Source organism: Urocitellus parryii (assembly GCF_045843805.1).
Source record: "Urocitellus parryii isolate mUroPar1 chromosome 13 unlocalized genomic scaffold, mUroPar1.hap1 SUPER_13_unloc_2, whole genome shotgun sequence".
In the NCBI taxonomy this organism is placed as follows: Eukaryota; Metazoa; Chordata; class Mammalia; order Rodentia; family Sciuridae; genus Urocitellus; species Urocitellus parryii.
In genome coordinates, this window is record NW_027551770.1 from 704,217 (window position 1) to 973,286 (window position 269,070).

Sequence of the window (269,070 nt, forward strand, 5' to 3'; positions counted from 1 at the left end):
TGCCCTTCTCCCCTGAAGCAAGTCATAGAATTCTCTGGCTTCCCTCTGAAGCAGGTCCTAAAATCCTCACTCCAGAGATTCTCCCCCTATACCTGGGCAGAAGGAATGTCTTTATCTCTGAAGACACAGAGAAGAATCTAACAAAGAGGCCTTTTGAAGTCCCCCTAGTAAATTTCCATTGGGTTATACGCATTGACCAATCATGCTTCTCTGCCACTGTCCATTCCATTAATTTCAGCACAAAAACACCATCTTTCCCTAATGCTTTGGGTCTTCTTTTACGAAGGCTTCTGGGTCACATAAAACTCATACCAAATAAATGGGATGCTTTTCTCTTGCTAATCTGGGTTTTCTTGTAGAGGTCTCAGGCATACGCCTTACTCTGGGTGAGGAAGATACTGTTTTTCTTCTACTACAATAAGAGAAACCTTAAAGTCAAAATGATTCAAGGTGCTGCACACCTTGGCATGAGGGATCTACTTCAAGAGAAGGGGTTTGTTGTTCAAGTGGGCTTTTTTCCTCCTAGTGACCTCTCATCCTTACCCAAACTGGTATACAATGCCTGTACTACATGAACCTTGCTATGCTGTGAATCAATTTCAAATTCAATTAGAATATATACTCTGAAGGAGAACTAGGATGGAATTCATCATCTGGGATGGGCTCCTGTCCCCTGAAATGTGTCCTGAGGCTCAAGGATTTTCTGCCTCAATAGTTCTCAGGAAGAGTTTGCATCCTAGGCCCCCTCATTAGAAAAGCACATTTTGGGGCCACCCAGCCCTGCTGGGTCAGAATGATCACAGGGAAGGCAGTGAGCATTCTGCCACAAGATCTGCAGAGCATCACCTGCAGACTAAGGAATGGTGGTCTACCCTGAGCAGACTCACAGCTCTGTTTCCCCTCTACCACTCCAATAGACAAGAAATAGCTCTATCAAAATGTCAAGGAAAAGGGCCCAGCAGGGTTGCTTGCTGGCTGCCAGAAAAACCTCCAGGTTGTGCCCTTGTTTCCAAAACCCCTGTTTGACAGGGACCCTTGGAGCCACTGGCCTCCAGAAATGTCTTCTGGTCCAGCTCACTGCACCCAGCTGCACTACAGATGGAACAGGAGGCGGAGAGCCCTAGGCTTACCCCCTCCCCCACTCACCTTTCTATATCTCAGCCCTGTGTTGGGGCCCCAGAAAATGACAGATTCCAGGTCTAAAGATGTCAGGGGCCATCATCAATCCATTATCTGTAACAGATTCACACTTGAGCTCTCAAAAGAGAAAATCAGTGGGAAAAAATCAACTTGAATGTAAACTAGAGTTACTAGAGGCTGGGTAGAGGGGTGGGTGAGCATGGCAAAGAGTTCGATTAGCACGTGCTGTAGGCATGTGTTCAAATATCACATTGAACCTCACCAATGTGCACAATTAACACATGATAATTAAAATTAAATAAAAATAAAGGAATTGATTTCCATCACTTCTCTATACTACAACTACATTGGTTTAAGCATGGAGTTGATGGTCCTATGTGAATCTTTCAAATCCACAGAAAGGGACTAGAGAATCACCACACATCTCCTTCATTCAGCAGGCACCTTCCACAGCCTCTCCTTACAGCCTGCAAGAGTGCCAGACAAAGGTTCTGTTTCACTTTATTGGATACACCAGGTGTGAGATTTACAAACAGAACAACAACGTGCACCAGATAGAGACAGTGTGCCTGCTGGCTTTTGTGTCAGGAGGGCTCTGAAATGAATGGACCCTGCTTCCACACAGTACAACAAGCATCCCAAAGTGGATAATGTAAACAATTAAATTACTAAGTTATTATTCAAGCTTAAAATACTTCCATGAAAATGGTATGTGTGTATATATATATATATATATATATATATATATATATATATATATCATGGAAGGTCTGTACATGATTCTTAAAAAACAATAAAAATAACAATACTGTGTTCTGTACAATATTGCTTCCTTTTAAACATTCTAAACCCAAGAAATATTTTTCTTGAATTCCAGCAAAGTGGGCAAAATACACATGCAATATAATTAAAACCATTTCACAAAAATACAAGATTGTGTCAGTTTCTATAAAGGCACATTTTGCTTGAATATAAGGAGGTCCCATTTCAGAAGCCCCTTTTTCTTGGGACCCTGGTAGGTGGCAGTGTGCTGTCCTGCTAATCTTTGGCTGAGAGAATACAACTGGCAGGGAGGCAATACAACTGGCAGAGAGAAATGGAGCTCCCTCCATCCTTAAACCGACAGGTTGGTTGATGAGAATCTCAGAGCCTGAGGTACCACCTGCTACCTACCCCTTCACAGACCTGTTCTCCCCACATTTCTAATACTTGATACATATACCATATGGAGTGAAGATGTTGCCTATGTTTCTGCAGAGCATATGCATCTCACTACTGATTGAGCACCAGGATAAAGGCAGGTGGAACAGGGGTCACTATGTGTCCTGTTTCTGAAGAGGAAATGCTGCTTGGCCCTCTACTCAGCTTAGGCACCAGTGTGGCTTCCAAACAAATTGGGGGTGGGACCCAGAGGCAGCTCTGAGTATAGAAAATGGACAAGACAGGTGCAGGATTTTAGGTCACTGAGTCTGCAAACCAGCCCTCCAATGTCTTCATTCTTGTGATTACTGTGGCTTGTGATCTCTCAAAGGGGGTTAAAGTCCCTGTGGGGTCACAGTGGGGTCTCATCTCCTGGTGCCTGGCCCCTGTATACCCCTCAGGTTCCAGCTGGACTTGTGGTTCATTCATCTGTGTGTGACAATGAGTGTCATTGTCCCTCAGGAGCTTGGTCTCTGGGACAGAGCCATCTTCTTCCTTCTCTGCTTCCTGTGTGGTGCTATAGACCACATCTTCTGCGATGTTCTAGAAGAACAGTGTCCTCCAAGAGCAGAGTTGCCCTCTCTGCCACAGAAGTGTTGGAGGGTGCCATAGTGATGTAGACCATGCTGGTGGAGACGCTGCTGCTGTGACATGAGCTGAGTTTGGGAATCATCTGAGGGGGACCTGCTGTGGAGTCATTTGCACAGGGATCCGGACCAATAGAAGTTGGGCAGGTATGCCCCATAGGCAGGCACTGGCTGGTAGCCACCAATGGGGATGTAGAGAGCTGGGGTGGGGGCACCATGGGTCTTATCTGGCCCTTCAGGGGGATGATCTGGGGCTGTGGGAAGGGCTGGTCCTTTTGTTTGTGCACTATGTAGCCAGCATTGCTCACATTGCTCATGGGGCTGGTGCTCAGGGAGCTGGTTTGCGTGGTATTGCTGGCTCCCGAGGACTTCGCTGAGCTGTTGGAGTGGACAAGTTGCCCTAGGCTCGCAGCTGACTGTGGATGTCCCTTCCCTTTCAACTCAAGTTTTCTCCTAGCTGCCCAGCCAAAATATGTAAGTGCAAGTGGACAATCCAATAAATTACACAATGGAGCAAAACTGTACACCAAACCTTAAAAAAAAAGTAATGCTCATCCTACTATGGAAATAACCACAAACCACTACCCACCAGGGAAACAAGCTGAAATACACAGGGTGGAATGCAAACAAACTCAACAAGCCTTAATGCCAATAATGACCACATTCACTTTTCTTTCTTGATGCTTTGGACACAGGGAAGGGGTGTTGAGTGGTATTACATTTTTACCAAGGTCTCCTCCCCTCCAGATTTTGGTGAGATTTAGGAAATACATCTGATGTCCTTGATCTTAGTGGGTCAAACTTGGCTCTGGGATTAGAAATGACCTTTTCTTTATTCAGTATTTTGATTTTTTAAACATCTTTGTATCATGTTAATGTTGTCTTTTAGAATACTACTTAAAATTAATTTAAATTAAAAGAGCAAGGGTAATCCATGGGTTTGCCCAATACAATATGCCAAAAGAGTAAAAGAATTCTTGAAAAATAGGATGTACCAATAGTACCAAGCTTTCAAATTCCTTTTGCTTTAGATTCCCAGTGAAAAGCAGCACTTTGTCTCCCTCTACAGGGTTTATGGGAAGTGGCAGCGGGGCACACAGAAGCCAGGCTGCAAGATCATGGTAAGCAGGGATGGGTCCTGAGGGCTGGGCAAGGCAGAGGGCTGGCTGTCCTGGGGCTGCTGGCTCAACCCTCCAGCCCAGCACCTCCCCTAGCCCTACAAAGCTACTGTATTTAAGAGCCAGTGGCCTGACTGAAGCAGACTAATCCCTTCCCTATATGTGATGAAAGGTGGGCTCTCTAGAGGTACTTCCCTGTAACCCCAGGGAACTACGTGGTCTTATGTTTACCCCTTGGCCTTATAAATAAGTACCCCACACTTGAACAGCTCTGTGACCAGGGGCAATGAGCTCCCCATTGGAAGAAAACAAAAAATTTCTGGTCAACATAACATTGACAAAAAAATTTCTGGTCAACAAAACATTGCACTCCAAATAAGATAAAATCAAATAAAGCAAAAGACAAAAAACTTTCATCTGTCCCCACCCAGCAACTTTCTCTTTCCCCTAAAGGGTCCAGGAGGCAGATGTTCCAGAAGACTCAGGGGCCATGGACATTAGATTCTAGTTTATTTTCATTATTAGGGTGAGAGGTGGAGCCATGTCCCTCATGCCAAAATCAGGAGAAAAAGCTTTGTCTGGGCAATTGCATGATCATCTGCCTTAATATGATTTAATTAAAAATTACCAATACAACACATACTCTTTGGGAAAAAATGTACTGTTGAAATGTGGGCATTATAAAGTAAATATTCCTAATAGCCCTTTCATGTTGTTATTAAAAGCTATCATATTGTTAATAAGTTAATACTCAATATATTATACATAGTTTAATTTAAACCACATGAAACAACTGACATTTAACTATTATGATATCTATGAACAGTAGTTTCATATGGTGTTTTACAAAAGATCAGACTTCAATTTAAATTAAATTGTGTCACCTATATTTTCCTGCTTCTGGTTTTGGAACAGAATCAAATATTTTGGACAGGTCTTGTGTACTATTCCCCAGTATGGATGCACTTCCAATATCCCATGCAACCTCCTACTGATAAATTAGTTTGCTTTGCATTTATCTCTCAGGAATGTTTCTGCAAGAAATATTCTTTCATTTTTGCCCTGTAAGTGCAGCTACCTCTGCAACATAAGATTCTAGTAATCGCCAGATAAAACAATGTGCATATTTTCCTTTTTGGGCCCAGCTGATGTCTTTCTTTGCAGGAAAGAACTGTACCAGGGTAGACTCCTCATATTTTCATTCTAAGAGTTTATTCCTAAAATGAACACACATTCAGCACAGCACAGGTCAGCACAGGTCAGTGGGAACCTGTCAGTGAACCTCCTTTCAGAGTAAGCTGGAGTTACAAAGTTCTGCCTCTGCCTTGGGTCCTCCTTTCTCCAACTTTCTACTCATCCCATTACCAGGGTAGTTCTTTACTACCCCCTTTGTCCAGACTCCCTCAAGTAAAGCAGGCATTAGAGATCACTGCAGCTTCTAACATGCAACCAAGGTCAAGAACACCATAAAAAGAATCCAACCAGACTCAGGTGCTAGTATCCAACCAGACAAGGTTTTCCTGATACATTATGTGGTCTGAGAAGGAGTGTGTGTATGATGTGGAGGGATCAGAAGGAAGAAGAGGAGGCTGTGGAGGACTTTGGTCATGTTCTTCCTTCCCAAGGGCTTTCCATTAAGGGAGATCCCATCCATGTTCACAAGTTATTGTGTTAGGGTTGACAGCCAACCCAAGGAGCTGATTCCTAAATGACCTGCCCACTTCTCAGACCCTGAACCAGGAATTTTGCTTTGTTCTCTGGAAATTAAATCCTGACATAGCCTATGTTCACTGAAGTGTCCACTCCCCAGGTAATGGGCAGCCCTCTCTCCAAAAAGGGCTGAAATCAAGCCTGTGTTCCTTTGGACTAAACTTGGTTCAGAAAGGGTGCAAGAGTTAGGAAATGTGGAACAAAGGAGAAGCAGATTGAGTGAGCTGCCTGGTCTAGCACAGGAGGCCCTACAGATGTCATAAGAACCATGAGTGAGGTACCATGTACTCATAAGGTTTGTCTAAATTAGGAGTGCAGAACTATGCCTTGCACTTGCTAACTATTACTGGATGTGGTCTATCCTCCAAGGGTTTGTGTGTCAGAAGCTTGGTTTCCAGTGTGGAGATGTTAAGAGGTAGTGGAACCTCTAAGAGGTGGGGCTTAGTAAGCAACACTGTCCCTCAGAAGGGATTAAGGTAGTTCTCTTGGGACCCTGCTTAGTTCTCTCAAGAATGATGTCATAGAAGAACAAGCCTGGGCCCTCCTGGGATGCTCGGGCTTCCTGTTATGCTGAAAGATCTCTCCTCCTTGCATATCCTCCCATCATGATGCCTGCCATTCATCGTGTGATGAAGCCAAGGGAACACTCACCACAGCTGGTATCATGTGGTTTAGACTTTCAGCCTCTGAAACCATGAGCTAAAAAGACCTCTTTTTTTTTTTTTTTTTTTTTTTTTTTACAGTACCCAGCAAACGAGACAAAACAGAGATTCACTCTCTATGCTATGAACAGTAAAATGTACAAGTGACAACTGCCTACAGAAAGAAAAAACATACAAGTGACAACTGCCTACAGAAAGTGCCTTCAAGTGTGCTTGATGTCTCATCAGAAAAATCTGTGACTCTTACCTGTGATTTGGTTTTCAATCTCCCTCTGCATCTGGACGGAGTCCACATAAATGGTCCAGTTCCCAATAAAATGTTCACAGGCAATTTCCCAGTAAGGCTCTCAGAATCCGTCCTCCTGGTAGTCATCCTTGGTGAAAGCACACAAGGTCTGGAAGTGCAGCAGGAGATGTCAAACATTCCCAATGATTTGATTTTTAAATCCAGCATCTTATAATCCAAGAATTTTGCTATTTATCCAGATGAGTTCAAAACTTAGAAGTCCACACAAAAACTCGCATGAATATTTGCAGCAACTTTTTTCAAAACTGTTGGAGAAAACTAAGATTCACTTCAGGAGGTAAATGGACAAGCAGAAATGGATGCACCCAGACAGTGGAATAGTATTCAGTGCTAACACAAATTGAGCTATTGAGCCACATGAAGGGAGGAAATTAAAATGCATATTACTGGTGAAAGGAACCAATCTGGAAAGGCTACATATTGTGTGGTCTCAACTATATGACTCTCTGGAAATGTAGAAGTATGGAGACAGTAAAAAGACCAGTAGTTGCTAGAGGTAAAGGGAGAAGATGGGCAAAGTGATGAAGAAGATTTTTAAAGCAGAAAAACTATTGCCAATGATACTATCGTTGTCATCATGGAGGTCATTACACATTGGTCAAAATCCATAGAAGGTAAAACACAAAGAGTTACCCTGAATGTAGACCACAGAGTCCAGCTCATGATAATGTATCAACATTGGTTTGTCAACTGTAATTAATAGAACAGACTGTAAGGAGACTGAGAGGAGAGTACAGGGAATTCTTTCTGTTCAGAATTTCTATCAACCTGAAACTGCTCCCCAAATAATCTATTAATTAAAACCAAACCCCAAACACCCTGCATCTTTAATGGAGTGTGGGATGCATAAGGACTCCTTAAGGATGACACATGGCTGAGCAGGTGGTTCTGTATAAACACATAAATGCACCCATGTCAGACATGAAATATGTTGCTTCCTGACCTTGGTGCACACCAGAGCTGTCTGGCATCCCCTCACCACACACACACTTCTCTTGTTTGCAAACATGTATTTTATAAAAGAAATGATATTGCAAAAACTGCATTCTATCATTAAATCATAGGAGAGAAATCTTTGAAGAAGAGGAAAGCTGAACAGAAGCACCTTCTAGTATATCCAAAGGCAATGGAAGCAGAGAAAAGGAAGCCTGACCCTCAAAGAATTTGCAAGGGGAGATACACACTGCACCATGGGCAGCAGGACCCTGCACAAATGTTCAGCAAGCCAGAGAGGGGACACGTGACAGCAGCCTGCTCTCCTTCCAAACTGCAGTCCTGCCTTCCTAGCTCCTTGGAGGGTGGGGGGTCTGCACTGATGTGAAGGGCCTAGAGGCCCTGGTGGGAAGTGTGCTAAATTCTTTTCTGCAAAACCAATTAATCCAGCTTTAGGCAATGAAACCTGCCATTGTAAATACCCAGGTGCACCACACAGTGAGTCTGAGATCTTCCAGCAGAGACCAGGGACTGCAACAGGCCCTTCAGGCTGCTGCCTACTGGGGACAGAGGAGCTGGTCTTCCAGAACATGTCTCTGCTGATCCCCTCAAACCTGTAACACAGTAGCTTGTTTTCTAGCAAATTGGAGACTGATCTAATGAGCGAGAACACTTACCTCTCAACACTGCATGGAGTAGACTGTCCTCAAATGAAACCTGAGTGTGTTCAGATTAACCAAATGGACTTAAAAGTTGAGGCAGAATGCTTGCAACAGATGAGGGGCCCCAGCACAACCTTCTCTCTCTTCTAGGCTCTCCCCCACTGCAGTGTCTTCTTGAGCACTTAAGAAAAAGTTCTTTTTCAAAGAAAAGAACCTGAAGCCATAAATAATCCAAATGAGGAGGTTTGGGTCTCAGCAAGTGTAAGATGCCTTTCTCTTGAGCTTGCTATCTGTTATATCTTTGGTTTCCTTAAAAAGAGTTTAAATAGGCAAGCATATTGACTGTGTGAGCCCAGCCCGTATTCCTTCACCTTTCTTGAGCTGAAATTTATTGCTGGTTAAAAACACCACATAATGAGAGTTGCCTCTGCCTTGGTGCTTGTGGTTGGGTTGAGGGTGCTTGTGGTTGGGTCAAGAATGCTTGCATTAATGTCATCTAAGCCTGAGAGAGAGATTCTGCTCAGACTCTAAACAAATCTGCAAGAGTGGGCAGTTTCTTTTCTGCCCTGCCAGATTTAAGGAAGAGAACACTGGTCACTTGCTGCAGGCTTCTCCATTGCCATAGGCCAGGTGCTTACAGGGTGGAATGAGAAACTGAGGTACAGGGTGGACAGTAAGGGGCTCACACTGTGCCATCCCCTCCTCAGCATTCTGTGGGCTTCCAGTCTGAATCTTAGAAAACATCCCAAAAGCCAAAAAGAAGTGGTTGGAAAATGATATTCTTAATTTTTTTTGAGAATTCTAGTGGGGGTTACTTCCTACTTTCAAACAAAATTATGTTTCATGCTTACCTGGCATAGTTTGGGGGTGCTGAAGAGTAGCAGAGCTGGAGAAAAATCTATAAAATCAGTCATTTGCAGGGAAGGGCTGAAACAGAATCTGGTATCTATGAAATTCCTTAGACAATGCAAGTGAAATGGACATGCTTACCCAATGGTAGAACATCTGTGCTATTGACATTCAATCTGAAAACCTTCTGCCTTCCTAATGTGGGCACTGATCCAAGGCCTGATGATACATGGATGCAGAAGAAACTTCTATATGAAGAAGTCACTGGGATCCAACATGGCGGCCGGCGAGGAAGCAGCGACTCCAACGTCTCCACTTTAACGGGATATGAAAGACTCATCGAAACAGCTGCAGCCTAGCTACGGAGGAACTTCTAGCATAACTTCCTTAAGAGGAGAGCTGCCGTGAACTGGTAGGTTTACTCGAAGTGTCAGGTTGCCCCAGAGAAGTGGATCTTGGAAGGCCACTCGGGCACAGAGGTCTAGTCCCCCAACCATCAGCCGCTCCGGCAGGCGGCTCCCCCTGGAGGCCTAGCTCTCGCCCTGGGAGAAGCGGCCCCACCCGCCCGCTTCCTAACCAGGCGGCCACAGCTACTCAGCGATAAAGGTGCCCACGTGGCGGGTGCAGAAGTTAAGTCCTGCAGACGCCAGCCACCTTTGCAACCCCCGGGAACACTGAGTGGCTTGGCCCGCCCCGCCCGAACCGGCAGTCCTCCGCCATACGGGCTCCCCCGGGAGGCCTAGCTCTCGCCCTGGGAGAAGCGGCCCCACCCGCCCGGTTCCTAACCAGGCAGCCACAGCTACTCGGCAATAAAGGTGCCCACGTGGCGGGTGCAGAAGTTAAGTCCTGCTGATACCAGCCGCCTTTGCAACCCGCGGGAACCCTGAGCGGCTTAGCCCGCCCCGCCCGAACCGGCGGGTGCAGAAGTTAAGTCCCACAGACGCCAACCACCTTTGCAACCCGCGGGATCCTTGGGCGGCTTGGCCCGCCACGCCTGAACCGGCAGTCCTCCACCATACGGGCTCCCCCGGGAGGCCTAGCTCTCGCCCTGGGAAAAGCGGCCCCACCCACCCGGTTCCTAACCAGGTAGCCACAGCTACTCGGCAATAAAGGTGCCCACGTGGCGGGTGCAGAAGTTAAGTCCTGCAGACGCCAGCCACCTTTGCAACCCGCGGGAACCCTGAGCGGCTTGGCCCGCCCCGCCGGAACCGGCAGTCCTCCTACATACAGGCTCCCCCGGGAGGCCTAGCTCTCGCCCTGGGAAAAGCGGCCCCACCCGCCCGGTTCCTAACCAGGCAGCCACAGCTACTCGGCAATAAAGGTGCCCATGTGGCGGGTGCAGAAGTTAAGTCCTGCAGACGCCAGCCGCCTTTGCAACCCGCGGGAACCCTGAGCGGCTTGGCCCTCCCCGCCTGAACCGGCGGCGGGTGCAGAAGTTAAGTCCTGCAGACGCCAACCGCCTTTGCAACCCGCGGGATCCCTGAGCGGCTTGGCCCGCCCTGCCCGAACCGGCAGTCCTCCACCATACGGGCTCCCCCGGGAGGCCTAGCTCTCGCCCTGGGAAAAGCGGCCCCACCCGCCCGGTTCCTAACCAGGCAGCCACAGCTACTCGGCAATAAAGGTGCCCACGTGGCGGGTGCAGAAGTTAAATCCTACAGACGCCAGCCGCCTTTGCAACCCGCGGGAACCCTGAGCGGCTTGGCCCGCCCCGCCCGAACCGGCGGCGGGTGCAGAAGTTAAGTCCTGCAGACGCCAACCGCCTTTGCAACCCGTGGGATCCCTGAGCGGCTTGGCCAGCCCCGCCCGAACCGGCAGCGGGTGCAGAAGTTAAGTCCTGCAGACGCCAGCCACCTTTGCAACCCGCGGGATCCCGGAGCGGCTTGGCCCGCCCCGCCTGAACCGGCAGTCCTCCGCCATCCGGGCTCCCCCGGGAGGCCCAGCTCTCGCCCTGGGAGAAGCGGCCCCACCCGCCCGGGTCCCAACCACGCGACCGCAGCTACTCGGCGATAAAGGTGCCCCCACAGCGGGTGCAGGAGTTAAGTCCTGCTGATACCAGCCGCGTTTGCAAGCCGCCGGCACCCAGTGCGGCTTGGCCCACCCCGCCTGAACCGGCAGTCGGCCTCCACCATCCGGGCTCCCCCGGGAGGCCTAGCTCTCGCTCCGGGAGCAGCCCCCTGCAAGCTAGGCGAACCTTTGACCCATCGGGAGGTTAGGCCCAGCAACCTGCGGAGTGATAGAGGTGCCCCTCGTGCCTGCTGGGTAGGCGGACCTTTGACCGACCAGCAGAGCAGACCTAGGGCCTCCCAGCGTGGTAGACGGATCACACCAATTGGAGGAGGATCACAGCCACTACATGCCCTGCAAGGGTGATTATTCAACTATACAAGAGTAATATAAATAAATAGAGGGAAAATTTCAAAACACAACAGTTTCACCAAGCAGAAAGAAACGCCAGCAGTATGAAAAGACAAGGAAAGAAAGGACCACAGGCAATGCAGGTCAACTCAACTTTAGAAGAGGTAATAGGTGCAACAGATGGAATGTCAGATAGAGAGATCAGGATATACATGCTTCAGATGATCTGGAGTCTCAAGGAAGACATGAGACAGCAAAATCAGATAATGAAAGATCACATTGACAAACAAATCCAGGAAGTAAAAGATCAATTTCACAGGGAGATAGAGGAAATAAAAAACAAACAAATAGAAATACTAGAATTGCAGGAAAAAATAAACCAACTTAAAAACTCAATTGAGAATACTACCAGCAGAGTAGATCACTTAGAAGAGAGAACATCAGACAATGAAGACAAAGTATTTCAACTGGAAAAGAACATAGACAGCTCAGCAAGTCTGCTAAGAAACCATGAACAGAACATCCAAGAAATATGGGACAATATCAAAAGACCAAATTTAAGAGTCATTGGGATACAGGAAGGCACAGAGCTCCAAACCAGAGGAATACACAGCCTATTCAATGAAATAATACGAGAAAACTTCCCAGACTTGAAGAATGAGACAGAATCCCAAATCCTAGAAGCCTACAGGATGCCGAATGTACAAAACCATAAGAGATCCACACCTAGACACATTATAGTGAAGATGTCCAACATACAGAATAAGGAAAGAATTTTAAAAGCTACAAGGGAAAGGAAGCAGATTACATTTAGGGGTAAACCAATCAGGATAACAGCTGATCTCTCAACACAGACTCTGAAAGCTAGAAGATCCTGGAATAACATATTTCAAACACTGAAAGAAAATGGGTTCCAACCAAGAATCGTGTATCCGGCAAAATTAAGCTTCAGGTTAGAAGATGAAATTAAAACCTTCCATGATAAACAAAAGTTAAAAGAATTCGCAGCTAGAAAACCATCTCTTCAAAAAATCCTTGGCAAAACATTGCAGGAAGAGGAAATGGAAAATAACATTGAAAACCAACAATGGGAGGTAGGACAGTAAAGGGGGGAAAGTAGTCAAAGAGGATAACAAATCAGGTTTAGTAACATCAACAAACAAATATGGATAGAAGTACAAACCATATCTCAATAATAACCCTAAATGTCAATGGCTTAAACTCACCAATTAAGAGACACAGCCTAGTAGAATGGATCACAAAACAAGACCCAACAATATGCTGTCTACAGGAGACGCATCTGATAGAAAAAGATATCCATAGACTGAAGGTGAAAGGTTGGGAAAAATCATACCACTCATATGGACAGCGGAAACAAGCAGGCGTGTCCATACTCATATCTAATAAAATAGATTTCAAGCCAAAGCTAATCAAAAGGGATAAAGAAGGACACTTCATACTGCTCAAGGGAACCATAAACCAACAAGACATAACAATCATAAATATATATGCCCCAAATAATGGTGCAGCGGTGTTCATCAAGCAAACTCTTCTCAAGTTCAAGAGTCTGATAGACCACCATACAATCATCATGGGAGACTTCAACACACCTCTCTCACCACTGGACAGATCTTCCAAACAAAAGTTAAACAAGGAAACTATAGAACTCAACAACACAATTAATAACCTAGACTTAATTGACATATATAGACGTTACCACCCAACATCAAGTAGTTACACTTTTTTTTCAGCAGCACATGGAACCTTCTCAAAAATAGACCATATATTATGTCACAGGGCAACTCTTAGACAATATAAAGGGGTAGAGATAATACCATGCATCTTATCTGATCATAATGGAATGAAACTGAAAATCAATAATAAAAGAAGAAAGGAAAAATCAAGCATCACTTGGAGAATGAACAACAGGTTGCTGAGTGACATATGGGTTATTGAAGACATCAAGGAGGAAATTAAAAAATTCCTAGAGTTAAATGAAAACACGGACACAACATATCGGAATCTATGGGACACATTGAAAGCAGTCCTAAGAGGAAAATTCATTGCTTGGAGTTCATTCCTCAAAAAAAGAAAAAACCAACAAATAAATGATCTCATACTTCATCTCAAAATCCTAGAAAAAGAGGAGCAAAACAACAGCAAAAGAAGTAGATGGCAAGAAATAATCAAAATCAGAGCTGAAATTAATGAAATTGAAACAAAAGAAACAATTGAAAAAATTGACAAAACTAAAAGCTGGTTCTTTGAAAAAATAAATAAAATTGACAGACCCTTAGCCATGCTAACGAAGAGAAGAAGAGAGAGAACCCAGATTACTAGCATACGGGATGAAAAAGGCAATATCACAACAGACACTTCAGAAATACAGAAGATAATCAGAGACTATTTTGAAGCCTTATACTCCAATAAAATAGAAGATAGTGAAGGCATAGATAAATTCCTTAAGTCTTACGATCTGCCCACATTGAACCAGGAGGATATAGACAACCTAAACAGACCAATAACAATAGAAGAAATAGAAGAAACCATCAAAAGACTACCAACTAAGAAAAGCCCAGGACCGGATGGGTATACAGCAGAGTTTTACAAAACCTTTAATGAGGAACTAACACCAATACTTTTCAAGCTATTTCAGGAAATAGAAAAAGAGGGAGAATTTCCAAATTCATTCTACGAGGCCAACATCACCCTGATTCCGAAACCAGACAAAGACACTTCAAAGAAAGAAAACTACAGACCAATATCTCTAATGAACCTTGACGCAAAAATTCTCAATAAAATTCTGGCGAACCGGATTCAAATACATATCAAAAAAATTATACACCATGATCAAGTAGGATTCATCCATGGGATGCAAGGCTGGTTCAATATACGGAAATCAATAAATGTTATCCACCACATCAATAGACTAAAAAATAAGAACCATATGATAGTCTCGATAGACGCAGAAAAAGCATTCGACAAAGTACAGCATCCCTTTATGTTCAAAACTCTAGAAAAATTAGGGATAACAGGATCATACCTCAACATTGTAAAAGCAATATATGATAAGCCACAGGCCAGCATCATTCTGAATGGAGAAAAATTGAAGGCATTCCCTCTAAGATCTGGTACAAGACAGGGATGCCCTCTCTCACCACTTCTGTTCAACATAGTCCTCGAAACACTGGCAAGAGCAATTAGACAGACGAAAGAAATTAAAGGGATAAAAATTGGAAAAGAAGAACTTAAATTATCACTATTTGCAGATGATATGATTCTATACCTAGCAGACCCAAAAGGGTCTACAGAGAAGCTATTAGAGCTAATAAATGAATCCAGCAAAGTGGCAGGATATAAAATCAACACGCATAAATCAAAGGCATTCCTGTATATCAGCGACAAATCCTCTGAAACGGAAATGAGGACAACTACTCCATTCACAATATCCCCCCCAAAAATAAAATACTTGGGAATCAACCTAACAAAAGAGGTGAAAGATTTATACAATGAAAATTACAAAACCCTAAAGAAAGACATAGAAGAAGACCTTAGAAGATGGAAAAATATACCCTGCTCATGGATAGGCAGATCCAACATCATCAAAATGGCGATATTACCAAAAGTTCTCTATAAGTTCAATGCAATGCCAATCAAAATCCCAGCTGCATTTCTTGTAGAAATAGATAAAAGAATCATGAAATTCATATGGAATAATAAAAGACCCAGAATAGCAAAAACAATACTAAGCAGGAAGTGTGAATCAGGCGGTATAGCGATACCAGACTTCAAACTATACTACAGAGCAATAGTAACGAAAACAGCATGGTACTGGTACCAAAACAGGCGGGTGGACCAATGGTATAGAATAGAGGACACAGTAACCAATCCACAAAACTACAACTATCTTATATTTGATAAAGGGGCTAAAAGCATGCAATGGAGGAAGGATAGCATCTTCAACAAATGGTGCTGGGAAAACTGGAAATCCATTTGCATCAAAATGAATCTGAATCCCTATCTCTCGCCTTGCACAAAAGTTAACTCAAAATGGATCAAGGAGCTTGATATTAAATCAGAGACACGGCATCTGATAGAAGAAAAAGTTGGTTATGATCTACATACTGTGGGAGCAGGCTCCAAGTTCCTCAATAGGACACCCATAGCGCAAGAGTTAACAACTAGAATCAACAAATGGGACTTACTCAAACTAAAAAGTTTTTTCTCAGCAAAAGAAACAATAAGAGAGATAAACAGGGAGCCTACATCCTGGGAACAAATCTTTACTCCACACACTTCAGATAGAGCCCTAATAACCAGAATATATAAAGAACTCAAAAAATTAGACAATAAGACAACAAGTAACCCAATCAATAAATGGGCAAAGGACCTGAACAGACACTTCTCAGAAGAGGACATACAATCAATCAATAAGTACATGAAAAAATGCTCACCATCGCTAGCAGTCAGAGAAATGCAAATCAAAACTACCCTAAGATACCATCTCACTCCAGTAAGATTGGCAGCCATTAGGAAGTCAAACAACAATAAGTGCTGGAGAGGATGTGGGGAAAAGGGCACTCTTGTTCATTGCTGGTGGGACTGCAAATTGGTGCAGCCAATTTGGAAAGCAGTATGGAGATTTCTTGGAAAGCTGGGAATGGAACCACCATTTGACCCAGCTATTCCCCTTCTCGGTCTATTCCCTAAAGACCTAATAAGAGCATGCTACAGGGACACTGCTACATCGATGTTCATAGCAGCACAATTCACGATAGCAAGATTGTGGAATCAGCCTAGATGCCCTTCAATAGATGAATGGATAAAAAAAATGTGGCATTTATACACAATGGAGTATTACTCTGCATTTAAAAATGACAAAATCATAGAATTTGGAGGGAAATGGATGGCATTAGAGCAGATTATGCTAAGTGAAGCTAGTCAATCTTTAAAAAACAAATACCAAATGACTCCTCTGATATAAGGGGAGGAAACAAGGACAGGGTAGGGACGAAGAGCTTGAGACGAAGATTTTCATTAACAGGGTTGAGAGGTGGGAGGGAAAGGAAACAAGAAGGGGAATCGCATGGAAATGGAAGGCGATCCTCAGGGTTATACAAAATGACATATAAGAGGAAAGGAGGGGTAAGACAAGATAATTCAAATGGAAGAAGTGATTTACAGTAGAAGGGGTAGAGAGAGAAAAGGGGAGGGGAGGGGAGGGGAGGGGGGATAGTAGAGAATAATATAGACAGCAGAATACATCAGACACTAGAAAGGCAATATGTCAATCAATGGAAGGGTAACTGATGTGATGCAGCAATCTGTATACGGGATAAAATTGGGAGTTCATAACTCATTTGAATCAAACTGTGAAATATGATGTATGAGGAACTATGTAATGTTTTGAACGACCAACAATAAAAAAAAGGAATAAAGAATGATTATTTACAAATTTATTATTATTATTATTTATAAATTATTTTTAAATTTATTTATAAATGATTATTTATAAATCATTTATAAATTTATTGATGGATCATCAGAAATAAATTTTCTAAAATGGGAATTAAATAAATTTAAATTAATTAACACATCTCAATGTCTGAAAGTCAAATCTTTGTTCTGCATAGAGTATATTAAAGAAGAAAAATTATTGAAAATTACTGTAATTAGCCAACTGTGATTCATAGTGTTTTTACAATTTTTGAAGTTATTCCTCTAGTTACTTGAGGTTAATTAAATTGCAAGAAATTTTCTATTAAAGATAGAATGAAATAGACTTTTTGAAAGAAGGGTCACCATTGTATTTTGTCAAAACTGAAGTTTTCCAACTAACACAGAAAAGAAAATATTTTTTTTAAATGAAAGCATTTTAAATATTAAAACACTGAAAGGAAAATAATAGATGTCCCTCTAATGTTTCAATTTTTGTGCATGATTCATTTTATAAAATAATTGTTTTACTTTTTCTGCTAATAATTGATACTCACAGGCTAAACTGATAATCTGTCCACTACTAAATATTGTACTCATTGTATTAAGCAAATATTGAGAATGCTGTTAAATTTTTTGTAGAGTCTACACAGGAAACCCACTGGTAACTTTTCTTATTAAAACACTTTCATCTTTTACTTACATACCCAGACATCCCTCTACAAAATGTGCTAAAAATATTTCAATAACCTTTGCAAAAAATATTCTTTGATCATGGTTATCTTTACTTACCTACATTATTAATTATTACAATATAATTACATCAAAACCATTTACACTTTCAATTTCAAATTGTATTGCTTCATAATTAACCCATATGGAGGATAAGGTAATTAATTTTTCAGGAAACAATTTCAGTGCATAAAGTTAAGTATCAATTAATATGCATATTAAATTGCCAGTAGATTTTTTAAAAATTAATTTGTTCTCAATCTTTCAGAGCAGTAGAAATTTCATCAGTGTTGTCTCAATGTCAAGTAATTCACAAGTAAAACACAAAGTGAATTTAATTACAATAATCACTAAGAGTATAATTATGATTCTATTTAACATTTCTTATTTGAGTCTTCCTTCTTAATTTTTAAGCTATAATCACTAACATCCTTAAATATACTGATTTTTCTAAATATAAAATAGTGCTTTAAAATCTATTATTTAGGGGATATGTAGGATGAACATCTCATTTTTCAGAAAAAATACAGTCTGTGGTGTCTGAATAGTATAGTCAATTTATAGTATAGCCAGTGATATTAATAAAAACACAGAATAGTATGTCTCCTAAAGGACAGACTGCTAACCAATTTACCCAAATTCCCCCTAAATGTAATATAATATAAAATATGCTTTCTAATGTCAATAGCAATGTAGACAAAACTAACAACTGCAATATCCCCCCTCTTTATAGTTCCTATGAAAACTTATATTAGCATTAGCTATCTTGATAAACATACTTTCCATATATTGTAAAGTCCATTATTTACTTAAATATGGATTAAGAGTAGTGTTTTCTTTCCTTTTAGTCTAAGGTAAAATTGATTACATTTCAAACCATCTTTAGTTTCTATGTAGCTGATAAAGTTATTTTTATATGCTTTAATGTAGCATGACAAATGCAAAACAAAAAAGTGGTTATTCTAATAGTCATTAGAATTGTTGAGAAATATTTATTATGATTTTTAATATGTTTTAATAGAAATCGTTCACTGTGAAAATAACATTTTCTAGATTGGGGAATAGAAATATAACTTTCATTTTTCAAAGATATATAGAGGATAAAAATCATTGTTTGAATACTAACAGAGAAAAATTCAATCCACATTTATTGCTGGATATTTGAAGTTTCCATGTGGTCTATACTAAAAGAATTAATCAAATTTTGGTGTACAGTGGTTTATAACACCTAGAAAAATCTAGTTTTTTCAATTTTCAAAAAATTGCTCAATATAGAGTTTCCAAAACAATTTTTCTATTTCAGATTATTTTCTTTTTCATCTCCTCTATTAACTTTAATCACATTTTCAACATGCAGCCAAGAATGAAGCTTTGACAGAAAGCCATAAGTTTACACAGTCAAGCACTGTCAGTTTTCTGCAGTCACAACACTGAGATAAGATGAGAGAGTTAGATATTTTCTTTCTTGTACCCTTCTTGACTTAAAAGCAATGAAAACTATTACAAAGATTTGGCCATACCTCAAATTCATTTTCCATAAATCTCTTGAAATTATTGCATTTACTTTTGCTTGGTGTATGGCAAACAAAATCAACTTAGTTCTTCAATTCAATTTCTAAATGCAGAATTTTAAGAATCACAGTGATGACAAAATTGGTACATTTCATCATAATACACCTGCTTATGAGATCAGACGTGAACATTAAAAAGAATTCACATTTAACATGGATCATTTGCCACATGGACAAACACTTCTGGTTCATTCAGAACCAGAATGCTTATATGGTTCCAGAGGAACTCCTTGGCAGAATTTGCTGATTACTCATTAAACAGTTGAACATGTATAGACATTATTTATCTTATAAAGCTTATCCACAGAAAAACAGACACAAAAATGAGGTAAATACTATGGGCAAGATTGTGATTCTTGGAAAAAGGCTAAAAGCCAAAATATATGTTTGGTAAGCTTTTCCTCCTAAGCATGTTTCAAAAGCTGAAAATACTAAGAGCTATAAGGCCACAAAGCTTAACACACATGCGTCTTGTCCTCCAGGGAAATGCAGGACACTCTGGCTGCACTGCAAAATCTGATCTTTCCCAATAGGCAGTGCCAGCAGCACTGCAGCTATCTTTGTCATAGTGGAGACAATGCTTTGATCATTCCTTCTTTTAAATGTGATCTTTGTTCCAAGGCCAGCTGTTTGTTTACATTACGCATGGAATGACACTTTATGCATCCTTAAGTCTCTTACTACCTGCCTTTAAGCTACAGTAATTAACATCAACCCTCTATGAGAATGAGTTGAATTATCTTTCTAAGAAGTCTGTAGTTATAGTTCTCTCAGCTAATCAGAATTTGATCAGAAAACAAATCAAATTCTGACAAAGGGTAAATTCATCCCATTTTCCCCCTCTTCTTCCCCATTCAAATGATCATATTTTGGCACTTAAAACAGGAATGGTATAGCACTCTTCTATTGGCCATTCAGTCAGGCTCCAGCTGCAGTTTCTCTGTGTGCCTCTGTAAAATGCCACTGAAAGTATTCTAAGCTTGAAGCAGAGGCTAAATTTTGGTGGGAGTATTTTGTGGAGGAGTCAATATCTTCTCCTTCATTTGTCAATGTTGTGGTTCAAGTTCTTAAAAAGGTGAGAATTTTGCTAGTCCCTTCTCCATCTCAGCATATTGCTCTTTAAGCCTCTCCATGGTTCTTCTGTGTTTTTCATCCACCTCAGCATGACAGTGGGGTTGTTCTTTCATGAAATCCTCCCACTGGAGTTGGTGCTGTTTCTCAGTAGCTATTAAGTGGTCATGATACATCTTTCTTCATTCCTGTTCCCTCTGCTAGAGTCTACAGATGGAGTCATTAGATGCTTGCAATCTCTGGAGAACTTCTTTCAAGTTGTCCTGCATCATTTGTCTGCATTTGGGAAAAGTATGTTCATTTGTTTCATGGATCATAGTCTTCCAATTTTCAAGAACACACATTCTTCAGCAAAGACCAAGTTAATAATTTGAAGAAAAATGTGATCTTAGCAAAGACCACGTTTTTCTTCAAATTATTTTACAAAATAATAACGAGTTTCACCTTCTATAACTGGTCTGTGATCCAAAAGCCTTGAATGAATTTCTCCAAGATCCTTGATAATGATAGTGCTGAGCCCGCAGTCCCCAGCAAGTCCCTTTTCTTGCTGCTGCCGCCACCAGGAGCAACCTCACAACCCACAGGGGTCTCTGTCCCTCCTCCACTCATCCTGACTGGCCACTATTTCAGATTCTTAAGAACAAAATGCTCTTTCATGGTCAGACTGTGGAGTGACATCAATTACTTGGAGCACAGAATTTGTTTTCTGAATATTAGTTAGGAGACCAAAACTTTCCAGAGCAAAGAATATCAGAAAAGTTTAGGGGATTCACAGAGAAAAAGGGTTTGTGGCCTGGTCAAGAATCCTAAGGAAACCTCAAACTGACTAAGAAAAAACACCAAATAATTATGTATCAATCCCCAAATAATTAAATTATTTCTTGACTATCAAGGCAAAATTTTTTTGTAAAGAGTAGCAATAGGTGTTCCTTAGCAGAAACAGACAAAGAGAATAAAAGAAATAGTTTTATTTTTCCTAATCTGCTTTTCATTAGCCAAACATCCAGGCCCATTGCAAAATTAATCAATAATGTGGGATTCTGGATAGATGATTATGCAGAAGAGGTGAGGAGGCTGAGTAGCACAGCATGTGATGTACCATGGTTCAGCAACAGTGCCTTCTCTATACAGGAAGGGCTACTTCAAAGAGATGACTAAAGTGCTATTATAAGACAGCTACCTATATTTTAATTTTAAACTTTCTTTCTCATTTGCTGATGACCAATGTCCTCTATTCTTAGTTCCATCCTCATATTTTAGTCTCACAGCCTTGCCTTTTTATAATTTAAAAAATGGAAAAGAATCAAAGCAGTGGCAGTTAGCACAACACATTGCAAAAATAAAACACCATACTTAGAGTGAAATCTCAGAATAGCAATTCTAGGGGAGTTTAGGGCAAGAGATATCCTAAAGTTAACCCAACTTAAAAACTGTTCACCAAGATACAGGGATAGATATGGGCATGGCACTAATTTGAGTAAAAAATCTAAAGTGAGTTATGGAGATCGTTTTTGGACATATCAACTTTGGGCTTCATCCAAGTAGAAAACAATCTATATTGTCATAAAACAATGAGAACCATTCAAGGGAGCATGGGTAGCCCAGGGAGGAAATTCAGTGAAGAGAAAAGTGCAATGTCTTCAGCTGATGCTGACCTAGACAATCCCTTAGCTTTTTTCAAATCACTTTCTTCACATGGAAAATGAAATAATTATACTATCAACAAACTAATCTTATTATATATCTAACAATTTATTTTAAATATTAAATGATAAGATAGATACAATTAATTTATGGGTGTCAATTTTGTATCTTGCTATTTTGCTGAATTGATTTGTGAGTTTGTCAGAGAGTGACAAACTGGCTTAACCGATTACCAATTAACTAGTAATAACAGAAAATAGACACAGATGGAGTGGTCTGTAAACAAGGAGCCCAGAAAAGAATCCCAGACACACAAGGTGAACTGGATCATTCAGTGGAAAGGCCACATTTCAGCAGTTCAGGTGTCTATGGGGAGGCTGGCCACACTGCAGATGGCCAGGTGAGTGTTGGATTCTGTCACAGGGGTCTCAGCTCACTTGCCAGAGTCTGCCAAGGTTTTGTAAAACTGCATGCACCTCCCTGCCCCATGAACACCTGGCCCAGCTTGGGCAAGAAGACAGAGTGCTTGTCACATGGGGTGAAGGAATTGAATGGCAAGAAAGAATGTACTCCTTTAGTCCCGGTTGTGGGACGGTCCCACACTATGAATGCCCCAGGCCTGTCTTCCAAGTCCACACCATTGTACACAATTAGTAAAACAAGCTTTGTGTGTGATGTTTAGATGAGGAGAGAGATGGGACAGCAGCAATTCCTGAAATAGCCCCCAAAGTATTCATATAAATAGAAACACCCCTTCTTTTGATGTTGTTTTTGTTGTTGTTGTTGTTTTAATGATTTCTAACATTATGTGGTGTCCTCATGAGCCAAGCAGAGCCCAAGGCATGAGGACAACTGACCACAAAACAACCCATGGGTGCCTACCTTGTTTACCATCAGCATGACTTGAAAGCAGTATGTATTTAGATATCTTTTCATGTCAGTGTATTTTAAATTTCCCTGGTAATCTCTTTCCTTCTTTCTGAACTTGTGCATACAGCATGTGACCATTCCTGCAGTTGTACTCTGGATCATGAAGTATTAATAACCTAGCTTTTTGCTTTATCCATTTAGGTGCAAATCATAGCCCAAATCATAATTTCCAGTAAGTATCTGTTTTCCTCAAACCATTTTCTGATGCTCTGAGAGTTTAGATTATGTAAGAATCTAGGTTTTAAATTCAACAGACTCCTGTCTTTCCTGAAATTGCTAGAATTTGGCTGGTCATTACACAAGAATGGCAATGTGCTTGTTTAGGTTTGGGAAACTTTTACAGGAAAAAACTGTCATAATAATAAAAATTGTTAATTGTTTTCAGGGATCTTGACCTTTCAGGACAACTAGATCAGATATAAACATATACCCCAGATTGCCGGGACCTCCAGGAGGAGCCTGGTATACAAAGGTGTCTGCAAGCAGGGAGGCAGTTCTCACTGTGAAATCCCCACCCCAACTGTCTGCAATTTATAATTCTATTTTTTTAAAAAAATTTTTCAGTGGTGATGATACATCCCAGGGCATTGCACATAGCAGCATCTCTACTACTGAGCTACATGCCCAGCCCCTGCAGATGGGGTTTATAAAGAGTAGGCCACTCTCTACTGCCAGGGTCTCAAGCCCACCTTATAAATGAAGAGGCTAAGGCACACAGCCAGGGTCCTATCCCCTTAGCCAGCTGCTGACTTAATCTGGTTTTGGACTTGGGCCTCTTTCTTCTACCACAATGGCTGACCGACTGCCACTGGATTAGGAGTTCTCCTCTGAACTGCAAATGCTGTCATTGTGTACAGGGATAATTACTTATTTCATTGTCAATTTTTTGAGGAAAAGGAAAGACTCAGTCTCCTTCATTTCCCATGCAGCCACATTGAATAGCTGTGGCTTCACATTCAGCCATTCTGGGCAGTGGCATGAACACTGTGTTGTTGATAATCTGCTCAGTCTGTGCTGGTTTCTGTTTCCCTGGGACCTCCACAGGGTGGTGTACTGTGGGGCAATGTTGAGAGTGCAGGCAGCCTACTTGAGAAGGTCTCTGCTGAAATATAGTGCTGGAACAAATCCTTAATGATCATTCCTACAAAGGATGATTAGGCAGAGAAGTTGCATCAAGCACATACTGATGGGCTTTGGGGAAAGCATAGATCCTTCAGAAGTTATTGCTTTTTCTGTAATTTATGTCTTATATATTTTATAATGAATATATTTTATTTATTATTATATTATAAATATATAGTAGGGACTAGGGATGTAGCTCAGTATACAGTATTTGCCTAGCACATGTGAGGCTGTGGGTTCAATCCCTAGCATTGCAAAAATAAATAAAAATAACAAATACTATTATAAATATATACTCTTACAATTTATATATAATTTATTATATAAGTGTGAAATATTTTCACAGACATGATACATTACACATTTATATAATTAAATATTTATATAAAATACTTCACACCATTTTATGTTATTTCCTTCTCATTTTAAATTCTGAGTTAAATCAGCACATTCATGTAAATAATTTGGGCATTTGTGTTATGGCAAAAGCTTCTTCACTTGTCAGAGTGAACCAGACCAAGGTGGGTTTTTTTGTGTGTGTTGGGGGGAATATCGTATATAAATGTACCTGGAGAAATAGATCTTCTTATTTCTTTTTGCTATAGTAAATAAATGATATACTTAGTTAGCAGTATGTATTTAGATATATTTTCATGACAGTATATTTTAAATTTCCCTGGTAATCTCTTTCCCTCTTTCTGAACTTGTGCATACAGCATGTGACCATTCCTGTTGTGATTGGCATTTCCAATGTGCCCACCGACAGTGCTATACTGATTTCCCTAGCCATGTGCCTTGGGACCTAAGAATGAATTCCTCTAGGACAGATTCTGAAGAGTAAAACATACTAAGGCACACTGTTTACCTTTTTTATATTTATTCTTTAGTTGTAGTTGGACACAATATCTTTAATTTATTTATTTATTATTATGTGGTGCTGAGGATTGAACCCAGGGCCTTGCCTGTGCTAGGCAAGCACTCTACTGCTGAGCCCCAGCCCCAGCCCACACAGTTCACCTTTGTACATGGTAGTCCTTATCCACAGCTTTGCTTTCTAAGGTTTCATTACCCTCAGTCAGCTACAGTCTGAAAATATGAAATGGAAAATCCCAGAAATAATTCATAAGTTTTAAGCTATGTGCCATTCTGAGAAGCATGATGAAATCTCATGCCGTCCTGCGTCATCACCTGGAGGATGAATCATTTCTCTGTCCAGCATATCCATACTATATATGCTACCCACCCATTAGTCACTTTAGTTAGCCGTCTTGATTATTGCATTGAATGTCATGGTGTCACAGTGCTTATGTTCAAGTAACCTGATTTTACTCAGTAAGAGCCCCATGGCATAAGAGAAGTGTTATTGGTGATTCAGATTTGCCAAAGAGAAGTGTGTCTTTTTTAAGTGAGTTTTTAAATATAGACAAAGCAAGAAACCACATTCACATAAATTTTATTATAGTATGTTGTTATGTTCTTTTTTATTATTAGTTATTATTGTTAATCTTTTACTGTGCCCATTTATAAATAAATTTTATCACAGTATGTGTATAAAGGAAAAAACAGAATATATAGTTTGTGGTGCTATCAGTGGTGTATCAAATGAGGATGTGTACACAGTATATGTATGTGCATAATTTTAAAATAAATTCCTAGACCTTTTCCTAAAGCCCTTGCACCATTGTGTACTATACCACCTATAACATCATGGGTCTGGTCACTGCACATATTTGCCAATATTTGTGGTGGTTAGTCTTTATAAGTTTAGCTATTCTCTGGATATATTTCTCACAGATAAAGGGAAACTACTGTAATTAATACAGACAACAACCCACCACAACATAAGAAAACATGGTTCTCTTTATCTTCCATAAGTTGATTTCCAAATTCATTAATTTTGCCACTTTGAAGGATGAAATAATGTTATCTAACCTGCTTTATTCTCCATTTCCCCATTATTGGTGAGGCTGAGCCTGAGAATGAGAAGTTCTTGTCACTGATTGCTGGCATTTATCACTTACCTCATTGTATTCTCTGTCAATTTTCCCTTTATGTTGTTTCTTAATGATTTTATTTTTTTAAACAAAATTCACATTTTATTTAGATTGAAATAAACTATACAAAATTGATTTTCTTCACCAAAAATAACAGCAATATTTTCTGAATTATTTCTAGATAAACCGCGAAATATTTATTTTGTAGGTTTTCCAGGTTTTGCTTATAAATCAAGACGAGGCAGTAGATATAGTCATGGAAAAAGAAAACAGACAAGTTGCCCATATCCACAGCCTCTGATTCTGTCTTGACCGTGAAGCAGAAGTGTTCACCATTTACCTGCTAAAATGAAGGTGTAGGCTTATGAAGACATAGGCTCAACAAAGGAATGTAAACAGCAACAACCAGATGTGGAACAACTATGGCAAGCTCTTCCACTCAAATTTTAACTGTAACTTGTTCTTTAAGTTCTTTTGATAAAGACAAAATCTATACTGAAATCTGTTTGGTGAGCTCACAACTCTGGTTAATTCCCTTAATTGTCCATTACAGATTTTAACACACTTAAAACTCCTAATAGTCAAAGGTCAACAGTAGGCTTCATTGTAACATTTCATAAGATGCATTCTTTTCTTATACCTCCTCAAAATTTATTTCTTCAAAATTGTTAATAATACCTGACAACTGGATCCATGGTAATAATACATTTTATAACCTAAAAGAGTTAACTAAAACAATTTCAGAGTGTTACTAGCAGAGGTCACACAGAGGTGAAATGTGGTACTTCCAATGCAATCTTCTGGATAAACAGACAATTTTTCAAAGCACGAGAGCTCAAACAGGTGCCATGTACATAGGCAGATTACCAATGGCTAATGTATTCATGAGGCCTGTAGGCAAAGATATTCAGTGATAAGTGACCTACATATACCTTACGGCTTTTCTTCCAAATATCAAATATAAGAGAAAGCCCATTTAAAAAGTCTTTTAGGTATTTTCAACAGTTTCTGAATTATCTGTAGGAAGCTCTGACTTAGTTGTATATTGTTTGATATATGTGTCTACCATTAAATCCAGATCATGTTTTATATCAAAATTTATGTTAAGCAAAGCCAAGTTACTTGACCTTTGGTCTGTCAAAGTGTTCCTCAAGTATGCTTTAAGACACTTTCGTCCATTTTCATAGCATTCATTCTCAACCTTCATTACAGGAAGAATACACAGGACCTTCAGCAAAGCATATACATTAGGAAAAAACTTGATATCAGGCAAATGAAGGGCTTCATAAATGGTGGATAGAAACTCTATATCTTTCCCTCGATGTTTCCATTTGATTCTCCAACAGTGTAGCTCAGCTGAAAGCGTATTGGGATTAGGCAAGTCACTTCTGTACATGTCAGCATGGTGCTCCTCTGATGTATTAAATTTGAGCTGTCCTATGACTGACGGTACAAGAGATAAGCATTTAAGAGCTTTGAGGTGCTGTTCTGAAAATATATCTTTAAGTTCCTGAATGATGGGTTCCACTGTTGGAACACTTAGGGTTTCTTTATAGTAACTTTCAGAGGTTAGCTGAGATTCCAGGTTACCCTGCTGAGCCCTACGAAATTTCCCAGGAAGTTTCATCTGAATATCAAGTTTGGTTGCCAAATTTGTTGCTTCCTCAAACCAAAACTCATGATAAACTTCAATATTTTCCATTACTTCATTGAGTGAATGTAGTACTGCAGTTAAGCTACTGGCAGCAAAGAAGACATCAGAAGTTTGTCCCTGGAGATTTTTCCCAAAGGCTCTTGTAAAAGATAAGACATTTTTAAGAACAACAATGGTAACAATGAAATCAAAATCTGTTACTGCACTACAGAGTACAAATTCTCGACCAGTTATACAATTATTCCATCTAATATTTGTGTCACTATTTATACTATCTAAACATAAAACAAGTGCTTGCAGGAGATCCACCAAAATTTCAAAAGCATCATGCCTGCTTGTCCACTGAGAATGGCAAATTTCCTTCAGTTCTTTACCTCTTTCTTCACTGTTCTGAAAAAGAACAGAAATTACATTGTCAAGTTCTAATAGCAGTTGTGGTGATCGATGGAAAAAAGAACAAACTTCTTCAATTGTTCCTAATGCAACAGACACCCCCATCACAGGCACTGATTTTGCCAACCACATCTATAAGGCACAGGAAGAGCAGAGTGTGTAGACAGCTTGAGGGTATTTCTCTAAAAGTCTAGAAGCAACAACTTTCATTTTGGAAGAGAATCCGCTAGACACAATGTAAGCCTGGCCATGACAATACTCCATATTTAGTCCCCACTTCTCAGTTATGGTAGTGTGAAATTTCACAGCCAAAATTTCATAAGGCAGGAAGCCCACAAATTCCTCTCTCAAGTTATGAGACTCATCTACAAACCTCACCAAAACGGGAAGGTGCTCTTCCCCTGCTATGTCCACCACATCATCAGTGATAATGGAAAAGAAGTGCGAGTCTCTCACTTCCCTGAGGGTTTCTTCCTGGATGCAACTCTCACAGATCTCCAGCATCTGTTTCTGTTGTGTTTTTGAACAGAACAATGTGTTAACTGCTGTGGTCTCAAAGCGTTTTCTCAGGACCTCTTCACCAGAATTTATCCGGCACTCCAACAGGGCCTGAAAATTATTAGAAGTGAAGAGACCTTCTGGGATTTCATCAGCCTCATGCCCGTCCAGAGGTATATTTTGTTTTCCCATAAGAATCAAAATTTCAAATAAAGATTTTAAGTACTCTTTGTTTTCCTTCTCTTCAAGGGTTAAAGGCAAAATATCTTCATCCTGTTCATCACCCCCTTCTTCTGCACTGGGGTTCTGAGCATTGCTATTGTTTGTTTCTTTATGTTTTTGTTCCTGTTCAGAAGTTTCATCAATTTTTTTCTGTTTCAGTGTCCTGATTTCATCTTCACTCAATTCTTTTATTCGTTTTCTGTGTCTACTATGTGGATTGTTCAAATGACTGGTAAGATCAAATATTGTTGATATTGCATTATCTCGAAGTACTGTCCTATAAGGACTAGTTCTACAGATCATAGAGGTCTCGAAGTGTTTGGCACATAATCGATAATGTTTATTCAGTTGATCAGGTGTTTTATCTTCCAAGTCAGCTCTCCTACAATTCTCCACCCACTTCTGGCATCTGGCCGGATCCCACAGGAACCTGAAGAAGGCCAGGTCGGACTGTGTGCTCTTCCGCTTGCAGCTGGGGGCAGCACAGAAGTTGGGCATCCTCGCCCGCCTGCCGGCCGGCCCAGCCCTCCCCTCCCCTCCTCCTCAGGGCAGCCACCTGCCCATCGGGGCTGGAGAGGGGAGCCAGGCCGGCGGGCCAGCTCGGGAGGGCCAGCACGCGGGGAGGGGCGGGCGTGCAAGGAGCCTTAATGATTTTAAATAATTATTCCTATCTTATTTCTTAGTCATATAGAAATTAAACTCTTTTATTATTTATAAATAATTTATGGGTTTTCTTATTATACCTCATTAAAAGAACACCCCAATTTCCTTGAAATATCCTGATGGTGTTTTGGTTAGAATTTTAATGAATATTACTTAAATTTGGTGAAAATACGAAATTTAAATTGAATTTTCCTATCAAGAACCACTTCATGTTTTAAGGCATTGTGATTTTCCTATAATGTATTATGAGATATTTCAAATATATGAAACAGAAGGAATTTTATAGAGAACATCCATTTACCTGCCAGACACGTCCTAACATTTACATTTTACTCCACTAGCTTTCTTGCTTCTCTTTTTCACCTACTCCTCCATCCATACCATCAGTCCATCTTATTTCTCATTCATTTCACAACATGTTGCAATTATTTTACACTTACCCTAAAATAGTTCAGGATAGATATCATTAAGGAGTTTTATATTTGTTTCCTATTCCCATTTCTACTTGTTTAGTTCAAGTTTACATACAATGTAATATACAGTTTTCAATATCACCAATAAGAGCTTACAGGCCTCTACAGTAAACCCCTATCCCAGTACAGAACATTGGCATGCTAGAAAGTTCAGCCATAGAACTTCCCAGGCACTCCCCTTTCCATGCACCCACCATATTGTTTATTTTTTTTTTCTTCATGGATGAGTTTTACCTATTCTCGAACTTACAGAAATGAATGCTTGCAGCCCATAACTGTGTAAGCCTGCTTCCTTCACTTAGCATGATGTTTTTGAGATTCATCTACACCGTAGATGTGGCAGTGGGTTATTGCTGTTCATTGCCAAGTAGTTTCCATCTTGTAAACTTACCAGTGGGTTTATCCAACCTCCCATGGATGAACACCTAAGCACATTACAGTCTTGGCTATTGAATACAGCTGCTATGGATATTTTCTTACAAGATTTTTGTGGACATGTGTTTTCATTTCTTCTAATGTTACCTAGGCATAGAATTATTGGGTTATGTGCATGATTTTTAAAGAAATTCTTAGATCTCTACCTAAAGTCCTCATACCACACTAGGTGCTTCTAACAACAGCATTGAAAGCTCTGGTCCCTGCACATATTTGCTAACATTTCGGGTGATCAGTCTCTTTAAGTTTAGCTACTCTCTTGGATGGTGGTCCAAGTGATCTTTTATATTGTTCTATCATCTTGTAAAAGTAATATTTATTAGTAATTTTTTTATGTTCAAATTCAGGTCAAACATATCTAATGTGAAAATTCAAAATCTGAAATAAGATCCAAAACTCTTAGAGCCTCATGTCAGTACTCAAAAAAGTTTAAGAATTTGGAGCATTTTTTAATTTTCAAATTAGATAGGCTCAACCTACAAAGTCTAGGCAAACATTCCAAAACCCAAAAAATCTTTCAAAGTCTGAAACACTTCAGTGGTAAGCACTTTGAATAAGGGATCTCAACATGTAAATGTATTTAAGACTATAAAGTTTCTTCTGAACACCATTCTGGCTGCATTTCCCTGCCCCCAAACAGTTATTTGGGCTTTTTAAAGGTTTTATATTGCTTCCTTATTTTTGTTGTATTATTTTTTCATTTAAAATTTGTTCTAATTAGTTATATATGATAGTAGAATACATTTTGACACATTATATACAAATGGTGCACAACTTCTCATTCCTCTGGCTGTACATGGTACAATTCTTTTTAATACTTTTTTGTCTTGAATTCAGTTTTGAATAAATAACTATACCTACTTTCTTTTCATTTTCATTTGCCAGGAATTTATTTTACTATCTTGTCCTACTTAAAAAAAAAAAACTCAAACAAAATCACGTTTTACATCCTGTATATGTAGTTCTCTGATTATAGCATGTAACTAGATTTTTGGCAGGTGTTGGAGAGGAGTATTTTCCAATGTAAAGTTCCACATAGGACGTGGTCATTTTATCTAATACTTAGTGTTCAAATCTGTATACCAGTGCTGCTTTTAATTACAAATTTACTGCCTACAGACACAGGTTACCTCTTGTCACTAATACAGACCATCTCACAGTGGGCCTCTGTCCCACACCCTCCTGTCCCTGACAGTAAGCATCTTCCCAGGACATAGTTCCAGGGTAAATTGCAGGTGGCCACCTCCCTTCTCACTAGGAATAGCCAGATTGCTCTCCACAGAGGCTGAGGGACTCAAGAGTCCTGCAGCAATGAGTGAATTATCATTTCCCGTGCCTCTTTCTAGAACATAATATTATCAGAACTGAAAATTTTTGCCAGTGTCTTGGGCCAAATGATAATTTTATATTAGAGTAACCTGGCTAATTATGAGGTTGAACATCATCTTTTTTGTTTAATAGCCACTGAATTGTCTGTTCATACAATGCCTGTCCTTATGATTTACAGATTCCCTGTTTGCAAAGTCACTTACTCACTATGGTTTATTTGGAAACTGAAAATCAACATTTGGGGTGTTTTCCTAGTCATTCATGGATATGTGCAGAGTGGTGAAAATTTGAGTCAGAACATTTATTTTCCCAGCTGAGGTTACACAGCAACACTTCTTGTGTTAGTTCTCAGATTATAAACAAGTATCATTTTTGTGGTCTATTTAGTGTCACATTTTTTTTATATTTTTATGTTTTTTGTTGGTGATTTCCCTGGCTAAAGTGGCTCACAGTCACAATGGCAAAGTGTTATCTAGCCTTCCAAAGCCTGAGAAGGCTGGGATGTGCCTTAGAAGAAATATGTGTGTTTGACAAGCTTTGTTCAGACATGAATTATAATGCTGTTGGCTGTGACTTCAATGCTAACAAATCAATAATATATATATATATATATATATATATATATATATATATATATATAGTACCTTTAAACAGAAACACATTAAACAGGCAGTGTATTATTGATAGGTAGAAGAAAAAAAAATGTTCTGACTAGAGACTTGTAGAAAACTAACTCTGTATACCCAATATGAATGGTGGTTCCATTTCTGCTAATTCAGTGTTTGTAGTGACTTCATAGAAAATTACTACCAGAAATAACCAAAATAGACTGTTTTGTCCATTTTTTCCATTAGATTAGTTGTCTTCTTATTATTTTTTTGAAAGAGTTTTAAAATGTTATCCAGATATAATCCTTTACATAGGTTTGCTCCATCTATAATTGAGTGTTTTATGCTGATAAAAGCTAGTATCCTTTTGTAATATTTCTCTATATACATAATCTAATACCTTGGCACCATCTAATGATGATCTCATCTGTATCATTAAATTTAACATCACTTTTGTTATAGGTAAAATTTCTACAGTGGGGGTCTGCCTATAGGTTTCTCTTCTGTTTTGTTTTGATCAGCAACCCGCCACCACAGCTGGAGGCAATTTAACCATAGCTTTTGATCCTGGACTGAAGTTTCAACATTCTGATATTTAGTATATGTTGCAACAGATAGGAGAAGATACCTCCACCTACTGCTAAGAGCTACATTGTTCCCCCTGCCTAGTTCATTATGTTGAAGTCCTATCTCAATGTGTCTTCCCTATTAGAAACAGCATTAGAACCCTGATGGTATAGAATCTCCTTATAAAAGAGAAAGGGACATCAAATCTCCCCGGCCCACACCTATCATGTGAGGACTTAGCAAGAAGGCAGCCATTGGTAAGGCAGGAAGAGAGCCCCTACCAGAACTAAATTGGACACAACCTTGGACTTTCACCATCCAGAAGTATGAGAAATAAATTTGCATTGTTTCAGTCCTCCCATCTGTGGTATTTGTTATGGCACTGAGATGATAAAAAATACACCTGCCTTATTACTTTACCATTTTTCTAAATTTTCTGGACTGTTACTTGTCTTTCACTTTTCCATGTGAGTTTTATGTTTATATTTTTATAGGAATTGCATAGAAGTATATTGTCCTACTGAGAGAACTGATGTTCTTTGTAGTTTATGGTTTCATGATTTTTTTTCTGTCTCTTTCAAAAAAAATTGTATGATTTTCTCAAACATCTCCATGTAGCATATCTTTTCTTATATATGTTGTAGGTGGATTATTGTTTCTGCTATTGATAACCTTATCTTTCCTTCCCTCATTTTATTTTCAAGTTTTATGTTGACAGTGGTTTAAAAACACATTGAATTTTAGATACTGACCTTGTATTCTGCAACTTTGTTGAATTTGTTCATCTCATTAATTTTATGTAATATCTTTTAGATTCTTTTCCTGTGGGGAGAATAAAGTCTTCTACAAGTAATAGATATATGATTTGCTTTTTCTAAGCCTTAGCATTTATTTCTTCTTATTGCTTGGAGTAAGATCTTGAGCATCTTCTCAAAGTATATATTTTTCTATTCTTCTGTACATAGTTCACATGTTTATTGTCACTAATAATGAGAACCCTTCATTTTTATACTCAGTTTTCCAGATACAAAGGTGAAAGTGTGAATTTTTCTGCTTTTGTGATGTCAACATTCTGTTATATAATATAATTCCAATTTTTTAATAACTAGATTAAAACCTACTCAGTCAGACCAAATTATTCTTTTGATGCCCTGCTGGATTCATTTACTGACTTTGTGCTGGTACATGACTTTCTTAGAGTACCTCATTTATTTTTTAATTGACAGATAAAAACTAGACACATGCAAATACACACATATATGTCTATACATAACATATATGTAAAAGCTGGAGTTGTTAGTAGTAGAGCAAGCACTTAAGTGTTCACAAGGCCCTTAGTTAATCACCAACACCAAAAAACAAAACACTCCCCACAAAACGCATATGCATTATCTCATATACTTTTCATGGTTTTGTGTTTGTGGTGAGAACACTAAAAATCTACTCTTTCAGCCATTTTCAAATATATAATATATATTTATTAACTATAGCTATCATGTTATACAACAGATCTTTTGAACTTACTCCTTATTAATTTCCTAACTGAAATTCTGTGTCCACTGACCCACGTCTCCCCAGTCCACCACTCCTATCCCCTGGGACCACCAATTCTGCTCTCTGGCAAATGACTTTATCACACAAGGACCATCTTTGATCAGAAACCCTGTAGTCTGAGACATCAGATCATTGGATGTCATCTTTCTGCAACCATGATTTTCTTTTATGATCACATTTCAGATTTACCTCTCCCTTATAATGGTGTGCTCATGACATGTCTGGAAGTTAACCAAAGTGAAGACAGAAGGAAAATAAGGAAATTAAAACACTGAATAATTCACAAGTTCTCTCTGTTTCATCCAGTCTGTCCTATGCAGTGACTCCTCTCCCTTACCAAATGCACAGCAGTTCTCCCTCCTTTACACTTGATCAAGTGGTGTGTCATCTGGGTAACTGGAGAGTTGAGTCAGAGCCGAGTTTACCCCTGTGCACAGAATGGCAGCATAGGATGCACTGCTGTTGGTTCTCAGAGAGGAAAGTGAATGGATGACACACTGCCCTGTCCCTGCCTGCTGCCACCCTCATAGGTCCACACGCATGAGTACTGGCAGTGAGTCTACCTTAAGCTAGAGTGTGTGGGGAAAGGTGAGGCTGGGTGTCCTGGGAGGTAATGGATATAGTACCATCAAAGTAGCCATTTTCCTTCCACCTGTGTTCAGCTTCAGGTAAGGAGGATGTATATATAAAAAACAAAAGCTTTAAGAAAGGGTGGTTTCTCCACTGATATAGGCTCAATGAAGAGGGTTATTATAACTTATTCAGGTGGTAGTTTGGGCATGTACAGGGAATTAACACTAGGCTACATATCTGGCATTTCATATGTTTGTTCTGGGTTTTTTTTCCTGTTCTTTTAGATTAAAAGTGGCTCATATTCACTATGATGGGCCCATCTACATGTATTGCATGCTGAGGTGGCAGAGGATTGTAGCAGAGTGGGGGTGCTCTCTGAAACCTCAGCATCAGAACCATCACCTTCTCTGTGTTGTCAAGGACCAACCTTGTGACCCAAAAGTATGTGCTTGCATACCATGCTGCTTCTAGAATGCCTGCTCTTTTGAACAATTAAAAGTTATCCTAATTCTTGGCCTCTGGAAAATCACCTTCTTTGAGGCCATATCCTGATCCCTCTTATTTTTGGACTTAATAAATATCAAGCAATTCCAAGACTTCTACTCTTCTCTACCCACATACTCATGACCCTGGAATCTCCATTTCCAACTCCAACTTATCTCCCCATCTCCAGGGTTGTGTATTGAACCACATAATGAGCATCTCCATGGGCATGATTCAAGGGCCTTGTGTACTCAGAGCATCTAAATGGAACTTGGATATCTTCTAGTTTCAGCTCCTTCCATTGCTATTTTGGGGAAAGTTGTCATAATAATAATTCAAACTTCATCCTAATTACAGAAAGTAGCACTATTAAAAAAGAATTAAAACGTCCTGATATTCCAGTAATTAAAAATGACTTCAGGAGAAACCAGACTGCCTTATAGCTGATAAATGAACTTGGACAAAAGATTGACATTTCATATTTGACGTTAAAGTCATTAGACCATCAGCCTTATCAAGTTCAATTCAATTTGAACAGAGAGGTTCAAGCAACAGAGAAGCCAGCCTCATTTTCTTTCTCAGTGCCACCTTGTCATGATGTCTGTTTCTTTGGAAAATGTAGCTCCCCTTGAATCCCATAGTGAATAAAAATTGCCCCTTAATACTTGAGTGTGTGTTGCCTAAGATCAAGGGTGTTGCCTTATATACCAACAGCTCAAGTTCAGTATATATTATATTCATATTCTACTTTCTCCAGTTCTCCCCCTAATGTTCTTCAGATTTCCTCCCTAGAATAGGACACTAACCATGCTGGTTTATCTCCTGAAACCCAGAATCATTCCTTGGCCTTTTGTGGCTTTTTCCTTCCAGGATATAACATCAGGGGGTGCATGGTCTCAGTGTGCCCTTTAATAGTGAAGTTAATTTTATTCATTTGGGTACAACCTCTTTTCTCATTACACAGTTTTATTTCCCTGTGAAATTAAATATAATTTATGAAAAAACCTTGCTAGCATTTTGTTGGAGTGGTATGGCACTTTGGGGAGAATTGTCACCTTAAAACTATCAAGTGTTACAGTCTCTGAATATGGTACATATTTCCATGTATTCAGTTTTTCTTTTCTTTATGTGATGTTTTGAAGTTTCAAGTGTGGAAGTCTTGTTTATCTTTTGTTAAATCCATTCCTAAGTATTTGAACCATTTTCCAATGTAGAGTTCAGTACCATTAAATATGATCGGGTTCATATTGCTGTCACATCCATCCAACTCCAGTACTTTTAGGTGGTTTTTAATGTTATTGCAAGTTATTTGTGTGTATTTTATATATATATATATATATATATATATATATATATATATATATAAAATGTATATGTATATATACACACAAAATTTGCAATAACATTGCAACCACAAATTGATGTTTTAATGTTGCAATAACAACATTAAAATATCAGTTTTCAAAGTTATTGCAACATTAAAACATCAATTTGCAAATGAAATTTATATATATATATATTTATATATATATATAAATATATATGTACAAAGGTATATAAATTTTATTTGCAAATTCTTGCTGCATATAAATATGCAATTGATTCTTGTAAATTGAACTTATCTTGTGGTCTTGCAAAATCCACATTACAAGTATTCATTTTTAAATATATTCCTTGGAACAGTCTATGTAAATTATAACATTGTCTATGACTAAAGACAGATTTATGTCTTCCTTTCTAAACTATATGCCATTTATCTATCACCTAAGTCTATCTAAATACCTATCATCAACCTACCTACTTATTTACCTGTCACATTTTTCCTATTGTGATGCTCAGTACCAACCTAGAAATGTTGGTAGATAGGGCTGAGGTGGTGGTTCAGTGGTAGAGTGCTTGCCTAGCATGTGTGAGGCACTGGGTTTGATAATCAACACTGCATATAAATAAATAGAGTAAAGGTCCATTGACAAAAAATCTTTCTTAAAAAATGTTGCATAGAAATAGAACAGTCATCATTGTCTTGTTTCCTTTATTAAAGGGAAAATATTTTTTTCATTTTACCTTAAGTAGTATATTAATTGCATGCTTCTTATAAATACCCTTTATATTAGATTATGTTAGAAAAAGTTCTTTAATTCATTTCCTTGGAGTTTTCACAATGAATTGATGTTGAACTGATCTTTTTTATATCAGCTAAGATAATTATATGGTTTCTGTGTGTTTGTTTTCATTGACTTTGTTTTTCTTTTGATATAGGTGATTTAACCCAGGGCACTTAACCATGGAGCCACATCCTCTGCTCTTTTTTATTTTATTACTTTTTTAAATTATGAGACATGGTCTTGCTAAGTTGCTTAGGTCCTTGCTAAGTTGCTGAGGCCAGGTTTGAACTCATCATCCTCTTTTCCTGAGTCTCTTGAGCCTCTGGAATTATAGGGGTGAGCCACAATGCCCAGCTCATTGATTAACTTTTGAATGTTGAAGTCATTATATTCCTGGAGTTAGCCCCAGTTGGTCCATTATGCATTTTTAAAAAATATTTTTTAAAATATTGTCTGTGTTTTGCTAGACTTAGTTAACATTATGAGAAGGGTGTTGCCCTTTTGATCATGATGTATATTGATCTGCATGTTCTTTTGATGTCCCTGTTAAATGTTTGTAGAACAGTTGTGCTAGCCTCAAAAAATGAATTAGAAAGTGTCCTTTACTCCAGTATTTTCTCTTAAGAGTTTGTGTAAACTGCTGATATTTCATCTTTAAATGTTTGGAAACAATACCAGTTTCTCTGTTTTAATTGTAGGAAGGGCTTTTTTTTTAACAACTTCAAGAAATTAACTACAACTTCAAGTTCTTCAAGAGATTGAGAGTTATTTTGAGTTTTTCTTTTTCTTTGTACTAATTTTTGGTGTTTTTTTGTTTTTTGAGGGCTTTGTCTTGTTTTCTAACTAAATCTGTTTACTTCTTTGTTCATAATGTTTCTTATTGTTAAACATCTGCAGAGTCTTCAGTGATGTTCTCCTGTGCCTTCCTGATATTGGTCAAGTGTGTTTTTCTCCTTCTTAATCAGTTTTTCTAGATGTTAGCAAGTATAACAACTATGTTACTTGGTGGGTTTTTGTTTATTTAGGAGGGTTGTTTTTTTTTTTTTTTGTAAGTACTGAATACAAGAATCTTTTACAACTGAGCTAAATCCCCCTCCTTTTTTACTTTTTATTTTGAGATAAGAATTCACTAAATTGCTGAGGCTGGCCTCAGACTTATGATCCTCCTGCCTTGGCATTCCCAGTCACTGGGATTACAAGTGTGCAACACCACATGCAGCTACATTAATTTTTTGAAGCATTGGCTAACGTTAGGCTTTACTGATTTTTATATTGTTTATTTTCTCGTTCATAGATTTCTGCTCTTGACTGTAGTGGTTTAATTATTTTATTTATTTTATTTTTTTTACAAGTATAAAAGTATTTTATTTATTTATTTTTATTTGTTTTACTTAGTTACACATGACAGTACAATGATCTTGACATATCATACATTTGAATCAGATGGGATATAATTTCTCATTTTTCTGAGTATACAGGTTGCATTGGTCATTCGGTCACATATATACACACAGTAATAATAATGTCTGTTTCTTTCTACTATCCTTCCTATCTCCCCACCTCCTTCCGTCCCCTCCCATCACTTCTCTCTATCTAATCTAGGGTAATGCTGTTCTTTTTTTTTCCTCACATCTTCATACATGTATTTTGTATAAAAGTATTTTAATCACTTCATTTTGCCTTAAAGAAATGCAGACAGTAAAACAAATAAAATTAATGATCTTTTATGCCATAATTTGTGTCAGGAAGAGTTTAGTCCAGTAGCTTTTTACAATGTTGGATTATGCATCTCCAGGTATTTAAGCAGCTGAAAGACAATTGTAGTGAACATTGATGGTTTACAGAATGCTGGAGACATATCTGCCTTATTCTGAAGGACAGCACTAAAGGAAAGGAAGGTCACTGAAGTATAGAAACCCATCTGTATTTTGAACCATCTTCAGATAGTGATCATGTTTGTACTATATAAAGGCAGCAAGAATCACTGGTGTATCATCTTTTCTCACTCTCAGGCCTTCAGCAGGTGCAGCAATTTGCAGGGCCTGTGGATCTAGGGAGATAACACTCTTTAAAAGAAAATGACTTTGCTTCAGGTTTCCATGTCATAATATCTTTGTAGTAACCATGCTTGTGTCATGATAGTTAAAGCTATGTGTCTTAAAATAAAACAGACAACCTCTGTTGTCTGTCTACATCAACAGAGGGTGTGTTGCTAGAGAAGAGCAAACTGTAACTCATTTTCACCTGTCTTGTTCTTAGAAGAACCAAGAAACTAACTTAAAACTTTAAAAGTTGCCCTCACATATGATTAATTAATAAAGTTTTTAAAAAGTCTTTTAAGGCCTCTCATTGGATTGTTTAGTCTATAATGTGGTTTGCATTGTGTTTGATTTGTTTGAAGAAAGATGCACAACAGGACCAGGTCACATTAGTGAAAGTTGTTTTTGTTGTTTTTTTTTTTGTGTGTGGTGCTGGGGTTTGAACCCAGGGTCTTGTGCATGCTAGGCAAGCACTCTACCAACTGAGCTATATCCCCAGCCCTAGTGAAAGTTTTGATCACATTAAAGATAACAGTTTAAAAGGTCAATGTGTTTAAAGACAAAAAATAATCATAAAGTAATTGTTCATTTCAAGGTTAAACTTTGTCATTGGCTTGTTACTAACATTTGAAATTATTATTAAGAATCTTTATTGCCCTTTTATTTATTAATAAGGAGGGGAAAACTTTTGCACTGTCCCTTTGCAATTGTTTTGTAGATAATATATTACCACTGAAAGCAAGATACTTAACTAAAGAGGGGAGGGGAGGGGGGATAGTAGAGGATAGGAAAGGCAGCAGAATACAAGACACTAGTATGGCAATATGTAAATCAATGGAAGTGTAACTGATGTGATTCTGCAATCTGTATACGGGGTAAAAATGGGAGTTCATAACCCACTTGAATCAAAGTGTGAAATATGATATGTCAAGAACTATGTAATGTTTTGAACAACCAACAATAAAAAAAAGACTTACATTGTGCCAGGAATGGACAATACTGATTCATTTATGTGCATTAACTTTTTAATAATGAAACAGCATAATGAGGCAGAAGTTATTGCTGTCTCCATTTTACAAATGAGGCAATCATGGCTCAGAGAGGTTAATAATAAATGTGGCCCAGATTGCAGAGCCTAGAATTTAGAGACAATGTTGCCTCTTAGAGGGTTGTATGCTGTATGTTCTCATGTCAGGTGTGCTGGTGGAGAGGGACCAGACTGGGTAGCTCATCCAAACAGCTTCTAATGCTGATGCTTAGTTATAATGCTGATTTCTTCCTGTTAGATGTGTCAGTTCATATTAAGATTTCAGAATTCCTGGTTCCCAGCATTTACATAGACAGCAGCTTCCTGTGATCCCTTTTAAGAAGCTATAACCAAAGAGTCCCCTGAGTTGGTTTAATTATTTTAGATATAACTCGCCCTTATTTCTTAAAATTCTTAGGGTATAAACTTTATCTAATTTAAACACTTAAAGTTCTAAATTCCTAATTATACCTTCTAGCTGAGCCATAAACTTTTGATATCCAATACTTTCATTTTTCATATTGTGTAGTTCTGCATTTTCTTCTTTGGCCTATCAGTTCTTCAGAAGTTTGCTATTTAATTTGCAAAAATTAGGAGAGTTTCTAAATATCTTCTTGTTATGGATTTCTAATTTAGTTCCCTGTTGTTAGAGAATTATGGTTTTGATTCTTTTAAATGAATTGAGGTTTGTTTTATGGCTGCACATGTGATCTGTTGGGGTGCTCATTCCTTGTGGACTGAACAGATATAGGGACTGCTCTGGTTGAGCATATTGTTCTATAGATGTTCATCAGGTCAGGATGGTGCTTAGAGTTTGTGCACTAATATTTGACTAGTTCCATTGATTGGTTCCATTAATTCCATTGATTGCATTTAATGGGTATTAAAATTCCAGCTATCATTGTGACTTTCTCTATTTCACTGTGGCTTGCACTCTTGATTTTTTTTAACTTTCTGTGAAGAGTGCTGAGTTTTGTAATTGCTTACAGAGCTTTTTCTCTCTTTGTTAACGTGGCTGGTTTGCTCTTTGTCCTCTTGTCTGTGCCTCCCACTAAATTGGAAATTCAGTTTTAGCACCCTCAGCTGCAATCCAGTAGGCAGCCCATTTGTTATGTAGTCTCTCATAATAGGAACAATTATGAAAATTGTTTAACTACTTTTTAAAAAAAATATTTTATGGGGAAAAATGTTTCACTTCCTATAAAATATGTGACTACACTTGAATTTTGATGCTTTTGATCTGAAAAGAGCCTTTCTTCCCCTTAAATCTCATTCATTATTTCTGTCCTTGAATTGATTATCTTCTTTTTTTGTGAGGGCGGCACATGTACCAGGGATTGAAATCAGTGGTATTCTACCACTGAGCCACATCCCCAGCCCTATCTTATATTTTATTTAGAGTCAGCATCTCACTGAGTTGTTAGAAAAGTTGTTAGAAACTTTTGTGTAGGCTTACTTTGAACTTGTAATCTTCCTGCCTCAGCCTTTTGAGCCACTGGGATTGCTGGCATGCACCACCATGCCAGGCCCCTGAACTGACCTTCTTCACACTGTTTTATTTATAGCATGTGCCATCTAGGGAAGGTGGTGGATCTGCCCTGCCCTCCTCTCAGCTCCTCTAGAAGAGCACTTTTTATCCCAGCATGTTGGTTCCTTCCTCTGTGTTTCCCTTCCACCCGCTGTTCCTTCTCTCTTGCATCTTCTTACCAACTATTGCAGTTATTTCTCTCTTCCCTCCTTCACAGTGACTTCTTTTTTTTTTTTTATTGTTGGTCGTTCAAAACATTACATAGTTCCTCATACATCATATTTCACAGTTTGATTCAAATGAGTTATGAACTCCCAATTTTATCCCGTATACAGATTGCTGCATCACATCAGTTACCCTTCCATTGATTGACATATTGCCTTTCTAGTGTCTGATGTATTCTGCTGTCTATATTATTCTCTACTATCCCCCCTCCCCTCCCCTCCCCTCCCCTTTTCTCTCTCTACCCCTTCTACTGTAAATCACTTCTTCCATTTGAATTATCTTGTCTTACCCCTCCTTTCCTCTTATATGTCATTTTGTATAACCCTGAGGATCGCCTTCCATTTCCATGCGATTCCCCTTCTCGTTTCCTTTCCCTCCCACCTCTCAACCCTGTTAATGAAAATCTTCGTCTCAAGCTCTTCGTCCCTACCCTGTCCTTGTTTCCTCCCCTTATATCAGAGGAGTCATTTGGTATTTGTTTTTTAAAGATTGACTAGCTTCACTTAGCATAATCTGCTCTAATGCCATCCATTTCCCTCCAAATTCTATGATTTTGTCATTTTTAAATGCAGAGTAATACTCCATTGTGTATAAATGCCACATTTTTTTTATCCATTCATCTATTGAAGGGCATCTAGGCTGATTCCACAATCTTGCTATCGTGAATTGTGCTGCTATGAACATCGATGTAGCAGTGTCCCTGTAGCATGCTCTTATTAGGTCTTTAGGGAATAGACCGAGAAGGGGAATAGCTGGGTCAAATGGTGGTTCCATTCCCAGCTTTCCAAGAAATCTCCATACTGCTTTCCAAATTGGCTGCACCAATTTGCAGTCCCACCAGCAATGAACAAGAGTGCCCTTTTCCCCACATCCTCTCCAGCACTTATTGTTGTTTGACTTCCTAATGGCTGCCAATCTTACTGGAGTGAGATGGTATCTTAGGGTAGTTTTGATTTGCATTTCTCTGACTGCTAGCGATGGTGAGCATTTTTTCATGTACTTATTGATTGATTGTATGTCCTCTTCTGAGAAGTGTCTGTTCAGGTCCTTTGCCCATTTATTGATTGGGTTACTTGTTGTCTTATTGTCTAATTTTTTGAGTTCTTTATATATTCTGGTTATTAGGGCTCTATCTGAAGTGTGTGGAGTAAAGATTTGTTCCCAGGATGTAGGCTCCCTGTTTATCTCTCTTATTGTTTCTTTTGCTGAGAAAAAACTTTTTAGTTTGAGTAAGTCCCATTTGTTGATTCTAGTTGTTAACTCTTGCGCTATGGGTGTCCTATTGAGGAACTTGGAGCCTGCTCCCACAGTATGTAGATCATAACCAACTTTTTCTTCTATCAGATGCCGTGTCTCTGATTTAATATCAAGCTCCTTGATCCATTTTGAGTTAACTTTTGTGCAAGGCGAGAGATAGGGATTCAGATTCATTTTGATGCAAATGGATTTCCAGTTTTCCCAGCACCATTTGTTGAAGATGCTATCCTTCCTCCATTGCATGCTTTTAGCCCCTTTATCAAATATAAGATAGTTGTAGTTTTGTGGATTGGTTACTGTGTCCTCTATTCTATACCATTGGTCCACCCGCCTGTTTTGGTACCAGTACCATGCTGTTTTCGTTACTATTGCTCTGTAGTATAGTTTGAAGTCTGGTATCGCTATACCGCCTGATTCACACTTCCTGCTTAGTATTGTTTTTGCTATTCTGGGTCTTTTATTATTCCATATGAATTTCATGATTCTTTTATCTATTTCTACAAGAAATGCAGCTGGGATTTTGATTGGCATTGCATTGAACTTATAGAGAACTTTTGGTAATATCGCCATTTTGATGATGTTGGATCTGCCTATCCATGAGCAGGGTATATTTTTCCATCTTCTAAGGTCTTCTTCTATGTCTTTCTTTAGGGTTTTGTAATTTTCATTGTATAAATCTTTCACCTCTTTTGTTAGGTTGATTCCCAAGTATTTTATTTTTGGGGGGGATATTGTGAATGGAGTAGTTGTCCTCATTTCCGTTTCAGAGGATTTGTCGCTGATATACAGGAATGCCTTTGATTTATGCGTGTTGATTTTATATCCTGCCACTTTGCTGGATTCATTTATTAGCTCTAATAGCTTCTCTGTAGACCCTTTTGGGTCTGCTAGGTATAGAATCATATCATCTGCAAATAGTGATAATTTAAGTTCTTCTTTTCCAATTTTTATCCCTTTAATTTCTTTCGTCTGTCTAATTGCTCTTGCCAGTGTTTCGAGGACTATGTTGAACAGAAGTGGTGAGAGAGGGCATCCCTGTCTTGTACCAGATCTTAGAGGGAATGCCTTCAATTTTTCTCCATTCAGAATGATGCTGGCCTGTGGCTTATCATATATTGCTTTTACAATGTTGAGGTATGATCCTGTTATCCCTAATTTTTCTAGAGTTTTGAACATAAAGGGATGCTGTACTTTGTCGAATGCTTTTTCTGCGTCTATCGAGACTATCATATGGTTCTTATTTTTTAGTCTATTGATGTGGTGGATAACATTTATTGATTTCCGTATATTGAACCAGCCTTGCATCCCATGGATGAATCCTACTTGATCATGGTGTATAATTTTTTTGATATGTATTTGAATCCGGTTCGCCAGAATTTTATTGAGAATTTTTGCGTCAAGGTTCATTAGAGATATTGGTCTGTAGTTTTCTTTCTTTGAAGTGTCTTTGTCTGGTTTCGGAATCAGGGTGATGTTGGCCTCGTAGAATGAATTTGGAAATTCTCCCTCTTTTTCTATTTCCTGAAATAGCTTGAAAAGTATTGGTGTTAGTTCCTCATTAAAGGTTTTGTAAAACTCTGCTGTATACCCATCCGGTCCTGGGCTTTTCTTAGTTGGTAGTCTTTTGATGGTTTCTTCTATTTCTTCTATTGTTATTGGTCTGTTTAGGTTGTCTATATCCTCCTGGTTCAATGTGGGCAGATCGTAAGACTTAAGGAATTTATCTATGCCTTCACTATCTTCTATTTTATTGGAGTATAAGGCTTCAAAATAGTCTCTGATTATCTTCTGTATTTCTGAAGTGTCTGTTGTGATATTGCCTTTTTCATCCCGTATGCTAGTAATCTGGGTTCTCTCTCTTCTTCTCTTCGTTAGCATGGCTAAGGGTCTGTCAATTTTATTTATTTTTTCAAAGAACCAGCTTTTAGTTTTGTCAATTTTTTCAATTGTTTCTTTTGTTTCAATTTCATTAATTTCAGCTCTGATTTTGATTATTTCTTGCCATCTACTTCTTTTGCTGTTGTTTTGCTCCTCTTTTTCTAGGATTTTGAGATGAAGTATGAGATCATTTATTTGTTGGTTTTTTCTTTTTTTGAGGAATGAACTCCAAGCAATGAATTTTCCTCTTAGGACTGCTTTCAATGTGTCCCATAGATTCCGATATGTTGTGTCCGTGTTTTCATTTAACTCTAGGAATTTTTTAATTTCCTCCTTGATGTCTTCAATAACCCATATGTCACTCAGCAACCTGTTGTTCATTCTCCAAGTGATGCTTGATTTTTCCTTTCTTCTTTTATTATTGATTTTCAGTTTCATTCCATTATGATCAGATAAGATGCATGGTATTATCTCTACCCCTTTATATTGTCTAAGAGTTGCCCTGTGACATAATATATGGTCTATTTTTGAGAAGGTTCCATGTGCTGCTGAAAAAAAAGTGTAACTACTTGATGTTGGGTGGTAACGTCTATATATGTCAATTAAGTCTAGGTTATTAATTGTGTTGTTGAGTTCTATAGTTTCCTTGTTTAACTTTTGTTTGGAAGATCTGTCCAGTGGTGAGAGAGGTGTGTTGAAGTCTCCCATGATGATTGTATGGTGGTCTATCAGACTCTTGAACTTGAGAAGAGTTTGCTTGATGAACACCGCTGCACCATTATTTGGGGCATATATATTTATGATTGTTATGTCTTGTTGGTTTATGGTTCCCTTGAGCAGTATGAAGTGTCCTTCTTTATCCCTTTTGATTAGCTTTGGCTTGAAATCTATTTTATTAGATATGAGTATGGACACGCCTGCTTGTTTCCGCTGTCCATATGAGTGGTATGATTTTTCCCAACCTTTCACCTTCAGTCTATGGATATCTTTTTCTATCAGATGCGTCTCCTGTAGACAGCATATTGTTGGGTCTTGTTTTGTGATCCATTCTACTAGGCTGTGTCTCTTAATTGGTGAGTTTAAGCCATTGACATTTAGGGTTATTATTGAGATATGGTTTGTACTTCTATCCATATTTGTTTGTTGATGTTACTAAACCTGATTTGTTATCCTCTTTGACTACTTTCCCCCCTTTACTGTCCTACCTCCCATTGTTGGTTTTCAATGTTATTTTCCATTTCCTCTTCCTGCAATGTTTTGCCAAGGATTTTTTGAAGAGATGGTTTTCTAGCTGCGAATTCTTTTAACTTTTGTTTATCATGGAAGGTTTTAATTTCATCTTCTAACCTGAAGCTTAATTTTGCCGGATACACGATTCTTGGTTGGAACCCATTTTCTTTCAGTGTTTGAAATATGTTATTCCAGGATCTTCTAGCTTTCAGAGTCTGTGTTGAGAGATCAGCTGTTATCCTGATTGGTTTACCCCTAAATGTAATCTGCTTCCTTTCCCTTGTAGCTTTTAAAATTCTTTCCTTATTCTGTATGTTGGACATCTTCACTATAATGTGTCTAGGTGTGGATCTCTTATGGTTTTGTACATTCGGCATCCTGTAGGCTTCTAGGATTTGGGATTCTGTCTCATTCTTCAAGTCTGGGAAGTTTTCTCGTATTATTTCATTGAATAGGCTGTGTATTCCTCTGGTTTGGAGCTCTGTGCCTTCCTGTATCCCAATGACTCTTAAATTTGGTCTTTTGATATTGTCCCATATTTCTTGGATGTTCTGTTCATGGTTTCTTAGCAGACTTGCTGAGCTGTCTATGTTCTTTTCCAGTTGAAATACTTTGTCTTCATTGTCTGATGTTCTCTCTTCTAAGTGATCTACTCTGCTGGTAGTATTCTCAATTGAGTTTTTAAGTTGGTTTATTTTTTCCTGCAATTCTAGTATTTCTATTTGTTTGTTTTTTATTTCCTCTATCTCCCTGTGAAATTGATCTTTTACTTCCTGGATTTGTTTGTCAATGTGATCTTTCATTATCTGATTTTGCTGTCTCATGTCTTCCTTGAGACTCCAGATCATCTGAAGCATGTATATCCTGATCTCTCTATCTGACATTCCATCTGTTGCACCTATTACCTCTTCTAAAGTTGAGTTGACCTGCATTGCCTGTGGTCCTTTCTTTCCTTGTCTTTTCATACTGCTGGCGTTTCTTTCTGCTTGGTGAAACTGTTGTGTTTTGAAATTTTCCCTCTATTTATTTATATTACTCTTGTATAGTTGAATAATCACCCTTGCAGGGCATGTAGTGGCTGTGATCCTCCTCCAATTGGTGTGATCCGTCTACCACGCTGGGAGGCCCTAGGTCTGCTCTGCTGGTCGGTCAAAGGTCCGCCTACCCAGCAGGCACGAGGGGCACCTCTATCACTCCGCAGGTTGCTGGGCCTAACCTCCCGATGGGTCAAAGGTTCGCCTAGCTTGCAGGGGGCTGCTCCCGGAGCGAGAGCTAGGCCTCCCGGGGGAGCCCGGATGGTGGAGGCCGACTGCCGGTTCAGGCGGGGTGGGCCAAGCCGCACTGGGTGCCGGCGGCTTGCAAACGCGGCTGGTATCAGCAGGACTTAACTCCTGCACCCGCTGTGGGGGCACCTTTATCGCCGAGTAGCTGCGGTCGCGTGGTTGGGACCCGGGCGGGTGGGGCCGCTTCTCCCAGGGCGAGAGCTGGGCCTCCCGGGGGAGCCCGGATGGCGGAGGACTGCCGGTTCAGGCGGGGCGGGCCAAGCCGCTCCGGGATCCCGCGGGTTGCAAAGGTGGCTGGCGTCTGCAGGACTTAACTTCTGCACCCGCTGCCGGTTCGGGCGGGGCTGGCCAAGCCGCTCAGGGATCCCACGGGTTGCAAAGGCGGTTGGCGTCTGCAGGACTTAACTTCTGCACCCGCCGCCGGTTCGGGCGGGGCGGGCCAAGCCGCTCAGGGTTCCCGCGGGTTGCAAAGGCGGCTGGCGTCTGTAGGATTTAACTTCTGCACCCGCCACGTGGGCACCTTTATTGCCGAGTAGCTGTGGCTGCCTGGTTAGGAACCGGGCGGGTGGGGCCGCTTTTCCCAGGGCGAGAGCTAGGCCTCCCGGGGGAGCCCGTATGGTGGAGGACTGCCGGTTCGGGCAGGGCGGGCCAAGCCGCTCAGGGATCCCGCGGGTTGCAAAGGCGGTTGGCGTCTGCAGGACTTAACTTCTGCACCCGCCGCCGGTTCAGGCGGGGAGGGCCAAGCCGCTCAGGGTTCCCGCGGGTTGCAAAGGCGGCTGGCGTCTGCAGGACTTAACTTCTGCACCCGCCACATGGGCACCTTTATTGCCGAGTAGCTGTGGCTGCCTGGTTAGGAACCGGGCGGGTGGGGCCGCTTTTCCCAGGGCGAGAGCTAGGCCTCCCGGGGGAGCCTGTATGTAGGAGGACTGCCGGTTCCGGCGGGGCGGGCCAAGCCGCTCAGGGTTCCCGCGGGTTGCAAAGGTGGCTGGCGTCTGCAGGACTTAACTTCTGCACCCGCCACGTGGGCACCTTTATTGCCGAGTAGCTGTGGCTACCTGGTTAGGAACCGGGTGGGTGGGGCCGCTTTTCCCAGGGCGAGAGCTAGGCCTCCCGGGGGAGCCCGTATGGTGGAGGACTGCCGGTTCAGGCGTGGCGGGCCAAGCCGCCCAAGGATCCCGCGGGTTGCAAAGGTGGTTGGCGTCTGTGGGACTTAACTTCTGCACCCGCCGGTTCGGGCGGGGCGGGCTAAGCCGCTCAGGGTTCCCGCGGGTTGCAAAGGCGGCTGGTATCAGCAGGACTTAACTTCTGCACCCGCCACGTGGGCACCTTTATTGCCGAGTAGCTGTGGCTGCCTGGTTAGGAACCGGGCGGGTGGGGCCGCTTCTCCCAGGGCGAGAGCTAGGCCTCCCGGGGGAGCCCGTATGGCGGAGGACTGCCGGTTCGGGCGGGGCGGGCCAAGCCACTCAGTGTTCCCGGGGGTTGCAAAGGTGGCTGGCGTCTGCAGGACTTAACTTCTGCACCCGCCACGTGGGCACCTTTATCGCTGAGTAGCTGTGGCCGCCTGGTTAGGAAGCGGGCGGGTGGGGCCGCTTCTCCCAGGGCGAGAGCTAGGCCTCCAGGGGGAGCCGCCTGCCGGAGCGGCTGATGGTTGGGGGACTAGACCTCTGTGCCCGAGTGGCCTTCCAAGATCCACTTCTCTGGGGCAACCTGACACTTCGAGTAAACCTACCAGTTCACGGCAGCTCTCCTCTTAAGGAAGTTATGCTAGAAGTTCCTCCGTAGCTAGGCTGCAGCTGTTTCGATGAGTCTTTCATATCCCGTTAAAGTGGAGACGTTGGAGTCGCTGCTTCCTCGCCGGCCGCCATGTTGGATCCCAGTGACTTCTTCATATAGAAGTTTCTTCTGCATCCATGTATCATCAGGCCTTGGATCAGTGCCCACATTAGGAAGGCAGAAGGTTTTCAGATTGAATGTCAATAGCACAGATGTTCTACCATTGGGTAAGCATGTCCATTTCACTTGCATTGTCTAAGGAATTTCATAGATACCAGATTCTGTTTCAGCCCTTCCCTGCAAATGACTGATTTTATAGATTTTTCTCCAGCTCTGCTACTCTTCAGCACCCCCAAACTATGCCAGGTAAGCATGAAACATAATTTTGTTTGAAAGTAGGAAGTAACCCCCACTAGAATTCTCAAAAAAAATTAAGAATATCATTTTCCAACCACTTCTTTTTGGCTTTTGGGATGTTTTCTAAGATTCAGACTGGAAGCCCACAGAATGCTGAGGAGGGGATGGCACAGTGTGAGCCCCTTACTGTCCACCCTGTACCTCAGTTTCTCATTCCACCCTGTAAGCACCTGGCCTATGGCAATGGAGAAGCCTGCAGCAAGTGACCAGTGTTCTCTTCCTTAAATCTGGCAGGGCAGAAAAGAAACTGCCCACTCTTGCAGATTTGTTTAGAGTCTGAGCAGAATCTCTCTCTCAGGCTTAGATGACATTAATGCAAGCATTCTTGACCCAACCACAAGCACCCTCAACCCAACCACAAGCACCAAGGCAGAGGCAACTCTCATTATGTGGTGTTTTTAACCAGCAATAAATTTCAGCTCAAGAAAGGTGAAGGAATACGGGCTGGGCTCACACAGTCAATATGCTTGCCTATTTAAACTCTTTTTAAGGAAACCAAAGATATAACAGATAGCAAGCTCAAGAGAAAGGCATCTTACACTTGCTGAGACCCAAACCTCCTCATTTGGATTATTTATGGCTTCAGGTTCTTTTCTTTGAAAAAGAACTTTTTCTTAAGTGCTCAAGAAGACACTGCAGTGGGGGAGAGCCTAGAAGAGAGAGAAGGTTGTGCTGGGGCCCCTCATCTGTTGCAAGCATTCTGCCTCAACTTTTAAGTCCATTTGGTTAATCTGAACACAACTCAGGTTTCATTTGAGGACAGTCTACTCCATGCAGTGTTGAGAGGTAAGTGTTCTCGCTCATTAGATCAGTCTCCAATTTGCTAGAAAACAAGCTACTGTGTTACAGGTTTGAGGGGATCAGCAGAGACATGTTCTGGAAGACCAGCTCCTCTGTCCCCAGTAGGCAGCAGCCTGAAGGGCCTGTTGCAGTCCCTGGTCTCTGCTGGAAGATCTCAGACTCACTGTGTGGTGCACCTGGGTATTTACAATGGCAGGTTTCATTGCCTAAAGCTGGATTAATTGGTTTTGCAGAAAAGAATTTAGCACACTTCCCACCAGGGCCTCTAGGCCCTTCACATCAGTGCAGACCCCCCACCCTCCAAGGAGCTAGGAAGGCAGGACTGCAGTTTGGAAGGAGAGCAGGCTGCTGTCACGTGTCCCCTCTCTGGCTTGCTGAACATTTGTGCAGGGTCCTGCTGCCCATGGTGCAGTGTGTATCTCCCCTTGCAAATTCTTTGAGGGTCAGGCTTCCTTTTCTCTGCTTCCATTGCCTTTGGATATACTAGAAGGTGCTTCTGTTCAGCTTTCCTCTTCTTCAAAGATTTCTCTCCTATGATTTAATGATAGAATGCAGTTTTTGCAATATCATTTCTTTTATAAAATACATGTTTGCAAACAAGAGAAGTGTGTGTGTGGTGAGGGGATGCCAGACAGCTCTGGTGTGCACCAAGGTCAGGAAGCAACATATTTCATGTCTGACATGGGTGCATTTATGTGTTTATACAGAACCACCTGCTCAGCCATGTGTCATCCTTAAGGAGTCCTTATGCATCCCACACTCCATTAAAGATGCAGGGTGTTTGGGGTTTGGTTTTAATTAATAGATTATTTGGGGAGCAGTTTCAGGTTGATAGAAATTCTGAACAGAAAGAATTCCCTGTACTCTCCTCTCAGTCTCCTTACAGTCTGTTCTATTAATTACAGTTGACAAACCAATGTTGATACATTATCATGAGCTGGACTCTGTGGTCTACATTCAGGGTAACTCTTTGTGTTTTACCTTCTATGGATTTTGACCAATGTGTAATGACCTCCATGATGACAATGATAGTATCATTGGCAATAGTTTTTCTGCTTTAAAAATCTTCTTCATCACTTTGCCCATCTTCTCCCTTTACCTCTAGCAACTACTGGTCTTTTTACTGTCTCCATACTTCTACATTTCCAGAGAGTCATATAGTTGAGACCACACAATATGTAGCCTTTCCAGATTGGTTCCTTTCACCAGTAATATGCATTTTAATTTCCTCCCTTCATGTGGCTCAATAGCTCAATTTGTGTTAGCACTGAATACTATTCCACTGTCTGGGTGCATCCATTTCTGCTTGTCCATTTACCTCCTGAAGTGAATCTTAGTTTTCTCCAACAGTTTTGAAAAAAGTTGCTGCAAATATTCATGCGAGTTTTTGTGTGGACTTCTAAGTTTTGAACTCATCTGGATAAATAGCAAAATTCTTGGATTATAAGATGCTGGATTTAAAAATCAAATCATTGGGAATGTTTGACATCTCCTGCTGCACTTCCAGACCTTGTGTGCTTTCACCAAGGATGACTACCAGGAGGACGGATTCTGAGAGCCTTACTGGGAAATTGCCTGTGAACATTTTATTGGGAACTGGACCATTTATGTGGACTCCGTCCAGATGCAGAGGGAGATTGAAAACCAAATCACAGGTAAGAGTCACAGATTTTTCTGATGAGACATCAAGCACACTTGAAGGCACTTTCTGTAGGCAGTTGTCACTTGTATGTTTTTTCTTTCTGTAGGCAGTTGTCACTTGTACATTTTACTGTTCATAGCATAGAGAGTGAATCTCTGTTTTGTCTCGTTTGCTGGGTACTGTAAAAAAAAAAAAAAAAAAAAAAAAAAAAAAAAAAAAAAAGAGGTCTTTTTAGCTCATGGTTTCAGAGGCTGAAAGTCTAAACCACATGATACCAGCTGTGGTGAGTGTTCCCTTGGCTTCATCACACGATGAATGGCAGGCATCATGATGGGAGGATATGCAAGGAGGAGAGATCTTTCAGCATAACAGGAAGCCCGAGCATCCCAGGAGGGCCCAGGCTTGTTCTTCTATGACATCATTCTTGAGAGAACTAAGCAGGGTCCCAAGAGAACTACCTTAATCCCTTCTGAGGGACAGTGTTGCTTACTAAGCCCCACCTCTTAGAGGTTCCACTACCTCTTAACATCTCCACACTGGAAACCAAGCTTCTGACACACAAACCCTTGGAGGATAGACCACATCCAGTAATAGTTAGCAAGTGCAAGGCATAGTTCTGCACTCCTAATTTAGACAAACCTTATGAGTACATGGTACCTCACTCATGGTTCTTATGACATCTGTAGGGCCTCCTGTGCTAGACCAGGCAGCTCACTCAATCTGCTTCTCCTTTGTTCCACATTTCCTAACTCTTGCACCCTTTCTGAACCAAGTTTAGTCCAAAGGAACACAGGCTTGATTTCAGCCCTTTTTGGAGAGAGGGCTGCCCATTACCTGGGGAGTGGACACTTCAGTGAACATAGGCTATGTCAGGATTTAATTTCCAGAGAACAAAGCAAAATTCCTGGTTCAGGGTCTGAGAAGTGGGCAGGTCATTTAGGAATCAGCTCCTTGGGTTGGCTGTCAACCCTAACACAATAACTTGTGAACATGGATGGGATCTCCCTTAATGGAAAGCCCTTGGGAAGGAAGAACATGACCAAAGTCCTCCACAGCCTCCTCTTCTTCCTTCTGATCCCTCCACATCATACACACACTCCTTCTCAGACCACATAATGTATCAGGAAAACCTTGTCTGGTTGGATACTAGCACCTGAGTCTGGTTGGATTCTTTTTATGGTGTTCTTGACCTTGGTTGCATGTTAGAAGCTGCAGTGATCTCTAATGCCTGCTTTACTTGAGGGAGTCTGGACAAAGGGGGTAGTAAAGAACTACCCTGGTAATGGGATGAGTAGAAAGTTGGAGAAAGGAGGACCCAAGGCAGAGGCAGAACTTTGTAACTCCAGCTTACTCTGAAAGGAGGTTCACTGACAGGTTCCCACTGACCTGTGCTGACCTGTGCTGTGCTGAATGTGTGTTCATTTTAGGAATAAACTCTTAGAATGAAAATATGAGGAGTCTACCCTGGTACAGTTCTTTCCTGCAAAGAAAGACATCAGCTGGGCCCAAAAAGGAAAATATGCACATTGTTTTATCTGGCGATTACTAGAATCTTATGTTGCAGAGGTAGCTGCACTTACAGGGCAAAAATGAAAGAATATTTCTTGCAGAAACATTCCTGAGAGATAAATGCAAAGCAAACTAATTTATCAGTAGGAGGTTGCATGGGATATTGGAAGTGCATCCATACTGGGGAATAGTACACAAGACCTGTCCAAAATATTTGATTCTGTTCCAAAACCAGAAGCAGGAAAATATAGGTGACACAATTTAATTTAAATTGAAGTCTGATCTTTTGTAAAACACCATATGAAACTACTGTTCATAGATATCATAATAGTTAAATGTCAGTTGTTTCATGTGGTTTAAATTAAACTATGTATAATATATTGAGTATTAACTTATTAACAATATGATAGCTTTTAATAACAACATGAAAGGGCTATTAGGAATATTTACTTTATAATGCCCACATTTCAACAGTACATTTTTTCCCAAAGAGTATGTGTTGTATTGGTAATTTTTAATTAAATCATATTAAGGCAGATGATCATGCAATTGCCCAGACAAAGCTTTTTCTCCTGATTTTGGCATGAGGGACATGGCTCCACCTCTCACCCTAATAATGAAAATAAACTAGAATCTAATGTCCATGGCCCCTGAGTCTTCTGGAACATCTGCCTCCTGGACCCTTTAGGGGAAAGAGAAAGTTGCTGGGTGGGGACAGATGAAAGTTTTTTGTCTTTTGCTTTATTTGATTTTATCTTATTTGGAGTGCAATGTTTTGTTGACCAGAAATTTTTTTGTCAATGTTATGTTGACCAGAAATTTTTTGTTTTCTTCCAATGGGGAGCTCATTGCCCCTGGTCACAGAGCTGTTCAAGTGTGGGGTACTTATTTATAAGGCCAAGGGGTAAACATAAGACCACGTAGTTCCCTGGGGTTACAGGGAAGTACCTCTAGAGAGCCCACCTTTCATCACATATAGGGAAGGGATTAGTCTGCTTCAGTCAGGCCACTGGCTCTTAAATACAGTAGCTTTGTAGGGCTAGGGGAGGTGCTGGGCTGGAGGGTTGAGCCAGCAGCCCCAGGACAGCCAGCCCTCTGCCTTGCCCAGCCCTCAGGACCCATCCCTGCTTACCATGATCTTGCAGCCTGGCTTCTGTGTGCCCCGCTGCCACTTCCCATAAACCCTGTAGAGGGAGACAAAGTGCTGCTTTTCACTGGGAATCTAAAGCAAAAGGAATTTGAAAGCTTGGTACTATTGGTACATCCTATTTTTCAAGAATTCTTTTACTCTTTTGGCATATTGTATTGGGCAAACCCATGGATTACCCTTGCTCTTTTAATTTAAATTAATTTTAAGTAGTATTCTAAAAGACAACATTAACATGATACAAAGATGTTTAAAAAATCAAAATACTGAATAAAGAAAAGGTCATTTCTAATCCCAGAGCCAAGTTTGACCCACTAAGATCAAGGACATCAGATGTATTTCCTAAATCTCACCAAAATCTGGAGGGGAGGAGACCTTGGTAAAAATGTAATACCACTCAACACCCCTTCCCTGTGTCCAAAGCATCAAGAAAGAAAAGTGAATGTGGTCATTATTGGCATTAAGGCTTGTTGAGTTTGTTTGCATTCCACCCTGTGTATTTCAGCTTGTTTCCCTGGTGGGTAGTGGTTTGTGGTTATTTCCATAGTAGGATGAGCATTACTTTTTTTTTAAGGTTTGGTGTACAGTTTTGCTCCATTGTGTAATTTATTGGATTGTCCACTTGCACTTACATATTTTGGCTGGGCAGCTAGGAGAAAACTTGAGTTGAAAGGGAAGGGACATCCACAGTCAGCTGCGAGCCTAGGGCAACTTGTCCACTCCAACAGCTCAGCGAAGTCCTCGGGAGCCAGCAATACCACGCAAACCAGCTCCCTGAGCACCAGCCCCATGAGCAATGTGAGCAATGCTGGCTACATAGTGCACAAACAAAAGGACCAGCCCTTCCCACAGCCCCAGATCATCCCCCTGAAGGGCCAGATAAGACCCATGGTGCCCCCACCCCAGCTCTCTACATCCCCATTGGTGGCTACCAGCCAGTGCCTGCCTATGGGGCATACCTGCCCAACTTCTATTGGTCCGGATCCCTGTGCAAATGACTCCACAGCAGGTCCCCCTCAGATGATTCCCAAACTCAGCTCATGTCACAGCAGCAGCGTCTCCACCAGCATGGTCTACATCACTATGGCACCCTCCAACACTTCTGTGGCAGAGAGGGCAACTCTGCTCTTGGAGGACACTGTTCTTCTAGAACATCGCAGAAGATGTGGTCTATAGCACCACACAGGAAGCAGAGAAGGAAGAAGATGGCTCTGTCCCAGAGACCAAGCTCCTGAGGGACAATGACACTCATTGTCACACACAGATGAATGAACCACAAGTCCAGCTGGAACCTGAGGGGTATACAGGGGCCAGGCACCAGGAGATGAGACCCCACTGTGACCCCACAGGGACTTTAACCCCCTTTGAGAGATCACAAGCCACAGTAATCACAAGAATGAAGACATTGGAGGGCTGGTTTGCAGACTCAGTGACCTAAAATCCTGCACCTGTCTTGTCCATTTTCTATACTCAGAGCTGCCTCTGGGTCCCACCCCCAATTTGTTTGGAAGCCACACTGGTGCCTAAGCTGAGTAGAGGGCCAAGCAGCATTTCCTCTTCAGAAACAGGACACATAGTGACCCCTGTTCCACCTGCCTTTATCCTGGTGCTCAATCAGTAGTGAGATGCATATGCTCTGCAGAAACATAGGCAACATCTTCACTCCATATGGTATATGTATCAAGTATTAGAAATGTGGGGAGAACAGGTCTGTGAAGGGGTAGGTAGCAGGTGGTACCTCAGGCTCTGAGATTCTCATCAACCAACCTGTCGGTTTAAGGATGGAGGGAGCTCCATTTCTCTCTGCCAGTTGTATTGCCTCCCTGCCAGTTGTATTCTCTCAGCCAAAGATTAGCAGGACAGCACACTGCCACCTACCAGGGTCCCAAGAAAAAGGGGCTTCTGAAATGGGACCTCCTTATATTCAAGCAAAATGTGCCTTTATAGAAACTGACACAATCTTGTATTTTTGTGAAATGGTTTTAATTATATTGCATGTGTATTTTGCCCACTTTGCTGGAATTCAAGAAAAATATTTCTTGGGTTTAGAATGTTTAAAAGGAAGCAATATTGTACAGAACACAGTATTGTTATTTTTATTGTTTTTTAAGAATCATGTACAGACCTTCCATGATATATATATATATATATATATATATATATATATATATATATACACACACATACCATTTTCATGGAAGTATTTTAAGCTTGAATAATAACTTAGTAATTTAATTGTTTACATTATCCACTTTGGGATGCTTGTTGTACTGTGTGGAAGCAGGGTCCATTCATTTCAGAGCCCTCCTGACACAAAAGCCAGCAGGCACACTGTCTCTATCTGGTGCACGTTGTTGTTCTGTTTGTAAATCTCACACCTGGTGTATCCAATAAAGTGAAACAGAACCTTTGTCTGGCACTCTTGCAGGCTGTAAGGAGAGGCTGTGGAAGGTGCCTGCTGAATGAAGGAGATGTGTGGTGATTCTCTAGTCCCTTTCTGTGGATTTGAAAGATTCACATAGGACCATCAACTCCATGCTTAAACCAATGTAGTTGTAGTATAGAGAAGTGATGGAAATCAATTCCTTTATTTTTATTTAATTTTAATTATCATGTGTTAATTGTGCACATTGGTGAGGTTCAATGTGATATTTGAACACATGCCTACAGCACGTGCTAATCGAACTCTTTGCCATGCTCACCCACCCCTCTACCCAGCCTCTAGTAACTCTAGTTTACATTCAAGTTGATTTTTTCCCACTGATTTTCTCTTTTGAGAGCTCAAGTGTGAATCTGTTACAGATAATGGATTGATGATGGCCCCTGACATCTTTAGACCTGGAATCTGTCATTTTCTGGGGCCCCAACACAGGGCTGAGATATAGAAAGGTGAGTGGGGGAGGGGGTAAGCCTAGGGCTCTCCGCCTCCTGTTCCATCTGTAGTGCAGCTGGGTGCAGTGAGCTGGACCAGAAGACATTTCTGGAGGCCAGTGGCTCCAAGGGTCCCTGTCAAACAGGGGTTTTGGAAACAAGGGCACAACCTGGAGGTTTTTCTGGCAGCCAGCAAGCAACCCTGCTGGGCCCTTTTCCTTGACATTTTGATAGAGCTATTTCTTGTCTATTGGAGTGGTAGAGGGGAAACAGAGCTGTGAGTCTGCTCAGGGTAGACCACCATTCCTTAGTCTGCAGGTGATGCTCTGCAGATCTTGTGGCAGAATGCTCACTGCCTTCCCTGTGATCATTCTGACCCAGCAGGGCTGGGTGGCCCCAAAATGTGCTTTTCTAATGAGGGGGCCTAGGATGCAAACTCTTCCTGAGAACTATTGAGGCAGAAAATCCTTGAGCCTCAGGACACATTTCAGGGGACAGGAGCCCATCCCAGATGATGAATTCCATCCTAGTTCTCCTTCAGAGTATATATTCTAATTGAATTTGAAATTGATTCACAGCATAGCAAGGTTCATGTAGTACAGGCATTGTATACCAGTTTGGGTAAGGATGAGAGGTCACTAGGAGGAAAAAAGCCCACTTGAACAACAAACCCCTTCTCTTGAAGTAGATCCCTCATGCCAAGGTGTGCAGCACCTTGAATCATTTTGACTTTAAGGTTTCTCTTATTGTAGTAGAAGAAAAACAGTATCTTCCTCACCCAGAGTAAGGCGTATGCCTGAGACCTCTACAAGAAAACCCAGATTAGCAAGAGAAAAGCATCCCATTTATTTGGTATGAGTTTTATGTGACCCAGAAGCCTTCGTAAAAGAAGACCCAAAGCATTAGGGAAAGATGGTGTTTTTGTGCTGAAATTAATGGAATGGACAGTGGCAGAGAAGCATGATTGGTCAATGCGTATAACCCAATGGAAATTTACTAGGGGGACTTCAAAAGGCCTCTTTGTTAGATTCTTCTCTGTGTCTTCAGAGATAAAGACATTCCTTCTGCCCAGGTATAGGGGGAGAATCTCTGGAGTGAGGATTTTAGGACCTGCTTCAGAGGGAAGCCAGAGAATTCTATGACTTGCTTCAGGGGAGAAGGGCAGGATGAGGTCAGAAGGCCTTCTGCTTCTGCAGTTTCCTCGAATGTCACAGAGCTGTGTTTGGGGGTAGAATGTCCTGACCTGTTTTCTTGCTCTACTGGCCCAGCACAATACAGCTCACAGATTCACCCACACACAAATAAATAAATTCTGTGTCTTCATCTTCATTCTAAGATCAGGATAGAAAGGAATAGATCTGACTGGTTTAAGAATCGTAAGCATCCTCAGAGGCCCTCTCTTGGCCAACATTGTCCAGAATGCATAGGGAAGAAATATTATGTTAAATGAAGTGACTTCTCTGATCTTAAAGAGGAACTATATTCTGTCTCTGACTTGATTCACCTGGAGCGTTGACTATTCAGTGGAGACCTGAGGTTGAAAAATTGGAACTAGCCCTTGCATTGCTTTTCCATAAGCAGAGCCAGAAAACAAGGCTCCGTGCCACTTCGGTCAGCCTTGACTGTTCCTAAGCATTAACAGTGTGGTCCAAGCTACCAACAGCATGGTAGGGCTATAGCAGCAGAAACTGGGAAGGTTTGTTTCCCAGGGAGTGGGGGAATGCCAATAAAACATCTCTGCCTGCTCACTCCAAATGTAACATTGTGGTACATCTTTAGAAAATGTGATTGAACAATGATGGCTTAATGGGGACACTCCAGATCCATTGATTATAGAGCTGAGATACATGATTCGAGTATATGTAACAGGTCTGTCCTTATTTGTCCCCACAAAAGAGGAATGTTTTCACAGCTGTTGAGTTGCTTGCATATAAATTAGTTTTTTGATTTGTTTTATTTGTTTATTTGTTTGTTTGTTTGGAGGGGATACTGGGGCTTGAACTCAAGGGCACTCATCCACTGAGCCATATCCCCAGCCCTAATTTATATTTTATTTAGAGACAGGGTCTCACTGAGTTGCTTAGTGCCTCACCATTGCTGAGGCTGGCTTTGAACTCTCAATCCTCCTGCCTCAGCCTTCTGAGATTATAGGCATGCAACACTGTGCTTGGCTTGTAATTGAGTTTTAAATCGAGGCATTGGACACCACATATACCTTGTACACCCATTAGATTTTTTGATAACAACAATTGTTAAGACAGCCTGTCATCACACTGCACAGACTTTTCTGTACTGACTTAGGTTGTGTGACTACCCCTGTGTACAAGAGCTTCCCATCAACTCAGGAAAATCCCTTGGTGAGATCTCATGGCATGGAAACACTTTAAATCCATTCACTTCTTTTTAAATTTTTACTCTTTTATACATAAAAACAATGATAATATGTACTAATGGAGTACCATGAGATGTTTCATACATATATATGTTGGGTAATGTTTAAATTAGGTTAAACATTTTTACTCTCTTTCCCTCCCACCTCTCATCCCTGTTTACTGTAAATATTCTTCTCAAGCTCTTCGTCCCTACCCTGTCCTTGTTTACACCCCTTATATCAAAGGAGTCATTTGGTATTTGTTTTTTAAAGATTGACTAGCTTCACTTAGCATAATCTGCTCTAATGCCATCCATTTCCCTCCAAATTCTATAATTTTGTCATTTTTTAATGCAGAGTAATACTCCATAGTGTATAAATGCCACATTTTTTTTATCCATTCATCTATTGAAGGGCATCTAGGCTGGTTCCACAGTCTTGCTATCGTGAATTGAGCTGCTATGAACATCGATGTAGCAGTGTCCCTGTAGCATGCTCTTGTTAGGGCTTTAGGGAATAGACCAAGAAGGGGAATAGCTGGGTCAAATGGTGGTTCCATTCCCAGCTTTCCGAGAAATCTCCATACTGCTTTCCAAATTGGCTGCACCAATTTGCAGTCCCACCAGCAATGAACAAGAGTGCCCTTTTCCCCGCATCCTCTCCAGCACTTATTGTTGTTTGACTTCCTAATGGCTGCCAGTCTTACTGGAGTGAGATGGTATCTTAGGGTAGTTTTGATTTGCATTTCTCTGACTGCTAGCGATGGTGAGCATTTTTTCATGTACTTGTTGATTGATTGTATGTCCTCCTCTGAGAAGTGTCTGTTCAGGTCCTTGGCCCATTTATTGATTGGGTTATTTGTTATCTTATTGTCTAATTTTTTGAGTTCTTTGTATATTCTGGTGGTTAAACATTTTTAATTTCTCAAACATTTATCATTTCTCTTTTTGGTAATAACTTCCAAAATCCTTCTAGCTTTTTAAAATATGCAATACATTATTCTTGTCTACGGTTGCCATATTATGAAAAATTTTCTTTCTTTTTTTGGGGGGCTGGTGTACTAGGAATGGAACCCAGAGCCTCATACCTGCTAGGCAAATGCTTACCCATGAGCAACACCCCCAGCAAGTGAATCTACTCACATGTTCATGTTGGTAGCCATCTTGGAACAGTTCGTGGTTTTGTGATTATGTTTGAAACAAATCCCAGGCATTAGTTCCATGTGCATGTTTGTTCCAGAGACACTTAAAATCTTTTGAAGTGAACTTTTAAAAGAGAGTTGTGTCAAGGATATCATTTCCAAATGACATCTCTCAACTTCTAGCTACAGTTAGAGCGGACCGACTTTCTGCGATCAACTTCGTTCCCTATTGCTCCTGCCTTTCTCCTTATCATTCCCCAAAGTAGTAGAGACCTTAAATATTCAAAATTATTGAATGTTCAGTAGTCAGCCTTAGAAATAAAAGAGTAATGCTTTATGCAGGTGGAAAGCCTTGGATTTTTGGCTGACCTGGTGACAGCCAGGACACAAGCCTCATTGCTATATATTTAAAATTAGGACAGTAGTGTTTTTACAGTGTTATATTTCTTTTTCAGTTTTATTTCATTCACTTAATTAGTAAATAGCAGATACATTTATGTCATTCAGGAATTTCTATCGCTCATTCCCTCAGCCTTCCCTTCACCTTCCACCTTGAAGTAATTGCTGTTGCTGATTTCTTAGGGATCTTCCCAGAGTTTCTCTAGGCATAAATAAGCCAGTACATTCATATATTATTGTACATACCCCTTTTACTTTTTTACACAAATGGCCACCCTCTACACAGTTTGTTTCTGTCAGTGGAAGGCACTCTGGCCCCGAGTGTTCCATGGCAGGTATGGGCCTTACTTGCTTTAACTCATCCCTGGCAGCCAGGCATTTGTGTGACTTCCCCCTGTTGCTGTCTTAAACAGTCCTAGCGCCAAGCCTGCACATGTTTCTGTTTCAGACATTCCTGGAGGTGGTCTTGCTGGTGAGCAAAGGTGTGAGCTGTCATGGACATCCCTCCAGGGGGTTGGCCAGCACACACTGCTACCCTGATAGAGTGTGCCAGGTCCCTCAGCATTGGAGCAAGCTTCACCTGCAGGCCAGGGTGTCCCCACACCTGACCACCTGCTGGCAAAACGGGCCTAGGGCCACAAGGCTCACCTTGAATGTATACTTTTATGAAGTCAGGCCACATTAGAATTTTTAACTCATTGTTTTATTCACTGTCTTCTGTCGTCTGAGGTTTTAGTGAAAACTGTTACCCTGAGGCAGAGAGACAGATGCAAAACCATCCCTTGGGCATTGGAAGGCCCTAGATGAATCTTTGAGAACCCAGGGGAGAGACCAAACAGAAATGAACATTTATTTGAAACTCTAGAAGGCAACTTTAACCCTCACCAAAGATTGGAATAGCAGTCACCCACAGAGCGGCAACAGCAACACCCCACTCCAGGATGGCCTGTAGCCTGTCCATCTGCCGCTGTGATCCAAAGTCTACCTCCAGATGAATGACAGTTCATGGGTCTCAGTGAAAACTAGTCATCTGTAAAGGAAAGGATTCCCACTCTGGTGAAAGGAAGAAGTCAACCTGCCTCTCTGGCTCCTGCTGTCCAGACGTGCTAGCCCTGTGCTAGAAGTACAAACCAGTGACAGCCCATACTCTCCATCCTGTGGCCTCATCTATATGGCCATTTCCTTGTATTCTGCTATCTATAATGTGGCTTTGCTTTCCAAGAGTTTTAAAAATCAATTTTTTGGGTTTTTTTTTTTTCTTTCAACTGCATTTGGTTGTCGCTTCATCATCCTGGATTTTTTTTTCCTATTATTTCTTTTTTCTTTTATTTGTTCTTATTAGTTATACATAATAATAGAATGTAGTTTGATATATTATACATATGTGGAGTATAACTTCTCACTCTTGTGGTTGTACATAATGTAGAATGACATGGGTCATGTAATTATATATGCACATTGGATAGTAATGTTCGATTCATTCTACTTTCTTTCCTGTTCCCATTCCCCCTCCCTTCCCTTCATTTTCCTTTGTCTAATCCAAAGTTCTTCTATTCTTCCCTAGCCCACCCCCACCACCCATTGTGAATTATCATCTACATATCAGAGAAAACATTTGGCCTTTGGTTCTTTGGAATTGGCTTATTTCACTTAGCATGATAGTCTCCAGTTCCATCCATTCACTGTCGAAGGCCGTGATTTCATTCTTCTTTATTGGCTGAGTAATATTCCATTGTGTATATACACCATGTTTTCTTTATCCATTCATCTGTTGAAGGGCATCTAGGTTGGTTCCATAGTTTAGTTATTGTGAGTTGAGCTGCTATAAACATTGATGTGGCTGTGTCACTGTAGTATGCTGATTTTATGTCTTTGGGGTATGTTTTAGTTAGCTTTTTCACTGCTGTGACTAAATGACCCAACCAGGACAACTGTAGAGGAGGAATGGTTTATTTGAGGGCTCATGATTTCAGAGGTCTCAATCCATAGACAACAGGCTCCATTCCTTGGGTTTCCAGGTGAGGCAGGACATCATGGAAGAAGAATGTGGTGAGGGAACCAGCTCACATGATGATCTAGAAGCAGACAGAAAGACTCCACTTTCCAGATACAAAATATATACTCCATAGCCCCACCTCCAATAAATCACTTCCTGCAGTCACACTCCACCTGCCTCCAGTCAACACTGTCTGGGTTAAGGCTATCATAACCCAATCATTTCTCCTCTAAACCTTCTTACATTGTCTTACACATGAGCTTTTGTGGGACACCTCACATCCAAAACATAACAGGGTTTAAACCAAGGAGTGGGATAACTGGGTCAAATGGTGATTCCATTCCAAGTTTTCTGAGAAATCTCCATACTGCTTTCCAGGGTGGTTGCACCAATTTGCAGACCCACCAGCAATGTATGAGTGTGCCTTTCCCCCACATCCTAACCACCATGTGTGATCTTTACTGGAAAACCACAGTAAAGCTACCTCTTTGAGGGAAAGCCTATCTAAACTAATAGGAATATGGAATCACAGAACACTGTTAAGAAAAGCCACCATGACTTTTAGATATGCAAAATAATTCAAATTAGGCTATAGGTTCGAACACACTAACATGCAAATTGTCTGAATATTTATTAGATTTTCCATCCTTTGCTCCCTAATTTCCATTCTCAATTTGCTAGACAATTTCTCCCGTAAAAAATACAATGGTTGACTTCAGCCAACTGGCACCTGAGTGACTTAAGGTGGAAATAGCCAGGTGTTTAACCCTGCAAAGAGAAGGCCATGGATCCCTACAGGTATGTATGATTTCAGTTAGGCTTCTCTTTTGTGCAACACCTCACACTTCCTTTGCCTGGACACCCACAGGGTGTTTAAACAGGATTAAGTCCTGGGCCTTGTGGAGGTCCTTCCTGTTCCTTCAGGGGAAACCATGGCCTCATGAATTTCAACTGGTTGTGTTAAAAACTGAGTCATCACTAATTTTTTAACAGCTTTACTCTGCCACAATTTACTTTTGTAAAATTCACCCATTCTAAATGCACAATTCATTGACTTTAAGTAAATCTGCCTATTGTGCAGCCTCCTTCCCGATCTAATTTTATAAAATTCTCACCTTTTCCTATCTCTCTCTCTCTCTCTCTCTCTCTCTCTCTCTCTCTCTCTTCTCTCGTAAATGTTCTTCACATTGTAATTATTATTCAATAAGGGGAAACTTCTAGTGACTTAAAATCATTTTCCATATAAATGCTGTTTCTTTCCTATGCAATACCATCAACCATATTTATTTTGTGAGGGAAAGTAATCTGGTAAGTGCTCAGTTTATTATGTAGTTCTTATAAATATGCATATTCATTACCCATGAGGTAGTCTCTTAATAAATTTCATTAACTTGATTATCCCTTGGGGAAAGTTTTTCTTGTTAAATAACCTCACATATACAAAAACCCAATCTCTTCCTGATATGTACAAGAAAACCAGAGTGCATATTAGAAAAGCTGTTTTTAATCTGCTGCAGCTAATTCAGTTATTGAGAACAGTATTTTGGGGTTTAATTGCATCAAATGCTCAATTCCTAATGCAAACAGCCCAACAGAACCCTTTTCAAGATGCTCCACTGTGACATTAGATTATTTTGGGTGACAATACTTGCTGAACTTTAATTGATAAAAGTTGAATATTTTTCAAAGAAAGAAAAAAAGACATAAAGTTATCAACACAATTTCTTCATTGCCCTAGTGCTGCTGAGAAAGACTTACTCTCATTATATTTAGTTACATATCATGTGTCAAATGAGAAAATGGCTCACACAGTTGCTGAAAAAAATATTCTTCCAGCATTTTGTATAATATTTGATATGGTATGTATAATATTTGATGATAAGTCAGCTAATAAATTAAAAACTATATTTAGTGACAACAACATATCTCTTCAGATTTGTACTATTGCAAACATTTAGAATTAATACCTCTTACTCAGTTACAATCTAGTGTAGATTTTGCAGGCCAGCTGGATGGAAGCACTGATATTAGAAGCTACACAGTGCTTTTAGTTGTTAATGTCACGTTTGCATGGAAGGATGATTTCATGGAGGATTTTTTGTGCTTTTTAAAATTTAACCTCTCATTTAAGTGAATTAGATATTTTTACAGAATTGGAAAAGTGCATTTTTGGTCAATATAAATTAAACTGAAAGAAATGTACAAGAATTACAAGTGATAGGACAGCAAGCTAACTGGAAAACACAGCATAGTAATTAAAAATTGCTGGAAGTTACTAATAATGGTGCTATGTGGAATCATTCATTTTTCATGATGTATATATCATGAAGCTTTAGCATCCAGAGAAATTCCACAGAATCTCATGGAAGTATTGGAAAATGCAGTAAATGTTGTTAATATTATTAAAGAAAGCTCACTGCATAGCTGACTTCTTGATTATGTTCAGAAATTGAAACTAATCACACCAACTTACTGTATCATACAAAAATTCATTGGTTGTCTCAGGGAAAAATATAACCAGGGTGTAGGAGCTAAGGAATGAGATTCACAGTTTTCTCATTGAAAAAAAAATCTCATTTAGCCAATATTTTTGAAGATGATATTTGAGTAACAAAATTAGCATATTTAACTGATATTTTTGGCATTTTTAATGAACTGAGTTTAAAACTACATGGGAAAAACCATAGTATTTTCCAACATGTTGAATGTACCCAAGCATTCTCAAAGAGATTGTTGTCAAGGCAAGCAAGGCTTAAAAATAATCATCCTAGCTACTACAGGTTCCCAAAGTTTTTATGACATATTGAAGAGAGCATTTATTAATAAAACAATTTGAAGGACATGAAATTAGAAGTATTGTTGTATCTCACTTCTCTATCTCAAACATTTAACCATTTCTCCCTAGAAGAGAAACTTGAGACATTTCCATTTGCTTTTCAAAACCCTGAATCAATGATCAAGTTAAACTTAGTACCTAAAGAAGAAAATGAATTATTGCAGCTTAGTTCTTCATATATGTTGAAGAATGATTATGAGACACTAAGTTTATAAGCATTTGGATTAAGATAGAGGAAGCCTTTCTTTGCTAAATAGAAAGAGGATCCTGCTATCACTACCATTCACAACAGCTTGTTTGTGTGAGGTGGGCTTTTCTATCTGAACCCAGTTAAAATCAAAGGGAGGAGACAGACTGCATGGCACAGCAGGTATGTAGGTAGCATCATCTTCCTGTGCTCCAAACTGGAAAGAGCTGTTGAACAGAAAGCACACTTGTCACGTTAAACCAAATCTTCCCTAGCTTTTGCTTTTGTATTATTTTTAATGTTATTTTGTAATATTTTCCATTGTATTTAAATGTTAGTGGAACACAGTATGTGATAACCTCATTATGTTTCCTTTTATGCTTTAATATTAATAAAATCAATGATTTTATGTTTATTGAACAAGAAAAATACAAACAATAAGAAATTCTAGAGAGGATGTGGAAAAAATGGAATACTTTTTCACAATTGTAGAGATTGTAAATTAGTACAACCATTATGAAAATCAGTATGGGGGATCCTCAAAAGACTAGGCATGGAACCACCATATAGACTCTGCTATACCACTCCTCGGTATTTATCCTAAAGAATTGTAAGTCATCATACTACAGTGATACATGCATAGCATGTTTAGAGTATAGCCAAATTATGCAACCAGCCTACCTGTACTTCAACAGATGAATGGATAAAAAATGTGGTATATATACTCAATGTAGTTTTATTCACCCATAAAGAAAAATGAAATTATGTCATTTGAAGGAAAATGAATGGAACCGTTATGTTAAATGAAATAAACCAAGCTCAGAAGGTCAAAGGTCATTCATGTTTTCTCTCATATGTGGAAGCTGGAGAGAAAAATGGAAAAAGAAGTTTGAAGGCTGGTATTTTATGAAAATTAAAAGGGAATCAGTAACAGAAAGGGACCCAGCAGGTGGGAGAAAGTGGGGAAGGGGGGAAAAGGTTGGGGAGTAGGGATATTGACCAAATTATATTATTATATTTTGTACATGTATGGATATAAGACAACAAATCCCATCATTTTGTACAATTATAATGCACCAATAAAAACGTGGAAAATGAAAAAAATAAATTAATTTAAAAAATTAAAAAGAAAACTCTGTGACCTACTGTAGAGTTACAATTTCTTCAGGTAAAAGAGACTGAGGGATAATCATTAACTAATCAAGCAGCATGTCAATCCAATCCATTCCTATACACATCTCTCTTTGCTCATATAGCTGCTCTGTCTTGTGTTAATCTTTCCCCTCTCCTGATCTTGGGGCTGAGGATGCTGAGGCTTAGGTTTCTACAGAGAACTGTGATAGTACAATTAATTATACACTCATATTGACATTACTTGTGACTCTTGGTAAGCTTTCTACCTATGGGAAAGGTTTTGCTATAACATTTCCTCATTCTGATTTTACTTTATGAAATACCATTTGCTCTATGGGCAGCTAGTGCTTGTGTAATAAGAAAGATCATTATTAAAAAGTCTGAGGGTAGGGCAGAAAAGGGAAGTCAAAGAAAATGACAATTACTATTTTTAAAAAATAAAGGAATTAACTTTGGATACTTGCTGAATATAATCATCTTAAATACTATCAAATTAATATTAAATATTTTTCTCTTGAGCTGTTTCAAAGCATATTATAATTGAGGTTTTATTACAAAATGTACACAAAATAAAAGCCAACAGTGAGTTCTGTCACATAGAGAGAATAAAAGGGGGGCAAATAAAGAAAATGAATTTTATTACTGTGTTGTGCCCTAGGAAGGCTTTGGCAGAGGTGGGAGTGAGTATAGGACACGTCTTCATTCCCAGCAGTTCAGGATTCAAATGTGACATTCAGTTTTGAAACACTGTGCTGACTCCCTGCTGTACTGACTAAAGCAACTTGTGTTCCAGCAAAAGCACTGTGATCATTCAAATTGGGGTTCTGGCTCTTCTTCAGTACATGGTACTTGCTTCTTCTTGATGTTCATTAGTAAAACAAAAGCACTGGACTGAGGCAGAGGAAACCCAAAGCAACCCCCACCCCAGTCACCAACTAGCAGACCTCCTAATTGGTTTTTAAGCTGCTCACACCTGTCACCCAAGAACCGCAGCAGCAGCAGCAGCAGCAGCAGCAGCAGGAAAGAACTAGTATCCCAGAATCTTCCCAATAGGACAAGAGTTCCTGGCTGCAGCCCAGACAGGCTGACAAGGGGAAGTCACAAAGTTCAGGTTGTTGAGGGGGCATGTGTGATTCTTGATCTTAAATGGGCCAACAGTTCCCAGCTGGTATATAGGGAGAGGCTGGCACAGGTCCCACAGGAAGCCAGAGCTGGGAGGGACTGTCCTGTCAGTGACAGAAGAGTTCTGTTCTGGACCGGAAATCATCAGGAGTGAGGGTGGTCAGGGTACTGCCTCTGCCAAGGCCCTTGACATCCAGGCCTCTCACTCTTAAGGATCTGCACCAAGCCATGAGACCTGGAGGGCCTGATGCTAAGTAGCTGGACCAGAGCTGATTGAGAACAAGCCTTGAATCTGCCTTACATCTTGGGTTTTAGAGTCTGGGAGACTGCGGTGGTTGTGAAGGCTCTAGCGAGATAAACATTGGCAGGGCAGCTTGGGGTTAGTATGGGTTGATGCTTGGTTCTTGGTCCCAGTTTGGCTGTGGGACTGGGCTGCCCCAAGTGGTCAGCCAGTGCCACCTGGGGGAGACAGCTTATTCCTCACTTTGGAGGATCATTGCAGCAGAGCAAAGGAGGGGTTGAGAGGACCTTAGTGGAGCCCTGAGGATGGTGGCAGCTGTATCCTACAGGCACTGCCTCCCTTAGTTACACTTCTGCTGGAGGTGATTGAGCCCCATGGCAAGCTGGGGCCAGAATTATACTCTAAAGCTATAACTAGGGCAGGGGCTGGCTTAGGGGTAGGGTGCTCACCTGGCATGGGCGAGGCCCTGGGTTCTATCCCTAGTTCCTCTCCCTGCAAAAAGCTGGAATCATCCTGGGCAGGAAGACTGTGTCTTGCATTATCTTTCCTAAGGCAAGAGGTCAGATGCAGGCCCAGGTCACTCCTTGCATCTCCCTGGCCTTGCTCTTGTCTTCCATCTCCCCCTCCTGCAAGCCTCCTTTTCTCCACACCAGATCTGCAGGGCTACCTCGTCTCCTCCCACTTGGAGGAGTCATCTGCAGCTTTGGGTGGTGAGTGACCATTCTTTCCTTCTCTGCTCCTTCTGGAAGGGCCCAGACCAAGGACCTCTTTTCCGCAGCTGGGTACTTTGCCGACATTGGACCCTTTCTCATTCTCCCTGTCACAGTCTACCTGGCCTCCTGACTACCCCCAAGTCAGTTGTGATTGCATCTGCAGCATAGTGGGGGTGGGGGCTCATGCCTGCTCCTTAGAGTGGCATCTGAGCTCCCTGCACTGTGCTTAGTACTAGAACATTCCCAGCATATGCAGGTGCTCCGAGCATGGTGGTGCCTAAATTAATTCCCCAAAGTGGAGGCAGGAGGACTGAGGCTTTGCCCTGACAAGTTGGCCTTGGGGCCAAGCCCAGACCCCACAGGCTGTCCTTAGTAGTGGCCAAGCAGAGGGAAGCAGTGCCCAGACAGTGCCAGATGGGGGTGGAAGACAAAGCAGGGGACCCCCAAGGGCACTCAGGCTTTCTGACATATCCTTGATAAAGGAAGCAGGTGGTTTGAGTGCATCTCTCCATGAACCTCAGTGGTCTCACCTCCTCCCCCAGCCCAGATACCCCAGGAAAATCAGCTGCAGCCTGCAGTCAGAGGTCTCCCCTTTCTCTCCAGAGCTTCTAGGGATTAACAGATCTCTCTGTTGACTTGCTAGACAGCCATTAATACCCAGTTGGGAGTGTGCACCCCAGCAGGGAGGCTGGTGACTAGTGAGCCCCTCATATTTCCCTGTGTCCCTGAAGTGTGTGGGGGCAGGCAGCCCACAGTTGAAGTGCATGGCTGTGTCTCCCTGGGGCCTTGCAGATGCAGGGTGTCAGAGCTTGTTCCCCACCCTCCCGGGGGAGTCTGTGTGGCCTTCTAGGCTGAACCCTGGCCCCTCCACACAGGTGTGCTGGTGCTGCTGTCACTGGACTACCTGACCTCGCTCTTCTACTGTATCCCCAAGGCTGTGCTGGCCACCATTATCATCATGGCTGTGAACCCGCTGTATGACACCAAGATCTTTGGGACACTTTGGTATGTTAAGAGTATGTATATGGATCGGGCAACAGTGCCCACACCTGTCACCTGGGAGGCTCAGACAGGAGGATGGCTAGTAGGAGAGCAGCTGGGCAACTTTAGCAGGATCCTCTGTTAAAATACAAAGGGCTGGGGTGTGGCTTAGTGTGAGAGCCCTTGCCTAGCCTATATGAGGCCATGCAGTGCAGTCTCCAGTGCTAAAAATATGTATATTTTTTACAAAAGGAGAGAACACTGTAGCACTGTGTCTGCAAACACTGAGGGCATGCTTAACCACATTCATCCCCACAAATTTGTTCTATTTTGCTTACTGAAGTGTAAGAACTTATGCAGTTTGTGTGGCTTCCTTCCCATGACCCCAGTGAGTCACCAAATGAAATGAGTGGTTATTTTATCCATGGGCTTCCATGCACATTTCATATTTAGAGTAGCTTTGGAATACATTGTCATGCCTGTATGCAATATAAGGTTCTCTTGAGGGAAACTGAGGCTTGTGGGGGTGAAACATTTCTGAGTCACATATGTTGGGGGGACTTTATGGCTGCACTTTGACCTCAGAATACCTCCTCAGCAAAGGAAACCTATGAGTCTGGGGGTTTGTGGTACCCACACACCTCTATCCTGAGCCTTTTGATAGCTCCAATGCTCTCCTCCCTCTGAGGTCCCTTGAGGGAAGGCCCAGGCATGTCCTGCCTGAACCTCAGGCACAAGAAGGTCTTCCTCTCTCCAAGGCAAATGTACCAGGTGTGGCCTGTGGCTGCTACCCGTGAGGCTCCAGAAACGGGAGCCCTTGGGGCTGCTTTGGATCCATGACCACCACTGCTTCATGTGTGAGGACCAGAAGGCTGTCCTGCTGACTGCAGGGTGCATTAGGCTCAGGTGGTAGTGGGAAGCCAGAGAGAAGAGGCGCCTCTCAGCAGACTTTTCTCCCAGGGCTGGACCTGCTACCTCTCTGCATTAGGTTCCTGCTGTGTTTCTGGTAGGACCAGTACAGCAGGCTGGATGGGATTCTGGTGTCCGTGCTCATCCTCCTGCACTCCATAGCCAGGCCCAAGACCCAGGTGTAGATCAGGGGTGAGCATTCAATGGTGGGACTCCTTGGCCTTGCTGTCCTGGTGTTTGAGTTCATGGGTGATTTCAGTCTCTGCTGAATATGATGTCCTTTGGTCATGCACTATAGCAGTCTCCACAGTGCCTGGCCTCCTGCCAGTGCCCCCTTCTGTTCCTCCAGCACCCTGGGCTCAACATGGGCTTCCTGCTTGGGACAAGCAAGGCCTGACAGAGGCTGTGTCCAACCTGCCTCCAGGACTCAATCTTTTCCCTCTGCCTTCCAAGGTGTCAGAGGAGCCGGTCCTTTTCTTGCAGCCAATCAGTGGCCTGCACTTCTCTGTCATTGAGGCCCTGTGGGAGATGATACTGAACCAGGTCTTGGAAGGTATGTGGCTGGGCTGAGGTCACTGTGAGTTCCCACTGCCCTCTGTTCTCCTGCCCTGGCTATCAGGACCGAAGGACCAGCCCCAGCCATCAGGGAGACACCTGCTTGCACAATTGTGAGGTTGACACACAGATCTGAAGTGGGCACTGGATCCCAGAACACCCTGCTGTCTGCTTCAGCAAGGACCACAGTGCCCCAAGTGTGGCTCCCCCTGCCATGTGGGTCCCGCCACCCTGACATTCTCACTAGGTGTGACAGAGTGGACTGTCCCCCAGGATCCCCATAGCTCTGAGCGGTCCTGGAGTGCACACATCTACAGCATCGACTACACCATGGTGCTAGGGCTTGGTGAACTCCTGGAGGACTTCCACAGGAAGGGTGCTGCTGTGGTCTTTGTGGGTCTACAGGTAGGCATGGCCTGACCCCTTTCCTCTGACCTGGTTCCTGACAGCCTAAACTTCACCTCTGCCTGCCCTCCAGGGGCCACTCCCCTGCTATCAGTACCAATCCATGTCTGCAGCCAGACTATATTTAGCACTGAGGACATCTGGCTCCAGAGCCATGTTCATGGCTCATGGTTGTCACATTCTTGGTGGTTTATGCACAGCACTCCTCCTAGTGGTCTTTAGAGACCATTCATATAGAGATCTCTCCCCTGGAAGCAGATCCCCAAGCAGGCTGCCCTCCTTCCACTTATCTATGTCCTAGCTGTCTACCCTGCGTGTTGGGCAGGTGGGCTTGTGCCCTGGACTGGAGCACATCTGTTCACGGGTGCTCTACTGGCTGCTGACCTAAAGGGGTTTCAGTACTTCTATATCCTCGAGGAGGCAGGTGGGTGCAGAGGACATTCTCCAGTGAGCTGGACAGTCCAGCATGTCCACACTCTTAGGGATCAAGACAGGACAGGACATGATTGGAACAGCCAGAAACTCTGGGAAAGGGGAGGGCCCTAGGGGCATGGGTGGAACCTTGTATCTTCTTTCTCTGCAGATGTTTTAAATATTTGTGTGTGTTTGTGGTAATCTTTAAATACAAAGAAATATCTTAAATGTGTCTCCTTGATTGTGCATCTACCAATCAAGATAACATATCACTCATTCTAGAAAGTCTTCTCAGGCCTTCACCCTTAGAAAGAACCACTGTTATAGCCAGCATGGTGGCACACAGCTATTATCCCAGCAACTCAGAAGGCTAACACAGGAAGAGTGCAAGGTCAAGGCCAGGCTCAGCAACATATAGATCCTGTCTCAAAGTAAAATGTGAAAAAGGGCTGGGAACATGGCTCAGGGGTAGAGCACTTGACTAGTGTGCTTAACACCCTAGATTCCAGCACTGCAAAAAGGAAAAATAAAGATTGTTTTTGTGTCTGAGTTTCTGGGCCCAGTGCATTCTCTGTGAGATTCCTCTGGTTTGTAACTAGAAGCCATTCAAATGCAGAGGACCAAAGGGTAAGAGAACCTGGCACAACTGCAGGAAGCCAGCAGTACCCAGCAGAGAGATGGACTACACAGGAGGATGACCCGCTCAGAGACTCAGGCAGAGCCCATCAGAGCTAGTGATGCTAACCCAGATGGCTGACCCCTTCCTGGCACTAGACCCTAAAGGCCAGCCTTTAATTTCATTGAACAACCTGAGGCACCCTTACTTCTTTTTTCATATTTATTTTTTTCTTTTTACTTATACATGACAGTAGAGTTTATTTGACATATTTATACAAATGACATATGTCTTACACTAATTAAGATCTGAGTCTTGAATTTGTACTTTATATGGAGATTTATTGTGGTGTTTTTATATATGTGTATAGAAAAATAATGTCAGATTCATTTCACTCTCTTTCCTATTCCTGTCCCCATTATGTTCCCTTCATTCTCTGTGGTTGCTGTTTATTTTTTAATGGCTGAATATGTTTATTTTGAGTAAACTGTATGATGCTACATATTTGTACCCCTGAGAGGAAAATGTATATTGTAACAGCTAGCAAAATGAAGAAATCTTGATTTTTATAATATTAAGCAACATACTTAATATCTGTAGATTATTGGATAGCACAATCATATTACCATATGTATCATCAAATTTTATACTTAATAGTATATTTCAAGTGCTCAGAATACCTGAAGGACCTGCCTACTTCTAATTTGAACAGTCCATATTCTTGCATGGTATTTTGGGTTATACCCAGCTGTCCCTGAATGTGATATAAAGTAGAATTTTTGATTCAATTGCAAATAACAAATGTATCAAAAAAAAAGAGATTCTAAAGTTGTACATTCTTATGATAATCCATTCTCAATGAATACTATCATGGGTCTCTTGCATCTTTAGAATAATTTTTGCCTAGCATTCAAAAAATATGGTAAAGACAAGACTAGAACAATGTCAAAATTTTCACAAATTTCTCCATTTTACCCACTCTATTCAAGCCTTTCCTTGCCCTGGATATTAAATCCCGAACCCCTCACATGGTAATCAATTATTCTATCACTGAGAAACCTTCCTAGTACTTGGAAGAAGTACTTCTACTTGTGGCCACAGCTCCTGTTGGGCAGGTATTCCTCCATTGCTACAGATCTTGCTCATTTCTGGGTCACCTTCCTTCTTGTCTCTGTAGGGGAAAGCAGACATGGCTTCACATTTGTGGTCTGTTCATTAGTATTTTGCCATTCTCCATTGTTGCCCTTAACCTTTGGCAAACTCTTTAATTATACTTTTGTGAGGATTTTCACTTCTGTGAAACCATAAATTTTTTTCAGCCCATTGTGGTGTTCCCTCTCTCTTTTTCCTAGAATAAGCTGAAAACTAGGGACATTAATTCTCCTTTAAAGGTCTGGTAAACTCAATTGAGAATACAATAGGATCTGGTCTTTACTTTGTTGGAAAGCTTGTTATTACAGCTTCAATATCATTAGTTTTTAATGGTCGGTATAGGTTTGCCATATGCTCTTGGTTCAACTGTAGTAGGTTTTATATGTCTAAAAATTTGACCATTTTTTCTATATTTTTTTAATTTATTAGAATATAAGTTTTCAAAAAAAGTCCATAATGATCCTTTAGATTTCAGAGATGTTTGTTATGTCCTTTTTCATCTCCAATTTTATTAATCTGAGTCATCTCTTTCTTTTGGTTAGTTAGAATGAGGGTTTATCAGTCATGTTTAACATTTTGAAGAGCCAACTCTTTGTTTCCTTAATCCTTTGTATTTTTTATTTTCTATTTCATCGTTAATTATTTACTTCCTTCTACTGATTTAGAAATAATTTTGTTCCTTTTTTATAGGGCCTTGAAGTGCATTATTAGGTTGTTATTAGAATCTTTCTGAATTTATTTTCTTATTTGTTCTAACTAGGTATACATGACAGCAGAATGCATTTCAATTCATTGTACACAAATGGAGCGCAACTTTTCATTTCTCTGGTTGTATACGATGTAGAGTTACACCATATGTGCAGTCATGTATGTACCTAGGATAATGACATTCATCTCATTCCACCATCTTTTCTGTTCCCATGCCCTCCCTCTTCCCTCCCTTCCCTTTACTCAAAGTTCCTCCATTCTCTTTACACCACCCCCGTTATGGACCAGCATCCACTTATCAGGAACAACATTCAGCCTTTGATTTTTTGGGATTGGCTTACTTTGCTTAGCATGATATTCTCCAACTCCATCCATTTACTGGCAAATGCCATGGTCTTATTCTCTTTTAATGCTGAGTAATATTCCATTTTATGTATATTTTACAGTTTCTTTATCCATTCATCTGTTGAAGGGCATCTAGGTTGGTTCCACAGTTTAGCTATAGTGAATTGAGCTGCTGTGAACATTGACCGCGCCTGTGTCACTATAACATGCTGATTTAAAATCTTTTGGGTGTAGACTGTTGAGAGCCACAGAAGGAGTGGTTGAGAGGTGATTCCAGGGAGCCATTAAGATGATGATAATTAAGTTAAGCTGTGTATAATTGCTGTGACTGGATGATGCTGGATTGGGGCAGGCTGTGTATTCAGTTGTATATAGACCCCTGCTGTCAGGCAATAGGGCAGCTCCTGCTGCCTCTGGCGCCCACTATTTTTGAGTTCTCAGGGAGTTTCCCATTGAGTTCCTGTTGAGTTCTCCCGGGGTTCCCATGGAGTTTGAGGAGCCCGGTGGAGAGCTGAGAGAGTTCCCCGGGAGTGCGCGGGGAGTGCTGGTGGAGTTCAGGCAATAAAGGAGTTCCTGTTTGAGCCTACAAGTGCCTCATGGCGGCTCAGTTATTTTGTGCCCAGCCAGACTGTGACAGTAGACCAAGAACTGGGATAACTGGGTCAAATGGTGGTTCGATTCCAAGTTTCTGAGGAATCTCCATAGTGGTTGCACCAATTTGCAGTCCTACCAGCAATGTATGAGTATAACTTTTTCACCACATTCTCACCTACACTTATTATTGCTTGTATTCTTGATAATTGCCATTTGGATTGGAGTGAGATGAGATCTTGGAGTAGTTTTGGTTTGCATTTCTCAAACTGCTAGAGATGTTGAACACTTGTTCATATATTTGTTAGCCGATTGATGGGGCAGAGAAAAGGCTGTGAGATGACCCCAGAAGAAGAGGGAGCCCATGGGGAGCCCCAGGTATAACTCTGATGTTCTTTAGGACAACTGGAAAAACCTTCTGCCTGTCCCTTGGGCATAGAGCTTTTTAGGAGAGTGGCTTGGCAAGAGCCCACCAAAATGACAGATCAGGTGACAGAGGAAAGAAGAGGGTTTTGCAGCTTGGTGGGAAAGGCATGCTCTACCCAGAACCTGCCTGGACCTACAATGAGCTCTAGCCAGATAGGAGACTCTGAGACATCAGATCTTGATGCAGCATCCATGCTGTGGCTGGGGAGGACACCAAGGTGAACCAAATGACTTCAACTCTGTTTAAAAGTGATTCTGGTTTTTTTTTTTTTTTTTTTTAATTGAAGCAATAGCTTTGGTGTTTTTGTAAAAATCATAAATGCCTATTGTAAAAAATGCAGAAAACCACTTCCCTAGCCTCTTTCCACTCTGATGATCACCCAGAACTTCCTATCCCTGGGATTCATGCATCTGTCAGCATGTGGGCACACTGCTGGCTCCATGTACTCCATTCATGGTGCTCTGTGACCTACATTCTCATACATCATTTGCTATGAATTACTGTGATAATGAATAGTGTCAGGATAAATGGTTTTTAATGTCTGCATTTATATCATAATATTCATAGTGAGCTCTCTGTTCAACTGGAATATGGATTGTTTTACCCTAAAATTCAGTTGTTTTGTTTTATTTTAGGGGGATTTTTTTTTTTTTGGTGGTACCAGGGTTTGAACCCAGAGGCACTGAGCCACACCCCAGCCCTTTATATTGATTTTTTTGAAATTTTCAGGCAGGGTCAGCCTAAGTTACTGAGACTTGGATCCTATTGTGAATTGAGCTGCTGTGATCATTGATGTGGCTGTGTCACCATAGTATGCTGATTTTAAGTCTTTTGTGTCTGTGTAGCCAAGGAGTGGGATAACTGAGGTCAAATGTTCGATTCCAAGTTTCTGATGAATCTCCATACTGCTTTCTCCCAAGCTGCTGGGATGCCAGACTCAGTGTGAATTTTACAGGGTCAGAGCATCTCAGTTTGGACCAGTTGCTCCTGAGGGAAGTTGGTGGCTGCATATATATAATAATATCCATAGTGAGCTCTCTGTTCAACTGGAACATGGATTATGGACAGATTGTTTTACCCTAAAATTCACTTGTTTTGTTTTATTTTAGGAGGGACAGCACAGTGGTGGAGTATTCAAATCCAGGTGCTGTTCCAAGCAGGTGCGTGTGCATGCCTGCACTCTTGCCTTGGGCTGCAAGAGAGTGAGCCTCTGGACAAAGGGGGTATGGGGCCCACCAGGGCTATGCCCGAGACCAGGGTCCCTAGCTTTTCCCCGGACTGGGTTAATTTATCTCTCCAATCCTTACCTGCCACACCTAGGTGATCTTTCCAAGGGCTACTGCCCAGGTTGGAGCAGGTGTGCATTGTGGCAGAGCTGGTAACCTGACCTCCTTCCCCCCATCTTGCCTGGTTTTCCTCTATCTCTGCACCTCAAGAATCACATGTCCATACCTGTACCCTCCATATCCTGGGGCTACACATCCATGGATTCAACGTGACTCCATTCTTCTTTAAAAGAAAGTCCGAGCTGGCTCAGTGGTCCACACCTGTAATCCCAGTGACTCTCAGGGCTGAGGCAGGAGGATCACAAAAGTCTCCCAATTCCAGGACAGCCTGGGCAGCTTAGCAAGACCTTTTCTCAATATAAAAATAAATAAGTAAAAAGAACAGGAGATGTAGTTCAGTGGTAAAGCACCCTGGGATGTGATCCCCAGTGCCAAATGGAAAAGAAAATTAAATAACAACAACAAAAATAAAATAAAGGCCACCAGGAGTGGAACCACAGAGCAGATTGGAATGAGGAATGTACCTTTTTGAATCATGATTTTTGTAGAAAAATCATCGTTATAAAATGTGTCTTATGTGGCTCTGCCCTTTGTAAACTCAGCCAATTCTGCTTCCCTGTTTTAAAAGAATATTAACCCTCTGCATGGATGAAGTTTATCCCATCATGTGAATTTGTGCAGTGCCAGGCAGATGGGTTTTCCAGAAGACTCCTGGCAAAGGCTCATGGAGCTACTGCTTGCCATGATGAATCTGGCCCCATCTGCAGGTGAGTAGGGTTCCTAACTCCATGTGGCTATGAATATGGCCTTACTTGGAAATGGAGTCTTTGCAGATGCAATTAGTTTTTTTAAAAAATTTTGTTTTAATTGTAGTTGGAGATAATACCTTTATTTTATTTTTATGTGAAGCTGAGGATAGAACCCAATGCCCTTCCCATAATAAGCGAGTGCTCTACTGCTGATCCACAACCCCAACCCCAGATGTAATTAATTTAATTCTGATTATATTGTAGTGGTCCAGGATAGGCCCTAAGTTTAATATGAGCAGTGTCCTTGTAAGAAGAGACAGAAGCTCAGACATACAAGAAGATACCCACTGTTGATGCAGACAGATCAGGGTGTAAAATATAAGCCCAGCACACTCAGGATACAGCTCAGACATCCAGGGCTCTGCCCTGCTTTAAGGTCATTGACCATTGGGGGGATGGCAGGAGGTGTGGAGTAGAGTCTGGCTGCTGTAGCCAAGAAGGAGACAGGAGCCAGGAGGGTCATGGGTCATATCAGGGGCACACACCTTATGTGCATGCAGGCATGTATAATTATTTTTAAAATAATAATAATTATTATTCTTTTTTGGTACCAGGAATTGAACCCAGGGATGCTCTACTACTGAGCCATATCCCCAACCCCCAGTCCTTTTTACTTTTTATTTTCAGAAGGGATCTTACTAAGTTGCTTAGGACCTTGCTAAATTGCTGAGGCTCGCTTTGAACTTGTGATCCTCCTGCCTCAGCCTCCCCAGCTGCTGGGATTACCACTGTGCCTGGCTTCTTTTTCAATAGATGGTCTCTATATTGCCCCAGCTGGCCTTGAACTCCTAGCCTCAAACTGTACCCCGGCCTCAGCTTCCTGTGCCTGACTCAATAGCTGTAGAATTTTGATGGAGGTGAAATCACATTTTATAAAATTGCCTCCCCCCTTTTCTGTGGCGCAGGGGATGGAACCAGGGCCTCCTATGTGCCAGGCAAGTGCTCTACCATTAGCTCATCTAGCCCCCTTAGTAGCTGGGATTATCAGCATGCACCATTGTGTATGGCTTAAAATTAATCCTTTTAAGTGACAGTCCAGGTACCTTCAGCTCACAATGTTGCCCAGCCACCCACTCTGTCTAGTTCTGAGCCATTTTCATTACACCAAAATAGAGCTCTATCACCATTATACAGCTACCTCAGATTCCGGCCTCTCCCAGGCACCCACAGTTCTAGCAAATGCACAGCCCAGATATATCAGCTCAGCTGCACCCCAGCCTTCTACCCTGTTTTCTACATTCAGGCAGCAGTGAGGGTAAATTAGTGCATTTCAAAGTTTTCAACAAATGACCCTGAAGGGGAAATGCTTTTTTAATACTAGATGAATCAAATCAGGTTATGCTGTCGACAGCCCAGCTGGGTCAGGGCAGTGGGACAGGTGGCCAAGACCCCAGGGCAGACACCCAAAGTTGGGCATTGAGACAGGTTTCCTAAGAAGTGCTACAGAAGGTCCCATGGAGAACAGGGGAGGGGTGGGATTTTGTGTTTCTCCAGGGAATAGTGTTCTGTCCCCACAGTGCCTTTCCCTCTCCAGTGTGCTCTGATCTGCACTAGTTTCCCCAGGGAGGGGCTGTGGGGGTTACCAGCAGATCAGCTTAGCTAGCTTTGTCCCACCCAAAGTACCCAGAGAACTTGGTGAGCACACACAAAAGAACTTGGTGAGCACACACAAAAGTAGCTTTCTACAGGTAACACTAACTTGCCCTGATTCCCAGCAAGTGTGAGAGAATGCCAGTGTCCATGGGACAATGTGTACTGTGGACATTCTGGCCCAGCTATGCTCTCTAATTAATGCCTTGACATGGCTAGATTCTTGTGAACAGAGAGGGAGACTTAAGGGACACAGTGTTTCATTGTCCTCTTTTTCCAGGGATGACAGGTCAAAGAAATCCAGCCTTGCTAAGGAGGGATGCCTTCCAGGAACTCCACAGAGGGAGTACACCTCCCTGTTGTTTCAAGGATGTCACAGAATTGGAGGGGGTAGCAGGGATGAGCCAATTCAAAATGCTACAGAAGTCACTATCCTTACAAAGCCCCACCATTTTTCTTAAATAAATGCTCCCAGATTGCTGTCTCCACTGGTTAATTTCCAGAATTCTTATGAAACTTTCAGTATTATTCTTTGTGGCCCTGAAGGACTGTAGAGATAAGAGCAAGCTAAGATTTTAAGAGGGAGCGTTGAAGGGAAACATTTAGCATAGAGAGGGAATCTGGAGGAAGGAGCATGGGAAGGAGTGGGAAGATACTAGAGATGAAGTTGGCCAAATTATGTTTCCCTGTAGGTACAGATACACCCCTATGATACTCATCATCCTGTATAATTAACACACACCAATAAAATGTAGTGGTTTTTTTCCTAATTTCCAGAATTCTTAAAAAGCTGATTGGGCCTTTTTTTTTTTTGCAAGTTTTCTCATTGGTTTTGTTGAGGTGAGAATTCTCAGCAGCCCCCACTTGAATTTCTCTGATGTCTCTGAAGTTCACATTTAAGAAATAAATGAATTAGCATCATAAATTCCCTGTGAAGGAGGACAGTGACCCACTAGCTGGCCATGCAATTCTGTTAGGGGATGGCAACCAACACTAAAAGAATATGACTCATCCTGGGCACAGGGGCCACACCTATAATCCCTGCCACTCTGGAGGCTGAGATGGGAGGATCCCAAGGCTCTCCTGGCCCTCGGTGGGTGTGAGGAGGATTCAGGGACCCCAAGCCCTTGGAAATCAGGATCAGAGCTTCCTCCATTACCTGTCAGGCGCAAAGCGGCAGGGGACGCCTCCCAGGGGGAAGGAGCGGTGATCTGGGAGGGTGACAGGTCCTCTGGGGGTATCACGTGGTGGGGAATTCCCGGCCACATCCCTACGTACCCAGCAGTGGCTAGGAGGCTGGCTGAGAGGAGGCGCCTCGCGGCACGTGACCTATGGATGAAAAGAGCGCGGGACCGCGGCTAGGCGCTTTGCGCTGTAGGTGCCAGCGGGTAGGTGACGGGATCTCGCTTGGCAGGATTCAGACATGGGGGGCTGCGGGTCTTGTGGGTGCCAAGGGTCCCTCTGGCAAGGATACACTCCTTGGATACCGGATTCCATTGCGTAGGGTGCGGGGATGCGGAATATAGGTCTCCTGGGCGCCAGAGACCTCTAGAGAAGGTGATGCGGGATGCAGGTGCGGGTTATGAGTCTCGCTGGGCTGGGTGCTGTCCAGTGGGTAGTTAAGGTCCCACGGGTCGGGGTGCAAGGCCGGGTGGTGAGGAGGCCCTGGGGCAGTGTTGCGTCCTTAAGCGCAGGCCGCCTCTTCCTGCTGGTTCAAAGTTTCGGTTTCGAAGGGATGCGGTTCAGCGCTGTCTCCACCCCAGCTCTCCGGCTGCAGGCCTTTCCTGGGTATGGTGCGACATCCCTGGAGGACAGTCCACCTACCTGTGTCCCGCTCCAGCCCGGGGGTCGCGCAGGAGCCCCCAGACAGCACAGCTGGGGTGAAAAGGCTGCAGCTAGAGCGCTTAGCGCAGCGGGACGGGGGATCTGAGACCTGAGGCTCCGCCTCTGTAACCGCTGTAGTAACTTTTAGGAGAAAGGCTCGCTTTCCAAGCAGCTTTGCAGGCTGCCTAGGGGTCTTCTGTGTTAGGCCAAGGTTCTTCCATAGCTGAAGGTCCACCTGAGTTCCCTGCCCACCTCCCCCAAGTTCTCAGTGATTGTCTGGAAAGCTGGCCTGGCCTCAGTCTGAGCTGCAGTCTTAGCCTCCCTGGGTGGTGGCCCAGACAGAAGGGGGCTTCTGGATGGAAGGGGATCCAGGGCAGAGTGGGACTTGGGATTGGGCAATGACCATGAGCAGCCACAGGAGTCAGACTGCTGCTGGATTTCCATTGGCCAGGGGAACTTTCTGGCTACAGCAATCTCACTTTCTCACAAAATGAAACTTAAATGGGACTGTGGTCACATGACAGGAGGCACAGTTTATAGCTGCTGCCTTGGGAACTCTTGCTTCTCTTTCAGACCTCCAGGGCTACAGGATCCCCCAGCCAGAGACAGCACATCTCCTGCCAGGAGGCCTCCAAGTTCTGTAGCCAGTGTGAAGAGAGGCTGCCTCCTACAGCCCCAGGACCAGGCAAATCCCAAGAGGCACTGGGGTAAGTGGAGAGTGTGGGCATCTGTGCCTTCCAGGCAGATGGGAGCAGGGCCAGCTTGCAGCCTCAGGGAGGCCTGGCCCCTCCCCCCACAGAACTCTTCCCAGGGGGCACTTTCCTCAAGTAGTTTTGTGAGTTCTTTACTGGAGTCATCATCTGTCCTGCTTAAAGTTTCCCATCTCTTTTCTTTGAGGGAACTGGAGTTTAGTCCCCTTTGGGGATGAAAAGCCTCTGGCTGAGCTGAAGGGCCCTGGATATTCCAGAAGATATCTTGGGAGGTTTCTGAGGCTGCTGGAGGGGGAGGGCTCTGTGGGTTTGCAATACCCTGGGAGGGTCCCCACAGCCTGCCCAGGCTGTCGGTGGAGGGACAGGAGGGCACCAGCTGTCAGATGGGTCTTCCTTGCTGAAGACAGGGATAGAGAAACTACCTCCCCTGCTCTTGTCCCACTGCCCCAGAGCCTAAGTGGCACAGCACTCCCAGAGGGCAGCACAGCACTCCCAGAGGGCAGCACTGCACTCCCAGAGGACAGCACTGCTCTCCCCCAGCCCCAAGGACACCCAGAGCACCCTTTGAATCTGCAACCTGTGCATAGCAGGGAGGGCCTGGGAGAGGACCACACATGTGCTCTGGAGATGTGCCACACACACCTGTGCTTGAGTGGGAACAAAGTCCTTATTTCAACTTGCTGCTTGCCCACAGCTGACCCTTAGTCCGTTGAGCAGGTGTCATGGGTGTGAGTGGGTATGAGTGGGTTCTCCCCCTGCTCTGCCTGGGCACGCTCTCATTTTCAGGTGCTTTCTTTGGGCCACAGGAGGTGTGAGGTGGTAGCTGCTTTCTTTGGTTGATTTTTGCTTCCTTGGTGTTTTGTCTCTGGCTCTTTGGGGAGGGGCTTTGAATTACTGTGAGATTTGGAGTCCATCTTTTCTTCTGGAACCTAGCTGGGCCTTGCACCTTGGGCCTAGGGCAGATGCACCTGGTGATCCTGAGTGGCTGTAGATTCCTTGCCTTGTGAAGATAGAGCTGTGGAATGGTGAAGCCTGCCAGGGTTCCCCACCCCTGGGTATCAGGAAGAACATCCGCCAGCTGGGGCCTTGGGTGGGGGAGGGTTTGCAGTCCCAGAGATTTTTAAAAAGCCAAGCTGCTAACTGTGATGTTCCCAGCATGGTGCTAAACATGACATTATTATAAATCCCTGTCCTACAGATGCTGAGAGTGAAGCACAGAGAGTTTAAGTAACTTGTCACAGCCACACAGCTAGTAACAGGAAGAGATAGGACTTGAACCCTCTGGAGCCCACATGCAGGTTGAACTGTGTTTGAGGTCTTGCTGGTCCTGGATTGAGGGAGAAAAGGGGTGCTGGTCTGAGTGATAAACAGTGCCAGCCTGTCTTCATAGGCTTGCTGTGGGGTTGGCATTAAAATCAATGATGCGACAAGACAGGGGGTTCCCTGACCATGGCCAGAAAAGGGCCAAAGGGGCAGGCACAGCACCCTGAGGGGCTTCATTTAGTCCCCATCCCTTTGGGAAGAGGCAATCCACCTTCATCCTGCTGCAGAGCCTCCCTGAAAGGCCACTGCCCTCTGCCCCTTTTTATTTTTGGCAAGGGCCTGGGATGGGCCCAGAACCACTTGCCAGCAGAACCAGAACAAAGAGGGATCTTCCTGAGAACAGGGACATGGGGCCTTTTTATCAAATGCCCCTGATTCTTCTCATACTGGAATCCTACTGTGGCAGGAATCAGAGAAGAAGCAGCAAAGGGCAAATCTCTAGCCATGTCCCTGAGCCTTCAAAGGGGAGAAGTTATATTCCTAGGGGTAGTTATTTACATTCCAAAAGGCAAAAGATAGGGGTCTATTCTATTAATCAGGTTTCCTGGAGATAACTGACTAGAAAGGGCAGGAACCCTCCCTTTTCTAGGCACTACTTCTCATGGCAGTGTTTTTATAGTTTATTTTATATCCAGGCCTGGGTTTGTCATCCATTACACTACCAGGGGCTGCCTTCCAGGGGGTGCCCATCCCTGCAGGTAGGGAGAGAGGGCGGAGTGGCCTGGCACCTCCCCTAAGCCAGAGCCTGGCAGGGGTGCCAGCCCTGGCTTCATCACACCTGGGATTAACTGTTTACAGGAATTGAAGCTGAAACAGGAACTGGGGACTTGGCTCTGCAGCAGAGGGAGGCCACTCCTCTCAGTCACTCGGAGGTTCTCCAGGTGATTTCACCTGCTGGTAGGAATCCCAGGCCCCGGTGTGTTCTGCCAGGTACCCAGGCCTAGAGGTCCCTTGGATGAAGGCATGGGGGGAAACCTGGGGTCTCTGCACAGGCAGGGGGTGGGGGTGGGGTGAGGGCTTTGAGAGGTGTGGGCCACCCTTTCCTGCCCAGGTACCCAGGGACCCAGTTGGAACTCCTTCCCCAATGCTGGGAGGTTCCTGGAGGAGGCGTGACGGTCCAGGCAGCGTGTTTCTTTTTTATTCTGTGTTTTCCTGGAGGATGTATGTTTCTATGATGGAGGAAGTAAGTTCAGAGTCACCAGAACATCAAGGCTCCTGGGAGGTGGGGAGTGTGCTGCTTAGAGCCAGGATGGTGAACACCACTTGGGAGGGAAGCAGCCTTAACTCTGAGGCCCAGGGTGGGTGCGGTTCAGTCCAGTCCCTGGCATGAGTGGGTAAGACCCCATCTAACAAGAATGAAGTCCAAATAGCAAGGTCCCTTCTGCTTGAGGCCTCCCAGGGGACTCCACTGGAGGCCCAGCCTGGGAGGGAGTGGATGTTCACCAGGTGAGGAAGAGGCCTGGGCTGTGGCATCTGGTGTCTCAGTTTTGCGCCCCTCTGCCCCCAGCACCTGCCACACAATGGGCTGGCAAAGCCTGCTGTGCTATGCTCTGGTGTGTTTGCTTTTGAGTTGTCACAGAATTATCATAACATACATTTGGCATTTGATCTCTTGAAGTGGAGCATTTCAGGGGCCTTTGGAGCTTGCCTAGTGTCAGTGAGCTGGTGTGAGCTTTTACACACTTTCTAGTCTTGGGGATTGAACCAGGGGTGTTTAACCATTGAGCCACATCCCCAGCCCTTTTTATTTTTTTATTTTGAGATGGGTCCTCATTGCTGAGGCTGGCTTTGAACCTGTGATCCTCCTGCTTCAGCCTCCTATGTTACTAGGATTACAAGTTTTTGCCACTGTGTCCAGCTCTTCCTCATATTTCTAAGGAAATTGGTGTGCTGAACAGATGGAATGCTCTGACCTGGCAGGGTCTGAAGCTGTGGGCAGCCTGGCCTGGCTATGCCCAGCCACCTGCAGCTGCTGGGCTGCTTCCCTAGACAGATTCCTGCTCCTGGCCAGTCTGTCTAGAGAACATGTTCCTGCACCCCAGTATTGAATGCTTACCAGGGCAACCTCTGCTAGCCCCCAGCCTCTCTAGCTGCCTTGGCTGCAGTGTGCCTGAGGTTTCATCTCCTCTTCCACCCTCCCCTCCCCAGTGCTGGGGGTGCTTCATTTTGTTCATAGTCCAGTGGGGTGGGCAGAAGTGGCACCTGTGGATCCAATTATAATCTCCATTAACAGGGAAGCCAGATGTGTTTTGGAAATCAGATGGACACTTTTATTTGTTCTTGTTGGACTGCCTGTTGAGATTTACAGTCCCTGGGGATGTTTGTGTTGCAGAACACAGGAAGCCAGGACCTGGCTTGAAAGTTTGGGTATGCCTAGGGTCTTGCTCCTTTCTCTGGTCCTGGAAACCCAACCCTTTTGCACATTACAGCTATTTCCTCAGGCTGCAGGTGAAACTCATGTTGGTCAAGGTCCAACATCCAGCTCATCATCGTGGCCCCTCCAGGAGAGGGTGGGTGTATCCAACTCCAGTAGGAGCCCTGGAGCTCCTGACTCTGTCCCTGGGGCCAGAGAAAATGCCAGGTTCTGACTGGATGACGTTGCCCATCCAGCTGGTATAATGGGAGAGAGGCCCGTCAGAATCCTGGGTTTATTGTTAAGTGTTAGCTGTGAAAGGAAAGTGGTCTGGGAGTAGGGTATGTGGCAGAAAATTTTCCAACTTTTTGGTGATGTGTTGTGTGGGGAAGTTAGAAGTCTTGGTATAGGGTCTGAGTCCTGCATGTGGGTGGTGTTGAGTTTGAGTTCTCCACAGGGACTCGGCATAGGGTCTGAGTCCTGCAGGAGGACTTGGTATAGGGTCTGAGACCTGCACTTGGGCCTCCTTTAGTGTGTGTAACTGAGGGTCTTCTTCCTCCAGCACTCTGGGCCTAAGGTCTTCATAGAATGTGTAGGGAGGAGATGCAGTGGTAAAAGAGCTGGGAGAGGAAAGAGAGCAGGGGTTAGGGGAGGGAACACCTGGAGCCCAGCAGACCTGGGCCTTGGGCAGTCAGCTCAGAGAAGGTTCCAGGCACAGGCTTGAAATGGCACCATGTCATCAAGACCCAGGTTTGACAAGAGAGAGTCTTCGAAGGATTAAATTTGGGCTCAGGTATACAATCTTGAGTGGCTGTGTGTGCACTCGGTGGGTGACATAACTGGTCAGGTGAGGTTCTCCATAGACAAGAGGGTAGATGGATGGGGTAGTGCTAGGCTAAGGGAGGCAGGCCTCCACTGGGAGGTACCTGATCTGAGGCTTCCTGCCCCTGAGGAAGGGGGAGTTTTCTTGTAGGAAGGAAAGGGCAGATTCTGTTTTAGAGCTGCAGAGCTGGAGTATTGTGGACATTGGCCCTGCCCTGACTCTTTCTTTTCTTTTCCTCTCCATTTCTCCTGCACCACCCCTTTCTCTTTCTTCCTTGATAATAGTGATTGAACCCAGAGGTGTTCTATTACTGAGCCACATCCCTAGCCCTTTTTATTTTTATGTTGCGACAGGGCTTTACTAAGTTGCTGAGGTTGGCCTCATACTTGGAATCCTCCTGCCTCAGCCTCCCCAGTTGCTGGGTTACATGCACCTGCCACCCCAGGCTCTTTCTGTCTGATTCGCTCTTTGCAGCTGGGGCTGAATCCTTGGCCACATCCTGCCTGGCTGGTAGCAGAAACCACACCAGGGCCTTGGGGGAGGATAGGGCTGATCTTGCAGGGGTTGTCCCAGTGTGGCCTTCTGGTGCTCCCTGCCTTTTCCATGATTTGACCTGTCCTTCACCTGCCTGTGTAGATTCTGAGAACAATAACTCCTTGGTGGCCTAATCCCTGAAGGAAGAGATGGAATGCAGGGAAGTGCTGAAGGAAGATGGGGACCTGTGCTTGTCCCCAGGCTCCAGTGATTGGCAGGAAAATGCAGCTGAGCCCAGTTCCGATGAAGGGTCCTGGACCATCCAAAGAGTGAGTGAGCCATGCTGCCTCCACCCATCCCTGCCCCTGCTCTGTTTCCCTGGTGGCTAAGCTGGGCTGTCTGAGCCACCCTCACTGCCTCCATGTGTCCCCTGCTGCCCGACTTTTTCCCTGCAAACTTACTGCACTGCAGTCCAGCTGGCCCTAGAAGTGCTACCACATGGGCAGTGGCCTGGCTGCCCCAGTGTCTGGTCCATCCCCACAGGAGTCTACGGGCTTCAGGCCCTGGGTCTCCACCTCCCTTTCCCAGCCCTGGACCAAATATGTGGGTATCTCAGGAGCTGTGGCTGGGCTATGTGTGGGTCCCACTACCCTCTGGGTCTACGTGTTGAGGTATGGGCTGGGTACACCTCTACTGTGTTGCAGGGCCTGTGTTTGGGTGCTCCCTGGTTGGCAGGTGCTCTTCCTCAGAGTGGGGTCCCATTGGCCTCTGGGAGTTGTCAGGCACTGGGGAATTATTGTTTGGTAAAGGAACCCACTGGAGCCCCAGGAAGCTTCTGAGAGGGATCTCCCTGCAGGTGTTCAGGAGCACTAGGTGTGCTCCATGACTCAGCTCCAGCTCACAGACACCCAGAGTGGGGCACCTGCTCCCAGGCTTCCTCCTGGGCATGGGGGGGATTGGGGCTTTCTGTTCCTGGGCTGGGTCTGGTTTGTGAGGTTCCTTGCAGAGGGTGCTCTGTGGTTCGGAGTGTGGCAGTGACACACTGGGATGCAATATATGTGATGCCTGCAGGGGAAGGTATATGTGTGTAGTGTCTGGTGTATGTAGTGTGTGTGAGGTGAGTGTTGATTTGTGCATGTGTGTCAGGGTGCAAGGTCTGTGTGTGAGGAAAGAGGTGTGTGTGTGTGGTGTATGGTTGTGTCCTTTCCCTGGAGTCACCTCTTCCTCAGCAGGGAAGGCCACCCAAACCTGGATCTTGAGGGATACTGAAGGCTTGGCTGAAACCTCCAGTGGGAGTCACCGCAGAGACACTTAGGGCATGGCAATTAAAAATGTTGCATTGCGCAGCTGGACAAGGTTCTTTTTAAACATTCATAGAGTAAGTGAAGAATCTTTGTGGAAGAAAAAAATGAGTAATAGCCAGAAACCATAGCTGTGCTCAGTGGTACATGCCTGTAATCTCAGTGACCAGGAGGCCCAGGCAGGAGGATCCAAAGTTCAAGGCCAGCCTCAGCTGCTTAGTAAGACCCTGTCACAAAAAAAAAAAAAAAAAGAAGATGAAAAAAAGATAACGATTGAGGACAAGAGCCCTGTGTCCAATCTCAACTTCATACCTTAAGAAACTAGGAAAAGGTGAGGAAACTAAACCCAAAGACAAAGAAGGAAGGAAATACTAAATATTAGAGCAGAGATTTTTTGAAAAGGAGAGAATAGAAGAGCAACAGAGAAAAAACAATGAATCAAAAGGTTGAGTCTTTCAAAAGACCAACAAGATCCATAAACTTTTAGATTAATTAAAAAAAAGGAGATAATATGTAAAGAACTCAGAAGGTCAAGGGTCCTGTATTTTATCTCTTATATGGAAGCTATAGAACAAAAAGGGAAAGGAAAGTGGGGGCAGACCTCATGACAATCAAAGGGAGACCAGTGGAAGAAAAGAAGGTGCAGGTGGGAGGTGGGGAGGGAGGGGAACTGCTGGGGAGGAATCCAGGCAAAATGGTATTGTTACATTGTGTATTGCATGCACCAATATGCAACAACAAACACCATCAATGTGTGCAATTGCAAAACACCAATGAGCAAAGATTCCAGACTGGGGTAGAGCCCTTGCCTAGCACATGGGTTCCATCCTCAACACCACATGAAAATAAATAAACAAACAAACAAATAAAGCATATATTTTTAAAAGGTGTGAAAGAAACTAAAGTAGAAATGAAGGTGAAGACATTACTGATGACTTTATAGAAATAAAACTCAATTTGAGGGAATATCATAGAGTTGGCATTTGGTCACCAAATGTTTAACAAAACTTACTTAATTGTGGCATCGAAAGCACTAGAAACAAAAGGAAAAAGTAGAAAAATTGGATTTCATCAAAATTTAAACTTTTTTCATTTAGAGGAGGAGAAGAAAAACTGAAAAGGCAGCCAATGGAATGGAGAGGTATTTGTAAATCATGTATCAGATAAGGGTTTAGTATCCATGATATATAAAGAACTCATGACTCAACAACAAAAAGACAGTCCAACTTAATTCTGGACAAAAGATTTGCCTGAAGCAGCCTGCCTTCCCCTCCCTTCTTTCTTTATACTGGGAATTGAATCCAGGGCCTCCTGCATGCTAGACCAACACTACCTCTGAACAGCATCCCAGTCCTTATTTTATTTGTAGATGGTCTCACTAAATCACCCAGGATGGCCTTGAACTTGAGATCCTCTTGCCTCAGCCTCTGGAGCAGCTGCAATAACAATTATGCACTGCCACAGCTGGGTTGCAAAAGCTTTTCTCCAAAGAAAATATACAAGAGGCCAAGAAGCCTGTGAAAGGCATCAGCACCCATTGGTGGTTAAGTGCAATGCAAAACCTCTTGACACACCACCTAAAACACACTAGGATAGCTGTGATAAAAAGTATCAAATCACAGGTGTTGGTGAGGAGGTGGAGAAGTTGGAGCTGTGGTGTCATGCTGTGGGGAATGTGAAGTCCTACAGCTACTCTGTAAAGCAGTGTGACAGCTTATCAGAAAGTTAAATTCAGAATGCCATATGACCCAGCAGTTGCACTAAGTATTCATCCAAGAGAAAAGAGAACGGGTGTTTGAACAAATGCCTGTCTGCACGTTCAGAGCAGCAGAGCCATGGCAGTCCAGTGGCACAGCAACCCAGGTTGTCCTCAGCGGGTGAACAGCAGGTAAACTACTTAGGCTGTATACACTCAGTGGAATATCAGTCAGCCATAATAAAGAAGGAAGTGTATGTATCCAAACTGTAACGAGGGTGGACCTCAGACACGCAGCGCTACAAGGAGGAACCCAAGGTGCAAGGCACAAACTGTGTGAGGCCTATTATAGGAAACATGCAGAACAAGCTCATTCAGAGAGATGAGTAGCTCAGAATTGGCAGAGGTTGGGGGCACTGTGAGATTGGTTGCTTTTGGGGTGATGAAGTGGGAGCGTAGTACAGTGTTTACTTTCAAATGTTTGGGGCAGGGGTGTGGCTCCGTGTGGAGCACTTGCCAGCATGTGTGAGTCCCTGGGTTCCAGCCCCAGCACTACAAAACAGCAGCAAAACCACTCCAAACTGTCTATTTTTGTATGATTTTCACACTGTGTGTGGTGTTGTCACAGGAGATTTATTTAAAACACATGCCTGAAGATGCAGAAGCTGCAACTGAAAGAAACTGGGAGCTAAGTGCACAGGTGAGCACGGTAAGTGTCTCTGGGCAGTGGCTTCCCAGTCCCATAGTGAGCCTGCATCATGCTTCACCTGAGCTGGTATTGCTGTTGAGAGAAGGTCTCCGAGCTAAGACCCGATGTTCCCAGGAGGTGGGCAGAGGCTGGGAGTGGCCTGGACCTCAGAAGCCAGGATGAAGTCACCAGCCACTTCCCAGCCCTCCCCAGCAGAACTGAGCATGTCCTACCACCTGCCCAAGAGAGTGCTATGGTCCACAGGGCCATGGGGAGGTGGCCAGCCTCATTCTGGCCCTTTCTTCAGTGGCCACTGGATGCTGGCTTGTGGGCTTCTGCTTGCTGGCTCTGCATCCTTCCAGAGGCTTAGAGATTTGTTCTTCCAGCAGCAAGGAAGCGACCTAGCAGGGGCCTGAGTGGGTCAGGTGGGAGGCTCCAAGTGGCCCTAGGCCCTCAGTGGCTTCCCTTCCTCAGCCTTTTGCTGGCATGATTTGACAGAGGCTTCCTGGTGGAGGCACACCTGACCTCCGGAGGCTCTGAATGCTGTGCTTGGCTGAGCGTTGGGTGCCTGGAATGACCTGCCCCCTCTGGTGCCTCTGCAGCTGTATTTGTTGGAAGCAGGGGCCCAGGTGTTCAGGTGGATGTTCCAGGGGACCAGGACCTGATTTGCCCACCTGCATCCCCCTTCCTATTGGCCTCAGCTGCCTTGGGCTCTGTGTTGTGTTTTCCCTGCTCCATGAGGTTTCCCTAATTGGGCCTGGCTGGGGCAGGGCTCCAGGGTATGTGGGTGACCCTGCGCTGTCTAAAGGGGTCATATCTCAATAGGTAGTGGCCTCTGGACCTTCTGTAGATGCCATAGAGGATGTACCTGGTGAGCAGGAAGCTGCCCAGCACCTTCCCGGCAAGAGGAGAATGAATGAGGCTGCTCTGTGCGAGGTCTTGGACACCTTCACTGCGGACGATGAGCAGGTAGTCTGTGTTTCTGGCTGCAGAGCCTCCCGCCAGCCCTGGAACAGCTGGACCCTGTGGCAGGTCATTTTGGGGGTGCCATCTTTCTGTTCTGTGCTGCATATCCTTCCTGCTCACCCTGACTCCCAGCTTCTATTTCTTGTGGAAGTCTCTCCCTTGACATCCACAGGCCACCCAGGGGTCTACTTACCAGCCAGGTGGCATCCAAGTTGGGCACAGGCCCATCAGCAGGCTGTGCTTGAGACACCAGTGGTATGGTGTGTACCCTACTGAGCTTGATGTCTGCTCCTTGGGGTTCCAATCCTGCCCTGTCATTTTCCAGAGCATTGGTTGGGCATGTTCCAGGTTCACTACAACACAAGAAGCTCACTTGTGTAATGAAGGTGCTATGCACATGAGGAAAGCAGAGCCTCTTCACCCCTGCAGGGGGGATGCGGTCACTCATGGAGGGCTATGGTTTGTCCTGAGTACCATGGTCACACATTGTTTCACACATGAGTTGGGCTGGGCCCTGGTGAGTTTGGAAGCCCGGTATGGACCTTCCTCCAGGGGCACCTGAGCTTCTGCAGTTCTGTCCATCAGGGATTTGGGCTGTGCTTGTATTGGAAATGAGTGGTCTGCTGCTGCCTAGGTATGGCCAAAAGGGTGCGGGTACACAGGGGGCTGTCACTGACCAACTTCCCTGGCATTGTCCTCCAGGAACTGGTTGGGGTCCTTCCAAGGGGCTTCCCTGGGCCACCTCTGCATTTCCTGCAGTCTCCACACCACTTTGTCATGGAGGGTATAGCCAGGCCCTCTTCAGGGCACCTGCAAGCCCCAACCAGGGTTCCTGCCCTCTTAAGGTCCTGCTGCTGAGTGCCTCCTGCTGACCACTCCCCTCCTAGAGGGCAGCTAGCAGCTGTTCTAAGGTTGAAGCAGGGTGTATACTCTGATGGACCTGGAGGGTCCTCTGTGCCACGTGGTGACCTGCAGGTATCTACAAGACCCCAGCATCCATTTCATCCTGGCAGTTAGGACATTAGTTACCTGGACTTAGTTTTCACTTCTGTAAGAAGAAAATAACCTACTCTGAGATTTGATTATTCAAACCATTAGAAATGTTTTGTTTCCAAATTACCAAAAATGCAACTCACATTGGTTATGTTGAATTTATTGCTCATATCACCGATGAATCCTGAGGCTGTAGGCAAGATCAATCTAGGCACCCAGCTGGTAGCCCTGAAGTGCAGGTGTGGCTCTGCCTGTCTGCACTGCCTCCTTACCCTCCTGGCCACTGTCTCTAGTGCTCTGGACCATCCCATTCCTTGGTCACATGGCATCCACAGCTCCCTGCCTCAGTGCTTCATCCAGGGAACAAAGGATGCTCCTTCAGAACAGAGGGAAATGACCCAGTTATCTCACTCCTTGCTCTATACCCAAAGGACTTAAAATCAGCAAACTACAGTGACACAGCTACATCAATGTTCATAGCAGCTCAATTCACAATAGCTAAACTGTGGAATCAAACTTGATGCCCTTCAACATATGAATGGATAAAGAAACTGTGGTACTTATACACACTGGAATACTACTCAGCATTAAAAGAGAATAAAATTATGGCATTTTCAGGAAAATGGATGGAATTGGAGAATATCATGGAAAGGTGTGTCAGGTGGATGTCCCTGTGGCTCTGCCAGGAGGCCCTCCCACGCAAAGCTCTGGTAGCCAGGTTGCTGGAAGGATGTGTCAAGCAGCTTCCAGGGGCGAGACCTCACTGTCCTCATTGCAGCCTGCCCCTGGCTCCTCACAGCCCTTATCTGCTACAGGGATGAGCCAGCTGGCCCTGGGGGCTTGGAAGCATGTAGCACCCACCTGTCAGCCTCTTTCCCTTGGGCCTCCACAGGGAGCTTCACTGCCCCCCTCCTCTCGGCATTTATATCCCACTGCCCACTTGCATGAGGACTAGCCATCCCTGTCTGTGTTGCTGGCCTGACCCCATCCCTGATGCTGTACCCCCTTAGTGGCATTGAAGTCTCTCCATTTCTTATGTGGACCGCATCCTAGGCGTTAGCCCCTCTGCACTTCTGCCCATTCCATGCTCTATCACCTCAGCCTTGATGCTCCACCTGTCCTAAGGCAGAGGCCTACCGCAGGTGTTGGCTGAGCTGGCGGAGTGCCTTTCCCAAGCCCACCTGTCCTCACTCACCCTGGCTCCCAGCTCTCAGGTACCTGTGTCCCACCTGGAGGTGCCCTGGTTCAGTTGTTCTGCGCTCAGTGCTGCCTCCAGGTGCTGCTGCAGTCACTGCCTGTGTCCAGGCCTCACTCACCTCCAGAGCTGCTGCTTGCACTGGGTGAGGGCAGTGAGCAGCCTGAGCCTCATGGGGTCTTTGTGTGCTGGATTTTGGCTTTCATCCTGGGTGAGCAGGAGCCTTAGGAGGCAGGGCTCATGTTTCTACACAAAGACCTGTGAATCCTTGCCAAGCAGAGCAGGTTGGATTAGAGGTTCTGCATCTTTCAGACTCAGCCTCTTGCCACCTTCTCCAGAAAGCATATGAGTCAGAGTGGCCTCTGACCTCCCACCATGCCCTCCTGGCTTGATTTGTGCTTGGCATGTCTCATGATGTGTCTTAGCCTGCCTCAGGATGCTGTCAGCATCGTGGGACAGGACCCTGTTTTGCCCTCATGCCCTCATGGTCCTTGTGCCTCACAGAGGCCCATATCACTCAGTGGCTCAGTATGGAGGCAGCACCGCTTGGATTAAGCACTGACATTTCAGGGTCTCTGGGAAGGGCTTAGGGAATATGTCCCTCCCAGAGCCTACACTGCTTTGATGTGGTAGTTTTCAGCAATTTCTTGGAACCATCAGGATGCTGACAGACACCATTAAGGTCAGGAGACCCCAGACCTGTCCAGCAGTCTCAGAGGCTTCCTAGTGACCCTGAGGTGTCATGGAGAAGACCACCAGTGACTGCACTATCTCATGCTCATGACTGGGCCTGAGCGGGCAGCATAGGCCTCCAAGGAGCCTGTGGAAATGAGTACCCTGGGGCCCACCCAGACTGCTGAGTCACTGCACATGTTAACAATGTCTTGGGTGATTTGGTTGCCCTTGGAAGATGGAGAAGTTTCTGTCTTAAATCTTTTTTTCTTGTGCAAAGTCCTGGGTCCCTTCCTCAGCACCATAAATAGAAAAAAGTCTCTTAAGCCCTGTCTTTCTACTGCACGCACTGGGCGCTGACTCTCATGAGCCCAGTCAAGAGCATGAGTCAGGCTAGGAGTGCTCTGGGTACCTGGAGGGATTTCGTGGGCATCTGAGCAGTTCTGCAGGAAGGTCAGCTAGGATTCTTGTGGAAGCTGCATAGTGACTCAGAAGATGGCCACACATCCTAGGCACAGATGTACCCAAGTTCTTCCTTTTTCTTGATGGCTTAATGCAAGGAGTGAGGGTCTAGGGCAGGTGCAGGTTCACCCCCAGCTGTCTGGGGTGGCAGGGTGTCCCCACATATAGCCAGGACTCAGGATGTACGAACCACTTGCTTTCAGTGGCCCATTGACACCTCCTCTAGAGCATCATAGCCCTTGGGGCCAGGGTCCCAGTGGCCTGCTCCTCACAAGCTGTGTTACTGGTTTTCAAGGCAGGAACCTTGCCTGGGAGCTGCCTGAGCCTTCAAGAGCTCAGGAGCAGTCTTACTGCTCCTCCACACTCTGCAGTCTTCTCACCTTTATTCTGGTTTTCTTGCTTGTGACACATACTACGAAGAGTGTCACGTGAACAGTACATGAATGTTGTAGTGTCCAAGAGCAATCTTGTAGTGACACCCCCAGCCCCTTTATGCAAGGCTCTGCCTGGCCTCTTGCTCCTTGGTTCCCCTACCCCCCACCCTTGGTTTCTTAATTCAGTTCCACCCATGATAAAGAAGTTGCAGAAATGACCAATGAGAAATTGGGACACAAAAATGGGAGGGAAACGTGGGGCAAGTTGTAGTAAACCTAAGAAGTAAAATTGGTATGTCTCTCCTGTTTAGAACAAAAGAAAGAAAAGGAGGAAGAATCAGGCCACTACTGCTTCCTCAGAACAGGGTTCCTTGTCCCCATCGCCTTCCATTCCCCAGAGTCCAAATTCACCTTCACATCCCTGGTCCCAGGACGCAGCCCTGGCCCAAAGCCAAGCCCCGCATGCTGGTCCATCTGGCCAGTGCAGGGGTGCAGCCACAGGAGATGTGGCTCAGAGCAGGCCAGCACCACAGGACCACACGGAAGAAATGGATCTCCACACTTCCACACCCTCTGGGGCCAGGAGCCTCTCTCAGGAGGTGTCTGGGCCACCCACATCTATCTGCAAAGCCCACCCTAAGCCTGAAGATGCTGCCCAAGGGCTCCCGCTGCCTGAGTCCAAAGGGGATTCTGAGCCTCAGAAAGAAGCACAGAGGGCCAGGCAGCACGTGGAGGTCCCAGCCTCTGGGGTGAGTATAGTGAGTGGCGGCCGGGGGCATGGGACTGGCCCTAGCACCTTTGGTATGCCATGTGGGTGAGACGTTACTTCCCTTTCTGGGAGGGCAGCTGTGGAGGCAAGAAGGGACTATTGACCCTACACTCGGCATTAAGGCCAAAGCTGATCTTAAGCCGTTGGGGCAGAGCAGCCTTTCCATTTGTCTCTGTGGCTCAGACCCCAGTAGTCTGGGGTCTTTATTTCCTCCAGGGAGTTCACACTACAGCTGAGCCAGATATTCCAGTTAACAGGACTGGGAAACAAATGAAAGATAAGGTTCAGTCGCAGCAAATGAGCTGCCGGCAAGTCCCCCTGCTTCCAAGGAACAGTGCCAGGTACAAGTTTCTCTCCAGGTTGGGCTGGGGGACACTGCTTGGCCTTCCCGGCCCCTTCTGCTATAGCCAGTCACTAGCCCATCTTCAGTCTGATTGTGTGGCACGTTATGGAGAGCTAGGGACAGTGCAAAGGAGATCAAGCCTTCCTTTAAGGAGCTCTCATTCTTGATGGGGGAAGACTGAGGCCAAGCCAGGCAACAGGAAATGAGCTGGGAAAAAGAGCACGGTGGGTACCAGGAGGGTCCCCAGGAATGTGATGGTTGGTGCCATGAGGGAAGGTGGCCCCTCAGCCAGGGAAGCTGGCTGAGGCTTCCAGGGAGGTGCTGGGGGAGCAGAGGCTAGAGGGAATGAGGGGTGAGCTTTAGGGTCCCTGGGGACACATTCAGATGAAAGGATTGGCGTGCTAAGGCCTGGGGTTATCTTGTGGCAGCCTGTTCTCAAGGGAAGGAACTAGTGTGCCCAGTAGTGAGAGAGGGAGGAGGGCCCAGGCAAGGTTGGGGAAGGGTCCTCAGAGGCCATGGGAGTAGACTGGAAGGACTGGACAGTCCACCTGGGCTGCTGTGAGATGCATGGCTGAGGGGCAGCCTTTCAGGCTGGGGCTTGGTTGCTCATTTCAGGAGGGTGAGACCAAGGACGGGTTGGCTGCTCCTGGAGAAAAACCAGGTGAAATCAACTCAGAGCCCAAAGACTTGAGGAAGCCAGAAGGGAGTGACAAAAATTACACAGCTGCTGTGACAAAGGAGAAGGAGCAGAAGAACCAGAAGGCCAGCACTCAGGCCATCCCCTCAAGGTACCAGGCTGCCCCGCCCAGGCACAGGGATGCTGTCCGCACCTGTTGAGGGCCCCTGTGACAAGTCCAGCTGTGGGGTTTGCAGGGGAGGTGGGCTGGCCAGGTTGGGGTTTCACACTCTCTTTTCCTCTTCTTGGCCGCTCATGGTGGGCAGTGGCCAGGTGTGAAAATGACCAGTAGAGAAAGAGGAGGTGGGCTGGGCCAGGAGCAGTTGGTGACCAACTGCTTCCTTCCCTCTTCCAGCTGGCTGAACCCGGAGGAGGGGATCACCGTGTATTTCCATGCCATCATTCCCAAGCATGTCACTTTCGACCCCATGCTCCACACTGTGTTCATCAGGGGAGGAGAAGAGCTTGGACAGCCCGAGTGGAGTGACGCTTGCGAGATGTACTACACTGAGTGAGTCCTGGGGCCCCCAGTCCCCTTGGTGTTTGTTAGAGGTGATCAGTGAGTCCCCAGGGTCCCCCTGCTCCCTGGGTGAGTGTGTTTGATACTCCCAGCATGCATTCTTTGTCTCACTTCGCCATGGCTCTTTTTTCTGTTCTAACTAGAAAGGAAGCCCTGCCCTGTTCTAGACATGCCATCTTGGTCAGTGTCCATTCTATAATTTTGGGTCTGTGTTCCTGGGGTGTTTGAGAACAAAATCTTCTGATGTAAGACTTCCGGATAACTGGCCAGTGTCTGTTGATTTCCAGGGACTTACATGAGTACGGGTCCCTCATCGAGGGCAGCATTGTCATTCCCAGGCAGAGCCTGGATAGAGCCATCCCTTACAAGTACGTCCTTCACTGCGGCCAAGGTTCCAACTGCACCGTGGAGTATGAGTACATCTACGAGCAGCCGCAGAAGGCAGGCGAGCACGTGAACCGCTGCCTGTATGTCAAGTCCTCCCTCCTGCGCTCCAGAGGTAAAGGGCTTTTCCCGTGGCACCTGTGTCCTGGCCTGGGTGGGGCTCTGTGGAGCAGAAGGCCTGGTCTGCATGGGTCCTCTGTTGTGCGCTGCCCCTGCTGTGGTTTAACTTAGGTGAGAGAGGAAATGAGAAGGAGAAAGGACGAAGCCAAAGGAAGGGTTGGGGCTGGGTGCAGGGTGGGCCCGGGTACCGGGCAGACTCTGGAACAAAGCAGGGAACAGGGAGCTGCTGGCTGGCCCTTCCTGGAGGCGTCTAGGTGGTGACCAGAAGCAGGACAATGTGTCGAGAGCCTCCCTATGGGCCTCTGTATTTGTCCTCATCACATTTTGCTGGTGGCATTGGGTGGCTTCCACATTCCATCTGCTGAATCTTTGGAAAGAACCCTCTGCACCTCTTCAGTCCCTCAGCAGCTCTTCCTTGGTGACCCTCTCTGCAGATACTGGCTGTCCTGTCCTGCCTGGGCACCTAGCTCTATCCTGAGCGACCTCCGAGACCCAGAATTTTAAAAATATGTTTTCTGGGCTGGCCTCAAGTGTCTGGGCTCCAACTAGAAAGGAAGCCCTCCTGCCTCATCCTCTTGAGTGGCACGCCTCAGCTTTGAGGCGAAACTGGACTTCATCAGATAATTCCACAAGGAAAGATGGAGCTTCTTCTCTGACAATTCCCACAAAGAGAGGGGCTAGAGTGGGCTTAAGGAGAAGCTCGAGAGGAGGCCATGCCCAAATCAGCATATGAACCCTGGCCAACTGTCACCTGGCAGGGTAGGAAAGGACAGAGTAGAGCTGGGATGGCAGGGCCTACCAATGCGACAGTAGTGTGCAGTAGCTTAGGGCCTCCTAATCTGATCTCCATCTTGTAGTCTTCCTGCTTCAACCCTGGAGTTACTAGGATTACAGGCATGTACTATCATGCCCAGCTCTCTGCCCTCTTATAGGTTTTCTCTCTTTTTTTCATTTTCTTTCTTTTTTTTGACAGTGTTGGAGATGGAACCTAGGGCCTTGTTCATGCTAGACAAGTGTTCTGCCTCTGGTCTACCTCTAAGCCAGATCCCTAGCTCCTTTATTCATTTTTAAATTTTGAGTCACGTTTTCCTAAGTTACCCAGGCTGCCCACAAATTTTGGATCCCCCTGGTTCAGCCTCCTAAATTGCCTGGAGTTCAGCCGTGCAACCATGGTGCTTGGCTAACCACTTTTGTTTTCTAATTATTTTACAGTTAATGTCACTGGGTTTTCTTGGTCTATAATTGTGTCGCTTGCAGTTGGTCCTCAGAATAGCCATAAATTCAGCCCTTGCCCTGTACTGGGCACCTGCTAGTGGCTTGTGGCTGTTGGGTGATCTGCGCTGTTCTCTTTGGGGTGGGTGTTGCTGTTCCACTATGCACCCTGTTCATTTACCAGAACAGTACTCAGTTGCTAGTGAGGGATGAAGTTTTGGTATAAAAAATGTTTAACCTGCATATGGTCATGTTTAAAGCTTTTACCAGGCTTGCTGAACTGCATGGCTAAGCAGAGACTTGGTTTTAAGCTCATCACTGTGGATTGTCTAGAATTTCTCTCTGCAGGGGCATGACCTGCCCATGGTAGCTGATGGAGTGAGTTCTGATCACTTCAGTTTACCAGACTTGTTTTCCTTCCTTCCTTTAATCCTCTGACTGTACTCCCCTGTTTCTGTTTATTTTTCAGAAGGGTTCTCTAAGTTGCTAAGGCTGACCTTCAACCTGTGATTCTCCTGCCTCAGCCTCACTGGCATTATAGACATGTGCCACTGTGCCTGGCTGCTCCCCTGTGTTTCTGTCTTCTGGGGTGGTGCCTTGGGTTGGTGGGTTTTGAGATCTTAAGTGTGACATTTGTCTTGCTATCACCCATAGACTGGCATCAATATGATGACATAATTTGCATGAGGCCTCCTGGGACACTGGAGATATTCCAGAACCTCTTCACTAATAAGATAAAGAAGGAGCTGTTGAAAGGGAAGAAGATGGCAGCCGAGATCATGCTGGGCCGCATCTTCAGCATCCTCCAGACCTGGAACCCCATCAACCTGAGGAACTTCTTTACCCAGTTCCGGCAGTTTTACTCTGTTGTCCGAGTGCCTATGATTTATGAAGGGAAAGCACAGCCCTGGCATAGCCTGGGCCTCAGAGAGGAAGAGGTATCAGTCTTCCCCCAATCACCAGTAGCTCTGGTGTGGGTGGTCAGGGTCCCCTGACCTACTGGAGGCATATAGAGACCCTGTGACTAAGTAGGGCAGGTGTAGAGGGGTCAGGAGGACCTTTCCATCCCTTTGTTTCTGCACCACCTCTTGGGAATTCTCTCCTTATCTCTCCTCCTGATTGTATCCATGAGCCTCATTCCCAGCACCAATCTTGCATTCTTTCCGGGCTTAGGCAGAGTTGAAAGAAAAGGTGGAGCCCATCCTTTGCCCTTCAGCCACACTGTGGCTTGGAGACAGAGCTGGCACTCTTTCTCAGTTTGACATTGAGCTCTCATGAGCATCCAGGGGCCTCCCAGACCCCCTCACTACACTGTTTGGGACTGAGCATCGATGTGCTCCTGCTGCTCCAGAAGCCCAAGTGCTGGGGAAGTGGGAAGTGGGGCAGATGGGACCCTCCCCAGAGCTCTCTGTCCTCAGGGCCTTGATACCCTGCCCAAGGGGCCCTCCAGCCTCCAGGGCATGCACTCCATAACCATGCCTCTTCTTTTCTCCCTGCATCAGGTGAAGAAACACCTGTGGAAGTATTTGAAAAAGCAGATGAGACCATTTCTGGAAGGAAAGAGTGGGGATGCCCTGCCTGAAGGATGCCCTGTGAAGAGCAGACTGAGGATGGGTCTGATCATTCTCTTCCTGGTGGAAGATACCAAACTCTGCTTATCCGAGCGTGACCTGACCTCACTGTGCTCCATTCTCTGCCCCAGTCCCTGCTCACCAGATGCCCTGCATAGCGACCTCCACCACATCCTGTTCACATCTGAGAGGTATCCCATGTTTTTTTGTTTTGTTTTGTTTTGTCAGAGGTTTCGTAGGCATTTATCATGATTTTTATCTGACTATAGAGATAAGTGCTAGTCAGAGAAAGGCTGAGCGCACACTGGGGAAAAATAAAACCACAGTCATGTTATCACTTGCTCCTGTCACTTTCCTGGCATGTATGTCATTGCTAGTGTTGTTAAATTCGGTGTTCTCCTGAATACCCTGACTTCAAAAAGCTTCACAGGGCCAGGTACCACGGCAACACTGTCATCCCAGCTACTTGGGAGGTTGAGCCCAAGAGCTTAAGACTAGCCTGGGTAACTTAGTGGAACCCCATCTGGAAAAATAAATGAATAATATAAAGTACATGACAGAAGTGCTCCTTGGAGGACCTTCCTCTTCACGCTCAGCATTCCTTAGCACTGGGGCCCAGGCCTGCCTGCAGGTATCACCTACCTCAGCTGCAGAATCCACAGGGATGCTGTTCCTGCTGTCCCACCTGTGCTGGTGGAAGGACACTGCCCCTGCTGGGTCAGCCATGGCCTTTTATGTGGTAGGGGAGACCTCTTCTGAGCTGCTGTGATTGGAGGATCAGGGTCTCTTCTGCTTCTGTTTGGTTTGAGCTTGGGTAACATCAGGCAGCCTTTCCTGAGCTCTTAGCACCTGTGGGTTTCCTAAGTTTTAAAGACCCAGGCAGTTTCTGTGCCCTCTGTGAAAGAGAGACAGTGGTAAGGAAATCTACAAACAGCTGTACATGGGTGTGAGAGAAGGAAGAAACATCAATTTTTGTGCCCGTGGAACACACATCATGTGCCATTCCTTTTAAAACATAGCTGGGCATGGTGGCATGTGCCTATAATTCCAGTGACTCATGAGACTGAGGCAGGAGGATTACAAGTTTGAGCTTCAGCAACTTAGGGAGGCCCTGTCTCAAAATAAAAAATGTTGGAGATATAGCTTAGTGGTAGAATGTCTCTGGGTTCAATCCCAGTTTAAAAACAAAAACATTTGCTTTGTGTTTAGGTCCACCATCGCCAGACTGCCTGGTTCAAACCCTAGGTCCTATGTGAATTCTTTGGTTTGAAACCGAGCACCTCAATACTTCAGCTGTATGGTGTGGGTGGCAGTGACCTTAGTGGGTGTCTTTTGGCATTTGTGATATCCTGGTGCATTGGGTTGGGGGCCAGGAACTTGTCCCCCTTGCCACCCTTTGACTCTTGGTCTGGGACTCGGTCCATGTGTGTAATGCTCCTTCTGCTGGGTGCAAGTGGCTGTCCCTTCCCTCCTGGGACATCAGACCACAGGGAAGGTTGGACACAGCCATCCATAGCTCATGGTAGGTCTTGGTTCCCTTCCAGATGGCAAGTGTACTTGGTCAACCTGTGCCAAAGATGCATGGTTGCAAGGGTCGTCGACTGGCTGGGCATCCTCCCTGTCCTGCACTACTGTATGCAGCTGGACCCTCCAAGAAAGGACTCTGTGAACCAGTCTGAGGACATCTGGGCTGCCCTCAAGGGAATCTCCTTCTCTCAGTTTCAGAAAGAATTGCTAAATGAGTAAGTTGTAAAGCTGCATTTATGTAAGCACATCTTGGAATGATTCATCAGCACTTTGCCATGGAACTATATCCCCAGTTCTTCTTTAAATTTTTAATTTTTGAAGTTGGGCATGGTGGCACATGCCTGTAATCCCAGTAACTCAGAGGTTGAAGCCGGAGGATCGTGAGTTCAAAGCCAGCCTCAGCAAAAGCAAGGCACTAAGCAACTCAGTGAGACCCTGTCTCTAAATAAAATACAAAATAGGGCTGAGGAGGTGGCTCAGTGGATAAGTGCCCCTGAGTTCAATCCTCAGTACCACCCCCGACCAAAAAAAAAAAAAAAAAAAAAAAAGATTTAATTTTTGAGATGGGTCTTGCTAAGTTGCCTGGTCTGGCCTGAACTCATGATCTTCCTGTCTCTGAAACAACTGGGATCACTGGCGTGGCCAGTGTACTATGCAGTCTTTCTCTTATGACTGTACTAATATGTGTTTACTCATTTGTGTGACAGATACTTAGCAACTCTGTGTATCCCAAGACTTAGCCCTGAGTACCACAAATCTTAGTTTCTGACTTCTAACCTTGCCTTTTACCTGAAGTGGTGGGTGATGAGTGCATTTGGTAGAGCTGGAGCAAGCTTCTCCTTTTGCTAGCCATAAAGCTCAGGCCAGAGAACTGGCCAGGAAAAGCAGAGTACTTCCACATTCTCTGCTGTCTGATTGTGAGGGCATTGTGGTGTCCCTTGGAGTGGAAGTCTTGGGTGGGCAAGGGTACACAGACAATGGCTTGCCCCGATCCCAGGTCTTAAAGGCACAAGTGTATCCAGGCTTTGCCAGGCCCCCCCTGGGTGGGATGGGGGGTGGGCTTGAATACTTCTGTCCCCACTGAGAACTGTGCTTCATCAGGAGAAATGGTACTCACAGATGCAAAACTCCAAACTAAATAAATGATAAACTGGAATACTAAGCAACATGCATTCCACCAATTTAAAAAGCCAGAATAAGGCCAGGGCTGGGGCTGGGGCTTAGTGATAGAGCACTTATCTAGCTTGGCCAAGGCAATGGGTTCCATCCTCAGCACCACCAAAAAGAAAAAAAGAGCAGGAGTCACAGAGGAATCGAGAGCAAAGGTACCAAGTAGAACTGTGTAGGTGGAGAATCAAATCCAATCCCAAACCAAGAGCCTTGAGAGGAGGAGCCAGCAGATCCAGATCCATAGCTCTGTAGAGCTCTGTGCCTCCTCTCCAGCAACTGGTAAAACAAATGGCAGGAGAATGAATATGGTACAGATGTTGGGGACAAAGCTGCAGACCCAGATGGCACCCAGGGACTCCAGCGCCCTGCATGGCAGGTGTGCCCGTGGGCACATGCAACAAAACGGCTGCATTCTGAGCTGAACCACTCTCAGTACCCTGAAGGTGCTGCAGTCCAAGGGTGCAGGTTCCTAACCACAGCTGAGCAGATGGCTCTCTGGAAAATCCTTACATGCCTGGATCTGTTAACAGCATGCTTCTAAATAAGGTCGTCTTAGAGTGAGGAAAGGTTCTTCAAAGAAGACATGGAAAGCACAACTACATAAGAAAAATGAAAGGGGGCTGGGCTGTGCTCAGTGGAAGAGGACTGCCTGGCATTGAGCGAGGCCCTGGGTTGCCTCCCCAACACCACAAAAAAAAGTTTTTGAAATCAAATTTAAGTTCAAAACTTAAAGTAAATCTGAATTAAACATGAAATCATCACTGTACTCATTTCCACATACAGATAACTGCCATGTGTGGAATAACCTATCCCCTTGCCCACCCCATCCACTGGGAGCCAGCTGCCATCATTAGGGATAAAGGCAGTGAGCTCAATTGTTCCCATCTCTTATCTAGTTTTGAAACCTTTGGAAATGAAAGCCAAATGGAAATGATTTTTTAAAATTTATTTTTTTTGGTGCCAGGGATTGAAACCAGGGGTACTCAACTATGGAGCCATATCTCTAGTCCCTTTTAAATTTTTTTTTTTTTTGAGACAGGACCTCACTAAATTGCTGAGGGTGGCCTTGAACTTTTGATCCCCCTGTCTCAGCCTCCTAAGTTGCTGGGACCACAAGTGTGCCATACACTTGGCTATTTTATTCAGTTTTCATTTGATTCCCTCTGTATGTCTGGTTCCAAGATGCATTGATATCTACTTTAAAATCTGAGCATTCTGGGCCTTCCCAGCCTTGCTTTTCCTCGTCTTGAGTCTGTTCAGTACTCTCACTGCTGCCCTCGTCTCTGTCCTGGTTTCTTCATTCAGGAGCCAGTTTCTTGACTTCATGGAGAGCAGGAAGCAGTTGCTGTATATGGATGATTATCTCTTTCGATCCTGGTTCAGTTTGCTGCCTCTGAGAAGCCTGGTTTCCTATATGGAAAACTCCACTGAATATTTGAGTCTCATGCCTGCTAGGGTCCTGGACTGTTTTCTAGGGACTCACTACAGGCTGCAACGGCTTCAGAAGATCTCTAAGATCTCAGAAGATCTCTTGGAGGTTTGTGGTTGGAAGTAGATTGTCAGGTCCTTGCTTAGTAAAAGCAGGTCACACACTGAACATTGAATGCTTGTGGGTCTTCTGTCCTAAAGGGCAGGTTGGGGGAAGTGCTCAGAATTGCTGAAATAAGAAGTCATTATTTCTTAGGGTTAAAGTTTGACTTCCCAGAGTTGATTCTGGTTTAGTATATAGAGGACAAGGGAACAGTAGCCGTTTGTTAATTATGACTGTGAGAAGGCTCTGTGAACATCACATGTGTCATAGTTGCTGTCTTTCCTTTTATGCTTTTTGGGGTAAAGAAAATGGTATAAGAGCTGGGATGCAGCTCAGTGGCAAAGCCCTGGGATTGATCCCCAGTTCCAAAAAAGAAAAAACAAGAAAAAGAACCCCAACCAAAAAAAAAAAAAAAAAAAAAAAAAAGAAGAAGAAAATGGTACAAATTTATAGCCTGCATTTTACCAGTGGAAAATGAAGATTGGCCCTTGAGCCCTTGAAGTCTCATGTGCAGGGAGAACAAGACAAGTCCCCGTGCCCTTCTCTCTTCTCAGCATAACAGCTGTTTTCTGGTTGAAACTTTCATATTTCCTTTTCTCTTCCCTGCCTTAGCATGTCGGGAATGTTTTCAAAATGCTCATGCACCTCGTGAACATCTATCAGGACATGTAAGTAGAACAGCCAATTACTATGGGGCTCCTATGTTGTGTGGGCTGCCTCGTGTCAAAGTGGGAGGGTGGTACACCGGCAAGTGCCCCAGTGTCCTCTGCAGTTGCCAATCCAGCCATCCAGGTTTTTCTTTTTTCTTTTTCTTAAAGAAAATGAATAGGGCTGTGGATGTACCTCAGGGATGGAGCACTTGCCTAGCATGTGCAAGGCCTGGGTTCAGTCTACAGAACTAAAAACAAACAAACAAAAAAGCAAATCACTCTCTTGGGTGCTGAGATTTTGCTTCATTCCCACCCAATCTTTTGGCCTTTGTGTTTTCATTTATTTTTAAATGATCACTTTCATAGTGCAAATGTATGCGTCCTGCATTTTTAAAATATTTGCTTCTATGGTTTTTGTAAGTTGGGCCAGTTTAAAACAAAAATCAAAGGTTGCCTTGCAGAATCATTTACTCCAACCCCTGTGCGTGACCTTTGCCACCTGGAGGAATAGCACATGAAACACAGAACAGGAATGTGCACCAGGGGCCCAGGTGTTCCTGGAGCCTCTCAGCACTGTTGGTCTCCCTCCTCTGAGCCCCTGGAATGTCTGGATGTGGGGCACAGCACAGGGTCTCCCTGCACGACAAGTCCCTGTGACTTTGCAGGGTTCTTTCTCGTATCACCAGGCTGTCAATTAGTAAATGTGAAACCTGTTCACACCAAGTGGAAGAAATTTCGTACACAGTGCACACTCTTCTTCTAGTACCCTCCCTCTCTCCCTTCTGTATCTCTCTGATTTTTTTCTTAAGTTATATTTAAATTATTAGAAAGATTCATCCTTTGCTATTTTTTTGAATAAGGGAAGGTATTTGAAAAATATTTTAACTTGGTTTTGATAGAGTTCCAACTGCTGAGCTAAGTCAAAATGACTGTGTTCCTTTCTTATCTCAGTCACAGCTTTAAGGCTTATTGTAATGATAGCCTAGAGGAGATCAAGTAAATGCCTTACTTGTGGTCATTTATTTTATTTTAAGTAATTAATTTATTTGCAGTACTGGGGATTGAACACAGAGGCTTTTTACCACTGAGCCACACTCCAGCCCTTTTTGTTTCTTATTTTGAGATAAGGTCTTGCTAATTTGCTGAGGCTAACTTTGAATTGGGCCATTCTCCTGCCTCAGCCTCCTGAGGAGCTGTGAGTACAGGCATACTTGTACATCTAAAAAAGGAGAAGGGACTGGTAATTGATTGATAATTGGTATTGTTTTCTCATTTCCCAATGACTTCAATGATCTCTCTGGATCCTGGTGGGGGCAGGATTCTTGAGAAGACCTCATTAGAGTCCTACTTGACTGTGTGCCTGAAGCTCCATGAAGCTGTCTGCAGGATCACCAAACGCCTGAGGTTTTACGAGATCCCTGCCTTGTCTGCTGAGATCATTTGCAGAATCATTGGACTTAGACCTCCAGTGGTGAGTGGGATTTATGTACCAAATGCATGCCCAGGAGAGGTCTGAGATTCCATGCAGTCTGATTTGGAAGGGAACTTGGGGTATTTTGGGAATCCTGGATGAGACAGAGTGGTCAAGTCAGCTGTCAGGTATTTATTTGGCACCTCCTAGATGCTGGGTTCTGTTTTGTGCAGACTACACACTTAGCTCTTAGCCTCACAAAAAAGATGACCCATTCTTTGTCCTTGATTCTATTGTTCACAGAAAACTAGGGCCTGTTTCCCCCTAAAAAAGCATATATCTATGCCTCATCTTCCCTGCCAGAACCCTTCTCTTCATGTTGCAACACAACATGGCAGCAGAGCCCATGTCCTGCTGCCCTGCTCAGGCCCCTGTGCCCCTCAGCCTGAAGTCACCCTCCCCCTCATGCCCCAGAGGGAACCTGACTTTGATTTCTGCCACTGGAGATGCTCTGCCCTTGGCCTTCACACTCAGTTCTCTCACCTGTGTCTCAGGGCAGCTTTCCTGCTGCTGTATTGGGAGCTCTGCGTTGCTATGCAGCGTCTCCACTATGGGTCCTGAGCTTCTGCTGTGGGTGATGCAGAGTGGCATCTCAGGCGACTCTCTTTTTAAACTTTTTCCACTTCAGAACTGTGACATCAGGAATGGAGATGGTTAAGTCTATATTTTCACTTTATTCCTTTCAGCCTTTATTCTTTAAAATACCACAGACACACTCCATTTTTTTTTATGCCAGGGTTGAACCCTGGGGTGCTTAACCACTGGCCACATTCCCAGCCTTTTTTTTTTTTTTTGTATTTTATTTAGAGACAAGGTCTTAGTTGCTTAGAGCCTTACTAAGTTTCTGAGGCTGGCTTTGAACTTGGGATCCTCCTGCCTTGGCCTTCTGAGCCACTGGGATTACAGGCACTAAGAATGATTACTGATAAGGTGTCTGCCTTCTCCCAGGTGGTACTATTTTATCCATCCCAGGTTAGTGCTAGTTCCCAATAGATGATGCTTTGGAAGTTTGTCAGTTATTTAGGATTTACTTTTCTGCAGAAGGAAATGTCCTCATTTGTTGTTTGGGGTCCCAGATCTGTGGTCACAAATGTTCTACCTGTGCTGCAAAAAAAAAAAAAATGCAGTATTAAAATTGACCAAAACAGAAACATACCCGGGCAAGTGGGAGCCTCTTGTCGGATGGTCATCTGGGCGGCTGCCATGAGGACCAGAGCACAGTTCAGGGCCCTGCTGCTTGTTCAGCCTCAGGGTTGTTCCTGCAGTTCATTTATTGACCACCTCTGTACAGCCCTAGATGACACTAGGATGGGTCAGTATGGGACTGGGGCCACTTTTGGAGTTGGTGGAATGCTCGAGGCCTAGTACCAGGGAAATGCATGCCCTGCTGAGGCATCCAGATTGTCCTGGAAGGTGCTGTGCTGTTCAAGGACATTGTGTAAGGGCCCCTGTTTCAGTTTCCCTTGAGACCCCTCAGTGCTCTCCTTGCCCTGCTCTCACCTGTGCCCTGTGCTCTGGTTACCCTGCCTGGAGCCCTGTTGTTGGTATGCCTCCCCAGCTCCTTGTGTTTCTCCACCTTGGCGCTTACTGTGGCTGAGGACCATGCTCTTCCCGCTGTCTGAATGGGTCATCTCTTCTACTCTGGTTGGTTCCTTCCTGTAGGAATGGTATCTGCTTGGTCACCTCATCAGTTTGCCCAGATGGAGGCACCAGGTTAGTTCTGTGAGCCTCGAAGGGGGCAGGAGGTGGCAGACCCAGGTTTTGTGGGCTCTGTAAGAGCACAAGCTGTGCAGCCCTCAGGGGCTCAGGAGAGGCCTCTCTAAAGAGGGGCCTGATGCTGGAGTTGCATGTGCTCCCTGGCAGATACCTCTGGAGTGCAAAGAGGGGCTGAGGGAGTGATAGGTCACCAGAGGCCTTGAGCCCCCAAAGGGGGTGGTTCTGTTGGTGTGGTGGTAGAGGAGAGGAGGAGAGAAAGTGGCTGTCCCCACAGAGTTGCCAAGGGAAAGGACTGGCTGGCCTCAGGCCAGAGAGGGTCTACTTCACATCCCTGAGGAGTGGTTGCCAGGAGTTTGCATGGTCCACTGGCCCTGGGTTCTCTGGAAGCTCTCTGCTCATGGGTCCATTCTTCTCATCTGATCTGGAGAAAGCACAGGGCTCTTGTGTGTGCTCCCGCTGCTGGAGGCTCTTGTTGAGGTGGAGTCTGTTCAGGGACCAATAACAGCCATGCCTTCTCCTCTCCTCTCCCATGTGGCCCCTTTTAGGGGAGCCCAGGGTTTTGGAGAAATGACAGTGCTTGTGTCAGTTGGGCTTCCAACAAGGACAGAGCTAGGAGGTGGCTTGGGTGTGGGGAGGAGCAGAGCAGAGCTGGTAAACCTTCTTTTATGTGCCCACAGGACATGGTAGAGGACCTGGGAGCCACAGCCAGGAAAGACTTGCTGACAGTTGTCCTCCAGGGTGTCCTGGCCATCACAAGATCCTGGCTGCACACAGTGTTAGCAAAGAACATGTTCTGGAAGGGTTCAACTGTCCTGTTCACATACCCTGAGGAAATCCAGGTAAGCTTTGCCTAAGGCTGGAGAGTCTCCACAGGCACCAGGGTGGGGAATCACAGAGCTCTGGCCCATCACCAATTATTTGGTCCCAAGGCCTGAAGGCTTGGGCTCATCATGTACCTTGCCTCTGGCCCTGGCCCCTACTCTGAGGACAGGACATTGCCCTTTGCCTGGCAGGAAGTCGGTAGGATGGGGTGCAGTCACGCTGAGGCAGGGGTTGCCAGGAGGACCATCTGCTTCAGGTCTGAGGCTGCAAGCCAGCAGTGTGGCACTGGAAAAAAGAAGGCCAATATGATAGGAAGTGCCTTTAGCTGGCAACTGAGTGGAGCCATTTGACAGGATGAACTCTATCCCCAAAGCCTGGGACATGGGAAGGACTCCACAATAGGCACCCCAGTGATGGTAAGGATGACTAGAGGGCTGCAGTGGAAGGAGGTGGAGGCAGGAGGTCCTGCCCGCCCCAGGCCTGCTCTTCAGCCTGGCTTCCTTATTCCCTGTCCTGGAAGTGAAAGGTTGTTCCCCTTCAGACACGGTCTTCCAGGGAGACTGTGGAACCTGCTCATGGTCTTCACACAGAGTTGGAAGCAGGACTCATTGTGATGTGAGGCAGGGGTACCCCAACTGTATAGATTAGGATGGGCACAGGGCCAGAGAGTTGTTCATTTCAATCAAGGACAAAAAAAAAAAAAAAAATCCTCCCCCAACTACTTTGTGAAGTTTGATACCAACAGACTGAAATTCCAGGAAAACACAATTGGATTATTAAATATTATTCCAGGATTCTAAGTGGTATAATCCCTAGGCATTAAACATGAGTGAAGGATAGCTATGGAGCCACTGACAAGAAAGAATGTTTCTAAGTACAGTAGTAATGATAAAAATAAATGAAATTAATTAAACATCTACTCTGAGGTGGTTGCTGCTGTTATTGCTGTTTATAAGTGAATTTACCAAGGTCTGGGGAGATGAACATGCTGTTGGTATTGTTGGAAGTCAAGGCTCTTTCTCACCAGGAGAAGGAAAATACAGAGTAAGGGGGAAAAGAGCTCTGTGGTATGGAAGGAGCTAGAGATAGCAATAGGAACTCATGATTTAGATAGTTGCCAGCTCTGTCCATCAAGAGTCCTGTGGCAAAGGCACCTGGGACCATGAGCACCTACAGAAATAATGATGCCCTGGGACCTGAGCACAACATATCACATCATGGGTTTTCTTTTTTTTTAATTTGTACTGGGGACTGACCCACAAGAACTTTACCACAGAGCTATATTCCCTGCCCTTTTTATTTTTTATTTTGAGGCAGGGTCTCACTAAGTTGCCCAGGATGGCCTGGAACTTGTGACCCTTCTACATCAGCTTCCTGAGTAGCTGAGATTTCAGGCATGTTCCACCCCACATGGCCCAGTCATATCTTCTAACTGCCATTTCCCACCACACAATGCTATTCCTGGAAGAAGAGCCACCTCCATGAGTCAGCAGGAGATGCATAGGTGGACCAAGAGCTCCTTGTGCTAGAGTGTCAGGAAGTGCTGAGGCTGCAGGCCCATCACAGGGATAGAGTTAAACACATGTGGTGATCCAGACATCTCCATCTCGGTTTAGCAAGAGGACTCCATGTGAAGTCTGTGGTTGCCATGGTGGTCTGCTGTTGCCAGGTTTTTACTTTTGATGCCTGAATGGTAGTCATGTTCATGATTGCAAAAATGGGGCCAAAAAAGCATAGAAATTATCTGGGCTATCTTTGCAGTGTTTTGGAAGTCTGAAGTTACTCTGTACTTTTTAAGAAAACTGTTGAAGATGCTTATGTTAGCCTAATCTGGTACAATTTGATTATTAAAAGGCAAAATGATAGGAACAGATTAAAATTCATTGATAAACATACAGAAAAAAAGAACTAAGAAATGTAGAATAAATAATTACAATAGAAGACTATCACTTTGTAACCAAGGTACAGTAGCTGATGCAGGCAGGTATCACCTAGGAATCCTGAGATCAGTGGGGGCTCCAAGAGGAAACAGGATTTCCAGTGCCCCACTGCGGATGCCTTTATGGAGGAGGAAAGACGACTTTCACAGTGAAGAATTCTGGAAGACAAACCTTAATCAAGGGCTAACCTCTCTGTCAGCCCCGATAGCACCAACAGGTCTCATGGGCTGCTTGTTAAGGCTAGAGGTGTTTGATTGGGCAGCTGTGGCAAGTGCAGACATTTGGCCACATCTGACCTATACCAAGTGCATTTTTATGTGGCTTGACTTAGTAGTGTTCCAACCAAGCCTATTGTAATCATGGGAAAACTGTTAGTCAATTGAGTCAAGAAAAAGTCTACAGAATGGCCTGACCTTTTCAAAATTGTCAACATCAGGAAAAGATAATGCCAGAGAACTTCTCTAGAAAAGAGACATGATCAGTAAATGCATTATGTGTCCCAAGGTGGACCCTGGATCCAGATGTCAGGTAGACATATAGAGGCACATGGGTAGGGCAGCTGCTCCAAGGCTCCTGTCCTCCTAATGCTGCCTGTCCTGAGGGCCTCTCTAAGTTGCTGAGGCTGGCTTTGAACTCAAAATCCTCCTGAGCAGCTGGGACCACAGGTGCCCCCCACACCTGGCTATTGCTATCTTTTCTGTAAGATATCCCTGTGATGTTTACTTGTCCCTGTGGCTGTCACTTAATACATGGGTTTTGCAGGTCTGGCGGCGGCTGGTGGGAATAAACTTTCCTGCAGAGCATGGCTGGAAGGAGTCGCTGCTGGGGGACATGGAAGGGAGGCTCAAGCAGGTAACAGACATGAGGGACACCCTCAGAGTGGTGATGAGCCCAGACCATTGGCAGGACCTTGGGCTACGAGCAGTGCAGTGTGTGCAAGCCCTGGGATCCACCCCAGCTTTGCATTTTTCTTTCGGATCAGGCCTCTGCAGTTTGACTTCAGAAACATTTCAGAGTTCTAGTGTGATGTTCTTGAGAAGAGCCAGGGAATGGGATTGTGCTGTCACTGGGCCCCTAGACATGTGTCATAAAGCACTTCATGTGCAGATGCTCCAAGGGACCTGCAGGTGGCAGCAGCCTTATTAAACACAATGACATGGAGAAAACACACACAATCAAAAATGCCCTTCATTTTGAATGAAACCCAGGAAAATTGGTTTCTACATGACTGTTTTATAAGGACCTGATCAAATGGATCTTTTTAGCAAGACAAAAGCGAGGAACAATGGCTCATTTTTCAAAATTTGCATGTTTTTGCAAGCTGCTGTTCTGGATGCTTTTTTGTAGCATGGGAAGAGACTAACTTGGTTTCATCTTTGCTCCTCTGGTGACAGGCAGGGAGGACATGCTTAGTGTAGGGCAGGGAGGAGGGGAGTCAGAATAACGACTCACACCCCACCCACCTCTGTGTTTGCAGGAGAGGCCTCTCTCCCAGATCTCTGCCTTCTGCAGCCCTCACTGGGATGCCGCTGGCCTCAAGGACAGTGTGGCCAGGAGCTTTGAGAAGTGTGTCATCGAAGCTGTGAGCTCTGCATGCCAGGTGACCAATCTCTTCTTGAGAAACATGCTTGGGTTCACAGATGCTTGTTGACATGGCCAGCTCCAGGACCTAAGTGCTTGCCAGATCCAAGGCCTGTGCTGATCAGGATTGGGTCCTAGGTGTCCCCTCCCTGGCTTGGGCCTCATGTGATCCAGTGCTCTCTACCCACTCCTTGAGATTAAACTTGGCTTCCTGCTGCAGAGGCAGCCATGCTTGCTATAAAAAAAACCACAACCATGCTCACATGCCTTGGTGCAGGTTATCTGGTGGGCTATGCCTCCAACTGCCCATTGTGATTGTTGCTGCTGGTTTATTATGGTTTGTTAACTCCTGCCCAACAGGTATACAGGAAAGGACCCCAAAGGTTGATAAAGCATCTATGGAAGGAAGCTTATGAAGATAAATAGACTCCATCCTTGTTGGTGTAGAGCGCTTGCCCAGCATGTGCAAGGCCCTGGATTTTATTCCCAAAACTGCAGAAAAAGGGTGAAAAGATACTATCAGTTCACTTAGCTTTTTTCTGCAAAGTGGTATAGGTTCTGTCTTACCTCGTGACAGGAGCAGTCCCCACACAATACAACTGTGGCTCCCTGATGGCCCCAGCACCCTGCTCTGTTTCCTACAGGACACCTCATGCCCTGCACAGGCCTCACCTTCATTGTTGGCCAGTGGATTCCCAAGAATTAGAAGTCCCTTCTTCCAAGGAAACAGATTCTCATCTTTTTACATGAATAATACTTTCTAAGGCTTTCATTTGCTCTTTGCTCAGTGATTTAGTAACATGATAGTCACGTGTCCTGTCGCTCACCCTTGGAAGCCACACTTAGGTGGTGGGATGTGTTTGCAGGTGTGGGTACCACCAGCACAGTCTACCTGGCAACATTCTCATCAGCTCAGAAAGAAAGCACAGCTCTTCAGCTGCCATGTCCACCCTCCACCATGCTGACTCAGACCCCTCCCCAGCAGCACCTAATCCCCCTTCGTCCTCCACAGACTGCTCAGGAATGAAATCACATAGGCTGTGGCCTTAAGCACATGGCTTCATTGAGTGTGTGTTTAAGGTCCTCCATGCTGGAGCACCTGTCAGTACTTTGTCCTTTTTCATGGCTACATGTTGCTCATCATATGGACGCAGTGTGCTTTTATGTTCCGTTTGTCCCAAGTTCTCCCTGACTGATGTCTGTTATAAATCTGCTGCTGTGAACCACCATGCACAGGTTCTTGTGGACATGCTATTCATGCTGTCTATGCTTATGGTGAAGTGGCTGGATCACTTAGTACCTGTGTGATTTGAAGGACTGTCTGGCCCATTCCCACACTGGCAGGACCATTTCCATGTCAGTTGCCGGCTTCAGAGGGTCCTGACTTCTCCACACCCCACAGCCTTTGCTCTCAGACCTGGGAAGTACAGTCTGGTGGTCTGGAGTGGTTTCTCTAATGACTCTGATATCTATGACCTCGGGTACCTTCTCATATGTTTATTGGCTATTTCTTTTTGCGATGTCTTTGGAAAAATGTCTGTTCAGATCTTTAGCCCATTTTGTTCATTGGGCTGTAGTCTTTCCTTTATTGTGGCTTAAAGAGTTCTTTGGATAATCAGGTGCAGATCTCCTGTCAGATATGTGATCTGCCAGTATTTTCTCCCATTCTCTGGATTGTTTTCACTCTTGGTGGTTTTTTTAGAAGCACACGGATTTTTAAATTTTTTTTCTCTCTTTCTCTTTGTGATAGTAGAGATTGAAACCAGGGGTGATCTATCACTCAGCTACATCTCTAGCCCTTTTTGTTTCTTATTTTGAGACACAGTCTTACAAAGTTGCCCAGGTTGACCTCAAACTTGGAACCTTCCTGCCTCAGCTTCCTGAGTAGCTGGGATTACAGGTGTGCTCCACCACTCCTAGGAAGGTTTTAACTTTTGGTGAAATTCAATGTATCTAAATTCTTTTTTCTTTTGTTGCTAGTACTTTTGACATCAAAGAATCTAATGCTAAATTCTAGGTCATCAAGATTTACCTGTGTCTTCCTCTAAAAGGTTTTTGTTTTGTTTTGCTTTTGGCACCAGTGTTAAACCTAGGACCATATACTAAGCATGTGCTCTGTCATGGAGCAACCCCCTCTGAAAGCTCTAGTGTGTTAGTTCTTAACATTAATTCCTTTTTCTATGTGGTATGAGGTAAGGGTCCAGGTACATTCTCTTGCATGTGGAGATCCAGGTGTTTCAGACCATTTGAGGAAGGCACTGTACTTCACCCCTTGAGTGATCTTGGCACTCTTATCAAAAAGTCTGTTGACCGCAGCTGTGAGGGTTCACCTCACATCTGTCCATGTCTCCACTGCCATTTCGTTCAAGTAGGTCGTAAAATTTAGAAGCATGTATTTTCCTGATTCATTATCCTCTTTGACATTGTTTGCTCTTCTGGATCCCTTGGGATTCCATATGAATTTTGGAATCAGTTTGTCAATTTCTGCAAGGAAAGCAGCTGGGATTCTGACAGGGATGGCTTTGAATCTGTAGGTCAGTTTGGGGAGTGTTGACCTCTTAAAAATGTCACATCTCATGGTCTCTGAACCTAGAATGTCTCCCCATTTATATTGGTCTTTAATTTCTTTCAACAATGGTTTGCGGTTTGCAAATAGTGAGGTCTGCATTTCTTTTGTGAAATTTATTCCTAAGTTCTTTATTCCTTTGCTATTGTGACCAATTATATTCTCAGGGCTGAGGTTGTGATGCAGTGGTAGAGCGCTTGCCTAGCACATACGAGACACTGGGTTTGATCCTCAGCACCACATAAAAAAATAAAAAAAGTAAAGATATTAGGGCTCTATCTGAAGTGTGAGGAGTAAAGATTTGTTCCCATGATGTAGGCTCCCTATTTACCTCTCTTATTGTTTCTTTTGCTGAGAAAAAACTTTTTAGTTTGAGTAAGTCCCATTTGTTGATTGTGTTCATCTACAACTAAAAAATTTTTTTTAAAATTATTTTCTCAATTTTGTTTTCAGATTGTTCATCACTAGCACTTGGAAACAGGGCTACACCTCATCTCTGTGACCTGCAGCTTGGCAGGCTTGTTTCTTGGCTCTAGCAGAGCATACATGGGAGAATAGTTTCTTTGAGGTTTCAATGTAGGTGAACATGTTATCTGCCTTTGAGGATAGTACTTCCTTTCCAATCCCAATACATTTTTTTTTTCCTTTTTCATGCCTAATTGCCCCGGATAGCAACTCTGGGACTGACAAAGGAGTGAAATTGGTCATCCTGGTCTTGTTCTTGGAATTTTGTCTGATACGTGTTCTGCATCTATTAAAATGATTGTGTCACTTTTTTTCTATTGGTGTGATGTATTCATGTTTTTAAGTCTGTATATGTGACACTAGAGATTGGACCCAGGGGTGCTTTATCTCTGAGCCACATTGTCAGCACTTTTTGTTTTTCATTTTGAGACAGAGCCTCACTAAATTGCTGAATCTAGCCTCCAACTTTTGATCCTCCTGCCTCAGCCTAGCCAGCTTCTGGGATTACAGGCATGTGTCACCACACCAGGCTTATTAACTGATTTTTGATGCTAAAACATGGTTTTATTCCTGGGATAAATCTCACTTCCCCATGGTCTATAACTTTTTATTTATTGCTAGTTAATGTTTTCTTTTATCCTTTTAAATGTCAAAAAGTATCTGTTGTTAGTTCACCCAGTGTTTTGTACTGATTACTGAAACTTTTTTTTTTTTTTTGTAAAAATGTGAACCCAAAGAAGAAAAGTGTTTTGTTTCTTGGTGAAGCATCAGAAGGAGAATTGAAGTGTCAGTGGTGTTTGAGGGCAGCTCAGGATATAAAACGTACAACGTAGTAAAGTTTTCCTCATCTTGCTTTTGGTATTTTTCTTTGCAGGCAAGTCTAAGAGAAATATAGAAGCTGGCAGTGAGCTGGGAGGGCATGTGACTTGGGGTTGTTGGGGTATGTTCATTCGTATGTGTGCATCTTCAAATCTCTGGCACCTCACATATGGAACCAGGCCACAGGGGAATGGATATGCTCTAGGAAACATTAAGTATTTTACATTTTCTGTTCTTTTTCTTTTTGCAGTATGAGGATGAAACCTAGGGCCTCTGATAAGCTAAACTCCCCCTTTATCAGGGGGATATCCCAAGCCTCTCTTCTGTGTGTTTTTTTTTTTTTTTTTTGGAGGCACTATAAAGCTAGCTTCAGTAGATTTCTGAAATGCTATTGGGTGCTAACTTATGTCATTAAAAAATAAATCAGTAAAATCTTCTAAATTCTCTCTTTTTAATTCATTTTCTTTTAGTCTCGGATCAGTGTCCTAGAGGGAGTCTCTTGTCATGATTTGCAGAAATTTGGCAGCCTTGTGTCTGCTGTGATCACCAAGTCCTGGCCCAGCAACAACAGAGAAGGCCTGGATGAGATTCTTGAATACCTGCTTACGGGGCCAGATGTGAAGCAGCTCTTCAAATTGTACGGTGCGTGCAGGGCTGGTTGGAGTTGCTGTCCTTCCTTGGGCAATAGAACAGGGCAAGGTACTTGACCTGATCCTCAGCCTGCATGTGCTGAGGTTTGGTAAAGGCAGGATGGGCAGAGATGCCCAGGCAGGTGATAGGCATAAAGAGCATCTAGCACCAGAGCCATTTTCTGCTGAGTGCCTGCTGAATACCTGCTCCTGGGGGGACACACTGTCCTTGAAGCAGCCCCTTGAAAGTCCCCAAGGCCCATGATTTCCAGTTGAGGGAATGGAAGTGCCCAGGGCAGGTTGCTTACCCAGGGTGTTGGAGACTTACTATTTCAAAGATAACAAGTGTTTGGAACTCAAATCCAAGCCCAGCTTGCCTCCCTGTGAAGCCCATCTGTCACAGGTTGAGACTAATATTGATAACTAACAAAACATGAAGTGACTCTTCAGCCATTGCCTTCCCAGGTGTTGTGCATTGATTGCCCTGGAAATGATGGTGCAGGTTTATGCATAAAATTGCTAGATTCAGATCTTGTAGTGGAAAAACTCTGGGTGTGGCAATAAAAACCCAGGGCAGATGATTGTTTGAGCCAAACCAGTTGTGTCCTTCCATGCCAGGAGACAAATAGGAGTAGCATGTGGTCCTGAAGGTGGCTGCTGTGTGCACGGGCCATAGCAGTCTGCTGGGGAAGACTATATCGTGTTACACTCCACATACTCAGCAGTATGCATCTAAGGCTCCTCCTTGTCTTTTCCTGGCTTCATTGTTCTGTTACTTTTATAACTGAGCAAAGCTCCCTTGTCTGGATGTGCCTGGGTTGGTCCATTCTCCCCTGAAGTTCATCTCAGCTGTGTCCATGTTTTTGTAATTATGAATGAAAGTCTGTATGTGTGAAGCTGGGGACTGAACCAGGGCCTCATGCCTACGAGCCTAGCACCCCACCATCAAGCTGCATCCCAGCTCTCTGCTGTCTTTGTTTTTAATGGTAAAGATAAACTTGCTCTTCTCATACTACTCTATGGGCCTCATATTACTGTGAGATAAATAGTCTGGCAGTTAAACTAAGCACATTTTAAATTGTTGCCCTCTAAGTTGTTCCAAAAGCTCATGTTCCAGGTTTTGATCCTCAGACAGGCATAGGCAGAGCATGAAGCTTCAGCGAGGATCTGTCTCCTTCCTTGGTGTTATGCAGATGCTTCACTGCACCCATGGAGTGGCCTCTTATGTATGAGCTTGTCCTGTTGCAGTTTATTTTTGTACTACTGCAGGGATTCCCAAGACAGGTGAATTTCAAAGGACATCATGTGCAGTCCAAGAAATATGTTCACTGTAGCATGGACTCAGGCCTTCAACCTTGAGCACTGTGGTTCTCCTGGCTGACTTTGGCCATTGGGAGGGTCTTGTCCTCCCAGTCAGGAGATGCACTAGGGTAAGACCTGAACCTCACAGGTACATGCACAGATGAATGAGGCATCAGCACATCTGGAAACAAAACTCACTGCTGCCGGAGCCACGTGGGCATGGGGCTGGTGTGAGGTTCTAAAAACAAGGAGAGGGGGCTGCCCCCTCTCCTTGTTTTTAGAACCTCACACCAGCCGTGGACCATGACTATTCCACGGTTTTGGTACAAGGTTTCTGTAGCTGGTGGAATTGCATTTCTTGTCTTGTCATTAACTTTTCCCCCTTTTCCATTGTGTTTAGTTTGAATTCAACCAGCTCACTGTACTCCTTATCTTCTCAGGGACAGATGAGATGCTCTTAGCCAACATCACAGAGGACGCCAAGAGGTTGATGGCTGCTGCCAGCTCTGTCTTCGCAGAGGTTGCTGGTGATGTCCTGGATGGGTCCATATTGGTTGGACGGTTGGAGCTGATCCTGAAGCACAAAAGTCAGTTTCTGGACCTGTGGCAGTTAGGTGAGCTGAGGCCAGGCTGGTAAGAAGCCCATGTTCACATGTGTGCTGGTTGTCCTTATCCATGCCACTGAGTGGAGGCCTCTCTGTCCTTCTGGTGGTGACTGTGGGGGCACTCCTAGGAAGAGAAAGGGGTGCCATGAAGTTTGTTTCCTTTGGCTGATTTTGTCATTATTTTCCAGAGAGAAAAAATTTTTCATTGCAAGAGAAAAAATGTGACATGGAAGAGACACTGGACTGGAGGATGGATGAAGTCATGTTTCTGAAGAGAGAGAAGAGACAGGTGGACAGCCTCCTGAGGCTGTGTGGGAAGGTGAAGCACCTCGTCCAAGGTACTGCTCCCGCAGTCACGCTGGGCCACCCTCGAGAGCTATGATGGGGACAGAAGCAGGCCACAAATAGTGCGGCCTTATTTGGCAGGGAGAAGCTTTTAAAACATGTTCTTAGCCCAGTTTTCAATGCATTTGCCCAGGGAAGCAGCTTCAGCTTGTACATTCTTGTTGTGTACCTCCACGCCCATAGACATCTGCAATTTCCTAGTGTCACTGTCCTGTTCTGGCTACCCATGGAGGAGAGGCGTAGATCTTTCTCCAGTCTGTACCCTGCACATGAGGCTTCTTGCTGCTCTGTCACTCCCAGTGGTGTCCTGAGTTACTGGCTCATTCTTTAGTGTTAGGCCTTCGCCATGGTGTGAACACAGGATTCACAAGCGGACCGTGCCATGGACCATGACTAATCCACGGTTTTGGCACAAGATTTCTGTAGCTGGTGGAATTGCATTTCTTGTCTTGTCATTAACTTTTCCCCCTTTTTCATTGTGTTTAGTTTGAATTCAACCCCGAACTATATCAGCTATATGAGTGGATGTCTCTGAAAAGTCTCCCAGACTAAGGGCTTATTTTCCCTGGTGGGGAGGTGGCCCTCAATCTCCCCTTGCCTCGCAGGGTTGCCTTGTGCCTCCGGGCTGGTAGGACAAGTCCTGCATCCATGGCCTGCACTTGAATCCTGTTTGACAGAGGGTGGCATCTGCTGCTTGCTGGGATGGGGGCACAGGAGGCCAGATATAGAACTGTGCCCCTGCTGTAGGTTGATCATTTGGCTGGGGACAGAGTTTCCTTCAGAGTGCTGCTTGAGTGCTGCATTGGGCCATCAGATGCAGCCTCACTACTGATCCTCTGTGTGAGGTTTACTGTCCTTCCCGGGATGCTCTGGAGAGCTCTCTGGCCCTGGTGTCCTGAAAATGTCATAAAACTGTGCTTGACTGTTGATCCCTTTTCCATCTCCAGGACTGGGCACTGGCAGATCTTTGTCAGCTGGAGATCTAGTCTTAGAACTCTAGGGAGTTCTCATGAATTGGTTTATTGTGGTTTCCTTCTTGCTGGGTTCACATCATCAGCTGCTGGGCCTCCTGGAACAGTTGCCTGATTCTCATAACAACTCTCCTGTTTGGGCTTTGCTTCCTGAGCCTTCTCCTCAACCTTCTTGTGCAGCCTTGGCATTGAACTCTTCATTTCAGCTCTCACATATATTTAATTTGAAGACACTCCCTTTTTTATTTTTATTTTTCTTTCTTTCTTTTTTTTTTTTTTTTTGGTACCAGGTATTGGTACCAAAAACCCTCTGAACTCTGAATTCAAGTGCACTTAAACACTGAGCCACATCCCCAGCCCTATTTTGTATTTTATTTATTTAGAAATAAAGAAATAAAAAAATAAAAGAAAAAAATTCTTTTTATTGGTTCTTTTTAGTTATACATAGAAATAGAATATACTGGCATAATTTTAAAAGCATGGAATATAATTTGTTCTAATTCATCCCCAGTATTTTTCTTTACCTTAATTTCCTCCCATTCCCTGTTCCCTTCCCTCTACTCTACTGATCATTTTGCTATTTACTTAAGAGTTTTTTAAAATTAGTTTCTTGTGGATATACATGATGGTGAGATTCACTGTGGTATATTCATGGTATATACACACAGGTATATAGGAAATTTAGGTTGCATTCATTCCACTGACTTTTCCTATCCCTTCTCTCCTCCCTTATATTCTTTCATCTTTGTCTACTCTTCTGATCTTACTTTTATTATTTTTAATGACCCCCCCCCCTGATTTTGGATTACTTTCCACATATCAGACATAATATTCAACCTTTAACTTTTGGACTGTGGCTTATTTAACTTATGATAGTCTCCATTTTCACTCATTAACCAAAAAAATACCATAAAACCATTTTTCTTTATAACTGAGTAATTGTAACACTCCATTGTGTACATTTACCACATTTTTGAGAGAGAGAGAGAGAGAGAGAGAGATTTTTTTTTGTAGATGGACACAACACAATGCCTTTATTTTATTTTTTTATATGGTGCTGAGAATCGAACCTGGTCCCACCGGTGCTAGGGGAGTGCTCTACCGCTGAGCTACAATCCCAGCCCCCCACATTTTCTTTATTCATTTGTCCAAGGGCACTGAGGTTGGCTCCATTGCTTATCTATTGTGAATTGAGCTACTATAAACATAGATGTGGTTGAATCACTGTAGTATGCTGATTTTTTTTTTGAGATTGCATTTTGTTGGTTCTTTTTAGTTACACATGAGAGTAGAATTCACTTTGATGTAATTGTATAAGCATGGATTATATCTTTTATTGGTGGGCTGAGTAATTTCTTTTTTATTATTATATTCATTTTTTTATTCTACTTAGTTATATATGGTAGCAGAATGCATTTCAATTTATCATACACAACTGGAGTACAACATTTCAATTCTCTGGTTGTATATTTTGTAGAGATGCATCATTTGTGCAATCATACATGTACATAGGGTAATGATGCCCATCTCATTCTACCGTCTTTTCTACCCTCATAACCTCTCCCCAGCCTCCCCTTTGCCCAATCCAAAGATCCTTCATTCTTCCCACGCCCCCCCCCCATCATAGATCAGCATCCTCTAAAGGGAGAAAACATTCCACCTTTAGTTTTTTGGGATTGGCTTACTTTGCTTAGCATTATATTCTCCAACTCCATCCATTTACCTACAAATGCTACAATTTTATTCTCTTTTGATGCTGAGTAATATTCCATTGTGTGTGTGTGTGTGTGTGTGTGTGTGTGTGTGTATGTGTATACCACAGTTTCTTTATTCATTCATCTTTTGATGGGCCTCTAGGTTGGTTCCACAGTTTAGCTATTGGGAATTCAGCTGCTATAAACATTTTTGTGGCTATGTCACTATACTATGCTGATTCTAAGTCCTTTGGGTGTAGACTGAGGAATAGAATAGCTGGATCAAATGGTGATTCCATTCCAAATTTTCAGAGGAATCTCCTTACTGCTTTCCAAAGTGGATACACCAATTTGCAGTCCCACCAGCAATGTATGAGTGTACCTTTTTCCCCACATCCTTGCCAACACTCATTATTGCTTATATTCTTGATAACTGTCATTTTGATTGGGGTAAGATGAAATCTTAGAGTAGTTTTGATTTGCATTTTTCTAATTACTAAAGATGTTGAACAGTTTTTTTTTATATATTTGTTGATCGATTGTATATCTTCTTCTGAGAAGTGTCTGTTCAGTTCCTTATCCCATTAATTGACTGGGTTGTTTAGGTTTTCTTTCTTTCTTTTTTTCTTTTCTTTCTTTCTTTTTTTTTTGGTATTGAGGTTTTTGAATTATTTCTATATCTTGGAAATTAGTGTTCTATCTGGCGTGTGTGTGGTAAAATTCTGCTCCCATACCTCACTGATTGTTTCTTTTGCTGAGAACAAGTTTTTGAGTTTGAATCCATTCCATTTATTGATTCTTGATTTTATTTCTCATGCCTTAAGAGTCTTGTTAAGGAAGTCGGGGCCTAATCTGACATGATGATTTGGGCCTACTTTTTTGTCTGTTAGGTACAGTGTCTCTGGTATAATTCCTAGGTCCTTGATACACTTTGAGTTGAGTTTTATGCATGGTAAGAAATAGAAGTTTAATTTCATTTTGCTACAGAGGATTTCCAGCTTTCCCAGCACCATTTGTTGAAGAGGCTATCCTTTCTGCAGTGTATGTCTTTGGTACCTTTGTCTAGCATGAGAAACCTGTATTTATATGGGTTGGTCTATGTATCTTCTATTCTGTACCATTGGTCTACATGTCTATTTTGGTGCCAATACTAACCTGTTTTTGTTATTATTTTTCTGCAGTATGGTTTAAGGTCTGGTATTGTGATGCCCCCTGCTTCACTTTTCTTGCTAAGGATTGCTTTGGCTATTCTGGGTCTCTTATTTTTTCAAGTGAATTTCATGATTGCTTTTTCTACTTCTATGAAGAATGTCATTGGGATTTTAATAGGAATTGCATTAAAACTATGTAACAGTTTGAGTAGTATGCCCTTTTGACAATATTAACTCTGCCTATCCAAGAGCATGGGAGATCTATCCATCTTCTAAGGTCTTCTCCAATTTCCTTCTTTAGTGTTCTGTAGTTTTCAGGTCTTTCACCTCTTTTGTTAGGTTGATTCACAAGTATTTTGTATTTTTTGAGGCTATTTTGAATGGGGTAGTTTTTCTAATTTCTCTTTAAGTGGGTTAATCACTTATGTATAGAAATGCATTTGATTTATGGGTATTGATTTTATATTCTGCTACTTTGCTGAATTAATTTATTAGTTCTCGGAGTTTTCTGGTGGAATTTTTTGGATCTTCTATATATAGAATCATGTTGTTGGGGAAATAGTTTGCGTTTTTCTTTTCTTATGCATATCCCTTTAATTACTTCTGTTTTTTCTGATTGTTCTGCCTAGAATTTCAAGGACTATGTTAAATAGAAGTGGTAAAAGAGGGCATCCCTGTCCTGTTCCAGTTTTTAGAGGGAATGCTTTTATTTATTTATTTATTTTCATTTAGAATGATGCTGGCCTTGGGCTAAACATAGATAGCTTTTACAATGTTGAGGTATGATCCTAATATTCCCAGTTTTTCTAGTGTTTTGAACATGAAAGTGTGCTGTATTTTGTCAAATGCTTTTTCTGCATCTATCGAGATGATCATATGATTCTTGTCTTTAAGTTTATTTATGTAATGTATTACATTTACTGATTCCATATGTTGAACCAACCTTGCGTCCCTGGGGTGAACCCCATTTGATCGTGGTGCACTATATTTTTAATATGTTTTTGTATGAGATTGGGCAGGATTTTATTGAGAATTTTTGTATCTGTTCATCAGGGATATCGGTCTGAAGTTTTCTTTCCTTGATGTGTCTTTGTCTGGTTTTGGTATTAGGGTGATGTTAGCCTCATAGAATGAGTTTGGAAGGGTTTCCTCCCTTTCTGTTTCATGGAATAATTTGAGGAGCACTAATATTATTTCTTCTTAGAAGGTCTTGTAGAACTCGACTGAAAATTCATCTGGTCCTGGGCTTTTCTTGATTGGTAGGCTTTTGATGGTGTTTTCTATTTCCTTGCTTGAAATTGATCTATTTAAATTGTGTATGTCCTCCCGATTCAGATAGAATAGATCATATGTTTCTAGAAATTTTTTGGTGTCATCAAGATCTTCTATTTTATTGGAGTATAAATTTCAAAATAGTTTCTAATAATCTTCTGTATTTCAATAATGTCCATCATGATATTTCCTTTTTCATCAGGAATTTTAGTAAATTGAATTTTCTTTCTCTTTCTCTTTGTTATCCTGGCTAAGGGTTTATTAATTTCATTTATATTTTAGAAGAACCAGCATTTCATTTTGTCAACTTTTTGAATTCTCTCTTCTGTTTTAATTTCATTGTTTTCAGCTCTGATTTTAATTATTTCATGTCTTCTACTACTTTGGGTGTTGAATTGTTCTTCTTTTTCAAGGGCTTTGAGATGTAATGTTAGGTCATTTATTTGTTGACTTTTTATTCTTTTAATGAATGAGCTTACTGCAATCAACTTTCCTCTTAGCACTGCCTTCATAGTGTCCGAGAGATTTTGATATGATGTGTTGATATTCTCATTTACCTCTAAGAATTTTTTTAACTGATCTTTGATGTCTTCTGCTACCCATTTATCTTCTAATATCATATTATTTAGTCTCCAAGTGTTGGAGTAGCTTTTATTTTTTATTTTATTATTGATTTCTGCTTTCATTTCCTTATGATATGATAGAATACAGAGTAGTATCTGTATTTTTTTTTTTTGCATTTGCTGAGAGTTGCTTTGTGGCCTAATATATGGTCTATATTAGAGATGGGTCTGTGTGCTTCTGAGAAGAAGATGTATTTACTCGATGATTGATGAAATACTCTATATATGTCTGTTATATATAAATCATTTAATTGTATTATTGAGTTCTGTAGTTTCTTTGTTTAGTTTTTGTTTGGAATATCTATCCAGAGGTGAGACAGGTGTGCTAAAGTCACCCAGTATGATTGTGTTGTGATCAATTTCTTCTTGAAATTGAGAAGGGTTTGTTTGATATACATAGAACTTCCATCGTTTGCGGCATAGACATTTATGATTGTTATGTTTTGTTGATATATGGTCCCCTTAAGCTGTGTCAAATGTCCTTCTTCACCTCTTCTGACTACCTTTGGTTTCATGTCCACTTTATCCTTTATTAGAATGGAAACCCCTGCTTGTTTACATGGCCTATGTGAGTGGTATGTTTTTTCCCCATCCTTTCACCTTTCACCTGTGAATGTCTTTTCCTATGAGATGAGTCTCTTGAAAGCAGCATGGTTTTGGATTTTTTAATCCAATCTGTAAATCTATGTCTTTTGATTGATGAGTTTAGACCATTCACATTCAGGATTATTATTGAGATATGGTTTGTATTCCTGGTCATTTTGGTTTATTTTTGGTTTTTAAGTTGACTTGGTTTCTCCTTTGATTGGATTTTCCTTTAGTGTGGTTCCTCCTTTTACTGATTTTTATTGTTATTTTTCATTTCTTCCTCATGGAACATTTTGTCAAGAATATTCTGTAGTGTAGGCTTTCTCATTGTAAATTCTTTTAATTTTTATCATGGAAGATTTTTATTCCATCATCAAATCTGAAGCTTAATTTTGCTGGGTAGAAGATTCTTGGTTGGCATCCATTTTCTTTCAGAGCTTGATATACGTTGTTCCAGGATCTCCTAGCTTTGAAGGTCTCAGCTGAGATATCTGCTGAGATCCAAATTGTTTTCCCCCTATATGTAATCTGAAACTTTAATCTTGTGGCTTTTAAAATTCTATCCTTTTTCTATATGCTAGGCATTTTCATTATAATGTGCCTTGGTGTGGATCTGTTGTAATTTTGTATATTTGCTGTCCTGTAAGCCTCTTGTTTTTGATTTTTCCAATTCATTCTTCATGCTTGGGAGATTTCCTGTTATTACTTCATTGAAGAGATTGTGCATTCCTTTGGTTTGTATCTCAGTGCCTTCCCCTATCCCAGTAATTCTTATATTTGGCCTTTTCATGTTTTCCCATAATTCTTGAAGGTTCTCTTTACAGTTTCTCACCATCATCACTATATGGTCAACTTTATTTTCAAGATTATATATTTTGTCTTCATTGCCTAAGGTTCTGTCTTCCAAGTGATTTAGTCTACTGGTGCTTTCTATTAAATTTTTTATTTGGTTTATTGTTTTCCTTCATTTCAAGGATTTCCGTTTTTTTTTTTTTTTTTCACAGTCTCTATGATTTTCTTGAAGTAACTTTTTGTTACCTGTATTTCCTCTCAATCTCTTTGGTGGAGCAGTCAATTGTTGCTTGTATTTGCTCTTTTAATTCATTCTTTGCTCTGCAGATCATTTTAATTATGTACATTTGGAATGGAATGTCAATGGAATCTATTATTGTATCAGCTTGGTGTGTTTCAAGCACTTTCTTCCCTTGTTTCTTCATGTCGTCCATGTGTCTTCCTCTCTAGCATTGCGGATTCGAGGTATTATAATTTCTAACTTATAATCTTGTAGTGATTACCAATTCCTTGCCTGCAGGAACCTGAAATATGGTCTTGTTGGTCCTGCCTGTTGTCACTAAATGGAAGCCAGGGGAAAAGCCACTGCATGCATCAGCAGATGGAGACATAGCATGGTCGCTCTCCTCCTACCATAGAGTGGGCTGGGGTCGCTGTTGTCTGCTCCACTTCCTTCTGTGTGGCAGAAAGGCTGAGGTCGCTGTCATCTGCTCCTTGTATTTTATTCAGAGACAGAGTCTCACTGAGTTGCTTTGCATCTCGCTTTTGTTGAAGCTGGGTTTGAACTCATGATCCTCCCGCCTCAGCCTCTCAAGCTGCTGGAATTACAGGCATATGCCACCACACCAGCACTTTTTTTTTTCTAATTTTTTTTAGTTGTAAACGAACACAATACCTTTATTTATTTATCTTTATGTATTGCTGAGGTTCAAATCAAGTGCCTCACGCACTAGGTGAGCTTTCTACCACTGAGCCACAACTGCAGCCCCTCCCTTTTTTCTTTAAAGATCCATTTATATACTATGCTGTTGTCATGGATCATGGTTGAAGTATCTTATCTTTTGGAGATTATTGGTATTTTTAAAGATTTTTCTTTTCCTTGCATAGTTTTCCACTTCATTCAATTTGCTTCTCTCTGTTGGTTTTTCCCCCTTTCTTTTCTTTATTGCATGCTGAGGATGAAACAAACCTAGCCTTTTCTTTTTGTTTTTTTTATTTGGCACTGAGCATCAAACTCCATGCCTCACACATGCTAGAATACTAGGCAAGCATTCTACCACTGAGCTACATCAGCCCTATTGGGTTTTTGGTATGTTCCCCCTGTTAAAGCTTTTTCTATTCTGGCTGGAGATTTTTGTTTGTCTGTGTCTATAAAGACAGTCACCACAAGTGGATTGACAGGCTAAGGGCTTCTGGGCCATGGCCCCTGAGGCTCTGTGGCTGCCCTTGAATTGACTTGGTCCTTGAGGGCTTCTCTTGTGGGCTGGTCACTTTTGCAGCCCCCTGCCTGCTGCCATGTTTCTGGATCCAAGAGGGAGTGTAGGAGGGTGAGCTCCTCTACTCCAGTTCTCCTGCCCTGGTGGCTGTGTGGTCCTCTTGGTTCTTAAATTGAATACTCCCTGTCCTTTGTAACTGCCCAAGACAGGTGTGTGTCTAGAAGTGGCCTCCAGGCCTGAGAGCCCTGCAGGTGGTCCTTCCTGTCCCTTGCCAGGCAGAGGGCAGCCTCCATGGTGGGGATGGACTCTTACCAACTGCTTCTTAAACAGACTTTGAACTCACTTCCTGTTCCCTCTCTGCCTCCTCCAGTCTAGGGTGACCTTAGAAACTAGTGTCCTTGCCTACCAGGAGCTTGTGCTTGGCCTGGCTGAGCTCATGTCTACTGTGGCCTCAGGGTCTGTGTTTTCAGGCCCCAGGAGTATCATTTGGTGTGGTCATCTTTCTACTTCCCAGTGTATGTTGCTATTGGGCTCCTTTTCTACTCTCCTCATTCCTGGTGGTTATGATCTTTGAAAAAGCAATTTCTAATCTGTCACTGGAGACAGATTTGGGAGGAAAGGAGATGGATATGTGTTTCCAATTGTCCTTTCCACACAAGAGCTTACAATCTGTTATTTATCTTGAAAACTGATGAATGAGCCACAGCAGGGTGGAGGGGAGGAGGGATGAATTCTTCCTGTGACAAAAATCCCAGCAATGGTGTTCACTTAGTTTTCTTAAGGCAGTGATTAGAAATACTGGGAAAGTAAAATAAGATGCTACCATGACTAGCAGTTTAACTTCCATGTTTCCTTGTGGTTTCCAAAGTGGATTTTGGAGAGATTGAAGCAAGACACATGGAAGACCTGAATTGCAAAAGACTGAATGAAATCATGAGTTTGAGCCAGCCATTGTCTTCGGCCTGTAAGCAGATGACACACTACAACCTAGGCCCCAAGATCCAGAAAATGGCTGAAAGGATAGACTTACTGACAGACAGCCACATCTTCCAGATCTTCTGGGAAGAAGCAGCAGAGTCATTGAACGATCCCAAAGGGGAATATAAAAGTCAACCCCTTGCACTTACAGAGGCCTATCAGTACTTGTACTCGCCTTGTTACCAAAGGTTCATGAAACTATATGAGGATCTGAAGTCAGGAGATGTCACCTTTGCAGAAATTGATGTCATCTTCAAAGACTTTGTAGATAAATACAATGACCTGACTTTGGACCTCCAGATCATGTGTGAAGTAGACCCCCAGGCCCAGAGGGGCTGGATCTCAGAGCGTGTTGAGCAGATCAAGGAGTACCATAGCCTGCACCAGGCAATCAGCTCAGCCAAAGTCATCTGCAAGGTCAAAAAGGATTTTGGATTGACTGGTGACTTCAGTGTTCTTTACACTTTAATAAACTTTGTAAGTTATTTTCTGGGGACTCCTGTGAGGTGGGGGCCTACCTCAGACTCCTTGGAAGCCCCAGGGATTCTGGGACGGGCAGTGTGGCAGCCCCCCTGAAAGGCTCTGTCTGGGCTGCACTGAGGCTGGAACATTCCATGGCCTGCATTTTTACCTTTGCTTGAGATAGTGTAACTGTTCCTTAGCTAGTGAGTTTTCTTGGCTCGATCTGAGAACCAAAAATTCAGGATAGAGAAACCATACTCTTTCCAGAGGAATCTTATTTCATTAGGTTATAAAAGCACAAAAGGAAATATTTTGTCAATTGTCCAGGTACCTTTCCTAGTTCCAGCAGGAAGTACCAAATGATACATTACTCCTGTCGTAGGTCAGGCCTGAGTTTCTCCTTCCTGTTTTTAGCCTCACATTTTTAAAGTGTGTGTGGCCTATGTTTCAATAGAGACAGGCATGATAGTGCTTAAAATTTAGCAGAGTGTGGAATTGTCTATACCTAATCTTGAAACTTTTAGCACATCTGTTACTCTCACAAACAGAGAAGCCCAGAACTGGCAGGGCTGCTGTGCAGAACAGGTTTCAAAGTCCTTGAAGGCTTCCTCATGGCACTGGGTAACTGTGGACAGTAGCTTCTGCAGTGTAGCAAAGAGGGCCATGGAGGTCATACTATTTTTGGTGCACGAGTGTGTCACACTCTTGCTGTAGCGTCTTCTTGTCCAGGCATGTGGGAAGGCAGGCATGCTTGGTCTCTGGTATAGCCCTCAGCAGAGCTTCATCTTTCAGACTGATGACTTCGAGGCCACCCGTCATGAGAGACTGGACCAGATCAGCCCACAGCTCATCCAGGCCAAGAAGCTGCTACAGGATATCAGTGAGCCCCACTGCCAGTGTCTAGAAGAGCTGGCCCTGCAGAAGGAGCTGGTCAGCTGGCTGCACGAGGCTCTGGGAGGTATGCGGGTAGCTCGGTTTCAAGTGTTTGCCAAGTTTTGTTCCTGAACTTGAGGACATCCTGCCTTAATCACTTGCGTGTGTTAGGTGGGGGGCAGCGTCTGCTTCCAGGAGTTTACATCAGGGCGGCTTTTCAGAGTTCTGGTTAAAACTGTTTTCTTTTCTGCTCTCTCCATCTTTGGATGCTGGTGTCATTTTCTTCAGTATCTTGACTCCTTTTGTGCCTTCCAACTCATTCTGCTAGAGGACTAGGCAAGCTCTTGCACATAAGGGGATGTTGCTGCAGCAAGCTTTCGGAAGCTGTGCATTTCTCTCCAAGTCTAGGGCTGGGCAGCCTATGTGGTTGTACAGATTAGATAGAGGGTGGGGGAGGGGAGATAAGAAAGGCCAAGTAGATGGAGCAGGAGCAGCACTGGTGCACCACAGAGGCCTGGCAGGACACCTCCTGATAGCATCCAGAACTGTACTGCTTGTACTCCTGAGTCTCCTTTGATGTACAATCTTTGATTGGTAATTAACTCAAGAGAATTATCTCAATTTTTTAAAATAATTAATCATCTACATATTTTTTTTACCAACTGAACCTGTTTTTGTTTAAGTGATGATGTTTGTGGATTAAAGGAAATAAGGTACACACAAGCCTAGTACAGTGCCTGGGAATTGTTTGGTAAAGGTTAGATGTTGGTCAGCGGTGTCATCATATCCTACAAAAGAAAAGGTGTCCTGGAGTCCTAACTGAAGGCAGGAAGTGGAGCAGGCCCTAGATGTTTACTTAGTGTCTATTGATGGCCTCACTAAGGATCATGCCCCAGGTATGAGTTGTGCAGCTTCGTGGAGTTGTTCTGTGCTAGCCCCGTTTCTGTCTCAGGCATCACCGAGCTCCAAGTGTTTGTGGACCTCGCCTCCATCTTGGCTGGAGAAAATGACATTGATGTGGACCGGGTGGCCTGCTTCCATGATGCTGTGCAGGGCTATGCGTCCCTGCTGTATAAGCTGGACAAGAAGGCAGGCTTCAGCGAGTTCATGGAACTGCTGAAAGAACTCTGGAAGGCTCTGCAAAACGACCCTCACCTGCCCAGTAAGCTGGTGAGTCTTGTTCCCGGTTCCAAGGCATGGTGATCTTGCAGCCCAAGGGAACTGCTCTGCTTTGAGGGCACATGGGCAGCCATTTAAACTGATGTTGAAAACCAGGTTTTCTTCATAAATGGAAATGCCTTTTTTGTCTTGGGTTTGAAGAGAGCTATGGAACTGCATGTCAAGAGTACTCTCCACCCTACAAGACAGGAGTGGAAGGGGCACAATAGGAAGTGTAAAAGAGAGTGTACAGTGGTTTTCTCTGAATGGTAGTAATTGTCCTTTATTTTATTACTTTTGGGTATTTTTCGCAATTGATATTAATTTTTTATCAGAAAAAATAAACATTTAAGTAAATTGCCTGTACCAGAGTCTTAGTTAACCAGCACTACACAACTCACCCAATGAGCAGAGATGTCCAGAGGCCTGCACCCTACTCAGGACAGCTGGTCCTACATGTGATTGGAGGGTGGGGAGATAGACAGTTTTCCTGCTAGAAGCTCACATTCTCTTAAAATTTTCCTAAGTTGTTCTGGCCATGCTCAGGGTCCATGGCAGGACATTAAGAACTTAGGGCTCCTGTTCAGTCAGGCATCTTTCCTCAGAGGGCCTTTGTTCTGAGAACACAGCAGGATGGTGGCCTCCCACCTGGCTGCATGTCCTGTGGCCATCCACCCAATCACCCATAAGTGCAGGCCACGTGCACTCCATGTGTCAGCTAGGAACCAGGCACCAGTGCATCTACACTGAGTGGCCAGGGTCCTTGGGGACCAAGCAGGGTCCTGAGGGATCAGGCAGAGGCACCTGACAGCCTTAGGCATTGGGTGAGCAGCTACACCCAGAGCCCTGGAGGAGAGTGGCTGGAGTTTGCCCAGCAAGGGCAGAGGCAGGAGGAGGACATCCAGGAAGATAGTCATTCGAACCCTGGCCCATGTTCTCTACTTTTGTCCCAATAGCGAGATTCTGCCAGGAACTTGGAGTGGCTGAAGACAGTGAAGGAAAGCCATGGATCCATTGAGCTCTCGTCCCTGTCCTTGGCCACAGCAATCAACAGCAGAGGCATCTATGAGATCAGGGCACCCACAGGTGACCAGAAGGTGAGCCCTCCCAGATTCCAGGTGCACTGTTGGTGGCACGCACTGGCCTGCTGCAGAGTCAGGGTTTCAGCCACTAGAAAATGACCTCTAAACATGTTGTGCCTCCCAGATCTCCCCAGATGCCATCTTGCACCTGATCCTCCCTGGGGGTCACAGTGGCCTAGAGCCAGATCGCTCCTACACTTTGGAAGAGCTGAGGGATCTTTTAAACAAGCTGATGCTGATGTCTGGCAAGAAAGACCACAAGAATATGGAAGTGGAGAGGTTTTCTGAGGTGAGCAGGTGCCCTGTTGCCTCAGGCTGGGCATGCAAACGGAAATAGGCAGGGGTTGGCCTCTGGTGGACAGAGTGGTTCCAGAGAGTGGAGCTTGTGGGTCTGCAGGGTGCACCTTGCGTGGAGTCACATCTGAGATGGGACAGGCCCTGGGGCCATCAGCTCCTCCAAAAGAGCTGATGGATTAACCATCTGTCACCAACCAGTGGTGACAGATGGTTAATCCACTGCATTTAACAGGAGGTGACCAGGTAGATAGTTCTTAGGAAGAAGTATGAATGGCTTCATTTACTTTGTAAACTGGCAAAATCAAAAATCTCAAGATTCTAATGGGCACTCTTCATCAAAACTAAAGTAACCAGGGCTGGGATTGTGGCTCAGTGGTAGAGCATTGGCCTAGCACGGGCGGAACCCTGGTGCGATTCTCAACACCACATAAAAATAAAGGCATTGTGTTGTGTCCATCTACACCTAAAAAATAAATATTAAAAAAAAAGTAATCAAGCCAGGTGTGGTGGCACATGCTTGTAACACCAGTGACTCAGGAGGTTGACACAGGAGGATTGCAAGTTAAAGGCCAGCCTCAGCAGCTTAGTGAGATCTTGTCTCAAAATAAAAAGGGCTGGGGACATAGCTCAGTGGTAGACTACCCTGGATTCAATCCCCAGTACTGAAAAAAATCTGAAGTAATTGTTGACACAGGTTATTGATTTATATAATAGTCTCTCTCATGTAAAGTTTCTTTTCTTACAGTTTATTTGTACTTCACAATTGACATTTTTTTTTCCCCAGTGCTGGATACAGGGCCAGGGCCTGGCACATACTAGGCAAGTGCTCTACCACTGAGCACAGCCCGGCCCACAGTGGACATTCTTATCTGCCACTTGATCACTTCCCAAAGATGGGAGCCCACTCCTTAGGCTGATCGTGTTTCCCAGTGACCCTAAGGGAGGAGTGAACCCAAGCCCCTTCAATTAGAACCTGTGTGTGTCTAGATCGGCACGTCCCCCTCCAGTAGTTCACTGTGACATCTGCCTTATGCCCCTGTTTCCCCCAGTTATTCTGCCACGTGCAGCGGCTTGTGCAAGCCTTCCTGAACCTGTACTCTGCGGGAAACATGCTGTTCCGGACCTGGACTGCCGAGGTCTACTGCTGCCCCAGGAATGGCGTCTCCATCTGCATGGACTTCCACTTGGAGTTGGTAAGCCAGCTGACAGAGAGTGGGGACATCACCCAGCTCCTGGAAGCCCTCTGCAGGCAGATGGAGCACTTCTTGGATGACTGGAAGGAGTTCGTGAGCAGTAAGCGCAGAGAGCACTTCTACCTCAACTTCTACACAGCCGAGCAGCTGGTCCTCCTGAGCACCGAGCTCAGGAAGCAGAGTCCCAGCGAAGCTGCCCTCATGATGCTGTCCTTCATCAAAGACAATTGCACCCCAGCTGACATCTTAAGGGTCACCGAGGGGTTCAATGAGGCCCCCAGACACCACATGAGGACAGTGATGGAAGAATTACCACCATTGCAATCCGCTGAGATCAGCCTGGTGACCAAGCTGAGGGTCATCATGAAACAGTCCCTGGAGTGCATGAGTGTCTTTCTGCCTGGCTGCCTGGACCTGGAGGCTTTGGGCCATTGTCTGGCTCACCTGGCCAGGATGGGCGGGCCTCCTGTGGAGCGGTCTCTTCCTGTGGGCCTGCAGGCTGGCCAGCCCAACCTGGTCATATGTGGCCACTCTGAGGTGCTGTTGGCTGCCCTGGCTATCTACATGCAGGCCCCAGGCCAGCCCCTGCCCACCTTCGATGAGGTGCTACTCTGTACCCCAGGGACCACGGTTGAGGAGGTGGCCCTGCTCTTGCACCGCTGCCTGGCCCCGGTTTCCCAGGGGCACAAGGTCTACAGCCTGCTGTTTGCGGACCAGCTGAGCTATGAGGTGGCCTGCCAGGCAGAGGCCCTCTTCCACAGCCTGTGCACACAGTGTCCCCGGGAGGACTACCAGCTAGTACTGGTCTGTGATGCAGCACGGGAGTGCTGTTACCTGCCCTCAGCCTTCAGCCAGCACAAAGTCCACGTCATCCCCCAGGCGCCCCTCCATGCCATCCAGGCCTACTTGGCACATCACTACCGGGTCCCAGCACAGACCTTGTCAGCGGCAGCTGTGTTCAGAGACCGGATGTGTGTGGGGATCGTGGCCTCAGAGAGAGCAGGACTTGGTAATGAGAGTGCTGGGATGGGCAGGCAGTCCCTGAGGGCTTCCTAGTGTCCCCTTTCTCTGTAGCAGAGGGCACCTCAGCTGACAACCCTCTGCAGGTGGGAAAGTGAGTCTCAGGAGGGTCTGACTCCCTGCGGTCAGTGCTTCCCCTAGAAGGAGCCCCCTTTCCATCCAGGTTGCAGTTCCTGGAAGCCCTGATCCTCTCCTTGCATGGACTTCTCTGCAGGTCACTTTTTTCCTGCATAACCTCCTTTGACCTATTCCGGGTTGTGTTGGTGTGAGCAGAAGAGGCACAGCTGCTCTAGCTCCAGGAGAAGAGTGCCTTTGCACCTTCCCTTTAGTCACTGTCATGTTTCCTTGGAAAGAGGTGGTGACTTCAATTCTGTTGACTTCAACCTGTGAGCATCACTGTGCCCTGTCCAGATACAACCTGTTCTCTCCCCCACTGGGGGACATGCCTCTGCTTTTACTTTATTACACTTCCACCATTGTCATCATGGGGAATTTGAGGATGCTGGGTGGGTGACAGCTAGGGACTCTGACTTCATGGTGGAGTTGTGCTCTAATATGATGTTCCGTTGCATCAGTTTTGAATTTTATATAGAGAAGTAACTTTTTAATTTTTTTTAGCTGAGGATTTACCCCAAGGGTGCCCTACCCCAGCATTTTTCATTTTTAATTTTGAGATATGGTCTCACTAAGTTGTTTAGGGCCTTACTAGGTTACTGAGGCTGACCTTGAACTTAAAATCATCCTATCTTGGCCTTCCAAGCTCCTGGGATTATAGGCATGTGCCACTGCTCCTGGCTGAGAAGTAATTTCTAATCTCTCTGGAATCTGTTCCTCTTGATCCATAGGCTTAGGATCTAATTTCCTTGTTTTAACGTTCTAGGAAAATCTCTCTATGTGAAGAGATTGCATGAAAAATTGAAAAAGAAGTTAAACAGTGAAGAGGTGCCTTTAAAGATTGTTCGGTTGACTGACGCTCAGGTGGATGAGGGCCGCATCCTGGGCTCCCTCCTGTCTTTCTGGGATGTTCAGTATTGGAAAACGCCCATGATATTCCACTTTGATGTGACTGCTTCGGTAAGTGCCCACATGGCAACTGAATGGCCACATCAGAAGGCTCACATTCCCAGGGCCCCATCTGCTTCTCCTTGAATGAAGAGTCCCTTCCTTCTATACTTGCCTGTAGTCAGTACTCTTCTCCCAAGGAAGAAGTCAGGAGGGTCCTGTGGGTTGGGAGGAATGGTTGGCAATTGTGTATTTTCAAACCCATGCTTCTCTGTCTTTAGGTACAGACTGGAACTTGGGTCTTTCTTTTCAAGATCCTCATTTTACAATACCTAATGGATATAAGTGGGAAAATGTGGCTTCGGAACCCATGCCATTTATATATCATTGAAATTACAGAAGGAAATTCAGTACTGCCAAAGAGGTCTACAAAGCTGGTATGTAGACAGGGCATTTTCAGGTGGTCATGGCACACCTTTGATTCTGTGGCTTGAAGCCTGGTTGACACATCTTGGTTGTTTTGCACTTTCACCTTAGGGTAGCTGTGAGTACATGTTAGGGGAAATACATGCTTGGACTTAGATCTTAATGATGTCTAGAATGAGAATACTCTCATGTTGATTGGTAGCATCTTGGATTCATCTGGATATGTCAGATTGGTTCCTATGTCTGGGGTTGAATTCCAGGGGTGCTGAGTGTGGAGCATTTCTCTGTTGATGGCCACTGTCTCCCTTACTGCCAGTGAAGAAGACAGTGAGACGTCATTCATGGAAACCTGTTAGCTGGTGGGAGTTCTATTGTTACAAATGTGTTCATGCTTGGCGAAGAGATCAAGTCACAGGACTGGATATAGCTTTATGGTTCATAATGCAGATGCCATAGTTGAGCTTCTGTAATGCTCTAACATGCAGATGCCAGCCTCTGTGAACAAGAGGCTGCAGAAAGCCACATGCATTCAAGTGATTGTTTTCATAAAGGTCTATCCACAGGAGACCACGTGGAAGGTTAACACATATGGGCATCTTTCAGGAAATCAAATTCTAACTTCTATTTATGTCTCTTCTTTGCAGAATCCACATGCCCCCCAGTTTAGTTTTCTTGACATCTTCCCCAGAGTCACCTGCAGACCTCCAAAAGAAGTGATAGCCATGGAGCTGAGCCCTGAGAGGAGCTTCATAGAGCCTGGAATGGATGAGAGAGAGTTCTGCAGTGCTACTTTCCAAAGACCTTACCAATATTTAAAAAGATTCCATAAAAAACAAAACCTAGACACATTTCAATACCAAGCAGGCTCTGTTGAAGGTACCCCAGGGGAGTGCATCCAGCACCTCCTCATATATTGTGGGGTCATCAACCCCTCCTGGTCTGAGCTCCAGAACTTTGCTCGGTTCCTCAACTCTCAGCTCAAGGACTGTGAGGCCTCTGTGTTCTGCAATCCAGACTTTACTGGAGATATACTACAGGGCTTCAAGAACTTCGTGGTCACCTTCATGATTGTCATGGCAAGAGACTTTGCCACACCAACACTTCATACCTCTGACCAAAGTCAAGGGAAGCACATGGTCACCATGGATGGGGTTGATGAGGCAGAGCTCGCCCCCTTCACTCTCCGGAGGAGGTGGGAGTCAGAGCCTCACCCATATGTGTTCTTCAATGGTGACCGTGAGACCATGACATTCATAGGCTTCCATCTCCAGCCCAATGAGAATGGCAGCATTGATGCCATCAACCATCTCAATGGGGAGATAATCAGGAAAGATGTCATGACAGAAGAACTGTACAGGGGGCTATTGCTTCAAGGCGTGCCCTTCAATGTTGACTTTGATAACCTGCCCAGACACGAGAAACTCTTGAGACTCTGCCAGCCACTAGGAATTCCTCAGGCCTTTGACCCTGATGAAACATATGAGCTTACAATGGACAACATGCTCAAGATTCTGGCCATTGAAATGCGGTTCAGGTGTGGGATCCCAGTTATCATCATGGGAGAAACTGGCTGTGGGAAAACCAGGCTCATTAAATTCCTTAGTGATCTGCGGCGTGCTGGTACCCAGGCTGAGACCATGAAGTTGGTCAAGGTTCATGGAGGAACAACCACAGCCATGATTCATTCCAAAGTCTTAGAGACTGAGAAAACTGCCTTATCCAATAAGGACTCACACCAGTTGGACACCATCTTGTTTTTTGATGAAGCCAACACAACAGAAGCCATAAGCTGTATTAAGGAAGTCTTGTGTGACCAGACTGTGGATGGCCAGCCCCTGGAGGAGGACTCAGGCTTGCACATCATAGCTGCCTGCAACCCTTACAGGAAGCACTCCCAGGAGACCATCTGCTGTTTGGAGTCAGCTGGTTTGGGGTACAGGGTCAGTGCAGAGGAGACAGCAGACAGGCTGGGCTCCATTCCCCTCAGGCAGCTGGTGTACCGTGTCCATGCCCTGCCCCCGAGCCTGATTCCTCTGGTGTGGGACTTTGGGCAACTGAATGACACTACTGAAAAGCTCTACATCCAGCAGATTGTGCAGAGACTGGTGGACCATGTCAGGATCAGCGAGGACGAGACTCATGTAATCACAGAAGTGCTCTCTGCCTCTCAGAGGTTCATGAGGAACACTGAAAGTGAGTGCAGTTTCGTCAGCCTCCGGGATGTGGAGCGCTGTGTGAAGGTGTTCACATGGTTTCATGGCCGCAGTGAGATGCTCTTGGTGAAGCTGAACACCTTTCTCTGCGAGACCAGTGTCAGCAAAAATAACTTCAGGAGAGACCCCGTCCTCTGGTCCCTGGTACTAGCTGTGGGGGTCTGTTACCATGCCTCCCTAAAAGACAAGGAGTCCTACCGCAGAGCCATTTGCAGGTATTTCCCAGAACTATATGACAATAGCGGGGTCATCCTGGACGAGATCACACACGCACAGGATCTTTTCCTGAGTGGGGTGCCTCTGAGGAAAACCATAGCCAGGAACTTGGCTCTGAAGGAGAATGTCTTCATGATGATCATCTGCATTGAGCTAAAGATACCCCTCTTCCTGGTAGGAAAGCCTGGCAGCACCAAATCTCTTGCCAAGACCATCGTGGCAGATGCCATGCAAGGCCAGGCTGCACATTCCGCTCTCTTCCGCAGCCTGAAGCAAGTCCACCTGGTGTCATTCCAGTGTAGCCCCCACTGCACCCCACAGGGCATCATAAACACCTTCAAGCAGTGTGCTCGCTTCCAGCAGGGGAAGGACCTGCAGCAGTACGTGTCTGTGGTGGTGTTGGATGAGGTCGGCTTGGCAGAAGATTCCCCCAAAATGCCCCTGAAGGCTCTGCACCCACTGCTAGAAGATGGGTGCATTGAAGGTGATCCTGCCCCCCACCAAAAAGTCGGCTTCATAGGTATTTCCAACTGGGCCCTCGACCCTGCCAAGATGAACCGGGGCATCTTTGTGTCCCGCGGCAGCCCCAGTGAGAAGGAGCTCATAGAGAGTGCCAGAGGGATCTGTTCTTCAGACAGCCTGGTGCAGGACAGGGTCCAAGGGTACTTCGCTCCTTTTGCCAAGGCCTATGAAACAGTGTGCAGCAGGCAGAACAAGGAATTCTTCGGGCTTCGCGACTACTATAGCCTCATCAAGATGGTCTTCGCCACCGCCAGAGCATCTAACAAGAAGCCTTCTCCACAGGATATTGCACATGCAGTCCTTCGGAACTTCAGTGGCAAAGATGACATCCCCGCTTTGGACATCTTCATGGCCAATTTACCTGAGGCCGGGTGTGTGGAAGAGGTCAGCACCCTGGAGCTCATCAAGCAGAACATTTGTGGGAGTATGCAGAACATACTCCCAGCAGTGGGGGAACTGGAAGAAGCTGAATCCCGCTACTTGCTCATACTGACCAAAAACTACATGGCCCTGCAGATCCTGCAGCAGTCATTCTTCAGTGAGGACCAGCAGCCTGAGATCATCTTTGGTTCCAGTTTTCCCCGGGACCAGGAGTACACCCAGATCTGCAGAAACATCAATCGGGTGAAGAGCTGCATGGAGACTGGCAAGATGGTGGTGCTGCTGAACCTGCAGCACTTATATGAGAGCCTGTACGATGCGCTCAACCAGTACTACGTCTACCTCGGGGGCCAGAAGTACGTGGACCTCGGGCTCGGCACCCATCGAGTCAAGTGTCGGGTCCACCCTGACTTCCGCCTGATTGTCATCGAGGAGAAAAATGTGGTGTATGAGCAGTTCCCTGTGCCCCTCATTAACCGGCTAGAGAAGCACTACCTGGACATCAGCTCGGTGCTACAGGGGTGGCAGAAGAGCATTGTGCAGGAGCTCATGCAGTGGGCAGAGCAGTTTGCTGACGTGAAGGCCCATCAGTTCCTGGCTGGGCACAAGTACAGCCCTGCTGATGTCTTCATCGGCTACCACTCTGACGCCTGTGCCTCTGTGGTGCTGCAGGCTGTGGAGAGGCAGGGCCCCGGGGACCTGACAGAGGAGCTATACCACAGGGTGTCTGAGGAAGCCAAGCTGATCCTGCTGGACTGTGCCACACCAGATGCTGTGGTGCGGCTGAGCAACTCTGCACTGGGCTCATTTGCTGCGCAGGTGCTGTCGCAGGAATACTGGTACAAGCAGCAGCATCAGTCCTTTGCAGATTTCCTCCAGGCCCAACTTCGCAATGGGGACTCGGAGTGCCATGCCATCTTCACAGAGGTGACTGCCCCACAGCCTTTCCCTTTCCTCTTTCACCCAAGAGCCCTGGTCCCTGGGGCCCAGAGGTTTTGACTCTCTTCAAGATAGTGTGCAGTCTAGGAAACGGGTGTGTTTCATACAGGCACAAGGAGGATAAGTTCAGTGAGGCCTCTTTTTGACTGTGAGTAGAGCTCTGCTCTGAGAGCAGCATTGGGCACAACATTCAGGTCCCAGAGTGCTGGGTCCACCTGGGATGTAAGTGAATTGGTCTGCTTCCCATCCTTTGACAGAGTAAGAGTAATGGATGAGAATGTCTCCCATGCAGGTGCCCTTAGTGTGTGTCATAGGTGAAAGGTACACTCCAGGTAGGAACATGGATCTTAGGTGGTTCTCCTTAAGAGAGGCTTTTTGCACTGAAAGAGAGGGCTGGCTGGGCCAGTGTCAGAGGCAGAGGCCTCTGTGGGACACAGGTGTTGAGTCTGAATCTGCATCTGTGCAAGAGACCTGGAGGAGATCACTGACAGATAGTAAAGTTCAAGCTTTGAGTGCTGGGTCTCACAGGGATGGAATAGGTGGAGAGACATGTGGAGGGCCTTGTCAGCAGCCTTGAGCTTTGTCTTACCTGCACAGAGAGGAGCTATGAAGCAATATGTATGTGGACATACCCCACTGCCCCAGTGATGGGAATACAGTGGAGCAAGAGACTAACATTGAGAGGATAGAGCTGTCAGGAGGCTGCTGGCATGGTGCAAACTGCAGAAAGTTAGCAGGCAGTAAGGGGAGGAAGGAGGTGGAAGACACCCTTCCTGAGCTCACTGCAGCTTTGTGCAATCACCATGGAGAATTCAGGAATAGCAGTGGGTTTGGCAGCTAGTGGTGGTGACATCCGTTTGGGATAGGTTTGGATGTCTGCTCTATGGTTGGATGTGGGAACCTGAAGCCTATTCATAAGGACAGGCCCAGAGAAGGGGTCTGGAACTGAGTGCAATAGCTACCACTCTGATGCCTGTGCCTCTGTGGTGCTGCAGGCTGTGGAGAGGCCTATAATCCCAGTGGCTTGGGAGGCTGTGGCAGGAGGATGGGAAGTTCAAAGCCAGCCAGCCTCAGCAACTTATGGAGGCCCTAAATTACTTAGTGGGACTCTGTCTCAAAATGAAAATTAAAAGGGCTAAAGGGGTTGGCTTGTAGCACAGTGGTAGAATGCTAGCATGTGTGAGACTCTGGGTTCGACCCTCAGCACCACATAAAAATAAATAAAAAATAAAGGTCCATTAACAACTAAAACATTAATAAATTTTAAAAAAGGGCTGGGGTTGTTGTTCAGTGGTTAAACACCCCTACATCTCATCTCTGGTACTAAAAAAAAAAAAAAAAATAGAAGGGGTCTGGAGAGCTGAGGTCCTACAGGCCTAGGAACATCTGGGTTTGCACCATGGGGTGTGGTCCATGGCAGAGACTTGGGAACTACTGAGGGGAGGAAGAGTTGCCAGTGGCTAACTCCATCTGATAGCAGGAAGCCAGATTACAAGAAGAAATGGCATTGTGCTGAGCCCTAAAGGATCAGGAGGCTCTCAGGTAGGGACCAAAATAGGAAAAGAGACATTGGCTTCTCAGAAGACATCCGAGGCATCTTCTGGCCGGGGCAAGTCTTCTCTCTGTCATCTGTTGACCCTGGAGGTTCTGCTTGCCTCAGCCATTCCTTGTATGTAAAACCTGCTCGGGGTCGGGCTTCTTTTTGTCCCAGTGCCCCCTGGTCCTGGGTTCTAACCCACCATTCTGTGCCCCCGCTTGAATTCTGGCTGATGGCTTGCGCACCCACATTGCAGGTCACCACCTTCTCCAGACTGCTGACGAGCCGTGATTGCGAGGCCCTAGGGGAGGAAGTGAAGGGCTTGGCCCCGAAGCCCATGATCCTGTCACTGCAGCAGTTCGACACCGAGTACTCATTCCTCAAGGAAGTCCGGTGAGGTGTCCTGCCTGCCCATCACCCTCAGCCCCCATCCTAGGTATATGGTATCCCATACTGGGGCATGGTAGCCACTCGAAAGGAACTCTGAGCACTGGACACTGTGAGAAGGTCATTGCTCAGCCTCATGGTATGCCCTTCCAGCCCCTGTCATAAGTGGCCTTCTCCACAGCTGTGTCATCTGTCTCTTGATATTTGTGTAGCCCTTTCCTTCTCCAGTGGATTGCCTCTTCACCTTGTGGAAGGAGACCCTACTGGATGCTGGATTATTCTGCATGGCCTGTGTTTCCCTTCACTTTGTGGAGTGTTGTGATCCATGTTTATGTTTTGTTTTGTTTCACTTATGCTAGGAACTGAACTCATGGCTGCTCTACCACTGAGCCACATCTCCAGCCCTTTTATTATTATTATTATTAATTTGCAGACAGGGTCTTGATGAGTTGCTGAGGCTAGCCTGGAACTTGTGACCCTTGTGCCTCAGCCTACGGAGCCATGGCTGCCTGTGTTTTAGGACAGAGGATTCACTTGGGTGATTCAATTTTTCTTTCAGAAGCAGCTTAATGAAGACAGCCAGACGTAAAATCCTCATTGTCCAGATGGATTTTGATGATGGCGCTCACAGTGCTCAGCTCATTGCATCAGCTAAGTATGTTCTTAGTATTTTTTCTCAGGAAACACAGGAAGCCAAAATCTACCCAGGACCTCCTGAAGAATTTATTTCCTGAAAGCAGTGTGAAAATAAGAATGACTCTCCCTCCCAGCTCCTGACATGGGCTAGGGAAGCTAGAGAGGAAAGGATGAAGGAAAAGGCCAGTAATGGCACAGAATTGGTGAAATGCAAGAAGTGTCAATAATGGAATATTTGTAGTGTGTAGAAGAATGTGTTAAAGCTATGTTTGCAGTCATTTTTTGGTCATTTTAATTTTTAATCACACAATTAGGATTAAAGTTTAGTCTGGGATGTAGCCTTGTGGTACAGCACTTACCTAGCATGTCTGAGGCCCTGGGTTTAATCCGCAGCACTGCATAAAAAGAAAAAAAAAAGTACTTATCATAAGTTTAAGGGCAGTAAAACTATGTAAATAAATTAATATTTATTGGACATTTTTTATGATGACTATAAATCTGTTGCTTTCATAATTGCTGTGTTCTATTACTCATGTAATGTAAGAGTGACTTCTGCCCCTTTAAAGTACTGGGAGCCTAGTACAAAGTTAAGGCTAGCCAGATCCTGCTAGGAGGTGGTCTGACGCCACTGGGGGTGCAAGGGGTGCAAGGGGCACTGTACCTCACTGTACTCTCTCAAAATGGGAAGGCCAACAAGCCCCACCCTCTGGCATGTGAGGGCCCTGAGACATGCCGAGTGGGAGTTCTGATCAGCAGTGAGAGGTAGAAAGTGACCCCACCAACAAGAAGCCATCCTCCTCTCACAAGAGATGTGGTGGCCCCTGGCATTGTGTGGAATGTGGTAAAGCCCCTGACAGCTCCAGGGACACCCAGCAGCCATCTTACACCTTGGCTTTTGCTCAATTGTTTGCTTTGTTTTGATTTTTGTTTTCTAAATAGATACTCTGCTATCAATGAAATCAACAAAATACAAGGAACTCAGGGCTGCATCTTTGTCTATTTCATCACAAAACTGTCCCGGATGGGGAGCAGAGCATCCTATGTGGGATTTCATGGAGGTAGGGCCAAAGATAAGTGACTGTCTTTAAGTATGTCTGGGTTGATTCTCAGGGGTCCCATGCTGCCTACATGTCTAAGTCAGACACCAACTCCAGCTGTCTCTGGGCTTCTTTGGCTCACTGTTCACAGCCATCACCCTGGGACTTGCTGCTGCTCTGTCAGCATGGCCTGGGCTATCTCAGGTGTGCACAGGATAAGCTCCTGCTCCAACTTTTCATTGTACAAATGACTCAGAGATCTTCTCCTTGCAACCAGCCCTAGTGCTGACTCCTTGTGCCTGACTCCTTGATTTGCCTTCAAATCAGCCCAACTCTTTTTCTGTGGAATGATCACAAACTGGATTATGTAAGACAACTGGTATTCTGAGAAGAGGGAAATAAGTTTAATAATTTCACAGATGGAAAGACAACCTGTCAGTATCTTGAAGCACTTTCTAACTAAGTGACAGTATGTATGCTAAGATGCATGTAAAGAACCATAGACAGGATCCAGGTAGCCTTTGCACACCAGTTAATCAGTCTCAACACACAGGTTGATGGTGAGCATGCTGATATGATGTAGTGGAACTGATGGGTTTTGGTGTGTTCAGGGACATAGACTTTGAGGTACTGATCATTCCTCTGTCAGTAGTGTGATTAAACATCTGGACACAGGTGTGTCCCTGCTCATGGCTGCAAGAAGAAAGTGAAAAGACTTGAGAAGACGTGGTAGCTTTGTTCTTCACAGGGCTATGGCGGTCTGTGCACATCGATGACCTCCGGAGGTTCCCAGTCATGTCCTCTGATGTGACTAAGCTGCAGAGTGTTACCATCAGCCAGCTGTTCATGCCAGGAGACAGCCCTGAGCGTGAGTTGCAAGGTTTCAGTCTGGGAAAGTGGGGGCAGAGAGGCAGATGGAAGGTGTCAAGTTAGACAGCTTCCTGTGGGGCTGGAGTCAGGGTTGCCACACTTGAGTTACCTTTGAGTCTTGGCACCTGGCCTCAGCCGGAACTCAGGATGTGACACTGAACTGCCCGGCTCATGGTCAAGATCACCAGGGCCATGGGAAGGCCAAGGAGCAACACCCAGTGTATCAACTGGTGTGCTGTGGGTGATGTGCCCCAGGCTGTGGGACACCTGAACAGTAGATTTTGTGCTAAACTGGGTGACAAATGTCCCCATGACTGGGGCTGCCACTGAAGCTTGGGACAGGAAACCTTGGTGAAGCTCTCAGCCTAGGCACAGACTTGGTGCCACCCTATCCTTTTCCTTCTCCAAGTGGTGACTTGATTGTGTTCCCTTTGCTTGCATCAAAAGGCAACCAGGAGGAGGCGATGGAGGCAGAGACTAGCATGTCAGGGGAGGTGGCAGAAATGGAAATGGAAGAGGAAGGTCCTGAGGAGATGGAATGGGAGGCCGTGGACCTGAGGGGCGGTGATGTGAGTTCTCTGTTCCCCTGTTGGCTGCAGGTGGCTGAGCTGGAGGAGCCCAGGCAGCTGTGCCAGGGTCAGGCTGAGCCCTGCCTTCTCTTTATGCTGGAAGTATGAGGGACTTACCAGGACAAGATCTGTCATTCCCTTCTTTATGAAGACTCCTAGTTAGCTCTGCCCTGTCCCCCAACCACTGACCAAATCCTTGATGTCAGCCACCACCTTGCCAGTGGTCCTCAGGGTGGTTGGGCAGCACACAGGGATCAGCTGGGAGAGGTCTGTAGGTCAGCTTCACCATGGATACTGGCCACTGATGCTTTGGGCACATGGACACGAGGCCACCTTCTTGTGTGGGTAGCGTAGCTTTCACCCACCCTGGACATGACAGCAGCAGATGATGTGCTGTCTCCCTTGGCAGGCACAAGTCCTGGACACCACCAGACTGCTGAGGAGCTGTGTGCAAAGTGCCGTGGGGATGCTCAGGGACCAGGAGAGCAGCACACGCAACATGAGGAGAGTCACCATCCTCCTCAGCCTCTTGAATGGGGACAGTGTGTGCAGTGGTATGAGTCATGTCCTTGCTTCTCATCAGGGAATCAGGTGACTGAGTGTGGCGAGCTGCCCTTCTGGGTTTCTGTGGCTTGGCAGAGGCAGCTGGCATAGTGGGAATCTCAGGACATCTCATGAATTCTGCTCTAGAGTTGGCCTGGCCAGAGGACCTGTGGCTTCCCTCTGTGGGGGAACTGGTCAAGCAGCACAGTGGAGTCTCCAACTTGGTGCTCACAGGTGGACCAAATTATGTCCTTTCTGCCTTTTCACAGCCGCGTTCTTGCGGATATCCAAGATGCGCCTCTCCGTCCTTCTAAAGAAGCAAGAAGAGAACCAGCTCTGCAGTCTGAAGGAGTGGGTGGGGCGAGAGGCTGCGAACCAGGATGCACTCCAGGAGGCCGGCACTTTCAGGTACTGTGAGCAGCAGGCAGTGCAGGGACCTGCTATACTGTCCCAGGGGAAGGAGCACACCAGGTGTTTCTTTCTCCACCTCTGAGGAGGGCAGAACTATGTTTTTGCTCCCTGGATGGTCTCCCTTTCCTAGCACATATCCAAGCCATGCTCCCATTGCCCCTTTGCCACTGTTGCTCTGTCCTTGCTGGGTTTGCCAGCCTCCCTTTTCACTACCCCATGGTCTCCACAGTACTCGGGACCAGTTTTTTCCCCGTGGTCACAAGCAACACCCAGGAACAACTGGACCTGCTTGCACTGCACCCTCAATGCCCATTTCTGGGGCTAGCAGAGCCTTAGGACCCTGCTGGATGTTATGAGTCTTCACTAACACTGTGTGTCTGGGACTTAACATCACATATCCTTGGGGCTAGACAGCCAGCCTCCTTGAAGTCCTTTACACCAGAAGTCCTCTGCTTTTTAGTTAACTGTGTTAAGTAGCCTTGTCTTAATATTCTTTTTGATTCTCAAGTTGTTTAAATTTGGTCTCTTGGAACCCCTTTGAGGTGACTGCATTACTCTGAGAGCACTTCCCAGGGCTCTCAGCTCCTCCAGCCCAGAACCTCTTTCACGACCACCCCTTCCCCATCCTCTGTGCATGTTCTAGTTTGGGGTCTTAAGTCAAGTGATGTCCTTGACTAGTGGGATGTTTGTTTTCTCAGTAGATGTTTTTAAGTTCTCTCTAGAATCCTGTGTACTATATATTCAGGAAAAAAAATTCATACAAAAGGCCTTACTTTATTTTCCAACACAATTACCTAGTAATTCTTGTCCTTTACCATAAGAAATTATAGAATTTTTGTTATTATGTAAAAAACATATCTTTGCAACATGAAAGTGAGATGTAGTTAATTCAACCAATTAAACGCTGTCACTCTAAAGTACTCAGGGTTATTTACAGAAACACCCACAATGAAAGCTGAATTCTAGATGAACATGTTTTCTTACTTAACTTCATCTAGATCAAATTTACGTTCATCTCTTCATCTTTATTATATGGTATCCACAGCTAATTTTTTTTCTTGCAAAGTTTATTTATTTAGTGAAGTTCATTATTATTTGATTTGTTTATAGAACCTAGTTGGCTTGTTCTAAAAAAACATTATATACAAAAACAGCAAATATTTCTTCATCTTTTCAAGGCACTAGTTGCTGTTACTAGATGTAGAATTAAGTTCCATCCAGTCCTGCTTCTAATCTAAGACAATCGCATTTGTGAGTCTCTTACACTTAAAAGTGATGAGAACTTCAACTTGCGGCCCTGGCTTGTAGGCTAGAAGGCTTGTTGACACAGAGGAAGGAGGCATCAAGATCATAGTACTGACTGTGGTGCTGAGCCATTGTCCCCTGTCCTCTGTCCCACCCCTGCTGCAGGCATACCCTTTGGAAGCGGGTCCAAAGCGTAGTCACCCCTCTGCTGGCCAGCATGATCTCCCTCATCGACAGAGATGGCAACCTCGAGCTTCTGATCAGACCAGACTCACCAGCCTGGGCCCGGGACCTGTGGATGTTTATTTTTAGTAACACTAAGTTGCTGAACATTCCGCTTATGATGAATAACATAAGGTGAATGAAAATCCTCACAGCACCCTCAGGAGCTCTCCTGGGCTTGAGAATGTAGGCTCTGCTTTCCAAGGAATGTTTCTCCAGCTTCTTCTATAGCCTAGCGGTCATGGCATCCTGGCAGGTTTTTGTTCCATTTCCTTTTTCCTCATTTTCTTCTCTGAGGGCATCTGTGATAGTTCAGAAAGCCAGGCTGGATTCTGTGTGCAGTGGGGACACCGCCCTTTGGAGAGACTGTCCTTAATCATGCTTGTGTTCCCTTATGCTGTTCCCCTGTTCTGTCAGGGAACCTCCCCAAGTTTTCTGTTCAGATTACAGGGACTTCAGTTCTGGAATGTAGGCCAATAAGATGCAGGAGAGGGGCAGGCACAGGCACTGGAGACTTGGTCCTGCCTGAAGCTTTGGGCCCTTTCTAGGCCCTGCACAGGTGGCCTGCTTTCATTCTGCCTGTAAACAAGGGTTATGAGGTAGCCCTCCAGTTTCTGTGCACTGGGAGCCCTGGCCAGGAAGGCAGACAGCAGCTGTCTATGCAGCCTCAGCACCTTGTCTTGTTTTGATGTGGTGTGGGGGATGGAACCTGAGGCCTCACACTTGCCAGGAAAGCACTCTACCTCAGAGCTACCCCCTCACCCCTGACCCACAGCACCTTCTGAGAATTGTGGCACATGTCCTCTGGTGTTTGGAGCACCATCTCAGGAACTGATTCTCACTAACCTCACCTCACTGCAGATCCAAGAGTGAGATATCCTTTATCGTGGTACAGAACCATATGAGCCTTCCCGAGGGTGCTTGCAACAGTGTCCCCTTCAGCTGGAGAATCAGGGACTATCTGGAAGACCTCTGGGTCCAGGCCCAGTACATCACAGATGCAAAAGGTGAGTCCTACTCAAGATGGGCCAGATACAGCCCTGGTGAAGCAGCCTTTACCCACAAAGACACTGCCTGACTATCAGCGGGCAGACAGCAGCTAGCACCTGGTAAATTCTGGGACTTGTAGTTCTCACACTTTGCATGTGGAATAGACTCAAGTTCATGTCTTACCTTCATTTTGAAATGTCTGCTGAAGAAATGAGTCTCCAGGAGATCAGAAGCCTTTAAGTCATGCCGTGAAGGGAGGCTGTGAGGTGATTTCTAGTGGCTCACTTGCTGGCAGTCTGGTGAACTAGAGCATGTTCCAGCAGGGATGAAGCTTACTTCCTGCTGCAAGTTGACCATTCCTGTTCTGAGGCTTAGACCCAGGAAACAGCCCCTTTAAGCTTTCTCAGCAAATGCTAGCAATGAAAGGAACATGACCCTTTTCCCCATGCTGAGCCATTGTTTCCTCCTGCGTCATAGCTGGGGGCTGAGTTTGGCCATAGTCATTTCAGAAAAGCCAGTGGCAGTGCTATGTTTTTTGAAAAGTCACTTTTCAGATACATGTGAAATCATCTTTTCTTTTTTCTTTTTTTTTCTTCTTTATAAAAAAAAGTGTGTTTATTTGAACACTGTTGACATTATGATGAAGAAATATCACTTGAAAAGAAGCCATTTGTCATTTACTGTGTCAGCCCCTCTGTTCAGGAGCTATGTCATCTTTCATCTGTAGAGGCAGAAAATACATTAAAGGAAACATCATGGTTTATCATCGATGTCACTTTTGCATGGTGGTCTTGAATGTTTGGTCTCTAATATCATAAGGCAGAATATATAAATACTAGCTTGTAAAGGGGGAAGAAATATTCTAATTCTCTACTGCCCTCACCTATAACGATTTTAGTTTAAAACCTTTCATTTACCTGCTTGAGTTTATTTTTTTGTTCATAAAACTGAAAATTATTGCTTGTTAAAAGAGATAAGTGTATTGTAAAAAAAGCAAATGATAGGTTTTATGTCATTGTATCTCTGTTGTTATTGTCTGATATTTACTTTTTTTTTTTTATTGGTTGTTCAAAACATTACAAAGCTCTTGACATATCATGTTTCATACATTAGATTCAAGTTGGTTATGAACTCCCAATTTTACCCCAAATGCAGATGGCAGAATCACATCTGTTACACATCCACATTTTTACATGTACTTAGAGAACCAGTATGCTCAATGTGAACTTGCTTTCTTGGGCTTGCATTCTGCCACTTGTCCTAAACCAAAGTGAAGCAGTTGGTCTCCTGCTGAGAGAGTGTTTCTTCCCCTGGGGGAATGCCCTGCCTGGACCTGCTTGTCCAGCTGAGTTTGAAGTAGGTAGCCAACTCCCCATCTGCTGGAAGGCAAATCTCTCTGATTGGTGTAGTCTCTGACCCCAGCCCTAAAGAGAAGCCCACTCAGTCGTGATTCCCTGGCTTACTTACTTGGGCCCATTACACTGAACAGACTTGCAGCACAAAACTTAGGCTACCTCATATGTTTTTTCCTGTTGGAGTTAGTGTGGATTTTGTGACCTAAATTGAATGTTGATCCTGCCTTCCTTTCTATGTCACCTAGGCTACACATCCACCATACTCTATTCCAATAATGGAACTTTGTCTTTGAAATGCCCCAGGGTGCTACACTAGCCTGTGGCTCCTTACTGGGGAGCAAGTTTCTCTCAGCTATGGCTTCACTTGTCTCAAGCCGCTCTGGCTTCCTCCCTGCAGGACGGTCAGAGAAGTTAGTGGAAATCTTCCAGCAGACTCCCCTGGGCGTGTTTCTTGCCAAGCTCCCTGGAGATCACCAGCAGGAGCTGGTTCAGTGCTACTTGAGAGACTTCCTGCTCTTAACCATGAAAGTGTCCACCTGGGAGGAGATGAAGGTAGGTATCCACTCAAGGTCAAGTGTGAAAATTGCATGGTATAGACTGGGGACAAACACAGGAACTCAACTTCTGAGAGCTGGTGCTGCCATGTGGGGGAACAAAATGAAGCCACACAGGATGCTAGTCTGAGAATGTCCCCCAAGGTGCTCAGAACACAGGGCCAGTCCTCATCACTCCCCAAGGCCTCCTGGAATGGGATGTTCTAGTACCTTGAGAAGCTCTCCAGGTTCCTTGTAGCACCCTCTTGAAATTGTTGAGTTTCTCTTGACAAATTTAAGATAAATAGGTAACTGATGTCTTACGGTAAGAATAATAAGTGAAATTCAATGGGAAAGTTGATACTTTTTTTGTTTCTGGAGCTGGGGAGAAAATCAAGAGCCTCAGGCATGCTAGGCAAGTGCTGACTGCAGAGTAGCAGCCCAGCCCAAGATGGAAACTTAAAGAACATTGAAGAACATACTCTAGCCAGCATGAGGGAAGGTTAGCGAGATCTTTTGGGGAATGAGCAGAATTATCCTGATTTCAAAAATGGGTATAATTTATAAGCCAGCTACACAGGGCATAATTGTGCAGGAATCTAGAAAGCTTTGCTCACATGCTCAGCCCCACCAGGCAGTCAAAAGATAAACAGTCTCCAGATGCCAGTTGTACCTGCTCATCTGGAAAAACTGAGTTTTCAAAAAGAAGGGCAGGCTCACAGGCTTCCTGGGCAGGTACTGAGCAGTGGTCACATGGCAGGGTGGTTGGACAGTGCTCACAGCAAGGCTTTCCAGCCTTGTTTCTGATCACAAAGAATTAAAAACAATTTAAGTGTTCAAATAAATGAAGGAGGGACAAATTAAAGTAGGACCATTTTAAAATAGTTGTTTGCAACCATTGAAAACAATATTTTCACAGATAATGAGTGGTAGAGGAATTCTTATAACCTAATCTTGAGTGGAAAAAATCAGGAACACAGTGATTCTGATTTGAGGATGATTCTGAGGAAAGGAACAGTTAGGAAAATGGCTAGAGACTCTACTAAAAAGCAGTCAGGAAATAGGAAGTCTGATTTGTAATTTTATTTTTTTGTGGTTTTTGAATAGTTCTGAATTCCTACAGGAAAACATCTCTTTATGATTCAAAAATACATACTGAAAACCCTTGAAAACCCCAGTTTCTGCAGATGGCCCTGTGGTCCTGTGTCTGTGAGCTGCAAGGAGCCTCAGGGAGTCCTGTGGATGTGCTCTGCCTGCCGTGGGTGCACCTGGCCTATCAGCATTTCAGGACCCGGCTGCACAACTTCTCCAGAATCTTGACCATCCACCCACAGATTCTGCAGAGCCTCACTGAAGCTGCACAAAAGCACCACATGGCTGGCAGTGAGATGGTACAACCCTTCGGGAGGCTCAGGCCCTTGGCCTGTCCCTGGGAGCAGAAGGAGAAACCCTTTAGGGGTGTGTGAATCAGCATAGCCCAGAGGTTTTGGGAACAGCTGTGCTTCCTGTATCCCGAGACCCAAAGGAGCAGGTTAAGAGCCTGGAATACAAGGACACACTGCCTCTGCTGGGACCTCTGGCCTAAGGAAGCCTCAGCCAAAGAAGAGGGTGGGTGGAAGGGCAAGGGCCCTGTGGGGTCATGTGACTGTTCTCCTCTTCCCAGACACTGGATGCATTTGCTGCAATGGCCTGTGCTGAAATGCTGACAAGAGACATCTTGAAGCCAAGTCCCCAGGCCTGGCTGCAGCTGGTGAAGAAGCTGTCCATACCGCTGGAGCTCGTCTGCTCTGATGGGTACTTTCAAGGAAGTGGGAGCACAGCCAGAGCTGTCACTGCAGAGGTCAGGTGAGATCCAGAGTCGGCTCTCCCTGGCATGCTCAGCCTGTGCTCACCAGTGGACTCCAGGTCCTGGAACACCTGGCAGCAGGGAGAGCAGGTGCTCCTGCCATGGGAGGGGCTCTTTGTGCACTCAATCTGCCCTCGATGAACCCTGTCAAGTGCCAGGCATCTCGTTAGACACTGGAGAAAGAGGAAAACCACATGCAGGGAGGCCATGGTGCGCCAGAGCCACAGAAAGGCAGGCAGGTTATTAAGCTGCACCTTGAGAACCACTGTGGTGGCAGGGAGCCATCAGAAAGGACAAGGTTGGGCAGGGCAAGCAGAGGGGCAGGCCTTCAGTGTTGGGGAGAGTCCCAATCCATGCTGGGCTGTGAGAGTCAAGAGGGATTTACTGTATGCAGGATTGTCAGAGAGTAGGCACAGTGGCAGTGCATGCTGAGGTAGCAAAGTGAGACTCCAAGTCCTGCCTGCACAGAGCACTGGGGGAGTGCTGAGGGCAGGGCTGGTGGATAACCCCTCCTGTCAGCTCACCTTCCCATGCTGCCTTACATCCGCCCTCTCGTCCCCTCCTCCTGTCTCACAGTCCTCTGTTAGAGCTGAGTGTGTAACACCCTCTTTTGACAGAACCCAGTGGAATCGTGTTTTCCCCATTGCACTCTTTGTGGAGCACGTGCTCCTGGGGACTGAGAGCCAGATTCCTGAGCTGTGTCAGCTGGTGACCAAGTACGTCTTTTCACTAGACAAGGTGAGCACTGGGCACTTCTCTTGGTCAAATGCAGAGTTTGGGAGCCCACTCTGCCCTCATCTGCAGGTCAATGCTGGGCTCTCACTCAGTCGCACAGGGGAATGTGGCTCCTCAGCCAGCCATTGCATGGATAAGCTCAGTTGTTCAAGAGTTTGCCCTCCCTGATTGCCGAGTTGGGGCATGTCACTTAGGAATGATTGTACAGAATTGGACTTCTTCAGGGAACTTGCTTGTGGATGCTTTGCAAGAGCTGAATGGTTAGGTTCTACCCACCTCTAGGATGACCTAGAGCAGGCCAGCAGCCTAGCCCTTAGGGGCAAATTCACCACCATCCTCGGCAGGATGATAGCAATGCAGGAGAATGCCACTGGAGGTGGGACTTCAAAATACATGATGTCCATGGGACCATGGGAACAGGAAACCATTGAGCCTCTGCCCCCAACACCAGATAAAGCTGATGATGTTGCAACCAGTACCCCTCAGAGAAAGCCACCATCTCTGTGGCTTTCCACCAAAAACAGCCACTCAGCACAACACGGTTCCTACCTGTGTCACCCTGTGACCTTGGGCTAGGGTAACTAGCTCATGAGCACATCCTGTGGGTGTACAGCCATTGGCCTCCAGTGTACCCACTGTCAGGGTGTCTGAGAAAGACCACTTAGGTGTGCAGTCTTTGAAATGCAGGTAGGTGCACCAGAAGGAGATTGGCATAGATGCCAGGTGCCAGCGTATTCAGACTTAATCAGAATGTCACAGGACTTGTGCAGGATGGCCTATACGGGCCAGAGCTTGCTAACACTCCTAGGGTGCCAGGGGCCCACACTGCTTCTCGCTTACTCTTCTGTCCTCCTCAGCAGCTACCTTCCAGCTACTTGTCTTCAAAGTCTATTCCTGCTGTCATAGCCTGGGGAGCAAAAGAAGGGAGTGGCAGTGCCAGGGATGGAACCAGGGCCTCACATATGCTAGGCTGGAATCCTGCCACTGAGCCACACCCCAGCCCCTGCACACAATGCCTTTAAGAACACAGCCCAGGCTGGGCATGGAAGCACCTGCCTGTAACCCTAGCAGCCCGGGAGGCTGAGGCAGGAGGATTGTGAATACAAAATCAGCCTTAGCAACAGCAAGGCACTGAGCAACTCAGTAAGACTGTCTCTTAATAAAATACAAAATAGGGCTGGGGATGAGGTTTAGTAGTTAAGTGCCCCTGAGTTTAATTCCCAGTACCAAAAATTTTTAAAAAAGAACACAGCCCAGGACACACACACACACACACACACACACACACACACACACACACACACAGTACAGCTCATATTTCATTGTCCTAAACTAAGTCCCTTGGCCTCATCTAGGTGAAAGAAGATGGGAAACCTTTCTCAGAGTATGCTTATGTGCCATGTAACTTAGAGGGTTTTTTAAATATTTTTTTTTTGGCTTTTTGTTGTTGTTTTGAGAAAAAGGAAAAAGAAATTTTATTGCTTGGCTAGCAAAGGAGAAACACAAGGGACTCCTGTCCCAGAGGCTGTGATTCCTCTATCAGGGGGAACAGAGAGTTTTTTAAAGAGGCTATTCAAAGGAATTCTGTTTTCCAGGATTAGGAAGGAGATATTAGATAGATCAGGGAGGAGAGAAAAACAGGTATACTTTAGAGCAGCAAAGCTATGTTCAAAGTATGAACTGGACCACTCTTGTGGAGGTTCTTAAAGGAAAAGTAGAGAAAAAAATGGTGAGAAGGAGCATGTATCTGCCCTATGGCCACAGGCATCCTGGACCACCTTCCCACATGGCCTGGACACAGCTCTCTCCAAGTCTTTCCTGTACCATCCAGGACCCTCAGACCCTGGGGATGCACTGGGTACTCAGCCAGGTCCAGTGTGGTCTCTGGTGGTCAGGTAGCCTGCTAGCTGAGAGATGGGTTTTCTGGCCCTGAGAGCTGGCATGCACCTGTTCATGGGAGACTTTTTCCCCAATGTAATGACCTCAAAAACTTCACAGGTTTCTGGTTCATTTCCTTCTAATCAGATCCCTGTGCAACTAACCATAGCCACAGATGCTACCCAGTTAGTTCCCGAGCTTGAAGCCTGTGTTGTACACTGGTCTGTGCTCTGTGCATTTCCTCCAGCTACAGGGAATCCCTACAGCTCCATTCATTGGCTACCTGAGCCTGGAAAGGGTGCTGCCCTGGATTGATGTTTGCTGTTCTCCTCCTATGGTTAGAAGTTTAAGTGAAACTGTGGGGGATGTCTGGGGCCTGAGTCTTACCTCCTGCAGACTGCCACTTCAGAGCTGACTCCTACACCCCTGGATATTGGTAAAAGCTGAAAGTAGCCAGCACATGATGGGTATTCGAGTCTTGTCCATCAGCTCTGACAGGAGGGTTAGACATGGCAGACACAGTTAGGTCTTAGGTGGGTAGGTAGTCTGCAGAGAAAGATGCAAGGGAGATCAATTCTCATGGCTCATGTCTGTAATGCATATTTTTCCACAAGTTTCAGGAAACTGGGTTTCCCTTCTGCCCTAACATTAGTCTCCCCAACCAGCACCCCACCACTGGGCCACTGCTGCTTTTTTTTAAGTGTGCTAAAATATACATAACACAGAATGCACCATGTAAACACTTTTAAACATATAGTCAGCGACATCAAGCACAGGGTGTTGTGCTGCCACCAGATCATGCTCCAGAGTGTCCTTACCTCCCTCCACACACACATGGACTCCCCAGCCATGTAGATCCTTGATCTACTTTCTATCTGTCACTCTGATTACCACAGGCAACTCACATAAGTAGAGTTGTTTAGCATTTGTCTTTGGTTTCTGGTTTGTGTCACCTAGCATGATGTTTTCAAGGTTCATCTGTATGGTGGCAAGTTTCAGCATTCAACCTTCTTAGGGCTGGATAATGAATGCCACTGTATGGGTGACACTGAATCTGTCCACTCATCTGTTAATGGGCACTCAGGCTGTTTCCACCTTCTGGCTGTTGTGATTGCTGTGAACTTATTTGAGGCCTGCTTTTACTTCTTTTGGATGTGTACCTAGAAGGGGACTTACTGTGTCAATTTATTACATTTCTCTCTAGCTGGGGATGCTCCACCACTAAACTACATCTCAGCCTATTGTTTTACTTTAGGACAGAATCTGGCTTAGTTGCTAAGGCTAACCTTAAATATGTGATCCTTCTGCCTCAGCCTCTGACCTCACTAGGTATATACTACTGTGCCCAGCTCAGAGAGTTTTGATGTGCATTGCCATGATAATTAATGATGCTGAACATTTTTTCATGTTCTTCTCAGGTATGTATGCATCTTTGGAGAAATGTCTAAGTCCTTTGCCCTTTGCTGAGTGGGTTGTTAATTAACGAATCAAATTTATCAGGATATTAAACACACATCATTTCCAAGTATTATCAACCTTGGGAATTCAAGGATGGCTCAAAAAATATCTACAAATGTCATCAGTTATATAAATGAAAAAATAAACTCTAAATGATAATTTCAAAAGGTAGAGAGAACATTTGACAAAAATTTATGATTTAGAAAAAAATGCCCTAGGCAAAGTAGAAATAGGGAACTGTCCTTACTTGTATAATGCAGAGTGGACATTTGTGCTAACATCTGTACTAACATTTATGCCTGACGACAAACTTTCAGAAACAGCATTAAATCACTAAATTCACTATCCTGTTCAGGTCCTTGGCCCATTTATTGATTGGGTTGCTTGTCTTTTTGGTGCTTAGCTTTTTGAGTTCTTTATATACCCTAGAGATTAATGATGTGTGAGTGGTAAAGATTTGTTCCCAAGATGTAGGCTCTCTATTCACCTCACAGATTGTTTCATTTGCTGAGAAGAAACTTTTTAGTTTGACTCCATCCCATTTATTGATTCTTGATTTTAATTCTTGCACCAAAGGAATCTTATTAAGGAAGTTGGGGCCTAATTCCACATGATGCAGATTAGGGCCTACTTTTTCTTCTGTTAGACACAGGGTCTCTGGTTTCATTCCTAGGTCCTTGATCCATTTGGGGTTGAGTTTTGTGCATGGTGAGAAATACAAGTTTAATTTCATTTTGTTGCATATGGATTTCCAGTTTTCCCAGAACCATTTGTTGAAGAGGCTATCTTTTCTCCAACACATGTTTTTGGTGCCTTTGTCTAATATAAGATAATTGTAATTTTGTGGGTTAGTCTCTGTTCCTCTATTCTGTACCATTGGTCTACCAGTCTGTTTAGGTGCTGATACCATTCTTTTTTTTTTTTTTTTTTTTGTTACTGTCGCTCTATAGTATAGTTTAAGTTGTGGTATAATGATGCCACCTGCTTCACTCTTCCTGCTAAAAATTGCTTAGACACTTCTTAGACGATGATATACAATCAATCAAAAAATATATGGAAAATGTTCATCATCATTAGCAATTAGAGAAATGCAAACCAAAACTACTCTAAGATTTCATCTCACTCCAGTCAGAATGGCAGCTATTATAAATACAAACAACAATAAGTGTTGGCGATGATGTAAGAAAAAAGGTACATTCATACACTGCTGGTGGGGCTGCAAATTGGTGCAGCCATTATGGAAAGCAGTATGGAGATTTATTGGAAAATTGGGAATGAAACTACCATTTGACCCAGCTATCCCTCTCCTCAGTCTATATCCAAACGACTTAAAAACAGCATATTACAGGGACACAGCCATATCAATGTTTATAGCAGCACAATTCACAATAGCTAAACTGTGGAAACAACCTAGATGCCCTTCAGTAGATGAATGGATAAAAAAAAATGTGGCATATATACACAATGGAATATTACTCATCAATAAAAGAGAATAAAATCATGGCATTTGCAGCTAAATGGATGGAGTTAGAGAAGATAATGCTAAGTGAAGTTAGCCAATCCCAAAATATCAAATGTCAAATGTTTCCTCTGATATAAGAAGGCTGGTTCATAGTGAGGTAGGGATGGGGAATGTGGGAGGAATAGATTAACTCTAGATAGGGCAGAGGGGTGGAAGGGAAAGGGAGAAGGTATGGTATTAGAAATGATTGTGGAATGTGATGGACATTATTATCCAAAAGACAAAGACAAGAATTGGTGTGAATATACTTTATATACAGTGAGAGATATGAAAACTTGTCCTCTATTTGTGTAATAAGAATTGTAATGCATTCCACTGTCATATATACATAGAAAAATTAATTAAAAAATAAAATAATTTGAGAAAAAATAAATTCTCCATGAATTGCTGGGGATGTGCATTTCTATGGTGCTCTGGTGGAACTCAGGGCCTCACGCATGCCAGAAAAGTGTTGTACCACCCAGCTGCTTCCCAGCCCAACCTTTTGTTTTTACTGAAGCAGACATATGCTAGATTGTTTGTACAGGACTGTTCAGAATCACAAAAACTCAAGTACACACTAAATACTGGTTACTGGAAACAGGTATCTGGAAGAATATTCATTTGGACTGCTATACAGTGGTTAAAGCAGCTGAGCTGTTTACCAGGAAGTCACTGAAGGGGCCTGCAGTGAGGCCTCCCAGGCCTGAGGGCAGAATGGTGCAGGACAATGGCAGGGTGTTTACACAGGTGCACACAAGTCCTCAGAGAAGCTTAGGAATGTGGGGAGGGGACTTGACCAAAAAGGGTTGCCCATGTTGCCACAACTGGATGTATATATGTTGTTCCTGTAAAATAGGATCTAGCCAGCGGTGGTGGTACACCCCTATAGTCCCAGCTCCTTGGGAGGCTGAGGCAGGTGGACTGCTTGAGTTCAGGAATTTGAGAGCAGCTTGGACAACATAGTAATACCCTCTCTCTAAGTAAATAAAGAAAACAAGATCTAAAGCAAATATTCCAAAAATGCTCAAGTCTCTTAGAGCTTAATGGTGTGTACACAATGGTCATTACATTATCATCATTTAAAGTTTGAAATACCTCATGATGAGGAAAGGGGGTAGACCTGAAAAGGAGGAGGAAGATGGAAAATGACATTGGGAATTCAGTCCTTCTCTTCAAAAAGCAGTGGGGCCACAAGGATTTGAAAGGATGGGAAACTGCTAAGAATTCCCCAGGCCTTGGGCTGCCCCAGGGCACAGCTGATCCCTGTCCCTCCTGGATGGGTGCCACCCCTCACCAGGCCTTTCCCCTCCAGTGTCTTCAAGAAAACTCTGACCTCAAGACCCACAGGCCTTTTGTGGCTGTGATGACCACTCTCTGTGAATGCAAGGAGCAAGCCAGCAAGAGTCTGGCCAGGTGAGAGGGGTCTGGGAGGAGGGAGCACTGGGAGGAGGGAGTGCTGCCCCTGGGGTGCACTGGCACCTCCAAACCAGTGTCTGCCTTGAACCCCATCACCTGCTTGGATTCCAGGTGTGGAGTGCAGCTGTGCCCCACCTGCCTGGGAGACGCTCATGATCCTGTGTGTCTGCCCTGTGACCATGTGTACTGCCTGATGTGCATCAAGAGCTGGCTTGTCCCTGGGCAGATGATTTGCCCCTCCTGTTTAACTGACCTGCCAGATAATTTCTCTGTGACAGTTTCCCAAGAGCACAGGTAAAACACTCTTTTTCTTTAAAAGTCTTCCTCTTTTCTCTTTTTTTCCAGATATAATATTCAGAAATTTAATTTCTATTAACCTTTGTGTGATTAAAGCCTGGCTTCAGAGAACTGTCTGAAGTAAGACTTGGGCACTTCTTAGATGATGGGTGTCTCTGAATTCCTCTCTCCCCAACACACACACACACCTGACAAGATTTTGAGACTGCAAAATTCAGAAATAAATGAAGCCCTTGAAAGAGATCCAAGAAACTTAGATACAGCTTCTCCATCCTCCTTTTCGCATAGGTGGCAGGTGCAGGGGTGAATCCCATGCCTTTTGCATAGGCAAGCAAACCCTCTACCATTGAGCCACACACCAGCTCTCTCCCAGCCTCTGGGAGGTCAGGAAGGGGAGCTGTGGGCTTCAGACAATGGTCATGCTTCATCAGTGATTGCTTTTTCTTCTGTTTCCTCCCAATGGAGAGGATCTATGACAAGCTTAGGCAGGTTAAATGATTGAGGTGTTCCTGGAAGAGATGTGTGTAGATGCTGCTGCAGTTTTTAAGACCAGCTAATCAACAAAAGTAGATATTTGAATCTCTTGATGTAAAACAACATGCTGTCCAAATCTCAAATCATTCTTCTTGCAGGGATTTGGGAACACGGTCTCTGAGTCTTCTGACTGGGTTTTCGCTGTTTCCTTAGGGTGGCCATTGGGAAACACGCCCAGTTCCGGCAGATGTGCAACAGTTTCTTCATGGACCTGATTTCTACCATGTGCTTCAAAGACAATAACCCTCCTGAGAAGAACGTGATTGATGGGCTTCTGTCTCTACTCTTCGTGCAGAAGGAGCTCTTGAGAGATGCTCCCCAACGTGAGTTGCTTTCTTCTTTCAAATCTTGATTCAGTTCCTCTCTGTTTTGTGCCATGATATGAGCAATAGCACCTTTCTCTTTCTGGCTAAGGATACCAGGAACACACGAAGTCTCTCTCACCATTTGATGATGCTGTGGATAAGACTCCTGTCGTCCGCTCTGTGGTGCTGAAGCTGCTCCTGAAATACAGGTAGGAGCAGCTCCCTGAAGGCACACTTCTCTGAGGCCTTGGCTTCTCTGGCCTGTGTTGTGCTTAGTCTTTGTGCCAACACATATCCTTATGCATAATTGGGGAAAGTTTCTTCAGTGTGTTTAGACATGTCTCTGTGGGCATATTGTTATGCTCGAATTCGGGACCCCTAAAAGACCACCAGAGACCAAGATCGATGTAAGAAGCAAAGAGGTGTTTATTGCAAGCTAGCTCAGTCCTCTGCGCACACAGCAACTTGTGGCACTGAGAGGCCCCAAGCCCAGGGGTTGCAGCAGTTTTATACACTCTTTGGGGAAGACAGGGACTTCACATACATCATAGCATCTCTTAGCAAATCATCACACACTGCGGGAAAATCAAACAACAACTCTTAACATTGATTAGCACATTCACTGGTGGGAACAAGTGGGGTAAGGGTGATTGGTTAGTACCAGAGGGGAATTCATTTGAATGGATTCATTTAAGCCACAAGGAGTGTACATGCTGAACTACATGGTTTCCCAACATGTTATCAACCACCATAAACTACCAGAAGGGTCATCTGGCATCCCAGGTATTTTTCCTGTCTCATGCTGATTGGTGGTTGCTAGGGGGTTGCTATGGGTCCTCACCTAGCCTGACTGAGTCAGGGACACCTGGCATAGCAGATCTCTCCTGTTATTTGTAGATAAACAACTCAGCAGGGTGGGTATGTGCCTAGGAGTACTCTGTGGGTCTTTCCAAGGCCAAGGGTCACGCCCCCTTCCTTGGACAGGCTTTGCTCTGAGGTAGAGGCTGGCCAGGCATGGGTATGAAGTGAAAATACAGAGTGCTGGGAAAGGACCCTTGGTGTGGTGATGCATGCAGAACCCAGGAATGGTTGTTCTCACCCTAGCTCCATGGCCACCCCAGAGTGTGATTTTTGGTGTGGTAATTCAGAGTCTCCCTCACCCTCAATGTCCTCCAAGTCCAGATTCCACAACATGTGGACTCTGTGTTTTCTCGAATTAGATAGTCAGTGATGTCCAAGCATGGTGTCCTCTGGCTGATCCTTGTGTTCATTGAGCTTCAGTTCTCAGAGTGCTGGCAAGGACCCTTTGGTGGGGAGTTGGTTCCTGAACTCTGAATTTTTAAAAATAATACTGAGATAGTAATTTGCCTGTTCAAAGTGTCCATATTGGCAATAATATTGCCAAAGCTTTTCTGCATGAAGGAAATAGCAACCACAGTTATGGTATTCTTCTCCACTGTGCATATGTACTTTTTAAAGTGCCAGTTTCACTATGAGCTTTACTAAATCTCAACCATTGAGTTTGAAATTTAAAAAAAAAATGTTTTAGTTATAGTTGGACACAATATCTTTATTTCGTTTATTTATTTTTATGTGGTGCTGAGGATTGAACCCAGTGTCTCACACCTAAGGGGCAAGCGATCCACCATTGAGCTACAACCTCAGCCCGAGGTTGTGATTTTTAACGTTGTATAGAAGCAAGAAATTGACCCAGAACACTGCAAAACATAAGACAGTGCTTATCTCAAAGAATGCTTCTCCTAAAAGTCTCCAGATAACAACTGGCTGCTTGTCTCAGGCCTTGCCATTTTGCCTGAACCAGTGACCACCAGACTACAGATCTGTGGTGATGTTAATGCATGTAAGTAGGTATCTACAACAAGAGATTGCAGACTAAAAGGATGCCAACATCTCAAGATTTGCCTTGCCCAGAAAACCAAGGCTTTTCCAAATGACCAATGCCTAATGTCACAGAATCATGTGTGTCAAAAAATGATCCAGTAGCTGGAGATGCAGCTCAGTGGTAGAGGTTTTGACTATCACACAGTGAGGCCCTGAGTTTGATCCATAGCACTGGGAAAAATCCATAACAGAGTAGACTATGTGATTGTAATATACTTGATGAAAACAACTGACATGGTATCAGGTTCTATAACCAGTCTTCAGAAATGATCACTTTAAAAGTGTTGTTACGGTATTGAAAAAGAATAACCCCCAATATATGCAAGAACTATTAAAGATTTCTCCCTTTTCCAACTATATCATGTGTAAGGCCAGATTTTCTTCAAATGCTTCAAAGTAGTATCAGAAGCAGATGTAGGAAGTCAGCTGACTTCTGTTAAACAGGCTTCCAAGAATTATAGGAAAGCCACTCTTCTAAACATCATTAACACATGTGGGTTTATTCTGTTTATCTTAAATGAACTGATACACTCTTGAAACTTTTCAGTTTCTAATACTATAAGCATTGATAGATTTGACCCACATAAACAAATCAATAAGTTTTAAGACTGTAAAAGGGCCTGAATCCAAAATGTTTGAGAACAACTGGTCTGCAATATGGAACTTAATATTCCTTCAAGCCTCTGCAAACATATTTTTAATAAAAAGCTGTTAAGGAATCTCTATATTGCTTTCTAGATTAGTGGCACCAATTTGCAGTCCCACCAGCAATGTATGAGTAAGTGTGCCTTTCCCCCCGTATCCTCAACAAAACTTGTTGTTTGTATTCTTATAAGCTGCCATTCTGATTGGAATGAGATGAAATATTAGATTAGTTTTGATTTACATTTCTCTAATTGCTAGAGATGTTGAACATTTTTTCATATATTGTTGATTGATTGTATATCATCTTCTGAGAAGTTCTGTTCATTTCCTTGGCCCATTTTTTGATTGGGTTATTTGTTGTTTCTTTTTTTTTTTTTTTTGGTGTCAAGTTTTTGAGTTCTTTATATATCCTAGAAATTAGTGCTCTGATGTCCATGTGGTAAAAATTTACTTCCATCCTGTAGGCTCTCTCTGTACCTCACTGATTGTTTCTTTTGCTGAGAAAAAGCTTTTGAGTTTGAATCCATTCCATTTATTTATTCTTTTTTTTAATTAGTTACACATGACTGTACAATGATCTTGACATGTCATACATTTGAATTAAATGGGACATAATTTCTTATTTTTCTGAGTGTACAGGTTGCAGAATTACATTGGTCATGCAGTCACATATATATCCACAGCAAAATAATAATAATTTTATTCTTAAAAAATAAATTTATTCTTAATTTTATTTCTTGTGCTATAGGAGTCTTGTTAAGAAATTGGGACCTAATCTGATATGATGAAGATTTAGGCCTATATTTTCTTCTATTAAGCACAGGGTCTCTGGTCTAATTCCTAGGTCCTTGATCCATTTTGAGTTGAGTTTTGTGCATGGTGAGACATAGGGGCTTAATTTCATTTTGGTGGATATGGGTTTCCAGTTTTCCCAGCAGCATTTGTTGAAGAGGCTATCTTTTCTCCAATATATGTTTTTGACACCTTTGTCTAGTATGAGATAACTGTATTTTGTGGGTTGGTCTCTGTGTCTCTGTACTATTGGTCTACAAGTCTAATTTGGTGCCAATACCATGGTTTTTTTGGTTACTATTGCTCTGTAGTATAGTTTAAAGTCTGGCACACTGATGCCACCTGCTTCACTGTTCTATCCAACTCCCTGGTTTATACCCAAAGGACTTAAAATCAGCAGACTACAGTGACACATCCACATCAATGTGTATAGCAGCACAATTAGCAATAGCTAAATTGTACAACCAATCTAGATGCCCTTCAATAGATAAATGGATAAAGAAACTATGGTGTGTGTATATATATATATATATATATATATATACACACACACACACACACACACACACAGACACAAAGTGGAATATTACTCATCATTAAAAGAGAATAAAACCATGACATTTTCAGGTAAATGGATGGAGTTGGAGAATATCATGCTAAATGAAAAAAGCCAAATCCTAAAAAACCAAAGTCTGAATGTTTTCTCTGATATGTGGATGCTGATCCAGAATGGAGGTCGGGGGGAGCATGGAAGGAATGGAGGAATTTTAGATAGGGCAAAGGGGAGGGAGGGAATGGGAGGGTGCATGGGGATAGGAAAGATGGTAGAATGAGATCGACATCATTACACTAAGTACATGTATGAAGACACAAATGGTGTGACACTACTTTGTGTACAACCAGAAACATGAAAAAATTGTACTCTGTATGTGTACTATGAATTGAAATGCACTCTGCTGTCATGTATAACAAATTAGATTGAATGAATTAATTAAAAGAGCTGTCAAATCTATCTATCTATCTATCTATTTATATGTATTATACCTTTATACACACAGAGAAATAGATGGGAAGATGATTGGTTAATAGATGCTCTTTTGTATAAGGTGATTCTGCCATTCTAACGTCATGAGGAATAATATTTATCTTTCCACAGCTTCCATGCAGTGAAAGATTACATCCAGGCCTACTTGTCCCTATTAGAGAAGAAGGCATTCATCATTAAAGATAAGACTGAACCCTACATGCTCTTCATCAACTGCCTGGAAGTAAGCCAGCTGCCACTTTGTTGCTTTTCTTCTACAAACTCTCTGAACCATATGGTTTACACAGTAGCAGAGTTTCTGAAAACTGAAAAAATGCAGCTTTATTCAGTACAATTAATAGAGGTTTCTTTTCCATGTGAAAAAAGAAAAAAGTTTCAAAGACTTTGCTCTGCTCTTAGATGTCCCACACACAGTCACGAGTCACTTGGTGATGTTTCCATCACTGCGGTTCTGATGTTGGTCTCATGAGATCCTCACCTAGCATCTGAAAATGTCTGATGTTTGCACAGCAGTGAAATCCCCTTCAGATGCGTTTTTTGAAAGTGTCCCTGTTGTTAAGCAGTGTACAGAGTACAAATGAAATGCTAAATGAAAAAAGCCAATCCTAAAAAACGAAAGTCTGAATGTTTTCTCTGATATGTGGATGCTGATCCAGAATGGAGGTCGCGGGGAGCATGGAAGGAATGGAGGAACTTTAGATAGGGCAAAGGGGAGGGAGTCATGTGCATGTGTGTGCAAAGCAGAAGAAACCACAGCCTGGATGAGTACACAACAGGTTTAGCAATGGTCATCCCCACCTGGCGAGATCCTGAATCCTTTTTATTTTTATTGTCTTCATATTTTTATACCCAAAACTTGTATAATGCATATTATAAAAAATAGATTATACACTTTTTTCCTTATCAGTTTGCTTTTTCTGGTTGTTTTCTATAATTTTAGAAGTTTGGGGAGTTGCCTGTTGAAAAGTATAATATTCTTTTCTTTCTTGTTCTTTGCTCCTTAGGATTCAATTCAGGAGAAGACCAGTGCTTACTGTACAAGGAGTGAACTCGACTGCCTGAGGGAGGAAGGCCATTTCCTACGGACCTGCTCCTCAGGGAGACAAGGCCAAGGACCTGCCACTACAGTGTCTGTTGAGTACCTTCAGGAGGTGGCCAGGACCCGCTTGTGTCTCGACAGGGCTTCTGATCTCCTTTTGGAGCTTCAGGAGGGCTCAGGCAGGTCTTCTTTACGTTGGTGAAATTAGCTACAAGTTCAGAAGAACAGGAACTCTCCTTAGGGTCTTGCTGGCCCTTACCATGTTCCCCTGTTCTGGATGTTTTTTTTTTTTTTTTTTTTTTTTTTTACTGAGTTCCCCAGAAGCAGGCCCTCAGTCCCCAGTCACTGACCAGCTTTCTCCTTGCACTGTCAGAACTGGCTGTGGAGGAGCAGTACTACCTGCGATGTGTCGAGCAGTTCTGCACCCAGGCAGGGAACGACTGGCACCGCGTGTATCTGGTCCGGAGGCTCGCGAGCCTGCGAGGGATGGAATTTGTGCAGAGCCTCTCCAGGCAGGGCCATCCATGCCAGTGGGTGTTTCCCAAGGGAGTCATTGCACAGCAGGTGAGACACAGGTCCCTGGCAGAGCAGGAAAGCTGTGGGAACCACTCCTCTCTCTCCCTTCCCTCATAATAGGCAGGACACAGGCAGGTATCTGGTCCTTGGTCTCTGCTTCAGGGTGGGTTTAGGCCACCTGCCATAGAGCAAAGGTAGGTATGGGCATGTTTGGTGTGCACATTTGTGTGTGTTTCTGGTTTGAAGTTCACCTGCATTTTATCGAGGCTTAATTTCTAATTGAATTCTACACAGGAAAAGTGAATGAATGTTTCTTTTAATATTTGCTTCCAGCAAAGTAAAAGGTTACTCAGCTTGCAAGCTGTGTCTTGTGCTCTCTGCCAGGCAGAGGTGGGTAAGAATTGAGAGACAGTGCAATGAGTTTGGCTTTCAGGCTTCTCCATTCCCAGTGCTCAGAAATTGTTAAATTCTTAGTGTCCTGGGGTTAAAAAATGGCACTGAAACCTTGGCATCTTTAAGATGACTATCTGGGACTCAAAGATGACATGTTTTTGTCACTTTGCTTGGTGTGTTGCTGTGTGTAGAAAAAGCAAGAAGCTCCAGGGTCAGCCTCCCTTCTCCCCAGGCTCTCCATCTCTGTGGAGGCCATGCTCCTGAAGACCTCCAGGATTGTCATGGCTGGAACTCACAGGGAGTTCCAGCTGAGTTGCCTCTCACCTCCAACAGTGTCTACTGTCTTTCTTTGCCTATGGAGAAGGGTCTTTGCAGAACACCCTACCCTGCCCCACCATGACTAACCCTCTTCTCCTGGGCTGCAGAAGGACCACACGGGCCAGATGGACCAATACCTGGTGCATGGGGATGAATACAAGGCACTTCGTGATGCAGTGGGCAAAGCCATGCTTGAGGGCAAGGCCTCCGGCCTCGAGACTGCTCTGATGGTAGGATGGGCTCGCAGCTTCTCCCTGATTCCGGGTGGTATCCCTCACACCTGCATCTTCCCTGTCAAAAGATGCAGATGTAATGGAGAAGGTCTCTGAACAGCCCCAAGAGTGACACTAATGCCAGGAGGCAGATGCCTGTTGTCTTCATATTGAGTAAGAGATATTAACAATTAGCAAAATCCATTGCTATGTAGATTCATAGTCCACATACATACTATATGTCTATTTTGATGTTACAGGGTTTTAGGGTTCTAATAATTTAAAAAATATTTTGAGTTGTAGAGGAACACAATGCCTTAATTAATTAATTAATTAATTTTTTATGTGGTTCTGAGGATTGACATCCAGTGCCTCACATATACTAAGCAAGCATTCTACCACTGAGCTACAACCCCAGCCCCAGGATTCTAATCTTTAAATTGTTCTGGTCTTGCATCTTTTTTGAGTCCCTGTTTATCCTTGCCTTACACCAGGAAGAGGAAGTAGAAAATCCTGTCTCTTCCCAGGACACATTTCTAAGACCAGTAAAGTAGTCACAGGAGAACAGGTGCTGACTTCTGTTTCTCCATCATGACTGCCTGTGCACTGAGGTTAACCTGAGCTTGTCTCATGACCTTATAGCCCCAGTAATGTGCATGGAGGCCCATAGTGCATAGCCCAGGGAAGGTTGCTCTGGGGAGTGCTGTATCTTCTGAATACTTGCTCCACACCCCACCCACAGTCCTTCAAGAGCCCCAGAGCTCAACAGGCAGTCTACCTGCTGCTGGCGCTCTTCCGAGAAGTGGCTGCTCTCCACTGTTCCCAAAATGCAGACCTCCGCCCTAAGCCAGAGGTGAGTGACACGCTGGGGCTTTCATTCAGCCTCATGATTGGGAAGGACTTTCTAAGCACAGAACTCACAAATTTTATTTCCTATTTACGGTAATAGGAATTATGACCTTCCATAATTTTCTACGTAGGATAGAGGGTGTACCCTTATTATGTGGAAGGATTATTTTGTTTAATCCAAACCTTACAGACTCAGGAACCTTACTTAATGTTTACCAAAACAGAGTATTGAGATCTGTACTGAAGAATGTGGTTGCTGTGTTTCTATATGAAAATTTTCTTTCCTGAAGCATTTCCCCTCCATTGGTGATCATTTAACTATGTTTACCTAGATATTTGATGTGTACTCAGTATCATAATGTGTGACTTTCAAAGAGGTAACCCTAAATTCACAGTATTCCTTTTTGAAATATCCTAACATGAAAAACATCTTTCGTGCCAGCAATGCGAGGCTGTGAGCAGGTTCGTTGAAAACAGCAGGATCCTGTCTCCGACGGGGGTCAGGCCTTTCGCAGCATCCCTCGTGGCCAACACTCTGCCTTTGCTGAGCACGGGCCCTGGTGCCGACAGTCTTGAAAGAACAGTGACAGAAATGGCCATTCACACTGCAGCTGTCCTTCTGTGTGGACAGAGTGAAGTCTTGGTGCCCCTGAGGAACTTAGCTTTCTCTCCCGCCAGCATGTCGGTAAGCTGCATGATGATAACTTTGATTTTACAGTGAAACTTCAGTGTATTTTTTTCATGTTGAGACCTGGCCGGTGGCCATGGGAACTCTCAAACCTGTCCACCTTTTAGATTCTCTGCCCTGTTGACCCACTTGATCCTTCAGCACAGTGCTGGTGAAAACATGCTCTGCCCTTTGCAGGTTCACACAGAGCTGTTGTACATCCTCTGTAAACAGCTCTGGAGCTGAGAAGAAACTGCCTCACTCTGTGACTCTTGCTGGGCAGCAGCTGCAGCCCAGAGGCCCTCTCAGCAGGGCCATTTCTGCTCTTGGTCTTTCAGAATGCTTTTCTTCCAACAATGCCTGAAGACCTGCTGGCTCAAGCCCAGAAGTGGGAGGGTCTGGAAGGCGTCCAATGGTATAGTGAGTACCAGTGTATGGGGAGGGGTCACACTCTTCTCAGCTTGTAAGGTCAGCCTGCGGCCATGCCATACCTGAGGCTGGACCTGGGCTTCACTAGGTTCTGCTGAAAGCCCATGTTACTTGCCTCCTCCTGCCTTTGGCTTGAGGGCCACAGAGTTAATTCACCAGATGACCAAATAATTTCCCTGTGTAGTCATGGGATAAGAGCCATTGGGCTACACTGGTGCTCTCTAGAAATGTCACTTGGAATAAGGGGGACCTGGAGACCACACTGAGGCTCAATCAAAGGCCAGTCACAATCCAGAGGTTTTTGACCCAGAGACAGCTTCCCGCAGCCTACACCTGGGAGACAGCCACATAACCCATGACTTTTATATGAGTTGTGCTGTTGCCTTAAGTAAATAATCTTCTAAAACTAGTTTTTAAAGTTGTACTGAAACATGCTTTTGCCAAAAAAGTAAAATTCCAAGAGAACAGAAAGATATATATACAGTGCTACCACCAAGTTACCCCTGGTTTGTGTCTGGAATCCAACTTCTCTCTGCTGTGTAAACCAGACTATTTTCATGGGTGATATGTGTTCACTGAGCTCCAGGAACACGCAAGTAATTTAGCTGATGGCATGGCTCGAGGCTTCTGGTGAGGTGCTTAGGACATGGGCTCTGTGTCCTGTTGGTCAGGGCCAGAGAGGAGGGCAGCAACTTCCCCTTCCCACATTTGGTAATTTGATGGAGACTTGCTAACATGTGTCCTGTTGTTCTTTGAACAGTTTGTCCCAATGGTCATCCGTGCACTGTAGGAGAGGTGAGTCTTGGTGTTTGGGGGAGGCTCAAAATGTGCATTCACATCTGGGGTGGTGGGGAAAGACTTGGGAATAAGGGTCTTCACCTTCTGGGAGGCACAGGTGCATTCTGAGGACTACTCAGTGTGTTCCAACTGAGTCTCATTTAGAGATACCAAGGACATGATTCTTTCCTGCAGGTCATCTGTGCATTGTAGGATATTTAGCAGCATACCTAGCCTCAGCTCACTGGGTGCCAGTAGCAGTACCCCCCAGCCCAGTATGATGTCCAAGAATGTCTGCAGGCATCACCCAAGTCTCCTGGGATGCCATAATGCTGCTGGCTGAGAGCACTGTAGCAGGGCTCAGCCACACAGACCCTCAGCTGGATCACTAGCCAGAGAGAAATGTGGGCTGAATACCAGAGAACAGGAGAGGACAAGAAAGACTCATGGCTAATGAGCCCTGGGGGACAAGCAGATGCTGCTCATCTGGGACTCTGGGGCATCTCCCTGGTTGTTCACAACATCTGCACTTGCTGAGCAACAGGCTGCTGGACTAGACCTATGCATGCTTCTCCATAAAGTGAATAGGAGACAGGGATGGAGCCCTGATGTGACACTTCACCTTCCTGAATCCCGCTTGCTTCCTTGTCCATGAAGTGAAATAGGAACAGATTCTAGGGCCCCTCTTAGTGCTGAGTTCTGTGGTCTGAATGCCTGTAGCTGTAGGGGCCTGGTGTGGCTGTGATTCATAGCATGCAGTGGGATGCCATTTGACTTGAAAACCTGGGCCCATCAGTGATGGCAAATCTTATGGTTGGGTTTTTGTTTTTGTCCAGTGGGTGTTAGAAGGTCTATTTGGAAGCTATTAACACCATAATTCCTGGTGTTAGATAATGAAGCTCTAGAGGCTGGCATGCCAGTCACAGGGATGGAGGAGGCAGTGAATATGAGAAAGGAAGATGGGGCTGTACACACTTGTCACTCTACATGAGAGTAAAAAAACCTTACTTTGGGAAAATAAAGCCACCTTTGCTCATGGACGGCACACTTGATTAAGTGCCTACTCTGTCCCCAGAGCTCCTGCTGCTTACTGATGCACGCATGCACCAGATGCAGTCCATGGCACATGCCACCTCCTATGCAAGGTGGCTTCTCCACATGTAGAAATGCTGGCTGCAGTGCTGACTGTGGGTCCCCTCTTTGTCCCAGTGTGGCAAGCCGATGGAGCTGAGTTCCTGTGTTGACTGTGGTGCTGTAATTGGAGGTGTCAACCATAGACCTCAAGACGGCTTCCAAAGCATCGGGTATGTGGGCTCAGCTTCTTTCCCTTGGAGCCTGGGGTTCCAGGCTGTCTATTCCCGCAGATGAATCATACCAACTATAGGATCACTAACACCACAGCTGTACATCTGGACCTGTGTCATGTTGGGGACCCACATCAAACACACCTGTAGTCATGTGGCACTGAAACTTTTTGGTTGTTGTTGTTTTGCTTTGTTTTGTTTTTGTGGTGCTGGGGATGGAACCTGGGCCTCACACATGCTAGGCAAGTGCTCTGTCATTGGGCTGCCCCCCAGCCCTCTTTTTTTTTTTTAATATGAGAAAAGTTAAAGATACATATAATCAGTCTTATCAAGTACATCCATCCCTCCATATCTGCAGGGACTGTTCCCAGGACACTGCCCTCCACAGATACTCAGATTCAGATGTTCTGTTCTTTTATATGTCATGAAACAATCTTGTTTGTGACCTACAAATAGGTAGGTCACAAAATTTTAATATTATTATTAAAAAATAATAAAAATTATTTTAAAAAATATCTTTTCCTTTTGGTGAGGATTGAGCATAGGGGTCACATCCCCATCACCAGCCCATTTTTATCTATTTTTTAGAGACAGGGTCTGGATAAGTTGCTTAGGGTCTTGCTAAGTTGCTGAGGCTGAATTTGAAACTGCAATTTTCCTGCCTTAGCCTACCAAGGCACTGGAATTACAGGTGTGCACTACTGTACCCAGCCTTCCATGGACTTTTAAAAAATTATCTCTAGGTTTCTCATGCAATGTAAATGCTACAAAAATATTTATTTATCATATTTTTTAGGAAATAGTGACAAGAAAAAAGCTGCTATTCAATATAGATGCAGTTATTTCTGAATATTTTTATTCCACAGTTGCTTGAATCCACAGGTGAAGAACTGCAGATACAGAAGGCCCAATGTATCAGATTCAGAAACCAGATAAAAATTTGGCCTCCAGCTAGACACAGTACATTCCTATAATCCCAGCTACTTGGGAGGCAGGAGGATGGAAAGTTTGAAGCCAGCCTGGGAAACTTTGTGAGACCATCTCAAAATAAAAATAGAAAGGATAGGGGGCATAGTTCAGAGGTAGGGTGCTTTCTTAGCATATGTGAGGCCCCAGCTCAATTCCCAAAACTGAAAATATAAATAAAAATAAAAATCTGATCTCACAGTCCCATGCTTGATTCTAAGATAAGTGTGGCTGTCAGTGTTCCCTTAAGATGAAAGGCAGGACTTTCTACCATCATCATACATCTGGTTATTCTGTTACAAAATTTAAAATTGTGTAGCCTGTTATCTCCATAAACTATCAATGTCATTAAATCTTAAAAAATTTTTGCCAGACTGTGTATCTCAGTTTTTAATTTGGGAATATTGAGAAAAACATGGACAAACCCCATGAGGATGCAAAAATGCTCCAAACTTACTGTCCTGATGCAGGTGTTGGCCTCCATCCCGACACCCTGCACTAATGGCCACATTAATGATCTGTAATGATCAGATCATAAAGTCTACTTGGCCCACTGCAGCCACTTAACACTGGGAATGTTGCAGGGTTTGGCCAGTCAGCAGGGTGGGTCTAAAGAGAAGGACTTGGAGGCAGGTGGTCTAGGCTCGGAATAACCAGTACTTTTAGAGTTTTCCTCAAAACTGGGTATGGTGGTGCACACCTATAATCCCAGTGACTCAGTAGGCTGAGGCAGGATAATCAAAGCCAGCTTCAGCAACTTAGCAAGACTGTCTCAAAATAAAAACTAAAAAAGTGGGGGTTGAGAATGTAGCTCAGTGGTTGAGCCCCTGGGTTCAATCCCCAATACCAAAACAAAAAGAAAAGAAAACAAAACAAAACAAATTAAAAAAAAAAAAAACTGGGAACATAGTCATTAAGGTGTGAGACCCTGGCTGAGGAGAAACAGACATCTCCAATCTTCACCCTGTTTCCTCTCATCCTTTCCAGAGCCAGCACAGATAGAACCAAGACTGGCCATGTGCTGGGCCACCCGCAACCCAGAGATGTCATAGTGGTGTCTGACCGAGACCTGTCCCCAGTCGTCTTCATTCTCATCCGGCTACTCACTCATTTGGCTATGCTTTTAGGAGCCACTCAAAATCCTCAGGTATAAGATGCTACCGCTAGACTCTCTTATGTTGCCATAGGAAGAACCTGCTGTGTTTGCATCCAGTCCTTTTGTCTACAAAGTCCTAGACACCTAGGGATTTTACCTAGTCACAGGGTAATACAAAAGTTATAGATCCTGCTTTTTCCACTGTGACATATGATGCAATGGGGTAACTATTCATCAGATTATGGAAAATCCTTTTCATTTTTTAATTTTAAAATCTGTTTTAACTGACACAAAGCAATTACACATACAGTGTGACATCTTAGCATGTGTATACAAGGTGTAATAATCAGCTCATAAAGTCTACTTGGCATGTACAACTCTTGTCCTCAGCCCAAACCTGGGCATGGGGAGGTGGTAGGACCCTGTCACCCTCTCATGGTGGTGGCTATTTGAGGTATAGGGAAGCATTCCCTGCTGCACCAGGATGACATGAGAGCCAGCAGTCTCTGGCTCCAACCACCTGCCTCCCTTCCTCTGCTGCCTGCATCATGAGATGCATGTGATTCCATCTGCTGCCTGAGAGCACCCTGACCTCACCTAGAAACCACCTTCTCCCCAGCGCAGGTGCTTTGCTCCCTTGGCCTCTCACTGTGTCCTCTACACACAGATCCCACTGCACATCTTATTTTCTTGCTCTCTCAGGATTTGATAAACATCATCAAGCCTCCAGTGAGTGACCCAAAAAGATTCCTGCAGCAGCACATCCAGAGAGACTTGGAGCAGTTAACGAAGATGCTGGGGAAGAGTGCCGATGAGACCACCCATGTGGTCCACCTCATGCTGCGCTGCCTTCTCAAAGAGCAGCACCTACTCCCTAACCAGAGTAAGGGGGGTGAGGGCTGCACATGACTGCCAAGAGGTCAGGCTCCCTCAGCTCCTGGTGAATGGCATGACAAGAGTGGGAGCAAGCACTCTGCTCTCCTTGCTGGGGCTGCTGCACTCCTCCACATATCACCTGCCTGGCAGGGGCCTGCAGCACTGATACCTGTTGCTTGTTCATGCAGCATTAACCTGTACCCTAAGACCACATGGCACCCCACCAGGTGATATGTGTTCCACTTCTGCTTTCCAGAGATGTCACACTTGTACCCTGACTTAATATGTACATATCCACATTACCCGAACAAAGGAGGCTGCAGAACACTGTCTGCCAAGCTAACTCTTCTACTCTTTAACATTTAAACCATGCCAAAAGCAAAGGTCTGTGAGGGGACTCTGTAAGTGGTTATCTGAGTGGCATTAGGAGGGATTTCAGTTTCTTTTTGCTTACCTGCAAAAATCTTTTAAAATGACCATTGCAGAACAATGTTATTTAAAAGCATACAGATAATACAATAGCAATGAAAAGTCTGTTCCCACAACCAAAGAATCTCTTTCCCTTCAGGGATATCTTTGCCAGAAACCAACATTAACATGTGCTTCCCATTTTATCAAGACTGATTTTGCCGAATGCCTCTTGTTCTGGTGTGGTTTCCACAGCACACGGACTCAGGAGCCCAACAGGCAGCAGTGAGGTGGCTCTGGGTAGCTGTCAGCATCTCTGTGTCCCTAGGCTTTTGAGTTCATGTCCTGTCCTTAACCATTTGTTTAGAATGCCTTTAAGACCACAGCTTTGGGTTGGAAGGTTGTCAGAGACTCAAGTATCTTCACAAGGTCTGGAGGCTGGTGTTGGCAGTACCTGGCTAACTTAGGAAGTTATCACCTCAAAAGGAGGACTATCTTTATTAACATTCTTCAGTGTTTTCTGTATGGAGATTGCCGTTTTTTGTTTGTTGGATAACACACAAACGTTTTGGTTTTCTTTGTAGGGCATTTAAATTTTGATGTAAAATTGTCAACCAAAGGACAGAGAAACAATTGGGAAAAACATGTTGAAGCTCTTCTTCTACCTGAACTGGAGGTAAGTGGTGAGTGGTGACTACTCCTTAGCCCTGTGTCTAGGAGGGGGTCCCATTCATCTGTAGAGCACTGTTGGACCACTGTACTCAGGAAGGTCATTAGAGGCCTCACCTGGAGAAACCGCTCCTTCTGCTATCCCCAGGTGTCCCTCCTATACTGCTCATAAGTTAGGCCAACGATTATCAGGAGTTCTCACAGGGCAGGTGGCCGCTTGTTCGCTATTGCTTTTTACAGCAGAATGTGAAAGTAAGAGGCAGAGACCCTCCAGAAATACATCGATATCTGTAGAAATACATCGATATCTGTATTCATGACTGCTCTGGTGAGAACATCACAGAGCTGACTATCCACAGCAGGTCAGGAAAGTCAGGAAGCAAAAGGGAGGTGAAATAAAGGCCCCTAAAATAGTTTGCTCTGTTTGGGGAGGCAAAAACCCTATAAACAAAGAACCCCCCCAATCACCGTGAAAGACAGCAAAATCATGCATCCAGTGTGTGCAGGCAGATTCCTAAAGAGCCACTGGGGGGCCATGAGCTGCCCGATTGTCTGTGACAATGTCTCACTTGCAGAATGCTGTGTCATTTCTTTATCCAGCATCTAGATAAGACCCTGCTGACTGTGAGCACACTCATAAGCCAGGATGAGCGCATCAGCTCTAGCCCTGTGGCCAAAATCATATATGGTGACCCTGCAAGCTTCTTGCCCCAGCTGCCCCAGAAAAGTGTGGTTCATTGCTCAAAGATTTGGAGCTGCAGGAAGAAGATCACAGTCGAGTACCTCCAGCATGTCGTGGAGCAGAAGAACAGCAAGGAGGTGGTGCCCGTGCTCTGGCAGTTCCTGCAGAAGGTGTGTCTGCTTCATGGGCTGCCCCCTTTTCCTGGAATACTTCTGCTGAGGACTGGGAGGCTCTGTGCCTGGGTTCAAAGTCATCATTCCTAGAGGCAGAACCCTAACCAACCCCATCAGCACTGTGATTCTGAATGCAAGACCTGTAGCACCGGTCTCAGGGAGAGCACAAAGGTCTTAAGACACATCTGCTGAAGTCAAAGATGAAATATGCACATGAATGGGGTTAGCAGTGATCTCTAAGGAACTTGAAGGCCAGGAGGGACCACCCTGGTCACTCAACTGTGACACCTTGTCTTCATCCCCAGAAGTTGAGTAGGTGGTTACCAGCAAGTACCTGGTGAACAGTCAAGAATGCACACTAAAACCAAACCAGAGCCCTCCCTGTGCCCTGCAGGCAGGAGGCAGTGTGCTGAATGATGGGGCTGTGGAATCTGCCAGGCCCAGAAACCATCCCCAGCTTTTACCCACTTGAGCTCTCCTGGGCCACAGTAGAAGTTCTCACCACCTCCCTCATGGACCAGTACCATGGCAGGGAGCAGAATGATTTGGAAATATCTGGTGCTCACACTAGAAAGAATTTTATGGTAGTGTTGTGATCTCTTTTTAAGACACAGTTTTATTTGACTGAGGATGCTGGATTCTGGATCTTCAGAACAAAATCCAGGAATCACACCAGCTACCATTGCCCCAGGCCTTGGTCTTTCCTTCCAGCAGCATCACACCCAACAGTGGGCCCAAGAGTCAAGTTTTAAAATTTTTTTCCAAATTATTTACTTTTATAAATTCATTAGTTATACACATTAATGGGAATTGGTACGATATTTCCGTGTATGCCTATAGCATGCACTGATCTTGTCTCTAGGTCTGGCTTCACTTAAAATAACATCCTCCAATTCTATCCATTTTTCTGAAAATGATAGGAGTTCATTCTTCCTACAGCTAAAATCATATTCTATTATGTTTGTAAACCACATTTTTTTTTTTTTTTTTTTTAGAGAGAGAGATAATTTTTTTTTTTTAATATTTATTTTTAGTTCTCGGCGGACACAACATCTTTGTTGGTATGTGGTGCTGAGGATCGAACCCGGGCCGCACGCATGCCAGGCGAGCGCGCTACCGCTTGAGCCACATCCCCAGCCCTGTAAACCACATTTTTATCCATTCATCTGCTGATGGGCTTCTAGGCTGATTCCATGTCTTAGTTATTGTAAAAGGTGCCACATAAACATGGGTGTGCATTACCTCTTTGATACGCTAATTTTCTTTCAAGTGGGATAGTTGAGTCACATGGTAGGTTTTTTTTTTTTAGTTTGAGGAACCTCCATACTATTCTCCATTATGAGGTACTAATTACATTTCCACTAGCAGTATATTAGATTTCGTTTTTCTCTTCATCTTTGTGAGCATTTGTTATTTTATGTTTGGGTTCATTTATTTTATAGGGTGAGATACTAGTGGCAATTGAAACCAGGGCCTTCTTGGGCTTGCTAGGCAAGAAATGCTCTACTACTGAGCTAAAGTCCCCAACCCCAGCTCCCCCCAATATGACAAGGTCTCACTAAGTTGCCCAGACTGGCCTAGAACTTGCTGAGGCTGGCCTTGAACTTGTGATCTTCCTGCCTCAGGCTCCTGAGTAGTTGGTATTACAGATGCCACCATGGCTATCTTATTTTTTTTATAACAGCCATTCTAACTGTGGTGGTATAGCATCTCATTGTAGTTTTGATTTGCATTTCCTTGATGGCTACTGATATTGAGCATTTTTTCCCATATATTTGTTAACCACTTGTATTTCTTCTTTTAAGAAGTGTCTATTCAGATCATTTGCTTATTTTTAAATTGGATTGCTTTGATATTTTTGTTGTTAAATTTTTTGAGTTATATAGTCTGGCCCTGTCACCTGACCCCAGCCCGACCTTCCAGCTGTCTCCAGGCCCTTCCTTTCTTACTGCATCAAACCCTGTGACCTGCCTTCTGACTCCCTGAACACAATGGCACTTCCACATTGTCCCTTCCAGTGGCTGCCCTCATCCTTCCAGGTCCAGTTAGGTGTTATACTAGGATGCATTTATTCCCTCATTGCCTGCAATTAGGCTGTCAGGTAAAGGTGGTTTTGGGGTCCTATCCAGAAAACCATTGCCTGTGCCAATGTCTTGGAGTGTTTCCTCTATTTTTCTGCTGACAGCTTCAAATGTCAAGTCTTACATCTGGGTCTTTGGTCATCTAGAGTTGATTCTTGTCAAACTGAGAGATGGTGGCCCAGCTTAGCCCTTGAGGAAGCTTTTCAATGGAGGAAGGAGGGGACTTGGTCTTGTTCATCCTACATCTGTCGTGTGCAGGGCATGTCTAACATATTGAAGGCCCTCCACTTGGTGAGAGGATGGGCTTGTCCCTTTCCGATTTGCAAGTTTCAGGGTATAATCTGTAAAACAACCCACTGACCACACAAACCACACAGAAAGTCCCCGCCTGCCCAAAATCTATACACCTCATGTTGTTTCTCAGTTAAATAGAGAAAGTGTTACTGAGCTGTTTTCCCTTTTCCAGGAGGCAGAACTAAGACTGGTGAAATTCTTACCTGAGATTTTGGCCCTGCAAAGGGATCTAGTGAAACGATTCCAGAATGTTCCAGAAGATGAATACTGTTCCATCAGGAGTTTTATTAGCAGTCACAGTTCAGGTACGACTGCTGCCTGCTCCAACAAAAGATCAGGACCATCCATGTGTCGTGGTTCAAAAGGATCATTCAGGTTGGGGCATGAGGGTGGGGCTCAGATTCTAAGCTAGAACATGAGGCAAATGATGCCAAATCCCAGAGACATGCCTTGAGCCACTGCTGTGGCTAGAAAGCCCTCACCTTCTCCAGCTCTCACACAACCTCAAACTTGAAATGTGGCATGCTACTGAACGTGAAGAAGGTGCAGGGTCAGGTTCTTGGGAGCACACCTTGTGGTTTCTTGTCATGGTAGTGCTAGGGGTTGTTTCCATGGGGATCTTACCAGGTGTTTTGTTCAACAGAGGGGCTGAGGCAGCTATTCCACAACAGGATCACCATCTTCCTGTCCACGTGGAATGCACTGAGGCGGTCACTGGAGACCAATGGTAAGTGTCCTCCTCCATGTGGCTCTGCCAGCACCCTGCTGTGTGTGTGTGGCAATTGCAACCTATTGATGGAGGTGCTGGGATACATGAATCAATCTCCAGAGTAATCCTCAGTCCTCTTGAATCTATAAATATGGAATAAGAATAGAGTTGAGAGCACTTGAAACTTAATAGCCAGGGACCAGCTCTATGGAAATGGCTGCCCCAGGCTGTGACCCAAATGCCTGGAGCAGAATCCTTCCACTTAGGAATGATCCTGTCTTTTAAAGGTGAAATCAAGTTACCTAAAGACTACTGCAGCTCTGACCTGGATCTGGACACAGATTTTGAGGTCATCCTACCCCGGCGTCGGGGCCTGGGTCTATGCTCAACTGCGTTAGTCAGCTACTTGATTAACCTTCACAATGAAATCATCCACATGGTGGAGAAGTTCTCCAAGGAAAACAACAGGTACTACAGAAGCCCACCATCCCTGCCACCAGGCTTGGCTGCAGACTCTGCCAGCAACAGCTCTTGTCCCCACTCTCTCAGCCTTCCTCAACAAAGCCCCGTGTTTACACATGGTTTTCACTTGCTCACACTATGAAGGCAGAAGCAGGAGCATATGTACCAAAGCCTTAGGCCCCATACACCTGCCCTGGACCCCAAGAATTGTATCTTGTGTCCCTCAGCTATTCCGTGGATGCCTCAGAGGTCACTGACCTGCATGTTATCAGTTACGAAGTGGAACGAGACCTGATTCCACTGATTATCTCCAACTGCCAGTATCAAGTGGAGCAAGGTGGGGAGACATTGCAGGAGTTTGACCTGGAGAAGATCCAGCAGCAGATTAGCAGCCGCTTCCTCCAGGGAAAGCCCCGGCTCACCCTCAAGGTAGGCTGGGCCCTCTGCCAATGATTTGCTTGTGTCAGTCAGCCCTGTGGGTTTCAGGGTAAACAGACTTAAGTGACACCCAGGCTCTCGTCTGCGTTATCTCCTCCCCACTGGTGGTCTGTGGTCCCTATGCCTTCTTTGGGCTGGGAAGTGTCCCCAGCTCTCTTCCATATCACCATCACCATTTGCACCTGTCCCCCAGGGCAGCCTCAAGTCTCAGTGGACTGGGTTTCCACTACAGTTAATGGTACCACCAAGAAAACCCATCACTGCTGCCACCCCTTCAGTTGCATATGTAGTTGGTGCCCAGAAACCACTGTGCAGACCTCCCCATTCCATCATCCTCGAATTGCCATGGCCGAGGCTTCACGTCAGAGTATTTAGCCTTTGGTCCAGCTACCCAGTGCCAGCAGCACCACTTCATCTTAGTTTCCTACCAGAATGCCACCATGTAGGAAGTATCAGTGCAGGCACCCCTGGAAAGGGGCAGTCAGGAACCCCCACCCCCAGCCAGTCCACAGCATGTAGACAGCATTACATGGCCTCCACCACACTCCCCCATCTGTCACAGAGGCCCTGTCACCTGACCCCAGCCCGACCTTCCAGCTGTCTCCAGGCCCTTCCTTTCTTACTGCATCAAACCCTGTGACCTGCCTTCTGACTCCCTGAGCACAATGGCACTTCCACACTGTCCCTTCCAGTGGCTGCCCTCATCCTTCCAGGTCCAGTTAGGTGTTATACTAGGATGTATTTATTCCCTCATTGCCTGCAATTAGGCTGTCAGTTGCTTAAGCCCAAAGCCATTTTTAATTCATCCTGAGAGTGGCTGCCTTATGCACAGTCTCTGCTCAGTGTCACAAGATAGATCACAAATGTGCACATTCCCATTCCTGTTCCTCTAGCGCTCTTCCTCTCTTGTGGTCCTCAGACACACTATTCTGCAGGGCAATATCTGCAAGGCCACTGTAGCCAGGCTGGATTTCTTATGTTACTGTGTCCAAAGAGTGGGGGTGGAACAGAGTCATCAGGAGACAACAAAGCTACATTCCTTGCCCAGGAATATACTGTCCAGTTTGGTACTTAGTCACTGAGTCACTGCTGAAGAATATATCTGTCATCAGATGGAAACCTCCACTATAGATTTAATTTCCAAAAACTTTTTTTTTTCCTTTCTCACCTTAGGGAATACCCATGCTGGTATACAGACATGATTGGAACTTTGAACATCTCTTTATGGACATCAAGAACAAAATGGCACAGGTGGTCATAATAAACCCTCACTTGCAAGGTGGTTTCATTCACATATACAAGGACAGTCCAGTCCCATCTGGTGTGTGCTGTGAGCACCAGGCTCTCTGGCTCTCTAAGAACCCCAGGAGCTCCTTAAGAGCCCAGTGCTTTCTGGAGAAGCAAGCGGGATGGCCGATCACCAAACTTTCTTTTGAGTACAGACCAACCACTTGGGGGTTATTTTCTTAATGATGATATCATGACCATGGTGCTACAAGTTGAGAACTCAATTCTTCCTGCTCCTTAGGTTCTGCTACTGACAGATGGAGAAGCTGTTGTGCCTTTCCATGTACTCATGGGTCATGTGGAGGATTCAGTTAGCTCGGGCCCATTTCTGTGCAAAGTCTGAAACGCTGCTACACTCAGCATCAGCTCAAGCACAAGCATCAGTTCTTACCACAAGTGTTGGATAGCTGGTCCTGCTGGCAGCTCACAGTTAGGCTCTTAACAAGTAGGAGAAGTAATAGCCTGACCCAAGCCTCTGTCCTGCTTTTGGTTTCAGTGCCTTCTCCCCAATTCGGCCATGGGTGCCATCAGTGGAGAGCTTCAGTCCTACAGCGATGCCTGTGAAGCCCTGTCTGTTATAGAGGTTACTCTGGGCTTTCTAGGCACAGCTGGTGGGGATCCAAATATGCATCTGAATGTGTATGTCCAAGACATCCTGCGAATGGGTGACCAAATGACTCCAATTTTAAAGGTGGGTCCCATATGCCTTTCAAGGAGAATCAGTATCACCTCATCTTAATTTCCTGACAGAATGCCACCAAACAGGGAGCATCAATGCAGGCACCCCTGGAAAGGGGCAGTCACGAACCCCACCCCTAGCCAGTCCACAGAATAGCAGCACACACTGGGGACAGGAGAGGAAGGGACACTCAGTGCTGACCACCTAGTAGAGTGGGATGCACAAGTGACTGAGGACATTGGCTACCTGTATGTTGCATGATGCTCACAGACACTGAGCTGCTGCAGGAGAAGTAATAGAAGTAATAGACTCATGTGTTTGCAAGATGAGACAGGTAGACTCTTAGATGGAACAGAGGTGGCCTCAAGACAGGAAATGGAGGAAACAGGGAGGAGTGCCCTGGGGTAGCACCCAGAGTCATTGGTGTGCACTAAGGGAGGGTGTGAGCCTTTGCATTCTACTTGGGACTCTCTTCCTCTTCCAGGCCTTCAGCAGATGTCAGTTAAAACACGCCATTGCTCTCTGGCAATTCCTCTCTGCTCTTAAGTCGGAACAGCTACTGGGACTGAAGAAAGTGAGTCTGCCCTGCCTCTGCCCAGACTAAGGGAGATGCACCCTCTTCCCAGGCTTTGATGTTGCACTTGTTTATCTTTTTTAGGATCCCTTTAGGGAAATCAGTTCTAAGTACAAAGCAGACCTCAGCCCAGAAAGTGCTAAGCTACTCAGCGCCTTCCTGAATTACACAGACCTGGATGCTTTCCTCCTAGAGCTTCATGAAATGATGGTGTTGAAACTAAGAAACACTCAGACCCAGGACAGCTTCAACCCTGAATGGAGGTATGGTGTGCATACCTACTGGCAGGCAGGTGTGCAGAATATTTGCTTTTTCCCCTTGACGTGAAGGTAGTTCCACTTGTTAGACTGACCCTCTGTCTAACAAGTAGACATAACTATGTCAAAGAGATAAACATTTTAGATTAGGTACAAAAAGCCACACTAATGTGTGAAATCTAAGATATTCAAAACTATCTTAATTTTACATTTGTGTCAATCTAATGGCCAAAAAATGGTATCTTATTTTCACTTGTTTCCCCACCTACTTTTGTGGTTGGGCACATTTTTAAATTTATCACCACTTTTATCATCCTCTGAATTATCTCTTGGTAGCTTTCGGCTATTGGACAGGGCAGTTGATCTCTTTTTTCCTTTTGGTACCAGGAACTGAACCCATGGGTGCTTAACTACTGAGCTGTATCCTCAGCTCTTTATTTTTTGAGATAAGACCTCATTATTGTTGAGGCTAGCCTCAACTCTGCAATCCTCCTGCTTCAGCTTCCTTAGATGCTGGGATTATAGGCATATGCCACCACACCCAACCAGTTTCTCTTTCTTAATGATTTTTAAAAGATCTTTATATAGAACAGATTAATCTGATGTACACATTACAAATGCACTAGAAGTCAATTGATGGGATTTTTTCATAAAGTCGTTGTGGGGCCAGATGCAGTGGTACATGCCTGCAATCCCAGGAGCTCTAGAGGCTGAATCAGGAGGATCATGAGTTCAAAGCCACCCTCAGCAACTTAGTGAGGCTCTAAGCAACTCAGCAAGGTCCTATCTCTAAATAGAATATTAAAAAGGACTAAGGATGTGGCTCAATGGCTAAGCACCCCTGGGTTCAATCCTCAGTACCACCCCCCCCAAAAAAAAAAGCCACCATGGGGACATACACTAAAGGCCTTCCTTATCACATCGCAGGGTGCCAAAATATCCTCATGTTTTCTCCTGCTGCTTTTATAGTTCTATATTGCACATTTCTTTCATTAGTTCACTTTTATATGTGGTAAGAGGGAGACATTTCACGTGACTTGGTTTTCTGGATGGTCAGACTACACTTGCTATTTCTGATCTCAGGCCATATGGCACATGCCTGTGAGCAATTAAATTCCCCTTCCTAGAGAATTTACAACCTTTGGTAAGATAAACCCTGAAAGGGAATACCTGCCTGTTCTGAATGGCAAAGCTTTGCTTCTGATGCAGCCAGGCAGGCCCGTCAGTGGAATGCCTGAAGTGGCCTAGCTGAGCATCATCGAGGAAGCTCCATCCTCTAGATGCCTTGAGCCTGGGACTCCAGGTCTAGCTCAGGAACTGGGCAGCTGGCTGACCTTTTAAGCTGGCGCTCAGTGTTTCCCATCTTATTTAGCACCTCAGTCCTGTCAATGCCTGGAAAGAGTGAGAGCTGATAGGCTCCTGATGCTCTAAACACTATCTCTTGCGCTTGATTTTACAGCCTGAGGGACACTCTAATGAGTTACATGGAAACCAAAGAGAATGAAGTTCTTCTGGAAGTGGAATCCCAGTTCCCAGAAGAGATACTGCTGTCCAACTGTGTCTCTGTGTGGAAAGTGGCAGCTATACGGAAACAGGACAGGCAAGCAAAATAGGATTCTCCACTCCATCTCTTGATGTGCTGCAGACACAGCTCCCCTCCCCTCCACTGTGCCTCTGGGAGCACCTGGAAGGAAAGTGTTGGCACAGCACTGAATTCAAGGCCAGCAGTTACTGTGCCAGCTGACAGCTTTTTTGAGAGTTAAGCTGTTTCTGGAATACATGCAGATGCCAGAACTTCCATGTTACATTATGAATAGCAAGTGGTGAGAATGGCAGTTACTTGAAACTGGAAATCAACCACCATCCTGTGCATTCAAGGAGCAACAGGAAGAGTCATAATTGGGGTCACACCCAGCAATGACCTGTGTCGGGCCTGCAGCCTGTTCCTCATGCTTCCTAATGTTGCCACACAGAGGCAGAATGTAGGGTTACTGGTCTTTTTTTTTTCCCCCTATGCTATTCTGCATACGCAGAAGATAATCTGGTTTTCTTCTCTTTCCCAGTCCCTTAAATTCTGAGTATTATACTCATATTTCTTGGGTTCCAAGATGTGAAAAAAGTACCACACTCTTTTTGTCTTCTCACTAATGGAAAGCCAGGGTGTCTGCACATGCCTTAATGCCACGAGAACAAAGCCAACCCAGACCCCACTCTAAGTCACTGCCAGATGCCAAAGAGAGCCAACAACTCTGTGAAGAGCATGGGACTTGGGACACTGCTAGGGTTTTGGTTTCCTGTGAATAAAATGGAGTGGATTGATAGCCAAAGTGCCTTCCAGTTCTCATATCTTGAGATTCTAAAGAAAATTCGACAGCATCAGCATGGATCAGAGCAGGCTCTTGGCAATGCCATGGGGAGTTTTTGGTTGCCAGGTATTATTATACTACATAAGCATGCAATCTTGGTGTGATCTCAGCTTCCCTGAGTATGTGCATTCCTTTCTTTCAGTCTCAACCATACCATAAAAACTGAGTCTCAGAGAGAGTACAAAACCAGTTCCATTTCTGAAAAAGGGAAATTAACTTGCCTCGATCTTGTGCTGTGTTTGTCATTGTACGTTTTGTCTCTTTTTGAAACCTACTTTGATGTCCTGGACCTCCGGATAAATTCCTTTTCTTCACAGCTCAGAACCTGTTTGCCATAATAGCCATCCACACATTGGAGACCTATTTTTCATGTACATTAAAGATCAACTTGAAATCAGGCCTGTGAACTTTTCAGCTACATAAATGCAAAATGGGGGCAAAGGGCACACAGCTCAGTAGTAAAGTGCTTGCCTCATATTCACAAGGCCATAGGTTCAACCCACAGCACTGCAAAAACGAAACCAAAAAAAGGTAAGCTGGCACAGGCCCTGTGCACACCTGCAAAGGTAGGTACAGAAGGAACACTGCACTCCATTTCCATGTATCATTCTCACAGCTTCTGATGAAGGAAGTGCAGTGACAGACCTCAGGTAGTAGCTCCTTTCACAACATGCACTTGCATTTAGTGAGCTGTGATGAACCTTCCAGACTATGTAGAGCCACCTCCTCCTCCCACCAGATGCCTGCCACCTGAGAGCAGAAGCACCTTGGCCTTAGATGCCTGGGAGTCAGGGTGCAGCTTGCCAGGGCCAGCAGGTGGCACTCAGACTCAACCTGTTCCTCACTGCCACACCTTCACAGGTAGAATCAGGTATCAAGTCCTTGATATGAAGACCCTTATTTTCCCTTTGGCCTGGGTATTTTTTTCACTATTATGAATTGTTTCTAATGAAGATATTTTATTTTGTATGCTATGCTTTCAAAGCCTTAACTGTCTTATCTAGCACAATTTACACAAAAATACACCAGGCTAGTACAAGTAAATGTCATTATACTTGTAATGCTGTTTTGATAAATGTGAGTTCTGCTGCTAAAGGATCCCTCTCTTTGGGAGCATGCTACTGTATATGCCATGTAGACCTCAGCTAGACTGTGGGAATGGTTATGGGTTTTTGTGGAAATGTCCTTGAAAGTATTCATGAAGTAGATGGTTCAGAAGTGAAGAGCACACTCTAGAATGTGAGATGGTAAACTTCCACTGGACAGAACAACAACAGAACAGCTTGTCCACAGTAGATAAAGCTTAAGTCTCAGTGGGGAAGGGGGGTGTCTTCTTCTTAAAGGGACATCACTGAAACAGCAAAGCCCCAGCTACTAAGGAGTAAGAATGAAAACTACCTAACTCAGTGAGGCAGGCTATGCATGGAGAAGACATCCTGGTAACAGAAAATAAAGGCAGTGAAAGAAATAGAACTTCAAGTCTTTGCCCTCAAACCTTTTCCATACCATACCTAATGCTTATGAAATTTTGCCACTTGTTAAGGGAGACAGACAGGGATTATTTCAGCTTTCCTAGATGTTAAGCTAATTTCAACTCAAAAACAACCTTCCACTGATAATCACTGTGAGCAAAATATCAGTTCAAAGGGCCCAGCCAAACTTACCCATGTTCTGGCATGCCCACGAGCACCAGTGTGCCAATGGAAAGCATCTCTGATGTGATGCCAGAAGCACCAAGTGAGGTTGCATGTCACAGTGCCAGCAGAGTGCTCCATGGGACAGCAGCTCTGAGGCCTGGAGCTGGGTACCAGCAATTGGCAGCAATTGGCACTCACATCGTGTTCTGCAATGTTCTGACCCCTTCAAGTTCACTAAGCCTATGCTTAGAATCCCAGGTCCAGTTGGAAAAACAAGCACAAGTGCTTTCTCCAGAGAGAAAATGCTAGCAAAACTCATACCTTCCCTATAGGGACATGGAGCCTGCTTCCTTCTCAGCTGGTGGAGTGCTTCAGAGAACCAACTGGGGAGGGCCCTGCACATGCAGCAGCCCCCTCTGCTGTGGAGGCTGCTTCTGCTTGGGGGCTCCACAGTCTGCAATGTGCTGCCTTTCCCTTCCCATGGCCCCACCAAGGTCAGTATTCCTTCCTCTTTAAGTCAGTAGCTGCAAAAGCATTTTCTCACTTCATTTTGAAGCTCATATTTCTTCCATTTAAAAAAACTACTCCTGAAGACTTAAAGTCTTTTAAGAAAGACTTAAATCATTTACTCAAAGAAGGGGCAAAAAGTCAGGAGATGAAACCTGAGATATTCCTATTAGTTTTACATAACTTACTTTAAATTGGAATTGATTCAGTAGTTCAAATAAAATCTTAGGTTTAGGCCCAAAGATGAACTCTTTGGTATACACCCTCCCCATACAAGATAAAAGAGTCTTTAAAAAGTGAAAGACTCTTACTCTTCTGATTTCTCAAATTAAAAGCACACACATACATCAATTAAGTGCCAACATAAAAATGCCATAATGGTTACACTTAAAATGAAAAACCCTGAACTCATCCTATGATATTTAAGTAAAGCTATAATTGATAGCATTGGATATAATTTCAGAAAATAAATTAATTTCCTAACACTAATGTTTTAATATCACCCTGTAAGTAAGCATTATGTATTTAACAAGAGCTGCAAGGAATATCAAAAAGTGATTTTCAAAAGTAATAAGTATATGTTTTTATCCAACTTGTAAACATAAGTCTGAAAACAAAAAGTTATAATTGTCCACACTAATTAGGTTGCTTTGATTATTGGAAATTATTCCTTCAAAAGTAAATATGTATCAGACTTTTGAAAAACATAAAGTTTACACAAGTGATTATCCTTACTATAAATAAGGCCCTTATTAAACTCAACTAAAAAGCTGTGTTAACTACATTTTACCATAGGGACACTTGAGCCCAGGTATAGTGTGGGCCAAATTTCTCGAATTGCTTTGGGAACTGCTGCTTGCTTAATCAAACACTGAAGTGCAGATTCACCTTTCTAAAAAGACTGAAAGCAAAACGCCAAATTTCACTATCCTGTTTTCCAAAACGAATTATAGTTTGGGATTTCATGTTATCAAGGTGCCATCGCCCTCCTGAGGTATTTAATTACAATACCTTCTCTGTTTTCATTCAGCCACCTCAATTAGATTTCGATTAGAATCGGGCATATAAAAAGTTGGTTCCATGGCCTTGCTGACAATGTCCTCTGGATGTAAACCTTAGGATCCTGCATACATTATGGCTCTCAGAGCAAAGGGAAACAGAAAAAATGTTAGACAATGTGGTGAAATTACCTTGCCTGTCTTGTGATCCAACCAGAGGAAAGCATGGTTCCTTGTCAGTACTTTGCAATCAAAGACGGCATTATTCTGTGCTGGTTGACAACATGCCATTGAGTGGTGAATTCTGATGGGCTCATCCAGGTAGATATGATGCTCCTGAAACAGGTGCAAATTCACAAAGCAAGTGAAGATGACCAAGGTAGATGGCATGGAGGATAGACTAGGGGTGTCTCTCCTACCAGGGACAGCAAAGAGTTCCTCCAGATTCAGAATGCTCTTCATAAGCCTATACCCCTATCCCCTACAACAACAAAAATAAATAAATTTAAATTAAAACAAATTGCATACTGTCTAAGCATAAGCAGTAAACATCAAGAACTCTTCACTTGGGTGGGAAGACAAACAAGCATGACTCCCTTCACCTCCTTCAAAACACAGCAGTGCCCAGATCACAAACAATCAACAACTGGCATCTTTCAATCCATCTACCCTGGAAAGAAAAGGCTCAAACATCCGGCAGCTTTGGCCAAGAAAACCCCCGGAAGGCAGTTTGGGGACTGAAGGTACCCAAGCAGATGAGTCACACACCAATTCCTGGGTTTTGTTTGAGATATTGTCACTTCTCCCCTTGGTGGAGGAAATGTTGCAGCACTGCAGCAAAGGAAGGGGTGGTTTGGTGTGGCCAGAAAGGTCCTTCAAGAAAGGTAGCCAAGCACCTCTGGGCGGCCACCACTGGTGCTCAAGGGCCTCTGTGGTGGAGAGGTAAAGGCAACAGGGAGGGGATCTAGAGGGCCAGCGGGACAGTCTACATTGCTACTGTTGTGTGGAGGCCAGTAGTGGGCAGGGGTCCCCAGCCAGGCACTAGCCAAAGTAGCGGTAATCAGTACGCAGAAGGGGCTTGGGCAGCAGCCAAGTCAGGACTCTTGAGCACCTGGAAGATGTCTCCACAGCCAGTGTGACCAATGCAAGGATTCAGCTCCACAGGTAGGTGCAAACCCAGCAATGCCCTACCCCAGGGAGGCTTGGGCGACCTGAAGGGTGTGAAGTCATTTCTTGGACACCTGGGATCCTAGCACTAATCTCTAGGGTATATAAAGAACTCAAAAAGCTAAACACCAAATAAATAAATAAATAAATAACCCTATCAATTAATGGGCCAAGAATATGAACAGACACTTCTCAGAAGAGGATATTCAATCAATCAACAAATACATGAAAAAATGTCCATCATCTCTAGCAATTAGAGAAATACAAATCAAAACTACTTAAGATATCATCTCACTCCAGTCAGAATGGCAGCTATTATGAAGACAAACAATAATAAGTGTTGGCTAGGATGTGGGAAAAAAGGCACACTCATACATTGCTGGTGGGACTGCAAATTGGTGCAGCCAATATGGAAAGCAGTGTGCAGATTCCTTGGAAAACTTGGAACGGAACCCCCATTTGACCCAGCTATCCCTCTCCTCAGTCTATACCCAAAGGACTTAAAAATAGCATACTACAGGGACACAGCCATATCAATGTTTATAGCAGCACAATTCACAATAGCTAAACTGTGGAACCAACCTAGATGCCCTTCAGTAGACAAATGGATTTAAAAAAATGTGGCATATATACACAATGGGATATTACTCAGCAATAAAAGACAATAAAATCATGGCATTTGCAGGTAAGTGGATGGCTTTGGAGAAGATAATGGTAAATGAAGTTAGCCAATCCCCCAAAAAACAAATGGTGAATGTTTTCTCTGATATAAGGTGACTGACTCATAGTAGGGTAGGGAGAGGGGAGCATTGGAGGAATAGATGAACTCTAGATAGGGCAAAGGAGTGGGAGGGGAAGGGAAGGGTCAGGGATTAGCAATGATGGTAAAATGTAATGGACATCATTATCCAAAGTACATGTATGAAAACATGAATTGGTGTGAACATACTTTACATAAAAACAGATATATGAAACATTGTGTTCTATATGTGTAATAAGAATCGTGATGCATTCTGTGTCATGTATTTAAAAAATAAAAGCAATTAAAAAAATACATCTTAGTAATCAAAGACTTTAAATAAAGAAAACTAATTTAAACTTTTGGCAATAAAATCCATGAGACTATGTAGATTCTGTGGTTTTGGAGGCATTCAAAAGTAGGACTAAACACTTCAAAGTTATGAAGAAATATATAGGTATATGTCTATATATTCATAAATAAATAAATAATCATAAATAAATACTCAATATATCCTAAAATATTAAATGTAATATTGATAAATCTGAAAAAGTAAGCTTATCAATGAAATATAATGCTCTATTATAAATTGAGAAGAAAATACAAAAACAAATGTAAAAATAAAAATGAACAATGATCAAAAGTGCTAATCCAAATTGACAATAAACGTAGAGGAAGATTAATTTGCCAATAGTTAAATAACCGTGAACAAGAAAGAGACAATCCTTCAGTCCATTAAGCTGGAAAAGTCTACATGGTGCTTAACACATGTGCCTGGCTGGGACATGATAGACAGGCATTGCCACACTCTGGATGTAAACCTTAGGATCCTGCATACATTATGGCTCTCAGAGCAAAGGGAAAACAGAAAAAATGTTAGACAATGTGGTGAAATTACCTTGCCTGTCTTGTGATCCAACCAGAGGAAAAGCATGGTTCCTTGTCAGTACTTTGCAATCAAAGACGGCATTATTCTGTGCTGGTTGACAACATGCCATTGAGTGGTGAATTCTGATGGGCTCATCCAGGTAGATATGATGCTCCTGAAACAGGTGCAAATTCACAAAGCAAGTGAAGATGACCAAGGTAGATGGCATGGAGGATAGACTAGGGGTGTCTCTCCTACCAGGGACAGCAAAGAGTTCCTCCAGATTCAGAATGCTCTTCATAAGCCTATACCCCTATCCCCTACAACAACAAAAATAAATAAATTTAAATTAAAACAAATTGCATACTGTCTAAGCATAAGCAGTAAACATCAAGAACTCTTCACTTGGGTGGGAAGACAAACAAGCATGACTCCCTTCACCTCCTTCAAAACACAGCAGTGCCCAGATCACAAACAATCAACAACTGGCATCTTTCAATCCATCTACCCTGGAAAGAAAAGGCTCAAACATCCGGCAGCTTTGGCCAAGAAAACCCCCGGAAGGCAGTTTGGGGACTGAAGGTACCCAAGCAGATGAGTCACACACCAATTCCTGGGTTTTGTTTGAGATATTGTCACTTCTCCCCTTGGTGGAGGAAATGTTGCAGCACTGCAGCAAAGGAAGGGGTGGTTTGGTGTGGCCAGAAAGGTCCTTCAAGAAAGGTAGCCAAGCACCTCTGGGCGGCCACCACTGGTGCTCAAGGGCCTCTGTGGTGGAGAGGTAAAGGCAACAGGGAGGGGATCTAGAGGGCCAGCGGGACAGTCTACATTGCTACTGTTGTGTGGAGGCCAGTAGTGGGCAGGGGTCCCCAGCCAGGCACTAGCCAAAGTAGCGGTAATCAGTACGCAGAAGGGGCTTGGGCAGCAGCCAAGTCAGGACTCTTGAGCACCTGGAAGATGTCTCCACAGCCAGTGTGACCAATGCAAGGATTCAGCTCCACAGGTAGGTGCAAACCCAGCAATGCCCTACCCCAGGGAGGCTTGGGCGACCTGAAGGGTGTGAAGTCATTTCTTGGACACCTGGGATCCTAGCACTAATCTCTAGGGTATATAAAGAACTCAAAAAGCTAAACACCAAATAAATAAATAAATAAATAACCCTATCAATTAATGGGCCAAGAATATGAACAGACACTTCTCAGAAGAGGATATTCAATCAATCAACAAATACATGAAAAAATGTCCATCATCTCTAGCAATTAGAGAAATACAAATCAAAACTACTTAAGATATCATCTCACTCCAGTCAGAATGGCAGCTATTATGAAGACAAACAATAATAAGTGTTGGCTAGGATGTGGGAAAAAAGGCACACTCATACATTGCTGGTGGGACTGCAAATTGGTGCAGCCAATATGGAAAGCAGTGTGCAGATTCCTTGGAAAACTTGGAACGGAACCCCCATTTGACCCAGCTATCCCTCTCCTCAGTCTATACCCAAAGGACTTAAAAATAGCATACTACAGGGACACAGCCATATCAATGTTTATAGCAGCACAATTCACAATAGCTAAACTGTGGAACCAACCTAGATGCCCTTCAGTAGACAAATGGATTTAAAAAAATGTGGCATATATACACAATGGGATATTACTCAGCAATAAAAGACAATAAAATCATGGCATTTGCAGGTAAGTGGATGGCTTTGGAGAAGATAATGGTAAATGAAGTTAGCCAATCCCCCAAAAAACAAATGGTGAATGTTTTCTCTGATATAAGGTGACTGACTCATAGTAGGGTAGGGAGAGGGGAGCATTGGAGGAATAGATGAACTCTAGATAGGGCAAAGGAGTGGGAGGGGAAGGGAAGGGTCAGGGATTAGCAATGATGGTAAAATGTAATGGACATCATTATCCAAAGTACATGTATGAAAACATGAATTGGTGTGAACATACTTTACATAAAAACAGATATATGAAACATTGTGTTCTATATGTGTAATAAGAATCGTGATGCATTCTGTGTCATGTATTTAAAAAATAAAAGCAATTAAAAAAATACATCTTAGTAATCAAAGACTTTAAATAAAGAAAACTAATTTAAACTTTTGGCAATAAAATCCATGAGACTATGTAGATTCTGTGGTTTTGGAGGCATTCAAAAGTAGGACTAAACACTTCAAAGTTATGAAGAAATATATAGGTATATGTCTATATATTCATAAATAAATAAATAATCATAAATAAATACTCAATATATCCTAAAATATTAAATGTAATATTGATAAATCTGAAAAAGTAAGCTTATCAATGAAATATAATGCTCTATTATAAATTGAGAAGAAAATACAAAAACAAATGTAAAAATAAAAATGAACAATGATCAAAAGTGCTAATCCAAATTGACAATAAACGTAGAGGAAGATTAATTTGCCAATAGTTAAATAACCGTGAACAAGAAAGAGACAATCCTTCAGTCCATTAAGCTGGAAAAGTCTACATGGTGCTTAACACATGTGCCTGGCTGGGACATGATAGACAGGCATTGCCACACTCTGCAGGTAAATTATATTCTTCCTGGGAAAAGCAATGGGACATTTATTCAATGTAAACTATGAAAACCCTATTGGCTAAGAAATTCTACTCTGGAAACTTTATCTCATCAAAATAAAAGCCTCAATATCAGGAAACACATGTAAAAATGTTTGCAGTGGGAAAAAGTAGAGATAAGGTAAATACCCTCTGTAAGAAAAAGAAGAAAACAATGGTGTGCTACCATAATTGAATGTTACATAGTCATTATAAAATAAAACTATATCAGGAAACTCAAAACAATTCCCACAAGGTGTTACTGAGTCCGAAGATATAGAAAAACATATTTGTAAATACTGCCAAATTCAGACAGGTGTGTGTGAATGTGAGCCTGTGACAGATCTACATGGGATCTGATTATGCTGAATGCAACAAGGTAGACAAATTAGCCCAGTAACATGACAGTGTTGGGAGGAAATGCAGCTCCACAGGGAGAAAGCAGAAGGAAAGCAAAAGAAGCCAAGAAGAAAGAAAAACTAGGTGAACTCAGAGAAATGGTATGGGAAGATCTGGCCTTTCCCTCCTAAAAGGACACACAGATTCAAAGACACAAATCCCTTGTGAACAATCAAAAACTAGATTTTGTGAGAAGCACAAAACTTCACATTGAAGCTGGTAGCAAAATCTATAAAACCCTCACAACATAAGCCTTTTCCCAGCACAGCACCAGAGGAGCACTAAGAAAGTGCAGCACCAGCTTCTTCCTGGGGAGAAAAGGAAAGGTCTGAACTATATATCCAATGTCCTGACTTTCCTTAGGGCTACCCAAGGGACTGGTTTAATTCTTGCTTTAATCTGAGCCATGACAGGAGGGGTCCCTGGGTGGGAGTCCCTGTGAACAAAAAGAGCAATATGAAGGATATCAAGGAATATTCCTGATAGCCCTTCTCCATGGCTCAGCAAAGAGTGCCTTGCTGAAACCCCCAAATCCCAGGTTCTTCATGGGGAGAGAATGAGATGGACTGTGTGTCCAAAATTCCAAATTCTCTAGGTACTGGCTTCTTCCCAAGGGATTGGTTCCTTCTCACCAATTTTGAAGCAAGTTAGAATCTGGCATGTTATAGGCATCTGGGAGAAACTGAGAACAAAGATGGCTGCTTGGACTAGCAAGTAAGCACCTGCCACAGCCCCTCAATTTCAGTAGAGAAGAAAAGCAAAAACTTTCCAACTTCCAATTTCTGGGAAGGAAAATGACTGAAGTATATGTACAAGTTTCCAACCTTTTCTGGGGTTGCCAGAGAGACTGGCTTCTGTCTTTTTTGTCTTTGAGCAAGGATGGGACCTGGCACATTTTAGATACTTGTGAGCCACTGGAGGAAAGGGTAGCATTTTGGACTATAATGTAAGAACTTATTATAGCCTGTCTTTATTGTTGTAAAGTGGGTAAAGGAATCACAAAATCTCAGCTTTTCTCTGGAAGGAGAGAGCTGGGTCAAGTGTGCAATGTTCCAACATTTTCAGAGGCTCATCTGTCTTAGAACACTGATGGGACCCAGCATATTCTAAATGCAGGAAGGGCCACTGAGAATAAAGGCAAAGGTTGGACTACCACACAGTCACCTGCCAGAGCCCCTCTTCTGGCATAGCAAATCAATGAGAATCCCAGAGCCTGGCTCATCTCTGGGAAGAAGAAAGAAGAAAGAAATATATGCCAAACATTCAGAACTAGCTTTGGTCTCAACATTTTCAGAGCATGGATGAGACCTGGTATAATCTAGAGGTCTGTGTGCCTCTGAGAACTCATGGTGTGCTGCTGCCTCAGAAAACCATTGGTACTGACACAGGTACCAGAAGCTACAGGAGAGAGAGAGAGAGAGAGAGAGAGAGAGAGAGAGAGAGAGAGAAAGGAAAGAAAGAATGAAAAAAGAAAGAGAAAGAAAATAAAGAAAGAAAGCCAAGCAACAATAAAATGAAACAGGAAAATCCTCTAACTGGGAATTTACACAAGTAAATCCAGCAAAAACACACAAACAGAATTTGAAAGCTCCCCGACAATGCTTCCTATTGAGGATCTTGTTCTATACAAATTTTGCTCACAAAGAGTGGAAAAGGTAGTCATTTTTTTCTAATGTGCAGGTACTAACACTAAGAGACAAGGAAAAGGAACAAATAGGAAAACATGCCTCGCCGAAAGGAACAAGATGAAACTTCAAGACCCCAATTTTACTGACATGTAATATACGAATTAGCTGGTAAAGTACTCAAAATGAACTTGGGAGAAAAATGCATGAATAAAATTAAAATTTTAGCAAAGATACATATGAGCTAAGAGAAGTCTTGTCTCTAAAGAAAAAATAACTAAAATGAAAAATTCAACGGAGAAATCAGTCTACATCAAAACATCATACTAGATCAAGCAGAAGAATCACTGAACTTGAAGACAGGTCATTTGATTTATCTTAGCCAGTCAATGGCATAAAAAGAAAACAAAAAGTGAAAAAAAAATGAAGAAAGCTTGGTGACTTATAGGACACTATTGAGAAGACCAATGTATACAATTATGAATGTCCAAGAAAAGACAGAGCCAAAATACTTACTCAAAGAAATAATGGGGAAAAACTTCTGAAATCTGAGGGAAAAAAAAGGAAGATCTAGGAAATTTAGGAAATCCAAAAAATTCCAAATAAGATGAACCCAAAGATTTCCACAGTGAGAGACATTATAATTGAATTGTAAAATATCAGACACAAAGAGAACTGTGAGAGCAGCCAGGAAAAAGTGACAAATCACATTTAAGGGAACTTGTCCAAGATAGTCAATGGATTTTTTCAGAGAAATGTTGCAAGCAAAAAGGCAATGGAATATTTTCAAAATGCAGAAAGGTAAAACTGCCAATCAAGAATATAATACCTGGCCAGAGAAGTCTTGTCCTTTAAATTGAAGAAGACATAAAGATATTCCCAGACAAAGCTGAAGTAGTCTATCATTACAAGACTAGTCTTACAAGAAATGTTAAAGAGAAACAAACCAAAGCTAAATAATCAATGCATATATAAGTATAAAACTTGCTGTTAAATGTAAATGCATAGAAAAATACAGAATAATATAACACCGCAAAAGAACTGTGGAAATTGGTTTTCAATTCTAGTACAAAAGACAAAATTTTTAAAACAATTATATAAAATATGTGCATTTTTATATAATGTAAAATGATGTAAATTGTGACGTTAATAATATAAAGTCCATGGAGAGGATTAATAACATAGTTTTTATATGCAATTGAGGTTGTTGATATAAACTGTAATAACTATACAATATCTTATGTAAGTCTGATTGTAATCACAATGAGGATATATAAAGAAATAAAGCATATCACTATAAATATCAATAAAATATAAAGAAAGAAAGTATAAAAGGAAAACAGGAACAAAAGATGTATAAGATAGGCAGCAAACCTTTAACAAAATGCTAGTAATGTATTTCTGTCATACAATTAACAATAAACATTTGGTATTTCTACTGAATTTCTGACACATAGCTCCCATAACTCTTAAAATCTCCAGAGGTCTAAGTGCCTTCTGTATGCTCAAGAGAAGACTGGAGACTGAGTGCCACCTCTATGTACTTATTAAATGGGAGCTGTTGCCAGAAAAAACAAAGAATCATTAGAGGCATGGAAATTTCCACTGCATTCTTAAAATCCAGGAAGGCAAGAAAGGATGAAGGTTGAACTTAATCCAAGGGCTAATGGCTTACTCTATTTACCTATATCCAAAACATTCATAAAAATCACTAAACAAAAAGAGCATGCAAGCATCCATGTGTTAGGAGTGTGGTATGTTCCAAATCATGATGTCAAAGGCTTTTGTGTTTAGGACTCTTATCCTATATACCTCATGTGGTTGCTTATTAGTAGTTTTTAAAATAAATTGGTGATAGCAAGTAAAGTGTCTTCCAGAGTTTGTGAGCTTTTGTAGCAAATTAGTGAACCCAACCTGGGGGGTGCTGTGATGACTCTGTAGGCAACTCTGACAAAAGTATGCGTAACACAGAGACCTGATGCTTGCAAATGCCATCTTAAGAAAGGACAATCTTATAAGACTATTCCTTACGAGTGTGGAATATGGCATTAATTCAGGGTACTGAGTACCAGAATTGCTCTGAATTGTAGGACATACAACTGGTATTCAAGAGTTGGAGAAATGGTGTTAGAAAAGGCAACATAAATTTGGCATCAGAAGGAAAAATACCACACAAGTTTGGTGGTAAAAATGTTGTAAGCATAAATATTCACCTTCCTCATTAATTATTACTTTACCATGAATAAACTAAATTCCTCAACCAAAAGATACAGAGTGACTGAACAGATTAAAAATCAAGATCCACCTATGTGTTGTCTACAGGAGATTCAGGTTTACATATAAGGACAGATATGGACTGAGTTAAGTAATGCAACAAAATAGCCCATGCAAATTATAACCAAAATACAGCAGGGGTGACTAAACATGTCAGACAAAATGAATTTTGAGTCAAAAACCGTCACAAGACACAAAATTTGAACAATGTCAAAGGATAATAAAAGGATTAATTCACCAGGAAAATATCATAATTATAAAAATAAATGTACTAATATCAGAGACCTTAAATATATAAAACAAACACTGACAGAACTGAAGCAATTCAACAATAGTAGGATACTTCAATACCCAACTTCCAATAAAGGATAGAACATCTGCACAAAAAATCAATAAACAAACAGCATAACTGAACAACAATGTAGACCAAATAGATAAATTCAAATGATTCTACTCAACAACAGAAGAATACATTCTTCTCAAGCACACATGAAATGCTCTCCAGGGTAGATCACATGCTAGATCACAAAACAAGTCATACAATTTAAGAAGATTGACCTCTTATAAAAGTTCTTTTCTGATCACCATGGAACAAAACTGGAATCAATAGGTGAAGGAAGACTGGAAAATTCACAAATATGTAAAAATTAAACAGTATGTCTTTTTCTATTTGTTTGTTTTTTTGGTTTTTAAAATCCAGGGTACCAGGGCTGGGGATGTGGCTCAAGCAGTAGCGCGCTCGCCTGGTGTGCGTGCGGCCCAGGTTCGATCCTCAGCACCACATACAAAGATGTTGTATCCGCCAAGAACTAAAAAATAAATAAAAATTCTCTCTCTCCTCTCTCACTCTCTCTTAAAAAAAAAAAAAAAAAAAAAAAAAAAAAAAATCCAGGGTACCATCTATGTAAGGCAAGCATTTTACCACTAAGCTACTTTTTTTTTTTTTTTTTGAGACAGGGTCTTGCTAACTTTCCCAGGCTGGCCTTGATTTTCTGATCTTCCTGACCCAGCCTTCTGAGGATCTAGACTTAAAGCTTATACTGCCCTACTCCTGGCGGTAAACAACAATCTCTGGAACAATCAGGTGCATCAAAGAAGACATTTAGGGGAATTAGAAAACATCATGGGACAAATGAAAATGAGAACACTCTGTGCCAAAACTTATAGAATGCAGCATAACAATATGTGCCTACTCTGAAATGAAGGAAGATCTGAAACAAACACCTAACTTTATACCTCAAAGATCTAGACAAACAAACAAAGCTCACCCACCATCATCAAAAAAAAAAAAAAAAAGGAAATCATAAAGATGAGAAGAGAAATAAATGAAGTCGGGAAGAGAAAAATCAATGAAATTGAGCTAGATTTTTGAAAAAAAATTGAGAAAATTCATAAAATTTTAGCTACCCAAGAAAAAGAAAGACTGAAATAAATAAAATCAGATATGAAAGGAAAAACATTACAACTGATGACATGCAAATAAAAAGAATCCTAGGAGACTGATAAAGCCAAATAAATGCCAACAAATTGGAGAGCATAGAAGAAATGCATAAATTCCCACAAAAATATAACCTATTAATATCAAGTAATGAAGAAAGAGACAATCTTAGTAGACCTGTAACTAGAATAGTAAAAATATTGAATTAGTATTTTAAATCTCCTACTAAAGAATATTTAAAGAATTTAAAAATGATATTTTAAAAATATTTAACGAATTGAAGCCAATTATTCTCCAACTCTTCTAAAAACATACAAGAGAACATTTCTAAACTCATGCTGAGAGCAGCAAAATTAAAGATGACTGAAAAAGCAAAACAACAAAACTATACTTTTGATGAACATAGAAGCAAAAATCTATAATAAAATACCAGAGAACTGAATTCAACAACACAATTTAAGGGATAACACATCATAACTAAGTGAGATTTATTCTTGGGAAACAAGGGTGTATCAATATATGAAAACCAATTAATATGATAAATAAACAAAACAAGGACTAAAAATCACTTAATTATCTTAATAGACACAGAGAAGGCATTTGAGAAAATTCAACACCATTTCAGGATAAAAACTCCAACAACTAAAAATAGAAGGATATTACCTCCACATAATAAAAATCATCTATGGAAAGCTAATATGTTCAATGGTAAAAAAAAAAATTAAAGTTTTTCCTTGAAGATCAAGAACAAATCAAGGGAGTCTTCCCCAGCCCCTGGGGGTAGTGCTGTAGATACCAGTCCTGGTCCGTTGGCAGCAGCACCAGGTTAGGTGTGTTTCTTTCACTTCTGCTTCCCAACCCCCGGATGGTGCATCTAATTAGATATGGCTAGCTCCTGTTGAGAGGAAGGCACAGGCCAGGAGGAGGAGAGTTTTCTGTACTTCACCTTGGCAGCAACTTAATGAAGGAGATGAGCCACCTCAAAACCCCTCACCCACCTTTCTGCTTCATGGACCACCTGCAGAATTTTAAGCTTGACTTTGGTAATTTCCAAGGCAAAAGAAGTCAGAGGTGGCATGGAGGCAAGATGGGGTTAAAAGTGGAATGTATGTTGTAATAGAAATGAAAGTTTCAACTCAAGAAAGGAAAGAATCTGTTGAAGCTATCTGATGACAAATTAGGAACACACTTACCCATCCCCACTATATAAAAAGTTTATTTGCATAAGTGCAAAAGAAAATGGTTTGCCACTGGAACATCAAGAGAGACTAAAAGCAATAGAAACAGTGGGGCACAGGGGCATATGCCTGTAATTCCCTTGGCTCCAGAGACTGAGAAAGGAGGATCATGAGTTCAAAGTCTGCCTCAGCAAAACCGAGGCACTAAGCAACTCAGTAAGACCCTGTCTCTGAATTAAAAAAATACAAAACAGATCTGGGGATGTGACTCGGTTATTGAGTGCTCCTGAGTTTAATCCCTGGTACCCCTTCCAAAAAAAAAAAAAAAGGCAATAGAATGGCTACAAAGGAAAGGTCTCAGAAGAAATGAAAGACATTATCAAAAAGGGGGAACAAAACTCTTTAGAAGATAACAGAATATATTGAAGAATAAAGAATATTCTATATACTAAATATAAAATATTTTTAACATTTAATAACAGGGATCTGTGATATCTCCATGTTTGATCTGTTTACAACCATGTTCTGAAGGGGAACCTCACTTGAGTGATTCCATAATTTCAAACTATAAAAAGCAGCTGGGTGAAGAGTTAGACATTTAAAAGGGACTGTGCAGTCCTGGAGTGAGTGACAAGTGGATGTGGGTACTCCTGTGGACACTTAAAGCTATTTTCTTGGGTTGATCTTAAATGACCTCTTGCTCTATGATAAGGATAAATTCGCAGTTTACTTGATGATGGTGCTGGTAAATTGCTTGGCTCTGTCTGGACTTTTTTTAAAAACTAGTTTAATAAGAGAAAGGGAACTACTGACACAATTGATAATAAAATTTTAAAAACTGGAAAAAAAAAGAACAAAGATAGCATGCCCACTCTTACCATTTGTAGCCAACATGGTAATAAAAACTGTAGTCAGCAATTAGGCAAGATAAAGAAATAAAAGCATCCAAATTTAAAGGAAGAAGTAAAATTATCTCTTCTTCCAGATGACATCTTAGATATAAAAAATACTAAATATTTTAAAATATTGGAATTAATGAAAAAAAAATAATGTGAAGTTGCAAAATAAAAAAAAAAATCAACACAAAAAAATCTGTTGTGTTTCTAAGGAAACTGTGACAAAATACCAGAGATAATCAATTCATAAGAAGGAATGATTTATTTTGGCTCACAGTTTTAAGGTTTCAGTCTGTGGTTGCTTGGCTCTGTTGCTTTGGGCCTGTAGTGAGAAACTACATCATGATAGAAGCACATGACCAAGGAAGCCTGTTTACCTGAGGGCAGCTGGAAGCAAAGACAGAGACAGAGGATGCTGGAGTCTCAATGCCCCCTTAATGTGCCCCCAATGACCTAGCTTAGTTTCAATAAGCCATACCTTCTAAAGTATGGCTTAACCACTGCCTCCCATTACCACCACAGGCTGGGGATCAAGCCTTCAACATATTGGCAGTTGGGGGATGTTCAAGATCCAACCAATAGCAAGCTATACCTCCTGAAGTATGGCTTAACCATTGCCTCCCATTAGTGCCACAGGCTGGGGATTAAGCCTTCAACACATTGGCCCTTGGGGGACATTCAAGATCCAACCAAAAGCATTCAAAAAAATTGAAACCTTTTACCCTCAAAGGATCATGTGTTAGAAGCCTGGTTCTCAGCCTGTGGTACTACTGACTGGGGGTGCAACTTTTGGAAGGTGGGGACTAGTAGAGGAAAGTTGAGTCACTGGGTATGTATTTTAGGTATATTGGGACCCTGGCCCCCTCTTTTCTAACTAGCTACAATGAGGCAAAGAGGCTTCCTCTGCCATACCATCCTGCAGGATATACTTTGCTTCCGCAGACCAAAGCAACAGGGTCCAGTGACCAGAGACTGAAACTTGTGAAACTATGAGCCAAAATAAACCTTTCCTCCTTATAAATTGACTATCATAGGTATATTGTCAAGTAACAGAAAGCAGACAGAGAAATTAATAAAGTACTTTCATTTGCAGTAGCATCAAAAGGAATAAAATACTGAGCATGAATTTAACTAAAGAGGTTAAAAAAATTGGATTATATAGAAAACATCAAAACACAGATAAAAGAAATAAGACACAAATACATGTCATGTTCATGGATGATATAACAATACTGTTAAAATGGCAATATAATCCAAAGTAACATACAGACTTAATCCACTCTTTACCAAAATACCCATGGCATTTTTTTATTGAAATAGAAAATAACCTTAAATTTCATATAGAATGACATAAAATCCTATATAGCCAAAGCAATCTTGAGAAGGAAGAAGAGAGCAGGAAGAATCATGTCTTTTTTTCCAAAATATATTATAAAGTTACAGAAATTGAAAAAGAATGGTATTGGATAAAGATAGAAACAGAATAAAGACCAGAAATAAATCCACAAATATGCAGGCAACAGATGTTTCAGAGGAGTGCCCAGAATATACAAAAGGAAAAGGATAGTCCCTTCAACAAATGGTATGGGGAAAACTGTATATTCACAGGTAAAAGAACACAATTGTACTCTTTTGGGAAATAAGGATCTTAAAAGACTTCACTCCCATGTTTACTGTATCATTATTCACAAGAGCCAAAATGCATTAACAATTTAACATCCATTGATAGGTGAGTGGATATAAAACAGACACACACACATAAACCTTTAAAAAGGAAATCCTGTCATATGCAGAAACATAGATGAACCAGGGGAACCATATGCTAACTGAAGTAAGACATTTGCAGAAGGACAAACATTGCATGATTCCACTTAGATCAGGTATCTAAAACAGTCAAACTCATAGAAGCATAGAATAAGATGGTAGTTACTAGGGCTTGAGAGCAAAGAAAATGGAGAGCTGCCATGTAACTCATGTAAAATTTCAGTTACTAGAGATAAATAAGTTCTAGAAATCTGCTTTACAACACTGACCTAATTAATTTGTTATTGCAAACTTACAATTTGTTAAGAAGGTGTACTCATGTACAGTGTTCTTATCACCACAAAAAGTGTATTAAAAGCTATTATATGATCATACTTCATGATTCTGTAACATGCATCCGTTTCAAACATGTATAAAAATTATATCAAACAAAATTATGAATGATTTATACTTTAGAAGAACTATATTTTAAAACTAAATCAATGAAACAAATTGCACCTCTTGTCTCTATTAAGTATACATTAGGAATTTCTTACCATGATAAGTATCTCCTGATTTGTGTTTCTTGGACAAATCAATGATATCCACTCCATTATAACAGAGATTTTTCAAAACACTTGTGGAAGCTTTTATGTGGCAACACCATTGATTTTCCATGTCCAGGAATCCCTCCAAAGCTGTTGTTCAAAAGGAAAAAATAATATAAATAATATAAATTATTTTTTGATTATCTGCCCCAAATATTAATGATTTACAGATACAATGATAATTATCTTCAAATTTGATTTGCATATTATATTGCCATCTTAATTCCAAATGAAGTTTTAAGATGCAGATTGATCATTGTCTTCATTATAGAGAGACACAATCCCCTTATTACAAGTTCTAGTGATATGAAGCCTTCTCATTATTTTAGATGAGAATATTGTATCATTATTTCCATGGTGATCTGTATAATAGCTTATCAAAGTGTATCAACCCTAAAGAAAAGGGGAACAGTAAAACTCCATGTCCCTGAATGCCCTCTTTCTGTTCCCAAAAACCTTGCCAAGTTAAGGGAACACTGAGAACAAGCCTGGGCTGGAAAGTCCACAAATGTATTATCTTAAAGGACTTGGGCTTTCTCTTATGCACAATGGAAACCAAGGCTAGTTGGTGCTATCTGTAGAAAGCTACTTTCTTACATGTACACCAGGACAGTTGCTCCTTAGGATGCTGGTCAGAGAAGCTAACTAATCAGTTAATGCTGATGATGTCACTACTTCTGCAGTCTAAGATATAAAACCCCTCTGAGTAGGGACCTGCACAGGCTGAGGGTACCATGGAAAGGATATGTGTCAACAGTCCAGCTGGCTACTACTGGACAAAGTGGTGAATGTAACAAAGTGGTGAACAAAGTAAGAATATAATTAGTCAAGTTCAAATGAAGTTCTTTAGCTTATTTGATAGCAATATAATAATGAAACCCTGATAATGAAGAATTTAAATGATTTCCCATTTTAGCAGTACATATTCCTATGTATGTCACTGGCAGCATTAAAAATAACTAAGGCTTGCTTTGCAATTAGCCAACAAGGACATATTTGTTCTCTACATGATTTTGCCAAGATTATTTTGGTCAAAAGGATTTTACCCTCATCCTCACTGTTGCCACTATGGTTCTGCAAAGTTAAATGATTAAAGCATCAGAATCTACTGGAGCATTTGCTGCACAAAGATTGCTGAGCTGGGCCCTGATTTTCTGACTGAACAGATCTAAGGTAGAAGCTGAGAATTTGCATTTCAAACAAATTCCCTCCTGGTGTCCCTGTGCTAGCTGGTGATCATACTTTGAGATCCACAGCTTTAAACCGCCAAATTTATATTTCTTGGAAGATTCTCCTCAGGCAAAATGGAGAAGTGAAAATTTTATTGAGTAACTGAGACACAAAATAATGATTTTAAAACTCTTTTGTCCTAATGCTTTGAGTTATTTCCTAATGTGATGTCTAACACTATCCAGAACAATTACCATATGTTAATCACCAAACTATCTAATAAGGTAAATCTAAAATGTATGTTGATAAATATTTTTAAGCTTACTGACTGACCAAGTTAGCAGACAGACATGTGGCAAAGTGGGTGTAACAAAAGGACTTAATCACAGAGATCCCTGCAGCAGCCCTAGTAATTTAAAATCTTAAAGAATAACAAACTTAACCTCAATTTCAGGGGTTTAAAAATGACAATGTACAACCACTCGCAGCTCCTCCGGCGCCCCCACCCCCACCAGCGGCCCCACCCCCACCAGCGCCGCCACCCCAACCGCGCTCTCAACCCCCACCCCACCCCCACCGCGTGCCCACGACTCACCCGGCTGGGGTTTTTCGCCACCATTTCCAGTGTTCAGCGCGCCTTTGGATTCCATGCCCCAAATCCCCCAGCCGAGAAGGCAGGCTCACCTCTGCAGCAACAGCGATCCGCGGAGGCGCCCTAGGTTCCCAAGAGACACTGCCGTGCAGAAGCAAGAAGCGGAGAGAAGGCAGAGGATGCCCCGGTCTTGGGGCCACTGGCACCGATGGCCTCCTCTGGGCACTACTCCTGCGGCTCTAGGCTCCGCAGGCCACAGCGTAGCTCCTGCCTCCAGGAAGGAGCGGCGGCACTCTGCAAGACCCCAGCCCCGCTGAGAAATTAAACTCTGAGCGGGATTCCCCCACTCAGGCCGCCCCGCCTCCTCGGCGCCGCGCAGGCGCCCATTGGCCGGCGCCAACTCCTCACCTCCGGGATCCGGCTCTTGCAGAGCTGAGGAGCGAAGGGGAAGGACTGGGCTGCTGCTCTTCCCCACTTGCTGCGGCCCAGCAGCGGTCCTCAATGTTCCACACTTGGCAGCCCCCTCAGATTCAGGTAAATGAAAGGGATTCTAGACTTTCATCTTTGTGCCTTCTAGCCAAACCTGACCCCTGGGGCCTGAGAGGCACCAGGTGCCTCTGTGACCAATGGCCTTTGTTCCTCACACTTTCTCTAGCAAAGCCTCTCAGGTGGGATGGCCTTCAGAGGCCAGGAGCGCTGTGAAAATTACGGTCCCAGAGCTGAGGAGGGGGCCAGTGCAACTTTGACCCAGTTAAGTGACTGGTGGGCGGGGGAGCAGATGCAAAGGCCTTAAGGCAGAATCAACTTGGGGTATTCAAGGAACCACCAGAAGAGCACTAAGCTGGGGATAAGGTTAGTAGTTGTTACAGTTTGAATATGAGGTGTCCTCCAAAAGGTCAGATTCTGACACAGGAGGTGTGTGATTACACTTTGAGAGCTGTAGCCTAATCAGGGGATTATTGGGTGGCAACTGCAGGCACATCCTGTATGGTTGCAGGAGGTGGGTCACCAGGGGTGTGCTTGGGAGCTGTATGTTATGTCCCTGACTCCTTGTGCTGTCTGTTTCTGCATCACTATGAGATGAGTGGCTTTTCTCTGCCACATTCTTCTCCTATCATATTCTGCCTCATCTCAGGCCCAGAGCAATATTCAGCCACCACAGACAGAACCTCTGAAACTAGGAACTAAAGTAAACTTTTCTTCCTCTACATTGTTCTCATCAGGTATTTGGGTCACAGTGACAAAAAAGCCAACTAACACATTAGTCAAGTGTACAGAGGTCCTTGGCCTTGGAGGCCAGTGCAAGGAATTTGCATTTGTTCTGCTGAGATAAGTAGTAGCTCCTAGAAAAGGGTAACACTGAGAAGAGACATGGGGCTAGTCTGGGTTTGGAAGAAGCAGACACCAAGAGGGAATTAAATATGTAACGGTTTATTAGGGGAAGTGCTTTATTGAAATAAAATGGAGCTGGGCAAGATAAGATCTGATTCCTAGTGGTCACTCAGTAAGCTTAAAAATATCTGTCAAATACATTTTAGATGAGTGGTCCCTGGTGGCCATGCAGTCTGAGGAAGATTCTACAAAGCCCTGGGGCATCTTTGAGCTGTCCAGGTGATTCTGTATCCTCCAGAAATGGGCCTGTCTTAGTATCTTGCCTTTTTCAGACTCTGGCTAGGGCTGGCCCCTGGGACACATGGCCTCTTATAAATGCAGGTGGCTTTCAGATCCAGACAGCCACAGCCCTCAGTGCACTGGGCACCCAGGTTGCTGGTCCTCATATTGCCCACCTGGCTGGTATGGTAGATGTGCCCTTGGGCTGTTTCAAGATTAGCTGAGAAGGTGAGCAAGAGGCATGATGATGACCACAGAAGGTTCCAGCTCCAGAACCCCACCCAGGGTTCCCAGATGGAACTCAGTGGGGGCCAGATAGAAGTATGTGCCTGCTAGGGAGTGAGGCACTCTCTGGCTCCATCCCTGCCACCCAGCCTCCTGACACCCAGCAAATCCCCTGTCTCCCTAAAGGAAGTCAGGACTGTATCCTGGCTTCTGGCTTTTGTGCCATTTTTATAGCATGGACTTGATTTAGGTGTTAGGGTCTTGCTAAGAATATGCCCTGACACTTGAAAGAACCCTTTTTATTATTCTAATTTGTGAAGAACTGGTTGTTGGTTTTTTCTTTATTTCTTTCCCTTCTCCCCTTTCTTCTCTTCAGAGACAGGCTGGAGCTAGGTCATTGTTGTTAATTTTAGATCTGAAACTATATCTGACATGGACTGGTGTCCTCACACTTTCACTTCTTAAAACAGGAATGAAGGCCCCAGCTGGAGAACTTGGGAGACACAAGAAACTGCTCAGGGCAGTGTTGCAGTGGAAATCATTAAATATACCTAGGAAGCACCAGATTCAGAGAGAGTTTTTGTGTGGTTAAATTAAAAAATCCCCCTGTCCCTCACCATCTGAGGGCCAGGTCTACACCTACCATGGGTTAGAGAGTAGGAGGTAAGACCTGAATGTGTGAGTTCAAATCCCAGCTCTGCCACTTTCTAGCCTACCTGGTTCTTCTCTGCCTCAGTTTCCTCATCTGTTAAATGGGTGATATGATCTATTTTGGCTGGTAGGGGATTAATGAAAGTAGCCTATGTAGTTTTCACTGGAGTGTCTGAGGCAGGCATTGCCTTCATATGTGTTAGCTGTTAGGACAGGTTGAGCTTTCCCATTCTGAAAACCTAAAATTAGAAAAATCCAACATGTTTTGGGTAACAACACAAGGCCCCAAATGGAAAATTTTATACCATAAAATTCTGTTTCATGCACAAAATTATTAAATATATGATATAAAATTGCCTTCAGTCTCTATGTTTAAGGCACATATAAAAATGAAGAAATTTTATGATTAGACTTGAGTCTCATCCCTAGGATTTCTTATTATGTCTATGCAGATATTCCAAAATCTGGGGGGAAAAAAAATCCAAAATTTAAAGTGCTGCTAGTCCCAGGCATTTTGAATACAATTAATTTCTTTTTTCTTTTTCTCAAATTCAAGACCATAAATCCTATGGGGTAGAATGAAGGGTTTGGGGCCAGACCTTGCTGGATTCTCCCCAGCCTTGTTTTCTGATCTCTGACTCACCTATTTTTTTTTCTTATGTAAAATGGGATCATAACTGCACTTACTCCAGGGATTTTTACAACACATAATTAGTGGTGTATTCAGGTCAAAGCATATTAGATAGGAGCTGATCTTGCACATCAGTATTGTTTGCTGAGGCAACACTTTCCTGGAGATTACTCCACAGTTCCTGTGAGGACTGGCTGGTGCTGGCTTCAGTGGAGCACTTAGTAAATGCTAACAGGTAGCACTCCCTCAAATCCAGGTATGCTGGTGATGGCCCTGCCCAGTGCTGCCCCTTCTTCCCTTCTTGCTCACAGTGTGAGCATTCCCCGCAGAACCCCTTACTTGCTGGGTCAGTATCTTCTTTTCCCTTCAGTGGGTCTTGAGCATACAGTCCTAGGCTGTTGGGAAATTTCCTTTGGATTCCAGCTTCAGGGAGCCAGCCCAATGCCCAGCAAGGTCTGGCCCCAAACCCTTTATTCTACCCCACAGGATTTATGATCTTGAATTTGAGATAAAGAAAAAAGAAATTAATTGAGGTGGGAGTGGGGACATGCCTGGAGTTACTTGAGACATTTAAAAACCAATTTATAAAATGACTCAGTTAAAAATTGCTGCAGGCCAAGTGGGTACTTGCTGCTGCTCAGATTGTGTATGTTTTGAGCAAGAAGCAGGGAGACCATCAATTTCATTTTGACTGTCACGGTGTGTCAGTTTTGAAGGATCACTAGTGTTACCGTGACCTCCTTGTTTGCAGTGAAGGGGATTCTTTGCTTCTCAGTCCTCAACGTGATGAGAAAATGGTGCTATTTGCTGGCATGCAAGAAGCCAGGGCAAGCACCCTAAGCCTCACCACAATGCAGGAGTCAGAGGCTTTGCTGGTTTGAAAAGTTAGAGTTGCTGAAATTTAAGTTTTGATTTATTTTGTTCACCCATCATGTTTGGCCTTTGTTTTTAATTTGAAAAAAATTTGAAATTGCTTTATCTTGCACTTTTAACATCTCCACCAAATTGGCAAAAGAGGGAGAAATGTTCCGTTTGCTTTTTAAATGTTAATGATGATGTTAATAAAGCCTTTCCTGACACATTTGAGGAGCTCCTCTATCTCCAGGGGCTTCTTAGGAGATGTGCAGTGATGGGTTTAGTTCTAAATGGATGAAGAGTTCCTGAGAGATAGCGTTTGTAATTAGAACCATTACTTGGTATCTGTGCCTTATTTGATCTGTGGTTCTACATGCCTTGGATGTGCATGCACCATGACGGTTTCATAGGTATGAACGCACACTCAGGCCCAGTCGCTTCGGTTGGTAGTACAGATTGTGAGAAAAAAAAAATGGAGGCATCATTAAGGAGGAGAAAGTGTTTGCCTTTAGTTCCTGCATTACCCTGTACAGGGGCTCTTGAGCTTTGGAAGCCTGTTCCCAGTACAGGAGAACAAGTCCCCTGTTTGCAGGAGACTTCGGTGCACAATGACAACACTGGAGTTCAAGAGGAAACCAGCAATGCTGCACCATAGGCTTCATACACCATGGTTGTTTGCCAATTTTAAACATAACTAGTTGCAGATGAAGACCTCCTTGAAATGCAGGCTTGTTGGGCTTGTTAAGAATTTTAAGCTTGAATGGAAGAGCCCTAGTGCTGTCTGTTTCCATGCAGGATGATGATTACTAGGCAACAGGTGATTATCAACCAAGGATGCCATGGTTATACTCTGCAAGGTTGTGTTCCAGTGGTAAACAGCTGTATCTCTTGTAAACAAGATCTACTGACAATACTCTCTAGCCAACTTTGGAATCTGGCTTTATTATCCAACAAGTAAAAGCTGAGTTATAATTGGCAGACTGGCACTTGTTTACTTGTTTCTATAGAAGCTGATTTGGAAGTCAGAGCTGCACAAAGGGAAAGGGTAAGTTTCTTTTAATTCCATATTTATAAACCCATATATTATTAACTGAGGCATGGTGTCATTTTCCACATAAAGATATACATAAGTGAAATAGATCTCAAATATGAAGTACATATTTCACTTGTGTGGAAACTGATATCAAGTCATTAAATATTAAAAAGGGTTTAAATATGGATTTTTTTTCTTGTGACTCTGACTTCACATTTCTTCAAAGAATGAACAATTTAATTCTCACTTTCAGTTATTTTTAATTTGGGAGGTCATAAAACTGATTTTTATCCTTTTAGATCTGATTTTATTCTACTTTTCTGATAAGTGAAAGTTGGTATAAAATATGTACAGAGGACATTTTAAAAGTCTGCAAGAATTATTAAAAAAAAAACAAACAACCTGCTGCACAAGAGAAGGAAATGAGGATTTCAGGGCCTGAGTGAGGGGGGCCAGGCTCTTGAGATTGCAGGGAAGGGAGTCTAATGGTGACTATTCTGCTTTTTCTTAGGCAGCCTCTATCTTGGTGGACCTGCAAGCAGCCTACCCAGTAGATTGGCCCATGCTTTCTTGTTCTCAGCTCTTCAGGTGTCCATGCTGTTAAACACCTAAGCAGGTCTCAGTAGTGGTGCTCTGTTTCATCACCTATAGTCTTTCTCAGCCCCCATGGTGGAAAGTCCTTGCGATACTTGCTACACTGACTTGAAGCTGGCATGTTTCCCTGTGGCTTCCAATGTGGGTGCCTGTCTTTCTGATTCCCTCTTTTTACCCCAGATGTGCACTTCAGGCCTTGAGGACTATGTGAGGGGGACTTTCAGTTCTGATGTTGACATCATTAATTCCCAGGTAGGCCCCTGTGTGGATGATTCTAGATTCTTAGGCTACACTTGAATTAACATGACCCTGGACTTATGCAAACTTTTCTAAAAGTTCCCAGGTAGATTTTTAAAAAGATGACAGTAATTTGTCACTAGAGAAAGACAAAATGCACCCAGGCCCTCTGAATGTATTAGTATCTTAAGGATACTGTAACAAAACACCACAAACTGGATGGCATAAAACAACAGAAACAAATTTGCTAAGGCTGTCTTTGAACTTGGAATTCTCCTGTCTCAGCCTCCCCAACTGCTGGGAATACAAGTATGCACCACTGCACCCAGCCAGGAATGCAGATCTTTCAGTTGTAAATGCAACACTCAGTCTGAATGATGGCACAAGTGCCACCCTGAGCTGCTGTAAGAACATCCAAGGTAAGAACACCGAGGCCATTTGGTGTTGTAAAACAGCTTGTTTTCATGAGTACCATGTCTGCATTAAGGAAAAAGAAATGCCTTTCTCAGTGTCACTGAAAGCTTTTTCAATATAGTTGGCTAAACCTTCCATGTACCACATTTATATCCTCTAGACCAATTTTTGGGATAAACTGTGAAGCTAAATGATCATACCAGTGAAAAACAGTCCCCATCTATGCTTGAGACTGGGGATGTTTGCAGATTGACTTATTTTTTGTGTCCACCTCCTTGCATTCTTAGGTACCCAACAGTACATTTTTCCATCCAGCCTGGAGGAACCCAGAGCCATAAGTTAGTCCCACATATCCACTGATTCCCTTTGGGGGCTGGCCATCTAATTTCAGGTCTCAAGAACCAACTAGTCCCAAACCAGTCATAAGGCTATAAAATCACAATATGTTGACATCAGGATTTTGAGGTCTATCCTGACTTCTAAATCAAACTAGGCCATGTATCCTAAGTGTGGTTATGTTTTTTGCAACAGATTGAGGTCGAACTTTCTCATAAGTAAAAAATAAAGTAAGACCCAAACAAAGAGCCTTCTCATGAGAGTGAGTCATCTGCCAGCAGAGAATAACAAATGAAATAGTGCTGTTTGTAAATGTACTGCTGTTTTATGGTTGCCTTGATAACTGGGGTCCACCTTCAGCACTCTTTACCAATCGGGGTGTTCAGCTCCTTCATGTCAGGTGGTAGAGTTTTTCATCCTCATTGGTCCTCCCCAAAACTGTCATAGTGGCCATCATATTAAAGGGGGTGGTTATTTACAAGTCAGTCCTATGTTAATGTGATTTTTGGGGTCAGTGACTAATCAGAATTTACTTTTGTTCTCCTGAATTACTAAGAAAATTTCTGTTCAGGGATATTTTTAGGCACCTATGGTCATAAGAATGTATATGTGAATATAAAATTCTATTTTCAGAAGATCCCATTGTCTAACTTTACAGTGACACCAGCTGACCCTGTCAAGAGTTAGTAATTAAATTAATCTTACTTGATATATTTCTTAATTGCCTCCTTTTTTGTGTGTTTATTTATATACCTGTTTTTTTTTCTGCATTTTCTGATTACCCATTAGCCTTAAAAAATAATTTAAAGAACACCTTAAAGTAACTTAAAGAAAACCCATGATATTGCCCTGTTATTGCTTTGCATTTCACTGTTTATTACTCACTACTACTTGATGTCTCCCACCCACTGAGAGAACTAACAATGACTACCTTTGGTTTGGGCAGGTACAGGTCAGAGGAGGGTCCCTTTGCCTTGGAGCCGGCAAGCTACATGGCAGATGAACAACATTCCCCCTGCCGCCCTCAGGGACCATACAGGAAAGCAAGTAGAGTGTGGGGGTTAGTCACAGAGCCAGCTTTGGCATGATGCCCCTCCGCACACTGAACCAGCCAGACTTTGTTAAATGATGAATTTTCTCACTGATCTCCAACAGTTCCATGGGAAAATTGGACAAAAATCCTCCCAGATGAAAAATTAAAGCAGAGCACAACAGTCAAGTTTGCCCCAAGATAGACAAGTAAGGGGACTGTGCCGTAGTCCCGCTGCAGCAAAATAACCGGGGGTGGGGGTGGTAATGAACAACTTGTGTACATTGATACAGCAGGAGTGGGAGCCGTTTATTTTAGGACAGGAGGGGTATATATACATTACACACAGCTTATATTAATTAACATAAACTAGATACAGCAGTCAACCAATAAGGAATCTCCACACTCAATGGCTCGCTGGCGTTATTTCACAAACCACTCCCTCTCACAAAATGCCAGGTGCCATCTTGACTTGTTTACAGACTCTAACAGGACTTGAATGCAGACTCCACCACCCTGGGTCAGAGCACTATCTACTGGGTGGCAAAGAACTAGGCACAATTGGGCACTTGCCTGGGCAGGCACAAAATTGTGGCTTCACCAGACTGAGGTTCTGATGGAGTTGGTATCTGCTGCAAACCTCCAATTAAACATATTAGCTTTAAAAACAGGAAACCATAAATTCTAATCATTGAAATATTCCCTTTGCTAATAATATTAAGGTATAAAATTTGGATGTCTTTTTCAGGTTTAAAAATGTAATGACATCGTTAAATATAGTTACAGCATAATATTAGAAACAACAAAAAGGCAAACATGGCATTCAGATTTCTCACAAAACACATTTTTCCTCCAGATTAAATTTTTTTATTCAGATATATCATTTGTATATCTTTATGGGGTGAATCACAGCAATTCAATACATGTATACAAGTTTTATCATGCAATATTAACTTTACTTCCAGAGGTCACTAGAATGTAATCTCCCTTTAGTCTTTTGTGATTAATGACTTTGAGTAGAATTCATACTGTGGCAGAGTTGAGAGAGACTGTCTCTGTGTACCCTTCAAGAATGGGGACATTCTAGCATTTCAAACAGGCTTTGATGCAGGACAGATGAGGATTATCAACTGTGGAATTTTGGGGAAGCAGTCTTATTTAAGGTGCAGCAATCCAGAGGGACTAATGCCAAAAAATCTCTGGACCCCGGGTATAAAAATTCTCTGAGATTTATACTCAATTGGTGGTTACACAATAACAGGGTGGTTAACATAGCAGTTACTTTTTCTTCAATATTCTTAGGTTAAACAGAGATTTCACAAGTTTTTACTAAGAAAACAGAAACAGTAACTTTTGTACATCAAAAAGCTTGATTGCAGACTTTTTTTCAGGTATAGATGGGCAAAATACCTTTATTTTTTATTTATTTTTATATGGTACTGAGAATCAAAAGCAGTGACCCACACATGCTAGGCAAGTGCTTTACTACTGAGACACAACCCCAGCCCTACCGACCTAACATTTACAAGAAAGAGAAACCTGACCTTTACAACAAAGAGGAGCTCAAACCACAATGAGCTCTCTGGAAATCCTGTTAACTTTTTAAAAAATATCTTCTTCGCTATGAGAGAAGCTTATATGTTACAATTGGTGTGGGTCTTTTGGGAACTATACCATTACTCCCTTTGATGCTCATTATTTAATCTTTTAAATCAAAGGCCATCATTATCTTCTTGGTTTAAAGCTTTATGTGATATCATATCTTAGTTTCTCTCTCTCTCTCTCTCTCTCTCTCTCTCTCTCTCACTCACACACACACACACACACACACACACACACACACAGATCTTCTTATAGAGTAGACCTAATAGTTTTTTTAAAAAAATATTTTATTTTTTTAATTTTAGGTGGACACAATATCTTTATTTTCTTTTATGTGGTGCTGAGGATCGAACCCAGTGCCTCACACATGTCAGGCGAGTGCACTACCACCTGAGCCACATCCCGAGCCCAGATATAATAGTTTTAATGTAAAGGGAAGACAAACATGGAAGAAATAAACAAGTTAATAGCATAAACTCTACTATGTCAATTATGATTTTGAATCCACCAAGAATAGAAAACCGTCCTCCAAGTAGTGAGCTTGGATCCTAATCCTTAATGCCCTTTGAGATTTAAACTGGTACATGTACTCGTTTTCTGATATTGTCAGCTATGTGTTTTATTGTTATCAATCCTGAAGTAAGCACCAAGGAAATGACTATGTTCATGACAGAAGTAATGAATCATAGTATAAGAGCCATCTCAGCAGATGAAACAGTTCATTTGTCCTGCTGGTTAGTTTTATTTCCCACCCTCCATTGATCAGTCAGCCCCCAAGTGGCTGAAGCAGGGCTGATGTTTCCTCAAGCAGGTGTGCGCAGGCTAGTCAGGTTCCAGAGTGACTAGAGCAGGGATGGTGTTCTTCTGATCCTCAAGCTTGTCTGCTGTTTCCTTCTTCCTGATGGTCAGGGGAAGGGATGCAATTTAGGTGGGAAAGCTGCTAAAGAATGTGTATGACAATATAAGATTATATTTCAAAAAGTCCCCAGGCAGGTCAAAAGGAACAAAATATTACAAAATGTGTATCTGTGTATATGTGTATACATATGTTGATATATTTGGTGACACTGTAAAGAAAAATATGGAATTGTGGACAGTGCTCCGTGTATGTGTGGTAGAGCTGGGGGATATCCCAGGAGGCTTAAACTACATAGATTTATCTGAATGTAACTTTAAACAAATTTGAAAACAGCCTATAATTTTATGAGCCTGACCCAACATTTCATGCTTTAGCTTATGATCTCCCATAGATTATTATTTCATCTAAAAACATGAAGTAAATTTTTAATTTCCTACCTCAGAGGTCAGTTTTCTTCCAAGGGTGCATTTCTAAGTGTGTCGCATTTAATCTCAGCATATATTTCTTCAGGGAAATAATGCCGAATGCCTTCCTGGCTCCCAAATTGAGGTAGTGCTCAACAGCTTAATTTACCCCTGGCTTATCATTCTCACCATCTTTATTCTACAAGATGCAAAACCAAGGTTATACTTAGTTCTGTACTCTGGTCAAAATCACCCAGTTAAGAGGGATTTGGGTCCAGCTGTACCAACTCTGAAAACTTTGCCTTTCCTCACACTACCCTTTAGCAAGACAAAACTTATTAACTTATATTTTTCCTTTCTTGATAAATCTTTTGGAAGTAGCTCATGTTAGGCTAAATTTGATAGATCTAAAGATCTAGGGGAGTATTTTCCCAAGAGACTGCTTTTCCCCAATCCAGGTTTATGGAGTCTGGTCAGTCAGGCTGTCCCCCAACTGCTGCAATGTACCTAGGCTTCTCACTACTACCCATAGGCCCATTGCCCATCAGCCCTGTCTCCAGTACCCAGAGTTCTGTTCAGGAACGAGTGTGGGGTGTGTGGGAGAAGGGGCAAGGGTGGAAAATTCAGGAGAAAGGACAAGAGGGTTCTCCCAGAGCAGCCAGAGATCCCTTCCCAGCTTGCCCCACAGGGTCAAGGTCCAGACCTGGCCCCTCACCAGCTGGCTGAACCCACCTAGCCCAGCATACTGCCTGCTTCAAGGACTGCAACCTTTATTTAAAGTACTTACTTGTTTTCCTTGGATGAATTCTCTGAGTTAGCACCACAATTCCTCAAGGGTCCAGAAGGACTGGTGGCTAGTTCTAGGGGAGGAAAGGCAGGTGTCATGCGGTAGATGCTAGCGAGGCCACTGTCATGTAGAATGCCCAGCTTCCCCAGCTTCTGCTATCTTGGGCAACACAGCAGCAGACTTGGGGCTGAGTTGCTGTAGCAGCAGCAGCAGCATCACCAAATGGTGGCCTCTGGTGACAGTAATAAGCAGTTGCTTCCTGCATAGGGAATTGAGCATTGGCGTTGGGGCATCTGTGGAGGCACAGCTGGATGGTTTGGGAGTGTGTTTGCAAAGTGGTCCGGTGGTAGTATCAGTGAAAGAGTCCAGAAGTGTGGTGGGGGCAACAGAGGCTTCCAGCCATAAGCGGTTTTGTCCTGCATTACTGACAGGAGTCCTGCTGCAGTTGCAATAAAGTTCAGCATCCAGTACGAGTATCAATGTCTGGCATCCATGTTGGAGTCTGGTGGCAGAAGCGTGGAGCTTCAGAGTCTGGTGTGGCAGTAGCAACATGCAGCTGCATCAGGGTCTGGTGTCAAGTATAGGACCTCGGGGGTGTCAGCATGGAGTGAAGTGCATTGACATTGGGGCATAGGTGGGCAGCAAAGGTGTCCAGCTGGGGTTTGGGAGTTCAGTTTATGTGTGATGGTGGTGGCACCAGAGAGTCCGGAAGCTGGTGCAGTGGCAACAGAGGCATCCAGCCCTGAGTGTCTTCATCCTGCAGCAGTGACAGGAGTCTGGCTGCAGTGGCAGTGAAGGCAGCATTTAGCAGCCATGTGGGGAGTCCAGTGGCTATGGTGAGGAGCTCCAGGCTGGCAGCAGCAGTGAGGGCTTGGGACAGTGAGTGTCAGAGTCAGATGGCAACTAGTAGTTGGGATGGCTTCCATGGTGACTGCTCCAGGACCTTGGTGTTGCTTCTGTCAGAGCCGGCCTACTCAGGAAGCAGGACATAGGAGGTGGTGGTACCCAGACAGTTTCTGAGGACTTTATGCTGCCCACACCTGCCCTGCCTGGCACTGGCTATATCCTACTGGGCCGCTGCTGCTCGCCCCATCCCCCATTATGGCCTCTGCAGAGGAACTAGGTCATCTGCCAAGTGGGGCAGCCTTGGGAGATGACACCTGTTGACATAACCATAGCCATCTTCCTTACCCCTTGCCCACTTTATGAATACTATTCTTATTCTCAAAAGATAAAAACATGAGTGTCTCTGTTCTCTCCTGGAGAGATAAAAAGTTGCTCTTCTCTGTTCTTAAGAAACAGTAACTTAGGGGCTGGTATTGTGGCTCAGCGGTAGAGTGCTCGCCTAGCACGGGCGGGACCCGGGTTCGATCCACAGCACCACATAAAAATAAAGGCATTGTGTTGTGTCCATCTACAAAAAAAAAAAAAAAAAAAAAAGAAAAAGAAAAAGAAAAAAATTCTCTCTCTCTCTCTCTCTCTCTCTCTCTCTCTCTCTCTCTGGAAAAAAAAAAGAAATAAAAGAAAAAGAAACAGTAACTTAGTCAGGGGTGGTGGCACATGCCTGTAATCCCAGCAGTTTAGGAAGTTAAGGAAAGAGGATTGGGAGTTCAAAGCCAGCCTCAGCAAAAGTAAAGCACTAAGCAACTCAGTCATACCCTGTCTCTAAAATAAAGTACAAAAAAGGCTGAGGATGAGTACCAAAAAGAAAAAGAAAAAAGAAAGAAAGAAATTGCTATTAAGAGAAAAGAAAAGAAACAGTGATCTCACCTTCTCCAAAAATCAGGTGATACCAGTCACAAAGGCTAAACCTGCCCCTAAAAGGTGTAATACCAGATACGTGGGACCCCAGTAGACCTCCAGGAACTGAATCTGATGCAATGACACAAGAATCTTTATTGCAAGCTAGAGCCTGGACTCACAACTATTTCTAATGCAGCAGTCCCGAGGAATGAGCCCCGGTCCTTTGTTCAGTGAGGTTTTGGAGATACTCTATGTGTCACAAGATCACACAGTGAATCATTTCATACCACGGGAAAAATCAAACAACAACTCTTAACATTGATTAGAACATTTATTGACAGGAACAAGTTGGGTAGGGGTGATTGGTTGGTACAAGAGGGGGATTCATTTGAACTGATTGGTTTAAGCCATGAGGGGTGTACGTGCTAAACTACATGGTCTCCCAACATGTTATCAATCACTGAGACTACTGGGGGAGTCATCTGGAATCCCAGGTTTTTTCCCTGGCTCATGCTGATTGGTGGTTGATAGGGGTTGCTATGGGTCCTCACCTAGGTAACTGAGTCAGGGACACCTGGCACTGCAGATCTCTCCTGTTATTTACAGACAAAGAACTCAGCAAGGTGGCTATGTGCCTAGGAATGCTCTATGGATTTTCCCAAGGACAAAGGTCATGCCCCCTACCTCTGGACAGGCCTCTCAAGGAGAAGAAGCTGGTTTCTCAAAAAATAGAGTCACATCAGTTTCTCACAGGCAGCCATGATTCTGGCTTGTAAAAGATAATGCTCAAGGGGGAGTTGCTGCTGCTCTCACTTTCCTTTGCTTTCCCCCACTTGTTGCTGCTCTCCCTCTCTTGTTGTTCTCTCTGTGCAAGACAGCCATTGTCAGGTTCCTGACAATAAGTCTTCTTATGCCTCTGTAGTTGGTGTTCCTGTGTGGTCAGTCCTGCACCACTTTTCTTTCATTGATGCCAGTGACTTGGATATAGGCTCTGAGACAAACTCTCCTCTTGACCTTGCTCTCCCCTTTGGGGATTTGAGCTGCTTCAGGATTCTGGGATGAAGGCATAGGACACTTCCTTCCATTCACCGAGGGCTCTTTCTGTCTCCCCACACCAGCCTTATTTGGATAAGTGACCTTGCCCTTTACCTCCCATCCTTCTCACAAGTCTCCACTCTGGAGACTCACTAAACTTAAGTCTTGGCTCAGCACCAAGACTCAATACAAGTGACCTACTTTCCCATTTCCTCCCCCTTGGCGAGTTTCTACTCCAGTCTTGGCTCTATTCTATTTGGGCCTACATGGCTATCTGAGAGAGCTACAAAAACCCTGGTACCAGGCACCAAGACTCTTGACAGGCTTCACAAGCCTGGGACTAGTGAAGAACTGGGTGATGACCCCCTTCTCTCAGTCCCAGAAAGGGTTTAGCCCTGGGTCAGTGAATCATGTGTTGAGAACCCCTCTTCACTCTTGTCCCTTCTTATTCTTCTGTGGTTTGTCCTAGAGCCAGGGACACCTGCTTCTAGCCACTCCAACACTCCAACTTGCTATGGGTAACTCCCAATCCCAAACCCCATCTGACTCACCTATCAGCTGCCTCCTCACCCCCTCCATTTGGCTTCAGATCTAAAGGCCCATCAACTGATTCAATTTTCCACAAAGTCATGGCCTTTCTATGACTTGGACAATGGATACAAATGGCCACCTAATTGCACCTTCATTCTTAACATTTTTTGGTATCTTTACAACTTTTGTGAGTCTTTGTATAAATGGAAGGAAAACCCTTGCATGCAAGCATTCTCTTTTCCATTCTAAACATTCCCTCTATTCTTCTTACTCTCTCTGTCAATCCTGCTGCCCTACATAGGTTCTCCTTGCTCACTCTCCCTTAACCCTTTCCCCCTCCCAATCCTACCAGGTTTTCCCCTTTTTAACCCACAAGATAACTTTTCACTTTCTCAGCTTCCACTCTATATTGCTGTGCTGCCCCACCCAGCCACACTTCATCACCTTACTCAGATGCACCTTCACCACATAGGGAGTCTACCTTTCTCCTGACCTCAACACCACATCTCCTACTCCCACCTCTTCTTCTCCCTCTTTCTTCCCTCCTCATACTCCCCACCTGACAACTTCAACAGCTCCCCTCACTCTCTTAATGGTACCACTCACTCTTCCTCATCTCCACTAATAAAGTTTCTTAATTTTTTACATCCAAATATGCCCTAATTACTGACTGGGAAATAGAGTAAGGTTAAAAAGCCATAGGCAGCAATCTCCCTGGCAAGGATACACTGAAGCTAATATTGAAATACAAAGTCAGACTCAGCAGGCTTGATAAGAGGCCCAAGACTAAAGAAAAAAAAGTCAATTTAATTTTTTCCTTAGCTGCAACACAGAAAAATGACTTCAAAGTCACTCTTTCTCTCTCTCACTCTCTCATTCTCTCATATTGCTTTAATAAAATAATTAATGACCATAACATTTTTTCTAGGACTCTTCTTTTTTAAAAAATTCTATATTATTGAACTCATAATTTTGATCCTGCATACCTAAATTATAATTTATGTTCAGACCTATTTTATGCAACTATGAAAGTTTTTTTTTCTACTTTGCTTTGCTCAGAGGCCAATTTACAAAGGTTGATTCTTAATCTAATAAATTTTAAAAGTTATAAGGCCTTTACTTGTTTGTTCTGTGTACTGTCTTGTCTATATGTGTGTCCACCAGAACCAATATACAGAGCACTCATAAACTAAAATTCAAAAAATGGATCTAAATACCTTTGATTCATGATTTAAAGTTCAACTTAAATTGGATAAACAAAAAAGGTAATGATGTCTTCAAAATCACTTATGCAGATGATCAGACAATGGAAAATCTCATTTTCTATTTAATGTTTTAAATATAATGCCCATTGCTTCTGATGTCCATTGCTTCTTATAGGATTTTTGCTTAGTAAAAACAAAAAAAAAATGCCTTAGAATGTTAGCTAAACTTGGTTTTCATGGGTAACCTAATTTAAAATGAATGAACCAGATTTAACATAAATAAGATAAACATTATAAATGTGATTTTTATAAATTGTTGTTCAATAAAAAGTTTAAGATCTCTTTATTTCTGGTCTTACTAAAACCAAGATGATTAAAGGTTAAAATTCTACATTCATACATGTTCTAAAAACTCACAAGATGATAAAATACTGTGTTATTTTAACCAAGTGACACCAGACTTTAGACCCTTCAGGGTCAACACTCGTGGACTCTGGACTCTGAGAATCATGCCAGCAATGAGGGGGAAGAAGCCTCTGAGCCAGCTGTAATGGGTTCCACTCTTCCACCTGCCCTGCATCCTTCACCATTCTCTGCTCTAAGCTTTTCCTTTGCCCTTCTTGCTCTCCTGCCCAGCTGTTACTTGCCACAAAGGTCTTCCAGAGACCCTATTCCTATACAAACAAGGGACCCAAACCCTCCTTTCAACCCCACTGATGAGCCTCCCCCTTACTGAGTTCCATTAAGCCCACCTTCTCCCTCCACACCACCATTCCAAACACCCTTCACCCCTCCCATCACCCAATCTCACACAGCTATTTGAGAGCCCGCCCTTTTACTCTCTCTTCAGGAAGTGCTGGATCTGAAGAGGTAGGCAGAGTTCATGTGCCCTTCTCTCTAGGTGATCTCTTCCAAATCAAGAGACACCTAGGATCATTTGCCTCCAATCCTAACACATCTACCAAGGAGTTACAGTACATAACATAGGCCAAAATCTCAGCTTTCTTAATATGAACGTGATCCTATCCAACACCCTCCTCTCGGAGGAGTACAGATAAGTCTGGAAACAAGTCTGAAACTATGAAGTCCACCAATTGAGACTAAAAAATTTCCTTGGGGGCCAAACAAGAAGGGACCAATTTATTACCTGCTTACTGACAGGTTTAAAAGGGCAGCTCATAAAGCCATCAATTATGATAGACTCCAAGAGGTCATCCAAGATAAAAATGAAAACCCCTCTTCCTTTTTAAACCACCTGAATCAGGCCCTACTCCAATACACCAATTTGATCCCAAGTCACTTGATGGTCAGAACTTACTCATGACCTAACTTCCCAACATTAAAGCTAAACTTAAAAAGTTAGAGCAAGGTCTCCTTAACCCATAGGCTCAAGAGCGTGAGGTGGCCTTCAAGGTGTACAATGGCAGAAAAGAAAAGGTGCACGAGGCTAAACATCAAATGCTAACCAAAACATTTCAACAATCTTCCACTACAATCACTACCCCTATAACCCACAGAAGACCCCCTGGATCATGCTATAGCTATGATCAGTTGGGCCATTGAGCCAAATCTTATTCCAGTCCTTGCCAACCTCCTAGTCACTGTACTAAATGCTACCAGGTGGGCCATTGAGCTGTTGATTGCCCTTTTGCCCAGTGAGGTAGGAGGTCACACAGCCCCACCACAACACAAGCAGAACCTCTGAGACTAGCTATGGATGACTGATGAGGACTGGGATACCAACATTGAACTAATGCCAGAACCCAGGTAACCATTGTAGTAGGAGGTAGGCTCATCACTTTCCTTTTGGACGGCAGGCTACATTCTCAGTACTTGTCCACCTCTACTTCTATGACCTCCATTGTCGTCGTGGGAGGCAAATCATATCAACCACTAAGAATGCCATCTCTTACATGCTCATTCACGAGATCCCTTTCTCCCACTCGTTCCTCATTATTCCCCAATGCCCCACTCACTCCCTTACTAGGTCTAGATAGATCTCTTAAGTAACTATAGCTCATCCATTTCGTTTAATCTTCCATGCTGTACTCTCTCCAAGACGTATCCCCATTCCAACTCCTACTCCTCCTATCACTTACAATAACTCCCTCATCAATACTCTTGCCCCCATCCTTGGTCAATCCCCAGATATGGGACATACACAACCCCTCTGTAGCCACACACCAAGAGACCATCCACATCACACTCAAAAACCCATCTCTTTCCATTCCAATCCCAATAACCATTAAAATAGCCTTAGGGGACCCATCAATTCTCACCTCCTAGTCAAAGGCCTATATCCTGCAGACTCCCCTCACAACACACCCATTCTCACCATCAAGAAAACCCTCAGGTGCCTTCCATTTGGTCCAAGACTTTGCATCCATCAACATAGCAGTAGTCCCTTTACACCCCATTGTTACAAATCCAAACACTGTCTTGTCCTCCACCCCTGCCTCCACAACACACTTTTCTGTTCTAGACTTTAAGGATGCCTCTTTACCCATTCCCTTACAAAAAGATTCTAAAGCCCTCTTTGCTTTTACCGAACTGACCTAGACACCCAGGTATCCATTCAACTTACATGGACAGTTCTTCCTCCGGGTTTTAGAGATAGCCTCCACATTTTTGGACAAGCCTTGGCCTGAGACCTCACCTACCTATATTTGTCACCATCATTCCTCCTCTAATACATGGATGACCTTCTTGTAGATGACCTTCTTTTCTGCAGCCCTTCTGTATACCATAGTAAAACCTACACAGCCAAATTATTAAAATTCTTGGCCTAGCAAGAATATCTCATCTCCCCCTCTAAGGTTCACCTTTCTCTTCCCACAGTCACTTACTTGGGCTTCCAAATAAACCTGCCCACAAGGCCATCACAGTGGATCACAAAATCTTATTTCTCACCTTCCTGTTTCTACTACTATGGCTGAAGTACTCTCATCGTTCTTGGGACTAACAGGATACTTTAAGACATGGATACCCAGTTACTCTTTGCTGGCCCGACCCCTTCTCAATGCCACAAAGTCTCCCTTAAGAGCTCCTCATCATACCCATCAACACTTCCTTTTGGGCCCTTCACCAAGCCCTCCTACAGGCCTCAGCCCTTCACTTACCCAACATTGGGTAAGCAGTGGCATTTCTCTTAAAGTGCCTTGACCCAACAATACAACAATACACCTTGCTTTGGGGTAATAGCCTCCTCAGTCATTTTAATCCAGGAGTCAAAAAAAAAAAAAAAAAACCTAGCATTGGGTCACCTCTAATAGTCCTCTCCCCTCAACACTTAACTGAATTACTCTCCTATAAGGGTTCTCAGACTCTGCCCCCTTCCCATATTTTTTCCCCTTCAGATCTCACTGATTGAGGACCTCACTCTAACCTTCAAAACATGCCCACCACTCAGTCACTTTACTCTACTTTCTCCTCCTAATGACTTTAATCTTCATCAACCTCTCCATTCCAGTTACTCCCCTATCCCTCCCATATTCAGGAAGAACCCCTGCCAACTCCCTCATACACTTGGTTCATGGATGGGTGTTCCTTTTCTCATGATCACCACAGCTTTAGAAGTGATAGAGTATAACTCCCTACCCCCCAGCACCACCAATCAACAAGCAAACTTAATAGCTCCAACCCAAGCATTCACCCAAGCTAAGAGTTAATCTTTGATCATTTATACAGATTCTAAATATTGCTTTCATATATTATTAGCTCATGCAGCAATATGGAAAGAGTAAGTACTCATGACTACCAAAGGCTCCTCCATCATCAACACTTCATACATCAATGCCCTCCTAGAAGTCTCCCTTCTCCCTTCTATAGGCATAGTACTTTGCAAAACCATCAGTGAGATAATTCCATTATTACAGCAGGTAGCAACCTGGCAAATCAAATGGCCCACAGGCAGCTCTATACCCACTCCCCAACAATGAATCCAACACCATTCCCCTTTCTACACCCCAGACACTTCCCAAAACACATCTGCACCTCAATACCACCCAAGATACCTATCACAGCCTCACCTATCTACACCACTTACTTCACCCTAAATTCTCTTCTTTAAGAGACTTTATCAAACAATTTCTAATTGTCACCACAGACCATATCAAATTCATCCTGGACCTCTCTTCATTCTGAGAGATATGTAAAAACAAAACAAACAAACAAAAAACTAATCCTTCCTCTAACATTTCATCCTCCCAGCCCAATGCAGTTACTCCACCTAATGGCTTGTCCCCTAAATGGATGGGACCATATGAAGTTACTCTTACCACCTCAACTGCCGTCAATCTTAAGGGGTTCCCCAACTGGATACACAGTTCAGCTCTCAAAACCTGCCCTCACCTTCACTTCACTGCAATGCCCACAGGGCCACTCACCTTGTGGCTCAAACAGACAAAAGCCTCCAAACTTCACCTGGTATCAGAACAACTCAAAGACCATACAACCCCAGATAAGTGACTCCCTCTTCCCTTCTCATTACTATCAATTTCTTCTCATCCTATGGACAGAGCTGGCCTCTGACCCAGGACTTCCAAGGCCTATGACTCCCACTTTCCTCTTCCAGCTCCTTCAGGACTTACATTTTTAGGGATCCTTTTCCAATTTCACCCCAACTAAAATTTACCTCATTTCTAAATGCCATTCTCTGCCTAGCCTTTTGTTGCCATGTGTGTTCAAGTTTTTACAGATAACCATCATGGAAAGGACTAAGACCTACACCAATGAAGTGATCAATAAGATGCTTCTGGGATAATATACTCACTTGAAAGAAGAAACCTCCCTCTAGGACCTGTCTCTGCCCCATCACCACCACCATGCCAGAAGGAATTAGCCATAAGAAGAAGAGACCTCCATCCATAAGCCACCCTAAGCCCTAGTATTTAAAAAAGGGAGGAATATTGACATAACTGCAGCCATTTTCCTTTTCCCACTCCCACTCTATGAACACTGTTCTTTTTCTCAAGAGATAAAGACAAGCAGTTCTCTGTTCTCTCTTTGAGAGAGAAAATATTTCTCTTCTCTGTTCTAAAGAAACAGTAACTTGCCTTCTGAAAAATCAGGTGATGCTTGCTATGCCAGTCACAAAGGCTATACTCGCCCCTAACAGGTGGCCATGATTCTGGCCTATAAAAGTTAATGCTCAAGGGGGAGTTGCTGCTGCTCTCCCTCTCCTGCTGCTTTTTCTCACTCATGTCACTCCCCTCTCTGCATGAGACAGACTTGTCAGGTGCCTGACAATAATTCTTCTTATGCCTCTATAATTGGTATTCCTATGGTCAGTCCTGCGCAACTTTTCTTTCACTCCCACCATCCCCAGCCACATCCCACATGGGCTGTGGGGCAGAGAGCAGATGACCTAGAACATCTTCATTCTCAAAGCACATTTCTGTGGGTGAAGGCAACAGAAGACCAAGACTGAGGGCTCTGTACCTTCAGGCTCCCTCTGCTGCCTATGCCCTCCACACTCCTCCCACCACAGGGATGTGCTTTCTGGGGGAGGATGTGCTAGCCCTCACCCTTCCAAAGCTCTCTCCCCCCACAATCCATGGAAAATGTGTCTGGGGAAGGCTGTTCATCTACAAATCCTGCCTCAGCTGACAGTTGGCCTACTCCCCTTGCAGAGGCCAAAACCCAGGGAGGAACAGGGCAAACTGGGGGTGGGGGCAATCAGACACCCAGTGGGCTCAAGGACAGTAGCAGGCAGGGAAGGCGTGGGCAGAATGTGGTTCTCAGAGGATATCTGGGTATCACCACCTCCCATGTTCTACTTCCTGAGCAGGCAGGCCCTGCCAGGAGCAAGACCAGTTGCCTGGAGCAGCCACTGCAACCTACCAGCCTCCAGTTGCCCTCTGGCTCTGAGGCCCGCTTGTCCCAAGCTGTCGCTGTTGCTGCAGCCAGAGCTCCATGCTGCAGCAACTGGAGTTTCAACATGGCCACCAGCAATGCCATCCTCACTGCCACTGCACAGTAACCAGACTCTCACCACCACCAAAGGATGAGGAAGCTCCTACCTGGATGCCTTGCTTGCCGCTACCACTTCCAGACCCCTCAGTTGCCTTTGCCACCACTGCCATAACCAAACTTCAGACACTGAAGCCTCCACAAATGCCCAGTGCCAAGGCTGGACTTCCCATTGCTGCTGCCACCCATACAACTGGACTCCCCAAACCGCCTTTGGACACCTAGCCTTGCTGATGCCTTCCTCGCAGATAGATGCCCCTGGTGCCAGATCCTGGAACTACCCCTTGTTGTTGGGCACCTCAAATGTGGAACACTGTTGTGGAACACTGAGGAAGGTGCTATACACTTTTGAGTCTCTGCAACCAGACTTCTTTCACAGCCACCAGATGCCTCCACAGGTGCTGTCTACACCTCCAGACTTGGAGAGAGTGGAAGGCATCCCCTTCCATGCCTCTGGCCTTTTCATCCCTGCCAGAGGATTAATTCCCTGACCAGTTAAGGCTCTCATAACTGAATAATTTCAACTCTAAACTTTCTTGCATTATGAGTTTTTTGGGGAAACCTAGTAACTAATCCATAATACATCTTCATTTCAAATAGCTTAGCAAGATCTTGTAACTTGCTGTAGCTTCTACATCAGCACTTGCTGCTTCAACTTGAACTTTTATTTTATGGAGATGGGCTTCTTGCACCTTCAAACTTCTTCTGGAGCTTTCTCATTTCTCTTGGCATTAGAACAATCTAGATATGGATTTGACTTAAGAGAATGTTGCTTGTTTCATCTGTTCTCCAGAAGATGAAAACTTTTTCTGTATTAGAAATAAGGCTGTTTTGCTTTCTTATGATTCACATATGCCCTGCAGCAGCACCTTAATTTCCTTCAAGAACATTTCCTTTGTATCCTTAGTGTTATTAACCAGTGCAAGAGTTACAGATTTTTATTTAGAGTGCAAAACATGAGACTCTTCCTTTTATTTAAACAGTATAGGCCATTACTGAGTTATTAACTGGTCTAGGTTCAATATTGTGTCTTAGGGAATAAGAGGATTGTGAGATATAATCCATAGAGCAATAATAACACACATATTAGTTTTGCTATCTTATATGAACAGGATTTATAGTACCACAAGACAATTAAAATAGTGAATATCACAGATCACATAAGACATATAATGTCCTGAAATGCTCACCACATTTTAGGCAGTTACCTCTTCCCCATACACAGGGGCCTCTATTTCACCTCCTCCAGGATGGGCTGTGGGTGACAACCTCCGAAGGACTCATGTTCTCTATGGGGGCTCCATCTTTACCTACATATTGTTGGTGGTAGCACAGCCTGGTGAATGAATTGAGCAGTGTTATGTCAACATAAAATTTTGTGGCTATTAATTACTGACAGTGTCATCATAAACAATAAAAAATTACCATCACAAAAAATAAAACAGGCAATTTCACGGAAGAGTGGGCCTTCTCCATGATTAGCTTTCAATACACCAATGTCACTGTCATGGTTGTACACACCTGTGATCGTAGAGGCTCAGGAGGCTGAAGAGAAGGATCGTGAGTTCAAAGCCAGCCTCAGCAACCTAGCAAGGCCCTATCTCTAAATAAAATATTAAAAAAGGTCTGGGTATGTGATTCAGTGGTTAAACATCCCTGTGTCCAATTCCTGGTACCAAAATAAAAAGTACACCAATATCTTGCATGCCATCTGTGCATATTTCCCTGGGTCTCTCAGAAACATGTCACATTACCCTAGTGCAGCTGGGCTATAGACCAAACAGAAAGGCAGTAGGGAAAGAGACTCGGCCACATGCTTGGGGTGATGGGTTCCTGCTGACCTGAGAGACAGCCCAACATATCCTGACTAGAAGCAGCCCAGCTGCCAGGCCCCTCAATCAAGCCAGGGTGTACTGTGTGTTGAGGACCCCCTTGGGGTGGGTCTACAGAAGCCTCTGAGAAAGCTGACCACCAGCTCTCACTTAGAACATGTTTTCCTCAGCAGGTTTGGTGGGCATTATATGTGCAAATACCGATGAAGTCTCTTAGACATGCAGGAAATTCACAGTAAGTGAAGAGTGGATGAGCAGGAGTCTAGTCCCAGGTTGGGCCAGGAACAAGATGGTAGGCAGAGGGCTTGCAACTGCCCACTGAGCACCTGTGCATGGGTCAGCTTCCTAGCCAGGCCCCCTGGTGGAATTCTTTCAAGGGTGTGAAGAAAACAGGGCTATAGTGGAAGCACCCCGAGCTGTTCCCCTAAAGTTTTATATCACTTCCCCAGGCAGACCTGAGCAAAGTTCTCCAGGGGACACATGACTGCCACAGGCTTGGGCAGGCACTGCACACATGGATAGCTAGGGAAAGGGTGGCATTCTCACTCAAGCTCAGGAGTAGACACACCTTTGAGCACCCCTTTCCACTAGGGATGGGAGACATTTGCCTGTCCCTTAAGGAGAGAGGGCACCTAAGTTGGCAGCAGAGGGAGCAGAGCCAGATGGGGAGGTATAGGGGCTCCAGGGGACCTGAGCAGGGAGCAACTAGTTGCAAAAGACACCAGCATTGTCCAGATTCCTGTCTGTCTCCCCTCCGGGTTCTCATGAGAAAGCTGCCACCTCATTCCACCCACCTGCTGGGGTGGGCTGGAGCTGGTGCCCAAGACCCCTGCCAGAGTGCCCCAGGCTATCAGGGTCCCCAGGAGGAACAGCCCTGTCCAGCTGCCCACCACACCCCACACAAACTTACACACACACACACACACACACACACACACAAACACACTGTACTCCCTGGCACTCCCATGGAAGCCCAGACTGGAAAGCTTGCAGGTGGCCCCAGAAGCTGCCCTCCTAACTTCTTCCAGATTTGGACAGACCTCCATCAGGACCATGGGTCAGGGAAATTGGAAGAACAGGGTTGAAGCTGAGAATAGCTGGCAGGGATCTGATGGCTTCTCTCTAATAAACTGGGCACAACTCAGACATCAGGTGGGAATGATTACTGTCTCACCTTCCCTGGGACTGAAAAGACTCCGGGAGGGGAGGAATCTAAGGACTGGCTCAGGCCTGAAACATGGTGACCAACAGTGAGGAAGGCTCTTTGGAGAAGCAGGGCTCACAGAGGCCACAGGTGTTGGCCTTCTAGCTAGCAGGCCACAGGTGGGAACTGTAGGGCAGACCATTCCCCTGGGGCTGTGGGAGCAGCACTCAGGGCTCTAAGCTCTTTGCTACAGAGCCTTATAGGCCACCATGAGCTAAGTGGTTTTAGGGGCTAAGAATATTATTGAAACTCTTATTAATTCAAGTCAGATCCAAATAGACTTTGCAGTTCACCTGCTGGCCTCTGTGCTTCTTCCCAGTCCCCCAACCTGCCTACGAACTGGGAGGGGGTGACTTCCAGCAGTGGATTGGCTGGCTTCTGGGTTTCACCTAGAACCCCTCAGGGCTCTTCTATGACCTCAGGAACTCCAGCCAGAGCTGGAGTGGCCTGTATGATCTGCCCAAGGCCAGCTTCTTTCTACCCCACCCCCAGACACTGGGCTGCTTGAGAGGGTCAAGCTGGGTCCCTTGGCCTCTTCCTCAATATCTCACTAGAGCCATGGGCCTCCTGGAGCCAACCATGCAGGGCCTCAGAGCCAGCTCAGGTTGCAGGGAATGAATCTTCCCCTTATATCCCTAGCACACTCTCCCAGAAGAGTGCCTGAAGGGCTTTGCTTGGAGCTCTGTGTCCTGGTAGGGACAGCTGTGTGCAGGTTATAATTCAGGCTTCTGTTCTGTGTGCTGGGATAAGTTACTTCACCTCTATGTGCCTCTTTCCAAATCAGTGGGATGGTAGGATCAGTATCTCCAGAATAAGCTGTGTGTTTGGGGGGCAAGAGGGGGTGTCTCCACTTTCCCCTCCAGGCACAGTGCTCCCACTGCAGACACCTCTCTCTTGCCCAAGGAAGCCCATTCTCTAGTCCCTCAGAAAGGTGAGGAACTTGGGGCACCACCAGGGGCCTGTGTAGGGTGTGGGCTCACTGACCTGGCCCACCTGCCCCAGCAGCAACCCAAGCAGCCCAGTGGTTCCCACTGCACTCCCCTGGCCAGGCACCTGGTGGAGTTTTGTCAATTACTAATGACAGCAGAGGTGGCTGCACTGGCATGTGGGTGAGTGGCAGGTGGGTGGTGGGCAAGGAGTGTGGAAGGATGGCACAGCCTGCTCCCTGCCTCCCAGCCAGGGGACCAAGCCCCTCAGCTTCTGACACCAGAGGCCAGTGTGGGCTGGTGGTGAGGTCCTGCTTGCCTAGCTGGCTTCCTCCCTTTCTGAGGCTCCTCCCCAACTTGCAGAGGGCAGCCTAGATAGTGGCAGGCCTGGGGAGCAAGCTGAGGGCCAGGACAGAGCAGAAAGACCAAGGGCACCTGCAGGAGGGGAGGAGGACATTGGGGAGCTCAGGCCCAGGAAAAGGCCTTGCTGTCTGTGCTCCTGCCCAGGCTGCAGGGAGCTGGGCATGGAAGGCAGCTTGGGTGCTTTGGGTTTTGTTTTTGGTGATTTAAATTTCCTTTGTGTTTTGTTCTAAACAAAGTTATAAATGTGCACAATTTGGATGGTCAGATAGTTCTGTAGGGCTTGGGATGGAACCCATCTCCTCTTCTGTAGCTCCCTACTTTCTCCATCCTCCTCCTGGTATTTAGACTGGTTCTTTTAATATTTACTTCTCAATAGCAATGTTGCTTCTGCTTTTTCCATTTCTTTTCAGATTTAGAAATTACCCATCAATATCCTGCTATGGAGGGTCAAAGTTTGTTCTCTCATGGAGGCCAGATGCACACACATGTGTGCACATACACAGTACAGTCTTTCTGATTCCTCCCATCCTCATGAATCAGGATTCAGAGTGTAGGAGATGTTTCTTTGCAAACATTGGTCACTGCTGAGTAATGTGTTGTAATTAATCTCTGTACAACTTCTTTTTTTTCCCTTAATAATTGGGGGGGGTTGTTATTCTCTATGTGTATGTTACTTATTTATCCCCAAACCCTGCCATGGAATATGAATCTTTTTTTTGTACTGAAAATATCAGGCCATCTATGCGCTTATTTTTTTTCCTAGAGCCTGTGATAGCCAGCCTCCAAGATGGCCCAGTGATCTGCCCTTCAGTAACTTGTGTCCCTGTCCTTCTGCATGGCACAGGGTGCATCTATATGACCAACAGAGGATGGCAGAAGCCATGGCTCTCTCCCTGGCTCCAGGTTTAGGTTACACAGCATACTGTATCTCTTGTCTTGTTGGTGGTCATATTCTCTCTCTCTCTCTCTCTCTCTCTCTCTCTCTCTCTCTCTCTCTCTCTCTCTCCCTATCTCTCTCCTCTTTATTTCCCTCTCCCATTCTCTCCCTGTCTCCATTTCTCCCTCTCTTTTTCTCCCCAACTTTCCTCTTCCTCTCTGCTTTTCTCTCTCTCCCTCTCCTCTTTTACTTTCTTTCTTTCTCTCCCTCTTTCTCTCTCCTTCTCCCTGTCTTTAGCTACCTCTCCCTTTTTCTGTCTCTCCCCTCTTCCTCTCTGACTTCTCTCGCTCTTGTCATTTGCTTTGAGGGAGGTCCCCTGCCCCATCATGAGCCACAATGTGAATGGGTCCACTTGGCTAGGATTGTAAGCATCCTTCCATTAGCCATGCTAGGATACTGTTTTGGAAGTGGTCTTTCAGCCCCCATCAAGACTTGGGAGGACTGTGCCCCAGCCATCCTCTTGACTGCAAGCAACCCCATGACATCCAGAGCCAGAATCCTCCACCATTCTGCTTCTGTCCCCTCCCAAAACTGTACAATAGTAAACCTTTGTTCTGGGATAACTTATTACACAGCAAAAGATAAGCAACACAGAGCCATTTGTCCTCAGGCACCCATATGTCTTGGTCACCTTCACTCCTGCTGCACCAGCAGGGACTTCTCTCCACTCCAGCCTGATAAGTTCTTCCATCAGCTTCTGGGTGGCATCCCCTCCTTCCCATATCTCACACAGCCCTATATTTTGGACAGCTCTCTGGTTTTATCCTGAGTGGCAAGAGTGCCAGTCCACCATGATCTGCCTCAGAGCCAGCACCCCAGGCCTGATCTTCTAGCAGGAAGGCCTGGAAGTGGAGCTATTTTGTTAACTTCCATGAGTTCCTAAAGCACATGGACACATGACTTCAGGTGTCTGTCTACAGCCTTCATATGAACTGCACAGTTGCATGTTGAAAACCCAGCTTCCTGGAGGGCCTGCTGGTTCCTACTCTGGGCCCACAGTTCTATGTGGGTTGAGGCCACCTGTGCTAGGCAGCTTTCTGTTATTGTGATAAAATAACTGAGAAAATCACCTTAAAAAGAGGGAAGGTTCATGTTACCAGAGGTTTCAGTTCATGATCATCTGTTCCCATTACTTTTGGGCCTGTGGCAGGTCAGCACATCATGGCAAGAATGACACTGCTCACCTCATGGTAGACAGAAAGAAAAAACAGGAAGAGACCAGGGGCACACTTTCTCCTGGAGAGCACACCCCTGGCATCCTAGGACTGCCCACTAGGCCCACCTTCTACAGGTTCTACCACCTCTGGATAGGGCCATGGGCTGGGGACCAAGCCTAACACATGGGCCTCTCAGGGACACTCAACGTCCAAACAATGGCACCACTGGGCTGGGCTGTCTGCCTGGGCTGCCTGCCTGGGCTGTGAGGTGCTGGGGAACCTCCTGCAGCTTCACTAATTATCAGTTTCTGTTAGCTTCCCCTGTCCACGGCCTCTAGCACGGGCAGTGGACCCCTGAACACAGAATGGAGCCATCCTCAAGCACACTCTGCTCCAGGCCTAGCCTTTGACCAGGTTGTCATCCTCCCTGGGGACTCCTCACAGGATCTCATGTGGGTGAATCCTTGAGCAAGAGTGTGCAGGTGTACAAGCCAAGTCATCCTGTGTGTGATCAGAACTCCAGGTCACGTGTGAAAGAAACTACCTGAAGCAAAAGTGACTCCTGTGCGTTGACTCCAGGGTGAGCCAGACCCTGCAGGGCCCAGCTGCCTCTTGGCTCTGTACCAGCCCTGCCCCATGGGGGCTCAGCAGCAACTCCAGATTTCCTCCTTCCTGCATCTAGGGATCCCACGCATGGGGATGTTCTAGCTGAGTGGCTCCAGCTAAAGCCACAGATAGTGCACATGTCACTGTGGCTTGGGGCCAGAGTCAGGGGCAGAGCCAGCCTCTACCCACCCATGGAGATGCGGTTTCTCAGTGTAAAATCAAAGCTCTGTTGCCAGAGGAAAACACCAGGTGGGGAAACTGAGGCTGGGGCCTTCTGCAGAAGTGTAGAAGCTCAAGGGACTCATGAAGCTTTATTCCAAAGCCCTAGTAAGGCACCGTCTCCTCCCACCAGCACCGTGTTCCATCTCCTAGTAATTCTCTTCCAATGCCAGCAGGGAACAGTGTGATTAGGGCCACATTATTAACTTGCCAATTTCATTTCTGGGGCACAAATGCTAAAGGCTTAGGCAACCCACTGGTAATTTGTCTCCAGGACAAATTACTTGGGTATCTATTAAATATCTGGGGAAATGTCAGGCAGGACCTGTCATGCTCCTAGAAAGAGAAAGCCAATCAACTGGAGCATCAATTGGATCTGGAATCAGTCTCCAGCAGGGCCAAGAAGGAGGCTTCACTGCTCCCTCTACTGGAACCAGGAGCACTTGGCATGCGCTCTGGTCTCTGCTACCTCATTAATTCCTTAGTCACCTGCCCAAATGAGTCCTGGCTGAAAGAGGGGAACAGAGCAGTACTGAGGAGGGACAGATGCTCAGGCAGATGGGCAGAGACCAACTGCCAGGCTAGCTCTTGTCTCTTTGGCAAGCAACACTCATGTGCTCTGGGTGCCTGATAGGTGTCCCCCAGATGAGTACTAATGACCACACACTCACAAGCCCTACCCATGGCTTTGTCCATGGTGTAGCCCAAGCACCCCCTCTGGTGCAGTAGATTACCCCACCCTGGTCTACTCAGCAAGTGATTGAGAGCTGCCAATTCCCAGCCCCCAGCCTTATGTCTATTCATGACACTGACATATGGTACCTCCACAGGGGTGGAGTGGTCCAAGGAAGCTGCTAATTGAGACAGTGAAGCATGTACTCATTTGAGCCCTGCTGAAGTAGAACAAATGTAAGATGCTAGGGAGCAGAGGGCCGCCTGGGGGTACTGTGTGTCTGCATGCAGCACTGCAGAGGTGTGGGAGGAGGGAAGGGGGAACATGGGCAGGCTGAGGGGCTTGGCAGTGGGTTCTGGGTCCTAAGGAACTGGGCTGGCCATCCTGGCGCAGGAAGGCTGGCTTGTAGCAAGAGCTCAGCTGGCAGCAGGTCCCATCTTCTCCCCTCCTCTCACACCAAAGGAATGCTAAGCCAGTGACCATAGATGCACCAGAGGCTCATCAGCTCAGCAAATAGGCCCTAAAATGTTCTAGTTCTTTCTGCAACAAAGATGTCCTATCTCACATTGAAGCAAAGTTTTGAGAGTTCTGAGCCAATGTCTTCTGTTTTTATTGGCCCATGTCAGTGATTAGGGTAATGCTGCCCACCAGTGCTTTCCCCAAGCCCCTGCTACATGCTGGGCTCCCTCTCCAGTGCCCAGCTGAGGATCAACCACCAAAAAGCCCTACTCCTGGGACTGGAGAGGGCAGAGATGAGCCAAAGGCCAGGATCCCAGGGTCCTCAGCAGCCTTTCCTCCCCACCTAGGTCTGGAGCTTGCTGCCTGGAAAGAGGCTTCTTTACCAACTGGCCACATGCATCCTAGATGACCAGTGGGTGTGAGATCTATGGCCACCACCTCCCAGGAGGTGCAGGTTCATGATCCCCTGACCCAGTATGACCACCTGCCCCTGCAGTGATAGAAGTCAGAGGAGTTGGAGATGGGATCCAGGACAGGAAAGGCTAGGATACTCAGGCTGTCTAGAGGGAGAGCTGGGGTTGGGGCTTGCCCTTGGCTCCAGCTGAGTTTCTGAGCCTCTGGGACACTAGAAAGTTCTGGATGCCCTTCCATTGGCCTGAGCTTGCTCTCTGTGCAGTGGCAGCCTCATGGGGAATGACTGTGGGGTCCACCTGCTCCTTCTTGGCAGGGGTAGGTCTGGGACCTGGAACTAGTACCCCAACACTGTAGGCTTTTCCAGGGAGTGAAGCAGTGGCAGTCTTATCCATCAAGGGCACAGCCTGCTAGAGAGGGGCCTCCATCAACTCCCTCAGGCAGCTGGACTGAGGGGCTACTGCCAGGGCAGCTCTGACTCCAGGTCCAGCAACACCCTTATTTCAGCCCTGTTGGGCCATTTGGGTATTCTGACCTGCCCAGCCTCACCATGGACAAGGAGTTTCTGTCTCAATGGAATGTTTGGGGCGGGGGGTCTCTGCCCCTGGCCCTGACCTTGGCTGGCAGTGTTCACATCTGCTGCAGGTACGGGGCTGACTGCATGTCAGGCACTGATGTGCAATAAGGCATCTGCTGCCACCACCTTGGGGCAGATGACTGACAGTGAGCTAAGTGTGTATGAGGGAAGGAATGCCCTAGAAACTCCTTCCTGCAGGGAGTATAGGGTGAGAGAGGAAGGCACCTGCTGGTGGAGGGAGCAGGGATCACATCTGAGGGAGAGTGCTGGGATCACATGGGCTCTAAGGTTGGGGTGGGGCCCAGGAGCCAGATCCTGGACACAGTTGGCTTGGACCCAGCCTTAGAGAGGGTGCAGGACCTTGCAGGACAGGATTGGCATGCCCCTGTCATGCCTGGCCAGGTGGTCTTAGGCAAACCCCTTCCTTCTCAGTTCTTCAGGGCCTGAAGGAGAGTGTTTGGTGTCTTTTCATGCTTTCATTTCCTGATCCCTGAGCTCGGCAAGATAGGGGCTTCCTCAGCACACAGAAGCCTGCCATCAGCAGGATCATCCAGCCAGGAGGTAATAGGGCCCCAGCACACCCTATCAGACTCCTCTCAGGGTGTAAAGGAAGGGTCTCTACCCTGAACTCAGAGACTGAGCCTCCCACAGAGCTTGGAGTGGCTGTCATTGAGGTCCCCATTCTGAGCAAGATCCTTTGTCAGCGTGGGTCAGGACAACAAAGGGACACTGTCCATGTTACACCTCCAACAACCTTGCACAGAGCCAAGTACTCGGCTCTGGTGCCCTGAAGTTTACAGAAATTCTTTTTCTTGTTATCTATAACCATTAATGATCATTTTGATGCTCCCTATGAGAACTCACTTCCCCAAAGGATCTGTCTGGGTCAAGAGCTGCACAAAGCCATAGCAGACACCAGCCCATCCTTGAGGTCCCATCTACACTATAGATTTTAGCAGACTTAAAGTATGAAAAAAAAAAAACATGCAAACATGAGAGATTTATTTCTCTCTCTTATTTAATGCATAGGACAAAATGCCCAGTGTAGCTGGGTATTAGTTTGCTATAAAAAAATAGCACAATCTAGATGGCTTAAACTACAGATCAAGGTGTGGGCAAGGTTGATATCCTCTGAGGCTGGAAGGGAGAATCTGCCCCAGTCCTCTCTCCAGCTTCTGGAGGTTTCCATCAGTCTTGTATTCTTTGGCTTGTAGAAGTATTACTGCACCTCTGCCTACATCTCACATGGTGCTCTCCCTGTGTACCTGTGTCCCAATGTCCCCTTTTCATAAGGACACAGTCATATTGGATCAGGGTCTGTGATAATGGTCCAGTTGAGGCCACTTTTATAAGGGACATAATTCAACTTCTAATGAGCTGTCTTAGTTTCTTTTCAGGGCCAAGATAATTTTGAGGGTTTCTACCTCACAACTTTATTTACCATGAGCATGGAACGATTGATATTTCATACATAAGCCTCTGCACAAGGCCACTGCAGAGTGTGTGTGCACCCTGTGACGTATCCCTTGAGCAATAAGCAGGACATGTGTGCAGATAGAGAGAATCCTTTTTGACTCAACCTGCTTTCCTCAAAATAAACTCTCCTTAATGAACCATTAGTTGGCTGTGATTTCTGTAACCAGAGAGGCAGAAAAAGAGGCCAATATTTATTTGACACATAAATAAGAACACTTGTAAACATGAAAAACACATTACAGGGCTGAATTTAATTGATGTCTTTCAAACATGTGACTGTTCAAGACCATGTGATTTCTACCAAAAAGCTTTCAAAACAATGTGCAGGAGACAGTATTTCTGTCTACACACTGATTGTGTTAACTGGATGTGTTCTATAAGCTGCCCTTAAAAAGGTGACCAATACAATTCTGTATTTGCTTGACAAAGTTGATTACAGTAGCATTGGTTTGCTTATTAATATCTCAAGTAATAATTTCAGTAAAGCAATGATCTCCAAAGTGCAACCTTCTAGTTTCAAATATAAAATTTATAAACTATTCATCTGAACTGACTTGTCTTACACTCTCTGCCTTTGATATCCTTAAAGAGTCAAAGCCAGAGCCAGCAGCACTGCACAAGGCCTGCCCTTCCTCAGGCCCAAGGTCTAAAAAACCACCCCACCACTCATATCCTTACGTTAAGATATTTCTATGCACTTAAAAATTATTTTGTTGATTTTGAAGTTTTTCTCTGAAAAATTCCTGGTTTAAGAAATAAGCTAGTATCAGAAAGTCAAGGATCCACTGTTTTCTTTCTTATGTAAACACTAGAACAAAAAAAAAAAAAAAAAGAAAAGAAAAAGGAGAGATAAATTCTATGGAAATAGGAGGGATATCAGTGGAGTCCAGAAAGGAGCTGGGGGCTAGGGATGGGGAAAGGGAGGAACTGCAGAATTAAATTGATCAAGTTATGCTGTGGACATGTATGAATACACCACAGTGAATTTCATTTTGTGTTTATCTCTACAGCACAAATAAGAAGACCAATATAGAGGAAGGGGAACTGGGGAGGGAGGAGGAGAGGGGAAAGAGGAATTACTTATTCCTGTATGGAGCAAATTACAGTTCATCCATACATGACTGTGTCAAAAAGAACCCCATTATTATGTATAACTATAATGAACTAATAAAAACCCTTAAAATATGAACATTAGTAACTCAAGTCTATTAAGCATCTTATCATCAGGAATTATTTTATTTGCAGATATTTCTAGGAAAGGACAGTAATTAAAGTGACTGTGATCTTTCTTAAAAAATAGCAAACTCATGAGTTTGTCTTAAATGAATTATAACTTCAAAAATGAATTAATAATAATGTCCCTTTCTTTTCATTCTTATTTCTGTGGAGTGGAGATATGAAATTAAGATGGATTCCTATAAAATCCTCACAAAGTTAAGTGATTTTTCTCTTTAGTATTAACTATTTCTTGGTCATAATCTGAGCTTCTGATAATGCTTGTTAGTTAGGGTTTTATCATTGTGACCAAAATACTTGACAAAAGCAACTTAGAGGAGGAAAAGTTACCTTGGGTTCATGGTTTTAGATGTTCAAGTTTATGGTCAGTTTGATAGCTCTGAGCCCAAGATGAAGCAGAGCATCAGGGCAGAAGGACATGGCAGAGAAAAGCTGCTCAACACATAGCAGCCAGGGAGCAGAGAGAGAATAAAGCAACAGGGACAAAATACAAATATCCAGAGACACACCTCCAGTGACCTGCTTCCTCTAGCTCCTCCCCACCTGCCTACAATTATGCCCCAGTTGATCCATTCAAATTGTTAATTCAGAGAATGGATGAATTTACTGGTTTGGTCATGGCTCATAATCTAGTTCTTTAACCCCTAAGAATTCCTGCATTAACATAGGAGCTTTAGGGGGACACCTCACATACAAACCATAACAATGCTAATAGTAGTGCTTTCTGACCATAAGAAATCCTCATAGTTCTGGGTTGTAGGTTGTTATGGTTTGGATGTGGTTTGTTCCTTAAAGTTTCATATGTTGGAATTTGGTCCTCAGTGGGAGGTAGTGGGACTTTAAGAGGTGGGGCCTAGTGATAGTGATAGATAATCAGGATATGGGAGTTCACCCTTGGAAGGGATTTATGCTATCTCTCAGGAATGGGTCAGGTCTGATAAAAGTGGATTTGTTCATAGGACAGCAGGTTGTTCTACAAGAGAGAGCCGTATCCTGTCCAATCTCTTGATTCTTGGTCTTGTTATGCCACCTCCTCTGTCAGTGCTCCCACCTTTATGAATCCATCTGCCATGAGCACCTCACTAAAGCAAGTAGAAGCCAGCACCATGCCCTTGGCCTATGAGCTAAATAAGCCTCTCTTCTTTTGAAAAAGTACATAGTCTCAGGTATTTTATTATAGCAACACAGATTCAAGCAGAGTTTCATAGACAGATTTCTGTGGATATGTACTTCTTCTCTTGACATAGGGAAGGTGGGAGGGTTCTTTGACTCTCCCACCAAAGAAGGCACCAAGGAGGGTGTTGTGGGCCAAGGAATGGAGGGAAGGGCACTCCCCTTATCCCCTTCTTCTCAGGATGGCTCCACTACTCTTTCCTTATCCCCTTCTTCCCTGGATGGTTCCACTACTCTTTCCTTGCCGTGATAGGGTAGCAGCATATGGTATTGGTGCCGCCCAAGTGGGCACATCATAATAGAAAAGGAATTTGGATAAAGTGGTCCTAGAGAAATTGAGGCTTTATCTGAGGTGATTCAGTGATTCTGTAGGGTATTTGGAGCCAGAAGCATCATTATCTCCTGGCAAGGTGTTAATAATCACACCAGAAATTCAGAGAAGGAGCTCCTGATCTGTTTCCACCAGACTCTAGAGAATGTGTATGCAGGTTGCAGTATGTAAGCCATTATCCATCTGGGATAATAGAGATGTCTTTAGTGCAATATGGGCCTTTCTAATCATTTAAATCTTGTTTGGGGCAGTGGTTCTCAACTGGTTTTTTTCCAGTTAGGGTCATTTGCAGGGTCTGGTGACCTGTTTTGGTTGCCATGATTTCTAAGGGTGGGCAGAGGTCAGAGATCTCCAGCCACAAAGATGTGAAGGATCCACAGCACTAGATGTCAATAACAACAAGATCTAGAATTATGTGGGTATCGGGTCCTATATAGAGCAAATTAGTTCTTATTTGCAGCAATTTAGGACTACATTATACCTTTACGATGTTTTTGTTCACAGCAGTTGATGCCTTATTCTGTGGATTAGAGCAGTAGTGAAATTCAGTGTTTATTTAAGGACATTTATTCTTAAGGGAACTTCACAAGGAGGAAACCATGTCTGGTCCTAGGCCCTCTGAGAGGACTGCACAGTTTTCTTTTGCTACAGGCCCTTTCTGTAGGATGAGGCTTCAACAGAGGATATTACCACCACCTTGTGGCCATCATGTGCAATTGCGATGCATAGGCTGGGTCTCCTATAAATTATTAATGATTTATTATGATTGATAAGACATAACTCAACCTTTATAGAATCCATTTACTTCCTGGCATAAATTTTATACAGAGTTGTTTTTCTTATTAAGTAAAATCTCAAGGTGAATTAGAGATTTTCTTTAAATGAATAAGTTCCTCACTCTCTTTTAAATTTGAAATATTAATTATGATGATAAAACATTAAAGTGTTTTGTTAAGGCAAGTATTCATTGTTAAAGATTTGGTAAAAGACACAAAATGATAACAAAGATCTGAACATTGTTTTTATAAATTCCTAGTGCTTGCAAGAACAATTTAATAATGAAAACAATAACATCAAATCATTTAAAAATACCCTTTGTCTTGGAAATATTTACTGAAAAGAATTCATATAAAACAGATATCATTTTAGCTGTTATTTTATTTATTATGACAAAACTGTGACATAATTTTCATAAACTGTTGAAGTTTTTTCTGAACAATTTCAATACACCTGTTCAAAATGTTCACTTAGTTTTGACCAATAAAACCATATAGCTATGAAACCACTGAACATTTTCACTGCCCCAAAGTTCCTTCCTACCTTTAAGAAGCCATTCTCCCCATCCTGGCACCAGAAGACCACAGGTCTTATTTCTATCACTAGATGGCTTTTGTCTCTTTAGAATTTAACACGAATGGGGTCATTAGTATGCATTCTGTTGTATCTGACTTATTTTGTTTGGAGTAATGGTTTTGAATTTCCTACCTTTTGCTTCTTTTTACTGTTGAGTAGGATTTTGTTGTATGGAAACACTAAAATTTGTTTTGCTTTTTACTTATTTTTTAAAATATATTTTTGTTTTACTTGTAGATGGACACAATGCCTTTATTTTTTATTTATTTATTTTTATGAGGTGCCAGGGATCAAACCCAGTGCCTCACGCATGCTAGGCAAGCGCTCTACCACAACCTCATCTCATGCTTTTTACTTATTGATGGACACTTGAGATGTTTTCAGTTTGGGGCTGTTATGAATAAATATGATATGAACATTTTTGTTATAAGTATTTATGTAGATATATATTTTCATTTCTCTTGAGTAATTACTTATGAATACACTTTCAGGTCATGTGTTAAGTATATGTTTGTTTAATTACATGGGAAACTTCCACATGACTACTAATTTACACCAGAAATGTGTGATAGTTCCAATTAAATACACATGCTTGCCAATATTTGTCATTTCCTGAGAATTTTCTCATGTGTAAATAAATACAGGTATTTTAATGAGTATGTAGTGATATATTAGCAAGGCTTTAATTCACATTTCCAGGGAACTGTGTAATGATGTGAAATCTTTTCATATGCTCTTTGGTCTTCTTTATTTTCTTTTGTGAAACATTTCTTCCAATCTTCTGCCTAGTTTGCTAAAATTAAAATTGTATTGATAACTATAGATTGTCATTATAGTTGGCATAGAGAAAAGTGATTGTAACTGTTGTTTGACTGATTTATACTTTCATTTATCTTCAAGGAAAAATATAACTTCATATCTAATCAGATACCAGTTGCTAGACCTTGTCTCTTTTATATATATTTGTACTAGAGACTGAAACTGGGGCCTTTATATACTATACAATTGCTCTAATTATGCTTTAGTTATATTCTCAGACATTCTGAAATTTATTTGAGACATGGTCTCACCAAGTTGCCCATTCTGGCTTTGAACTTGTGATCCTCCTGCCTAATGCTTTCTGAAAAAGAAAAAAAAAACTTTGGTAAAAGAGACAACATAAAACTTATGCTATCAGGTGTTTTTAAGTATACATTTCAGTTGTGTTAAATAGTTAAATATATTATGCAGTGATTGATATTTGTTTGTTGGCCTTGTGTTCTGCAACCATATTAGAGGTTATTTCTGCAACATTGGCATTTTTACATGATTCACTGCTTGGTTATGGCCCCATGTATAATAGATGTCCACTAGATCATCCCAGTTCTAAATTATTCAGTGGATGAATGATATAAATAAAAACTTTTAAACAGATTCAGAAATGGTACATTTCACAACACAACTGATCTCATCCTTCAAAAATCAATGTAAATTCCCCAACAAAGAAATAAAAACACAAACAGAAAGGAGCACCAAAATGGTAAAATGTACATAAATATAAAATACTCTTGTCTTTTGTTTTACAAATTCTTGACAAAATAATTTACTATTTAATTAAAAGCAATAACAAGAGTGCCATGGGGTTTCTAACATATACAGAAATAATATGTGTGAATACATGGACATACCCAAACAATGGGAGAAGGAAATTAATATATTGATATGTAATTAAAAAAAATTTAGTTGCTGAGGGACCTTTATTTAATTTATTTATATGTGGTGCTGAGAATCGAACTCAGTGCCTCACACATTCTTGGCAAGTGCTCTATCACTGAGCTATAACCCCCAGCCCTTATTATGTGATCTTTACAATATACATTAATTGATATCACATTTGAAGATAAACGGTGATAAGTTGAAGGTGAATAATATAAACTGGAAAGTAAACACACAAAAAAAACCTTGAAAAGAGATACTGAGTAAAATCTAATAGTGAAAAAAATGCAAGTGATTTACACAAATAATTTTAAATGGTGTAATAAAAAGGAGAAAACCAAATGACAAACAAAAATGAATGGTGCCTTTGAACCTAGGCATGTCAATATTTACATCAAATGTAAATGCTCAAAAATAATTTAATGAGAAGGCAGATATTTTAAGACCTAATGAACAGCAAGACCCAACTCTATAACATACATGTAAAAAGTGCACTTCAAATCTAAATAAACGTATAGATTAAAAGGATGAAAATGGTATGTGATGCAAAAGTTAAGGAAGGAAAGCAGGGAGAACTATAGCAATAGCAGATCAAAGAGATTCCTACACCCAAGTATTGCTGTGGAGAAAGAGGAAATTTCCATAATGACAGCAATATCAATTAAACAACAACAACAAAAAGCTATACTAAGTCTCTGTGAATACAATAAGAAAGCTTCCAAAAACATGAATCCAAGATTACTTGTTATAAAAAAGAAAAATAGGAGAATCTTCAATCATACTGAAAGATTTTACCCTTTGTTTCTCAAGAGGATTTGAAAATCTTGACAACCAACTTGTCTTAGTTGAATTATCTGACAAAAAATACTCCAACAATGACATCAAAATACACATTCTTTTCAAAAGCCAACACAAATTATGTTCTGGGTCATAAATTTAGTCTCAACACAATTTAAAGGACTCAAATTATGCAGAATGTGTTCTCTGAACATAATGCAATTATACAGAGGAAAATGTTTATAACAGAAAGATATTATGGAAATCCTAGAATATTGGGAAGTTAAATAATGCTCCTCTAAAATGGTCATTGACCAAAGAAAAATAAAAAGGTAAATCTTAAGCTTTTTTGAAATTGAATGATTAGGAAAACATAGCATACCAAATTTGTGAGGTTCAGCTGAAGCAAGCCAAAAAAGTTATTTACAGTTTTAAATGTATTAAAAAAGAAAAATAATTATAAAACAAAAGCAAATAGATTCAAAGTAAATAGAAGATTCTTATAAGGGCTAAACCAGCATGATAGATAAAAAGGAGAACTATGGAAGATCAATGAAATAAAAATTTAAATCTTCAAAAATATCAATGAAACTTACAAATCTTTATCTATACGCATTAAGGGAAAAAAAGAGAATATCAAAAATAAAATAAAAGACATCACTATATATCCTAAAAATACTGAATGTAATTGAATATATATTGAAAGGGTAATAATTAAATATTATAAAACACTTTGCTAAAAAATTAAATAACATAGATCAAATAAAAAACTCCTTGAAGACATAATACATAAATAACACAAGAAGAAAAAAATTACATGGCCATCCCATATGTATTTTAAAAGTTGACTTTGTAATAAGAAATTTCCCATGAACAAAACTCCAGACCCAGAAGACTTCACTGGTTAATACTGTCTAATATATATATATATATATATATATATATATATATATATATATATATATATATATATATATATATATATATTTCATAAATGCTTTCAGAAAATTAAGGAGGAAGGAACATTTTGCAAATTATTTTATGAGACCAGAAGTGTCATGAGTCCACAAAGATTATGAAACAAGAAAAAGTATGACTAAAATGTCATGAAAATCGAAACAAGATCTATGCACAATAGTAGCAATTCAAAACAAGCAATATAGAAAATTGACAATGCATCAGGGTACAGAACACTTGCCCCAGAAATACTAAATTGAAGAACTAATTATTGTAATACACCATTTTAGAATAAAGGGCAAAAAATATGATCATCTCAAAAGATGCTATGGTAACTTTTCATCACTATAAATTCATACATTAAAAAAAGTCTGTTTCTGGATCACAATCTTGGAAATTCCAGTCCATGTTCTGTTGGCATCATTGATTTGGGCCTGCCTGATGTGAGGTAGCACATCATGATGGAGGTGCCTGGTGAAGTAAAACCACTCCCCTCAAGGCCAGGGAGCAAAAGAGAGAAAGAGGAGGGTCTAGTCCCACTATCATCTTTGAAGGCACATCTCCCACTGACCTAAAGACATCCTACTAGTCCCCGCTCTTGAGGGTTTCACTATCTCTGAATAGTGTCACCCTGGGGACCAAACCTTTAACAATCCATGAACCTTTAAGGGGACACTTATTCCAACTGCAGCAGATGTAGACTAAATATTTTAAAACTCCAATAACCATATGTAATTCAACCTCATAGTAAATTTAAGTGGGAAGAAATTTCCCCAATGTGACAATGGGTGGCAAGGAAAATCCATTGGAAATATAATACTAAATCTTGTGCCTTAATTTCTTCTTCTATAATCTAGGACAAGGTTCTCACTTCTCCCATTCAAGATTTCATTGGATATTCAAGCCAGTCCAGTAAATTAAGACCAAAAAAAAAAAAAAAAAGAATAATCTACAGATTTTAAAGGAAGAAGTAAATATGTGTTTATTTGAAACAATGTTCTTATGGAAATAGAAAAGTCTACGGAATCTAGAAAAAAGTACGAGACCAGGTAAGTTGAAGTTAACAAAGACAAGATAAAAGGTCATTTATACAAAAATAAATTTTTATTTCTATTAATTGGCAACCTACAATATAAGAATAAAAATGTAAAAGCCACAATACCACTGACAATACCACGTTAGAGGTATTTCTAACTATAAAGAGAAAGATCATGAATTTGAAAGTGAAAAGACTAACCAGAGAGGGGACAAATACGTTTTCAGATGAGAAAGAATTGAAATGTGGAATGCAATACTTTCAATGTGTACAATCCACAAATGACTGTCATTGATAACAGAAAGAATCATTTTTAGGTGTCACTTTAGTGTGGCCATCCATGATCACTAGCCTTAAAATTCAAGTGTATGAAAATATACTATGAGGGGCCACTTGTGAAAGACTGGAAGCAGAGTTAGCTGGCACTGTGACTTGGGAAGCAGTTTGGCATTATTCTTATTGTCAGATGTGCATGCTCCCAGTGACCCAGAAACTCCACTCCCAAGCTGATAAACTCTAGAAACACTTTTGCCCACTTTCATAATGAAGATTATATACAATGGTATCATGTATAAGAACAAAATAATTAAATAAAAAATAAATTGCAGTAGAGTCATGCAGTGGTGTATATGATGAAGTGCTTGCAATAACAAGGATTAATGCAAGTTTCTCAACTTTGACATTGGAATTTTGGGCTGGCTAACACTTTGTTGTAGAAGGCTGTCCTGTGTATTGGGGGGTTAATCAGCATCTCCAACTTCTCAGGGAAAGGCCAGCAGCATCCTCACATAGATACAGTTGAAAACATATAGATGTTGCCAAATGTCTCTGGGGAGGCAAAGACACCTCTGCTTGAGAACCTCTGATGCAAAGTGAAAAATCAACCATAGAAATCTATAAAGTAGAATAATACTGTACTACTAATGCATAGAAAAAATAAAAAGTAAAATTGTCCTGTTGTCTCAACATGTCACAATTGTGTAAATTGTACATGCACACATGTGTTTGTGTATGTTTGATATGTATATACATATCAAATACATACCTTCTCAGGACAGGCATATTTAAAATCAAGAGAATTATGAGCTCCACATTTGGATGGGTGCTCACTTGGGGTTGGGAGGAAATGCAGGAGGATGAACAGGTGGGGTGTACTCAGAATTAGTGTTCTGGTCATGATCTTTGGCAAATTGTAGCTTTGGGGACTTGGCTTTGCTTGGTTGTTCTTCTGGTGGTCCTTCTCAGATAATGTGGTGACTTTGGGGATTGAACTGGAAACACAATCATCTATGCTGGCCTTACACCTGTCCAGGCTGGAATAGAGGGTCTTCCTATGTTAGGCTTTTCATTTCTGACTTCATCAGAGAGTGGTGTTTTCATATTTTTAAAAGGTAAGCACTAATGTGCACATGTTTATGAAGCTTCTGCTTCTGCCATATTTGCCAGTATCACCTTGGACAAAGGGCAATATTTCAGTAAGTATTTTCTTTTTCTTTTTCCACTGAAACCAAAATACCTGAAAAGAACAATTAGAGGAGGAAAAGTTTATTTTGAGATTCATGGTTTCAGAGTTCTCAGTCCATAAATGGCCAACTCTGTGGCAGAACATCATGGCAGAAAGGTGTGGAGGAGGAAAGCAGCTCAGATCATGAAACTCAGAAAGAAGAGGGAGAGAGCCCTGCTCTCCAGGAACAAAATATATACCCCAAAGTCATACCCATTGTGACCTACCTTCTCCAGCCAACACTCCCTGCCTACAGCTATCACCCAGTTAATACTTTCAGGTGGATTAATGCACTGATTAGGGTAAGGCTCCCACAACCCAAATCATTTCACCTCTAAACTTTCTTTCATTGTCTCCCATGTGAGCTTTTGTGAGACATATCATAGTAAATCATAACAGAAGCCCCTTGGCTAGGTCAGAATCAGTATATGAGGGGCTCACACAAGGTTGTGTATCTTGGGTGTTATGGATAACTGAGGGCCATTAATGTGGCAGTTTATCAAAATAATCTTGAGGAACTTTGGCTCAGCTGCACTGTAATCATTTATGGTAATAGCTTTTTCATATTTGATATGGCAGAAAAATAGAAGTAAAATTGCATCTCACACATTGCCTTTCTTCATCATTAGTTATAACAAACAAGAGGTAGCATTAGATATTTAAATATTTGTTGCATCCTTTCTTTTTGATCTCTCCATAATTCATACAGAAGCTTCTAAAGATCAAGTGGAGCCAGAGTGACAATATATCAGAAATCAAAAGGTCTCCACTGTACAGTTTTCTAAAGGGCCTATTTGACCCAAGAGATGTGTGCTAAGTTCAGATGTATGTAGGAGGTTCAGGAGCCTGGCTTTCAATCTTGAAATCTGAGCAAATATTCCTATAATTTTGTACTGCTTTGGCTCCAAGGAACAACTTTGGAGGAGACCCTGGTTCAACCACAATACCAGGCTTCCTCTTTATAATTTTGTCTCACATTGAAACTGTGCAAGTTAGGAGACTGAAGAAACTTGGAGTGGGAATCTTAAGTACAGAATTGGTCTTAGGTAGCACGTCAAGGCTGAGGACATGACTGTAATTCAGACAGGGAGCCTACATCTGAGGATGAAGGTGGCAAAGGTACACTGAATCTAACAGCTCAGCCTAATTTTCTTGATTTCTTAATGGGACTGAAATAATAGCCTTATCATTTATTTATTAAAGAGAGGAGCAGAGAAGCCATCTCTTGTGGGTTATCATACTATCTGGAACATTTGAAGGCTTTTAATATACAATATCTAATAATAACCATACATGAGTGAGACAAAAAATGATGATAGATAGCAAGAGGGAAAGAAATACAGGCAGATCTCCAAGGGGCCCTGATATTGAAATTGTTCTTTAACATGACCATGGTTAATGTGTTGAAGATGGTAGATGAAAACATAGTCAGAGGAGGTAGAATGACCTACAATGTCATTAGGAAATTTAAGTCCATGTTAAAAATCAAGAGAATATTATAGAATGGACATATAATATGTAGGAAATCAAGAATTAAGAAAATGAGTTTTAATCGCTGATTTGATATAGCAGAGCTTAGAATTACTGAAGTAGAAGACAAATCAATAGCAAATATCCAAACTGAAATAAAGAGAAAATCCATTTAGCTACATAAAAGTTAACATTCAAAAGTTAACATGCAAAATTTGAGTCCTAAAAAAGTGAAATAGAAATGGCAAAGATAACATTAAAAGAGAATGATCAAAAATTTTAATAAATTGATGAAAGGCATTAACCCAGAGATTCAGAAAATTCTGCAAAATCCACACCTAAGCACATACTAGTAAAATTACTTATAACCAAAGCTTCAAGGGAAATATTGAGAGTAGACAGTGAGAAAAGGCACAGTACACTGAAAGAACACAGTGACAACTCACTGCTGACAACTTACAAATCCAGGAGTCAATGGAATAACATTTTTTTAAGTGTTAGGGTTTTATATCCACCAAAATTTCTCCCAAAGCAAAGGTGAAATAAATGATTGCTGACAAAAAGAAACTCAAGAAATTGATTGCTATCATTCTTATACTAAAATAAATACTGAAGAGAATTCTTGGGACAGGAATAATGGGTGTCTGAGGTTGGGCCCTGCTTACAAGTTCCCTCTGTCAAGTGCAAGGCCTTTGGGTCAAAGACAAAAGCAGCCAGAGGAATATGTAGTGCTTCCAAGAGACCCAGTTCCCCCAGGACAATGCAATAAGTACTGAAGACAGTGCAGTGCTGGTAGGATCACTGCTGGTATAGATTGATGGAAAGGGAGAGTCCAGAGGAACCCTTTATATTTATGGTCTGTTGATATTTAACAACATTGCCAAGACAATTCACTAGAGGAAAAAAAGAATCTTTTCCACAGATGGTGCTGTGACAATAGTTATCCATGTTCACAAATACAGAGTTGGACTCCTTCTCACAACAGGTACAAATATTAACTCAAAATGGATCAAATACTTAAATTTAAATATTAAAAAATCTTTTTTTTACACTGAGTTAGGCAATGCCTTGATGGTGGCACAGCCTTTTCCCCCTGCAGCAGGAGTCACCTTCATCCCTCAGTTGTGAAAAGCCAAGTGCAGCCCCAGGGGAGGGTGCTTCTGGGACCAAGGGTTCAAAGCTTCCAGTTTCTGTTGCCCTGCCAGACCTTGTGATACACAGATGATACACAGTCAAGCAGCCTAATGGTCTGTGGAGCAAAGTGAAGCATTTAAGATTCAGCTTAGCTATTGCTGAGTGATCACCCAAGTGCTGTTTGAGACTGACATCCCACAGTAGGAGCACAAAATGTTGGAGAAATGGAAACAGTCTATTTCAAAAAGCCAGGCACATCCTGATCTCAGTATTGTGTGGTCTGTCCCTGTATGTCTGTTTGTGATAAAACATTCTTTATCAAAAGCTATTCTTGCAGTGTTTTTTTCTGTTAATAAAAATGATACACATTCTAAAAGAAATTTTTAGAAAATATGAATAGAAAAATTACCTCATAATCTTACTGCTCAATAATACACATTTCTAAGATTTTGGGTGCATTTCTTCATATGTATATGGGGAGATAAATATATGTATTTTACCATTTAATATTTCAAATACACAATTTGTTTATTATTTTAATAAAGAACACCTTTATTGATTTCCTGATCAGGATACCTTGAATCTCCCTGTCTAATCCATCCTGACATTTTCTCCCAGAATATAACCACTAACCTGAATTTAATCTTCGTTATTCCTGTATTTCCCTTTAGACTCTATTGTGTATGTATGCATTCCTAAACAGTCCAGAGACTTATTTTGTGTATTTTAACAATTTATAAATAGGGTTATAATGTCCACAGCCCAGTTGTGCCAGGGCAGTGGAATAGGTTGCTGAACAACCAGGAAGAGACCTACAGATGGTGAGTGAGATGTAGGGAAAATGCTTTGGAGGAAGGTCCAGTGGTGACAGGCTGAATGGGAGGCTTTACTAGAGTCCAGTAGTGAAGGCTGGACCTTCTTCCCTCATAGTGCTTCACCAAGGAGCACCTCCTGTCCCTCACAATGCCACCCCAGAAAAGAATGTCTCCTATTCCTATGGCGTTTGTCTGGTGGTGGTCAGCTGAATGAAAGACACCTATCCTTTCTGCAGTGCCCTCAGTTCAGCACCAGTCACTGTATGGAGGGAGGTTTTGCAGGTTAGGCTGCAGAAGCAGTGACATCGTTGATACCTGCTTCCCCGCATGTAGAAGTTTGAACATTAGAGAGCCATGCTGAGGCAAGCATACAAAGCAGGGTTTATTTAAAAAGGGGTAACATAGACTTCTCCTGGGAAGAAGAAGGGGGCCATAGCTGGTATCATGGTATCCCAAGAAGCGAGGTGTTCTGCCCTTTTTATATGTCCTAGGATTCCTTTGTTCTCCTGCCTTTCCCCCCTTGTCCTTCTCCTTTCTGTGTATGTGACTAGGCTCAGGAATGCTGGAGGGATGGCCAAAAGGTGGGAAACAGGTGGGATGAAGGGGGAATGGCAGGGTGGAGTAGCCAAGGACACATTAACAACCTTATATCTCCCTGTAGGGACAGGTTACCTTGGCAACAGGTTGGAACAGGGGGTGAAGGTTCTTGACAGGATCCCTCAGGGGACAGTCTCCAACTTCCCAGACTCACTCAAAATTGGCCTCCTAGATCTGACCTGACTCAATTTCCCTATCTACACTGACTGCCTGTCTAATTCTGACTTCATCATCAGTATTAGCTTGCATTGTTCTTTATATGACCAACATCCCAAGGAGAAGTTGTCCTGTCATGCCTGCAAAAAAAGTGGCTTTCTACAGATAATACTAACATGTCCCAATTCCCAGCATACATGAGAGAATGTCAGTGTCCTTCAAAATAGCGCTCTCTGGACATTCTGACTCACGCCTGCTCTCCATGTTCCCTTAACTTAGCTTGGTTCCTGGGACCTTAAAGGAGCGTTCCAAGGATGTGGTGTTTATCATCCTCTTTTTCTTAAAGGATGTTGCAGGTGCAGTGTGTGTATGCTTCTGCAAGTTGCTCATTCTAGTCAATAAAATTTTGGGTTACATTTGCCCTTGTTGAGACAATGTGGCTTATTATTTTTAACTTTCATTGAGTATTCCACTAAATGGATATACCAACATGTAATTTAGTCAAGTTCAATTTGCATCTGAGTTTTTTTGCTAGTTGAAATAGTGCTGCTGCAGACGCAACTTTTATATCTTTTTGTGTACCTGGGCACCAGAGTAGATGTCTTGCTGAATCACAGTGTAAGTAATCCATTCCAGTCCCTCCTTTAAGTGATGTGAGAAAGAATACAGCCTTCATCCAGCTGGGCCAAAGATTTGTCATTGCTCCAGTTCTTCAGCAATAATTATTGGTTTGACAGTCTGTGTCTCTCATCTTGCAGTCACACCTATGAAACCCTGTGCACACTTAGTTTATATTTCTCATAATTTATAAGTAAACACAAAAAATTGTCTTAATTGAGAGTCAGTGTATGGGGGAGGGTGTGCTCCTGTGCACATGTGCACATGTGTATGTGTCTAAGGGAAAAAAGTTGAGTAAATTGTAATCTTAAAAGTAAAGGTAGAAATTTTCCTAGAAAAGTTTGATTTCCTATTTTGTGTAATGAGTAGTATGCTGCATAGTACCCAAATTTTGTTTAAAAAATATTTCCATTAACTATTTTCATTTAAAATGAACATTTGAAAAAAAATAAAATGAGCATTTGAGAGAAATTACCAGGGCAGCTCTTTTCCTTAGAAATAACCTATTCATCTTTGAAATAACAACTGGGAATTTTTTTCTTTCCCAGTAAATTCTAGTGGTGACTTTGCATTAAAAAATTAAGTACCTAAGATTGAGCCCTGGGGGGGTTGACATTACCAAAGGCTACAAAAATAATTTAGATTAATTTTATATGTTATGTTTTATGACAAAGAACTCATTGGTTCTGTTCTGTTTTGTTTTTTTAACGAATGCATGTTTTCTTGAAAGGTGTTTAATATTTCCCCCTCACTGCTGATCCTTGGACGGAAACTATTCTTTATATTTGATGAACTGTTTTCAAAAAACTCTCTTAACAACAAGTGTAGAGTAGTTATCTAAAATAGTTATCTAAAATTGTACATTTAGAATGGAGTAGTGAGTGTAAAATCTTAGTCTCAAAAGTCTGAAAAACAGCAAAAAAGACTGAATTTACAAAGTATGGTCTGGAATTGCTTGTGAGATTCTAAAGTAATGAAAATAAATGTTTCAGCTTTGCATTATAAAACTCCATTTATGATTTTTAAAAGTATACTTTAAATAAAAATGATTAAACTAAAACAAAACAAAAAACAGTGCAACAGCCAAACCTATTCACATTACACAAATGAAGTTAGAAAAGGGAAATAGAGAAACCAGAAACTGATGGGAAACAAATAATAAGTAGCTATATCCAAATAGATCAATGATTTTATTAAATGCAAATGCCTAAGCACAGTAGTCAAAACACAGACTGGCAGATTGCTTTTAAATACAATAGAAGGGAGACCAGTACAGTAGAGGAAAGGGAGCAGGAGGAGGGGATGGAAAGGGGAAATGCTGGGAAATAAAATTGATCAAACAGATACACAGCAATGAAATCCACTATTATGTTTAATTATAACACATCAAAAAAAAATGAAGTTCCTGGAATTAGAATTGTTGGCCAAAGAAAAACACAAAAAAATTTAAAAAACAACAAAAACTGCCTAAGCAAAAATAAAATATACACAATAAAAAACCCACAAAGATGGGACTGGGGCTGTAGCTCAGTGGTAAAGCGCTTGCCTCACAAGTGTGAGACACTAGGTTCGATCCTCAGCACCACATAAAAAAACAAAGATACTACATGTGCTCATCTACAATTCAATAAATACTTTTAAAAAAACACAAAAACTATATATTGTTGCTTTACTATAGTAACAGTGAGAACCTAACTCTACATATAGAGAATATCCATGTACAAAGAATGTCAGAATTACTTTTAAGAATAACAATTTTAAATGCTCTAGAAGAAGCTGGAAGAAAACATACCATGCAAACACTAATGAAAAGAAAACTGAACCATCTATATGAATGGCACACACACAGACATCAGAACAAAGAACACCACCAGGGAGAATGAGGGGCATTCCATGATGAGGTAAGAGTCATTTTATGAGAAGACACAATAATCCTAAATGTGCAATGTCAGAGCTTGAAAATCAGGAAGAGAAAATTGAAAGAACTTGAAGAAGAATGTGACAAATTCATAAGAGAAAATGAAGATTTTGATCCTGTTCTCCAAGTCATCAATCAAACTGATAGAAAATCATCAAGGGTAGTGACCGGAACAATACCAGAAGCCAAGTGCACAGAGTGGACTTTCATAGACCCTCCACCCAATGCACAGGGTACATGTCTTTGCCAAGTGAACCAGGACAGATCACATCTTGCATTTCAGATAAAATCTTAGTAGGTTTAAATAAATGAAAGTCACATAAAACACTTTATATGGTTTGATATTAATGTAGAAATCACTAAGAGAAAGATAACAATGAATTCTTTAAACACATATTGACCAGCTCAATTCTAAATGGTCCATGGAATTCTCATGGAAATTTAGAAAATATTTTCAACTAAACAAAATATCAAACTCTGGATTACAGATAAAGGCAGTGATTAGAAGGAAATGTATAGTACTGAAATGCCCACATTATGAAAAAGATAACTCAATTAATTAATAAAATCTCAAAAAAGATAACTCAACTAACTCTTTGCTCTGACCAAAAATTAAACCCAAAGACCAAAAATTAAACCCAAAGCAAGTAGGAAGAAAGAAACATTAAAGATAATAACAGCAATAAAATTAAAAACAGCAAAGAAAGATCAATGACACCAAAAGGTAGTTCTTTAAAAATATCAATACACTGATAAATCTCTGGAAGATTTATCAGTGCAAGAAACAAATAACCACAGAGCAGTGACCCTCACCAACTGTGTGCACCCACACCTTCTACAGAGCCAAAGAGAACATATAGGGATGGGACTCCACATTTTGGGATATAGCTTCATAGCATGATTGTACTAAAAAAGAAACCCACACATTTAGATGTTTGAAAAACATTCTCTGACAAGATTGGAAAACTCTCTGAACCTTCATGGAGATAAAAGGTGTAAGCTCAAGAAACTACCTGTACTCTGCCACCAGGAATTCGCACCCCTGCAAGACCCAAGCAGTTACTTCCCAGAGAGGGACAGGGCCACAGACTTTCACAAGTGTCAGGACCCACTAGTTTGAAATGGAGTCATGTCTTCATAAGTTCACAAGTCCCTGGCAATCCCTGGTGTCCATGCCTCCTCAGGCACACAGCCTGGCTGAAGCTGCCCCTTGGTGAAGCTCTCAGGGAATCAGTTCCTCAGGGACCCGACATCCCATCTCTTCTTCATTTTGAGACCCTTGTAATGACATTGGACCCACCAGAATAATTGATAAATTATGAATAACGTTTATATTTGATGAATGGAAAAGAAACATATGATTTGAAATTATGGCCATTAATACCTCTAAACCATGATTCTGTCCATGGGTGGTTATAACAATAACTAAAGGATTGTGACAGCTGGCCCACCTGATGTGCCTCTCCTCAAATTCATATGTTGAAGTCTTAGCCTCCAGGCCCTCAGAATGCAATGATATATGGAGACAGAACCTTTAAAGAGGGAAGTTGAAGCTCTTTCAGTGGTCCCTAATCCAGTCTGGCTGGTATCACTTTAAGAAGAGATTAGGTCACAGACACTCACAGAGAGACCACCATGTGAGCACCTAGGAAGAAGACAGCATCTGCAAGCCATGGAGAGAGGCCTCAGGAGAAACCATGCTGCTGACACCTGGATCTCAGATTTGCAACATCTAGAGTTGTGAAGCAATAAACTTCTGCTGTTTGAGTCACTCAATCTCTGGTGCTTTGTTACAGGCAGCCCTAACAAACTACAATAGCACCCATTTCTAGAAACCTGATCCCTGTTCTAAGAGCAGCCTATATTCTTTTTTGCCCATCCCCATCAGGGAATGGCAGGGAGTTTCATAAGAAGAAAATCTCCAGTCACCAAGCCCAGCCTCACTTGTTCTTAGAGGTCACCATGCTGTTCCCTCTAGATGTGTGAAGGGGGAAAAAAGGGTGGGACTAAGGTGACACCTTCCCCGGAGGACAGACTTGGGATGGCCAGTCCTTCCTCTGGAATCTCCTACTCCAGCTAGCGAATGAAGGATTCCATCTCTCTGGGTCTTAGAATGTGGGTATTTGAGGCAAGAGTGTGCATCAGGAGTCCTCTCCTCTTCATCCTGGAGTGGGAAGAGATTACTTCTAAGGTGCTTCCAGTCATCAGAGAAGTGTAGACTGCTGCTCAATTTTTGACAGATTCTCATTCTGCATCATAAGTCATATGTTTCAGTACTCAAATTTCAGGGTGGCTGAGATAACAGAGAAGCATCCAGTAGGTGGGATACAGTGGTGCTTTTGGTCAAGGCACCTCCATGACCATGACCTGGCTCCCAGACCTGCAGGCTGGTGCAGTTGTATGCTCTGAGCCTGGAGCCGGTGAGACCATCATTAAGTCAATAGATGCCCCTAGCAGATCCTTGGCCAGAGCAGGAAGGTGGGCTCCCATCAAATGGCTGCCCAGAAATGCAGCAGGGCTTCCTGCCCACTGCACTGCCCACAATAATTTCAGGGTTTAAGTGTGAGGCTTTGATCCCAGCTCTGTATCTGTCCTAATTCAGCACAATGAGCAAGTTGATGACTTTATAGCAGAGTAGCTTGGTTGGCCTAGGTCATCCTGTGAATCAAGGTTTGTGTTTGTCCCTTCACTGCAGAGAGGAAAAGACCCATGCAAGCCCTGGCTTCACTCCTTTCTCTTCTGCTCACTGGGGGTCAGTTTCCTGATAAAAAAAGGTTTGCTCTTGATTTATTTTCCTTCTTCTCATTATATTTCAGGTTACTTCTCCCATGTGCACTTATATAAAGATGCCAGCTTTGTTTTAGGAGGAATACAGTGGTCCCCCTCCCCATCTGCAATGATGTACTTCAAGACCATTTGTGGATGTCTGAAACTGCAGGTAATACTATCTTCCACATATACTGTGTTTGTTCCTCCACATACACACCTAGGTGTCCAGAGCTAGAAGAAGATATTGCACAAGTAGATGAGCCTCAATTAACCTATTCCTGGTGCTCTACTTTGCCCTTTGTTTATCTTGAAGAAGTTTTTCTCTTACAATAAATCTCTGTGATGTGCTTTCCTATAAATAAAAGGTGTTGGGCTTTTCTTCTTTGTTAAGAGATCAGACTCTTAAGATCTGATCCACCTACCATGCTCCCACTGTTAAACTATTTTCATGTTTTTGTTTTTATTTCTAAACATTTCTTTAGACCTTTAATTTTCTCAACCAGTTCACACTTCCATTTGGTTTACTGATCCCTTGCTGTGTGGGACACAGCAAACTTTTCCTAGGGTAAAGTTTAATTTGTAAATGAGACACAGTCAGAGAGAAACAATGCTAATAAAATAGAACAATTATAATAGCACACAGTAATAAGAGTTATGCAAACTATATGAATTATTTATTTCTGGAATTATCCATATACTATATTTGGACTATAGTTGACTGGGTATACTTGTAACCACAGAAAGCAAAACCAAGGATAAGGGAGAACTACTTGATATAAATTGAATCCTATTCCTATACAAAATGTTCAACTCGTCTTGAATCATTTTAGTTCATAAAGCAGTTTTCTGTTATGAAATCAGTGAAAGTTTATTGTTCTAAAAATTATTTGTAGCTCCTCCAACCAGCCTCCAACCTTTTTATTTGTATAGTGTATTGTCTCTGTAACCCTTTCCTCTTTTACATCTGAAAAACAGCTACTAGTCCTTCCTGGCTCTGCACAGACACCCTCTCCTCTGAAGCCCCCACAGCCTGCACCCAGCAGCCCTGGTTCCACCTTGTCCTCTCCTTCCACTTTCTTCACATTCCACTTCTGCCCTGGCCACTGACCCAGGCTTTGTTTTGTAGCTGTATCTCCAGAGGATGTGATGAAAAACATTTTCTGTAAGGATAGTATGATATTTGTACTTTGTTAATGTCTGTGAGAACCTTGGGGGAGAAGAGACACATGTGGATTCTCTGCCTTCCAGGTTAAGGCCAATCAAACTCCCTCAGCACACAGCAAGAACCAAGGACAAACATGAGGGGCTGACACACCAGGATGTCTCCTCCTATCTTGTAGTTCCACGAAGGCAGGAGACTGTCCCATGTATCCAAAAACCATCTTGCAAAGAAGAAGGAAAAGCACTAAGAAATCTGAGCATTCAACCCTCCAGAAGAGGCAACTGAGTACAGCAGAGCCTGGATTCTGGGAGTGATTCTATGATTTGGCATAGTTGTTAGACAAACATCACACCCAACACTGCTTCCCTGAAGGTTGCTGACAACACTAAAAACAAATATGGCTGGTTATTTATGTTTGTCTCATATGTTAACTTTGGTTTAATGGAGAATATGGAGGCTCTGAAGCTAGTGAAGGAGCTGGAAAGAACAGGAGCATTTCCCTTTCATGCTATATCTCCAGGACATTCTGTCCAAACTTTGTTGTTTCAGAGCTTTACCCCCAGGTGCTACTCTATCGCTTTTCATAAAAACTGATGAAATAAAGTTACATGGCTTCCAAGAGAGGCCTCTGTGCATCAGCACATGGACATATTTAACATACATGCTTTTAACCTTTAGCCTGTCCACAGCACTTCATACATGTAGTGCATCTGAAGGGTTTAAAATTTTTTTTTTCAGGAAAAAAAAATGGTAGCTTCAAATAGAACATTACTTGGCCCTCATAGGTCTAAAATTTTTAGGAAGAACAAATAAATGAAATTAAGTATTTGATATACAAAAACAAAAATTTCCCTGTATTTTATTTGCCTTTATACAAATCTGGTTTGCAAGTCCCTTTACCGTGATTTGAATTGACCCATTGGATGGAACACAGGCCAATTCCACCAGACTCCTGCGTATGCCTAACAATGGAATTACAAAAAAACCCCAAAAAACAAAAAACAAAAAAACCCCAAAAAACAAATAAACAAACCAAAAAACAAAAAAACAAAAACCTAGATTCTGTGGGAAAAAAAAATGTAAGGGAAAGATTTGCATTGAACATCTATGATGATATTGCTGATTTATAGCAGGAGTTTAGATATTTTAAATTATTTATTTCAAGTTTTTAAAAAACATTTCTTGAATTCAGTGAATTTTATATAATATACTATTTGAGAAATTTCAGAGTTCACATAATCAGAGTCCCATGTTGTAAGAAGCCATGTGATACCTTAAGGACAAATCTAAACATTTCTCCCAATCTAATCACTTTTATTTATTTATCTTGCTGATGCCTATAATATAAATTTATACTAATAACTATATGAGAATGAGAGACAAGTATCTTAATGCTAAAATAATTACATATTAAAAGTATTAGGCAAAAATTATTTCCTGGTTCCAACAACAGATGAGGACAATCTTCATGATCTGAGGAAATATGCTCGATGGCTCAGTGCTGAAAAGGCTGAGAATTACAGAGAAAAAAAAATAAACAATTCAATTAGTTCCATTTGTCTCCATCTACTTTATGTTGTGTCATAAATAATGTGTTTTTTTTTGAACTGGGAATTGAATTTAGGTGCACTCAACCACTGAGACACATCCCCAGCCCTATTTTGTACTTTATTTGGAAATAGAGTCTCAGTGAGTTGCTTAGCACCTTGCTTTTGCTGAGGCTGCTTTGAACTTGAGATCCTCTTGCCTCAGCCTCCCAAACCACTGGGATTACAGGCATGTACCGTCACACCCACCCATGATGATACTGTATTTTAAATGCTACTTTATAGAGTTATAATCAAAGTAGTTGACAATTTCCACTGTCTCTAGGGAGGTCTCCCCTGCAGGTGAGCACTTTTGGCTTTAGAGACCATGATTTCACCACCTGAGTTAAGAACAGAGCAGTCCATGCCTGTAACAGAGCATTTATGCAAGCATTTGGTGGTACGGAACAGTAAAAAAACTCTCAATATAATTCTTCTAATTGATTTCAACCACCTCTGCCAAAACTATGGCTCTCTTCACCAACCTGAACTCTCAGGCACCATGACTGATGGGATAAGAAAATGGCACTGAAGGTTTGAAGGTAGCAGCATCTGGAATGCTCTGAACCAGATGGATCCAGGATCCCTAGAGCAACAATAACCACAGAAAAAGGAACTTCCTGCACAAGCAAAATGTGGAGTGAAAGTCTCAAATGGCTACTTTTGGAGATATTTTTCTGGGCACTTGATTTTTTACTTTTGTCTGTATAAATTTCGAATACAAGTTTTCTTAAGGAGGTTTTGGGTTTGTTTTTCTTATTGTTTGTTTGTTTGTACTGGGGAATGAACCCAGAAGCCCTTAAATTCTCAGCCATATTCTCAATCCCTTTTTAATTTTTTTAAACAGGGACTTGCTAAGTTACTTAAGGCCTCACTAAGCTGATGAGGTTGACTGAACTCTCATTCTTTCTACATAAGCCTCCAGAGCTGGTGGGATCAGAGGCAGGTGCCACCATGCCTGGCTTAAGGAGGTTATGAAGGAAAAACTAAATATTATAGCATGTTCTTATTTAGAATGCATAAATTTCAGCAATCTTCTTTTGTATGAGACATATTAAATATTTTTTTTAATTTTAGGAAATATCAATTTAATTTTGATGGAAGCAAAGTGAACAGTCAAAATCATTTTTTTTGGAAAGTTACATTTATATCTAATGACATCAATTTTATTAGGTAATTGTAAGTTTTACTTCTTAAAATCTAACAGTTTTAAATTTTTTTAGTTTACCATTGTGTGTGTGTGTGTGTGTGTGTGTGTGTGTATGTGTGTGGTGCTGGGGATTGAACTCAGGATCTCAGACATGCTAGGCAACCATTTTACCACTGAGCTATACCCCTAGCCCTAGTTCAACCATTTTGAGATGGTAACATTTTAAAATGTATGTTTCTTGGCATAAAAAGATAAGGCATATTTTGTCAGAAGAATCACATTAAGGTTTTTTTTCTTTTCTGCTTCCCCAAATGCTTGCATAAACCAAAAGAGCATTTAATTCTATATTGAATGACAATATTAATCCATTACTGTCTCTAAAATAACCAGCTCTTCCATTAGGGAACTTGTAAAATACACTGGCTCAAGGGTGGCCACAAAATCACTGGCCATGATGCTCAGCCCTTTGGGAGCTGCCTATCTGCCCTTGGTACCTGGAGACACCTGAACTTTCCAAAATTCTCTACTCAGCCCTCTTAGTACCCTTCATAAGACCCCTTTCCTCTTTTGTCACAAATGTGTTGCTAAGAAGTATTTTATTACTTTTCATAAATCAATAGAATGCAATATAAATAAATAAATGAGTAAAAACACAAAATTATATAAATAAAACACATAGATAATCCTTCAGAAGAAATATTGATATATTGAGCTTTGTAAATCACACTTCAGGAATGAGCATAAAGTCTGGTAGCAATACCAGGAATATTTATTGAAGCACACATTACATGCAATCAGAGTAGCAATCCTAAACATTAAACCTCATCAGCTAATTGCTACTGTCTTACAAAACAACTAATTTAAATATGCAAAGAAAGTAGTCTGAATACACAAGTTAAATTTTGTACTACCATTTCATAATGACTGCTTATCATATTCTGAGCTGATAACTTTTAAAAATTGAATACAATGGAAATAAGTGGATCCTAAACTAGGAGATTTTTTTTTTTACAACCTTCACAGTACTCACTGTAGGGGAGGCTAAATCATAATGGGTTTCTGTCTCTGCATATCAGAAACATAACATGCAAAGCCCTTGGGCTTCTTTAAAATTATTAAAGTGTTTACTTGGTTATTATAATCTTTACAACTACTGGGAAGTTTAGATGTTAAGTTGGTATGAAAAAAAGATCACCCATGAACAGCCAGGTAAAGGGTCTTGAGGGAAGGAAAAGAGTAAAAGAGACTGGGAAATCAAAGTTCTGACCCCAGCTACTCAGAGCCACAAGGACAGTTTCATAACAGCCCCTAGACATGACCAATCATAAAAGGTACTTGTGTTGTCCAAAAAGACCCTCACCCCCACCCTTGTGCTAACAAAGGCTTAGAAATCACTTATCTCCAGATGTGAAGAATAAGACAGAACAAAGAAAGTTGACTGGCCATTTCTGAACTCTATAATTCCACCAATCAACTACAGGGACAGATCAAGCCCAAGAAAACACCTAGACAACAGACACCTCTTCATCTTTGTGAGTTCTGCTTTATTTATGTTAGTCTAATAAATCCTGTTACTTTTCTCTCACCCTTGTGTTCATGGATTTCATTCTTCAACTTGGCAAGATAAAGAACCCACCTGATATTCATGCTCCTTGTTACAATACTAAAGTAATCACCAGACCAAAAATAGCAATTTGATAACATACAGTTAGCTAAAATCTGGCTTCAGTGAGAATAGATCTTTATTGGCATGCTAGAAATGATTAAATGATACTTTAAACATAAACCTCAAGCCAAAAATGTTACTTTATGGCAAAAACTGATGAGAGTGGATAATGAAGGGCATGCTCTCCAATCCCTTGTGTCAACCCTTTCCTGCCAATCTATTTGACCACTTACTAAGTACCATGCTTGATTTATAAGGGATAAAATTAAACCCAAGCCATACTTGAGCCCACATCTTTGGAATACTACATAAAGGGAGAAAATACTCAACTCCAAGGCTACATCACCAATATTTACTTATCTCCAGATGTGTTGAAGAAAACAAAACAAAGAGAGTTGGCTGGCCATTTTTGAACTCTATCATTTACAATATTTACAAACACTCACTTAGAGGAGACAGATAGTTTTAAACTCTACTGCTTGAATGAATTAGCTCACTTTTCACAGAAAAATTAGTCTGCCTCTTCAGAAGGTTGTAGAGCACTTTATTTTTAATTGTATTCACTGATGTAATCCTCTGAACTACTACTTATCCAACAGAAAAGGTAATTTACTCAATGACACTGGAGTGTTGTGATGGAAAGAAACATCTCCACAAAGCAAGCCTGCAGCTTCCTTTACATTACCTAGGGAAAGAATTCCTACTGTCAGCACAGCCTTCCCCTGGCCTCCTCCCATGTGATGTCCTGGGATGGTGGTCAAATCCCATCAGCAGCCATGGACTCTTCCAGTCACACAGACATTGTGTGCCGACCTGTTGACTAACCCCAGTGGCACTGACATTGGCTCATTTATGTACTTACATATTTGAGTTTTTCATGATAAGCTAACTTGACTAGTAACATTTCTGTGGCCTCTTCTAGATGATATAATTGGAAAAAATGTAGAGCCCCTAATAATTCCCTCTGACTTAATTTTTATGAGCATTTACTGGCAACCAATAAGGAAGAAATCTATCTAAAAATAAAATAAATGAAAATAAATTTATAATAAAAAGAAAGCAAACAGAAAATAACATAAAAATACAATTTCTTCAAATTCATTAAAATGCAAATAATTAATTTTTGACTATAGTAATGAAAAATAACTAAAGATGCAAGCTCTCTCTGAGGAAGGAGCAGAGACAGCAGCTGACTCACCATCTCTTGGATTTACACTTGCAAACCCAAGGCCATGGCTGCTGGGCAGGTCTGATGAGCCACTGAAGGACCCCAGGCAAGGCAGAGGATAACAGAGCATCATGTTGTCTGCAGAGAAAAGCAACACGTTCAGGTAAGCACACTGGGAGAAGCTCTCCTCTCTCCTCTTCCTTCCTTCTCTCCTTTCTTTTTGTAGTTAATGGGCTAGAACTTGTAGCAGTCTTGATCATAAGCACATTATTGTATGTCTAACAACAGGCTAATAAGGAAAATCAAAGCCCAGGCTTCCAGCCTCTGTCATTGCCTGGGTATAACTGTTTCCAACATGGTCAAGTCAAAGCCCTCAGTGTGATGTTCCTGAACCCAGGGCTGGGATGGCATGCAGTCACCCACAACACAACATTTCCACCATGCATGCAGAAGACATATAAACAGCCTGAAGAGCAGGGGTAACAGCAAGACTGCACAAAAGAAGCAGTGAGAGATGAGTTTTGATAATTGATTACCCATATTTTTTATAAGTACAAATAACACTTTATTTTATCCCTGAAAATGAAAACAAGAAACCAAAATGTCTACATCTCACCAGAGAGACCAATTATTCCAAACTTCACCTGGAAATGGTATACAATTAATTTGTTCACATAAAGGTACAGAAAAGACAGTTTGGAAATCACTTTTATGGAACAATATTTTCAAACACTTATTTTAACAAAACTTATAATTATTGCTGCTATTTATGGTAGCATATGATAATAATAAATATAATATCTAAAACTAAATTCAATGTAGCCTAAATCTAGAAGCTAGCTGCACTTCAGCAGGTATTACAGAGAATAAATACTATGACATATAGGGCACCATATAGTGATTAGATTTGCTACAAGGAAAATTAAATAAAGGTGTATTTCATTCTACACTAGAATTATCCAAGATTGAGATTTCTTTTCCTATGTACAGTAGCTGTTTTAGTGAAAGGATAGGCAATCTTTATAACTTAAATTATATCTCAAATGTTTTAAATTATTTTAAGTGGTCATTATATAAAAAGAAAGCCTAATCAGAAAAATTCATAAATCTTAATACTCAAATAACATCAAGTAATGCATTTTCTAAACAATTTTATGCAGCACAAACTCCTTTATTATGCATATCTGTTTAAAATCCTCAAGTATCCCCTCTTTTCCACCAACATAACAAAAGCAAAATCATCTCAATGAAGAAATAATATGCATTCTACATCTCACAAATGCTCAAGAGGTTAAATGCTTTTTGTTTTGTTTTGTTTAGACAGGGTCTCATTATGTTGCCCAGGCTGGCCTTATACTCTTGATCCTCCAGCCTCAGCCTCCCAAGCAGCTGGGACTTCAGTTATGGGACAATGCACCCAGCTAAGAGGTTGAACTTTTAAAGCAACACTCATGTATGTGAAAAATCATGAATACTTTAGTTACTTTTAATTTTATCATAAAAAATCTCTCATTTTTTAGAATACATTCTAGAAATTTTTAACTGAGATTAAAG

At 43.3% G+C, this 269,070-nt stretch overlaps 5 pseudogenes; 3 read left to right on the forward strand and 2 right to left on the reverse strand.

Moving 5' to 3' along the window:
- Positions 1 to 20,490: 20,490 nt before the first annotated feature.
- Positions 20,491 to 20,942, reverse strand: LOC144251398 (biogenesis of lysosome-related organelles complex 1 subunit 5-like; annotated as a pseudogene).
- Positions 20,943 to 27,011: 6,069 nt separating this feature from the next.
- On the reverse strand, positions 27,012 to 29,288 carry LOC144251419 (52 kDa repressor of the inhibitor of the protein kinase pseudogene; annotated as a pseudogene).
- Positions 29,289 to 67,308: 38,020 nt separating this feature from the next.
- On the forward strand, positions 67,309 to 75,584 carry LOC144251404 (sodium-independent sulfate anion transporter-like; annotated as a pseudogene).
- A 7,118-nt stretch (positions 75,585 to 82,702) lies between these two features.
- Positions 82,703 to 188,577, forward strand: LOC144251405 (E3 ubiquitin-protein ligase RNF213-like; annotated as a pseudogene).
- A 14,772-nt stretch (positions 188,578 to 203,349) lies between these two features.
- On the forward strand, positions 203,350 to 204,069 carry LOC144251406 (gamma-glutamylcyclotransferase pseudogene; annotated as a pseudogene).
- Positions 204,070 to 269,070: the final 65,001 nt, after the last annotated feature.